Source organism: Notamacropus eugenii, chromosome 1 (genome assembly GCF_028372415.1).
Source record: "Notamacropus eugenii isolate mMacEug1 chromosome 1, mMacEug1.pri_v2, whole genome shotgun sequence".
Taxonomy (NCBI): domain Eukaryota; kingdom Metazoa; phylum Chordata; class Mammalia; order Diprotodontia; family Macropodidae; genus Notamacropus; species Notamacropus eugenii.
The window spans coordinates 441183146-441447163 of NC_092872.1; the positions used below are offsets into that span (position 1 = coordinate 441183146).

Sequence of the window (264018 nt, forward strand, 5' to 3'; positions counted from 1 at the left end):
ATCCAGGAGACTACTAGTAAAATGAAATTTATGTATCAACTACCATTTTACATTCATCTACATGATGTAAAGTTAGATGCTTACAAAGAAAGATAGTGTCTCATTAAGTAAGAAGTGACAAGATTTTGCAATCCAAGGTGGCCCTTGACTTCAAAATCTACTGAACCTTATTTCTTGACTATATTTAACTATTCACATCCTTTTAAAGTCAAAAGGTGGGTAATTCTAAGGCTGAATTGCAGGAAGGAGGGACTGAAGAGTGAGAAGATAATAGAAAAGAAATACTCAACCTCATAAAAATTGCCCATGACGTCCATAGAGGAACTTAAAATGATTGATATTCACCAGAGTCCCAGCTCCAGCAATATTGCCATCTATTTTACAGTATTTTAACCAATTCTTGTATTTTCTTTTTTACAATGCCACTAACTTCTGCTGTACAAATAAATTCTAGATGATAAAATATGACATGATTTTTTTTTTTTACAAATAGTTACAAATGCAATGTTGATAAGATATGCTACATTATCTATATACACATTGTTTCTAGGAAGGCTGGGGCGTTGATAACAAACTGAGACCCTGAGGGGGACCATCAGCTTCCTCATGGATACTGCTTCATTCTCTCTTCCAGCCCAAGAGTCTCATCCTGCACCTTATTATATCACTAGGTGATAATCAATAAGGAGAAACTTTCCAAGAACCTCTTTAGGATTCATTTGTCCCCGATTCCAGAAACAATAGAGAACTGCTTATTGCAATGCTTGTGGCTCATCAGTTTTTTCTCATTGAAATCTCTCAGAAAAGTAAAATGGAGATCCATCCCTGCCCCACCTTGAAAAGAAATGTGTATTAGGAATGTATTTGAAGACTTCCAACAGTCCTTTTCCTCCCAAACAAGCATCAATCATCCTGTGGCAGACTGCTTGGTGGACAATGGCTTCCCCAGGAGCTTCTCAGGAAGTTGGATACGAGATTCACTATAGAGTTTGGTCTTGCTACACACTCCTGCATGGCTGGGTACAAAAATATATTTTGCTTCAAGTCCTTAACAATGAATTCTATGGATCTTCTTGGGGAAATGAAGGATGACAGGCTGAAGGCATTACAAATTTTTACCTGAAATTTTGGGATGCATTACACACCATTGCTTTTTCAGCAAGCAAGGCCAAGCTCTGCCCCTGGGCACTGCTGCTGCTGCGGCTGCTGCTCCCTTCAATAAGCACTGTAACCTTAGCAACACTAGAGAAGTTTGGTTTACTCTGTTCAGATCTTAAGCTTTGTAGTTATGCATGGGAGTTGTGAGTGTTAGCTGTCCATTGGGAGCCACCTCATTGCCATCATCTTCCAATAAACCAGACACGTCAGCATTGGGGATGCTGTCATGGTAACTGCTGAAGCTGATGTTGTCTTCTTTCAGTTCAATGGTCCAAAAGGGGGCGTTGAGTTTTCGGTTTTGATACTCCCTGTATGTGTACACAGCCCCCACAAATCCCATAAGCAGGACCACCACAATGATGATGACTGTCAAAATGATGATGTTGAACTGAGTCCATGATACATCAGCTAATGCTGAGGTGCTATTTTCAGAAGATCCTATTGAAAAGATAGGCTGCAGAGTGGTGGGGGTAAATGTACTATTTGCAACCGTAGTGGGTGGTGATGTAGACAAAGTAGCATTAGAAATCAAAGTGGTAGACCCTTCAGTTGTAGTAACAACAATTTCTGAAAATAAAGACAGAAAATGAGTAATAAAACAGAATTATCCAGCTTTGGAGAAGACTATAAAAGATCTCCACAAGAGATCTTTGAACAAAGAATGTCAAGGTATAGGTTAGCAGATGTGGAAGAGACCTTGGAGGGCATCTAGTTCAACTTTTTTGTTTAGTAAATGAGGAAAGTGAGAGTCAGAGAGGTTAAATAACTTGACCAATATTACACTGCTAGAATTTCAACCCAGGTATTATGACTCCCAGTCTACTGCTCTTTCACAACACTGTACAAAAGTGTTCTTATCAATGCACTAACAATAAAAAAGGAAAGAATTATTTTAAAAAATAAGTGTATCATGATAAGGAAGAACTAGGGCCTCAAAACCTAGGATGATGAGTGTTATATGCATGGCTGGCATCTATTTTAAGGTAGATATATCTACCTTGAAATCTTCAGGAGAATTCCAGAGTAAGTATCTTTCAAGATTCCCTTTGGTAGATTAGTATAAATTCTTCTAAGTCAGTGAATATGTCATTACTGAGACCTAAAGTCTATGTTAAGGTGGGTAATAAGGATGTTTCTATAGAGAATTCCATGGCAAGTATTTGAACTCAGGTAATGCTAACATACCTTGAGGCTTTTCACAAAGGCAGCACAGCATAGCAGAATTGGATTTAAGTCTCAGATCTGCCACTTATTAAGTATATAACCTAGTAATGAATGTCATCTCAGTTCTCTGGGCCTCAATATCCTCCTCTATAAAATGGAGACAATAATATTTGTACTACTTACCTCATACTTGTTATAAAAATCAAATGAGATATTAGAAGTGACAGTATTTTATAATCAAATTATATATAAGTGTGGGCTATTCATCTAATAATATCTTGAGCATCCTGACTTTCTTAAGACATTATTTGCCATCCATCATTTTATCTAAATCAGTTGGGACTGTTTTTATTTTATACGTGCAAAAAAGCTTTTGTTACATGATGATTTATTTTGAATAGGAGAATGTATCATGTTCTCCCATCTCTACAGCTAGAAAAATAGTCTGGCTTAGTTGAGAGAAAACTGGACTTGAAGCAATGAAAATCAGGGTCTGGGTTACGGTGATCCCACTTACATGTTGCCTAGGACAAGTCACCCAAATTGACTTAAAATCTTTTCCATAAAGTGGGGATAACAATTACTTGCACTAGATAACTTTCATTCTTTGATTCTCCATTTCATCATCTGCATATGGCTGTCATGAGCAAGTATTTGCTAAATTGTTATATAAACACAGAAAGCCATTATTTTAATTACTATAATAAACACTAATGGTGATAATGACAACAAGAAGACCTCAAAGACAGGTACTAGAAAGAACTCTAGGCTATCAGTGAAGTGTTCTAACTATCAAACTCTAGTCCTACTGGGAATAAACTTAGATGACTGCTAGATGCACTGTGAAACTACAGAGAATAAAAGATAAGAAGGAGAGGATATCTTAATTATTAATATGGAAATAATACAGGCCAAATGAAAGTGTGAAAACTACACAATGACAGCCTGGGTCCCAAAGCAGGACTCAAATTTCCTGAGTTTACAGTGGAAGTTGAGGAGGGGTACAAGCAAATAGAAGGGAAATTTCCCTGAGCAATTATCTGACAAAATCCACTTTTGGAATCCATGAACATAGAAATATAAACAGTTCACTCTGCTGCTGCCAGTGCTCAGATAGGCATTTAGTAAATGGAAATAAAATTTTCCCAATTTGGAAACAGCAGTCAAAGATGCACTCATTTTAGGGAAGCATAGCAGCTGAATTTGCCAGAGACGCTACTCTCCAAATGATGGCCATATGTATATAGGATATTCAAACGTCAAATCTATAGATATAAAACTTGCATAAGCATTCCTTGAATTGAGGAGAGGAAGTGGGAAGGGACAGTGGTGGAAGAGTGCTGTTGGGAATAGAGAGGAACTATGGTTGATTTTGCAGTGAACAAGGCTTCCTGAAGGTGTTGCTAGGAGGTTTAGAATTTATGCTCTTAGCTGAGGGTTTACCTTTCTTGACGCAGTTTCCTTTGAGGTGTCTGACATAGCCTTCCAAGCAGTTCTCACAGTGAAAGCCAGTAGTATTGTGGAGACAATCAATGCATTCACCACTCTCTGGCTTGCAGATCTTCGGAGTTTTAATAGAGTCCACATGACCACCGCACTCACATTTCAAACAGATACTGTCAGAGTTGTAATAGCCATTTTCACAGACATTGCAGTTTGGACCTGTGTAACCCTCTCTGCACTGATCACATTCAGGTACCAACTCCCCGGAACCTAAAAGAGACACAATATCAACATGTTTTAAAATGTAGGCCTAAAAAATAATAAAAATATTGCTAATCCTGAAAAACGTTTTGTTTTGTTTTTTACCAACTTTACCTACTTCCTACAGCCCAATACCAAGAGATATACAGTACAAAATAATGAGATCAGTATTAATTAGAATACACCTGAATTCTAGAACAATTCTTCCAATAATTAGTTATGTGACCACAAGCAATTCAGCCCCCTTTTTTGGTCCAATTTCACAGAATCACAGAATTTGGAGGATGAAAGGGACCTCAGCAGCTTAGCTATCCATCTCATACCCCAAAGGAGGTCCCACTATCATATATCTGACAAGTAGTCATCAAGTCTCTGTGAGGTGCTAAGGAGGGTAACAGATTCCCTTCCAAAGGGCAACTCACTCCACTTATGGAATTCTCTAATTGTTAGGAAGTTCTTGATATTGACCTAAATTTTACCTCTTTGCAACTTCTACCTATTGTTTTTGGTTCTTCCCTCTGGGATCAAATGAAATAAATCTAATCTCTCTTCCTCATGATTCTCTCACATTTTTGAAGATAACTTTAATCCTGCCCCTATCCACCCCCTTACACTTTTTTTTTTTAGGGCAAATGTATCCAGTTCCTTCAACTGATCTTATGACACAGACTCAAGGCCCTTCACTATTTGGGATGGACAACTCTGCTCACTTTCCAGCATATCAATATTCTTCTTAAACTATGGTACCCAGTATTGAACAAAATACTTCAAGTGTGATATGACCAGGAGTAAAGCGGGATTGTCATCTCCTTATTCATGGAAGCCATGCCTCTATTACTATTGTCTAAGACTGCATTAGCTTTTTTCAGCTGCCACATAATATTGTTGACAAATGAGGGAACTGGACTAGGTGCTTTCTATAGGATCTATCCATTAGGCAAAAACATTTATTAAGCACTTACTACGTGCCATACAATAACACAAAGACTCACACTTTACTACCTTCTAGGTTCTGAAGCCCCTTCTATTTCAAACTTTCCATGCTTCAAGGTTCCTTCCAACTCAAACATTTTAGGTTTAATTATTCTACTAGCTGTTTGGCTTTCAGGGAGTACTGAGGGAGAAATCTGAGTTATCTATTTCAGTGGGAAAGGAATGAAATATACTCAGAAAAGAAAGTCTGAATAATAGCAACATATCAGAGGTACCTAATTAATTTTCAGTTCTCATGGATGTGATGAAGTAGGTTTTAACAACAGTTAACAGAGCAGTGATTGGCTCCACAAACCATCTGCAGAGACAGCTTATATTGAATAATATTTGGCAAACTGCCTCTTCCTACTAGGTAATATAATAAAGACATCAAAACTTCAAAGTAACTGTCAATGTGTATGTGGATTCGTGTTAAATAACTGGGATAGACTTCCACAGTTTACTTTGGCATAATAAAGAAATTAGAAAGGATATAGCAAGTTATCAGACTAAAATTTCATTCAGGCTAGAGAAATGTTTCCAAGGCAGAGCTCTGACACAGGAACCATTAGCCATTTTGTAGGATTAATGATATCACCCATAGCAGTGTGAGAATATCACCTAAATAAATACCTGTCTGGATAAAATCATCCTGTTATGGCAAGCCGATGATTACATGAAATTGTGCTTTTCTATTCTGTATCTGTATTAATTCCAATTTCTGAATGTGTTCACAGTATTTTAGAGTTAGAAACAGAACACTATACCTTAGGGGCTATCTATTCTACTCTCCTTATTTGGCAGTTGAAGAAATTATAATGGTAAAGCAATTGGTTATACAGGCAGAAGAGGAAGAGTCAGACACAATACAAAAGCTCTGGGTCCAAACTCGGCAGTCTTTCCCCTGTACTAGGTCAGTTTTCATCTGGACCAATAAAGGAGTTTAATTCACCATCTAATAGTCAAACTAGTTTTGTAAGCTGGATACATCACAATATCTGACCTTCAGTTTTCTTATGTGCACATTAAGAGGACTGCATTAGATGACCTCTTCTAACTCACTGTGAATCTGTGACCTTACAGAACAGAAGGCTGGAGCTGGAAGGTGCTTCCTAGGTTAACCAGTTCATCCTCCTTACTCCCGGTGTGATGTGACCAGGAGTGCAATGGTATTACCATCTCCTTATTCCTGGAGACCATGCCTCTATCAGTGTTGCTGCAAAAGTAGAAGGCAGCAGAACCATGGAGGCTATTTACTTTCTTATGAGACCACCTTACACTGTTCAGAACTTTGAAAATACTACATATACACTATCTCACTCGATATTCACAATGACCTTGTAAATTATTGTGGGGGCAAATTCCTTAAGATCAAGGACTCTGTCTAATTAAACTAATTTATCTTTTCTCCAAGCAGTACCAGTATAGTATAGTACTTCAGCAAATGGTTTCTACTATAAATGCTAGCTGACTCCTACAAATGTTAAACCTGTCTAGGATGTAGGTTTATGGGAAAGCCTTACGTATGAAACAGCTGCCAGTAGATGTCACTGCTGAGCAAGGGCACCGAAGACATTTATGGGAGGCAGTGGGACTCTTGTAGAAACCATCTTTGCATTCTTCACAGTGGTTTCCTTTGCTGTATCCTTGGCAGTTCAAACAGATACCTGAAAGAAATTATTTTAAAATGTTTAGAGGTATAGGGACCTCTTGTTTGTTTTACTCAAGGTAAAACTTAGTAATTCAATTTGATAAGCATTTGTTAAGTGCCTACTACATGCCAGTGCTATTCTAGGTCATGTGGATGGGAAGAGAATAAGTACTTTTATATAGCACTTGGGTTATGTAATTAGTGTCTAAGGCCAGATTTGAATTCAGGTCTTGATTCTAGACCAGGATTCTATCCACTGTGACAAAGCTAAACAATCCCTGTCCTTAAATACCTTACCTTCTACTATGGCAGAGATAAGATGAGAGAGCCTGTACACAGATGACAATGATCATGGGATAACTGATGATAAATAAATACAAAGTAATTCCAGGCATGGGAAAACACTGACAAAACAGAAGGGACCAGGAAAGGGCTTTAGGAGGATTCAGGCAGTGAGAAGGAAGAACATATAGGCATGCTTGCCAGCCAGGGCAGTAGTGCAGAGGCAAGAGATAGAAATGTGAAATTTTTCTGGTACCTATTTTAAAGAATTTATACTTACATACTAATAAAGATTAATTGAACTTGACTGAGTTCCAGTGCTAGCCTTAACAATCTGATTCTCCCTAAATGCTGTAGTTTACGGGTATCAATATACCAGTATAATGAAATCTTTTTAAAAGGAAAGCCATATATAGAAATACACTGAAAAATAACATCAATTATAAATCACTCTTAGGTTGTATTTGAGCTGGATTAGGGGTAGAAGTACAGATTACATTCAGTCCAATGGGAGTTTGCTTCTAGGGATCTATTTAGATGTAGAGGGATCCAGACCTCAGATATCCCTGATGCAGGTTCAACTTCTGATGTGGAAACTCTCCCCACAAATGCAGCCTGGCAGCTCATCTGAAATTTAGAGTTGTAGTTGGCATAGGGTACTTAGAGGTTAAATTACTTATGTAGGATACAAAGTCAATATGTGTCAGGGGCAGAACTTGAATCTAGGATTTCCTAACTGTAAGAAGGATGTCTACTTATTTTGCTGTACAGCCTCTAAACAACAGTTAGAAAATGTCTGCTGATTGGCTTTAGATTTTTGTTCTAAATAGCACTTAATCCTACTTTTCAGTTTTTTCTGTTCTCTGAATAAGCAGGGTATATTACACTGAACAGGTTATTTATTTTCATGATGGTCGGGTATATGGAGAATGAGTAAGGGGATGGGGAGTGGAGCAGAATGAGTCAGGTGAGAGAAGTGATCAGAGTCATAGGTAACAAATTCTGAGGAAGCCCTTTTTGGGGGAGGGGTTTTTCTTCTGAAGACTGATTGTACTATCCCCATCTTCGAATTCTCCTTTCCCACTAAAAAAAAATACACAGGGATATGGTTTTAAGAAAATGCATCCGTTATAATAAGCTGCTAGGCTGTAAGTCCTGATGTGGCAAAGCCCAAAGGCTAATGTTCAAATATTGGGCTATTGAGAGAGGTTTCTACAATATCCCAATCATTTTGGCATACCTTTTCCAGCCCTGTCTAGAAAAAGGCAAGTTGGCAGCCCTTAAAAGAATATTAAGCCTGAAATTGACCTTAGAAGATTATATAGTCTAATCCTATCCTCATCTTCATTTTGATGGACAGGAAATTGAGAACAGGAAGGGGATGGGATCCACTCAAATTTACACAATTAGCTAGGTGGTGCAGTGGATAGAGCACCAGTGCAGGAGTCAGGAGGACCTGAGTTCAAATCTCACCTCAGACACTTGACACTCACTAGCTGTGTGACCTTGGGAAAGTCACTTAACCCCAACTGCCTCATCCTGGGTCATTTCCAGTCATCCTGATGAATATGTGGTCACTGGATTCAGATGGCTCTGGAGGAGAAGTGAGGCTGGTGACCTGCACCTCCCTCACTCAAAACAAAGTGCAAGTCATGTCATTATTTCTCTGATGGAATGGTCTTCTTTGGCAATGAAGGACGAACACACATACAATTAGCTAGTGATAAAGTTAAAATCCAGGTCTCCTAATTCCTAATCCAACGCAGTATCTTCTATATCAGGACTCACAATCATGGAAGGCCTTAAGGAAATAATTCTTCTCATTTCTACAGTTCTTTAAGATTTAGAAAACTACTTTTGTAATATTCACAATAATTCTAGTACTGCCATATGTATTTTCTTTATTTTATAGATAAGAAAAGAGATAATGAGTCACCCAGATAAGAAATCTCAGAGCTTGAACTTGAACCTTCTGATTCCAAGTCTAGAGCTTTTTCTATCTATACTAGATTGTGCTGGTAGTAAAATTTCCTTGGTGGGAAGGGGAGAAGTATTTAAACAACTCAAGTATTCATTAATGATCTAGTCCTTTAGGAGTCAATTGGCAGGAGACCATATTTGATTTTAAAATATATATTGTGCCATAATGTTTGGCCTGAATGGCATATGGAATTCAATCAAGCTTAAAGTTATGAAAGTTGCCTTGTTTAAGTGCTGACTTGCTAATAATTTGCATGAGGGCCCCAGAGTCTTTGAAAATGTCACAATACATTTTATTCAATAAAATCATTTACTTCAAAATATTATGAAGAGTTTCCAGAACAAACAGCATCATACTGTTATTCTGTTTGCATTATCTCTAATACCTTGCAATCAGAACTTCATTAAAAATATATATCATGGACACATATATGAAACACAGTGAAGTGAGAATGTCAAGTCTTGATATCTATTAAAGATTCTGTAAGTCTGTAGTGGTTTTGAGTTTTCTATTTGCTCTTTGGCCCAGGCCTACAGTTTTATGGGTGTGGGAAACTCCTTCCATCAGTACATAATGGCAACTGTTTTGCAGCTTATACTCTTACAGAGTTGCCAGAGGCACTGAGAGGTTCAGTGATTTGCTCAGGGGTTGGTGGGTTGGTTGTTGTCTTTCATCTTCAGAGGACCAAAAATGACATCACCATAATAAATGGGTGATGTCTTTTGATTTGTGTGTAAATTAGATTTAAGTGAGGCAGAGTTGCACGAAGTCATCAACCTCACTCTCTCCTCCAGAATCATCATAGTCCAGTGGCAGGACACAGTCAAGACAGTTGGTGATGGCTCACGATGCAGTGGATGATCTTGGCATCTAACCAAGCTCTAAGAGCTCCATACTGCCTGCTTCATCTGCCTTCATGGCCATTGGAACAAATTGTTCTCATCCGCCCATTCCACCAGAGGAAGTCTTCACATATTTGGGGTAGACACCCCCTCTAACTCACCAATGGGTTTGAGAATTACTCTCAACCTAGTTTGGCCCATCTGCTGAAACAGTTTACCGGGGTGTGGCTGCTGCACATGCTGCAGCTTCTTGGAGCCACAGGTGAGAGTGAGGTGGAACAGGTGGACACCAAAGGTAGAAAGAGCCCAGAAAAGGGCTTGGCAGGCATCACACCAAAGGTACTTGTCCTACCTGAACACACCCTACATAGCCAGTATATACCAGAGGCAGAACTTCTATCTACTTTACCAAGCTGCTTCTCTTTGTGGTAGTATTCTTTTTTAAACTGCACACTATGAATAAGTCTCATATTCTATCTGCAAAAAAAAAATGAACAGATACTATTCTTTAGCATACCAAATTAGAGGCTATTAAAGTTAGAATAGTTAGTAATAATAATGCTTTACAATAGAAAAAATTTATTTACAAAAACAGATTATACTCTTTAAATATTTGAACCATACTATAAGTCATTCATGTCAGTTCTACATCTGTACCACAATGTGAAACACAAAAAGAAAAAATTACAACTGCTTTAACACCCAAACCCATGAGGATCATTCGGTTCCCCGTTCCGCAACCTTCTGCTGGAAAACTACAGTGCACACACAGCCCTTCCCTTCCTCCTCCCAACCTTTAAAACTCTTCTTCGGTTCTGCTCATCTTTGCGCTGTGATCTTCTACAAATGCTATCAAGTGCTCCAAATCTCTCTTCTCGTTTTTCAAATTTAATAGGATTATTTCTGCCCATGTGAGGAGCAAAATAGAAGGTAGGAAAAGCTTCTACCTTGTAGTGGTTATTGGTCCCCTCACTGGTGCTGACATCTACCTTCACTATAACCAGGGTTTTCTGAGACTTGTATTTCTTCCCTGCTTCAGTATATACAGGCTCTAACTGAAAACAAAGGCTCTGGCTGCTTACAGTATTCACATCATGGAGCATAGAACTCAATGAGAATGTGTGACTTGGGGGTCTATCACTAAGGAGTCAAAAGTTTTACTTCCCACAATCATTTCAGGCCTTTATTGTTTGGAGACACAGGCTGAGATCTTATGGGTGCCTTTAGTTTTTCCCTTTTTGAATGCCAACACCAAGTCTGAGAGTATATCAGAATCAAATTTCTCTGGTTCTAAGGCATACTCTTTGCTACCCCTGAGGCCACAGGTTCCTCACCCCTGATTCTTTACAGATGAGGAAACAACTCAAAGAGGTAAAGTCATTTATTCTAAAACACACAAGTCATTAGCAGAACTGCTGACACCACTCATCTAAGTACCATTTCATCCACAGTTTGTCTTTTTTTTTCATTTGCAATAGCTTATTATCTCTGAGGGGAAATGGCACAGCAAGGCTAATCTGATTCAATTTCTTTTCCCTGAAACAATGTGAATATCACAATTTTAGGAACCACCTAATATGGCAACAGATCACGTTTAATAACAAACCAGAGGAAACTTCCATTAGTTCCGTTCTCCCCACTAACCCAGCGCTCCTTACTCATAAGTCTGGGTGTTTAGTGAGGTCATAAATGAGCCAATGGATATAGATTCCAAAACTGTCCACTTGTGATATGAAAGAATTAATGTGCTTCCTGGAAACTGAATCTACTATCATGGAATGATACAAGTCTGGAGAGAATCTGGTTCCTTGAAGAAAGGTATTGTTGCTTTTAGGAAGCCCAAACAGAATAATTAATCCTCAGTAGTAAGATCAGTAATCTTACGCATTGAATGGAAGGTTGGTATGAACTATTGACAAATTTAATTTATAGAGAAATGTTGTCTTCACAATTTTAAGTAAGCTTCTGACATCTTCTGGAATACTGTGTCCAATACAGCTGTCTTAGGAAGCAGATCAGCAAATCAGAATGCATGCCCTAAAAATGGTGACCAGGATAGTGAGGGGTCTATAAGCTGCAACAAATAAGACTCAATTAAGGGAGAATCAAAACTGAAGACTTATACATAGGCATGTTTTCTTTTCTTTTTTAAAATATACAAAGGATTACAGGCAAAAGGAATGATCTGTTTTGCTTGATCCACAGGGTAAAACAAAAGACCAATTGCTGGAATTGCAAGGAGGTAAATTTTGCCAGTGTCCAAAAATTTGAAAAATGTCTTGAGAGACAGTCTACTTCTACTGGATATGTTCAAGAGAAAATGACTTGCTGTACATGCTACTAAGATTCATGCTCCAAGCAGGAGAGGAGCAGCATGGGGTTGTGGAAAGTACAATGGATTCAAAGACAACTCTTTTGATCTCAATTTACTACTCTGAAATATGAAGGGGACAGACTGGATGATTTATAATGTCCATTTAAAACAAATCTATGATTCTAATTATTAGGTGTAACTCAAATTGCTAACAAAGTATTGCCAAGCAGAAGTTCCTGGAAAACACCTACTTTATTTCTATGTGAGTCATATATTATTATTTAGTAATTATTGTGTGAATTCTTTTATATGCAAATAGACAATCATTTGCATATAAAAACTTGATAAGTTTATCTTAAGTATGTGAACATTCCTTTAGAAGAATGTTGGTGTTGTTAATGTCATAGTAGGCTATATTTCCTATTAAATAACAAATAGAAGTTTCAAAATATCCAGTTCATGGTAACCTCATGACCAGTTCACTCAAGAATTTGTGATAGAGAAACAAGGGAAAGCTGGGCATAGTGTAACAACTTGTCCTAGATTTTGAGGGTCTATTTCAAAAAATTTAGTAATAGCATCCTATGCCTAAAATTTGATAGGGGAAGTTGATCCAAGAGATATGGGAAGTTTTCATACGAAATAAATACAAATGAATCTGATGAGGATTAAAGGAGGAACTCTCTAAAAAGACTCAAGTCTTAGTCTTTTAGTCAGGGAACTAATAAATTAACTTTGATGTTAAAGACGTATAAAAGATGGAAGCAAGGCCAAGTTAAAACAAAAGTATGACATGTTCCTCTAAGAAGCTTTAGGGCAAAAGCACTATAGTTCAGAATGAGTTGAAGTCAGTGTTGAATTGTTGCAAATCACTAAGAAGACTTTTTACATTATACCAAAAACAGCTAGTGGTTAAAAAAATTTTTTGAAGCTCTTGATTTTTTACAGCACATTTAATTTCTGGAAATGAATACCTCTTCTTTTCTCCTCCAGATTGAACACTTAACTTGTAACAAAGAAAAACCAATTAAGCCAAGATGAACCAGTTTCAAACCCTTTGAATCCACTGAAAAAAGGCTACTGGCTCCTCTGAGTGGATAGGATAATGATAACTAAAGCCAAAGCCAGAACTACTCAACTCTTAGTTTGCTTTTTTCTTTGTTTGTTTGTTTGTTTTTTACCAAAAAGAATTATCTTCAGACTAGGGATAGAACAAAAGTTATTATTAAGAAGTTGAAACTCAAAATAAGGTGGGAGTGGGATAGGGAGGAGAGGAGACAATTGTGCTTAAAAAGAAAAAAAAGGCTCCTAGGTGTCTCAATGAGTTTAAGTCATCAGGCCCAGACAATTTAGATCCTATGATTATAAAACAGTCATGAAATTACTTCCAAGCTAATACCAGTTATCTCTAAAGAATTATGCAAAATGACAAGATTGAAGATAGACAAGTAACCTGATTTTCAAAAAAGGAAAAAGGGAATTTTTCAAATTAAAAATCTTTTTGCTGTATTTTGATATAGCAGATGTATCTCAACAAACACATTATATACATCTCCTCCCCACCCCTGTACTATTCATACATATAGTATAATCCCCCAAATATGAGCCAAACAAGCAAAACCATTTAAACTAAAATGGGTTTCATATCACATCTGCCAGTTATTTCTCTACCCTGGGATTAGTTTGTCTGGCTCTAGAGATCTGAATTTATTAAGGTAGCGAGATACCCTGTTACCAGTTCCTCATTCATATGGAGTTTAAACTTCTGATTTTTCACTTTTGAACTTTATTGTTTGCTAACGAAAAGGAAGCTTGTGTACCTTTACTTTAATAATTTGGTGCCAATGTTGCCCAATATACTTATTTTTAGTTTGGGGCTTTTAATGTCTTTATTTATACTACTGTAATCATTGTATAATATATACATTCATCTGAGACAATGAATTCCCTAACATAAACCAACGTCCTTAACAGTCCTTGCAAAATTCTACAATGTACAATTAAAAAAAAAGATTTGATTGATATTTTAATTTTTACATCTCCTTCATTTCCCAATACATCCTTCTGGATTCCCCACTCAGATAGCCAGACCTTATAACAAAGAATAAAAAAGAGAGAAAAAGAGCACTTCAGCAAAGGTAAACTAAACATATAAAGTGTTCCATACTCATAATTCTTATCTCCCAACTTTGCAAAGAAGAAAAGGAGATGCCTTCTCATTTCTCTTATTAGGGTCAAACCTGGTGTAAAACAAATTCTTAATGGGATTGATTTACAAGCATTTAGAAAGGAAGGTGTGATCTTTAAGAGCCTGTATAGGTTTAAGGACAATCTTGATAGCCTGACCTCATTTCTTTTTGACAGGATTACTAGAATGGTTAAATAAGGGAAATCCCATAGATAAATTATACCAGGATTTCAGTCCCTCCCCTCCTCCCCCAAAATATAAGAAATCCCATACTGTTTTCAAAGTAAAGATGCAGAAATATGGGGATGTTAATAGTTTTATTCAAAAGATTCAGAAGTGGTTAAATAATTAGTGGTGAAAGAGGGGTGCTCGCTTACAATCTCTTGAGGGTGGGGAGAAGATAAATATAAAATCTTGCATTTGGGTTTGAATCAACTATACAATTTCAAGATGAGAAATGCATAACTAGACAAGATTTTGGAACAGACCTGGAGGTTTTAATAGCTAGAAATCTCAGTGACTCAACAGGATAACAACATGGCACCCAAACAACTTAACCATCACTAGAAAAGAATTTCCAACATGAAAGAAGTGGTAGTCCTATTTATTCTGGCCTGGTCAGATCAGACCTACAATATTGCATTTGATTTTGGGCACCATATTTTATGAAGAACTGTGGCAAACTGGAGCATGCCCAGAGGAAGCCAACTAGGATAGAACAAGATGAGGACTAGAGAGTATATCATACATGAACAGATGAAGGAACTAAAAATATTTGGCCTCGAAAAGAACAAACTTAGGGAGCATATGTTGATTGTCTTTAGGAATCTGAAGGGCTTTCTTATGGAAAAAGAAATGATTAGTTTTTCCTGGTCCTAGGGGCAAAATTTAGGACAATTAGGAAAAATTGGACAGAGGAAGATTTTAGCTTGACACAAAGAGAAGCACCTTAATAATTAAAGTGGTTCATAAGTAGAACATATGGCCTCCAGTGAAAGTGGTTCTCCATGGCTTGACAGCAGACACTGGATGACTTCTTGTCTTGGATGTTATAAAAAAGTATTCCATTTCAAATTTAAGATCATAAATTTGGGACTACAAGGGACCTCAGAGGCTATCCATGATTTATAGATTCCTTATCTGTAAAATGGGAATAATACTTTAAATTCCCTCAGAGGATACTCTTAAGGACAGACTTTAAATAATTCTACAAGCAGAAGTAATTATTATTACTATAAACAATAGCAACAATGCTTTTTGGATGTTAGCATACTATTAGATACAATCTTCAACAACATATGCTGTATTTAAAAGTCTTTGTCCACTTCATATCTCGATTTACAGGAGATGTTGCCCTTGTTAAGAACAGTATTATTATTATCATTGAATATATTGAGTATTAGAATTCTTTCTGAGTACCAATGTTCAGTATGATGGGGCTATTCCAGGTAGGTAGAGATAAAATGGGAATTGTGATTTGGGCAGTTTATAAAATTATTTATGGTGTTTCATATCTAACTAAAATTCCCCATCTCAGTTTTTTCGAAGTAGAATTTTAAAAATTTATTCTTTACTGGATTTGGCCCAACATTCTAGCCTTTCAAGATCTATTCAGTCTGTCATTCACATGTGTTATCTCTCCCTCTTAGCTTTTTGTCATATACAAATTTGATAAGTATGAATATATTCAAGTTGCTAATAAAACTTGTTTTTTCTAGAAGTTCACTAATCCTTCCTCTAATAATATATCCCAGGACTTCTGCCAGGAATCAAAGTCAAACTCATTGACCTCTAGGTAAAGATTCCATTTTCCTCCCTTTTAAAAAAAATGGGACAGTATTTGCCCATTAAAGATCTCTCACATGCTTCAAAGATCATTCACAATAATTCTGCAATTACATCTGCTATGTTTTTTTCAGTTCTGGGGGAGCCTCATAATTCCTTTTCCTCTTCTTTTGGATGTGACATTAAGTTTTTAAATGGATTTTTATCTATAATCTATAATCATGCCTCTAATTTAACAAGTGGATATTGTTAAGATAAATAAGATAAAATGGGATATATGAAAGTGCTGTGAGTTCTTAGGGGGAAGGCACTAGCTCAAGGTTGCAAATTTCTTTCCCGTCTGCTTTTTAGCCTAAAATTGAAGGTATATTCCAGGCAAAGCCTGAAGTAAACAATGTTTGTTAGTATGGCTATTGGCCACCAGGGGGCAGCCACAGCACATCAGTAATGGGAAAACTCCATTGAAAGACAAATTTTAAGTAAAGCTGGCAGTGTTGGAGAAAGTGGTAGTATTCCTTCATCTTTGCCTCTCAGAAATTCTCTTTCTGGCTCAAAATGTACAAGTTTCACCTGATATTTGTAGGAAAAACAAATTCCTGTTTCTGTAGGTGTGGCACCTGATGGCACAAAGCAAGGGAATTTTGCAAGTATTTTCACTTTGGAGGAATCTGCCATTTTGCTTGTGATCTCTACAGTATTAAGTCAGTACATAACCTTCAGGAAGCTGCAAAAGTTATTAAAAGGAAAAAAATTTCAGCCTGTAATCTAGTCCCTAAAAATTTCCCCAAATTAATTTAGAAGGTTCCCTAAATGGTTCCCCAAATTAATTCAAATTAACTCAGTGATGCACCCATTCCTTGCTTTACTCCTAGTTACAAAACCATAGGATGTAGAGCTAGAAGAGATATAGAACATAGAGCAAGAATAAACTTTGAAGCAGGAAATGTTAGAATTAGCCTGTAAAATGTGCATATGCATATATACATGATATACATATATAACGTATACATATATAACCAACTACAATCTAGTTGAGAAGTATTGTAAATTAATTCAATGATCCAGATAGTTGCTTTAAAAGATACTTCCTAAAAAACATATCCTCAGCATAAGAAATAAATTGTAAGTGCATTTTCAGTTGTCTTAAGAACCATGCACTATTTTAATCAGTCTTAAAAAGATAATGAGGCTAAGAAATAAAAGGAAAGGATCACGTAGATTTACTTATATTTGTGAATTGCTTCCAAAGTAAAAACTGCATTTTTCCTCCATAATAATTTTATGTATATTCACTAACTTGTTCCCCCAACTGGATTTTACAGTAATGAGATACAGGGCAATAAGGAGAGGAATTGAGCTAAGAGATAGGGATTCTCAGATATAATGCTTTAACCTAAAAGACACAAACACAGCCCTGCAACAAGGTAAGTATATACTGTGTTTACTACCCAGAAGACACTAGATAAGTACAAGGTTTTAATCATATTGTTGGTAACACTTTTTATTTTTGACAGGTCTTTTTAATGAAAAAGATTGCCAATGATTTTAGATATACTACTATTCATCATCATAATATTCCTGTGGTAGTTATACGTATTATTAAAAAAAATTAACAAAGAGAAAAGAATCTGACTCTTAGTCCTTGTTAACATATTCATCCACAAATCTTTATTGAACACTTACAGAGTACAGGAGAGGCAATGTGGTGCCGTGGATAGAGAGCTAGCCATGGAGTCAGGAAGCTTTGGGGTCAAGTCCTACCTCTGACACACACTGGCTGTGTAATCCTGGGCAAGTCCCTCTCAGTGTGACCCTGAGCAAGTCCCTCAGTCCCTCAGTGCTCCTAGACAACTCTCTCAAATTATAAATTGTAGAAGAGTTGTAGATTTGCATTGATAGTTACCCAACAATGAAATTCGATCTGTATCCTATCCTCTTCCAACATTTAGATGAGTAGACAGTAACTTGAAGATCATAACAATGAAATAAGAGTAGGTCAAATAATCTCGTCTACCCTTAGGGGAAAGTTAGCCCAGAAATCATACAGATCAAAGCTAGTAACAGCCAATACTATTTAAGTGTTTCCCATGCTAAGTACTGAAGAGGGAAAGAGATGAAGTATAAGACAAGAGTCCTTTCTCACTCCCCACCCTGCCTCCCCACTATAATCTAGTTGAGAAGAAATATTATGAATTGATTCAGTTATTAAGTACTGATTAGGTGCAAAGGCCTCTGATAGGTACTCTGAATACAAATATGAAAAAAATGCTAGAGTTCTTGCCCTCAAGGAGATAATAATCTAGTTGCACAGAGAGCACAGAAGAAAAGGCTAAACACTAAGCTCACACCTTGGAGTGAAGATATGCTTTACCTGAGAAGGGATCACAAGTGACAGACTGATTATTGCATTGGCAGAGCAAACAGCCATTCTCACTGAAGCCATAATACCCATCTTGGCAGTGGTCACATTTGGAACCTCCAACACCCACTTTACACTGGCATTTCCCAGAGCTGCAAAGAAAAACAGGGAAATTAAACAAAAGCTAAATCATCTCAATTTTTTTTTTTATTGCTAAACAGACCATACCAGACAATCCCACTATTGGAAACAAATTTAACTAGGAGCATTAGGAATGATTTTCATGAACCGAGAGTAGAGAAGCCTTGTGACTAAACACATTCAGCTCTTCTGGTGTGCAGATCCCAATCACTTCTGACACCTTCATCCTCTGCATTCCAGGGCAGCTTAAAATGAATGTTCATGGAACACAAGGTCTCTACTTTCCACAAAGATCCTTGTTTACCAAGCTCTGTGTTCTTAATAAGTAACCATCTATTTCCTGGATCATCCTGTATTTCATTAGAATTTGTTCTTTATGACAAGGAGAAATTAAAGATACAACACTTGTTTTTTATTCTATTTCACATCTGACAAGACAGAATGAAGACAAACATATGTAAGTATGAGTTTAGAGCAAAAGCACACTATAAATACGAATGTTATTACTGTCACATATGAGACTTAATAATCACTCACATCTACAGAGGGTTTCACAGTATGCAAGATTTTTTCCACAAAACACACAGGTTATCATTGCTGCACATGGAGAAGAGGGACATATGCCACAAAAGAGTTTCACTCCCTCCCTGCAGTGGTCTTCCATGATCTTCCCCTTTGATTGAGGCTGATTACAGGCTCCTGGACCTTTTGGGAGATTCCCCCACTAAAGAGTCCATATAGATAAGGCAATACAACTATTCTCAAGTGGCTGCACTACGTTTTAACTCATTTTATTTGTAGAGCATTCAAATTGCCTTCATTCATTCAACAAATATTAATTAAGAACCTACTGTGTACAAAGTCCTATGCTAGACTTTGTGGGAGATATAAAAGTTACATAAAATATAGGTCCTCCCCTCATGGAATTGTACAATATAGTTGGGGGACAAGACTTAAGCATAATTGTAATGTATAATGCAACATGATAAGTATATTAGAGACACAATAAAGCACTTTGTGAGGTCTGAGGGGAAAGGTCATTACCAAGGTGGCAGGAGACAGAGAGACTAGGGAAGGCTTCTTAAAGGAGGCAGCATTTGAAATGAGGATATAGGGAGTAACCCAACTTTTCTAGTTCAAAAATCCCTGACAGCTTTAGCCAAATAGCATTCTGCAAAACTACCAACATAACAGTTATATAGGCACATCAATCTGCTTTGTGGAGTAGATATTTAGACCCTTACAGGAGGCATTTTGGAATAGGACAACATGCAATTAGTGCCAGAAACAGCTAGCAACCTCTGGCTCTCAAGTATAGAAAAAATCATCTCTTCATGCACATCAGAAAAATTGCTGAAGGCACATCTCTTTTGTTACAAACATCAAGAACATTTTATCAAAGGAGCCTTCAAGATGATTAAAAGACTATGGGAGAAAGGTTTTTTGACTGATAAAAATCTGACGGAAGACAAATACAAAAAATTACTTTCTGGGACTGTGTCATATCTATTAAAAAGAAGTAAATGGGCTGTCATGTGTATAGTCCTTTGAGTGCAATGAAACTGTTCATTCATGTTGGCTTCCTAACAACAGGTGCAGTCTCTCCCTGACCAAAAATCCATATATATAAATGGCCCCTGCTACCTGCGTCCGCACCCACTACCCCTCCTTAACTGCTACTGAAAAATGGGCTAGGCCCCTGACCAGTCTCTATTCCCATCATCAGAATTTCAGGTATCACAGCCCCCCCCCACCTCAACACAAATACTGGTGGAATTAATCTGCTATGCTGTCATGAGATTTGCCTAGTCATCAGTCCTTAAACCTTTTTTGCTTCCCTTGGGATGTAGTGAAGTTAAATATTTGGGCTTTGGGCTCAAAGGGTTCAGGACTTATAAGGACTTTAATAGGATTCTAGCATATGAGAAGTTCAGGGTCACACTCTGAAGAGACACAAGATTTTGACTCAGAGAGAAAAATAATAGTGCAAATGACAAAAACAATAACTGATGCTTATCTAGCAAAATGAGGTAGCATCACATAGTGGATAGAGAGCTGGCTTTTCAGCCCTCACAGGAAGGCCTGGCTGTGAGGTTCAGATCCTATGGTTTCAGCTCCTGTTTCTGACACATACTGGCAATATGAACCCAGGTAAGTTATAGAACCTCTCCATGCTCTGGGCAACTCTAAGTTTTTTAAGTTCCAAGAAGGTGCCAACATGAATTGGTAGAGGAATTCTCTCACCATAAGCTCCCTTCACTGATGAAACCACAAGTTAGCATTCTGTATCTGGATTTGTTTAGCACTTTCAAGTTTGCAAAGAGTTTTATATACTGTATGTACCATTTCAGTTGCATCATGGATTAAATGGCCCTTCTTGGACAGAGAGTTATCCAGTAACCAACTTACAATCAATATGTTGGAACAAACTGTTAAAAGTTAGAAGCAACCTGTATTGAAACTACTCTTTCCCTAAGGAAATCTTTTATATCTTACCACTGATCAACTTTGGTAGAAAAATGTGAATGTGAATGTGACAGAGTTAAGATCTATTCAAGGGGTCAGTGATTTGGGTTTGTCTTTTATCAACTCATGCCTACTCTCTCAAAATAGCTTTGGATATAATGTAGTACATTCAGTCAGAGGATAGAGTAAATGTGCAGCTTTGATATGTGTATTATGGATATCAAGAGGCAGTGTTGGAGTAGACAGAGAACTATGCCTGAAGCCAGGAAGATCTGGGTTTAAGTACCACCTCAGACACCAGCTATGTGGCTTTGAGTTCAGTGCCTTAGGCAACTCTAAGGCTAAATGCAGAGAAGGTGCCAACCTGCCCTAGTAGAGAGTGTTTTCTAACCCAGAAGATCTCAATGCCAATGATATCACAGGTTAAGTCTCCATCCTTTTGTACCATTTGTGTCATTCTCCTGAAAGTGAAAGAAATAAGACATAATTTCCTCCCTGGGTCAGCTTACTCCTCTATAAAATGAGGGTATTAAAGAATCACAGTCATCTTGGGACCTTAAGTAATTCTCTAGTCACAAGCAAAAACAGATAGAACTAACCTATACCTCTTCTTTAAAAGTGGTCATTCAGCCTTTCAAGACCTCTAATGATGGAGAGTTCACTGTCTCCCAAGGCTGCTAGTTTCACTTTCAAATAGCTCCATTAGGATGCTTTACTTACATTGAACCTAATTCTGTCTTTCCATAACTTCCACCACAGCTCTTAGTTTGGCCTCTGAGGCCAGGCGGACAAATCTAATCCCTCTGTTACAAGACAGCCTTCCAAATACTTGAAATCAGCTATCATGCCACACCTAAGTCATGTATTCTATTGCCTAGAATTTCCTATTCTGTCAACTAATCCTCATACGGTATGGTGTCTAGTACACTCAGCGTCATGTTCACCTTGTTCTGGTTGCGTTCCAATTTCCTTATTAAAATATGATACCCAAAACTATATCATGCGTGGCAGACTACAAAGGGGCCACATGCCTCTGCTGATGCAGTGCTAAATAAGTGTAAGTTGTTTCTGTTGGTCTGGGCTCTGCTAATGACTAGCACATTGGCAAGTCACTCTGTGACTCTGCTGGCCTCAGTTTCCTCCTCTAAAAAGTAAGAGAGTAAGACTAGATGACTAGTAGGGTTCCTTTCAGAAAATTCTAACATTCTATGTACTGAGGTCCTTTCCAACGTGGGCATTCTATTATACTATGGTTAAATCTTTAATATGCTATTTAATGGCTCTAGAAGTATGAGCTTAATTGATTTTTTTCTTTTGCCATTAAATGTTTTATCCAAGTTACCTTTCAGTGTACAAGTGAACATTTTAAAAATTATTTGACTATGTCAAGATAGAGAGATGTTTGAAGCCATTTTTGATATTATGGAATGTTCTTTCAGAACATGAAGAATTTCAGTCAATAGATGGATTCCCTCTAAATATGTTTTAGATTGCTCACTCTCAAAAGAGCAAAGAATGTTTAGCACAAAGGCCCAATGTTTTCAATGATAAAGCTACCCTTTTTTTGAACCAAAGAAGCTTTGCTGATTGCATAATGATTTATAAAGTATGTGTTGTGCTAGTGAAGAGGGCAATATTAAAAGCAGATCTGACATCAAAATGTCAAATCATGGAATTAAATTCCCTTTTTAGGGGAAAGCAAGGCTCTAAAGAAAAAATATTTTGTATAAAATCACAGGAGCAAGGATATGAAATTTAATATTTGTTAATAATCTTTGATTTTATGTACTTCCCTAAATACCAAAGGTGCTTAGAATTTGTGTCTCATGCATAGATATATCATATTGATTATGGTTAAAATAAGGGATAAATGTAGAGAGGATCTGTGCTTCAAAAATTATGAAATATCAGAACTTAAAGAGACCTTCCAACATAGAATTTTAGAGTATGAAAGAAACTCAGAGATTATCTACCCTAAATTCGTTACCCTTAGAAAGGAAAAAACAGAAGCCCCAAACCAAAATGGATTGCCCACATTAATAGAGCTAGGCAGTAGCAGAGCTTTACAAAGAACTTTATAATTCACAATGTACTTTCTTTGTAACTGTACAAGGTTGATAATACTACAAATATTATCTCTAATTTAGAGATGATGAAAATAAGGCTAAGTTCACTTTGATAGCCATTTTAATAATCCTATAGAAATAATTTAAATGATTGTTCTAATAAAAACACCACAAGTATTGAGATATTAAGCACATTTTCGATCTCCCTGATTATACTAAACAGGATTCCCAATTTTAGAGATTTTAGAGAATCAACACTTAGAATCAAAGCATTCTAGATTCTAGAGCTCAAAGGCTTTAGAAATCACAGAAAACAGAGTTAAAGCTTTAAAAATGCATTTTATAATTTTACAAATGAAGCAACTAAGGCCCAGAGAGAGGTTAAGTGCCTTGGATGACACATCTAGTAAGTTGTAAAGGTAGGGTTTGAATTAATGTTTTCCGACTGGGGCTCTTCCAGGATATCAAAACTGGATAATTTCTAAGACTCCTTCCAATACTAAAAATCTGTGACTACAGAAGGCCAAACAAAGGATCTGAATTGTCCTAAAACAGAATAATTCGCACCTGAATAATTGAGACTACATAAATTGAATTCATTCTGTGTTTTTTTAATGATTCAGTGATCAAAGATTTTTTTAAAAATCTATACAACACACATAATAAGTAGCCAAAGTCATATAAACTGGTCATTAAGTCACTGCCAAAGTCTTCAATGAGCAACATCCAAAGAACAGATTCTCTCTCAAACCTTTTGTTTCTCACTCTCAATTTTCTAAATTTCTGGCTCTGCATCAAGATTCAGTTCAATCCTCCCTCTCCAAGTATGAAACTGTAGGTCTTTTATTTCAAGCTTGTGGATTTTTATGAGCACAATTGGTCTGTTAACAGGACTTTTTTTGTGGCTTCATTGCATTTATATCGCTGACCTTTGCTTCGAGGAGTGTTCAACAGTCTCTAATAGAGGCAGAGCATGAAAGGGGGTGTTGTAAAGGCTTTATTCCATAAAAGAAGTGACCACAGGCAAAGCTTTCTATTTGCTGAGTGATTTAATTCTTACACATGCACAACTTGGCCCTGGGCCATGAGTAACATGTTGAGAAAGCACTACCAGTGCAGCTTTACAACGAACAGTCTTCACTCCTTCCCCCATCCCCTCTCCTGCCCAGGCTCTTTAAAAAAAGACAAGAAAAGAAAAGAATCCTTTTCCTGTTATTTTAAATCTACCCAGGAAAAAAAATGAAGGGTGGTATCCAGACTGTTCAACTAGTTTATCAGCCTCTGTGCTTTTCCCTCTCTAGGCAGCTGTTGAAAAGGGCAGGCTCTCAAAAGAGAGGGATGCCCCCTCAAATCAGTCAGTTGAGTGCCTAGGGCAGAATTACAAAGGGAATACCCTTCTGTGGGAATGGAACTCTGACTGTACTATGATTAAGAAAGTGACTGCGAACTAGGGTAGGTGGTGACTAATGTTTTTTATATCGAACATCAATACAAACGAGCTTGTTTCAGTTTACCCTCTTGGGCAGTAGGTTTGCTAAAATCTTCCTCAGAAGTGTTAAGAAAGCTTTAGGGCTATGGAAAGAATATGAGACTGTCAATCAATATATCTCATTATTAGTTCCAGTTCTGTCAATCACCCACTGTGTGACCCTGGGTCAATCTTTGAGCTACTTTCTTCAACTATGAAATGAGGAAACTGAGCTGGATGCTCTGTAAGGTTCCTTCCAGTTATAATGTTCTCTGTTCTAAGGTTTATCCCAGACCAAACATTCTGTGGTGGTAGAAGGCTATTAATCCTACTAAGCGCTCTGTCATTTTAGTAATATTAGTTTGCAAGGACTTGAGCTGGCTGATTCCTTCTTGTGCTACTGTTAAGTGAAAACAAAATTTGAAATTAAATACAATATTTTTATTTTATGTCTTCATTAAATAACAATTTATTAAATTATGAGTTTAACATGTTTAATAAGTACAATATTGTTGTTGTATGGGTCTTTAGGCAAACCTCTGATATATCTGGGAGCATCTCCTGGTAGATTTTTTTCATGTAAGTTTCTATTTTGTGACTCTGTTTTAAAATGATCTACACTTACTATAACCAGAACCAGTTTTGATGAAGTACCAACTGAACATCAGGACTTGTTTTAGTCATCTTTTCCACTCTTCTCCAAGGACTTCATTAGGCTGCTCTTTCTCTAAAGGCAGAAGTTCCAAATTTCAATTACAGAAGAAGTGACATGTCTTAGCAAGGAGCCTTGTGGCTATCCTGAGTATGTAGGGAACACCACTGTTGAAAGCCAAATTACTGAGCTTTGATTAAGCAATCTAGAAAAGGGGGGAAGGGAGAGAGACAAGCATTTATCAAACACCTTTTGCGTGCCAGATACTGTTCTAATTGCTTAACAAATATTTTATCCTCACAAGAACTCTGTGAAGTAGATGTTATTATTATACTCATTTTACAGTTGAGAAAAATGAGGCAGACAGAGCTTAAATGACTTGCCCAGGGTCACACGGTTAATACTCATCTGAAGACCTAAATTCAGGTTTTTCTGACTTGAGGCCTGGTGCTCCATTGTACTTAAAAATTCCCCAACATAATAACGTACTTACAAATCTATCCACAGCACTACCTAGTTGCCTATTCTTAATTTCCAAATGACATCTGGTAATAGAGAATAGAATTTTTGGTATAAACTGAAGGCAAGAAGTTAATACTATCTTGAAATGTTTCTTATTTAAGCTCATTAAATTAATGACGATGTTTCTCTGGGACAATCCATTTACAAATTTGGAAAACTGAAGCTCAGAGGAAAGGAAGTAAGTAGTCCAGTGTCCCACACACAGCTGGAACTAGAATAAAAATCTCAACACCTCTTCCAGTATTCTCTTTCACTATTTTTGCTTTATTAGTGAAATAACAATGAAATTGTATTTGGAGAAAAAAAAAAGCCTTGAATTATTCATATTATTCAGCACATTAGTGCCTCAGTTCAACATTTACTTTTGATGGGAGCTTATTACATAATTAAAAATAAACAGGTCACAGAATAAAATAAATATCAGGTGAACTTAGAAGTGTCAATATATAATATGTACTTTATATCAGCACTTTATTCTTCAAGTGTTGCTCACAGACTACAGTTTGCTTGTCAACACTGACCAATAAAAGATAAATCTGCCCCTAGAGAGATATCGCTGACAGTCCATTAGGTCAATCATGATGAAATACTACAAGTTTTGCTCAGCTGTTATATTATCCTTCATTATATACATCTATAGATTTTTTTCATTTAATAATTTTAGATGTCACCTTCAGGGCACTTGTAGTACATGGCAGAAGAATCTGTCAAAAACAAGTCCTCTTTCAGTATCTGAAAATAAAGTTTGTAGAATGAGCTGTGGAGCAAAAACTCAAGAAATGACCAGAGAAAAGACAAGGAGCTGACAGAAAGGGAAGTGATAGAGAGGAAAGAGAGAAGAGGGAGAGAGGTGAGGAAAGAAAGAATTGTATATAGTTCATATGAAATGTAAGATGAGGTCATTGTGGATTGCAAAAGTTAGAAGAAACATGAAAAACTCACAATAGAGATAAGCTGTCAAATGTGTCAAACAAGATAATGCATGTAAAACACTTGGAAAATTATAATATTTTATAAATGTGAACTATAACTGATCCCCAAAATATAGTCATTAATTTTTTAATCATGTCACCCTGGGTATATCATTTCCTTGAGCCACAGAATAAGGGACTAGATAATAACTAAGGTCCTTTCCAGCTTTAAATTCTGTAAGTCATCTAACCCCTATGAGCCTGCATCAACAGTCTAAGAAGCTGCTATCTCAGTAATGTGACACTTAGAATCATAGAATATCAGAGCTGCAAGGTCATCTCCATCCAGATCATTTTGCCACCTGCCCTGCCGTTGATGCCATATTTCTCTCTACATGGACTGACACCTACACTAGACCTCCAGGATCTGTGTCACCAGTTCCTGGAGAAGTTAACACACAGAGCTCTAGAACTCTTGCTCCAAATGATAAGCCATCCATTTAACCCCTTGCCCTGAATTTTCATCTCTTGCCTAGGAAAAGTAATCAAATCAATTCCTTATTGTTTTTAGAAAGGGCATGTTAACTGACTACTGGACCATGTGTCTAATTCACAATCCCTCTGATTCCCATTCCCAGAAAGGGAATTTTGATTCTCTCCTCTGGCCACTACTTCCCTATATGGAGTATCTTCTCCCTATTAGATTATAACTTCCTTGAGGGCAAGGAACTGTCTTATTTTTTGTATTTTTTTTAAGAGCTCAGTAAGTACTCAATAAATGGTTACATTTATTACTTCATCCAACAAGCATTATCAAGCACTTACTAAATCTATATGCTAGGCACTGTGTTAAGAGTTAAGGATACAAAGAAAAGGAAGAACATGATCTCTGCTTTCAAGGGGTTCACATTCTAATGGAGACAACACACATACATACACACATGTATATATGTATAATATATATGCATACATATATTCTATACATACACAAGAACAATATATATGTAGCATAAATAAAAAGCAATCTTAAAGGAATGAGGGGAGGAGGTTGGGGTGTAAGGAAAGGTCTCCTGCATGAAGCTGAGAAGCAGAGGTGAGGAGAGAGAACAGCACAGGGAACAGCCAGGGCAAAGGCACCGAGTCAGGAGATGAAGCATTGTGTGTGAAGAATAGCTGTATTACAGGGTGGGCTTGTGTGTTGGAGGGGGTAAAATGGACAAAGATCAGAAAAGTAGAAAGGGGCCAGGTTTTAAAGGGCATAGCTACACACATATTACCAACTACCTCTTGGACATCTACCTCAATCTGGATGTCCTGTAGACATCTCAAACTTAACATGTCTCAAAACAACTCATTATCTTTCCTTCTTTTTAATTTCGTTATTAGTGTCTAGGGCACTAACATTCTCCCAGTCACTCCTAGCCTTGGTGTCATCCTGGACTCCTCTCTTGCACTCACTCTACAGATCAAATATGTTGCTGAACCTTGCTCTCAGTCAGTCAATAAACACTTATTAAGTGCCTACTGTATGCCAGGCACTGTGCTAAGTGATGAAAAAATATAAAGAGACAAAAGACAGTTCCTGCCTTCCAGGAGCTTACAATCCACTAGAGAAAACAAGCAAACAAATATGTACAAATGAGCTACATACAGGATAAATATGAAATAATTGAGAGGAATGGAACTAGAATTAAGAGGATTTGAAGAAAACTTCCTGTAGAAGGTGCGATTTTACTTGAGACTTGGAGGAAGCCAGGGAAGTAAAGAGGCAGAGATGAGGAGGGCAAGTATTCCAGGGAAGGGGAATAGCCAAAGAAAATGTCCAGGGCCAGGAGGCAGAGTATCTTGTTTATGGAACAACAAGGAGACCAGTGTCACTGGATTGAAGAGTATGTTGCAGGGACTAAAGTGTGAGAAGATGGGCAGTCAATATATGAAAGACTTCAAACATCAAAAAGAGGATTTTGTATTTGATCCTAGAGATGATAGGGAGCCACTGGAGTTTACTGAGGAGAGTGGGGGACATGACCAGTTCTGTAGTTTAGGAAAATCATTTTGGCAGCTAAATGTAAGATGAACAAGAGTGGCAAGAGACTTGAGGGAGCAAGATTGAAGATAAGTTAAAAAGTGAGGATGACAGAGTGGGGGAGCTGTTGGAGGAGATATATATACATATATATGTGTAGATGTATATATGTACATACATATATATATTTATGTTGGGGGGATGTGTATATACGCACATATATATCTCTATACACACATATATACATATATTATATACATTCGTGTGTGTGTGTGTGTGTGTGTATGTGTGTGTGTGCATGTGCCCTATTTTTTTTATTCACATAGACATCAAGCTGATATAGACTTTTATCATTTCATGCCTGGACAATTGCAATAGCGATATGATTGTTCTCCCTGCTTCAAAATTCTCCCCACTGCAATCCATCTCTCACTCAGTTAGCAAAATGATCTTCTTTGAGTATAGGTTTGACTATGTCATACCTCCCTGGCCCCACCCTCACCACATACACACACTCAAAAAATTCCAGTGGCTCCCTATTACCCCTAGGATCAAATATGAAATCTTCTGACTTTTAAGGCCCTTGCAACCTTTCCAGTCTTCTTATATTTCCCCTCCACCGACTGGTGGACCTGGTGACACTGGTCTTGTTGCTCCTTGGAAACAAACCTCCATATCTTGACAGATATGTGCTTTATCGCTTGATGTCCCCCATGCCTAGAAGGCTTCCTCTCCTCAACTTTACTTCCAAGCTTCCTTCACATCTTAGTTTAAATTCAACCTTCTTTTAGAGGCCTTTCCCCTTTTCTCATCACTGCCAGTGCCTTCTCTTTGCTATGACCTCCCGATTACACTGTATTTCTCTTGTAAAATTGTTTACGTTTTTCTCTCATTAGAAGATGAGCCTAGGACTTAATAAGTACTTGTTGACTGATAAAAGTCAGAGGATTTTCTTTTCCATTTTTATTCAGCTCCTACTTGACATGTGAATCTCTTTTATAGCGTTATCAAACCATCACCCAATATCTTCATGGAATCTTCCAGTGATAGCAAACTCTCTGCTTAGTGAAACAGCCCATTCTGCTTTGAGCCAGTTCTAATCATTATAAAGTTCTTCTTCATGCTCAGAATATAGAACTGAAAATTCCTAGCCTGTTTTGGGTATCTTTTTAATCTACAGTTCTGAAGGGAGCCTCTAAAACTGATATTGGTAGGCTAAGGCTAGAACAGAAGGATCCTTGTTCTACAGAGAAAGCCCTGGCTCCCCTACTTCCATTAGAAAATCTAATCAGCACTCCTTTTTCCAACGCAGCTGTGTTTTTCAGGACATGAAATATGTTACCTAGAGGGTGAAGCAGACCAAAACACGGTTGAGCCCTTCTACCTAATTCAGTGTCTGAATTGTAACATTGAAGCATCTGGCCTTGAGTTTTCCCCTGGTTTCCCATAAAAAGGTATAACTGATTCAACCCTGTAAGCCTCAAACACGAAGCTTATAGAACTTGTTTAAAGAGCTATTCATTCCATTATGACCACCAAGTATGGAAGGAACTCATTCTCTGATATGACCATTCTATATGAACTAAAAATTTCTCTGATACAATACTGTATTTATGGGTTTCTAGGATGTTTCATGATGGCTTAATATTTGAAAAGCAAATTAGCTTCTCAAAGTATTTTGGATTTAGAGTCAGGAGACTTGAAGTTGAAGGCCCACTTTTGTTACCTAGCACCTTAAAGTTTAAAAAGACTTTTGGGATTAGCACGTGATAGCTATTTTCAAATGCCAAAAGGACTATTGTGTGGAAGATTAGACTTGTTCAGTTTAGCTTCCTAGGGCAGAATTAGGACCAAAGAACTAAAAAACTTTCAAAAAATAGCTAAAACAACAAAAAGGAGAATGATTTGGGCCCATAAAAGGAAAGTTCTCCTAATAATTAGAGCTGTCCAAAAATTAAATAAATTGCCTCAAAGTAGATACTAAACTCCCTGTCACCAAAGGATCTTTAAGACAAGGCTAGACAAGGTTGGGACATTATAGAAAAGATTCATGCTGCAGAGATACATAAGAGTGAAATTATATTTGATGTCTGAAGCAGCAAGGCACCCCAAGGGAGAGTCAAGAAGCAGCATATGCCAGGCCAGTCAAACTACCACTATCATCTTGACCAAACAGATGGAAGCAACCCAGGATATTGAACCCAAAAGCCTTGGAGCTACCATTCTGGGAAGCAAATTCTGTGGAGATGTAACCTGTCAACTTCTCCCAAAGGTGCTAAAGTCACAGCTACTAAAGATCCAGAAAAGAACATTCTTGCCACCAAAGTCTTTGGCAATGTCAAATGGTAAGACAAAAGATATGAGTATTTTACCAGTGGAAACAACATTAAAGAGGTATTACCATGTGCTTTTCCACTGCACCCTAAGGACCATGGGACCTTTCCATCATCTGATGCAGTAGAAACCTTTCATATCCGTTATCTCCATTAGAATGTGAACTCTTTGAGAGTAAGGACTGCCATGTTTTTCTATTTGTAACCTCAGTACTTAGCACAGTGCTTTGTACACAGTAAATGCTTAATAAATGCTTCATTTATTCATGTTCCTTCCAACTCAACAGTCTTTGATTAAGACTCTTAAGCTTTCTGAGACTAGTTCCTAATCAGCAAAACAGAGTTAATACCAACTTCTCTTTGTGCCTCACAGACCTATTGTGTAGCTCATGTGAGCTAGCAGACAGGATGGTGGATATGATTTATACATTATCCCGTCTTCACAAGGTTTTGATTTCTTTCACAAGGTCTCTACATTTTGAAAGTTTCATTCAACATAGCTTGAAGATATTGTAATAAGCATTTGCTTATGGTAATATCCATTCTAAAAAAGTTTTTCTTAAATTTTTATGGATTAGGACTGCAGATAACTTATGATGAAACATGTTACTCTCCTCCTGAAGGAGAGGGTGATGGACTCAAGGTACAGAATATGAGACATAAATTTTTGACATGGCAAATATGTTTGTTTTACTTGGATATGTTTTTTTTTTTTAACACGCTCACACACATATTTAAAGGGATCCATGTTATGATCAGACAATTATGAGTAACAGTTTTGTCTGGGATGATATTCCTGTTTTAATTTGTTGAATTCTCAAGTTGTATTTGTCGTGTGGGGATTTGTCACCTGTTAATTTGTGAATGATAGGAAGCTAACAGTGGCTAACATTTCTATAGCACTTTACATTTGCAAAACACTTTACATGCATTATCTCATTTGATTCCTACAATAATCCTGCTAGATTGGTGCTAATTTGATCCCCATTTTACAGATGAAGAAAATGAGGCTAACACAGTTTATTTTATTTGCCCACAATCACACAGCTAACAAGTTTTTTAGGCAGGATTTGAACCTAGGTCTTATTGACTCTGAGTTTGGTATTCTATCCACCATATGCCTACTCTTTAGGAAGATGTGAAAAAATACCCACAACAAGAGTACATGGATTTACAATATGGGGAAAAAAAAATACCCAGCAACCTTGCCCTAGAAAATGCAACTATCTTAATGGCTAATATTGTTGCAAAACCACAGCTAATTGTGCATGATTTTTTATAGAGTAAGACACTGTAAAATCAGCAATAATTAAACTGAGTACATTGGTTTTAACAAACAATATTTAAAACCCTCATACTAGGCATCTGATTTCTTTCTTTCAAAAATGTATTTTATTGATGCCTTTTGGCTAAACTGCAATTATTTTATATGCCCTTATAAGTAAATCCTCCCTTATAACAAGAAAAAATATATTTAAGCAAAAACATCTGATAACATTACATAATCTGACAATGTATATGATATTCTAAGTAAATTCTCCATTTCTCTCTGCTATAATGGAGGAAGTACATCATTCAAGATGTTCACTGCTTTTTCCCATTACTCAGGCTTCACTTCCTTTTTCAGTGGTCTTTTCATCTGCATTGTTGTAGCCATTGTGTATATTGTGTTCTTGGTTGCTGTTTATTTTTTGCTCTACTGCAGTTCAGATAAATCTTTCCACATTTTCTGAGTTTCTAATGTTTTCATTTCTTTCTACAAATTAATATTCTCTTTCATACCCATACTACATGTTTTTTAGCTACATCCTAATAAATGGGCATACTTTATTTCTACTTCTTTGCTATCAAGACGCATGCTTCTTTGAGTATTTTGGTATATATCAGATCTATTTTTGTCTTTTACTTTCTTAGGATAGATGCCCGGTTGTCGAATTGCTAGGTCAAAAGAGAGGTGCAATTTAACTATTGTCCTTTCATAACTACAAGTTGATATCTAGAATGGTTGGACTACTTCACAATCCACCAACAGTGGATGTGTGCATCTGTTTTTCCTACAGCTCTTTCAGCATTTACTGTTTCCATCTCTGACAAGTGACATGATATATGGTGAAACTTTAGAATAGATTTAGTTTGCTTTACTATTGTTGTGATTTGGAGTACATTTTCATGTTGTCATTTAGAGTCTGAAATTCTTTTTTTTTAATTGTTTCTTCACATCCTCTAACCACTTACCTAATGGAGAATGGCTCTTGGTGCTATAGTTTGTATCATTTCCCCAAGTATCTGAGAAGTCAAACTTCTATTGGTGATATTCAACATAAATATTTTCCATGCTTTGCCATTTGACTTTTAATTTAGTTTTCAATGATATTATTCAAGCAAAAGTTTTTTAAAAAAATATTTTATGTAGCAAAACATTTTATTTTATCCTTTATGATCTGATTTATCCTTTGTTTGGTTAAGAATTCTCTCCCCAGAGCACAGAATAGTTTATCTGTCAGATTTATGGAGAATAGAAGAATATGTGACCAAACAACAGATAGAGAACATTATGAAATGCAAAACAGATAATTTTGATTACATTAAATTGAAAGGTTTATTCACAAACAAAGCCCAATCAAGATTAGGAGGGAAACAGAAAACTGGGAAAGAATTTTGACAACTAGTATCTCTGATAAAGGCCTCATTTCTAAAATATACAGAGAACAGAATCAAATTTATAAGAATACAAGTCATTCCCCAATGGATAGTTGAAGGATATGAACAGGCAGTTTTCAGATGAAGAAATTAAAGCTATCTATGGTCATATGAAAAAAATACTCTAAATCTCTATTGATTAGAGAAATGCAAATCAAAACAACCTTGAGGTATCAGATTGACTAACATGACAAAACAGGAAAATGATAAATGCTAGAGAAGATGTGGGAAAATTGGAACACTAGTGAATTGTTGGTGGAGTTGTGAACTGATCTAACTACTGTGGAGAGCAATTTGGAACGATGACCAAAGGGCTATAAAAATGTGCATACCCTTTGGCCCAGAAATACCACTTCTAGGTCTGTATCCCAAGGAGATCATACAAAGGGAAAAGGACCCACATGTACAAAAATATTTATAGCTCTTTTTGTGGTGGTAAAGAACTGGAAATTGAGGGGATATTCATCAGTTGGGGGCTGGCTGAACAAATTGTGGTATATGAATATAACGGAATACTATTGTGCTATAAGAAATGATGAACAGGTGGACTTCAGAAAAATCTGGAAAGACTCATATGAACTGATATTGAGTGAAGTATGCAGAATCAGGAGAACATTGTGCACAGTAACAGCCACACTGTGTGATGACTAACTTTGATAGATTTACCTCTTCTTAGCAATACAAGCATCTAAGACAACTTCATGGAAAGTGCCGTCCACATCCAAAAAAGAACTATGGAGTCTGAATGCAAATCGAAGCATTATTTGCTCTTTTTTGTTTGTTTCTTCTTTGTCGTGGTTTCTCCCATTGGTTCTAATTCTTCTTTACGACATGACTAATGTGAAAATAGGCTTAATTTGAATATATATCAAATTACATGCCATCTTCGGGTGGGGGAGGGGGAGAAAAATTTGGAACTCAAACCTTATGGGAATTAATGTTGAAAACAAAAATAAATAAATTTAATTTAAAAAAAGAATTCTCTATATGAAAGCTATAGCTGTAAAAGATATCGGATTTTAATCAATTCTCTGCATAATTTTTTAGTTTACATATTCATTTTGAGCTTATTTTGGTATAGATAGTAACCATTCATAATGTTATGCCCCCTTTAAAATTAATACTTTTGTCCCTTTAATTCTCTTGAGATTTTAGACCTTTGGTGGTTTTTTTTTCCTTATTTTGTCCACTAAGTAATATTTTAAATCTGATGGTATAGCTCTAAATCTACAGATACATTTGAGAATGATAGGATTACAGACTTAAGAGTTGGAAGGAACCTTAAGATTAGAACATCTAATTTAAACTTCCTGATTTTACCAATAAGGAAAATGGAGGTCCAGAGAGGTTAAGCAATTTGCTGAAGGTAACAGATGAGATTTAAATCCTAGTTGTCTGAAGCCAAATTCATTAGTTTTCCTACCACACTAAGCTGCTTTTAGTTGGTATTGTTATTATTATCATATTGATGTGAACCAAAGGTAAATTGCTCTCCAAATACTTGTCTCCTTTTATTTCTGTAAAGAGTATTTTCAGTTTATTATAGTTACATATTACAGTACAGCTTATTTATATAAGTACCATACTATAAGCATGTTTTTGGTAGGTTAACTCAGAGTGTTTATGCATTTTGTAGTTACTTTTAATGGATTTTTGGGGTAATGTTTCTGGTTTTTATTGGTACTATATAGAAAGGTTAATGATTTTTGTGGATTTATTTTTGTATTCAATAATGCTAAAGCTATTAATTATCTTAATTTTATTACTTATTCTCTTGGGTTTTCCAAGTATGCCGTCATGTCATCTGTGAACAAGGTTAATTTTGTCTCATCATTGCCTGTGTTTATACCTTTAATTTGTTCTTGTTTTATTGCTGTAGTTAGCTTTCTAGAATTATGTCAAATCACAGGGGTGGGAGGGGTTACCTCTTGCTTTATCCATTTGTATATGGGTAAGTTTTAGGGTTTTTCCACCAGCAACAATGCTAGTTCTTAATTTTAAATATATGCCTTTCATTATATTAAAGAATGATCTTTTTATACGTGTACTTCAAGAAGTTTTTTTTTTTAATACAAATATATGCTGCATTTTGTCAATGTCTTCTTCAGTATTTATTGAAATAACTATTTGGTTTTGTATTCTTTGTTTATATTATTATGATGACTGTTTTTCTGATGTTAAACCATCATTTTCCAGAAGCATTTTCTGGATACATTGCCGTAGTTATGCCCATAGTATTTTATTTTAAACCTTTGTATCAATATGCAATGTAGTTATTATGTAACTCTATTTTTGCACTCTATTTTTCTAGTTTGTATATCTTGACCCTAAATGTCTCATAAAAAAAGCTTGGCAGAGTGCTTCTTGTCTCTATTATTGAGAATAATTTTGTATCATAGGTTACTCATTAATTATTCTATGTTTCACAGAATTTACCTAGAAATCCACCTGGCTGAAGCTTTTTCCTCCCTTCAACAATTCGTCTATGGCTTTCTTTTTTTCTTTCTGTCTTTCTTTCTGAAACTGAGTTAACATCTCTGTCTTTTGTTACTATGGATATTTTATATTTTTCTAGAAACTACCAGTTTCAGGTTTTATTGTATAAATTGTACATGGTAGTATTTGATAATTTTATTTCTTGTGCTGTGAATTTCCATTTTATATATATATATATATATATATATATATATATATATATATATATATATATGTATATAGGTGATTTGATTTTTCACTCTTGCTAAAAAAAATCAATGTAAAAATCAAGATTGTTAAGTTTATTTTGTTCATTTTATACTAATACTTAGTATACACTCATATAATATACTTACATATTATATAATACTTATATAATATATATTATGTAATATATATTATATATACTTACATATATAATACTTACATAACATACTTATATAATACTTAGCTCTTATCAATTTTATCAATTCTCTGGGTCTTTTTTATCCTCTGATTTTAAATTTCTTTTGTATTTGTTTAAGGCTAAGTGATTTTTTTCTAGTATAAGTCTTCTTAATTACAAGCTCAATGAATTTATCCCTTTTTTTCTATTTGGTCAATATAATTTCTCAGAGATTAACATTTCACTCAAGGATTGCTTGGATTAAGCTTTTCTGATATGTTGTTTCATTAATATTATCTTTAAGATAACTATTCTTTAATAAATAAATATTCTTTAATAAGTAATTATTCTTTAACTCATTTATTATTCTGAATATTATTAGTCAGTCTCTAGCTTAGATCTGCATCTTTTGCTCATATTTATTCTTCTTATTAATAATATCATTGTGTTATGGTCTATAAACAATGCATTTATTATATCTTCCCTTTATGTTAACACCCTTTGTGATTTTGGGGGTGGAGGCACTGGGGAAGTGCCAAAAGTTATGAGCTCATAAATTGGGTTTCAGTGACTTTTTGCAACAATTACCTTGGGGTGGATTCTTTTACTCTTCCTCTTCTTACAAATCCTCTGATTTGTATATTTTACAGCTCTTAATCTGTTAACTAATTAGTCAATTTCTTAACTAGTCTATGTGGAAGAGAGAGAGCTACCCTAGGAAATCTCCTACTCCATCTTCTCAGTATTCCCATACAGTTTTCTTACAGCGAACATTTATGTGATTTGGTAAAAATTTTTGATCAAATATCTTCCATGGCAAATTTTACAGAAAGAAACATGATATAGTGGAAAAGTCTTTCAATGAAGAGAATCAGGAAACTTGGGTGCTGTTCCTAGTTTTGTCACTAATCCACTGCATGAAAGATTAAGTTCTCTTGGCTTGAGTTTCATCATCTAAAATGAGGCAGTTACATTAAATAGCTTTTAAAGTCTCTGCCATCTCTGACACTGTGCTCCTTCCAATTCTGACATTCTAAGAGTCCATATGTTGCTAGACAGAAATACCTGGATCTAGCAACATGTCAAGGAAAACACAACCAAAGGAACTACACAAAATTTGGATGTAGGTTTCAGGCTACACAACAATAATGATCTAGATATACAGTAATAAATACTTAGATATATAGAGAACTTTATAGCTCACTGTCATTTTATATCATTTGACAACAATATCCCTTTGAAGTAGGCAAGGTGTTTGGACACAAATCTGTATTAGACAAATAAAGACAGTGAGTCACAAAGAGACTTGCCCAAGATCATAAAATTAATGGGAAGAAGGACTGAAACTCAGATTTAGGTCAACTTCTAGTCCTGTGTATTGTCTCCTATACCACACTGCCTCTCATTGGGAAAACAGAAATTACACACTTTACAGAAAATAAAATGGAAGCTCCATAGAAGCTCTTTTATATCAAGGAAAATGCACTAACTTTCTGCACGTCTACAGTCAACAGAGCTGCCATATTTACACTATGCCCCCACTGTGCCCCCTTATACTCTCAAGATTACTTGGCAGAATATGGGGTGAATGCACTTCATTCCTGGCATTTCAAATATCTCCTCTTTAGTTGTTCTAGCTAGCCTTGCCACCCTGGAGAAACTTCCATCCTGGGGCCTCACTCTGCTGAGTATTAAATGGTTCTACCCAGATCATTATTTCAGGAAAAGCCTCCACTATGCTTCACTTCACTCCGGACTCTCCAGTCATCTCCTCCATAGACACACCAACTGCCTTAGTCTCTTCTCTTACTCTGGAATTATTTATAGATGGTGTATCAATCGACTCTTCTAAGGTTCTCCTCATCATCTTTGTAATGACCAAAGAGCCCCCTGGTGACCCTTGATGTGCTATCTCACCCACTAGAACTTAAGTTCCTTGAAATTGTCTTTCTTTTCTGAACTTGTATCCCTACTGCTCAGTACAATCTTTGGCAAATAGCATTCAAATGTTTTTTCATTGATTCATTCAATGAAGCTGGATGAATCAACAGTGTGATACTGAATATTATGGTTTACTAATTTGGCTATTTAGGGAAAGGATGATAGATAAAATTACTGGTTTTAAAAAACCAATCTCTTAGAATAGGCGAGACACCTTTGCTAGAATTTTCCATTAACAAAATTTTAACTTCCAAAATTTGTCTTTAAATATTCTTTAGTATAATAGGAGTCTGCAATATAAAACAGTATAGAAAATTTATTTACAGTACTACAAAAGAGTGATGATTGCAATCACAGTGATAGCATGTCAGATCAATGTCATACCTAAAGAGTTTTCCTCTCCCTTTATTCAGATGGCTGCAACAGACATCTGGTAGACTGAATGGAAAGGTTATGCAGTATAAAGGAGAAGTCTGTGCTTTAAGACAAAATGCATTAAAAGAATATATAGGCTTTCTGGACTTTTAGGCATGTATAATTTGAGCTTAACCATGAAACCCACTGCTTTTTTCTAACAAAACTCAATCAGGTTCTTTATTTACTTTAACTGGAGTCTTAAGTTACAAGTTTAGTCAGTTTTGCCTCTAACGTATAGGATAAGCTCAAGTTGGAAAGGACCTTAGAACGCAAAATTTTTAAGGTTAGAAGGAACTTATAGGTTGCCTACTCCAAACCACTAATTTTACATAGGTAACAGAAAAGGAGAAGTGAAACAAGGGAATTTGCCTCAAGTTGCAGCTGGGACCTGAACTCCGATCCCTCATCTTCTAGTCCAATATCCCTTAAACGATGTCTGGCTTGGGATAGTGTTTGACACAATATATTGGAAATATTTCCTTTGAACCAAATGTAATAAAGGAGGAGATTATTTTTTTCTATTTTTTTTCTATTTTTTCAGTTAAACCTACATACTGAAATTTCAGTATGTTATCTAAAATGAAAACTGGGTATAATGTAGATCTGTAAGGAACTTTTTAAAAAAAGAATGATAAGATAGTAATCAGTATGCCTTTGCATTAATTTCCTAGAATAAAAACAGAGTGGAATTTGTTAGGATTGGTGAACAACATCCTATAAAAAGTTTATTCAAATGGAAATATTTGTTTTTAGTGACCAAGTAATTTTCAATGAATGTTGGAGTTGAATCAGACCTAAGATATGATCTAGTCAAAGTATTTTCCTGATTACATGAAACAATTCAATGACATTTCTGAAAGATTCATTTGGCCTCTGCTTGAATACATCAAGTAATAAGGAATTTGCTATTTCATCAAGCAAAAAGCATTTCACTTTTGGAGAGATATAATTGTTATGAAATGTATTCTTTATATTAAGCAGAAATTTGCTTGCTTTTTAACTTCCTCACATAAGACCCAGTTTTGCCTCCTGAAGGCATGAAGAACATGTCTGATGCCTCTTCTATAAAGTAGTCTTTCAGATATTTGAAGTCCCAATTTCTTCAGTCCATCCTTATTGCATTATTTCAAGTGAACCCTTCTCTCTACTTTAATAATATCTTTGAGGATTACTAAATAGGAACTTAAATAGCTGTTATTCCACAGTAGTGAGTAAAATCTGATTAAGAATCCTAGATACAAATCATTGCTGGATTTCACAGCAAGGTGCAATATAAAAGTGGTACATGGGCTTGGTAAGTATTTTATCATCCTCTCAGTCAGCATGTATTTGAGCATCAGTTTATTTAAGAGTCAAAACTACATATGCCACAGGATAAACTCACATAATTAAAAGTTTAGCATAAGATGAGTAGTGAGAACACAGAGGGGCAAGTGATGGCAAACCTTTGAGATTAATACTGGAGAAGAAGAAAAGAAGATAGTAGCCTGAAAAATTCCTGAATAGTAGTAGTAGTATTATAAGGTTTATAGGTCTCAATGACAGCAAATAATTGATTCAGTAAAAGTGAAGAATAGGGAGAAATGGCTCTGCAGAACTTCACCAACATGTATTAATGTTCTAATCTTCCCCCATGCCACATCCTTTTCCAGCTCTTTTTACAGATGAGGAAACAGACAATCAGGGTTAAGTGACTCGCCCAGGATCACACATCTAGTACTTGTCTGAGGCTGAATGCAACCTAGGAAGATGAATCTTCCTGACTCCAGCCCCAGCTCTCTATCCACTGTGCCATCTAGCTGCCCCTATTAGGAATTTAGCTTAGGATAAACTATGCTTTTAGACTTTGCAGGAAAGCCAGTTTACCATTCAAACCAGTAAAAGGCTACAAAGAACCAGTTTCCTGAAACTCCAACAGTGTGTCAGCAACATATAACAAAGGCCTTACAAACAGCTTGAGTTTTCAAGACAGCAGGTTTCTTTTCAGTGATTTCTTTCAGGGAAGTTCAGAGAAGTCATCACAAAGCCACATGCATGACAACAGAACTTTTGAAGTTAAGAATCAGTTGCTTCATTGTCTCTCCCAAAGGAGCTAGGTTTTTTTTAAACCATGATGGAGAACAGCAGCAAATAAAAGACTGAGAAAAGGAAGCAACATATAGTAGCTTGATGCTCGTTGTATTATATCCATTACATCCATTTATGTTAGTTTGTCTTGTGATTGCAAGGTGTAGTAGAAAGAGCCAAAAGACGAGACAGAAGATCTGTGCATCAGTGGCCACTTGCTGTGTGAGAGGGGACTCATTCCCTCTGAGCTTCATTTTTATGATCTAAAAAATGGGGCTAGTAATAGTTATTTCATTGTGCTATTATAAAGATAAAATGAAATTTGTACATGTAAAGTGCTTTATAAACTGCAATGTGCTATATTACATATATGTATGTAGATAGATAACTAGATAAAAATAGGTATTTAAGTTATTTTAGACAAGGACGACATTAGAATATCAGAGCTGGAACAGATCTCAGAGGCCACATCTCATCCAAACCATACCTTAGCAGGATTCCTCTCTACAACTTTCCCAACAAGGAGTCATATTTTGAAAGCTATTAGGAAGTTTTTCCTCATATTCAGCCAAAATTTGCCTTCTTAAAGCTTCCACCTTTTGCTCCTACTTCTGTTCTCCAGAGCTAAGCAGGACCAAAATTCTCTGTTTCCCATATGTCAGCCTTTCATATAGCTGAAGAAGAGATCATATCCCCATCTTGTCTCCTGCACTGTCTGTTTTCCAACACAAATAACCCAGTATTTGTTGTATGGAATGATTTCCAGATTCATTAAAATGGGCAATCTAATAGAATGTAAAGTCTTTGAAAGCAATGTCCCACATAGCACCCAGTGTGTTATATGTTAAACATTCAGAGAACCCTAGCACAGCTAGCCTAATGAAACATTTCCTTTCCTGCTCCCCTACATTTTGATTTCTTGAACCAGAGCCCATATAAAAGAAGTAGTCATTGCAATGCTGCTCCATAAAGTTTGGCTACCTTTTGAATGACAACTAGCTTCAACTCAAGCTAGTGACCTCTACATTTTAAGGCAAACAAGTTGTAAAATGATGAACAGACCCTATATTCCACATACAAAGGCTACACTATTGCCTTAATAGGAAAGTTCATTAGACAAATGGTAATGGATTTGCCTTCATTTTTCTTTCAAGTCATAGACTTATTGACCATCAGAGCTAAAAGGGAATTCTGGGATCATTTAGTCCAGCTCCTTCATTTTAACAGACAAGAAGACTGATGCTCGGAAAGATGAAATGACACTTGCCTGAGGTTACATAACCAGTTATTGGTGAAGCTGTGACTAGCAGGTCACCTGACCTCTAGGGCAACAGTTATTTTTGCTGTACCATGCATTTGGCAAGTGGCTGGCCAGGGTATAGTCTCTGGCTAGGGAATAGAGGAAATAAAGGTCAAATTTACCAATAAGTCCACACTTACATAGCATTTTAATAGTCTCTCCCTCATAACAACAATGTAGATAAACTAGTGTAAGTACTATTATTGCCGTTTTAGAGATGAGGAAATGGGCTCAGAGAGATTAAGTGACTTGCTCAGAGTAAGTTAAGTTAAAATCTGAACCCATGTCTTTTTCTGCCTTCAAGTAGAGTACTCCTTCCATCAAACCATACTGCCTTCCAAAATCTGCATCCTGAATTGATTTACACTGTACTTTAACTAAGAAGTGCACTGGAATTATTTTCTGGGTTATCTGTAAATGGAAATCAGAGGAGCCAGGTTCTTGTACCAGTTCTGCTACTTGTTCACTCTTTGTCCATGGGCAAAACACGTAACTATTCTGAACTTTAATTTCTTAATCCATAAAATGGAGATAATATTTTCATTACCTACCTCATAGGTGTGGTGTGAGGATCAAATGAAATAACAGATGCAAAAGCATTTTAGGAATGTCAGTCATCATTATACATTTTGTAGTTAACAGAAAGAAAAACATAACAACAGGGGAAACTTTGACTAAATTAAGCGGATTGTATATTAAATATTAAACCTTCACTGCTTTGTCTCATGTTAGATATAAAGCAGACTTCCTTCTCCCTGTGAACATTAAGACTCCACGTAAGAAGTTCCCATTCCATGTGATCTCACTTCTCTGGGAAGTAGTAACAGCACTTTCTTCTCCTCCTTCATCTACTTACCTGCTACAAGTTGGGCTGATGGCTCCGTTGGGGTGGCAGTCACAAGAGAGACAGCGCCCTTGGACATAGGTGCTGGTTGGATAAAAGCCCTCCTTGCAGGAGTCACAGTGAAGCCCTTTGTAGCCTGGATGACATTCACACTGCCCTGTGGTTTGGTTGCATCGATTCCCATCCAGGCTTCCAACTATACTGCAGTTACACATGTGATCTGCAATAAAAGAAGAGTTTTCATCAACCAGGCATCTAATGCTTTCCGTGTGTGTGTGTGTGTGTGTGTGTGTGTGTGTGTGTGTGTATAGCCACAATTTAAAAAAAAATATAATGCTTCATAACAAGCTTATAGGAAGAGAGAAAATTAATTTAATCTCTCTTTTCTCTTTGAGAAACAACTTCTCCACACTCACCTTTTGGTCCTCGTGTGTGTCTGTATTGTTTGCTTCTTTCAAATGGAAGTATCAAAGACAGGGCCTCCATTTCTTTCTGTTACAGCAGTTTTTGGTATGATGTGAGTGATGAACACAAGCTTATTCAATGACTCCAGTGCATAGCTGCATAAGTATTCATAGATGGATAATTACAGTAAACTTAGCAGGACACAGAAGATAACACTATGATCACATTCACATTGTGTTGTATGGTTTTCAGAGTCCTTTGCCCACAACTTCTCTCTGACATAGGTGATAAAAGTAGTCTGATCTTTATTTTATAGATGAGGAAAATGATATTTAGAGAGAAAAACTGAACTGCCTCAATGAGTTGCCACCTTGTTTGTAAATGATGTATCTGTCACTCATACTCAAGTCTTCTGATTCCCAGTCCAGTGCTGTTTCATGGTACACTACATCAACAGCCAGAGTCAGAAGATGTGGCTATTAAATTTCTAATAAACGATTTGATATGTTCTCCCCACAACAAAAACTGCAAAAGATAATTCAGTATTTAAGGATTAGTATATCACGGGCTCTTCACTAAAATCCTCTGTTGACTCATCGTAGAGTGGAAACAGCCCTAACTTTTCAAAGGCGAGGTCATTAGAATGCAGATTCCAGCAGTCCCAACCAGACTGGAAAGGCTTCATGAATGGATTCAGTAATGAACTACTATTCTGTCCCTCAAGCACCAGTTTAGCTAAGTTCAAATATGTTCATTACCAATTTGAACACAAGGTGATGAGTCTTTTTTTTTTTTTGGCTAAAGCATTTTTATAGACATCAATTAAATATCCAAACAAATAAAATAGCAGATCTTTGAAGTGTATCACAAGCAATAAATATCTACTATTTATATATCTATATGGGTTCATCTTGAATAATATTTTTAAATTATCCATACTAATCTGAGACTGTAGCATTTCCCATGTAAAACAACTGTTGGAAAGCAAACCTTTTATTTAGAAGCATCTTAACTCAAACATTTGTAGGGCTGAAAACATTTCCAATCTGAAAACACTGATTCTTTCAGTAAAACACACATGGTAGGGGGAAGGAAGGGCAAGACTGATAGCCAGGATTCTTTGGGGCTTTTTTTGGAAGTAAATCCATCCTTTGTATCAACAGCCTTCCCAAGGGTCATTAATACCATTAGGCATACATAAGTATTTTAAAAGATTTATTGCTAAAGTCAAGTGGAGACAGTATCCAGTCAAACAGATAGAAGCAGTGTGAAATGAAAAATACACAGAGGTTTAAAGTTCATCATATATTTAGGAACTGAAAAATTTGGATTTGAGACTATGCACGGAGTAGTTGTGAATGAGTCTTTTAACTTCTATGAACCTTAGTTCCCTCATCTGAAAAATAATATTTATACTACCAACAATTTTATATGTCTATATGATATAAAGTAGAGGTTATTTCAAGCTTGTGTCTAAGATAGACCACCAACTTCCTTCCACAATGAGGATTATTACATCTGTGATTACAATATCTATGTATGACATTTCTTTGACAGGGTTCCTTTTTTCACTCTTTGAATATGGATTTACTAGGCAAAACCATATTTATTGGCATGAAAATCTGCCAAAGGTAGTTCTGTGGCAAGAATGAAAACAGCTCTGAGAAGGACATTTTTATTTCTTCTGGAAATTGGCAAAAGTACATCATACATTCAAGTTGCTTTTGCTTGACCAACTTTACCACACATTTAAACTAACCCAACTGGCCTGGTTATGGGTAAGCCTATCTCAAGTGACAAAGACCAACAGACCCTATAATCAGTGTGGAGCATTTTATTCCATTTTTCCACCAATGATGCACTTCCATCCGGGAAACTGAATCATTGTCCCAAGTGGGTAAGATAAGATTAGTGACTGTTCTCCCCCACCCACCTCACCAAAAATAAAACAAGATAAAACTAAATGAGCCTAGGTGCTATGAAGGAAGGGAAAGTAACAACAGAAAACAACAAAAACCACCCAAATGCCCAACAAGAACAATAACAAAAACACCCGAACACCTAAATCTAAAGGATAAACTTACAGTGGCAACCAAACGTAGGAGCTATTTAATGATCTATCTGTACAAACAGCACAATCTCTTTATTGCCCTATAAACATGTCAACAATTTTATAGATGGGATTATTGGGAAATTGAATTAGGTGTCCTTTAAGGTCCTCTCCAAATAATATTTGATGTTTTAAAATTCTGTGCTCTGTGTTCTAATGTCTATTCCAGCTCAATCATTCTATGATGTTATATCACTTTGTTCACAGTCACAGACTCACAGTAGAAAGAGGTCATTTATTTTAAGTCATTCATAATTTATAGATGCCAAGATTTGCTTTAGCTGCTTAGGGTTTTTTTTTTCCACAGATAAGCATTTTTCTTCAACTATAATGGGCAACTGTTTTAAAGATAGTAAAGTTCAAAACTAAAACCTACTATTTTGCCTTTTAATAGTATGTAGAGGTCAGGATACGCCATCAAGCAAGACCTTTTCTTTATAACTTTGACATAGCCTGAAAAAAATGTAGGTTACATAGTGGGGAAAAGAAAACATAAAATATGAATAATTAGTCATCTAAGACTTGATAAAAAGCTTGACATATCAAATTTATCTGTGCTTCTTTCAGTACAAGAATCATCACTTAGAAGACTGTGAGGAAAAAGATGTAATGATGTCTATTGTTTTACATTCAAATGATCTTATTATTGCAATATAAGCATAACATAAATCATTTTCCTGCTTTCTACATAGGCGAACACTTGCTCAAGGCTAAGTTGCTTCTAGAAGCTTTCATCAACTTAAGCAGTCCTAATCTGATATGTGTGCAGGAGAAAAGATGTGCTGAAAAGTTACTGTTAATGAGATACAGACAAACTGCTTCAATTATGCTGGGCTGTGCCAGAAAACCCAACTACATTGTGAGCAAGAGAATGGGACTAATTCTGAAATCTAACCTATCGTGAAAAGTCAAGAACTCCAGAGTAACAAATGCAAATGCAATTTCAGTAGAGGATTCAGAAACTGCAGTAACAAACATATACTGAGTGATCCAACTCTATGGATAAATTCATTCTGTTCATTACCATGACAGTTTTGGATAAGTCCTGGGAAACAGAATTAGTTCTGTGTCCTACAGAAATTCAAAAGCAGCATCAATTTAAAGGAGAAGTAAAAGAATGTCTATCACAACAAGCTCCATATTCATACATGTGTGTGTATATGTATATAACCTATCCTAATAATGAGGAGACAGCAGATGAAAAGAGTAGAGCTTTAATAATAAGGTTCAAGTCTTGACTATGATGTTTACCAGTTGTCTGATTATGACCTGTGTGATCCTGTGCTGTTTTGAAACTGTTTTCTCATCTGTAAAACAGGCATAACTATAACTGCTCTATCTACCTCACGGTAGGGCTATGAGAAAAGTGAACTGAACATTTTTAAGCCCTGTGAAAATAGGTTAGTACAATAGGCTAGGATTTCAAAGAAGGTTTAAAAAAATAAGTCAACTGTTGGCATTTGTCTGCTTTAAGGAGAAATGAGGCCATGGACAGATACTTAAGAAGGAAAGGTAGACTAATGTGAGAGAAGGAAAAAGATGTGCACAGGTACTCAAAAGCAAAGATCCCTGCTCTCTGTTTTAAAACGCTCCAAAGCAAATATAACCACTGCTCAATTCCACTGACAATCTCAATATGGGATGTGCCTCACTAATTAGATAAGTCAAACTAGTGTTAGGTAAATTAATACAAAGCACTATGGCAGAATTGATATTTATTAGGTTCCAAATAGAGCCAGATATTGTGAGATTTTAGAAAATGATGGGACCACCTAATTTACTCTGTTTAGTTTCTTTATTATGAAACCAAGGAGAGATAAATGATTCATTAAAGAGAAGAACACAGTTCTGATTCATCTTTCTTTACTTTATAACAATGGTCTTGGTGCTCCTTAAGTACCTAATGGAATTTAATTGCTAATCTTTAAGCAGATAGCACTCATATTTTCTCTATGTGCTTTTGAACTTGGGATTCAGAAAACCTGGTGGTATAACAGAAAAAGGACTGGATTAGGAGGCTTGGATTTTAATCCCACTTCTACAGTGAGGCAACTCACTTCACATGTCTAGTCAAATTGAATCAACAAGCATTTATTAAGTGCTTACTATGTGCCAAGCATTGTACTAAGTGTTGGGGATATGATCACAAGTAAAAAGAAAGGCAATCCCTGCTCACAAGGAGTTCAAATCCTAGGAGGGAAGACAATACATAAAAGGGAGCTAAAAAGCAGGAGTGGGATTGGGGAGGGGGAAGGTACCTGTGTAGAGAGATGTTAGCAAAGACTGAAGGATGAAGGATGCCTGGTCTGTGCCCTTCCCCAAAATGGGATTACATGAAGAATTCTCCAATAGAAGAAGATGGCTGCAAGGGCAGATGCAGTAAAGTATGGAGAATGTTTAGTTATAATTTTTCTCATCTGTCACATGAAGGAGTTAGATTAGATCATCTCTGCTATCCCTCCTAGCTTTCATATTTCCCATTCTAGTCTGCCTCTGTCACTTTTATCAGATAAGGCTAGTCAGTTAACAAGCATCTATTAAGAGCTTAGTGTGTGCCACACATTATGCTAAGTGCTGGGATAAAAAGAAAAGCTGAAAGAGTCCCTGACCTCAAGAAGTTAATATTCTAAAGGCCAAAACAAACATGAAAATAACTAGATACATACAAGATACAGTCAGAATAGATGGAAGGTAATTTGAGAAGAGAAGGTACTAGTAGCTGGGGAGAACAGGAAAGGCCTCCTACAGAAGAAAAGATCTGAGCAGGGTCTTGAAGGAAGGCAGTGCAATAAAGAAGTGGAAGTGATGGGAAAGAACATTCTAGACTGGGGACAGCCAGTACAAAGGCATGAAAATGGGAGATGGAATGCCAGGTAACTTGAGTAAGTGCAAGTAGGCCAGAATAACTAGATTATAGAGTACATGGAAGAGAGGTAAAGGTAAGAGCACTGGAAAGATTTTAAAAGACCAGTTATTGAGTTATTATAGCCACAGCATTAATATTTGATCCTGGAGATAATAGGGAGCCACTGGAGGTCAGTGAAAAGGGGGGATAATATGGTCAGACTTATACTTCAGAAAAATTATTTTGTTACAGAAGGCCATTTTGTATGTTACTATGTTCTATAAGTGATAGAATTAAAGAATTTTTAAAAAACCAGTCCTCTGATTATTATTTCCATAGATGCAGAAAAAGTTTCTAGAAAGCATAAGAATAAAAGGAGCTTTCCTTAAAATGATAAATTGTATCTATCTAAAACCAACAGCAAGTATTATCTGCAATGGGCATAAGCTAGAAGCCTTCCCAATAAGATCAGGGATGCTTGATCAATTAAAAAATTATATTTGAATAAATTATAAAGGTATCAGTGATGTCCATTATCATCATTATTATTCAATACTGTACTAGAAATGTCAGCTATAGCAATAAGAAAAGAAAAAGAAATCAAAGGAATCAAAATAGGTAATGAGGAAACAAAACTATCAATCTTTGCAGATGATATGATGATATGATTAGAAAATACCAAAGAATCAACTAAAAAACTAGTTGAAATAATTAAAAACTTTAGCAAGTTGCAAGATATAAAATAAACCTATATACATCATCAGCAAAGTCTAGCAACAAGAGGTAGAAAGAGAAATTCCATTTAAAATTCCAATATAAAATAGTTGGGAATCTACCTGTCCAGACAAACCCAGGAACTATATGAACACAATTACAAAATGCTTTTGACACAAAATCAGTTCTAATAACTGGAAAAAATATTGATTTTTTGTGGATAGGCCGAGTCAATATAATAAAAATGACAATTCTATCTAAATTAATCTACTTATTCAGTGCCATACCAAATTACCAAAAGTTGTTGAATAGAGCTAGAAAAAGTAATAAAATTAATCTGGAAAAACAAAAGGTCAAGAATATCAAGGGAATTAATAAAAAAAAAAAGTGTTAAGGAAAGTGGACTTAATTGTACCAGATCTCAAACTGTATGACAAGGCAGTAATCATCAAAACAATCTGGTACTGACAAAGAAATAGAGTGTGGATCAGTGGAATAGATTAGGTACACAATACATGCAAATGACCACAGTAATCTTGTGTTTGATAGATGTAAAGATCCAGACAAGAACTTACTATTTAACAAAAACTGGAAAGCAATTTGGCAGAAACAAAATGTAGACCAGCACCTCATACCATATACCAAGATAAGGTCAAAATAAGTACATGATTTAGACATAAAGAGTGATGTCATAAGCAAATTAGGGAAGCATACAATAGTTTACCAGTTAGATCTATGGACAAGGGAAGAATTTATGACCAAATAAGAATTAGAGAGTATTACAGAATATTAAAATGGATAATTTTTATTACACTTTTTTTTGCACAAACAAACCAATGCAGCCAAGATTAGAAACAAAGTAGAAAACTGGGGGAAATATTTTACAGCATATTTCTCTGACAAAGACTTCATCTCTCAAGTACATAGAGGACTAAGTTAAATTTATAATAATATGAGTCCTTCTCCAACTGATAAATGGTCAAAAGATATAAAAAGATATAAAGTTTGCAAGTGAAAAAAATCAGTTATCTATAGTCATATAAAATTTCTCTCTATAGACAGATATAGAGAGACAAAATAAAAATCAGTTATCTATAGTCATATAAAATATATCTCAACAGATATCTATAGTCATATAAAATGCTCTAAATCACTATTTAGATTAGAGAAATGAAAATTAAAACAACTCTGAGGTATCATCTCACACCTATGAGATTGACAGTATGACAGAAAAGGAAAATGACAGATGTTGGAAGGGATATGAGAAAATGCATTGTTGGTGAAGTTGTAAACTGATCCAACCATTCTGAAGAACAATATGCCCAAAGTGCTATAAAACTGTACATACCCAACAACATTGCTTGTAGGTCTGTATTCTAAAGAGATTTTTAAAAAAGAGGAAAGGAACTATATGGACACAAATATTTAAGGCAGTTCTTTTGTGGTGGCAAAGAACTGGAAATTGACAGGATGCCCATCAATTGGGGCATGGTTGAATAAACTGTAGTATATGATTGTTATGGCATTCTATTGTGCTAAAAGAAACAATGGTCAGGATGCTTTCAGAAAAACCTGGAAAGACTTACATGAACAAAGTGAAGTGAGCAGAACCCGGAGAACATCATATACAGCAACAAAAAAATTGCACAAAGATCAACTGTGAACAATAACTATTCTCAGCAATACAAAGATCCAAGACAGTTCTGAAGGACCTATGATGAAAAATGATGTCTACCTCCAGAGAAAGAACTGGTATAATCTGAATGCTGATCAAAGCATAATGTTTTTTTAATCTTATTTTTCTTGAGACTTTTTGGTATGTATTAACAGGTTTTGCATGACTGCACATGTATAACCTTTACCAAATTGCTTTGCCTTCTCAATGAGAGCAGAAGAAAATTTTCAACTCAAAATCATAAAAAAAATATTTTTACGTGAAATTGGAAAAAAATAAAAAATTTAAGGAAAAAAATCATTCCTATGATTATAGCAGTTAGTCACTAAATAAGCATATATTAAGCACTAATTATGTGGCATGAATTAACAAGGAAGCCAAGGTCACTGGATCACAGAGTATATAGAGAAAAGTAAAGTGTAAGAAAACTGAAAGGTGGGATGGTGCCAAGTTATGAAGTGTTTTAGAAGCCAAATGGGATTTTACATTTGATCCAGGAGGTAACATAGAACCCTTGTAGTCTGTTGAATAGAGAGGTGATATGGTCAGATCTTCACTTTAGGAAGATCACTTTGACAGCAGAATGAAGAATGGATTAGAGCAGTGAGAGATTTGAGGCAAAGAGACCAAACAGAAGCCTATTGTGATTGTCCATATATGAGGGGACGAGGAGCCAGCTCTACAGTGATAACAGTGCCAGACAAGAGAAGGAGGTTCATACAAGAGACGTTACGAAGAAAGAATTGACAAGATTTGACAACTAATTGGTTACAGAAAGTGAAAAGTTGAAGATGAAACCCAGGCTGCAAGCCTGGGTGACAGAGAGGATGGTGGTGCTCTTGGAAGTAATAGGAAATTAGAAAGAAGGAAACTTTTGGAAGATGAGCTCAGTTTTGAACATATTGAGTTTAAGATGCCATCCAACGTGAGTAAATCCCTAGAAGAAAAGTCCTACTGAGACAGATAAGTAACTGCTGGTCTGCAATATACACTTAGAGATTTGTCTGGATGCACTGAGTTTTAAGTGACTAGCCCATGTTGATATATTTAATATGTGTCAGAGGCAAAACTCAAACCCAAGTCTTCCTGATACTGAGGCCAGAGTTACTACACACTCTAGACACCCTTCAGTAGAGGACTTAAACCATTCTGCTTTGGAACTCTTTCTTTGTAGTCATGCTGTCTTGACTGGTGAGGGTCTACTATATTGAGCAGGACCGATTACCATTCATGTTTGCCTACCTCCCCCTTTTATATTAGTAACAAAAATATAATCAGTAAAACTATTGCTTTCTTGAAAGGATGTGTTTAATACACCACCCTATGGCATAACCCACCATTGTGACTATCAAGAGCAAAAGATCATTTCCTGGCCAACATTCTCCATTATGTGTTGTGTTCTCCTATAAGAATTTAAGTCCCTTGAAAGAAGAAATAGTCTCACATTTGTGTATCTGTTTCCCCAACACTTAGCATAGTGCCTGGAATATATTAAATGTTTATTAAATTCTTTTAAATTCAGTTATTCACTTATATGTGATAAAGTGATCATGTAAAAGACATGAAAGTCCGTAGATGAAAAGCTAAGTCAATACATTCGCATCCCTTAGATACTGAGTAGATCCTATATGAGAAAATATGGACAAGAAATGAATAAGATGAAGGACTGAAATACATAAAAAGAGTGAGATAAATTGTGAAGGGAATGCCCATAATAATTTGTGTACACTTAAAAGTTTACGATATATCTCACATACATTATTTCATTTGATTCTCATAATCATTTTATATCATTCAGATAGTACTGGTATTTTTTGTAGATGGAGGAAACTTACGGTCAGAGAAGTATAGTCAGACTTGATGATGGTCACATAACTATTAAATAGAAGAGCAAAATTCAAACCCAGTTCTTCTGACTTCAAACTTGAATGTGCTTTGCAGTATCCCATGTGACTTCTATTTGATTTGGCAGATATGTTCAGATGACCTAGCTCAGTTTTTCCCTAATTATGTGTTAAGTATGGCAATAATTCAGTGCCCTCACTTTAGAACTTGTAGTGTGAGATAGAAGAAAGGAAACTTTGATCTGATTGAAGAGCGGAAAGGACCAATAATATTGTTTTTTAATCTGGCCAATTCTCATACTCCAGAGCAGCACAAAGATGACTGTAGCACAACTGATGGCATGTCACCAATGTGCAACTAAGGAGAGGAACAAGATAGGAAAGACAGAATGCTTGAAAGCTAATCACACTATCCAGAATGAAATACTGAAAAGCTCATTTGCTTGCCTGGAAGAAAAAGCCACATACTCCTCCATTAGTCAAGTTATACCTTTCCTTCCAAGGCCCACGAAAAATCTTGGGGAATCCTATAGAGTAATGAACAGAGTAAACACAAAGGCTAACAGAGCATCATCAGACATAGAGAAAGGAATCCTTGGCATCCTACTCATTTAGCCTATGAAAGGTAGTGCAGGATTCTGGTCTGAGTCCAGGAGATGAAGGACAATCTAAAAGCTCTTATTAAATTGTGTGAGGACTTGAACGTAGAGATATGTGCATATAAGTAAAAAAGGGGGGTGGGTGGGGAAGGAAACTCTGAAGAACAAATTCATAAGTTTTTTTCCCCCTAGGACATTTTGGTGATTTTCTTCATTGGGAAAACAATAATCTTGCATTATGACTTTCATTTGGAATGGTGGGTAAAATGTTTAAAGTACTTTTATAATGGCGATTGGCCTTAACTTTGCATTTACTTAAATATTTATTAACCACTATTACATGTAATTTGAGAAGCATCATAGCATAGAAAGCTAGTTAACCTGTGATGAAGACCTGAGTTCAAGTCCTGCCTCTGATGCATGCTGAATGCATGACTTTAGTCAACTAAATCACTTAAACTTTCTTTAAGCCACTTTCTGAGATTTTAAATTGAAGAACAGCTGCAGATCTGAATAGGTAGGAGTTAGTGCCTCAGTGGTAGCTCCCTATTTAAGTGAAATCACAGGTTGGGTTTTATATATACTGTTGATTTTACATTAGTGTGTTTAACTTTTGCAACTTCAAATATTCATGAGATTTTATCAGTAACTTCACTTTCATTTTCACATTGACAATCACACACATTCACAACTATGCACAGCAAAGAGAAAAATGAGAAGCACAATGCACACAAGTTTATGAAGTAGCTGGCATCCTAGTAAGCATTTGACTGGTCTTGTTCATCCTACTTGTAAAGAGCCCCTTGTGCATTTGTTGCATATTTTCACTGTTTGACCTTAAAACTCAAATTTTGATGCCCCCTAAATGTAGTGCAAGTTCTTTGACCTCTAGGTTTAAGCATGCAAAATCAGTCATGCAACTTAGGGAGAAAACAAAGATGTTAGATAATAAACCTCATGCCAGAATGTCTATAACTGCTGTAGACAGACTTGAGTTTGGTGTTAACGAATCATGATTTGCTAAATCCGCAAAAAAAAAGTAGTAAGTATTCACAAAAGTGTTCATGAAACTGCTCTAGAAAGTATTAAAGTAACCTTTCAAAAGCACAATGAGGGAATAATTGCCTCACATAGCTATCTGACACTTTGGAAGGTAAGATTCAGGTTAAAAAAAGTTTTAGTTTTAAGAATTTTATTGCTGTGCAGTATTGATGGTACTATAGATTTCATGCATTATGAAAAGTAAATATGGTCTGAAATCAAGATTTTTTTATATTCAGATGTTAGCATGAAAGGTCACAGAATTCTAGAAAAGTACTAGTGAGAAAAAATATTTTGTATGTTACCAATTTTATTTTGTGGACTACATTTTGTGGGTTTGTGTGTTGGAAAAGTATATATTATCAGAATTAATGTTTGTTTTAATAAAGAATTCTATGCAGAAAAGGGTATGTTCAACAATCCTTAGCAAAAGATTACAGTTTTTAGTGGTTGTGGGAACCTAACTTCCTATTTCCCATAGGTTCAATGTATCAACATATGTTTTTGCACCATTTTCTAGGAACATTACCGTCACAAAAACTGAGGATTGATTACATGTACATATGTGTATATATACACATAAATATATACATACATACAAACACACATATTGCTAGGCACTGGTAAAGTGATAAAGATGAGATAATTTCCTGCCCTGAGAAAGTTTACCATCTATCAGAGGTAAGACAAATATGTAGATAACAACCATAAAAGTTAAAATATAAGCATATAATATAGGTATAAAGAGTGATGTGAGATATTCCAGGAAGAAGATACCAATTTTTTAGCTGGAGGGAAAGGGAGTGAAGAGAACACCTAAGGCTTCATTAAGTGGCTGGCACCTTAGCTAGGCCTTGGAGGAAGAGAAAGATTACAACAGGTGGAGATGTGACAGATCATTTCAGGGATAATCAACAGCATTCAAAAAGGCATGTTGGGACAATGAGATCAGAGGAGAGAACAGTTTGGTACAGTCACTATACTATAGTAGAGATAGCACAGGATTTGGCATTACAGAGAGCTGGGTTTGAATTCTAGTTCTATTTTCTACTTTAAGAACATCACTTCCTCTTTCTGGGTGTCTCAGTTTCCTGAAAACTGATGAAAGTGGAGAGGTTGGGAGGATGCGCATAATAAGAGTTAAAATAGATGAGCTCTAAGGCCTCTTCAGACTCTAAATCTTATGACCCTATAAGTTTGTGAGCAGTTCTATTTAGCTAAATCTTGAAGGTGAATATTATAAGATTAATCTGGAAAGGCAGACTGGAACTTCCCATAAAGAGTCCCCAAATGAATCCAAGGATGCAAAGTCTTAAACCACTATACTATCATCTGTCCCACAAGAACAGTCACCATCTGACTTCAACCCTAACATTCAGAATCAATGAATCTCCCCCAAAGTTCCAACTTAGCTTTAGAAAGCTTTTAGATCCCATGCCCTACAGGCCCTAAACCAATTGGACAATGACATAATGATTACAGGGCCACAGTCATAATAGCGTCTGGACTGATGGGACAGAGGTCAAATTACTGGCCCAGATCATTCCATTTATTGTATACACAATGTAAAAATCCTGTCACTGTGCAAAAGGAAAAGAAGCAAAATTCCAAACTGTGCATTAGCTAAAGAAACTGACAGAGGTGAAGTGACTTGCCCCTGAGTCACATGATTAGTAAATGGAAGAAGAATACTCAAACCTGCATTTTCTAACTCCTTCATCCAAGTCCACTGTTCTTTCTACAGAAACACAGCTATCTTTGAATCTAGACAGCCCTGAGTCCAACAAAGCAGCCTTTCTTCACAAACCTAAAATAGGAGCTAGAAAAATAATATGCTCTCCTGATTTTAAGATGGTGTAAAAAAAGACAAACTGATTAGCAGACTGAAGCGAGGAGAACCAGGCATTACCTAACAACTAACTTCTGCCTATATGTCAAAAGATGAAAAAGCCCACATGACACTAAGCCTGGCTGCTAGCCTGACTTCCTGTGTGTATGGAACATTTATTTCCAAATATACATCTTATTAGGCCCATATTTCATCCTTGTATATTTACAATAGAGAGATCTTAGAAAAGTCCTGATTTTAAGGAAAAGGAATTATCAACGGAGAATTTTATGTTTTTATAAGGTTCTTGCTCTAGCACAAGAGTGAAGCTCAAATTACACTGCACATTTATGAAATGCCAGGGCTGCCTCACGCAAATCTTGCCATAGCTGGGAAATTTAGGAGTAAAGCTGATGAATTTCTGGAGGTAAACCAGGCTTGTCTAAGGATGTGGAAATTTACAAGCTGAAACTGTCAAAGAAAGGTTGATCTCTTAAAATAAAAATTCATCCACACAAAAAAATTCCAAATGCACATTCATGAAATGCCTTTTGTTCACTTTACAACCATGCCATGAAAACAAAGGGGTTTAGACCAAGCTTCTCTTTAAAAAATTTTGATCACACTTGAAGCAGTAGGCCATCTGCCCAAGACTTCAAATATTAGAACACAGCCCGTGGCAGCTAGAAAGGACCTTAGAATAGAGAATGGAAGATTGTAGAATGTGCCAGGATGGTGACTGTGAAGAACACTAGACTTGGAGTCAACAGAACAAAACTTGTATATCAACTTTAACACTTATGCTGTATGACCTTAAGCAAGTCATTTACTCTTTCTAAGCCTGTTTCTTCATTTATTAAATGAGAAGAAGAATACTAGGATTACCTAATTAATAAGGTTGTTGAGATGAAAGGGTTTTTTAAACCATAAAGTGCTTTAGAAATGTGAGCTACTCTTTTATTTTGGTCTGAACTGTGATTTAAGTGGTGAAGGGAATTCTCTATGAGGAAACCCCTTCCACAAGGCAGATCACCAACTATTCTGACACCCTGAAAGATGTCCAGGGCACACAGAGGCTATGTGACTTTTCCATGCTCACAAAGCCAGTAAGTATCAAAGATGGGAATTGAATCCAGATCTTCCTGATTTAAAGTCAGCTTTCCATCCACTAAACAATATTGTTTCTACTTTTTATTTGCCTCTATTACAATCATCCAATACTAACAGAATGTTAGTGTATGACCTATATTGAATTGCTTGTTTTCTCAATAAGAATGGGTGGGGAAGGAGGAAGGGAGAGAATATGGAACTCAAAGCTTTAATAATGAACGTTAAAAATTGTTTTAGCAAGAAACTGGAAAATAAGATGTACAGGCAATGGTGTACAGAAATCTATTTTGTCCTAAAGGAAAATAGAGGGGAGAGGAATGGAAGAAGGGAGTGGGGGTAATAGAAGGGAGGACAGACTGGAAGAAGGGGTGGATAGTGTACATGCTGTCCTAGGGTGGGGGGTGGGGAGAAAATTTTGAATTCAAATTCTTGTGGAAGTTAATGTTGAAAATTGAAAAATAAATTATATGTTTTTTAAAAATAACAATGTTACAAGGTTTATAAGAGTTCTTAGGATTTTGAGTTGAAATCCTCTAGTCTAAGCTATTTTAGAGAAGAGAAAACTGAGGTCTAGAAAAGAAGACTAATTTGTCAGCCAGGATTAGAACTCAGTTCTCTTTAGACTTCCAAACCAGTGCTATTTATGCTCTAACAGGTTGCCAACAGCTAGAATGGGAACTTAAAGAGCCTATAGTCAAGACAAGTCAACAAGTACTTGTTTATTAAGTGCATACTAAGTGCCAGACACTATGCTAAACACTAGACATAGTCTAGTCCCTTTATTTCACAGACAAGGAAACTGAGGCATAAGAAGCTAAGTGTAGAACACCGCTCTCCTGATTCTCCTTTCTACGCTATTCTGCTACCTTCCCTAGCTCTTCAGTCAATAAATAACACTGCCTCCAACCCTTCTCTTGCCTCCCTCTTTAAGGATGGGCTTCACTTTATTCAGAACCTTTAAACTACACATGAATAATTCAGATAAATGAATAATTCAAGCGACACTTTCTCCGCAACATTTACAGAGCACTTAACAAGGGAGGACAGAGTATGTATGTCAACAGTTACAGTGAGGAAACATCCAAAGCAACATGCTGCAGTAACCTAAAAGAGAAACAAAATCACAGAACTTTAGAGCAGTCAGGTAACTTCTAGTATCATACTAGTGATACTAGTATCACACTAATCGACTCATTTTACAGATGAAGAAACAAAAGCTCAGAAAAATGAGCTTCCCCATCCAAAATCACAAAGCTAGTCAGTGGCATAGCTTAGACATAAAAGAGCAGAGAATGTATGCCAATCCTGTTTGCTATGATAAAATAGCTTTCCTACATGCTAACTGTTCCCTGTTTCTGAGGATAGGCGTCATTGAAACAAAGATCAGAGTCACAAGGGCCAGCAGAGATCCCCCAGTCTAGGCCCTTCAATTTACAAATAAGGAAACTAAGGTCATAAAAGCAAAATTAATTGTCTAAGGTTATATTATTATTAGAGGTAATTTGTTGACTTCCATTCAGGGATATTTATTTAAAAAGAAAAATATATCTAGAGGAAATTTTGCCTAGGATACAGAAATGAGACTTATGAATGGATCACAAATTCAGTGTGGCTGTGGAAATAACTTCTGGTCTCTGGGTTGCAGTTTCACCATCTGTAAAATATAGGACTTTGAAAAGATAATTTCTAAGGGCCTTTCTGGCTCCAACACTCTGTATTTCAATGTCTTATTTAGCTCTAAACTTCTATATTCTATGTTCCTATTTTCATTTTAAGTTTTAAGACCCTCTTTCAGCTCCAATATATTTTAAGACTCCTTTTAATTCCAACATGCTAAGACTACGTGGCTGATCTCCTGAACTCTGTGTCAGACACTAACTACCATGGAAGAATTCAGTGCCCAGGTGGCCTATTCTAGAGTTGACAAGGATCAAAGGGAAGCAATCTGCAGATAGAAAATTATGTAGGCAAAGGTATTACTTTAACTGTATGTCTTCATAGCAACTCTTTCTTCGTATCCTGTTATTTACAGTGCACACTCAGATATTTTTGTTCATGTCCTAGTAGCATCTGGTAAGGAGCAATGTCCTTTTTTCCTCAAGATTTTATTAATTATAAACTTCCTCTTCTACACAACAGAACAAGGCTCTCACCTGTGCCTTCCTCAGATATAAAGATGGATGTTCTTGAATGCTGATCCTTAACAAGATAGAGTTATCGGAACCATGAAGAATGTAACAGAAACTCTTTAGCTATCCAATAAAAACGAAATAAAAATATTTTTGAGAGATTCGTATATTGGCCATGTGGCCATCTCCTAGTACATAGTTAAAGTACTTTTTAAAGAGAATAGTTGCTACCATTGCTGCAGTAACTAACTAGTTTCCTCTCCCATCTACCAAATTTGATTTTGGATTATCTTGTTTTTAAACAAATGTTAATTTATTTAATTGCATAAACCATACAAAATATAATCAATGTTTGTCCTCTATGAACCAATATTATAAATGACCAAGAGGATTCAGCTTACTTGATTATAGAAACATAGTAAATCAGAAGAAATAGAATCATAAAATATTAAAATACTAACTCTGGAGGAGGCTTCAGAACACAGGGTGTAAAAACAGAGAATCTCAGAGCTGAAAGAGACTTAGGAGAGCATCTAGATAAATTTGCTCACATTATACACAGGAAACTCAAGCCCAGAGAAGCAACATAACAAATAAGATCACATAAGTAGTAAATGATAAAGCCAGGTCTCCTGAATCCTCAGTTCAAGGCCTATCTATCAAGGACAAAATTTTTTACTACAATTTTAGGAAATCTACTTTGTGATTTTAAGAAGACCATCAGTAAGTAAATCATTATTATTCTCATATTTACCTTCTATATTTACACTTCTGTACTGTCCTAGAATAATTTCAAGAAACTGATCAGCCAAGATTTTATTCCTCACTGTGTCCTAGCAAATAATATGTCCTTTAGTTTTCAATTCCCTTTCATTTGAAAAGGGTCTGTCACATCCATTGCAATGGAAATTAATGAAATGCCTTGAAATTCTGTTTCATGGGTCTTCGTGGTGAAAAAAAATCTGATGTGCCTCCTCATATTTATCCAGGTTTCTTATACCACCATGGCTATAAGAAAATAAGTATATGTGCCTTACATGTAATTAGTAAGCATTATTTATGTTCTTAATTGGCCTTAATTGGCCTGACATATATAAAAAAAAACTTCCAAAACCATTCAAAGAATCTCAGAGTTGGAAGGGATTTACAAGTCTAAAATGAACTTGAATAAGAAGTCACCCTAAAATACCTGACATATGGTCTTCCAGCCTTCGACTGAAGACCTTTAGTGAAGAGGAACTCACTGCCTCCTGAGGCACTATATTTCACTTATGGCTAGTTCTAACTGCTAAGAGTCTTTCCTTATACTAAGCCTAAATCTGCCTCTTCACAACTTGGATCCATTACTCCTAATTTTGCCCTCCGGGACCAGGAAAAGGCATTCTAATTACTCTTCCATTTGACAGCCTTTCAAAAACTTGAAGGAACATAGGTGTCCTGCCCCTCATCCCAAAATCTTCTCTTAAGCTAATAAGCATTTTGAATCCCCTCAACCAATCCTTGTGTAGTGTTATTGTAAGACTTTTACCATCCTAGTTATCCTCTGGATGTTCTCTGGCTTACCAATATCCTTCCTAAAATGTGGTGCCTAGAATGAAACAGAAGACTCTGAAGATTTGAACCAGTCAGAATACCGTGTGGTTATCACATCTTCATGGTCTCAGATACTACCCATCTCTCTTAATGTGGTCTAAGATCACATTGCCTTTTTGGTTTACCATATAATACTATTGATTCCTATTTACCTTGCAATTCACTAAAATTCCCAGATCTTTTTCAGATGAAATTCTATACTACCACACTTCCCCATCTTGTACTTGGGAACTTGATTTTTGGAACCAATTGTAAGACTTTACACTTATCCTTATTATGTTTCACTTTGGGAGAGAAGAGAAGGGGATAAGTATTTTTATAGAGCCTACTATATACCAGGCACTATGCTGAGCTTTACAAATATTATTTCATTTGAGCTTCACAACAGTCCTGCAGGGTAGGGAGGTGCTGTTATGACCCCCATTTTGCAGTTGAGGAAAATGAGGCAAATAGAGGTTAAAATACTTGTCCAGAGTCATACAGCTAGTAAGTATCTGAAGCTAGATTTGAGCTCAGGTCTTCCTGACTCCAGACTCAACATTCTAACCACTGTGCCACTTAGCTGCAAAGTATAGGGGATAGCGAACTGGCCTTCAAGTGAAAAATATCTGGGTTCAATTCTTGCCTTTGATACATATTTGCCTTTGACCAAGGGTAATTCATGTGCTCTCAGTGCCCCCAGGAAACTCTCTATAACTTATAGAGGTGCCATTCTGCATGAGTGAAGGGAGTTTTTATACTGGGAATTTCCTATATCAATGAAATCATAGGTCTAAACCAAAAAAAAAAAAAAAAAGAACAAATTTACTCTTATTTTATATCACCCATTTGATTGATATCTAGCTAGTCAATGTCCTTTTGGATGCAGACTCAGTTATCAAGTACATTAACTATCTCCAGTTCTGTTTTATTTGCAAATTTGATAAGTATGCCAACTATGGAGAAGTTCTGAATGCTGTGGATAAGTTCACTTATACTGGTAGTGTGCTTTCCAGGGATATACACATTGATATGTGTATATGTGGTTGATGCAAGCATTGCCAGAGCTAGTTCAGTGCTTGGGAGACTCCAAAGGAAACTGTGGGAGAGAAGGGGTACTGACTACCAAACTGCAGGTCTACAGAGCCATTGTGCTGACCTCATTGTTGTATACCTGTGAAACCTGGACAGCATACTAGAGTCATGCCAGGAAATGGAACCACTTCCATTTGAATAGTCTTAAGAAGATTCTGAATATCACCTGGCAGGACAAAATACCAGACACTGAGGTCCTTACTCGAACTAAACTGCCAAGCATTCAAATTCCACTTCATAAAGCACAACTCCAGTGGGCTGGCCATGTTGTTCAAATGCTAAGAGTATGCTTGCCAAAAAGACTATTTTATGGGGAATTCACACAGGGCAAGTGCTCACATGGTGGTCAGAAGAAGTGATACAAGGACATTCTCAAGGTCTCTCTCAAGAACTCTGGAACTGATTGTGTGACATGGGAGACACTGGCACAGGACTGCTCAGCATGGCATGCCCACATCAGAGAAGGTGCTGTGCTCCATGAACAAAGCAGAATTGAAAGAGAAGCTCAAAATAAATGCAAAATACGCAGATTTAGACAACCACCTGTAACAGTAATTTAAAATGGAAAGATCTCTCTAATTAATTAATAGGCTCATATGATCTGCTTGGATCGCCTGGATGCCTGGGTCACATGTTATGGAAAGAGCTTGCTGAAGATGTAGAACAGGAAGGGTGGAGCAGTATCAGGAGGAAGTGAGTGAGTGGGGTCAGGTCAGAGGGGAAATATCACAGGCAACTGACACAGGACAACTGACATATTGTGACAGTTGATAGTGAGAAGGCCCTGGCTGAGGGAGGGGAGGTTTGAGAATGGCTTTGCCCCCTGCTGTGATCATGTTTATTAACTTCTTGGTCATCATGATGGATTTTGCTTTCTGGTTCTGGGATTTGGCTTTATAGTACTTAAGTAAATGTTTTTCTTCTGCCTTCTATATGGAGAGTCTTTCATATTCAGAGACTGAGAACTATGCTGGCATATTCAGTCACCACCGGTGCTGTGAATATTACCTTGGTGATACACCACCTCAAATATTCACACGGACTATTTGTGTCCAATCTGTGGTAGAATATTCCGAGCTCATACTGGTCTGATCAGCCACAGTTGGACACACTGTAACTTGACTTTAGCAGAGTGATGTCATTTTGGTCCTCTCTGAGAACAAAAGACAACAACCAACACATCTACCATAAAAAAAAAAACAAAGTGTCCAAGGCCAACCATAGATCTGTGGGGCACTACATTGTTGACACCAAACCATTTGTGACTAATATGTAGGTCCAGTTATTCAACTAGTTCTAAAACCACTTAACTGCTATTCTTTGGCCTCACCTCTCCAACTTGCCCACAACAATAATAGCATAAGAGACTTTGTCAGATTATTTTCCAAAATCTAAGTAAACTCTTATAAACTTATGGCATTCCTCTGATCTGCGAATCTACTAATCATGTAAAAAAAGAAAGTGGATTTAGTGTCGCATGACCCATTCTTGTTAAAGTCATGGTGGTATTGATTATGATCACACTTTGATACAGTAATTCTACTTTTGGGTAAATATCCAAAGAAAGTAACCCAAAAGAAAAAAAAAATACTTTGGAATGTAGCACCAAGCTCAAAATGAAAGCCCTGGAATGGACCTCAGGGATCTAAAGAGGTTTAAATTTACCTTCAAACTGATAACCTAGTATATAAGGGTTCTTAAACTGGAGTCTATGAATTATATTTTAATATAATTGGTTTCCTTTGGAATTCTCTTCAAATTAACTTTGTGAATATAAAAACATTCTGAGAAAAGATTCAGAGACTTCAAAAGACTGCCAAAGGGGTCCATGTGTCACACAAAAAGGTTAGGAACCCTTGATATTGAGAAAGTTAGGACTGATTATCACTAAGGTTCATTCCAACCCTAATACTCTATGATTCTAGGAAAATCTTAGTAATAATGTGGGCTGCAGTGTTCAGCGGCTTCATGGACATGGGATTCCATGGATAAGCTGAGCCTTAAATGTTAAGTAGGATTTGAAAAGGTAGAAAAATTTTCCTATGTCTTCAGGACATAAATTCATCTGAGTCTTTTATCTCTCTACAAACTATTACTTTACTGTATATTACAATCAATGCATTCACAAATTAATTGTAATAATGTAAAATTATATAGCTTTGAAAAGTATTCAGAGCAGCTTAACTTAGTATACAGAAGTCTACCTTTGTCCTTCATTGTTAAACTTTGGCAAGAAATTCAAGTGTAGCACTCAGCCACTCACATTCTCACAATAACCCCCAGAAGACAAAGTTCAAATTGTACCTAATAACATTATATATTGTCTGACATCCTTCATAAAATGTATATTTTTTTAAAGCAACAAAATTATTTTGGCTAAGTTCTAAGTAGTTTTTATACAGACAGACACATGAAATAAGTTTTCGTGTTGAAACACAGAATTGACACAGCAGTAGAGGTTTGTATTCCTTACAAAATAATTAATATTACCAGTTTCTTTTAGTCTTTATGCAATAGGAGTTATCAAAAAACTGTGTCTATTTATTTAGAAATTTATAAAAAATTGGGGCAAGATATGCATTTCATGGACTAATGACATCTTACAGCTGGAAGGAACCTTAAAATACAGAATGTTAGAATGTGAGATCATGATCAGTTCCCATTTATAAAACACTTTTCAGGTTTACAGAGCAGTTTCCCCACAACTTTGGGACATAGCTAGAACAAGTATTATTATCACCATTTTACTGATGAGAAAACTGAAACTCAAAGTGGTTAAGTGACAAACCTGTTACAGTAAATATTAGGCAGGATATTTTAAAGCCCAGGGTTGGGGAAATGACTTGTCCGAGGTAATATGGTAGGCTTATGCAATGATAAATGTTAGGCAGAGGTAGAAAAAAGCACTATGATAATAGAAGTGAAGATGTTCTTTGGTTGGTTTTTTTTTGAGAAATAATTGAAAAAAAAATTAGAGACCAGCAAAGTCAATTCCAGGACCCCACAATATAGCTTTTGCCCACATCTTTCTTTAGACAGATGGGCATTTATTCTACTATGAAAATTTTGCAAGCAAGATGCCTTTATAAAGAGAGGTTCCCAACTAAGAAGAACTGGATTTGTACTGGTTAATATCAACTCTTCCCTGTGTCTGTAGGGTCACTGTTCAAATCATATCTAAAGTATTACTTAATATTCCATACTATCAATTCAACCATGTGACAATGGGAGCTCTAATACCTGTCTGATTTTAATCTACTTGTCTGACAGTAACTGGGAGACAAAACATATGCTAAGCATGTCATGTATATACCCATTTCCAGAGGTAAGAAAAGATGCTAATTCAATTCCAATAAAAATTTAAATGACTCTATCATTTAGACCAGTGATCAAACTAAAATAGAAATGGGGGGGGGAGTGTCTCACTAAAACATTAATAAGGATCCCTGTAGGCCACAGATTGAGAAAAAGATATATTCATAATATCAATGTTTTATTCTATTTTTATTTATTTTGTTAAATATTTAATCTAGTCTGGTCCACACTCAGGAGTGTTGTGGGCAGCATGTGTCCTGAGGGCAGTCTGTCTGATGTCTCTGACTTAGATCACATTCTGTACCTATAACCTATTATTATAGGTAACTAATTCTGTATAATTAGAGAAAATCATAATCTATCACCCAAATTCCAAATCTGCATTTTCCTCAGTACTTTTCCATTTTGTATTATATTTACATGGAAGCTAGGTGATACAGTATATAGAGTACTGGGTAGGAAGCTCTGAGTTCAAATCGAATCTCAGACTAGCTGTGTGGCCTCCCTGAGCAAGTTACTTAAAACTCTATTTGTTTCAGTTTCTTCAACTGTAAAATAGGGATAATAATAATACCTACCTTGAAGAGCTGTTGTAAGGGAACAAAATAAGATACTTATAAAGTGCTCACCACAAGGCTTGGCATTTAGTAGGCACTTAATAAATTCTTACTTCCCTCCATTCTATTCAGTTATACCATAATTTGTTGTTGTTTTCTTCCATTTATATTATTGGTCATCGTATACATTGTTTTCCTGGTTCTACTTACTCTATCAATTCATATGTCTTTTCATGCTTCTTTGAACTTATCATACTCATCATTTCTTATTGGTACAATAATGTTCTACTATATAATTCATATATCACAGTTAATTTAACTGTTATCCAATCATTGGATATCGACTTTGTTTCTAGTTCTTTGCTACTATGAAAAGAGCTAATATAAAAATGGTATATACAGGACCTATCTAGCAGTGGGATCTTTGAGTCAAATGATATGGAAATTTTAGTGATCTGGAGTAATCTTTCATATGGTTGTCTAATGATGTTTAATTCTTTGGAAAAGTGTTTATTCATGTCTTTTGATCACATCATTTGGAGAATGGCTTTTGGTCTTATTTATATTAATTCATTCTATACCTTGAATAGCAAACCTTATCAGACACACATTTATGCTGATTTCCCCCAATGACTATTTCACATCTCATTCCAACTGCATTTCTTTCATTAGTAAAAAAAAAAAAAAAATCTTTTGATTTTATGCAATCTAAATAAATTTATTGCATATTTTGTGATCTCTTCCATCTTTTGTTTGGTTAAGAACTCTCTCTTAGAATAGTACTTCCAGACCTCAGATTATATTATGAAGCAATAATAATCAAAATTATTTGGCACTGATTTTTTAAAAAGATCAGTAGACCAAACAAGATAAGGAAGAATAAGAAATAATTGAACTCAATAACCCATTGGTTCAATAAACCCTATAATGTAAACTCCATAGGAAAGAACTCCCAAATGTCAAGAACTGCTAGAAAGAAGTCTGATGTAAATTAAGGCCAACATCTTAGATTATATGCCACAATAAACTCAAAATAAGAGGTGATAATAAAAGAAAATTAGACAATTTTGATTATATAGAATTGAAAAGCTTTTGCATGAACAAAATTAATGCAAATAAAATAAGTGTAAAATTTGCTGGGGAAAAAATGTGTATCAAATATCTCTGACAAAGGTCTGCTGTCCAAGAACTATAGAAAACTAACAGAAGTATAGGACTGGACCTGTGATTTCTGACTCTTTAACTAATCTGTTCTACCTTTCTTCTCTCCAGTACTAAATAGTTTCAATAATTATGGCTTTGTAGCATAATCTGAGGTCTGGACAATGTTATTCTCCTTTGTTCCTACTTCCTTGAGATTCTTGTCCTTTTGTTCCTTTCAAATGAATTTTCATTATTTTTTTCTGAAACTTCTAATATGACTTTTAATTTGATTTCTTATCTGGACAACAGAATATTATAGTAGAAAGAGAACTTTCTGGAATCAGAGGGCTTGACCTCAAATCTTTCTTCCACTTGATATCTGTGTGACCTCAGGCAAGTCATTTGACCTTTCCAGTCCTCAGTTTCCTTGCTGGTAAAATAAGGGAGTTAAACTAGATGACTCTAAGGTCCCTTTTAGCTCTAAAACCTCTAATTATATGATTTTATCAGGGCTTTTCTTAAAACAACAATAAGATGAAAAGCTTGTCCAGTCCCAAAGATCAGTTGGTATGTTCTAATGTTATATCTAACATCCTATGATTCTCTTCCTAAGAAAAAAGTCACTCTCCGTTCTGTAAAACAGAATAATCAAAACAGATATGCAAGGAATTACTTCTAGCAAAAGAACAGTTCTTGGTACCTTTCAGTAAATATATGAAGGAAAATGAAGGCCTGATTTAGTTTTCTCTTAATTTCCTTCTTGAATAAAAACTATTCCTTTGGCTTTGAAGATGTTCTTCAAATAAATAATTTTCAACTAAATCATTTCCTATTTATCTTGCATATAGCTTGCTTGAATGTTGTCTCCCTCACTGGACTGTAAGCTCCTTGAGGGCAAGGACAACCTTTTGCTTCTTTTTGTATCCCTAGTACTTAGCACTGTGTCTGGCACATAGTAGGCACTTAATAAATGTTTGCTGAATTGAATCTTATTGGTAGGAGAATAAGGCAAGTTAGATCTTCAATATTAATGTTCACCTGAATTATCAATATAGCAGTTGATATCCATATATCAAAATATTAATTCTCCTGTGAAGAAGAATTGAGAAAATACACCTCCCTTACTTCATTGTAGCGGTACAGGCTATTGGATATCACATATGCCGCCAGACATGGTTGATGGGTTGGTTGGTTTTACTGAACTGCTGAACTCTTTCTTTTCTAAACCTTTGTTACAAGCTACAGCTTTGCCTTTTGAAGATGGGAAAGATATATTCTGAAATGAATATGATGTAAAAACAAAAGGCATTAATAGAAATAAGATAAATTTTTAATAATATATTCAGTGGAGCTATTTTTCAAGGTTCCTTCTAGTTTCAATTTGTGTTCTAGGTTTCATTCTATTTCTAATACTTTATATGCCATAATTCTTTACAACTTTGATTTGTTGAGAGAGGAAGGTAAGGTATGAGGCCTCAATCTGTGCAGCTTAGTGAAGTCAGATATGGTCTGAGGTATACTAACTCCCACTCCGATAAATGTCAGGCTGGCTTTATTCCCCTCCAAGGGTTCTCAGGGTCAGGAGATTTTCTAATGCCACTGGCTGAAGTCTCTACTAATATGTTTACCCCTAAGATTATCAGTTGAAAATAATTATTTAGTCAGTCGGCCTTAAGTAGCTTTCAGAAAGGTATATTTACCAAGGTGGTACACTAAGAACAGCTGGTACAAAACATCATCCCAAAAGCTTGTGCCACACTCTCCCTCCACCAGGGAAAAGTGAGCTCAAACTAGAGCCCATGACCAAAGGATAATTCAATTTCTGATTGCTAGAATTTCATTTTCCCATCTATGGGAGGCTTAAGAAATTTCCTTTAAACATAATGTAGTGTCTTTGCCAGTCTCCTTGAAGAGGCCTGAGTCTGGTCTGTCCTTGGCTTCCAATGATACAAAAACACTGCCACCAAATGATCCAGGGATGCCATTTAAGACCCTGATGAAAAAATGGGGAAGTCCAACATCTTTGGAAACTGGCAAAGTCCAAAGAAAGGGAGGGGAGGAAGAACACCTAACTAAATCCAAAACTGAGATGTTTCCTTTTTGCCAGGTGGTTCCAGAGACTCATCTAGAGCTCCACATTCACTTCAATTTCTGGAACTCCCTCTTTTCAACTTGGTTTATTATTTATAGATGATCCCTGGGACTTCAAATTTCCTGGCCTCTCTGAATAGAACTTTTGCACAATGTCATGCTGGTTCAAATGCCTTTTTGTATTTAGTCTAAGATCTTCTGACTGAACCTTCTTCTCATCTAGTCAAGGTATGAGAGCTAAAATGGAGTGGAGAGGTTTTGCCTCCTCCCTTATACTAACATGGAGAAAACTAAAGGAGTAGCAATAAAAGCAGTTTATATTTATACAGTATTATATATTAATGCATAGATACATAAAAATATATAGCTTCAAAATGCTTTTGTACCCATTATCTCATGTGATACTAACTTTAACCTTGCGAAACAAGGTGAACAAGTATTATTAGTTCCATTTTACAAATGAATAGACCAAGGCTCAGAAAGTTTAAGGGATTTATTAATGGTCTTATAGTTACTAAGTTACAATGCTATGACTCTTACCTTTGACTCCAAGTTCAGTGCTCTTTCCACTACGCTACTGCCCCTCCCACTCCTACATCATAGTGCTGAATGGCTAAAAGACAGGGTAGGATAGAAGTAGAATCCAAAACAAAGTTTAAGTGATTTATAGATTGTAAATTGTCCTTTAAACATTATATATACATTATCTTGGAATGAAGCCTTTAGAATAATGGTAACTAATAAGTCAGCCTTTTGATATATCTTAACTAAGTGATCTACATAACAAAATAACTTTGACAAGAAGAGATGTCTCAAATGAGGGAATTTTTATTTGAAATATTCACATCTAAGATCCTAAGGAAATTACCTAAGGTAATTAAGGATTACCTAAGGTAATCCATGACCATCCAATGAAGCAAGGGATTGTTACCGGCAACCTATAGTCATCATTGCTATTCAGGACAAAGCATTAGCATGTGAGTTACTCAGATTTTACTTAATTTCCAGTGTAGAAATTTATACTATTTAATATAGAGAGGTAATTCCTTCGAAGAAACTATAATTGAGGTGATATGGTTGAATGAATTTGGACTACAGGACATGTTAAGGAAAAAGACACTAGCTTAGTTGTATTTATATCTTTCCCACTGTATAGCACATAATAGAGAGGCAATGTGGTAGAGCTGAATGAGCTCTGGACCGGAAGTTGGAGAACTTGGGTCCTAGTGCCACCTGTATCACTTTTACTTCCCCTTACTCAAAAGTTTCTTCATTTATAAAATTAGAAGTTAGGACTAAGTTATTTCTAAGGTCCCTCCCAGTTCTGATAGTCTAGGATCCTGCAGTTCTAGAATACTTAAGATACATTGGATGAATATATGCATTAATGAATCAATCTTAAAGTGATCATTAAATGAATTCCTTAAATAATTATTCCTTAAAAATTCTTTAAAAAAAATTTTAAGAAGTTATAATAATTTTGAGTTCCCTTCACCACAACAGGCTTCAAAATGATAAACTACCTAAGACATTGATTCCAGTCCCAAAGCAAGTTATTTTTTATTTTAAAAACAAATACATTTTAAAAAACAAACCTAATTCTGATTAAATGCAGTTTCTTCCTTAAAATCATTTGATTTGTAAGCAAGAATAAACTAAGTCAAATGATTACAAGACAATATAGTTGCGCTAGATGCTCAATAGGTCTCTGATTCTCTATTGGTGAGATAGAGAATTTTGAATCTGATTCTGGTAAGTGAATCCATCTAATCACAATAAAATTAAGGACACATTCACATGATTTAATATTTATCATCTGTTAATTGTTAAAATACATTCTCAGGGCCACAAGTATATTGCTAGTTGATAGTTTGGTTCCAGCTAAAAAAAAAATTATCACTTTTCTTTAGAATTGTCTTTCATTTGGAAAAAAGAATCTTAGGTGCTATTTACAAATTTGAATAATTGTGGAATTAGACACGACTTTTAGAGGTCAAGGTATATATTTCTATGTCTCTAGGCAGAAATATATGCATACCATAATCCAGACAAGATAATAGACCTGGGACACTGTGTTATCAAGCTCTAGAAAACTGCAGTTTCATGAATGAGACCCAGGCTGACTCAAAAGACTTTGGCCTAACTATCCACGTAAGAAAAATTTAGTGGATGGAGAATGTCTACTGTCTAGACTATGATATTCAGTTAGATAGATTCTCATACTCCATTAGTATATAAAACTTGATGGACACCACATGTGGGCAGTAAAATAGGCCCAGAATTGTAAAGGAGGAGACAAGTAGATAGGTTTGCCTTTAGGAAACTGCATGGTGCTTTTAATGAGCTCAAGTTTCTCCCTAAACCAACTTTTAAATATAGATATACTTCTGCCAATGACACATGGCTACAAAGTATAGAATACTTCAGTATCTGAAGAATTAGAGTATCAAGTCACCCAAGATTAATGGAGGGGGAGAAAAGAATGCAATATACTATCAAGTGAAGAAATGTGATGTCAAAGAAAGGCATGATTAGAAAAGGTGGGCCAGTCACGTAGCAAGAGAGGGATAACTGACAAACAGTCTGTGTGCTCTGCTCCAACACATGCAATATCAGAAAGTCTAGAGAAAGGCCCCTACAGTGGTAGAGGAATCAACCTATTCCACAATGACCCCCCAGAGAAGACTTCTGGGAGAACATGGGCAAGAGTTACAGAAGATCAAAAAGTAGGTAAAAATCAAGATCAGCCCAATTGGAAGGGGCACCCACTTAGATGAGATGACAGCACCCTCTAAGTAATAAAGTAGTATTCAGTACACATAAAAGCTTGCTTCTGTTTTTAACTTGGGATCTGTGAACTTGTTTTTTAAAAACTATTTTGATAACCATATTTTAATATAATTGGTTTATTTTGTAATCCTGTGTATTTTATTTTATGCATTTCAAAATATTATTCTGAGAAGAGGTCCACAGGCTTCACTAGACTGCCAAAGGCGTCTATGACACAAAAAAGGTTAAGAATCTGTGATCTAGAGGGTTTACATGCAATTACTAAGGTCTATTTATGCATTTATCTAACAATTAAGAGTGTTGGTTTTCCAGGATGAAGAGAGAGCACTAGACTGAAGACTCAGGAGAAATGCACTTAAAGCAATTAAGGGACTTTCCTATGGTTACCATGACTCCAACACTAACTAGTTTGTACCTAGGTCACTACACTTTTTTAGGCCTCAGTTTCCTGTTCTACCAATGAAAAGTTTGGATTAGATGAGCTTTTAATGTCTCTTTCTACTACACTAATGTAAAGAGCACTCATGATTTTGAAGTTGAAAAATCCAAGTTTTGGTCCCAACTTTGGTACTTACTGGCAGGGTGAAAATGTTGCTAGTCAAGTTACCTCTTAAAGTCTTAATTTTCTCATATCCAACTTCTCAGTGTTGTGGGGTGGGAAAGACTTTGTAAACATTTTTTGGGGGGTAGGGAGCATCCAGGTCTGAGAATTCATTCACATAGAAAACTCTAAATAGGAAACTCTCTCCAAAAGTGGAAATGAGGAACTGTTCTGCAACTATTTCTAGTTTTGGGGAGATGTCTGGGGGTGCTGAGAAGTTAAGTGATTTGTCCAAGGTCATACAGCCAGGTATATAGGTAGGTCTGATTGTGAAGTTCATTCTCTATCCACTACATGAGGAACTTAAGATATTACTACTATTATTCTGCATTCCAAGTTGTAACATTTTTGTGATTATATGATTCTGAATGAACTTCATTAATTAATTAATTAACTTTGATTCTACAATTGTTTGAATGCCCAGAAATGTAGCAAGTTTATACTAGTTAGGTTGTGTTATTCGCACTACTTTCATAAAGTGGGGGGGGGGGGGAGAGGGGGGGGAAATGGGGCATGACACTCGCTCCTGATAACCCTTCAAAGAACTAAGGCTGGCTTTTTTGAGAAAGGATATTTCTGCCTTATGTTCAGTATCTAACCTACTTAATATTCAAAATGTTGACAAATTTCCTGACTTCCTTGGCATTCTTTACCATTATTCAACTCTTACACAGTGTAAGCATTTCTCCCCAGGACAAATTCTAAAGCTCTTTATCACCATGACTAAGCATTTAGATAACCCTTCAACCCTTTCATATCCAAAAAAGAGCTGTATAACAGCAAAGGTCACATCATTCCATTGTTCTCATCACCTGCCCCACCCCCCTCAATAAACTGAGGCACTGAAAAGATAAATATTTCACAGAGTAATGGAGGGGAAATGAGTCTAATCCCATGCTTAGTGGATGAATCTCTTCTACAATATGCTCAACAAGGGCATAATTTGACATAATGCAAAAAAAAATAGCTCACATTTATAAAACTTTACAGTTTACAAAGTGCTTTTCTTAAACATCTTTGTGAGCTAAGTACACTATTTTACAAATGGGGAAAGTAAGGTCCAGTAAACAAATAACTGGTTAGGTACATGCTGTTGTGAAAAGGATACTGGGCTACAAATCAGAAGATCCAGGTTCCAATTCCTTCCAACCCCAATTGGTATGTTGTCAGGCAAGTCATTTAACTTTTCATTTTATTAAATGATTTCTAAAATCCTTTCAATTATAATCATTTATGGTTCTATGATGCAAATGTAGATGCTAGGTCTTGAACTCAGCTCTACTTAAAACAAAAGTGGTCTTTTAAGAGTTTCTCAAATAGTTGCTGACAACTTCCTATGTTTTTCCATTATCATAAATTGTTCCCTTGCAGCAATGTCAGAGATTGAGTGTCAGATGAAAGTAAAGGACCTAAAATGTGATTTCTTATGTGATTTAGTTCACAAGTTCATAAATTTAGAACTAAAAGGGCCTTGGCAATTATGTAGTCTGATATCCTAATTTTACAGATGAGGAAACTGAAGACTAAAAAGGTTAAATGACTTGTATGAAGTCACATAGGTAGTCAAGTGGCAGAAGTAAGATTCAAAGCTAGATCCTCTGATGTGTGAATGCTGAGTTTTCCACTAAATCTTGGTGACTTTCTCATCATAAAATAGAATATGGAGTACCTCAGATCTCAGTTTATTTACCTCCCTCTTTTATACATGAGGTACAAGAAAGATCTTGAGTAAAGAACTTGTCTGAAGTGTCACACCTACTTTGCTCCCAAACCCGGATGAAAACCTACCTCTTCTGTTACCCAATCACCAAAAAAAAAAAAATTTCATGAATTTACATGTCATTCATGTTAATGGGTCATGTCATTTCTGGATCATTCCAATTTTATTATAAGTACTGCTGGTCTACATACTTTTTGTTTTAACATTTCCCATTAATTCAATTCAATAGATATTTAAGTGCCCATCATGTAGAAGGCATTGGGAGGAACAAAGACAAAAAAGGAAACAAAGGAGGTCAGTTAAGAACTGATTTCTCTAAAAGAAAAGTATTATATCATCTAATCATAAGAAATTTTCTCTGAAAGAAAGAGATTTTGTTCTGATTACCTTCTAACAGGGTTTCTTTTTTTTTTATTAATTTATTTAACTTTTAACATTCATTTTCACAAAATTTTGGGTTCCAAATTTTCTCCCCATTTGTCCCCTACCCCCACCCCAAAACACCGAGCATTCTAATTGCCCCTATCACCAATCTGCCCTCTCTTCTGTCATCCCTCCCTTCCCTTGTCCCCATCTTCTCTTTTGTCCTGCAGGGCCAGATAACTTTCTATACCCCTTTACCTGTATTTCTTATTTCCTAGTAGCAAGAACAGTACTCGACAGTTGTTCCTAATACTTTGAGTTCCAACTTCTCTTCATCCTTCCCTCCCCACCCATTCCGTTTGGAAGGCAAGCAATTCAATATAGGCCATATCTGTGTAGTTTTGCAAATGACTTCCATAATAGTTGTGTTGTGTAAGACTAACTATATTTCCCTCCATCCTATCCTGCCTCCCATTGCTTCTATTCTCTCTTTTGATCCTGTCCCTCCCCAAGAGTGTTGGCTTCAAATTGCTCCCTCCTCCCATTGCCCCCCCTTCCATCATCCCCCCCACCCTGCTTATCCCCTTCTCCCCCACTTTCCTGTATTGTAAGATAGGTCTTCATACCAAAATGAGTGTGCATTTTATTCCTTCCTTTAGTGGAATGTGATGAGAGCAAACTTCATGTTTTTCTCTCACCTCCTAACAGGGTTTCTTTAAAGGGGCCAAAAGGTACTGAGACATGGTGACACTATTCTTCTGCATGTATAGAATACACACTCAATTTAACATTAAGATGTTAGTTATGTTCTGATGATACACACAAGTGAAGATAATTTTTTAAAAACCACCCAAACAGATAACTAATGCATATTATTTCTAGGGTTTCTTGACAGTGGAAAAAAAAAAACTGGCACAGGGAGGTAGCAGGGTAACAAAAAAAGAACCCTGAAGTAAGAAGCCCTGAGCACAAATCCTACCTCTGGAACTCACTACCTGTATGGCCTTGTGCAAATTATATAACTTTCCCAGATTTTGATTTACTCATATGAAAAATGAGGAAGTTTACACTTAGAAGGTCTCTGAGGTCATCTTCTGGCTCTAGATCTATGAAACTGCTACTTGTAATAATAATTTTAAAAACCTCTCCTATTTCTGAAGGTTACAATGATATTAGAACATGTTACTTAAAGGAGGGGTGGGATCTTATGTTGGGATTTCATACTCAAACATTTTGGAATAGGCTAAACAGTAAGCCATTTGTAACAGAATACTGTGCAAGCATTGTCCCAACCCTGGCCACAGAATCAGAAGAAAGGAATTCAAGTGGTCCCATTTACTAGCTGTGTGATTCTGGGCAAATGGCTTCATCTATTGGAGTTTCATTTTCCTCTTATATATCCTCATCTTGCTCTACATCTATTTCACAGAATTGTTGTGAGGAAAGCACTTTATAGTTTATAACAATAGATATACCACAACTCTGAATGAAGTTTAAGGGGGAAAAAGAGATGAGAGTGAGAAGAGGAGAAATACAGGAGGCCAGAATCTGCTCTCTGGAGTTGAAAGAAGAAAAATGAACAGACAGACATGTACACAGAAACATGTATGCCTATTGGATCTTGGGGAAATCTATGTTTACCTGGGCCAGACACTACTTATTGTTTGATCATTCTAGTCTTCTTTCTAATCCATCCTCCACATAGCTGCCAGAGTAATATTCCTAAAGCCCAGGTGGACCATGTCATTTTCTTGCTCAAGAAACTTCAATGGCTCTCTACTACTTCAATGATCAGATAAAAACTGCAGCGCTTGCCATTTAAAGTACTTCACAATCTGGCTCTAACACATCTTTCTAAACTCTTTCATATTGCTCCTCCTCACATACTATGCAAACTAACATCCTTCCTGCTCCCCATACCCAACATCTCATCTCCTACCTCTGTGTCTTTGTACTTCCTGTCTGAAATGTTCTCTCTCCTCATCCCCCCTTCTCGGATTCCCTGATTCCCTTCAATGCTCTCAGCTCACAGGCCCCCTCAGACAAGAAGCCTTCTCTGATCCTCCCTTCTCTCTCTCCCTCCCTACTCCCCCCTCAGAAATTATTTTGTATTTTGCATTTATGTTAAACTTATTTGTGTAATCACTTTATATTTGTTTTACACATATTTTGAACTTGCTTATTTTAATCTGAATTTGTGTATAGATTGCTGGTAACAATAGAATGTCGGCTCCTCTGGGGAAGGAGCTATTTCATTTTTATCTTTCTTTCTCCAGCACTATTACAGGGGCAGACACATGAGATACTTAGTAAATATTTGCTAAATTAAACTTTGTTACCCTTTCGTACTTCAAAGATACATAATTTAATTGTTTTGAGTACACATATCCACTCATACAGCTCTCAGTCCCTCCATGCCCTTGGTTAATTGTCTGAGTCACTATGGGTGTCATTTGAGCTAGGATTTAAAAGGCGGACAGGAATCCAATAGGAAAAGTGGGAGGGAGGATACCACAGTCATCAGGAATAGCAGGAACAGATGCACAGAGCTGGGAAAGTAGAAAACATGTTTGAAGAATAGAGGAATTCATTTAGCCATAGCTTAGGGTATACGGAAAGCCACAGTATAAAGCTGAAAAGGTTGGATGGCACCAGGTTGTGGAAGGCCATGAATGTCAAGCAAAGGAGTCTGAACTTTATTTAGTCCACAATAGGGAAGCACTGGTGTTTTTGAGCAAAGCAATGACATGCCTAGCTTTATGCATAAGAAAGATTATTCTGACAACAGGAAGAAGAAGAGATCAGAAGGGGAAAGGGTAAAAGAAGACCCATTCAAGAGGCTATTCATACAGTCTAGGCAGATGGTAACATGGTAGAAGTTTATCCAGGGCTCCTTCAGTTAGGACAATCAAAGGAAAAAATATTTCATCTATGCAAAGGGGTTCTATCAAAGGCATCCTTCATCATCAATATCATTCCTATCACTTGCTAAATGGACACTGTAAAATATAATCAGGGAATTTGTTTTGCTTGGCTACAACATGTTTGTAATGGGTTTTGCTTTTCTTGCTTCCTTGATGGGAAGAAAATGTGATATTCAGGGGAATGGAGAAGAAAGGACATATATGCGAGATACTATAGACATGAAATCATGATGGACATGATGGCTGATTAGATATGAGAGATGCGAGAGAGGGCAGTCATAGGAGGTGACTCTATGGTTTCAAACATGACAGTGTATCTGTTCCCCAGAAGACAGAAAAATTACATAACATCAAATGGACCTCCTAAAACAGTTTCCATGAAGTGTTACCCTACTTGCATTTTATGACTATATAAAGAGAAAACTAAGCTTAACTATCATCAGTCATTATGGTTTTCTTTAAGAGGATGCCTTTTCTTCTGAATATGATGCCTAAATATTTGAGAACAATATGCATCCTTTTAAGTCCCTAAACAATTTTTTCTATTCATTTTAACATCTGCTAGAGCTCTGAGACGCTTGTGTTGTATAAGAAATGAGATGTCTGAGTAAATGAGGGCAGACAATGAGGGCAGTATGGCAAAAGAGTCTGCCCACTAAGATATTTTCCAAAGTAGGAGTCTATCCAGGGCACCCTCATTTAGGGAGACTAAAGGAAAAAATGCTTCATTTTTGTAACTGCATTATCAAAGGCATCTTTTATCAACAGGACCATTCCTTTCACTTGTGGAATGGATGCTATAAGATAACACTGGAAAAGTTATGAAGGCAGGGAGGCTTTAATACTGAAGTAATAAAGGAATTAACATTCAAGGCTATCCATAAACACCCACTTTATTTTTCCAATCTTATGTTACATCAATGAATTCCCAATTAAAGGACTTAGAGAGTTGGCTGAACTGTTGAGAAGGTTGTTTATTGTTGTACTGATATATCTGACAACTCAAAGTGTCATCGCACCCTGGAGAAGAACGAGTATTCATCAATAAGTACTATCCAGTGGTATAGGTGAATGTATAAATAGCTTGGTTTGCCAGAAAGAATATTGGCCTTGGGCATCAGAAGACCTCCTGGATTATAGTCCTGGCTCTGGCACTTAATTTTTCATTGACCTTAGAAAAGCCATACAGTCTCTCTGATTTCTGTTTTCTTAATTGTAGAATGAAAGAAGAAAGGTTCCCATACTTCCTTCCAATTCTGAGATTCTATGATTCCATAACACAGAATCTATGACTCTGCAGTACATTATGTTAATAGTATAAAATAGCACCACTGAAGGTGATATTTTTATGAGGGTACTGATTGAAAGGCTAATATTGAATCTATTGAATAATTAAGACCCATTAGATAAAGAGATGAACATTTAGTTAGGTGAATCTTCCCTGATCCCTTCCTCCATTAGGATAAACATTCTTAGGTACTATGATATTTTTGACTGGCAATGCTACCTCTGCAGTCATTAATCAACCACAAAATATTTTTGGTATTGAGGCACCCTAGTATTAAGTAGACCATTTCCTTGATCAGTAATGAATGACATATTTCTCATGTTGAACTTTGCTGGAGAACAGAATTCCCCATAAAGTAAGTGAAGAATCACTTGTTTTGGCCTAGATAAGAAAGAAAAATACTGTCATGTTGCAAAAAAATTGAAGCATGATGGCTGGATGGTAAAATGGGGAAATGCCAGTATTGTAAGAAAAATAATACAACAGCAGAGATTATATACCAAATGTGTTTCTAATGGAAGTGACCTTAGAGTTCATCTAATCTAATTCCCTTATTTTATTAATATAACATTAAATATTTTAATAAATGATGCTATAAACTCAATACTAAACATCAATATAATTAAATTTGCTGTGCAACAACTTGCATTTAAATAAATGAATCTCAAGCACAAAATATCATAACTTATCAGTCACATATGCTGTCTTCATCAAGTTTCTTTCTCAAATTATTCCTATTCATTTTTCTTTATATGTCACCTTGGTTACAATGTACACATTGTTCTGGATTACTTTTACTTCCATATTCCTCTTACTTATCAATCTCAGTTGCAATTTAACTTACTGATGAACAATAAATATCTTTGGACTTATAAATATCTTTGGACTGCTGATTTTTCTTCTTAATAAATTATCAGAGTATATTCCCAACAACAGAATTATTAGGTCAAAAGACATGATTTTGTACCTTCTGCTGCATGCTGAAAAGTTGCTTTTCTAAAAGATTCCATTAATTTTCAGTTGTACCAGCAATAAAAATATGTGCCTGCTCCTCTACAATCCCACCAACAATGAGTTTTCTTTTAGATTATTTGGGTCAATTTAATGGGCATGAGGAGGTACCTCGGAACTGTTTTAATTTGCATGTTCCTGATTATGGTGAAGAAGCCTATCTTTTCAAGTGATTAACAATCTGGAGTTGTTCTTCTATAAAAATATTTGTTGTTTTACATGATTTGATATAAACAACAGTTCATAGCATTTGTCCTATCACTAATTTTAGCAATAGAAATCTGCATGTGCTACCAACAAGCCAAGCAGGTTTCATGTGTTTATTTAATAACAGAAGAGAAAAAAGTATACCTTCCTTTGTTGTATAATCATAAGTCTACAAGGCTTTTAAGTAAATCAATGCTGAGGCAGAGTTAAAGAGACAAGAAGTAGGCTCTCATTATCGTTGTTAGAAATGATCAGATTTTATGATTCTTAAAGTCCATAGAAAGTTGCACTAGATGACCTTTAAGGACTTCTTCCAGCTTCCACATCTCATGTTCTAAGATCCTTTCCAGTTCACTCATTCTGTAACATTCTACTATAATATATATAGAAGTGTGGGACACATGTATACAGTGTTATTCCTCTGTCTGCTAACTCTATTCTCAGAATCTGCTCCAGATGGTATTTTGTAAAGAATTCTAAATTTGAAAGTATTGGCTCTACTGCTTACCTGAATGACTTTGAACAAGTCAATTCACTTCTGAGCTTCATTTTCCTCTTCTATAAAATGGGGACCATAATATCTGCCCTATATACCTCATATAGTTGCTATGAGGACCAAATACATAATAAAAGTGTAATGAATATAAAATGCTTTGCAACCATATAGAATAAGCATTAGCTCCTATTATTAAACTGTTACTCCTATATATGTGTGTGTGTGCATGTGTGTGTGTGTGTTTTATTTTCAGTTCTGATTCTCTCCTTCCCACCTCCACTTCCCAGACCCATTAAGAAAGCAAGAAAAACGAAAACTATTACAAATCTATATAGTCAATCCAAGATGGCAGGGCAAATGGAGGTAATACAGCCAACTCCCCCTCACAAACTTCTCCAAACAGGTCTAGAAAATGGACCAGACTGAATCCATATGGTAAGATCCATAAAAAGTTACAAGTGGCCATCTCTAGCCCATCTCAGCCCAGATAGGGAGATGTGTGGATCCTGAGGATAAGGTCAAGCAATGAGCATGTCCCTCACTAAGCACTCTAGTTCACAGTGAGAAGCCGTGCACCAGGGTAAAAGGAACCCAGACCCAAGTCAGGGGACCCCAGACCCATAGAAGGTGCCAACTGGGAGTTTTGTCACCCACTACTCTATTCTTATCACAAATCTAGGATGGACTTAAGCACGGGAGAGGCATCTATTTGTAGGGAGGTTCTGGCTTTGTATGGAGAAAGGAAGAAGTTCAGAAGCCAGCAGCAACATGGTGTAGTTCAGATCTCAGGCACAAAGCAGGGTCTTACTTCCAGTATCTATCTCAGCGTGTATAAGAATAAGCAGGGTGGAAATCTCAGAACAAAAGAGAGCCTACAATTCTGCCATTCTTTTTTTCTTTTTTTGTAAAACAATAGTGCCTTCCAGCTGGCTGATAGAGGCTTGAGTCCAGCAGCAGTGTATTCTTACTCAGACCCAAACCCATATCAATAACCTGCAGAATTGAGACTGGGGGCAACAATCAAACTCTGCCCTGGATCTGACCACTTTAATAGCACTGAAAATTTGTAGATCCTTAGCTTGTTCCTGATATTCTGGAATAACACAACATTCAATAATATCCCAAGAAAGTAGCAACATGACCAGCCTAGACATTCCCTCCAGAAATCCTATAAGGACCTACCATAACATCAAGTCCAAAGTTAGGAAGTACACTGGAAGAATGGGTAAACAACAAGTACTCACCAAAATGAGTTATTATGATGGCTGGAACATTCAAGACATAATTGCAGAAGAGAATAACTCTAAAACATCTACAAGCAAAAGCCTTAGAAGAAAAACATAGCTTGGGGACAAACTATTATCCCTGGAATAGATGAAGCAGTAGTTTTTTTTAAGAGTTAAAAATGTTTTTAGAAATAGAATGTAAGGGACTAAGGGGAAAAATTGGAAAAGAAATGAAAGCTATGGAAGAAAGAATTGGAAAAGGAATTAACAGCTTGGCACAAAAGGTATACAACTGTGCCCAAGCAAACAAACTCCCTGAAAACCTGAATGAACAAAAATAGAAGTTAATTACCCCATGAGGCAACAACAACAACAAAAAAATTAAAACGAAGTCAAAAAGGTGAAAAAAATAGAAGAAAACCTATGTTATCTCACAGCAAATACAAATGACCTGGAAAACAGATCAAGAAGGGGGGGAAAAGGTAAGAATCGTTGGACTATATAAAACTCAGGACCAAAAAAAGATCCTAGACATCCTATTTCAAGAAATCTTAAAAGAAAACTGCCAGATCTTTCAGAACTAGAAGACAAAGTGAAAATAGAAAGAATTTGCCAGTTACCTCATGAAAGAAACCCCAAAATGAGAATTCCCAGGAACATCATAGCCAAAATCCAGAGCTTCCAGGTCAAAGAAAAAAATTCTGAAAGCAGCCAGAAAGAAAAAACTCAAGTACCAAAGAACCATAGTCAGGATCACACACAATTTAGCAGCCACCACTATAAAGGAGAGAACTTGGAATATTCTGCATATTCAAGAATATGCAGAAATGGGTATCAGAAGGCAAAGGATATAAACTTCTAGCCAATAATAACTTACTCAGCAAAACTGAGTAAATGCCTGGGGCAGAGGTGTTGAAAGGCAGGGCGGGGAGGGGGGGAGGTATTGGACCTTTAATGAAACAGTGAACTTCCAAGTATACCTGATGAAACTCTGCATTTAAACATAAGACTAAAGACACATAAAAGGTAAATATGAATAAATAACGATAAAGGACTAAACAAAGATAAACTGCTTACATTCAAATATGAGGAGATGATACATATGTCACCTCTGATCCCTATCATTATCAGAGTTTATAGAGGGAATCCAGTTAGATAAAGCCTGGAGTGGTTCTGTTAGGTCTTGATCTTAAGAAAAAAAAATCGAAAGAGTTTAGGAATTCTCTGCAGGAGTAGGGGGAGGAAGGTTAGGGAAAATTATCTCATGTAATCAGGGTACACAAGTAGATATCTATACAAGCAAAGAAAAATGGGTAGATGGGAGAAATGGTTGACTCTTGAACCTCACTGTCATCTGAACTGGTCAAAAGAAAGAAGAATATATACACAGTTGAGTACGGAAACACATTTCCCTTAAAAGGGAAGAAGGAGGGAAAGGAAAGAAGTGGGGAAGGAAGAATTAAAGGAAGGGTAGACTAAGGGAAGGATTTGTTCTAAGCAAAACAAATTCTAAGACTATACAAAAATATTCATAGATCTTTTTGAGGTGGCATAGAATCAGAATCTGAAAAAATATGAAAAGTGCTCATAAATTGAGAAATGAATAAATAAGTATGGTATATAAATGGTAATGGAATATTCTTGTGCTGATTTCAAACTACCATTCTGCTCTGCTTGTCCCCCAAATCACATACTCTAGGTTCCAGCTAAATAGAAGACCTACTTGATGGCCCCTGTAAATGACATCCATCCTCCTCTTTCCAGGATTTTGCACAAGTTATCCCTTATGTGTGGAATGCTCTCTCACACTCACCTCTGTCCAATCACATTAAAGTTGGTTTTGGTTTTAAGTAACTACTTAAAATGCCATTTCCTGATATTTATTATTCACGGGTGGGGAAAGTCAATATAATAAAAATGACAATTTTACCTAATTAATCTATTTATTCAATGACATTCCAATTAAATTACTAAAAAAAAATCTTACTGAATTAGGAAAAAATAATAACAAGTTCATTTGGAAGAACAAAAGGTCAGGAATTTCAAAGAAACCAAGGGGAAACAAGATATAAAAGAAGGAGATTCAGCAGTATCAGACCTTAAAGTATATTATAGCATTGTTGAACTGTAAAATGAATAATTTCAATTATTTTGAATTTTAAATTTCTTGTATAAATAAAACCAATGTAGCCAAGAATAGAAGGAATGCAGGAAATTGTAGGGGGGAGAAATTTTCATGGACAATCTCTCAGAAAGGATGTGATTCTACTGGAATACCGCTGTGATGTATGAAATGATGAGCTGGTTGATTTAGAAAAACATGGAAAGACTTGGACCTATGGAGGAAGATACTATCTACTTCCAGACAAAGAGATGACAAGTGGAAATATGCATAGTACAGGCTTACATATATGTATACGAGTATATATATGGATATATGTGTATTTTTACAGGGGTGTGTGCGTGTGTGTGTGTGTACACTAGTGGATTCAGGACACAATCAGTTGTTGACTTTACCATCTGTATTTCTAAATCAGTGATTTTACATGAAGTTAAGAGGCAAAGAATGATATGTTTTAAATATTGGCAAAAAACCTACTGATAACAAGAAACTGATTTAGATAATAGAATCTTAAAGCTGGAAATAATCTTAGAGATCACCTAGGTAAATTTTACAGATAAGAAAACTGATAGAAAGTAGTGATTTGTCCAGTGTCCTACAGTTAGTAATAGCAAAATGGAAACTCCAATCCAAATTTCCTCCCTTCCAGTCTAGGGTTCTTTCCACCACAACACTTCCTCTAAAATTAGTCCATCCAATCTATGACTTTATGTTTGGCCAGATTTGAACATGGACAGGCAAACCTACACTTTTTGCAAAAGGAATACACTTTACTGAAACACCAAGTTCAGGCAAAAAACAAACTTTTTTTTGGTAACAGTTACGTAAGAAGCAGTTCTTAACTTGGGGTCTAGAACTTCTTAAAAAATACTTTAATAATTGTATTTTTTTTTTTTTGATGAGGCAGCTGGGGTTAACTGACTTGCCCAGAGTCACACAGCTATTAAGTGTCAAGTGTCTGAGGCTGGATTTGAACTCAGGTGCTCTCCTGACTTCAGAGCCAAGCTCTATCCATTGCACCACCTAGCTGCCCTCTAATAAATGGTTTAATTTGTAATTCTATGCACCTTATATTATGCATTTAAACATTTTATTCCGAGAAATCATTCACAGGCTTCACCATAGTGTTAAAGGGATGGGATTTCATGACCCAAAAAAGATTAGGCACCCATGGTCTAGGTCTTTAGAACTAGATTACTACCTGCTCTCAAATAAATTGACTAAGCTGCCAAAAAATTCAAAGTAAAAATGTATGGTTAATATAAAAAATTGCTCCAAATCACTAATAACCAGAAAATTGAAAATCAAAATAACTCTTGAGGTTTTCCCTCATACTCAACAAAGTAGCAAAGATGACAAAAGATGGAAAGTTGAAATTGGAGGGATTGTGGAAAGACAGGTACATTGATATACCATTGATGGAAATTGCAGATGACAGATGACAATATGTGATCACGCTAAAAAAAATGGCTGAAATGTCCATATTCTTCTCTGCAGTGGTTTAACCATGACATCCCATATACACCACAATAATGTAACAGCACTTTTTGTATTGGGGAAAAAGCCTAGAATTTAAGTAGATACCCATTAATTAGGGAATGACCAAACAAACTGTGGCATATGAACATAATGAAATGTTAAATGTGCCATCAAAAATGATGAATATGAAAGAATTCAGAGAAGTATGAGGAGTCTTATATGGACTGATGTAAAGTTAAGCAGAAACAGACATACAATATATACAATAACTAAAACAACGCAAATGGAAAGAGCAACAAATGGAAACTGAATGTTACATAATTATAATAACCAAGTTTAACGCCAGAGAAGAGATATAACAATATATCACTTTGCATGAAATTGTGCCTTTGCTATTGACTTCTTGCATGTTAGGACTCAGGGGAATTCAAATCCCCCACAAATAATCCGGTAAAGCTGGAAAAATGAACCTTGAAGAATGAATCAATATTTACACTTAATGTATGCACCAAATAGCATAGTATATGAATACTTAAAAGAAACATTAATCCAGTTGGAGGGAGAAACAGAAATAAAACTAAAGTAATGGAACATAAGTAATATTTCACTTGACAACCATCAGATTGCAAGGTTGAAACAAAGAGAAAAAGACAATTGTTCAAGGGGTTGTGGGAAAACATGCACACTAATGCATTCTTGGAGCTACTGGTTGGTTGGGCCATTGTGAAAAATAATTTGGAACAATACTCAAAAAGTTATTAATTGTTTATGCCCCATTTGACTACTAGGGCTACTAGGCCTACCCTGACCCCAACCACCACTACCCACCAAAGAGAACAAATAAAGAGGAAAAAGACCCACATGTACAAAAATATTTATAGTACCTCTTTTTGTTGTAGCAAAGAACTATAAAGTAAGAAAGTACTCATCAGTTGGAGAAAGATTGAACATGTTTTAGTATATAAACACAATGGACTGTTATGGAGGCATTGAGAAATGACAAGGAAATGGATCCTGAGAAACCTGGGAAGACTTGAGCAGGAGAACAATTTTCCCAATAACAACAACTTTATAAAGCAAACAACTATGAAAGACTTAAGAACTCTGATCAATGCAATGACCAGTCATGATTCCAAAGATGATAGATGCTATTCACCTCCTGTTATATAAGTGATGACTTCAAGATACAGGATGACACATGGAATTTGCTTTTCTTGACTATACATAATTGTTACAAGGATTTTGTTATGTCTTTTAAAAAAATTGGGGAAGTAGTAGAAGGGAAGAAGTATTTATTAAGTTCCTAATATACTCCAGGCACTATACTAAGTGCATTTTATCCTCACAACAACTCTGGGAGGTAGGTGCTATTATTATTCCCATTTTGTACTTGAGGAAACTGAGGCAGACACAGTTGTTAAGCAAGGTTAAATTTGAATTCAACTTTTCCTGAATCCAAGCCCAGTGCTCTATCCATTATGCCTCCTAACTGCAAGGGAAGATATCCATAGGGCAGCCCAAAAAATAAAAAGAAGAGAGAATCATTGAAACCCTTTTTCATATGCACAGAGGAGCACAGAAGGCCAGAAAGAAACATATATATACACAGGCCAACTTTGAAAATTACACATTGCATTTATTATATATGTAAAGAAAAAGCAAGCTGCATATAATATAGCATTTTATAGTTTCAAGTGCAATCTTCTTTTTGTTATATTTTACACATGGAAATGTTTATTTAGTATTTGATAAGCTCAGAATAAACAAGTTACATTTTTTTTTTTAAAGAAAGAATATGCTCCTCTCCTTTATTTGCAGAAGTAAGACTATGGAACACTACATAAAGTATCAGACTTGGTTGACTTATTTATTAGTTTTGTTCAACTGCCTTTTCTCCCTTATTTTTTATTATTCATTTTGAAGAATAGCTCTCAGGAGGAGGGTGGGGAAAATACGCTGGGAAATGAGAATGGAAGGTGCTACTAAAAAGAGAAGATATAGATTAAAAATAGCTTTGTTAAAAATATGGCTTTGTATGAGTAGTCAGAGTTGACCTCTGAAGAAATGCTTCAGTCTCTAGTGTGAACAACAAAAACTTTCCACATACATTGTTTTATTCATTCTATATGTTGTTTGCCTATTTCTGCTTAAGTTTACATCAATTCATATAAGACTTCTCATATCTCTCTGAACTCTTCGTATTCATAATGCCTATGGTACATTAACATTCCATTATGTTAATATATCATAATTAGCACTGTGCTAGGAGCTGGAGGAGATACACAAACAATGCTCTTGTGCTCAAGAAGTACACACTCCAATAGCAGAATTTTTAAAAAGCTGTTACTAAGTACAATATATTATATTTAAGAAGTACATTAGAAAACCTATGTTAGATCTGACAGGGAAAGTTATCATCAACCGAGAGGATCCAGGCAAGCTAAATGGACGATGTGGACTCTGTACTGAGAGTAAAGGATGAATAAAGAATTTAACAACATGGAAGAAGAATGTTCTAGACAGCAAAAAAACCCCAAAGAAGCATAAGACACAGGGTATGTGTGGAGAACAGAGAACAGTCCAGTGTGATTGCAGTGCAGAGCTCATGGAGGGAACTGGAAAGGCAACATAATGCCAGAATGTATCAGTCTTTAAATGCCAGGGTGAGAAGTATGAACCTGGTAGGCAAAAGGGAAGCCAACGAAGATTTCTGAATAGGAGAGTGACATCTGAGATCCATATAACGATGAAGGAAACTGAGGGGGAAGAAAAACCAGAAGTAGACTGAGGCAAATTCAGGGTATCCACAGGGGAAAAGTAGACATACAATAACTGAAACCAAAAGAAAGAGGCATTAACAACAAACAGATATAATGTAATACAGGAAAATTGGTTAGCAATACTAGATCTTATGAACCGATTTAAGTAACTTAATTCTAGTTTGGGTTAAATTAACCTGACCTGAATTAACCTGACCATTAACTAGACTGATGGGCATCTGTTTCTCCAGAAAAGCTATCCATGAACACAATAAATAACACTGGACTCAAATAGGTAACTTACATACAGGGATCTACAACAATTTGATAATAAAAACAATGACCAAGTGGTGGCTTATGTAGATATAGTGCTTCAAGGTTACAAAACCCATATTTGTATAGTGCTTTTGAGTAGTTGTATGTGTGTGTATATTTCTTCCCCCCCAATCGCCAAGTCATTTCACAAATTTGGACCTCAATTTCTTCATCTGTTCAAAGGAAATAGTGCTACTGCCCTGGGCTGTGTTTTTTTCTTAAACAGGATGGACTAAAGGAGATTTGCCTGAACAGCCCCTTTGCTCCAAGCATAGATATGTCATCGTATACTTAACAAAGGCTTCAAGCATGAGAAAGTAACAATGTTAAAGCTGGAAGTAGATCTCAGAAATAATCTAGTCTACAGGCCCCCGTTTTACAGATATGTGAACTGAGGTCCAGAAAAGACTTGCCCCAAATCACCCAGCAAACCTATAGTTAGGCGGAACTGGAACCAGAGCCAGGTCTTGCGAGCCCCAGAACTGCAATATTCTTTCCAATATGCCACAATGAAAAAGAGAAAGAGCAATGGAATAGTGGCACGGGTCTGAGACAGGACTTCAAACTATTCTTCCTGATATTCTCTGTGGAGCTAACTTTGAAAAAAGAAAACCAAATACTTAAGTAAATATTTTACGAGGGGTGGGGCAGATGGTAGTTGCTGTTACAATAAAACATATTTTGCACCATTTCTCACAGCCATAAACGAGATCACTAATTTGCTATGAAAATGAAGGTGTGGAAAACAGCATGTTTCTATAAACAAATGAGTAAAAACAAGTCAACCAAGCTCAGTCTTGTCATTGTTGTTGTTTGTTTAGAGTGAGAAGAAAGACCATATTACCAGTATGACTGTTAATCATGGGCAATATTTTTAGGTGGAAAAGTTGGGCCACAAAGTCATTCTGATTGTTGCTGAACACAGGAATGGGTCTCATGGAACCAAATCAGCAATTCATAGGAAGGGAATGTCAGAGTTAGAAAGTGAAATAACATAAACTGTCAAAAATATTATGGTGGAATGTAGGGAATGTTGACCCTAAAATCAGAAAAACTGGGTTCAAGTCCCAGCACTACCACTTACTAGCTATGTGACCACAGACAATTAACTTCATCTTGCAGAGCCTTTGTTTTCTCATCCATAAAATGGGAACAATACTATTTCCACTCCTAAGGTCATGCTATAAAAATGTGCATACTACAAAAACATGAACTATTATTATTCAACTGAAGAATTTGTTTGTCCAGGAAGGGGGAAAAACAATGTCAGATTAGGAAGAGCACTTAGAATATATAATGTTGCAGCTGGTAGGGACAATAAATCACAAGGTCAGTGTTGGAAAGGACCTTAAAATGGTGGATATCAGAAGACAGAACTTACCATATTAGAATGGAAAGGGACATTAGAGAACATTTAAATCCAACCCACCCCATTTTAGAGGCACAGAAACTGAAGAAAAGTGAATTTTTCAAAGTTACACAGTACGACAGTAACAGAGGCACAGCTAGAATTTGACTCTCCAGACTTATAGATTAGTGTTCTTAACTCTATACCAATGATGTTTAAAAAATCATCATTTTCAGAGCAATCCTGTTTTTTCCTCATCCAGATGGCCCCTGGGAGGCCAAGGCAGCCCTGGAGGCAATCCAGGCATTTGCTAGCAACAATCATGTGGTGGCAGATGTCAGTGTTCCATCTGTCCATTTATTAGCACTGCCAATAGTGTCCTATATACTCTTCTACAGAATATACCAAAGTGTGGTACAATGGAAAGAACACCACACATGGATCAGAAGACCTAGGTCTCAGTAACAGCTTTATTACTAACTTGCTGTCTAATTTAGAACAACTCACTCACTTTAGGCCTCAGTTTCCCCATATGTAAAATGGATGTTGTTAGATTTGCTAAATGATCTGTAAGTCATTCTATGAGTCTATTGGGTTCTTATATAAAAGGAAAATGACCCTCTTCTTTTTGCAATAATGGTAAATAAGAGATCCAGGGATGAAGGTGTAACAGTCACCACTGAAAATCTTGCATACTGAACATGTACATACAGGCAATTTTTACTAACACAGTTTCTGTCTATATTTCTTAAGTTATATGAATCACTTGCATAGTAAGGCAACCATCTCCACTTTGTGAATTTTTCAAAGAGAAAAAACAAAAAAGGTTTTGGTTTTTTTTTTACAAATATCAACGGACTATAACATATATTTGCCACCAACTGGTTTTGAGAGTAAAACAAACAGAACTTTATCTGCCATTTCAAGGGTGGTGGAACTCACCTAGCCTTTCAGACATAATCTATAGGTAATAACTTCATAATAGTATACAGGAGGAGTTGCAGTGTTATAGATGGTGAAATACCAACACTTTCCAATAGCTGGTTTGAGTCTCTTCAGAGTGGACCCAGTGTGTTGGAAATCTTCTATCCTTTCCGAGTGACCTAAATCAAATGAGGATTATCTCAATCCAGTTGCAAAACACAACAGTAATAGTCCTGCCCTAACCAGGGCTAAAAGGAGGTTTAGTTTCAGAATGTTAAACAAAGGCTCCAGGGAATCCTCTCAAATAAGCCATTGTCCCTATCTGGCAGTCATACATTCCCCTGTGATCTTATGGGTTATCAGAACTTAGTTACAAATACGTTGTTAAAATGGTAAAAAGTGAGACTGTAGAAAGAAGCAATATAGAAGTCCATGCTTTAATAAGGTGTATGTTACTAAATTCAAAGGAAGAGAATGTCAGAGTTGGAAAGGATAAAAGAATACAAACTGTCAAACAGTATTATGGTAAAATAGAATGAATGAATATGGTAAAATAGAAGAACTGGGTTTACAACCTAGCACTAACACTTACTAGCTAGGTGACATTTAGACATTTAACTTCATCTTGCAGAGTCTTTGTTTTCCCATCTGTAAAGGGATAACATTTTAAAATTGGAATAACATAGAACCTAAAATTCAACAATTGGAAAAGTTCATGATATTATGTAGGAATGATAATAATAGTTAAGAAATGATATTATTTACCATTAATAAACTTCTTTGTTTACATATTCCAATCCTAGGACCATGCTGACCTGAGCAGTGAACACGTGGTGGGCAAACTCACATTGTCCACTATATCTAGATCTCTGACCATGCTTTACCCTAGTCATCATGCCATGACATCTAGTTATTGTCATGGATTCATTCCCCCTAATTGATTAAGTATTGTGTATATATGTTTATGTCAATGGGCAATTAATATCTACTGAATTGAATTAATCCATGCACATAAACACATACTACCCACATGTATATGTGTGTGTGTGTGTACATACAGAGGCAGCAAGGTGGCTTAGTGCATGGAGCTCTAGGTCTAGAGTCAGGAATACCCAAGTTCAAATCTGGCCTCAGACTTACTAGTGGTGTGACCCTGGGCAAGTCACTTTAATCTCTGTTTGCCTTAATCCACTAGAGAAAGAAATGGCAAACCACTCTACATCTTTGCCAAGAAAACCCCATGGATAGCACTGGTGTGCTATGAGTCATGGGGTCATGAAGACTTAGATATGATCAAATGACTGAACAACATATACATGTACATGTAAATGTTTTACATATATGAGTGCTTATGTGTGTCCACATATATATGTAACAGTACATACATGGACTGATTCAATTCAACAGATAGTAGGGGCCTATTGACCATGTTTCTCCTTTGAATTAGGCACATAGAGACCACTTAGTCATCAAAGCTCTGTACACATACAGGAAAGAGCTCACTACTTAGCATCAAAATATCTTGATCCTGACATTCAGTAGTTGTATGACAAGGCAAGTCACTTCATCTCTTAGCCCTATTTGTTTTTCACTTTTATAAATGGAATAATATTTGTTCTGCCTACCCCCACAGTTGGGAAAATTGATTGAGAGAATGAATGGCTTAATGAATGAAAGAAAAATGCATTTATTAAGTGCTCGATAGTTGACCGACACTGTACTAAGAACTCAGTACAAATACAAAAGCGAGACAGATCCTGTCCTCAAGTAGCTTACATTCTAACAGGGAGAGACAACTGAAAAACCTGGGAAAACCATTATGAGGTGGTACAGAGTAAGGTGAGAAGAATGGAGAGCAATTTATATAATAATAGCAGTATTATGAAAAAAAATTTTTTTTAACTTGAAGTTCCAACCAACAAAATGGCCAATCACAATTCTAGAGGACTTATGATAAAGCATGTAAATTATCTCCTGAAAGAGACAAGTGATGTACTCATGATACAGATTGAGACAAATTTTTTTGGCCATGATCAATGTAGGAGCTTGTTTTGCTTGATGATGCATACTTGTTTAAAACAGGGGAGGTTCTCTCTTTGTCAGTTAAGGGATGGGAGCAGAAGAGGGAGGGAAGAGGGGGAGAAGAAAAATATTTGTTCATTGAAGAAATAAAATTGTTTAAAAATGATATAAATACAAAAGTGTTCTTCCTCATTTTTAAAGGCAATTACTACAGTTTTGCTTCATTTGAAACTTTTTGGATCTGATCAAACAAATTACAGACTGATTTTGATGAATAAAAAAAATAAACCAGAATCTGGTTTAAAAAAAGATTCTTTAGGTATAGACAAAGTCTTCATAGATCACAGAATTAGAACTTTTTAAAAAATTTATTTAAGTTTTCAACATTCATTTTCATAAAATTTTGATTTCCAAATTTTCTCCCCATCTCTCCCCTCCCCCCACCCCAAGACATGGAGCATTCTGATTACTGTTTCCACCAATATGCCCTCCCTTCTAACATCCCTCCCTTCCCTTATCCCCATATTCTCTTTTGTCCTGTTGGGCAAGATAAATTTCTATACCCATTACTTGTATTTCTTATTTCTCAGTTGTATGCAGGAACAATACTCAACATTTGTTCCTAAAACTTTGAGTTCTAACTTCTCTTCCTTCCTCCCTCCCCACCCATCCCCACTGAGAAGGCAAGGAATTAAACACAGGCTATATATGTGTAGTTTTGCAAATGACTTCCATAATAGTCATGTTGTGTAAGACTAACTAAATTTCTCTCTATCCTACCCTGCCCCCCATTTCTTCTATTCTCTCTTTTGACCTTGTCCTTTCCCAAAAGTGTTCACCTCTTATTGTTCCCTCCTTCCATTTGCCCTCCCTTCCACCACCACCACCCTGCTTATCCCCTTCTCCCCTACTTTCCTGTAATGTAAGATAGGTTTTCATACCAAATTGAGGGTGCATGTTACTCCTTCTTTGAGCCAAATATGATGAGAGTAAGCTTTACTTTTTCTGTCTCACCTCCCCACTTTTTCCCTCGATTGAAAAGCTTCTTCTTGCCTCTTTTATGAAAGATAATTTGCCCCATTCCATTTTTCCCTTTCTCCTCCCAATATATTCCTCTCTCACCCCCTTAATTTTATTTTTTTAGATATGATTCTTTCTTATTCAACTCATCCTGTGCTCTGTATGTGTGTAATCCCACCAACTACCCAGAAACTGAGAAAAGTTTCAAGAGTTACAAATATTATCTTTCCATATTGGAATGTAGACAGTTCAACTTTAGTAAGCTCCTTATGATTTCTCTTTCCTGTTTACCTTTACATGCTTCTCTTGATTCTTGTGTTTGAAAGTCAAATTTTCTTTTCAGCTCTGGTCTTTTCATCAAGAATGCTTGAAAGTCCTCTATTTCACTGAATGACCATTTTTTCCCCTGAAGTTTTATACTCAGTTTTGCTGGGTAGGCGATTCTTGACAGAATATCATATTCCACACCCTTCGATCCCTTAATGTAGAAGCTACTAGATCTTGTGTTATCCTGATTGTATTTCCACAATACTCAAATTGTTTCTTTCTAGCTGCTTACAGTATTTTCTCCTTGACCTGGTAACTCTGGAATTTGGCTACAATGTTCCTAGGAGTTTCTCATTTTGGATCTCTTTCAGGAGGTGATTGGTGGATTCTTTCAATATTTATTTTGCCTTCTCCTTCTAGAATATCAGGGCAGTTTTCCTTGATAATTTCATGAAAGATGATGTCTAGGCTCTTTTTCTGATCATGGCTTTCAGGTAGTCCCGTAATTTTTAAATTGTCTCTCCTGGATCTATTTTCCAAGTCAGTTGTTTTTCCAATGACATATTTCACATTATTTTCCATTTTTTTCATTCTTTGGTTTGTGATTTCTTGGTTTCTCATAGTCATTAGCTTCCATCTGTTCCATTCTAATTTTTAAAGAACTATTTTCTTCAGTGAGCTTTTGAACTTCCTTTTCCATTTGGCTAATTCTGCTTTTTAAAGCATTCTTCTCCTCACTGGCTTTTGAACTTCTTTTGCCAATTGAGTTAGCCTATTTTTAAAGGTGTTATTTTCTTCAGAATTTTTTTGGGTCTCCTTTAGCAAGCTTGCTTTTCATGATTTTCTTGCATCTCTTTCATTTCTCTTTCCAATTTTTCCTTCACCTCTCTTACTTGATTTTCAAAATCCTTTCTGAGCTCTTCCATGGCCTGAGACCACTAAATATTTATTCTGGATGTTTGGGATACAGAAGCCTTGACTTTTATGTCTTTCCCTGGTGGTAAGCATTGTTCTTCCTTACCTAAAAGGATGGGAGAAGATACCTATTCATCAAGCAAGCAACTTTCTATAGTCTTATTTTGGGGGGGGGGCCATTTTCCAAACCAGTTACTTGACTTTTGGGTTCTTTGTCAAGAGTAGGGTTTACTCTGGGGACCTGTAAGATCTCAGTTCCTCCAAGGTGGCACAATCAAGACTGATCTGGGAGCAACAAGAAACTTTTCTGCCCAGAATCTGCAAGCAGTAGAATTTCCTGTCCACAACAGCCTCACCTCCAGTTCTACCATGCCAGCACTCAGGGCTGAGGTTCAGATCAACTGCTCAATTCCCCCAAGGGCTTTATGATGAGGCCTCCGAGTATGGATGTTGGCTGCTGCCTGCCATGGGATCCACCCACTGCCTACTGAGGCCTCTGCTGCCACAGCCTAGGACTGGGTCTGTGGGGGGGGTACCCTACTCCCTTCTCAGCCAGCTGAAAAAGCCCTCTCAGTGTCCTTTGGCGCCTGTGGGTTGAGGGATCTGAGAAATGGGCTGCTGCAGCTGGGGATTCCACCCTGAAGGCCTGCTTCAGTTCTCCTCCCTGCGCCTTGTGGTCAAGGCTGGGCTGGGCTCCACTCCGCATCCAGTGAGACAGACCTTTCCCGTCAGCCTTCCAGGTCACCCTAGGCTGGAAGTCTCCTCCATTCCATTGTTCTGTGGCTTCTACTGCTCTAGAATTTGTTGAGAGTCATTCTTTACAAGTATTTTATGGGCTGTGGCAGAACAGCTAGAGTATGCTATACATCTTTTTATTCCACCATCTTGGCTCTGCCCCCACAGAGTTAGAATCTGATAGGGCCTTAAGTGCCATCTAGTTCAATAGCTTCACTTAAACAAAGAAACTGGACTCAGAATTTACCAATGGTCACAGAGGCAGTAGTAAATGGTAGAACTGGGATTTGAACTGATGTTCCATGACTCAAAAATCAGTGTTATTTCCCTGCACCACATTGTGTCACTTCTGTGATATAAGGGTGGATTGGGCAACTTTTCATAATTTTACCAAGGTGGGACTGAAGTAGGAAGAAAACTTCCAAGGAGTCAGTCCAACAACAAAAGACATATTCAAGGTGTTTGTTATTTTGTTTGTATAAGGTCTCCTGACTCCAAGTTCTCTAACCAGCATACACACATTGAGGAGTATGGGGAAGAAAACAGAAGAGAAGGGAGTCTAAAGCAAAACCAATTGGCTGCGATGAGTTTCTCATTAAACAGAAGTTTGATGAGAACTTACTTGTCAGTAATATAATAAGGAAGATTCCTATTCAGATGCAAGTTTAGTCAGACAACTTCTGAGGTCTCTTCCAATTCTAGGATTCTATTATTTTGTACGGTTACACTAGATAATTCAGGAACCTCAGAGCATATTTCAGGGATCCATTTTTATCATAGATAGCACACACATTTGGTCCTGTTAGTGCTGACTCTGTTAGAAGTAGCACAGTATAGTTGAAAGAGGCCTAGAGTCAATCTGGAGTTGGATCCAAAATCTTCCACATACTAGCTCTTTGACCTTGGACAAATCACTTCTCTGGGCCTTAATTCCTTCCACTGAAAAATGCAGGGGACTAGGGTAGATAGTTTCTAAAAGTCTTTCCAGTTAAAGCCTCTATTTCCTCATCTGTAAAATGGGTAGACTATTACTTCAAGCTGAAAGTCATTTTAAAGACAGAAAGACAATTTACTAATGTCAAGATAGGTGTCCATTAAAATACAAAGGGCGAAAACGTTGTATATTCTGAAATGGGGAAAGATAGGATGAAAGGAATACATTTTCTTAAGAAATTAAAATTCTATGAAAAGAAGCACTACAATTTTCCACAGAGTAAACAAATATCTTAGTTACTCTACAGCATTAAAAGGATACATGTTGGGGGAGGAGCCAAGATGGCGGAGTAGAAAGATACAGGTATGCTAGCTCTGAACCCACAGCCCATAAAATACCTGTAAAGAAGAACTCCCAACAAATTCTGGAGCAGCGGAAGCCACAGAACAACGGAGTGGAGGAGATTTCTGTTCCAGAGAGACCCGAAAAACTGACCCAAAAGGTCCATCGCTCACTGGACGGGAGCAGAGCCCAGCCCTGTCTCAGCCACATGGCACCGAGAGGAGCAGATCCAAGGAGGTTTCAAGGACAGAATCTCCAGTGGCCACACAGGTCCCTCCACCCATAGGTGCTAAAGGTCAGTGAGAGAGTCTTTTTGGCTGGCCGAGAGGGGAGTAGGGTGTCCCCATAACTCAGGCCCCCTCGGGAGACAGCAGTGGAGTCAGCAGCAGACAAGGGCTCCCAAACCAGGCAGGAGCTCCGATCCATTGTTGACGATCTCTGCATAAATCCCTTGAGGGAACTGAGCCCTGTGTGGCAGCCCTGCCCTCACCTGAGCACCTGATCTTACTCTCACACTGAATAGCAGCGCTGCGCCCCCACCCCCCCGGGCTGAGAGCCCTGAGGCTGGGAATCAGCATTTGAATCTAAGACACCAAGCTCTGGCTGGGCGGATCTGGAGGCAAGGTGGGGTGGAGAGGACACTCAGAAGTCAAGTCACTGGCTGGGAAAATGCCCAGAAAAGGGGGGGAAAAAAATAAGACCACAGAAGGCTACTTTCTTGGTAAACAGATATCTCCTCCCTTCTTTTCTGATGAGGAAGAACAATGCTTACCATTAGGGAAAGACATAGAAGTCAAGGCTTCTGTATCCCAAACATCCAAAAGAAATATTCCATGGGCTCAGGCCATGGACAAGCTCAAAAAGGATTTTGAAAATCAAGTAAGAGAGGTGGAGGAAAAACTGGGAAGAGAAATGACAGAGATTCAAGAAAAGCATGAAAAGCAGGTCAACACCTTGCTAAAGGAGACCCAAAAAAATGCTGAAGAAAATAACACCTTTAAAAATAAGCTAACTCAACTGGCAAAAGAGGTTCAAAAAGCCAATGAGGAGAAGAATGCTTTCAAAAGCAGAATTAGCCAAATGGAAAAGGAAGTTCAAAAGCTCACTGAAGAAAATAGTTCTTTAAAAATTAGAATGGAACAGATGGAAGCTAATGACTTTATGAGAAACCAAGAAATCACAAACCAAAGAATGAAAAAAAATGGAAAATAATGTGAAATATCTCATTGGAAAAATAACTGACCTGGAAAATAGATCCAGGAGAGACAATTTAAAAATTACGGGACTACCTGAAAGCCATGATCAGAAAAAGAGCCCAGACATCATCTTTCATGAAATTATCAAGGAAAACTGCCCTGAGATTCTAGAGCCAGAGGGCAAAATAAGTATTCAAGGAATCCACCAATCACTGCCTGAAAGAGATCCAAAAAGAGAAACTCTTAGGAACATTATAGCCAAATTCCAGAGTTCCCTGGTCAAGGAGAAAATATTGCAAGCAGCTAGAAAGAAACAATTCAAGTATTGTGGAAATACAATCAGGATAACACAAGATCTAGCAGCTTCTACATTAAGGGATCGAAGGGCATGGAATAGCATATTCCAGAAGTCAAACGAACTAGGACTAAAACCAAGAATCACCTACCCAGCAAAACTGAGTATAATACTTCAGGGGGAATAATGGTCTTTCAATGAAATAGAGGACTTTCAAGCATTCTTGATGAAAAGACCAGAGCTGAAAAGAAAATTTGACTTTCAAACACAAGAATCAAGAGAAGCATGAAAAGGTAAACAGCAAAGAGAAGTCATAAGGGACTTACTAAAGCTGAACTGTTTACATTCCTACATGGAAAGACAATATTTGTAACTCTTGAAACTTTTCAGTATCTGGGTAGTGGGTGGGATTACACACACACACATACACACACACACACACACACACATACACAGCACAGAGTGAATTGAATAGGATGGGATCATATCTTTAAAAAATGAAATTAAGTGGTGAGAGAGAAATATATTGGGAGGAGAACGGGAGAAATGGAATGGGACAAATTATCTCATAAAAGAGGCAAGCAAAAGACTTTTTAGTGGAGGGAAAAAGAGGGGAGGTGAGAGAAAAACATGAAGTTTACTTTCATCACATTCCACTAAAGGAAGGAATAAAATGCACACTCATTTGGGTATGAAAACCTACCTTACAATACAGGAAAAGTGGGGGAGAAGGGGATAAGCAGGGTGGGGGGGGATGATGGAAGGGAGGGCAATGGGAGGAGGGAGCAATTTGAAGTCAACACTCTTGGGGAGGGATAGGATCAAAAGAGAGAATAGAAGCAATGGGGGGCAGGATAGGATGGAGGGAAATATATTAGTCTTACACAACACGACCATTATGGAAGTCATTTGCAAAACTACACAGATATGGCCTATATTGAATTGCTTGCCTTCCAAAGGGAATGGGTGTGGAGGAAGGGATGAAGAGAAATTGGAACTCAAAGTATTAGGAACAACTGTCAAGTTCTGTTCTTGCTACTAGGAAATAAGAAATACAGGTAATGGGGTATAGAAAGTTATCTGGCCCTACAGGACAAAAGAGAAGATGGGGACAAGGGAAGGGAGGGATGATAGAAGAGAGGGCAGATTGGTGATAGGGGCAATTAGAATGCTCGGTGTTTTGGGGTGAGGGTAGGGGACAAATGGGGAGAAAATTTGGAACCCAAAATTTTGTGAAAATGAATGTTAAAAGTTAAATAAATAAATTTTAAAAAAAAAAAAGGATACATGTTACATCCCATCTAGTTTAGGCAGAGGTCTGGGATGGCACTGGTCTCCCCCTTAGTCCTCATATGGATAAATTCAAGTCAGGTCAGAGCCACTCCCTATCCCTAAAAATATCCTCATGGGGATTTTCCTGGAATAGGACTCCCATAGTCACCTCCTTCCACACTGAGTTTTGAGTCGAGTTGGAAGAAGTTTGAATAGAGTAGAACAGACCCAAACCTTGCTGGAGAGGTGAAAAGGATCACCACAAAGAGGTCTGCATGTTAATTTGCCCATTATTTCCAGGCACTCTCTTTCAGAACAGAAAACTTTTGGGGCCCATGATTCAGGGAGTCATAGTTCACAATACATTGCTGTTACAGCTTTCTTTATGGTTCTTTCCAACCTGATATATGCTGTGATGGGTACAACAGTGGCATGGTAGTGAAGTGAATAGTGTTCTTAACTAGAAATCAGGAGTACATGAGTGTGAAGGTCTCTGATTCTTGCTAGCTATGTGATCTAAACCTCTCTGAGACTTGATGGCCCCATCAAGTTGTAGAAATTGTAGAATTATAGAAAATTGTAGAAAATAATGCCTGTAGTTCTTAACTCACTGAGTTGTTGAGGTAAAATTAGATCATGCATATTAAATGCTTTATAAACCTTAAAGTGTAATATTAATAATAACAAACCCAATAATTATTGTTACAAAAAAAAGAATACATGCTACATTAAGATAATTGAGGGGATAATGTGTATTCATTTGGATTTTTTTTAAAGATCAAAACTATCTGGTTACATTGTATTATTAAGCCATATAATAAGTAACAATAAAGGAAAACAACAAATTCTTAGAGCCTTTGTTGTGAAAAACTCAAGGTAACTTACAAATTTTAGTTACTTCATATTGAATAATAGAACATAAATTCACTGTGGATGGGGATTGACTCACTCTAAACCTTGTATTCACAGGCACAGTGCCTGGCACAAAGTGGGCACTCAATAAATACTTGTTGATTGATTCATGGAATCACAGTAGAAGAAATAGAATGTTGGAGATGGAAAGGGTCATAGAACATCAACTTAGAATTTAAACAAATATGTATTAAGCACCTCCTTACACACAAGTCATTGGAGATAAAAGGTGAAAAGAAGCAATACAGACTATTAGACTGAAAGGAACCTTGATGATCACCCACTTTATGGATGCAGAAATTTATCTGGGTTGATCTCTACATCAGAGGTCAAGTAAACTGGCCAACGTGAAAGCGCCAAACTTAAAATCCTGGCCTCCTAACTCCTAGTCCAGTGCTTTTTTACACTGTTCCACAGCTGCCTTTCTCATTTGTAACTAACATCCTGAGAAGCTGAGGAGCAAATAATAGTCTCTACATTTTACAAAGAGGGAAACTAGTAGTCACAAAGAGGTTATAAGACTTTGCCCCAAATCACATATAATTCAGATCTTCTGATTCCATTACACTGGTTAACTGAACCACATTGTCTTATATTTTTGGAAAACTATAAGCAACAGCCTAATTTAAAAACCAAAACCAGTTAAACAGGATAGTTTTGTAGTTAGTACATCAACAGTTCAGTATAATAACACCCAACAGTTAGTGGGCTTTGTGTTTTCAGAACATTTTATAGGTATTCATTAACCTGCCCAGCATAACAGGAAGGTGAAGTTATATGCTAAACTCTGTTTTAGACTGGAGTAAGCCAAAGCACAGAGACAAATGGTGACTTATAAAATGCTAAACAAGTCTGCAGCAGAAGTTCCAAATGTTTATCTCTATCCAAGGCTTACAAAAATGCAGAATTTTGGAGTTGAAAGGACCCTCACAGATCATCTAGTCCCTGTATGACCTCCTTTGCAACATCCCTGGCAAATAGTTCTCTAGTCTTTGCTAAAAGACCTCTAGTATTACATTTAATTTATCTAATTCCATTTATTGGTACACCTCAAATGAGCCTATATCTGTCTTCTAGTTTTAGCCTCTTTGTGTTGATACTCTTATCACTCAATAGTTATTTCTATGGGCACAGCTACCCTGGAGTAATGTGTAGGAGACTTTTAAGTCATATGCAGGAGTCACTTTGTTTGAGGTAAGTCTTAAAAACTTCATTTTATTCTGCCTAGCCAAATGCTCTTTTTTTTAAACTGCAAAAATAAAAAAGGGCAGGAAGATTTTATATTCTCTATACTTATGTAAGTTATGCAACTGTGAAGATATTGTTGGCTACAGAAATCATCTTTGAGAGCTTAACTATTCCTTTCTCATGATGTACACGTGACATGAAAGACACAGGAATATAAAACTTAAGAGTTGGAAAGGATTTTAATGATAATCTAATTCAACTCTCTCTTCATCTCCATTTTACAGATTAGGATAATTTATGTATATAGATTAGGAAATGAAGGTGGTCAAGTTACGTAGCAAAAGCATGGCAGAAAAGGATTCCTGATGCAAAATACCATGCACAGAGAGAACTATAGAGTTGGAATGGAGAATGAAGCAGACTGTTTTCTATTTTGTTATGTTTTGGTTTGGTTTGGTTTTTCTCATGGTTTCTCCCATTCATTTTAAGTCTTCTATGCAACGTGACTAATGTAAAAATTTGTTTAATAAGAACGTATGTGTAGAACGCATATAAGGTCACATGCTATCGTGGGGAGGGAAGGGGAAGGAAGGGAGAGAAAAACTTAAAACTTATGAAAGTGATTACTGAAAATTGAAAACAAATAGATTATTTTTTTAAAAGCATGGCAAAATGTATAGTCTGGGTGCTACATTTTTAACCATAAAATATGAAAATAACAAGAATGTTTCTAGCATGTTGGGTACAAAAAGAATAAAGACACGTCATAGATAGAATGAAACAGAAAAAATAAAGACAAGTAGTATAAAGAAGGAAACATCATAGAGGGAATACCCCAGTAGAAGTATACCAATTATACCAATCATAGGTGACTAGGTGGTGTAATGGGTAGAGTGCTAGACCTCACAAAGATTTTACCTCATACCTCATACACTTAATAGCTGTGTGACTTTGGGCAATTATGTAACCTTCACTTGTCTCAATTGTAAAATGGGAATCATAATATCATCTACTTCACAGGGTTGTTGTAATGAGATAATATTTGTAAAGCTTCAGCACACTGCCTGACCTTTAATAAATACTTATTCCCTTCCCCCTCACAATGATTATATCATAGATCTATCAAAGCAAGAAGTTGTGGGGAGGCTTTAATCTATACTAGTTGAAGAGAATCTATACTAATAATTATCATAGATCTATCAAAATGTAGAAGTATCCTATCTTTAAAAAGCATCCACAGAAATTGCTGGAATTTGAAATTATTTTCTTTCCAGTTGATCATCTTATTTCCATGTGTATAGAACCCTCACCCTTGAGTGTTGGCCTTTTTCTTTTTTTTCCAAATTTTGAACTTACTCATCAACGTTGTCATTTCCACATGGAAATGACAGAAAGAGGACTAAAAAGAAGGATAGAAAAAAAATAGGCCTTCCTGTGAAACTGAATCTACCATGTATGGACTGTTTATTATCAACTTTAACATGGTAGTTCTTGTCTGTGCCCCCTTCTGAATGACCTTTGTTCTCTTCTATGTGTTTTTGTGATTCACTGATTCACTTTTCTATCTTTTTTCTTTTTCTATCACCCATCCCTCCCCTTCTTGACAAAATCTCCCCCCCCCCATAAGAAGCCCTCCCTTCTAACAAATAAGTCAAGCAAAACAATTTTGTGTCATATTGGTCATGTCTGAAAATGTATATCTCACTCTATACCTACAGTCCATGACCTCTCTACCAAAAGATAATGGCAAGTTTGTTTCATTAGTTGTTTGTCATCATGATTAGTCATTTTATTGACCAGAGTTTCCCAGGCAAAAGTTACAGAGCTCAGATTTTTAGCATGCAAACAATATAAAAAGCTTCCTAATAATTAAACTGTCAGAAAATTAAACTGTCTGACAAGTTAGTTTTCTGTTACTTGAAGGAAAACATGCAGAGGCTAGAAGATCTTCTATGACACTTCTATGTCAGAGATGCTATAAAGGATAGTTATATGCTTCAGGTAAAGACTGGGCTAGCTAATTTCTAAAAGAGTCTATATTCTAATATTATATGTTCTAAGGTCCCTTTCAGGTCTAAGATTATATGATTATTTTCCTTACACAAATCAAGAAAAAGTACCAGATATAAAAAAAATAAAGGGGAACCAGATCCAAAGAGATCCCTGGTGGCTAGCTGATTTCTAAGAAGCATGCATGACGAAAACAAAAGAAAATTCTGACATCGTCCAACTTCAGTTAGCTAAAGGTTCTAAAATGTTCCAAATGAGGTTATTTGTTAACACTCTTCAGCCAGGTTCAAAACAGCCCCACTCACATTCTTTCCCTTGTGGCTAGGCAGGGCTCACTTCATTTCCCAATTGTGTAAATTCTTTCTTCACTCATAGTTTTACTGGAACAACTGTTTTATTCTTAAACACATATATACAAACATACCTACACACACACACACACACACACACACACACACACACAGCTCTATCTGATTCAATTCAATTTAGCAAACATTTATTATATACCTACTACATGCAGAATACTATTCTAGTGCTAGTGAGAACACAAACATAATAAACAAGCTAGTCTGCTCTGGTGGATTTTATCACTAAATATGGAGAATATGACATATACGCAAACAACAATCTAAAAGTCATAGAACCTAAGAATTAGAAGGGTCCTAAGAAGGCCACCTATACTAATACATACCTGACCAAGATGTCTCCTTTACAACAAGCCCTAAAAGTGGCCAGTGAATCTTGAAGACCTCTAGCCTTCACTGGAGAAATCTACTTAAAACTTCTGGAGACAGCCCCATTTCACTTTCACATATCTCTAATTGTTAGGAAGTTATCCTTAAATCGAGCCTAAACTTGCCTCTGCAACTTCCACCCACTGTTCACATAGTTCTGCCCTCTGGGGCCAAGCAAAACAAGTCATACTTTTCCATATCACAGTGCTTTAAACACTCGAACACAACTTCACCCCACTCTTATCCCAAGTCTTCTCTTCTCCAGGATAAACAACCCCAATTCCTTCAAATGATTCTTATAGGGTATAATTTCAAGGTTTTCACAATCTTGTTCACCTTCCTCTAGACACTTTCTAATTTGCGAATATCCTGCCTGAAATATGAGTTCTAAAATTTAACATAATATATGGAAGTGGGTCTGAACTATCACTTCTTATTCTCAGGACTCTATATCTCTTTTAATGTAGCCCAAGATCACTTTAAATTTCTTGATTATGATGCACTGTTACTTTGTTCTACTAAAATTCCTAGGTCTCTGTTACTTGAACTGTTATCTAACCATGCCCCTCTCCCCCATCTCGCAACTTCAAAGATAACTTTAAAAAAAACAACAGAGTAGCACTTTACATTTTTCATTATAAATCTCACCTTACTCAAACTGGGCTACTGTTCTAGCCTAAAAAGTCAAGAAAGGACTTATGATCACAAATTTAGGTCTAAAAGGACTCTCGGAGATCATATAGTCCAATCTACATTTTACAGATGATGAAATTTAGGTCCAGGGAAGTAAAGTGACATTTGAGCTGGACCTTTTGAAAAAGATTTCAATAAAGCAGTGTTTGGGAAGGAGAGAAATTCTGGTGTAGGGAATTATATGAGCAAAGAAAGGTGTTAAAGAATGAAAACACAAGGTATCCACGAGGGTTAGCAAATAGTTCAATTTGAGTGGTGGGTAGGGTAAATGAGGCAGACCAATGTGAGATAAAGTTGGGGAGGTAAGGTAGAGGTAGAGTCAGACTACTGAGAGCTTCAAATGTCAGACTAAGGAGTTTGGACTTCATGTAGTAAGACTAATGATAAAACAAACTAGCAGAATGAAACCAAAATTGGGGGAAAAGGGGAAGGTTTCTGTATTAATTGGCAATAAATAAACGAATGGCTTCTGATGCCAAAACTTCCCATTTTCTCAACTGACTTTAAGCATAACAAGATATTTTACCAAGCTAGAAATTATATTTTATTTACCTTATTCTATTTCTGTTGCAGCACTAGCATTTTACCGGTCACCCAGGCTGGAAGTCTCAGAATCAGCTTTGATTCTTTTCTCTCCCTCAGTGTCCACAATTCTAATTAATTCTATATCCACAACATACCTTACATTCATCCCCTTATTTCCACTCCATTTCACCACCCTAATTCTGGCTCTCAATTGCCTATAACCTGGACTGTATTGTAAAAGCTTCCTAACTGGTTCTGCTGCCTCCAGTCACTCACTTCTCTTTCTAATCCATCTTTTATACAGCTGCTAAAATAATCTATGGCACAGGACTTAACCATATCACTGACCTAGTCAAAAATACAAACTTCTTAGCCTGACATTTACGGCGTACAATAATCAGGCTCCAATCTACCTTTAGAACCTTATTTCACAATTATGGTCTACAAATTGTTCCCTAAACGTGCACTCTCCTGCCTCCATACGTTCACACAAGTCATGACCCATGACAGAAAACAACTCTCACCTCATTACTCTCTTTCAGGATCCTCATCTTCTTATAAAGCTCAGAACAGGAACCTCCCAGGAGGCCTTCCTTGATCCCTGCCTACCCTAGAACTGAAAATGTTCTTCCCCATTTTTTATAGGGTATTTTATTCAAGTATTTCCTTTGCCCACCTAATATTTATACTTATCTCTATACATGCTTCATCCCCTTCCTTAGTAGAAAGTAAACTCCTTGAAGAAAATAACTAAGTCACTGCTTACCTTTGTATCCTCAGAGCCTAGCACAGTGCTTTGTACTTAATATTCACCAAATGGTAATCTAGTCATTAATTCTAAAAGATAGAAGTGGCAGTGTGATAAAGCTGAAAGAGTATTTTAATAAAGGTCTTCCAACAAGTCTATTCAACACTCAGAGTCAGGAGACTTTTATTCATGTCCACGCTCTTCTGGTGACCCACTAATGGAACCATGGGCAAGCCTCCCATTCTTAGGGCCTCAGTTTCCTTCTCTATAAAATGAAGAAGTTGGGCAAGATAATTTCAAAGGTCACTTCCAGTTAAATGTTCTAACATTCTCTGTTTAAAGATGACTTCAGGCTCTGGAATTCCATAGAATCTTTTAATTAAAATTGTGTGAAATAGAAAATTCCCCTCCTTTTCAATCACTTTCAGAAATTCATAGATAAGATTTATTGGTAGTTCAATTTTTAAAAAATAGGGGTTAATCTTGGATATGACATCTTTGGCCCAGATAAGTAAAACACAGTTTACACATTTGCCTCTCATGGAGAACAAGCAAACAACTTTGAGAATGAATTGTTGCTGAATCATTGAAAGAAATTACAGTTGGTGTTTAAGGTTAAAGAAGAAGCAAGAAGTAGCCCTCAGGAAGGTCAAGTGACTTGGATTAACCTCAGCCCAGATTTAACATCTTTATACAGAATTTTAGAACTAGAGGAGCCCTGAATAATATACTCATGGAATTACAGAATCACTATGACAGGGAAAAAGAGTGACCCCATGGAATCTCCAAAGTTGAAGAATAAATTAATGAAAAGAAAGTTTATTAAGCATTCACTACATGCCAAGCACTGGGGATATAATGAAAAAGGACAATCTCTGCTCTCAATGAGCTCACATGAAATAGGAAAAGTCAAAGGATGTAGGAAGTTTTTGCTATAAGTCAGAAGGTAATGCATCTTCTTCTGTGTCATTTTCATTAGTAAACCATATTGGTTTCCTTGCTGAACCACATGACAATGTCAAGCTGAGAACTTTCTTTTTGGATCTTCACTATCTATGGCTGCTGGTGGGGTGGGGGTTGTAGCACCCTCAGAGGCATCTGCCATGCAGTATGTTCATAAGGATTGCTCCCCTGAATAATGGCTGTGGGGCCAGGCTGACAGATGTGCCATTTTTCTAGAGGTTGAGTTTACCTGCCCTTCAATAGTAAAAGAAGACTTCAGAGGCCATTTTAGGCCAATAGCTCACCTAATTTAGTCAGCCTTTCTATAGCAGCCTGGACAAATGATCAACTAGCTCCTGCTTGAATACTCTCAGGGACAGTAAATTTACTATTTGATATGAAAACCTAAGCCATTTGAGGACAATAGGATCATAGAGAATTTAGATATCATGTCATCCTATTTTACAAACAAGGAAATTGAGGCCTGAGAGGTTGTAATTTGCCCAAGGTGACTCAGGATTTGAAATCCAGATTCTAAATCTGGTGCTCTTTCCACAGCACATAAAAAGATTGAGACCCAAGAAGTTATTTGATTTGTCCAAGGTCACCCCAAGGAATGGTAGAGCCAGAGGGAGAACTCAGGTTTCCTGACTCTTAACTCCAGGGCTTTTCTTATTAAAACTCAGATATTTTATTCTGTGAAAGGTTATAGATATAACTGCTACTTTTTTAATTTAACAGGGACAAGTTCTGTGACTTTACTGTGAGAGAAGATTATACAATAAAAAAAATGCTTTTTCATTAAAGCAGGCCACACTCTAAGGAGTTCATCCTCTCTCAAAGCCTTGTGTGCATAATCATTGCCATGAACGAAAATAAAAGAAAGTGCAGGGCTTATTCTAGATTTTACTAGGAAATTAGTGCACTGTCAGATTAAGTTCCCCAATCACCTACCCAAGGGTACTTACAAAGCTCAAATACATACAAGAGCAGCACAAGTAGTTCCTTTTTATCAATAGCAATATGTTTGATTGGATAAGGACTTATAGAAGGCTGTGAGAGAAGATAAGCAACAAATCTCAACTAGTACTTATTTGACTAATCTTCCCCAACAAGGTGGCCTGTAAATTATATTTTGAACCAGACCTATGATTTCATCGGTGTAGGGAACTTCATTTCCCACTAGGCTGTACTCTTCTGGCCTTCTCCATCATGAATTAGATTCTGAAAGATCATGTTAGTGCTGGAACTCAGCAAGTATGCTATGCTTGTGAGATCCTTCCCTCTTACTGGAATTCTCCTCCCAGAACCACCACTGAAGAGCAGTGCCTACGCCAGCCATCTCTATTTTCCATCAGGCTGCATTCCTCTGAGTTTCTCCATCATGCCTCCATGCCATGTAACTTCTCCAACCACTCCTGCTTTTTGGCTTCCTTTTCTGTGCTGTCTTCTCCACTAGAATACAAGCTCCACGAGGGCAAGAACTTTCTTTCTGTTTTTATTTGGATTTCAGTATTTAGCACGTAATAAGTGCTTAATAAATGCTTGTTTGACTGACTGACTGACTTTCAGGGAGAAAATTACATCTACCAACGTAGACCTGCAACTTCTCTACAAGTTATTCTTAGACAATTGCCTGGGACACTAAGAAGTTAAATGTCTTGATCAAGGTTACAATACCAGCATGTGTATGAGAAGCACAACTTGAACACAGTCCAAGACTAACTCTCTATTCACCATAACTCCCTGCCGTCCACCTTGTACATAGTAAGCACATAATATTTGACAAATTATTAAACATATATTTAATAATTTACATATAATAATTCATATAGACATGCTAAAACAAAGTAGGGGTTGCTGTGTCAGAACATAATAATAATAAATTATGTTAATTAAATAATGTTAATTAATAAGTAATGTTAATTAATTTCTGAAATTCTCATTTCTGTTTACTAAAGAATTCATTCAAATACCTCAGCAATCCATGGCAAAATGAAACTGATATTTCCTAAGATTTCTTTCCTTCAACAACTCATCTTAAAGTAGTTAATTATCTGTTAAAGTCGTAAGTCAGCCTGGGATGACTCGAAATATGGCACTTATATGTAGTATTTCCTTTCCATTTTGCAATTTAAACATGTGGGGGAGGGGCACCATGGGAAGGACCAGAAGACTTATGTAGCTCCAACTCACATTTCCTTATAAACACTGATAGCACTTTACTCTTAGCCCAGAGAACATAAGAAAGAAACAGATAAAGGGAGAAGAAATGATAGGCAACTGAAAAGCTATGTAGACCAGTAGTCTCCAACTTTTTTTCAATAGAAAACCTAATCTACTTTTAAGAAAGAAAAAGGTACCCAGGGAATTTAACAGCAGGGTCAGGTTTACTGGTTGAATGAGACTGACCAAAGGTGGGCAAGCAATCATGTCAGTTTCCCACCCTGGTTTATCAATCTTATCATATACTCCCAATAATCTCCAAATAAACTACACGTTAAAAGATCATATCATCTAGCATAACTAGATGACAGCATTTTTAGTTCTATGGGTTACGGTAAGAATTCATAATCACATAAGGAACAGAGATCACACATACATACATATATACATATATGACTAAGTCATTACTAGATAGATAAGTAGTCAAAATATAGAGTTTTCAAGAGAAGAAATTCAAATTATCAAGTCATATGAAAAGAGGTCCAAATCACCAATAAGAAAAATGCAATTAAAACAATTGGAAGGTTTCACCTTATATTTGTCAAATTTATAGGCATTAAAAATGGAAATAGTCAACAGTAAAGAGACTATAGGAAAGCAAGCACATTAATTCCCTTTTGGTAAAACTGTAAATTGATTCAGACATTCTGGAAAATTATTTGGAATTATGCAAGAAGAGTCATGAAATTGTTCATACTCTTTAGCCCAGTGATCCTACTACTAGGTATATACCTCAAGGAAGTCAAAGATGGATGAAGGTTTAATATATACCAAAATATCAATGGCAGAACTTTTTGTGGTATCAAAAAACTGTAAATAAAATAGGTGCCTAAAGATAAAGGAATGGCTGAATAAATTGTGGCATATGGATATAATGGAATATGATTGCTCTGTGAAAAATGACCAATATGATGAATCTAGAGAAACATTATAAGACCCACATGAATTCATGCAAAACAAATAAAGCAGAACCAGGAAACAATATCCACAACTACAATAAACTAAATAAAAACACTAAAGGAAGCTGAACTCAGATTAAATATAAATATATCTAATCTTCCTCCTAGAGAATGATGTAACACACTTCCCTCTTCTCCACAGAAAAGTGGAAGACCACAGGTTTAGAATGTCATTTATGTAATACAAATATATAAAATATATGTATATAATATTCTATATTTTATCTAGATGATAGCACATATAGTCAGATATAATGTAAAATGTTTCTCATATATATAATTAGATATAATCATGGTGCCTGTTTTCTTAGCTATTTTTCTTTTTTTCAAGGGAGAGTTGAATAGATGATTGGGACAGGGTACATCAACAAATAATTGAGGCTTTTTTAATTTTTAAAAGGATATATTTATTAAAATGTTTGTTTCTTTGGAAAGGAAGCCCATATTCTTATCAAATTATTTACTTGTTTCAGTCTGCTATGTTTTACTAAACTGGGACTGTTTCCTGATTTTTTTTTTCTTTTAAATAGTATTTTATTTTTTCTAAATACATGTAAATACAATTTTTAACATTCTTTTTTAAATAAAATTTTGAGTTGCAAATTTTCTCCCTTCTTACATTCCTCCTCTCTAAGACAGTAAGTAATTTGATATAGGTTATATGTGTGCAATTGAGTAAAACATATTTCCATATTAGTCATGTTGTGAAAGAAGAAAGAGAAGAAAGGGAGAAAAAACTACAAAAAAAGTAAAAACAGTACGCTTCAACCTGCATTCAGTTTTCGTAAGTTCTTTCTCTGGACAAGGATAGCATTTTTCAGTATGAAGCTTTTAGAATTGTCTTTTATCATTGTATTGCTGAGAAGAGCTAAGTCAATCGTAGCTGATCACAGCATAATGTTGCTGTTATTGTATAAAATGTTCTTCTGGTTCTGCTTACTTCACTAAGCATCAGTTCATTAAGTCTTTCCAAGTTTTCCTGAAGTCTTCCTACTCATAATTACTTATGGAAAAATAGTATTCCATTACATTCATATACCATAACTTGTTCAGCCGTTCTCCAGTTGATGCACATCCCCTCAATTTCTAATTCTTGGCCACCACAAAAAGAGTAGCTATAAATATTTTTGTACATGGGGGTCCTTTTCCAGTTTTTATGATCTCCTTGGGACACAGACCTAGAAGAGACATTGCTGGGTTACAGGGTATGCACAGTTTTATAGTCATTTGTGCACAGTTCCAAATTACTCTCCAGAATGGTTGGATCAGTTCTACTTACATCCGTTTCTTAGTCCTGGGGGAAAGTTCACTGCTTTTAGGGGCCAAAAAAGTTTCAAAACATAATTGGTAGGAAAAAAGGGACTTTAGGGTATGAGTATGAAAAGGACAAAAGTCTCCATAAGTCACCAAACTGAATTGAGGCACTGCAATAAAAGTAAAATAGTAAGAACAAAAAAGATTCCTGAAATAGGGAAGCAATAAAGATATTTTACCTCCAAGAAATAATAAGGCTTTGCATGAAGCCACCCACATCTAACATTAGTAGAAGGCACACAGGGGATTGAGAGTAAGAGTATCAGGATTCAGTTCCCTGCTTTCTATCTGTGTGACCTTGAGCAAGTCACTTAACTTTTTTGGGCTAATCTCTGCTTCAACATTAATAAATATAATATCAAAATATACTTTATATAATAAAATACTGGCTTTAATACCCTCTGTGAAAACTAAACCTGAAAAAGTTAAAATTTAACTTCCTATACTACTCCCAAAGCACATGATTTTAATAGGAAAATCAAATAAACATACCATAAACTGTAATGGCCCTGTCTTTAGAAAGGACACAAAGCAGGATGCCATATGGCATCCAATAAGGTAGCTCAATCAATATTATATGGGTGTCCAGGTAAGCTAATTTCCAAATTGTTTAGCTTATTTTAAACGGAAGTTTTGCAGTTTAAATGATAGTATACTTTTTTCCTCTTAAACATTTTTCTTATGTAATGTCATATCCACTTATTAATAAGAATAGCCTCTGACACACATACAAGAGAACTGCTGCTTATCTTTAGTAATCAGTCTACTTACAGTCAGATTTTTTTGTTTCTATTAGGAAAATACTTTCTTTACTCTTCCCCTGAAACACACTCAGTAGAATTTGCGAAGAATCATAGAATGTTAGCACTCTGCGGGAGATAGTGAGTTCCCAATCACTGTAGTTTTCAAGAAGAAACTAGGTGACCATTGAGGAGATTGTAGTCATATAAATATTAGACTTCTGAGGTCCCTACCAACTCTAAGATCTTATGATTCATTCTATAAATATTTAATAAGACTTAAGAACCAAGTGTGTAGAGGGAACATTGTACTAGGCACTTGGGGAGAAACAAAGTTTAGATAAACAAGGTTCTTGTTCTCATGGAGCTTACATTCCAAGAGGGAAGAAAGGCACAAATACAGATAGCCATAGTAAAATATTACCCAATAAATAAACTGCTTATTGGAGACTATGCCTCTATCTTGCCCATGCTGGAAGTTTACCAATCATTCAGTCCCTTTACAATCAGTTCACCCCTCTAATATAGTCTTGGGGACCCACTGCTTCCTGGGGGGTTGCTGTACTGATGCCAGTCTTTTCAGATACTAGATCAGCTTTATTCCTATGGCAGCTCAGAATTCCTTAATTCAATCAGTCCGCTAACTTCAGCCTCCCACAGTAGCAGGGCTTACAGGTGTGTAAGACAATGGGCATTATAAGTACATTAGAAATATGCAAAATGAAATATGTGAGGCCTGAAGGAGAAAGTCACCACTCTGAAAAATCAGGGAAGACTTCATGGAGAAAATGCTTAAGAATTCATCAAAGGAAGGAAAGAAGACATTTTAGGCATAGGAAAAACCTGAACAAAGCTCAGAGTTAGGAGTTTCAACTTCACTTAGGAAGCAATCATGAGCTATTGAAAACTTTCGAGTTGAGTGACATAACTAGATCTATGTTTAAGAAAAATTATTCTGGCAACAGTATGCATGATGGCAGAGGAAGGGAGAGAGGAAAAGTGGAGGAGAAGTTAAAGGTTTAAATTTAAAATAGAGGGTAGTCTATGTGGGTGTTAATATGAGTCTACAATAGGGTGATTAGAATAAAAACAGAGAGGAAGGAGTGAGATTCAAGAGATAACTCAAATTTGACAGGTCTTGATAACTGATTGGATATGAGAAGGAAGAGGGAAGAGACATTACCAAGATTATAAACACAGAAGACAGAGGAAATGGTGGCATTAAATAAATAATAAAGTCATAACAAGAAACAGGTTTAGGAGGGAAAGATAACATGGCATTAGAAGTGAGAATAATGGAACTAGAAGGACTCAGAAATCATCCAGTTCAACCACCAACAGATGAGGAAGCTAAAACTTAGACGTATTTAATGTGCCCAAGGTCACACAACTAGGTAGCAGCAGAGCTAGGACTAGAAGCCTGATATTCTGGATGCCTAGTCCAGTCCTCTTTCCACTACATCAAGCTGTCTCTGAAAGACATGTATGGCCTCTTATTTGTATAATATTTGTATAATAAAAATATTGATTACTCACAGACTGAATATATTCAAGACCAAATGACAACACAGTTTGAAACTGCTGAAGATATTCTTTATTAGGATATCTTCACAGACCTTTCAATTTTCTAGAAAAATCTTCTTGAAACAATGAGATACAGAAAACAGTAAATTATCAAGCAGAAAGAATAATTCACTTCCATAAAGAGGATGGGGAAAATTTAAAGAACTAGATAAAAGACAGATACCTAGAAATGAACTACAAGGGAAAAAGACAAAATACAGACAGAAGCCTAAGAAAAGGAATATGGAAAAAGATGTCATTTCTTACTTCAGTTTAGCTTGTGGCTTGGTAGCATTGAAAGGATTATGGTTATTCTTCTGAAACAAATTAATCATGTGCAGTACTGAACACCATACCACATGCACAGGGATAAGAAAAATGGTTTGTTTGGGAAACTTTTTTCATAGTGATTCTAATAGACAACTTGCATGCAGTCCTAAAGCTTATGATATTTAATCCTCTCCATTTTTAAAAACCTTTGTCTAAAATGGTCAGAGCAGTAATTAGCTAAAATAAGAAAAAGAAAAAACCAGAAGCTGTGGATGAAAAAGATCAAGTCACAGAGGAATCTACAGTAATATCTCAGGATCAACAAATGAAAGATTTTTTGTCTCATAGCTAAACAGAAAGTCAATGGCCATGAAAGAAACTCAAGGAATGCTAAAGTTGGAAAGAAACTTAGAATAGGGAATGTCAGAACACACAAAGGAGAGAGATATTAGGGGAACAGGGATTATTAACAAGACAAAAAACTCCATGATGGCAGGGACTATTTTGTCTTTTTTCTCTTCATCCTCAGCTCCCTGCATAGAATTGTGCACATCAACATGTGCTGAGTTGTTGAATTGAAGCCAGTCCAATTTTTCCCTTTGATAAAGGAGAAACTAAGGCCCAGAGGGGATGATATGTACAGGATAAAAGGCTGTAATATATATATTTTTAAATCATTTCAACTGATATTCCTGTCTTTCAGGTAAGTAAGATCTTGTGCTTTTACTTTAATTCTGTCTCTCTTAAAACTGGCCAGTACAGAATTTAGTAATAGTAAGTTCTATAACACACATCAGTAAAATAGGCAAAGTGATACTTTAGTTTCCTTTTTTTACTGGGGTACCAGGAGATGACTTAATATCTGTGACAGATTCTGAGATTAAAGTAATGAGCATTTTATTTCTATTAATCTTAAAGAAAATCAAAACTCTAAAGGCCTAGTCCTATTCTTCCTGTATATTTGTAGTAGACTGTGGGCTACCCACAAAATTTCTTGGAAACGATTCATCGAACTTAAGACTGTAGCTTCTTAAAGCTGGTTATACTACTCTGACAACTGGTCAGGAGATCGAAGTATTTCAAGAGTTGTGTGCACCTGTGTCAGTGATAGGACACAAAAAATAGCTGTGGAAGGACACTGAAACTGACCCAGAGTAAGTTGACTACAAATGATGTTTTCATTCATCACAGATCACAACAGAACCTTTTGAAAGGATAACCAAAAGCATTCAGGCACTTTTTTTTCATTATGGTTCACAAAATATCCCCAAACAGAAAAGAATTGGTAGGGGTAATTATTTTATAAGAGGTCTAAAGCTGAAAAACACTAGAAATTTCAAAGATTAAACTCTGAGTCACTATTGTTTTCAATACAAATTTTCTCCTCTTTTGCATATGACAGTTTGTTTACAGAGAGCTGGCAGGTACCTTAGAACATAGTGCTCTTTATCTCCTTGTTTCCTAGGGCCTTAACGTATTTTTCAGTTATTAAATGTTGGTCACTTCTTCTTAAGCTTAGCCAAGTGAGACTCAAAAGCCAAGATGCAAGGAATTTTAGGATAAAATTAACATTTCCAGCACAGATAAAAAGGACATGCACTTGTAGGCCTTTCCTTTCATTATCTGAGTATTTCTACCATACTACACTCATATGATGCTATTTAGGTTTCCAAACCCTGGAACTATAATCCCAGCTTAGACACTGACTTCTTTCTTGTAACTCAAGTCACAGATAAACAATTTGAATGACTCTGGCCTAAATAATGGCCTACAAATAATCTAAGAACTATAGTACTGGAAGAGACTGACAACCTACCACTTTCTAATCTTCAGTCCTATACCACCTAAATTCATATTGTTTTTATCTATGCAATTCTGCTGCCCTATAAGGGCACAATAACCTGTTCTGACTTGCCCTCAGATTTCTGTCTATAGAAAGATCTTCCAAGTTCACAGAATACAAGCATTCATAATTGCATCACTATCTTCTTGCTCTGACCTGAATGGTAACCTAGTGATTATTATTGACTTCTAGTATCAAAGCCTTCTACTTCCCCTTCTCAAATGTATGAACTAGTCTGATGTTTTGCTCTGGTAGGAAGAGAATGGTGTCTGCTGGATGAGCAATTAGTTTCAGTTTGCAGAGCAGTGTCCCAGAAAATAAAAGCAGGTTTTAACTGAGGAGCTCTTAGCTATAGGCTTAAAGGAAAGAAACTCTCATTCATTCAAAATGTAGCCTTAAGACCTAATCGAAAGACAGTTTTGTAAGAATATTACCAATGGCAGTGAGCCCTAACAGGAATTTGCATTTGCTAGCCTTAGCCATCTTCTTAGAAGACAGGGAAACAAACAATGCAAGCCAAACTAGCTTTCCTGAGTTGAATCAAGATTTCTCTTTAAGCAAGGGCAGGCAACTGTCATTCTATTAGAAACAGACCACTGGGCAATCTCTAGTACTCTCTCCTGAGGAAAAGTCACTAACTGATTACATTATTTTCCAGTTGGAACTAAGTCTGTTAACCTAACCCAAGTCTTTTCAGCATTAAGAGTTAACTACATTTTCATATTCCAACATGAATTACACAGATATGCACAGTCTCTAAAGCAGAGGAGAGCTATTAAAGATTTGTTATATGTGACTTAGGTTTTTCATGATCAGTGGTAATCATGCTATGCGTCCACCGTGTATTAATATTCTAGATAATGCTGAATCATTTTTACTTGATTCCATTTTACTTACCAAAAGAAATAAAAACACAATTCTAAATTATTTTTAATTAAACTGGATTCTTTTCTGGAATTCCCAATCTTGGGCCTTCATTTATCCAATAATAGTTTATATGTTTATACAGTGCTTTCATAAGTATTTCACAGTATTTTCACAAGAGTAATGGAAAGAGAACTATATTGAGAGGGCATGGGTTCACATACTTGCTATATAATTTCCTTTGTAAATAGTATCAACAGTTTTAGTAAAGTGAATATTATTTACCTATGTATCTTCGAAGCAAGTCACTTCATCTCTGTTGGCCTCAGATTCTGCATTTGTTAAACGGGGGTGATGGACTAAATTACTAAGGTCTACCTTAGTTTTAAATCCTATAATAATCAACTTCATAGGATCTTTATTTTAGGCTTTTAGGTATCATAGTTGATGATAAAGCACTGGACTTGGAGTCAGGATGACCAGAATTCAAATCCAGTCTCAGAATATTTGCTAGCTATGTGAACCTAGGCAAATCACTTAGCTAATCTTTTTCAGTCTCATTTTCCTTTAAATGTGATTGCATATATAAAGTGTTTTGCAAACCTTAAGGCCCTAAGATGGGTATCCCCTTTTATCACAGAGGAAAAAGAAGTCTGGAGAGGGCAAATTGATTTGTCCAATGTTAGAGAGTAAGTGGCAGAGCCCAGAGATGGAACCAGTTCTTCTGACACTCTAATGTTTAAATTTGGCTGCTGATAATAGTTAATACCTTTTATTTATGTAATACTTTGCAGTTAATTGCAAGGTGTTTTCCAAACACAGAGATCAAGAGAACGTGAAATCTATCAGGTTTTATACCCAGGATCAAGGATGGTCCATTTATACAAACATGTCATCCATCTCTAAGCATACTGGAAAAACAAAAAAACTACATAAATAAACCTAAGCTAGTCTATCATTCTCCCTCTTTGAATACAACAAATCGAAAGAGAGAAATCATTCTCAGGGGTGAATAAAAATTTATAATCCCATTTAGATTAATGTCCAAAAAATATAAGCCAAGACCCTTGATCTGCCATATGCTTATAAGCACTGGTAAAAACTCAAATAGGGCAAAAGTATGAAAAAAAAATAATTCTACAGCTGCACTAGCAGTTAAGGGATTCAGAAAAGTCTTCTTTAAAGTAGTCTTAGACAATAACTTTAAAGTTATACCTCACTTGTTCAATTTTAGTCCCCCCTCAGGACCAAGACACCAGAGAACTTAAGATCAGTTCTTGGATCCAGACTGAATGAAGTTCATTATTTTCAGAATCTCTGGCAAGTCATTTCTGGACGGGAGCAGCCTCAGTTTCCTGTCTGTAACAGGAGAGGGCTAGATTAAATGATCTCTGATGTCCCTCCCAGATCTAAATCTATGCTCCTATGATCTTAAAATGTTTTAAATAATAGGTTTCTAGAATATATTCTTTGACTATCATAGGAAAATTTCTTTTACAAGATGGATTGAGAAAATGTCATTTATGATATATGTAAATGCAGAACTAAAAGATATAAGCTACTATTACCAACAGTAAAATATAAACAACCAGGTTTTTAGGAAAATGTGGATTCCTGCTTAGACTTCTAATCATTCAAACAACAAATTTAGATAAACTTGTGGTTGGAGAGGCAAGCAGAAAGAGAAAGAAAGAACATAAAAGATTTTTAATCTATTTTTTTAATCAGCACACCTAACCCACAAGATCTTCCTGTGTCATTGAACAACTGGGATCCTTATGGTTTTATTCTGTGAGCAGTCTTTCCCACTGTTTGTAAACAAGATTCTCTCAGTGTTTTCTCCACCTGTCACATGCAGATCCAAAGTTCAGATAAACAACAACAAAAAAAGAATAAGAAAGTTGAGGGTTTTGGAGGTCCTGGATACACAACTTTTCACCAATGGAGCAAGGAGGTCTTTTATAATCTTTTCCCTTTATGGAAAAGAGCGCTAACTCAGCCAAAATTCATGAACCAAAAGTTTGCCCCCATTCAGTGTCCGAGACAAAAGCGTCTGAACTACGGATGGGAATACATGTCCTGCATCTTTCACATCCTCACCAAGGAGTAAATGGCTCAGAAAGGATGAAACTATTCGCTGGCCCGGGAACACCAAAGTTCGCTTGTGTTTCCAAATCATTACTACCTGAAAAGCTTAATAAATGACCCTTAAGGAAAAAATATCAAGACGTTTTACTAAGGCCAAAAGAGAGACAAGAAAGGTCGGGAAGACGTTACTTCGTACGGTCCTTCCACACGACCTCTTTCTTTTTGGGATGGGAGAAACATGGGGAAGCTTGGGGTACCTCCTCTTCTCCTTGCTTTCCCTTTAGGAGGTTGAAGACAGCACCCAGATAATCTTGGGGTGGAAGAACAGCGGCCGCTCGGAGGCTGCTTTAGGGAGGCTAGAAGCACCAAGTGCAAAAATGTGGGGTGACACCTGGCTGAGCTGGGGCGGGGATGGAGACCAGAAGCTTCCTCCCCAGAGGGGGAGGGGAGGGGGAAGGGTGGGGGACAGGGTGGGGCGGGGCGGCTACTCACCTCTGGGCGTGGGGCTGGCGGGCTGGCCAGGCTGGTCCGCAGGTGGGGTAGGCGAGGGGCTGCTCCAGAGCACAGACGGGGTCAAGGTCAGGGTCGCGGTCTGAGTCGCAGACACGGTCGGGGTCGCTGTAGTCCGAATCAAAGTTGGGGTCGGGATCAGGACCGGGGGTGCTGTGGTCAGGGCGCTGCTGGGGCCCGTGGGGGAGGCCTCGGTCCTGCGGGGCGCGGGCGCCGGCTCGAGCTCGGGGGACCCCTCCGCCGCGGGGCTGGCGGCCGCGCTCACCGTGATGGGGGCGTGACTGGCCGGCTCCTCCACCTGCTTCGCGGCACCCCGGTCCAGTTCCCCGTCACCGCCAGCGGCGGCGGCGGCGGCTCGGGAGGGGGCAGGCGAGGGGGCGCGGTCCCGTCCGCCCGCGGGGGTTGGGACCGTCCCGGCGGCAGAGGCGGCGGGGGAGGCGGAGGCTGAGGCGGGGACCGAGGTGGCGGCGGCGGCCACGCAGCAGCAGAGCAGGGCGATGCCCCCCAGGCTGGGCAGGCTCCTCATGGCGCGCGCGGCAGCGGCGGCCCCGGCCGGTCATTCATTCAGTCCGGCGGTCACTCGCGCGCTGGCGCTGGAGGTAAGCGCGGCGTCCAGCCCCAAGCCCAGCCGAGACGAGTCAAGCCGAAAGACCGGAACGGAGAAGCAGACGGAGACGCCGCCGCCCGCAGCCGCACCATCCCTGCCTCCCGCCCTCCGCCTCCCTCTGACAGGCGGCCGGCCGGGCCGGCGGGCGGGCGGGCCCAGGAGGAGAGCTACGTCACGGGCGGCTCCTCCTCCTCTCCGGAATCGACGAGCCCTCTCCGCCAATCCTGGGTCACTCCAGCCCACGTGACGACGCCGCTTCCCGACCTCTTTGTGCCCCTTCGACCAATCAAAGGAGGCCGGCAGCGAGGAGAGGCGGGGGAGAGCGTCGGGAGGGGGGAGGGAGGCGCGAGCTCGAGCTCCAGCATCCCCGGCCAGCGGTGGTTGCCGCTGCATTGTTCACGAAGAGAGCGAACGAGCTAACGGGGCGCGAGCTGTCTCCCTTCCTGCGGGGCTTACGGGCTGCAAACAAAGGATGTACCCCCGGGTCCGCTGTTTTCTCAGCCCGGGTGCGGGCCGTGTGTTGTGATGCTCGTTGTTCGTTGAAACTAGCCAGCCCGGCCTAGGGTAGGGACTGTCAAGTGCTTTTCTTTTCCCACACACACACACCCCCTTTCGTTCTTCCATGCCGAACAATGGGGTGGGGGGCGGGGAGCGCTGGGTCAGCAGCCCCAGCTGCTGTTTACCTCCCAAAGCGGTATTCCCGAACACTCACACCGTTCCGGGATGCAGAGAATGTACCAAAGACACGAGATGGAGATGCACCCGCCGCTGGGGAGGCGAAGGATGTCCCAGTTCTGCAAGCACAGGAGCTCAAAGCCCTGGTTAATTTCATTAAATAGAATGCGGTTGTTACATGATCCCAGGGAATTAGCACCTCACAACAATAACACAATTCGCTTTTCAAGCTGTTTATACCTTGTTTTTCACAACAATCTTAGGAGATAGTACAAGTATGATTATCGTCCATATCTAGCAGATAAGGAAACTGAGGTTCAAAGAGGTGTAGTGGCTTGTCTAAAGTCACATAGCTAGAATCGGAGCTGGTTTTGTACCCAGGTGTGCTAACTGCAAGACCAGGGCTCCTTCGTGTATTCTACTGCGCCTTGCAAAATTACCGGGTTTTGTAGGAAGGGTGAAGTACCAAGAACTCAAAATAGAAAAAAACACTGTATTTGGAGTCAGAGAACTTGGATTCCAGGCTCTGCTGCTTAGTATCTGTGAGATCTTGCCAAAGATTTCTGTGGACAGTTTTCTCATCTGTAAAATAAGAAAGTTGACCTAGATGATTTCTAATATTCCTATCAAATCTAAATCCTATTATCCTATGAAGTGCATGTAGGCTGCTCTTCAGGCTGGAAGAGGCTTTCAGACTATGAGGCCTATTCTCTACCCAGGGTGGGGGGCTAAATTTCCACCCCCGAGCTTATTCCTAATCATACTGTTGATAGGAGCTGGTGATTTACTTGCACCTAATGCTCTGAAGCCCCTGCTCCCCAGTCTCAATGCACACAAAAGGAATAAAGGAAGAAAAGGGTTATCATGCCCTTTCCCCTTAAAACCTGATTCCACGTTCCAGTAAGAAATTTCTGTATTTCAAGAAAGAACCTTCAAAAAAGAAGAATACTTTGAGGGTATAAGGTATGTATCCAGGACAGATCTCATGCCTATTTTGCTTCATATAAGTAACAAAGTATAGTGGAAAATAGGAATGATAGATGTACTAGAAATTGGGAGACTCAGTTTCTAATCTTGATTCTGTCAGGAAGTGTGTGGCAGAAGTCACTCCCCTGCTCTGATCTTCAGTTCCCTCCCCCATAAACTGAGAGGGTTGGATGAAATGGTCTCTAAGAGCCCTTAAAACTCTTAACTATCTAAAAACCACTCAATTATACTGCCTCAATTAGTAGCATTGAATGCGTATAATACATAAAGGTGAAAAAAGGTTCGTTCTATTTGAAAAATCTCATCATGACATCTGGGTTCTGAGACCAACTCAGTTCTGTGACGTTGGTCACATCAATCCATCTTTTTGTGAAATTATTCCCAGTTGGTTAAATGGAACCAATATTTCCCTTATCTTCTTTACAGAGTTATTGCATGGATGAATTAGATTGTATCTGTGGCAGGTGCTGAGCTTCTGCAAGAAGGGCAGAATAGCATTTCTGTATGTTTCCATTCAAAACCAAACCCTGTCTTCAGAAGAAGAAAAAAATCAAAATTGTATAATGGGTTACTTCTATTCATTCACTTGACGTTTATTGGGTACCTACCATGCAGTACATCATTGGTCAAACTAGGTATTATGGAATCTACAGACCTGAATAAGATATGGCTTCTGCCTTCATGGATCTTTCAGATCAGTAAGAGGGATGAATAATATTCAAGTATCAATAAAAAGTAAGGTGTTATATGCAAAAGAAGGGAGTCAAGCAGTGTTTACTTACCATATATCAGGCATTGTTCTATGTGCCAGTGATGCAAATACAAGCAAAAAAACCCCCAACAGATTGTACCCTATGCTCAAGGAGTTTACGTTCTAATGGGGAAAACAACATGTAAAGAAGGAGGTGAGGCACAGTGCTGAAGTGTGGAGAATCAGAAGTAGAGCTAGAGAGAAATGAAACCTAACTAACCTGAGTCCTTTCTCAAAATGCAGTTTCTGGGAGGAACTCATGAATGGGTTATTGGAGAGTAGGGATATTCCAATGAGAAGACCACAGGGGAGAAGGGAACTTCCAGAGTAAAAAGGCAGCTGAGGTATGGGGTAGACTATAAAGTTCTGGGAGAGTTTAGAGGAGGAAGGTACCTCTTCTGTTTGGTGGGATCAATGAAAGTAGCTTGGAACACAATATATTTGAACTGGTTCTCAAAGAGGACCAAAATGACATCACCATGATAAAGTGAAGTTTCATTATGTATGACTGTGGCTGATCAGACCAATATGAACTTGGAATGCTGTACCACAGATTGGGCACACATAGTTTGTGTGAACATTTGAGAAGGTTACTCCAAATTTGTGCATCCTATCTTTCCTTTGTGCTGCTTCAACTCTGCTTTGCTCATAGAGCACAACACCCTTTCTGATGTGCGCACACCATGCTGAGCAGTCCTATGCCAGTGTCTGCCATGTCCCACAATCAAATCTGAAGTTCTTGAGAGTGTCCTTGTATTGCTTCTTCTGACCTCCATGTGACCACCATGCAAGTTCTCCACAAAATAGTCTTTTTGGCAAGCTTATATTTTGCATTCGAGCAATATGGCCAGCCCATTGGAGTTGCACTCTCTGAATCATAGTGTTAATGCTTGGCAGTTTAGTTTGAGCAAGGACCTCAGTGTCTGGTACCTTATCCCTCCAGGTGATCTTGAGAATCTTTCCAAGACAGTTCAAATGGAAGTGATTCAGTTTCCTGGCATGGCACTGGTAGACTGTCCATGTTTCTCAGGCATACAACAATGAAGTCAGCACAACGGCTCTGTAGACCTTCAGTTTGGTAGTAAGTCTAATACCGTTTCTCTCCCAAACTTTTCTTCTGAGTCTCTCAAACACTGAGCTAGCTCTGGCAATGTGTGTGTCAATCTCATTATCAATGTGTACATCCCTGGAAAGCACACTACCAAGGTAAGTGAACTTATCCACAGCATTCAAAACTTCTCCATTTGTTGTAACCAATGGTTCCACGTATGGATGGTGTGGTGGTGGCTGATGGAGCACCTGTATTTTCTCGGTGTTGATTATTAGGTCAAAATTAGCACAGGAAGCAGAGAATTGATCCTTACTTTGTTGCATCTCAACTTCAGAGGTTGCACTGAGTGCACAATCATCTGTAAGCAGAAAATCATACACCAACACTCCCTCCACTTTGGTCTTGGCTTGTAGCCTTTTCAAATTGAAGAACTTATCATCATTATGGTAGTTGACCTTGATGCCTTGTTCATCCTCATTGAAAGCATTTGACAACATGACTGAAAACATCATGCTAAAAAAGCATGGGAGCAAGGACACAGCCCTGTTCCACTCCATTGATGACTGGGAAGGCACAAGAACATTGTCCACTATCCAGAACCTGGGCAAATATGCCATTATGAAATTGATGTACAATGCTGATGAACTTCTCTGGGCAACCAAATTTTGACATAATTTTCTATAAGCTCTCATGACCAACAGCGTCAAGGGCCTTGGTCAGATCTACAAATGTTGTGTATAGACCTCTGCTCTGCTCCTGGCATTTCTTCTGGAGTTGTCGGACAGCAAACACCATGTCGACTATTCCTCGACCCTTTCTGAAGTCACACTGGCTCTCAGGTATAAGACCATCTTCCAGGTAAAGGATCTACCTAGGAGGACTCTAGCAAGAATCTTGCCAACAATGACTAAGAGAGAACCCCCTATGATTGTCAGAGATGGATAATGGAGGCATCCTTGAACTCCTGGGGGATAACCTCCTCTTGCCATACAACCTGGAATTATTTGAACTAGAGTTTAAAGGAAGAGATAGAATTTCAATCCACAGAGATTAAGGGAGCCTTTGTTTAGTCATGTCCCAACTCTTTGTGACTTGACGGACCATAGCATGCCAGGCCCTTCTATCTTCTACTATCTCTCAAAGTCTGTCCAAGCTCATGTTGATTGCCTAGGGAAAGATAGTGTCTTCTCATTATGTGGCCATAATGTATAAGCTTCATCTTCAGTATTTGTCCTTCCAAAGAATAGTCTGAGTCAATTTTACATATTGTTTGATTTGATCTTCTTGGATCTAAGGTACTCTCAGCACCACAATTCAAAAGCTTTGAATCTGTGGTGCTCACCTTTCCTTACAATCCAACTCTCACAACCATATATTACTCCTGGAAAAAATATATAACTTTATCTTTATGGACCTTTGTTGGCAAAAATGATGTATCTGGTTTTTAGTATGCTGTCCAGATTTGCCATAGCTTTCCTTCCAGGAAACAAGCATCTTTTAATTTCATGACTGCAGTTACCACATGCAGTGATCTTTGAGCCTAAAAATATCAGTTCTGACACTGCTTCTATTACTTCTTCTACTATGTTCCAGGAAGTGACAGAACCACTTGCTATGATCTTAGTTATTGTTGTTTTTAATGTTGTTTCAAGCCAACCTTTTCACTTTCCTCTTTTACCCTCATCACTTTCTTCTTCATTTTCTCCCATCAGAATGGTGTTACTTGCATACCTGAGACTGTCAATATTTCTCCTGGTAACTTTAATCTGGCTTTTAATTCATCCAGCCTGGCATTTCAGATGACATATATTCTGCATGCAAATTAAATAAATAAGTTGACAATATATAGCCTTGTCACACTCCTTTCTCAATCTTAAATCGGTTGTTACATGTTTGGTTCTACTTGTTCTTTCTTGATCCGCACACAGGTTCTTCATGAAACAAGTAAAATGATCTAGTACTTTCATCTCTTTGAGGACTTGCCACATGGTCAAAGGCTTTAGTGTAGTCAGTGAAGCAGAAGTAATTTTTTTTTTCTGTACCTACCTTGCTTTCTCCATAATACATCAAGTGTTGGCAGTTTGGTCTCTAGTTCCTCTGCCTCTTTGAAAACCAGTCTAACTTCTGGTAATTCTCGGTTCACTTACTACTGAAACCTAGCTTGTGGAATCTTAAGCATAGCCTTGCTGGCATATGAGATGCTGGGGGAGGACATTCCAAAGGCAAAGCACAGCAAGAGCATAAAAAGATGCAGAATAAAAATGGGAGAGGGTGAGTAGCAATGAAGTATAATGGAAAGAGCACTGGATTTTAAGTAAAAAGACCTCAGTTCCATTCCTGGTTCTGTCATTTATTTATTACCTGTGTGACTTTGGGCTAGTCACTTCAGGAGGGATGGAGAGGCTTAGTTTTCTCATTTGTAAATTGAGCAGTTAGGGAAAAAAATAATCTCTAAAGTCCTATCTAGTTCTAAATCCTCTATGACCTCTGACCCCATTTATGTTCCAGAAACAGGAAATAGCCTAGTTGCCTAGAGCATAAAGTACAAACATAGAGGAATAATGATGTTGGCCTGAACACCTGCCTTGTTTCCAGCCTGGTCCCAAAAGCCATTATTCAATCAAATAATCCTTATGGAAAAGGAGTTCACCACCACCACACACACACACACACACACACACACACACACACACACACACACAAACACACACACACACACACACACACACACACCCTCCAACAACCACTGACTGCCTCCCAGATGTACAGTCAAAGAAAAGTAATAGCAGCGCCTCAGTTCCCCAGCCTTCTCACTCTGCTTTTAGGCTGCTCTTAGCATCCATTATCCAGGGGAGCAACCCTAATGGAGATTCAGCCTAGCCACTGCCTCAGTAGATGCTGCAGTTCCTGCCTCCTCAGCAGCCAAAGATACTAAGTTCTTACCACCAAAGACCTTGGCACTATCAGATGAGTCAACATCAGAAACAGATATGATTTTTATCAATGGAAATACCATTAAGAAGGTGCTAAATTACCATTTGTTTTGCTGTCCTACCTTAAAGGCCACAATGCCTTTCCAACTACTTGCAAATGGAAACCTCCTCCATATGTCTTCTCCCTTAATTAGACGGCAAACTTCTTCCTTTTTCCATTTTCATCCCCAGCACTTAGCACAGTGTTTTACATATAACTCCTTAATTATACTTTTTCATTGATTCATTCATTGGGTAGGTAATGGAGTATCATTAAAGGATTTTCAGCAAAAAAGCATTACAGGAATGGTTGTATATTAGAACTATTAATCTGGTAGTGGTATAGAGGATGCATTGAAGTAAGAAGAGACCACTTTATTGGTCAAGGTAAGAGGTAATGAGAAACCAGCCTGGGGTAGTGGCTGTAGGAATGGAAAGAAGCTAATTATTTGTTCATATAAAACAGACCATGAGCCCTGGAAGTACATGTCAGTACAGGAAAGTTTCTGCTGAATCTGTGTTCCCTACTGAAATATAAGCCATGTTAAATTCAATAATAGTTATGAAGTCAAATATATCCTGCGACCAAGTAATAACCTAATTCTATATTCCATGGATTTGTTTATTATGATACTAGCTCAAATTTATAGAGTGCTTCATGGTTTACAAAGTGCTTTCCTTGTAACAGCCCTATGAAGTAGATTGCACAAGTATTATTGTTCCCAAGTTACAGATGAGTAAACTAAGGTTCAGAGAAGTAAAGTGTCCCTCAAAATGTAATGACTACCTATGGTAAAAGTCTGATGTAACAGTCAGCAAGGTGGACATTAATTATGTCACATAGCACCAGAATATAGCACAAAGGGGTCTTGCTATACTTATGAAGTTCAAAATAAATTTGGGATACTAAAGAGTACTAAGGACTTTAATGAAGAGTGGCACATAGAGGTCTACATGTAAATTATTTAATTCAATAAAATTAAGTGTACAAAGTCACAATTCATTAATTTGAGACTTATTCTTTACCTCTGTAGTTTTAAGTAGAGTCAGTGGTTGTCATCATCATCATCCTTATCCTGGAAATAAAAAAAAAAGTTCACATATATGTCCACATCACTTTTTTTTTCAAAAAGTGTGCCCTAGTGTAGTGGTAGGTGCTTCTGGGAAGACATATAAGTATGACACATACTTCCTGCCCTCAAGGGAAGGGAAAGAGAACAAGTATTTATTGTGTATGTTCATCCTTTGTTGCCGAAGAAGACCACGCCATCAGAGAAATGATGACATGACTTGCACTTGACTTTGTTTTGAGTGAGGGAGGGCTGTGCAGGTCGCCAGCCTCACTTCTCCTCCAGAGCACTATATATATGCTAAGTGTTTTACAAATATCTTTCATGACAGCTCTGGGAGGTAGATGCTATTACTATCCCCATTTTACAGTTGAGGAAAGTGAGGCAGGCGGAAGTTAAAAGCCTTTCCCTGGGTCAGTCAGCTAGTACTTGTCTGAGGTTATATTTGAACTCAGGTTTTCCTGGCTCTGGGTCTAGTGCTCAATCCACTGCACCACCGGGCAATGCAAAGAGCTTAAAGCTGAGGAAACCAAATTAGAGAATAAATGGGTGCTTTTGACTTTAAGTACAATGTATGTCAATCCAATTCAATTCAGTAAATGTTTTGTAAGCATCTACTGTGTGCCTCAGAGAATAATGCTGGAAGAATTTAGGAGAAACAGTCCCAGACTTTGAAAGCAGGAAGGGAAGCTGTGAGATACCCAACATTTGTTTTCAAGTGTAAAGTGAAAGACCACAGAAGGGATTCATATTTAGGCATGGATTGTACTAAATGACTTCTGAGATTTTATTCCAATTCTAAGATCTTTTGATTTCTACATTGGGCATGTAGTAAGATACTGATATGAACAAAACATTGGGGTAGGTGTTGAGGAGATACAAAGTTTGGTAAGACATGGCCCCTGCCCTCATAGAGCTCACCTTCCAGGAGGGGGATAAGACACATAGATGGCCGTAATACAGAATGCTCTATGTTAAGGGCACCAGAGAGTAGGGAAGAAAAGTGCTATGTGTAATTGAGGGGGGAAATCATGGAAGATTTCCAATATGATTTTATAGCTAAGATTCCTGGTTTTTACCTAGGTACTTCAGGTTCATCTCCCACTGAGGGAAGTACTTTAGGATACAGCTAAGTGGCACAATGGATGCAATGCTAGACTGGAAGGAAGAAGACAAAGTCAAATCCTACTTCAGAGACTCAATAGTTGTGTGGCCCTGGGTAAGTCATCTAACCTAGGTAGCTAAGTGTTGCAGTAAATGGGCCTGGAATCAGGAAGACTTGAGTTCAAATTTGGCCTCAGACACTTACCAGCTGTGTGACCCTGGGGAAAGTCATTTAATCTCTGTCTGCCTCAGTTTCCTCAACCATAAAATTGAGAAAATAAAGCACCTACCTCCCAGGTGAGTGATCAAATGAGATTACATTTATAAGGCATTTAACACAATGCCAGACACATAGCAGGTACATAATAAATGCATATTCACTTCTACTTCTCTTAGCCTCAGTTTCTTCATCTGTGAAACAATGGGTTTGGATTAGAGGCTTCCAAGGTAGCTTTCAACTCTGATTCTATCTATGACTTTTTGACTTCCTTCAGACACAATTTGAATTGGATTTTAATAGCTGAGTTGAAAATTAGCCAGCAAAGTACATACCCTTTGACCCAGCAATACCACTTCTAGGATTGTATCCCCAAGAGATCATAAAAATGGGAAAGGGTCCTACATGTATAAAAATATTTATAGCAGCTCTCTTTGTGGTGGCAAAGAACTAGAAATCAAGGGGATACCCATCAACTGGGGAGTGGCTGAATAAATTGTGGTATATGAATGTAATGGATTACTATTGCACTATAAGAAATGATGAACAGGAAGACTTCAGAGAGGCCTAGAAGGACTTACATGAACCGATGCTGAGTGAAGGGAACAGAACCAGGGGAACTTTGTACACAGCAACAACCACAGTGTGTGAAGAATTTTTCTGGCAGACTTAGTACTTCACTGCAATGCAAGGATTTAAAAAATTCCCAATAGTCTCTTAAGGCAAAATGCCTTCCACATCCAGAGAAAGAACTTTGGAATTTGATCACAGAATGAAGCAGACCATTTTCTTTTGTATTATGTTTTGTTTTGTTTTATGATTTCTCCCATTCATTTTAATTCTTCTATGCAACATGACTAAGGGGAAAATGTATTTAATAGGAATGTATGTGTAGAACCTATATATAACTGTATGCCATCTCAGGGAGGGAATGGGGAGGGAGGGGGAAAGAAAAGAGGGGGAAGGGGAAAATCTAAGATATATGAAAGTAATTGTAGAACACTGAAAAGTAAAATAATAAAAAAAATAAAATAAGTACATTCAAACAAACAAACAAAAAATTAGCCAGCAAAGACAGTGAAGATGTTTCTGGTTAAGGGAATGCTATAAGCAAAGTCACAGGAATTGGAGTGAGTAGGACACGTTCTAGGAGTAGACAGTAATAGTCTAGTTTGGTTGGAATGTGAAATACACTGTGGAAAATCATGAGAAACAACGTCAAAATGTTGCATGGTATTAGTTTGTCACCTACTTTTAAAGCTGGAAGGGAATTTAGAGATCATCTGGTCCAATTTTCTCATCTTATAGGTGAGGAAACTGAAGCAGAGGAAAATCGGGGAGTCAACGACCATTTATTAAGTGCCTGCTCTGTGCCAGGTATTGTGCTAAGTGCTGAGGATACAAAGAAAGACAAAAAATATAGTCCCTGCCTTCAAGGAGCTCAGTCTAATAAGGAAGACAACATGTAAACAATTATGTATAAGCAAATACTTCTGGGGGGAGAAAAAAGGAGTAATCAGCAGATGTAAGGCACTAGAATTAAGAGGGATTAAGGAAGGCTTCTTGTACAAAGGTAGTATTTTAGCTGGAACTTGAAGGAAGCCAGGGAAGCCCAATGTCATGGTGAGTGATAGAGTCCAGAGGTAGAACTAGATTTTCCTAATTTTAAGTTGTATTCTTTCCATTACATCATATTTTGGGCGTTGTTTTTTGTTTGTTTTTGAGATTGGGTCTCCCTATATCACCCAGACTGAAAGTGCAGTAGCCACTCATAGGCCCAATTCAATTGCTGATGAGCTTTGACCCACTTTATTTCCAGCCCAGGTCTCTTTGCCTCTCCTTAAGCAACCTGGTGGTTCCTCTGTTTTCTACATTTTATTACACTAGTGCCAGACTTACTATTGGCATCCGATCAGATCAGCCCAATGCAGCTTAAAACTCCAGAGCTCAAGTGATCCACAAGCTTCCCCAGGAGCAGGAATCACAGGCATCAGATACCATACCCAACACCATATTTCTTTTTTTTATGTATATGTTTATTTATGTATTTATATAAAACTGTTCAAATGAAAAGCCATCCATCTTCCAGCCAGTCCTAGCCTTAAAGCCTTCTTGATTTTGCCCTGCAAAGGACAATCCCTTTATATTATCAGTTTTCATCCAGTTAGGTAATCCTCAGCTGTTCTGCTCATCCACGTGCTTCCTGGTTAATATTTACCCCTTTATCTTCCTGATATTTGCAAAGTGCTGGATCAGCTGTGGCAATGCTTCATCAGAGGTTCTCAGCTGAAAAAGAAAAGCTGATGCAGCTCTGGTACAGGGTGTACAGTAAGTATTCCTTATGCCCAGTGATGACTGAAGATTTGGCTATAGGGAAAAATCTGGGACGGCACTTGGACCTAGATTCTGAAATCATAGAGCAGAGTAATAAAGGGACTGCTGAAAGTCATGGGTGCCGGATCCCCGCCTCCAGGCAGGTGTTACCTATTCCTATGTTCCCTGACGTAATCTCAAGTAACTAACTCATAAAGTCCATAACTCATAAAGATGTGCTTTTATATGTTGAAATACCTTTAAAAGCAGAGAAGGCTGATATTTTTCAATAGGTCATAGAACGTAGAACATGAGAGCTAGAAAAGATTTAGAAAGCATAATCACAGAATGATAGAGTTGTTTAGTTGTGTACAACTCTTACGTTCAATTGTGTTGTTCAGTTGTCTTCTTAGCAAAGATACTAGAGTGGTTTGCCATTTCCTTCTCCAGTGGATTAAGGCAAACAGAGGTTAAGTGACTTGCCCAGGGTCACACAGCTACTGAGTGGCTGAGGTCAAATTTGAACTCAGGTCTTCCTGACTCCAGGCTTAACACTCTATCCACTGAACCATCTAGCTGCCTTGAAAAGTTGTGAAGAACCTTAAAGACCATTTAGTTTGAACCCTTAGTTTTACAGATCAGGTCCAGGGAAGAGAAATGACTTAGGATCAAAGTACTCATAAGATTAAGGCCTGAAAGATATTAATGATTATCTAGTTCAGTACTTACATTTAACTGCTGAGAAGACTGGGGCCCAGAGAAGTAAATGGAGTTGGCCACAGTCACCTCAATCAATGCTGTTATACTTGAAGAGAAAAGTGGGGGCATGTACCATACCTAAGGATCCCTGTGGGCCACATATTGACTTAGAAAACCACATACTAATATTGTCTATGTTTTATTATATTTTTTAATTTTGTTAAATATTTCTCAATTACCTTTTAATCTGGTGCTGGCTGCACTTGAGAGTCATACATCTGTCATCTGTGGCCTAGATAGTAAATAGCATAGTCAGCGTCCAAACCCTCCTCCTTTGACATCATATCCACAAGGTAATGGGTAGCAAGTGGCAGAATCATGTCCAGAACCTGTGTTTTCTTATTCCTTAACAGGTACATTTTCTATTACACCATATTTCTCCTTTCATTGTTCCTACAAATAATTTCTGAATAATTAGGAATAACGCTTCTAATACCTCATCGACTTTAAAAATAGATGTGACCCATAAGAGAGATTAGAATAGAAACATTGGTTCCTGGCATATCCAAAGTTAGATAGGTATATCTGATTGGTATCCAAGATAAAGGGTTCATCCTTTACTCTCTGGGGCTGGAGATCTTGGCTCCAGCAGAACTGATCCACTGTCTATCTCCCAAACACATTATGCCCATATTTGTTCCCATAGTTTCTCCTGCCTGGAAGGTCCATATTCATCCTCTCTCTTCTCTTCAAAATCCTCCCTTCCCCTAAAGGTCAGTTCAAATCCTACTTCCTCCAATAACCCTCGATACTCTCTCTTCTGAGCTTTTATAGCATTTATTGTCTTTATGACTCCTGTATCACTAATTTTTTTACTAGTTGTGTTTAAATGTATGATCTATTTCCCCCAACTGGACTGAATTTTGCTTGAGGGCAAGAACAGTGTCTTGTGCTTCTTTGTTCTGATGTCCCTTTAGGTGCCTATCTTTTTTCTAAGCCCTGACCCCACCCCAATCTAGGTTCTAGGGTTCTTTCTAGTTCTAATTCTCTATGAGTCATATTCAAACCTTCTATTATAAAGGCTATGGCTACCTTTCCATGTACTAATATTCTAAGTATTTCCTTTTCTTGTTTCACGGAAACAACCAGAGTGAGCAGTTTCTAGACCTGTCCCAAACCTTGCTCCATCTGTGCACCAGCAGCCACAGTAAATGCTGGGAGAGATGTATTTTGCAATTGACTTCAGTGATCTATTGAGCTGCTATTAAAATGTCTGTCCAATTTGTTTGGTACTGTGGGTGTGTTTACAGGCAACACACCTGCTCTGTGGCATCTTTATATGATGACAGGAAGTAAGATACAATGTGGGAATCTAAGCTCCTGCAAAGTGATGTTTAAAAATAACAATGTCAAATGTTAAAGAGATACTTCTAAATATTTTGCTATTAAAAGAAACATAATAAATTGTGGTATTTGTATTTCTAGTGCCTAGAGCTGTGCCTGTTACATGGTAGGTGCTTAATGAATACCTACTGATTGAATTGTTTCTTTAAGTGTTCCTGGGGATCTTCTCAGAGGAATATTGCCAGTAGTGGGAATAGTATCTAACATTTCTAGGTCAGCAAAATTGTATTGTGCTATGTAGAGAGCAAAGTGTTAGATGAGGGCAAAGAATAATTAGATAGTGCCTACTATATGTACCAAACACTATGCTAAGGACTTTTCACAAATATCTCATTTGATCCTCATAACAATTCTGCCAGATGGGTGCTATTATAATCCCCATTTTGCATTTGAAGAAACTGAGGCAATCTGAGGTTCAATAATTTCTCCAAGGTCACATAGTTAGTAAATGTCTGAGGCCAGATTTCACTTCAGATCATCCCAGTTTCAGGCCCAGCATTCAACCCATTGTGTCATTAGATGCCTCCACAGGCAGATACAATGTGTGTGTGTGTGTGTGTGTGTGTGTGTGTGTGTGTGTGTGTGTGTGTGTGTTTTCTTGTGGGGGAAAGGAGAAGAAGCAGTTTAGTATACAGAAAAAGCACTGGTTCTGAAATCCAAAGGTTCTTTCATTTATTTGGTGTATGTCTTGGGCAAATGACTTCACTGTGTCTCAGTTTCCTCATCTGAAAAATGGAGATGCTAATGACGTTTATTCTATATATTTTACTGGATGGTCGTGAGTGACAAGTGAGATTGTGACTATAAAGTGCTTTGTAAACCCTAAAGTACTAGAGGATAGTATTATGTCAGAGTCTCACAGTGCACTTTTTTGTTTTTCTTTTATTGTTATTGTTATCTGACATACAATTTACTAGCATAAACATTGTCTTCCCACATGCTGAGTAATGGCAGGCATAATCTATTCTGAGCTCAAAGACAGTGAAATCCTAGCTTCCCCAAGGGAGTCTTGCTTGTATAATGTTCACAGGATTGGTCTCTGTGACCTCAGCTCTCATAAAGAACCTCCTTCATTGGTGGGCCTGCACCTGTCAATGTCCACTGTCCAATATTCTGCATAAACCAGTCCCCTGGAGAGGCGGGAATGGAGTAGATCAGTATGGAGAGTACAGAGGGAATAAACAAGCCTCCTTAACTTCATTTTTTTTTTTAACCTCAGGTGCCCTTGAGAAGCTCCAGGCTTTGGTGACGTTGGTGCCTTTTGTTGGATGAACTTGTGGCTGAAGCATCGATTTCATAGGAACCTGAAGCCGCAGTGATGAAGACAGCCAGCCCCCAGGTGTGTTTCCTTGATAATGTCAAGGGACTACAGGCACTTTTTTCTTCCCAAAACACAAAGGAACAGAGGAATCATGTTGCAAATAGCACCATCCCCAATTCCCTTTAGTGTATAATTCAGAATTTAAAAATAGCAATAATGAGAGTCTACACTGGACACCCAGAACACTAGGATCATTAATAGGTTATATATAATATACATTATAATATGTAATAATAATAGATAATATAACAATTGTTGTTCAGTCACTTCATTTCTATCCAACTCTTTGTGACCCTCTTTGGGGTTTTCTTGTCAGAGATACTGGAGTAGTTTGCCTTTCTTTCTCCAGCTTATTTTACAGATGAGGAAACTAAAGCAAACAGGGGTTAAGTGACTTGTCCAGGGTCACATAGTTAGTAAATGTCTGAGACCAGATTTGAACTCAGGAAGAAGAGTCTTCCTGACTCCAGGCCCAGCACTCTATCTACTGCATCACTGCCCCTCAAACAATAATAATAATAAAATCTGAAAGTGCTATAAAAATGTTAACAATTTAATAGAATGATAAGAAAATGCTAATATTTTTGAAGTGCTTTCAGGTTTCAGAAAGGTTTTAGAGGTATTATCCCATTCGAACCTCAAAACAACCTTGTGAGGGTAGATACTATTAGTATTCCCATTTTACAGATAAGGAAACAGAGACTGAGAAAGATTAAGTTACTTGCCCAGGGTTACCTGGCAAATTATTAGAACCAGAAGGGACACTGAATATTAGAACATTCAATGTGAGAGCTGGAAGAGACCTTAGAGATCATTCAATCTAATCCCATCATTTTAGAAGAGACAATCAGGTCCACAGAAGTGAAATGACTTGTCATCCATACAATAAATTCGTAAATTTCTGACTTCAGTCTCTGGCTCTTCTTTTGTAACACCGTGATTCTCATAAAGAGAATATAGACAACAGCTTTGAGGGTCTTTCTATTTGCAGTTTGTCCTCAATTAGACTAAAAATCCAGGGACAGAAAAACAGTAGTGTGTCCTGTCTCATCAAAGCCAATAGAAAAAAAAACTTTGATCAGATCATATCACCCTCTCTTTTCCTCTTGCTACAAAATATTTGAATATGTATGTAGGTATGGATACACATATATGCATATGTGTGTATGTATGTGTGTCTATGTACTTCTTAATATCATTTAGTATATCCTGAAGGCCCACAACATTGTAGGTACACCCTGGAACAGGACTATATGGCCTTTAAATTCCTAACTTGCAGAATGGTTGCTTTAAAAAAAAAATCAGGGGCCTAAAGAAATCCCCTTAAAACAACCTCAAATCTTGACTACTAAGTGTAGATTCTCTGATCAGGGAAAGTTGATCTAAGAATTCATTCCAAGAAACACTTTGGAACCTTTCTCTCTCTTTAACAAACATAATGCCTTCCTAGCAACCCCCAGAGGATTCTTGGCTTCTAAGGACAGATTCTGAATTGGGAACAAGGATGAAGTCAGAGGTAGTCATAAGAACATTAACTACCTCTATTTCTAAAATTCTTTACTGTTTACAATGCACTTTTACAACAACCCTATGAGGAAGGCAGTGCAGCTGGTTGTGGTGGTGGGTTTGATTTTTTAAAATCTTTATTGGACTTATGATTTTGTCAGTATAGGGTTCTACAGGTGAGGTCATTCTTCAATCAAAGCAGCTCAGCATCTTTGCTGTGATTTGAATTCTTGAAGGGTTGCCTGGCCTGAAATGACTTGCCTAGGGCCACACAGCTAGTCCTAGTCAGAAGCTGAGCTTTCACTCAAGGCTTCCTAACTCAGAGAACAATTCTCTATCCATTACACCACTCTTCCTTATGAAAATATTATTCCTGTATTTATTTTACAGATGAGGACATGGAGGCTCCAACAGATGAATTAACTTGTCCTGGGTCACATGACTAACAAGTGGTAAAGCCAAAACTCCAACCCAGATCTTTGAACTCCAAATCTGGTGTGATTCCTACCAAGTTACACTGTCTCTTTGCAAATTTAACTTTGATTTCAACTCTGATTCAAGAAAAGATATGGCCCTTGATGACTAGGTCAGGATCCATTTTAAATCTTTTCCCTCCCAAACCCCTAACATAGGGTTATGCTCATACTAGGCATTTAATGAATAATTGTTAAATGAATGAATGATTCATATACAACTTCCAGGCATTTGCATAATAAATTTCCTCCCTCTGTAGGAGAAGAGAAAATACAGATCTGACTCACAGTGATGCAATCCCTTTTAGTAGAGGTAGTCAAGATTAGGTATAGGTCCAAAGAAAAGATCACCAAGTTATCAGTATCAGACCTGCACTTTCTACCACCAAAGCCTGTAGTTGAGTAAAAGTCTACCAGTCTCTTCTAGCAGAACAAGGAGTCTAATTCAGCAAATTCCCATCTCCCCCTCACAGTTAGCAGGAGGACCACCTCCGCCTGCCAGCTAGCCAGAGCTAAAAATAGCAGAGCACACAGTAGCTCCATCCAGACTTTAGGGATAAACAAAAAACTGAAGCAAAGCCAGAGGCGGGGAAGGGAGCTTGTCATTTCTAAATAAACACCATTACCCTTCTTGTTTCACCATCTGATCTCTGGAGTGCTTTTCTGCCATTTTCCTCCTCTTAGTTCTTTTGCTTATGATCAGATCAAACTAACTGCATCTTAAACATAGAGCATTCAGAAACATGGAAGCTTCTTTTATACCAGGCAGGAGTTTGAGAAAAAAACCAAAAACATTTATTTTTAAAAATTGCTGATCGTTCTCCCTACTGCCAGGGACTGGGGTTTAAATTTAAAATTCTCTCAACTCAATTCAATAGACAAACATTTGTTAGGCCCCTAATTTTTGCAAGCCCTTAATCTAAGTGATGGATGTAAGATGGTAGGGGGGAAGCAGGGAGAATCAGAAATACTCAATTCAATTTCACATTTGCTGAACTTTTTGCTGAATGTAAAGCCCTTCTGTGAGGGCTATTCAGCAGTTCACTTCCATCCAACAAACTTCTATTCAGTGGCTACTATGTGCAAGGTCTTGAGCCAGGTCTGCTAAGTGATCTAGATAAAAAAATGTCCCTGCTTGCAGTCAAAGAAGGGAGATAATGATCAATTAGCCAGTATGATCAATCAGTTGGTATTTATTAAGTGTGTACAATATGCCAGGCACTGTGCTAAGTGCTGGGGATACAAAAGAGGCAAAACAGAGTACCTACCCTCAAGGAGCTTAGAATCTAGTAGGGGAGACAAGAGAAAACAAGTAAACAAATACACAAAACAAGCTATATACCGGGTAAACAGGAAATAATTAAGAGGGGTTGGAAAAACCTTCCTGTAGAAGGTAGGATTTTAGTTGGGACTTAAAGGAAGCCAGAGAAAGTTAAATGTGATAAATTCATAAGAGTCACAAACAAAGTACTTTATGTGCAGATGAGGGAGAAACATTTGCTAACTTACAATGTGCAAATGTCAATAAGTAGAGTATACTTCCCAAGCCAGAAAGAGGGATTGTTGGGTATGTGTCACAGGAAAAGGACGGATGCCTTTGGTATAGTGGAAAGACACTGGTTTTGGAGCCAGACAACTTGGGTTTAAATCCTACTCACATCACTAACTATTTCTATGAGTGGAACAAGTGACTTAACTCTTGGAGCCTGGGTTCTTCTAGGTGTAAAATGAGGGGCTTGGACTCTATGGTCTCTCAGGTGTGACTTCATTTCTAGATTTATGATCCTCTGATCATCAAAGAGCTCATCAAAGCAGCTTATCTTGCCATCTACAAGCATCCACCCCACTATCTTGGCTCAGGGAACCTGAGGCTCAATGTAGGATTTTCAATGTAAGTTCTTCATATATACTATTTCATTAGTTTATCACAGCTTTGACTGGTATTTTGTACCAACCAAGAATTTGCTCCAGGAGAAATCTCTAAATATAGATTAGTTTTAGCTTATGATTCCTTTCCCATTAAAATTCCTGTCCTCCATTTCTAGTGACCCACAAGGAAATGCATTCACATTATACATTCAGTCCATTATTACTATATGAAATTGAAAAATAATAAAATAAAATATTGGCACTCCCTAAATCTACTGCTAGATGCTCAGGTAAAAGCTTCAGACATCTTCCATGTCCAGCAAAAGCTACCACCTTGTTAATGGCTGAGTTCATGTGTTTATCCTTCCCAAAAGAATTACTAATGTGGCATTGACTCCCCACCCAACCAACCAAGTTACCAATCCTTGTAATTAGGCCAGCCTAGATGTTTTTATAGGTTTTAGGGAATTTATCTCTGTATCCTAAGTCAAAATCTCAGGAAGAATGGGATGGAATCTTTTAATCAATAACCATTCTGGCTCCTGTACTCCTAAGTCCCCAGAACTCCATTTGGGGTTAATATTACTCACTTCTGGGCAGTCTACTCTTTAGATATATTAGATAGCTTCTCTCTAGTTCCCCCACATACACCCCTACTCCACCCTCCCTCCCCAAAGATTCATTGCCCTTGCCTGGATCCGTGCCTTTGCTCTTGATTTTTCCAGTGCCTAGAATGCCTTCTTCTCTATCCTTTTCCTATTGAAGTCATTCCCATTCTTAAAAGGCCAACTCAAATGCTACTATCTCTTCCTTGAAGCATTCCTTGATGTTCCCCCAATCAAAAAACCCTCCTTCTCAGAGCTCATATAGCTCTTTGTTTTGTACATCTCTAATTCACCTCCATTTTATTGCATATTATTACTTTCTAAGTTTGCATCTTATCCCTAATTTGAGGGCAGGAACTTGTTTTCCCAGCACCAACATCTCTCTTACGCATACTCCACAAAGATCTAAAAAAGGGTACCCAGAATTTTGCAGCACCTGAATTGGAATGCTCCAGGGAGGACTGAAGCCTGTCAGTGCACTGTATTCAGACATGCCATGAGAAGTAGAAACCAACCATAGGAACACTGAAAATTAAGGACAGGACCAAACAGGGCCTAAAATCCCAATCCAAGAGTGTGGGAAGAGGTGGAGCCTGGCCCTGTAACAAAGTTCTAAAATAAAAACCAAGGCTGAAGATATGACTAAACAGAAGAAAACACCCAGCATAATAAAGAAGTGTCTTAGAGACATCAAACGTTAAGAGACACCCAAGAGGCAAATCCAGAAGAAAAGATCAGCTCCATAACAAGTACAAGCGGACCTTCTGAGGAAAAGGAAAAAAAGAAAGAAAAATGGCTTTGCCACAAGGACTAAAAGAGTGACTAGAAGAAATGAAGCCAGAAATTAAAAGTAAACAAGTGCACTGGAGGAAAATTTGAAGGAGAAGAAATAGCTTAGAATGGAAGGTGGAAAACTTACCCAAGTAGGAGACACTTGGACAAACAGAATGGAGTAAGCAGAACTCAATGACTTTGAGAGAAGACAAGAAATACCAGAACAAAGTCAAAGATTGAAAAAATAGATTATGTAAGATATCTGTTGTTATCAAAAACAACTGACCTGGAAAACAAGTTGAGGGAAGATAATTTAATAATCTTTGAACTTCCTGAAAACCATAAGCAAGCCAAAAAAAAAAAAAGCCTGCATATCTGTTCAAAGAAATCATAAAAGAAAACTGTTCTGTTCTATTAGAACAAGAGGACAAAGTAATAATAGAATTCACCAATAAGCTCCTTGCCAAAAGACAAAACACAAAGACTTGAGTATGGTATTGTTGCTGAGTGTAGCCTTACAAAGAAAAGAAATATCTTTTTTTAAAAAAAGATTTCCAAGGATTCCTGATTTAAAAAAAAAAAAAAAAAGCTGACCTGAGTAGAAATTTTGAAATTCAGACACAGGAGCCAAGAGAAATCTACAAAGGTAAATACATTTGAGCAACTGGAAGGCTGTAAGTTGATGATCTTACATTTTAATAGGTAGAGAGGAAACAATTATCCTTTTTAAAGCCCCCTCTGTCTTCAAGAACCAGAGAGAGTTAGGAAAAATACATGTGGAAACTAACAGTAATTTGGTTGAGTTTTGACGCTTTTAAGACAGGAAAGAAAAGGGAAGTAAAAAGAATACACATGGGAAGAAATGGAAAAGAAGGAGGAAGAATTTACTATTTCTCATAATTTGAGGTGCTTGAGAAGAAGAATATACAAACTGCATGGAAGGAACAGCTATCTCCCAGTCAAAGAAAGATGGGGCACATGCATATTCTCTGTCTCTGTCTCTCTCTATCTCTGTCTCCCCCCACATACACACACACATGAGTGTGCAATCATACACACACTACACACAAACACAAAGTTTGGTGTAGAAACATATTTGACTCATCTAGGAAACAAGCAAATATGGGAGGAAGAAGGGAATTTAAGAGGAAGAATGGAGTGGGGAGGGTGAAAAATAGACATAAGTAAGTCAAACCTCAACTTTGGAGGATGGATAGTTAAAGGGATATTAAAAGGAAAGAAAGATAATGCAATAACCAATAACAATGATCTTGGTGAGGTGAAGAGAGAAGGGGCACTGGAGCTGGAGCAGACCACTTAAATTACAGATTACTTGTGATAATCACACTCTCTCTTTTACCACTTTCTTTTGTTACAAAAAAGCTGGGAAGAAAAATATAAGAAGATATGATGGAAGGAAATCACAACCAATAATCATAATTGTGAACATGAAGGAAATGAAATCACTCATAAAACAGGACAGGAGTGGAATGGAATAGAAAACAGAATCTAGCAATATGCTTTTTAGAAAAAAACACACTTAAATCAGCATTTCTCACATAGTTAAAGTGAGTGGATGGAGCAGAACTTATTATGTCCCAGATAAATTCAAAAAGGCAAGAGTAGTAATCAAGATCTCAGACAAGAGAATGGTAAAAATAGGCATGATTAAAAGAAATAAGCAGCAAAACCACATTATGCTTAAAGTCACAATGGATAATGAACTATTAATGCCCAATATATATGTTCTGCCTGGCATAACATCTAAATAATTAAAGGAAAAGGTAAGTGAAATATAGAGAGAAATAGCAAGTTTATAATAGGGACCTCAACATACCTAGTTTGGACCCAAAAAACCCCAAACAAACAAGAAATTAAGGATCTAAATAGAATTTTAGAGTAGTTAGATATTAAAGATCTGTGGAAATTACTGAACGAGAAGAGAAAGGAACAGACATTTTGCTCAGCTCTGCTTAGTACTTTTAGAAAAACTGGCCATGTGTTAGGGTATAAACACCTCATAAACAAATGAAGAAAAGAAGACAATCTTCCTTTTCTTTTTTTAACATTCTTTTTTTATTTAGAGTTCCAGATTCTTTGCCTTCTTCCTACCCCTCCTCCACCCACTGAAAAGGTAAGCAATGTGGCACCCATTATATATATGAAGTTATGCAAAATATATTTTCATTTTAGCCATGTTGCAAAAAAAAAAGGTGAGGAAAAAATAAAGTAGAAAAAATACTTCAGTCTCTACTCAAAATTCATCACTTCTCTCACTGGAGATAGATAACATTTTTCATCATTAGTCCTTTCGAATTATCTTACTTCATTGTATTTCTCACAGTCTTATAGCGAAAACTTTACAGTTCATCGTTGTTATAACATTGCTGTATACGATGTTCTCCTGGTTCTGTTCACTTTACTTTCTATCAGTTCATGTAAGTCTTCTCAGATTTTTCTCAATCTATGCTCCTTGTCATTTCTTATGACACAATAGTATCGCATCACAATCATATATCACTTGTTCAGCCATTCCCCAACTGATGGGCATCCCCTTGGTTTCCAGTACTTTGCCCCCATGAAAAGAGTCATGTTAAATATTTTTGTACATATAAATCCTTTCCCTTTTTCTTTACTCCCTTTGAGATACAAACCAAGTAGTGGTATTGCTGGGCCAAAGAGTATGCACAGTTTGAAAGTCCTTTGGGTATAGTTCCTAATTATTCTCCAGAATCATTGGACCAGTTCATAGTTCTATGAACAGTGTACCAGTGTAGCTATTTTTCTCCACTCCCTCCAGAATTTCTCATTTTCCTTTTATGTCATGTTAGCCAATCTGATAGGTGTGAAGTGATACCGCAGAGTTGTTTTAATTTGCATTTCTCTAAATATTAGTGATTTTGAGCATTTTTCATGTAACTATCGATAGCTTTGATTTCTAAAAAGAAATATTAAAAATAATATTTTCCCATCACCCTGCACAAAATCAGCACTTAATAGTTTTATAAGTGTTTTATAGGCTTTAGAGCCAGAAGACACCAAAAGGATCATCTAATTCAACCCTCTCATTTTATAATTTAGGAAAATCCCTGCTGAGAGAGTTTCTAATATGTTAGAAAAATGTTACATATTACAGATAACTAAAATGCATAACTTCAGTTGATGAATGCAATGGAATCATAAGACAAAGTGTTATGTGAGAGAATGTTATGTTAGGAGAAAGGATTTCACTGATTAAGGGGATCAGGGAAGACTTCATGGAGGTGGTGTAATTTGAACTGAGTTTGAAAGAATGAGTTGAAATTCAATAGTTAAATCAACCACAGTTCTATAATGATACATGCTACCCATCTCCAGATAGAAAAGTGATAGACTCAGAGTGCAGATTGCAGCATTAAAAAAAAAAAAACATGGTCAATGCAGAAATTTGTTTTGATTGATTGTATATATTTGTAATGAGTTTTCTTTTTCTTGCTTTCTCTATGGGGGAAGGGGAAGGTGAAATGAAGAGAATGCTGACCTGAAAATAAAGTAAAATTGAATATAAAACTTTTTTTTTAAACTTGAAAAGAGAAGCTCAATAGTTAAAGACGAAAGAGGGATTTATAATAAGCATAAGGTATAGCTTGATCCAAGGCATAGAGGTGAAAGGGTAAATGGCTTATTTGGGTGTCAGAGTATAGACCACTTTGTCTGGAACATAAGATGCATTGAGGGTAGTAATATAAGCTTAACCACCAAGTAGTTCCACAGGAAGAAAGAGGAACTGAGATTCTCATGTTCACCCAGACATTAAGTACTCCTTCCCTCTGAATAGTTCTGAGAAAAGGTCAATTTCTTCTCTAGTTCTCCTAGTCGGGTAACCTTGGCATAATACAGTCTGCTTCTCACAGGAACTCATAGAACATGCCTAACTGTACATAGTGCTTTAATCTTTGTATAGAAACACTAAAACAATGCATAATAGAGTACCTACCACATGGCTATATGCCTGCATATTCTAAAGCTGGCTAGGCCTCCCTGTTGGTATATAGGCTGCTCCAAATCCAGAGTTCTAGAAAACATAAAGTTTGGTTTGTTTAATCCTCTCTGAAACTCTCCAGAAACCTCTTCATACTACAAGATCCCTTGAGCCTTGGACCTGGCACCTACTTCCGCACCTTCTGCACTGGGGCTCCTCCCTCCTTTCCTCTGAGGAATTCCAGACATCTCTTCATTTCCCACCCAGATGCACTCCCTGGACTTCTCCATCACATAACCTTCCCTTTGCTGATTTTCAGCTCCCTTTTATGTGTCATCTTCCTCCATGAGATTGTGAGCTCCTTGAGGGCAGGGGCTATATTTTGCCTTTCTTGTTATGCCTAAAGCTTAGAACAGGGCCTGGTACATGGTAGGTAGCTAATAAATGTTTATCGACTGACTGACTGTGGGAAGGAAATGTTTGACTCACAGCATTCCATGAAGTCAGTCTTTAGGTGAAGATTCAGAAATTCTGGACCTGGGTCTAGCTATCTCCTTGAGTCATGGAGAATGAACTCAGAACCCAAGACAGATTGAAAATGCTGCAGTTTGGATTTTTCTGTTCAGTGTTCTGTCATCGGCAGGGATCTCTGGCTGCTTCTTGCTGTAGCTAACTCTCCATTCTGGGAGCAAGGATGTGGGCAAGGGTGGACCAGACTTGGAGAGAAATGATTCCTTCTGCATTTACCATGTTGGCCTCTTCTGTATCCCTTAGTCATTGACCTTATTCGTGGCACTTCTCTTTCGGCTTTCAAGCTCTTCTCTTACTCCCTTCCAAGCAGCCAAAGCTCTGCTATTTACCACAAAAGAGGAAAGCCTAAAGAGCGAGTGTTATATAAGATAAGCCTGGAAAGGTAGGGTGGTGCTATATTGGGCAATACCTTAAATGCCAGAAAAACGTAAACATCAATAATGCCACAGCACCAACAATAAGTAGTACTGAGAGCGCTCTAAGGTTTGCAAAGCACTTTGCAAATATCATTTCATTTTATCTTCTGTAAAGTAGGTATTATCCTTCGCATTTTACAGACAAGGAACTGAGTCAAACAGTGGTTAAGTGACTTGTTTGTGGCTACACAGATAGCAAGTGATTGAGGCAGAATTTGAATTCAGGTTTTCTTATTCTTTGCCTATCCCCTGCACCACCTAGAATGGGGTCCTTGAAGATCTTTGAGCAGAAACAACGTGACCAAATGTTTCCATAAGAAAGTTTGTTCTGAAACTTGGAAAGCCTTCCATGAATGGATGCTAAGCGAAGTGAGCAGAATGAGGAGAACACTGTACACAGTAACAGCAACATGTGTGATGACCAGCTTTGACAGCTCTTCTCAGCAATGCAATGTTCAAGACAATTCCAAAAAACTCATGATGGAACATGCTATCCACATCCAGAGAAAGAACTATGGAGTCTGAATCCAGAATGAAGCAGACTATTTTCTCTCTTATTTTTTTTTGTGGTTTTTTTCCCTTTTTGTTCTAATTCTTTTTTCACAACCATGACTAAAGTAGAAATATGTTTAATATGATTATACACGTATAGCTTGTTTTAGGTGGCATGTCATCTTGGGGAGGGAAGAGAAGGGGAAAAATTTGGAACTCAAAATCTTAGAAAAGTGAATTTTGAAAACTAAACATACATAGATAGACAGACAGACACAGATAGATAGATAGATAGATAGATAGATAGATAGATAGATAGATAGATAGATAGACAGACAGACAGATAGATAAGTAAATAGCTTATTCTGCTAGCTATATTGAGACAGATTGGAAAAGAGAGAGCATGCCAGCAGGAGACCCTACAGGAGGCTATTTCAATCTCTGGGTTATAATGAGAGCCTATGGCAGTAGGAATGGAGAAGAATTGAGAGATTTGAGAGATGTCATAGTGGTAGACATGCCAGGACTTGGTAACTGATTGGATATTTAGAGAGGAGGGAGAGAGAACAGTTAAAGGTAGTCTCACTATTGTAAGCATGGAAGATTAGATGAATCAGGATACCATGGACAGAAATAGGTTAAACAAAGTAAGGTAAAATACAAAGCTCATCTTTGGACATGTTGTGATTAAGGTGCCTGTGGTATAGTTACACAAAGATACCCTAATGGTAGAAAAATGGGTCTGGAGCTCAGAAAAGAGTTAAGGGCTGGACTTAAAGATACAGTATGACGTAACGAAAAGAACAATGGATCTGATGATAGAGAATCTGGGCTCCAATCCTGAGTCTACTGCATGCTATCTTGTGTGATTCTATTTTTATACAAGAGAGATCATAGCCTCTCTGCGCCTCAGTCATTCCATCTGTAAAAATGAGAGTTGGAGTAAGTGATCCTGCACATTTCCTCCCAGCTCTAAATCCTATGGCCTTATTTAAATAATTGGTCAATACACATTTATCAAACACCCACAATGTACAAGAAGACACTATGGTAGGCATTCAAAATACAAAAACAAAAATTAAATCTTTTCTGCTTTCAAGGAGCTTCCATTCTGTAGAGGGAGTCGACATGTACAATACAAATGCATATAATATAAAGACAAGATCATTTAAGAGAGGCTGTAGGCATTTGAGGAGACAGGAAAGAATCATAAAGAAGATGGTATTTAAGCTGATCATTCAAAGAAAACAGAGATTCTAAGAGGCAGAGGTAATGATGGAAGCATTCCAAGCATGGGGAATAACCTGTGTGGAGGCAAACAGATGGGAGATGGGACAACACATGTGAGGAACATCAAAGCTAAATTTGATGGAGCAAAGATTGCATAAAAGAGAGGTAAAACTGGAAAGGTAGAATGGAGCCAGGTTATGAAGGACTTTATATGCCAAAAAGAAGAATTTATATTTGAGTCTAGAGGTCATGGGGAGCCACTAGAGGTTATTGAGCAAGAGAGTGACATGATCAGAACTGTATTTTAGAAATTTGGCAAATGAGTAGAGGATATATTGGAGAAAAGAGATATTTGAGGCAGGAAGACCATATAGAAGGCTGTTACAATAGTCCAGGCAAGTGGTGATGAGAGACTAAAGGATGACGGTGGCTGTGTGAGTGAAGAAAAGTGGACAACATGAGAGATGTTTTGGAGATAGAAATGGCAACTGATTTGCTTTGTAGGGTAGGAGAGAATGAAGAGGGAAGGTAATTCCTGTGCTGCGAATGTGGATGACTAGAAGAGTGAACAATCAGGAAAACTTGTAAGAAGGATAATTTTGAAAAGAGGTAGTATTTGGAAGTCTGAGCGTGAATGAAAATACCAAGAAAGAGAACAGAAGGGTAAAAGAAAAGTGAGGTGAAGGACAGACCCTAAAGAACACCTCTACATATCCTAAAGCCAGAAAGGATATTAGGAGCCAACGAAGAAAATAGAGAAGCAAATTATGAAAGTAGGAGAAAAACAGTGGAAATGGGATGTTGCTAAAGCCAAGGGAGGAGGGGAAACCTAGTAAGAAGGAGACAAGATGATCGAGTAAATTCTCTTCTACAGCATGGGAGAATCTGGGAGCAAACAATTTGATTTGTCCTTAGACCCGTGTGCCTGCTGATTCCACCACGGATGGCCCTTCTCAGCAAGCTACTTTCAAAAAGGCAGCATTTGGCCTTTGTTAAATGCCCCAAATTGATGTTTCTTTGAAGCAGCTGCTGTTTCTGGCAAGTCTGAAAAGAACTAAGTCAGGAAAGTAACAGTATTAGGAGCAGAAAATCCTCATTGTGACAGGGGAAACCATGGACAGCAGAGAACTAAATACTCTTTGAATTGTGGACTCTTTCACCTTGCCTCACTCTCTTCTCTCTCCTCTACTTGCCATCTCTTAGTCAATCAATCAATTTTTATTAATCACATATTATGTGCCAGGCACTGTGCTAAGCTCTGGAGATATGAAGAAAGGCAAAAGTCAGTCTTTGTCCTTGACAAGCTCACAATCTAATTGGGAAGAAAACATGTAAACCACTGTATACAGGACAACAAACTGTACAAGATAACCTGGCCTCCTGCTGCATACCAAGGACCAGCTGAAAAATGCAATATACAGTAATAAGGCTTCAAAGCTTAGAAAGTATTTTACCCTCCTAGCAACTAAGTAAAGAAAGAAGTACAAATATTTTTACTCCCATTTTACAGATAAAAAAACAATTATTCATAGAGGTAAAAAGAAATATACTATCATGCAACTAGTTGGAGCCCCAAATCATGTTTCTTGACTCCAAATCTGTCTCTCTTCTATAATACCTTGTATTATAAAACTCACTTTAAAAATGATCATTTTATTGTTACCCTTTGCTTTTGTATCACTTATATTTTCCAATGTAATGACACTTTCCCTGAGAACCACCCTTTATAGTAAATAATAAGAAAAGGGGGAGGAAATTCAGCAAATCTAACCAACACATCAAAAGAGACTAACATTATATGCAGTGTTGCATACTCATAGTCCTCCACTTCTGCAAAGAATTGGAGTAGGTGCCTTCTCATGTCTTCTTGAGGGCCAATCTTAGTCATTATAATTTCTCAATATTCAATTTGTATTAAGTTGTTTTTCTTTCTATTTACCTTGTACTAATTTTTTCCTAATTCTGCTTACTTCATATAGCATCAGTGTATCTAAGTCTTCCCATGCTTCTCGATATTCACTATATTCATAATTATTTACAGCACAATAACATTCCATTCCATTTGTGTATCACAATTTGTTAATGTGCAAACACTTGGTTTCTAATTCTCTGCTTTTAAAATTGGTGCTGCTAGACACATTTTAGTGCACATGAGACCTTTCTTTTTGTCACTGATTTGCTTAGCAGTGGAATTTCTTGTCTAAAGGGCATTTCATTTTAGTCCCTCTTCTCACATAATTCCAGATTTCTTTTCAGAATGGTTGAGTCAATTCAAAATTTTGCCAATAATGCATTAGTGCTCATCTTTTCATAAGTCCTACAACATTAGTTATTTCCATCTTTTGTCAAATCTGTCAATTTGCTAGATTAGAGGTGAAATATAGAATCTACATAATCCAAGCTCCCAGACTCATTGGTATGGGACTCTCTTCTCATTGGTGGAGATCAACAACAGCAGCTATGTGAAGGGCAGGATAGGGTTATTGAGAAGAGAGAGAAGAGAGATCTAGTTCCTTCCATGTCTTTGGTTTTTCTTGTTTCCAACTTTGAGAGGAAAGATGAACAATGCCAACTCTACTTTGAGTTGCTGAAGGGATTAAAGGACTCTGGGAAGTGGCTGACATGAAAGAAGCTGGCAGTCTCCATTACGTCCTTATCCACAGCTTGCTGCTCTAAAAATTTTAGGGAATTTATTTTCCTTGGATAAGATCTGGGTCTCTCCCTTTTGATTGAGCAATTTTAATCCCAATGGTCTACTGCATATTCTCATATATACTTTTCTAACTTCTGTTTTGCTATATATTTGGGTAAATAGGTTTCTTTGTTCTTTGCCTCTGTGTGTGTGTCCATTGTGGATCTGATATTTGGTGGGAAGGAAGACCAGCCTTGGATATAGAGCTGAGGGGGGGTTCTTGTCCCCTTTAGCAAATAGCTTTCAGGAGTTTAGTCTGAACCTGAAAACCATATTCCCTTTGTTATTTTTCATGCATGTTTGACTCTTCCTGACCCCATTTGGTGTTTTCTTGACAGAGATACTGGAGTGGTTTGCTATTTCCTTCTCCAACTCATTTCACAATAGAGAAAACTGAGGCAAACAAGGTTAAGTGATTTGCCCAGGGTCACACAGCTAGTGGTCTCCAAGGTCAGATTTAAACTCATGAGGATAAGTCTTCCTGACTCCAAGCCTGGCACTTTATCTGCTGTGTCACCTAGCTACCCAAATTCCTTCTAAACCTTCTTATACCCTTAACCGCTAGTCTGAATTCCTTCAAATCATCCCAGTTGTTTAATCATTTTTCAGTCATGTCTGATTCTTAATGACCCTTTTTGGGGATTTCTTGGCAGAGATACTGGAGTGGTTTGGCATTTCCTTCTCCAGCTCATTTTACAGATGAGGAAACTGAGGTAAATAGGGTTAAGTGACTTGCCCAGGGTCACACAGCTAGTAAGTATCTGAGGCCAGATTTGAACTCATGAAGATGAGTCTCCCTGACTCCAGGTCCAGAACTCTATCCACTATGCCACCTAGTTGCCCCACAGTATCCCTTACACTAACTATATCTAAAGGAACAGATAGATATAATTCTAGTCTAACATACCCTATGTCCAAGAAGAGCAGAGGGGTCACCTCTGGCCCCCATCCTCCTACTTTCCCTTCTGGCAGAAATTAAAATCTCTCTTGGAGAAGGGGGTGGACGGTGCTGTGGAAGAGACTCTAGGGATATATCTATTCTGGCCTCCCTGTGAGCCTGTAAGGTGTTATCTAACTGGTCTGACTGATATCTCTGTGATGCTCAGAGTAGGAGAGAATCTAACTTCTATACCTCTACCTTTTTCCCTTATGTAATAACCTGTGACTACCAATGTCCACCAACACTAATCAGTCCCTTATATGACACTGAGGTTTGGAAGCTGAAAAGAGGGAAGTGATTCATCCAAGATCACAGAGGAAGTTAATAGTTGTACTAGCTATCTAGCCTAGGCCTCCCGTCTCTGAGCTTTGCTTTTTGTACTACATCACAATCAGCCCTCCAAGTCAGGGCACAGTTCCTCACCCTTCCTCTGTGCATTTCCTGGGGAAAGGGGTGGGGAAAGACATTTCTATTTGAGCAATTAGGTGGTTTTAAAATTTTTTTCTAATTTTGAAACACCAAAAAAGCATTTCCCATATACATAGTAGAAGAGAAAAAAAAAGAATGGAATTTGAAATTGCAAATCTCTACTACACACAGCTTGCTTTTCTTTTAAAGTATATTTTTAAAATCAAAATGTGACTCGTCTGTAATTCCTTCTGATCTTTCTCTGTTTTCTTATTTGCATTTTTAAAAAATACTTCAATGACATTCTTTTCTTTCCTTTTTTTTTCAACTCTAACTCTTGCCCTGCCCTCCAAGTTGGGAATGGGAGGTGGAACAAAAATTTTAAAGCATTTGTAAAAAAATGTGAATGAAACAAAACCAATCTCCATATTGACTGCTTCTTAAAATGTATGTGTCACTCTGAATCTTGGCTCCATCACCACTCTGTCAGGAAGTGGTTAGCATGCTTCATTATCAGTGCTCTGAAATCATGAGGTGGCTAGATAGCACAGTGGGTACAGCACTGGGCCTGGAGTCAGGAATATTTTGTTCAAATCAGCCTCAAATACTTACTAGTTAGTTGTATGATCTTGGGCAAGTCACTCTATTACGTCCATTTCCTCTTCTGTAAAATGGTGATAATAACAGTACCTACCTCCCAGGGTTGTTGTGAGGATCAAATAAGATAACATTTATAATTAACTTAGCGCAGTGCCCTGCACATAGTAAAAGCGATATCAATTCTAGCTATTATTATTATTATCATGGTTACGACTGAATAATGTGAGCAAGAACATGCCAAACAAATCAGACAATGTAAGAAGCACGATGTGGTGGAAAGGACCTGGTCTTGAACTTCAACTTCCTCATCTGTAAAATGAAGGGGTTGGACAACATGGATCTCAAGTTCTAGCCCTAAATCCTGTGATCCAGAGTTGAATTTCCAAGTCTCTTAATCCTTCACTCTTCCTATCCTGTGTTAAGAGAAGCATCCTCCTTCTCCCGCTTGCTCCTCCCTATGGCATTACTGTGGGCCCATTAATTTTCTCCTCCTTTTCCTCTTCCTCCTCCTCCCCCCCCCATAGCAGGATAAAAGCAAACATGAGATAAGCCTTGATGGTCCAGGTGTTTTCAGGTCAGTGCTTCCTCCTGGAAAGCCAAATTCTAGAACGCTGCCAGCAAAGGAAAAATGACCATTCCCCCACAGTGTTTCTCCCAAGAGTTCCCCCTAGGTGAAGACTTTCCTAATCACCTTGCTAATTGCTTTCATCTGTTCTCAGGGCCATGACAGAGCAGATATTTCAGATTCCGAAGGACTCCACACTAGCAAGATTCTTACCACCAAGTGGATCAGCTTAAAATGCAGAGAGGCATGCATTCAGTATGATCACTTTTTCTGAATAAGCCATGTACTAGAAAGGGTTCTGGACTTGGGGTAAGACCTGTGTTTGAGGCCTCCCTCTGCCACTAACCATATAAATGAACTTAGACCAGTCTCCTCAGTCTCTTCTGTAAAAATAAGCGTAATAATCTCTGCCCTCACTAGGCTGTTGTGATGATCAAATGAGATAATGTAGGTGAAAATGCTCTACAAAGTATGTGTGGTTGTTAAGTCATTTTTCAGTCATGTCCAACTCTCCATAACCCCTTTTGGGGTTTGGGGGTTTGGAAGAGAAAGTGGAGTGGTTTGCTATTTCCTTCTCCAGCTCATTTTACAGATGAGGAAAGTGAAGCAAACAGGGTTAAGTGACTTGCCAAGGGTCATACAACTAGTAAATGTCTGAGGCCAGATTTGAACTTAGGAAGATGAGTCTTCTTGACTCTAGACCCAGCACTCTATTCATTGTGCCAGTCTAGCTGCCCCTGCAAACTCAAGAGCTAGGCAAATGTTAAGTTATTATTAGAGATATTGAGGTGGTACAATGGATAGAGTGGCCTGGAATCAGGATGACCTGAGCTCAAACCCCATCTCAAATATTTGCTAGCTGTGTAGCCCTGGGCAAGCCATTTAAACTCTTTTTTTGCCTCAGTCTCCTTAACTATAAAATGAGGATAATAACAGCTAACCTACCTTAGCGGGTTATTGTAAGGATCAAATGAGATAATGTTGGTGAAGTATTTAGCTCAGGGTCTGACACATAGTATGTGCTCTAGAAATGCTCATTCTTTTCCCCTCCCCCTTATTATCACAATTCAAATTGGTCTTTTAGGGGCCTAGAAAAGTTACCATCAGGCATATTGGTTTTTATACTTACTCCTGGATCAGCCATAGATGTTAATAGGATTTGGAGTTAGCAACTGATGCCTTGATGGGTGAAGAGACTAGTCTAAGGTCACATGAGGTAGTAAATAATAAAATGAAGGCTTTGGAGTGGTTGATCTCCATGGTTCTTTCCAACTTTGAATGCTAAGTCCTTTCTTACTTTAATTATCAATCAACAAACCTTTCTTAAGCACTTACTATGTGCCGAGTACTGTGCTAGGCTCCAAGGATACAAAGACAAGTGATAGAACATGCTTTGCCCTTAAGGGGTTTCCATTCCATAGGGAGAGACCATGTATACTATATTCACCTACATAAAGCATATACAAAGTTCTCTGAAACTCAACTCAGGGTTCTTTCTAGCTCTACCCTGCTGCTTCCCCCGTCTTGAAAGCAAGCCACCTCCCCACAGTTCCCCCCTTAACCTGCACCCAAACCCACTCTTCACAGCAGACCAGTCCTCTTTCTTGCTGTTAGCAGAAAGCCCAGGATCAGACCTCAGTATCCCTATTTGTAAAATGAGGGAGTTCCTAACCTTTTGTGCATGTGTCATGGACCTCTTTGATAATGTGATGAAATCTTTTCAGAATAATGCTTTTTTTAAATAATTGAAGGAAATGTTAAATTTTAGTTAGAAGTTAATAAAAATAAAGATGTAATTTTTATAAACCCATCCAAATTCTCATACTCTCTGAAAGTTATGGTCAATGGATATCGCATTAAGAACCTCTGACCTAATTAATCTCTAAGTTCATTTCCAGCCTAACATTCTATGAATCGAAATATTTGTCTTATTAGAGCAACAGCCTGGGGGAGGCTCTAGCTCATTTTGCAGACATTTGCCTACCCAGCAAGAGAAAATGAGCTGCTGTGAAGGGGAGGGAAGGAGGACTCAGGTAAATGCACATTGCATTAGGGATCTGTGGCAGGTTGGAGAGCGATCTCCCTTGGCATCCTCTCCAGACTCCTCTCCTCAAGGGAGTCACACAAAGAAAAACAGCTTCCAGAGGCAGAGGCAACTGAGAGGGCAACCTTCAGCTCCTGAATGTCAATTTAGTGCCCCTTGGAAAAGGCCAGGCCCTGGAGGACAGGTTTAGTACTGACGGAAACCAAACCTGACTCCTGAAAGGCTGCTGCAGTCTCTTCCTCATCTCCCCACTCCCTCCAGATCCTGATCTGATTCTGAACACCTGGCATAGTGCTTGGCACATAGTTTGAGTTGACTGAGTTGAGTTGTTGATGTATTGAGTAGGTGGTGGGGAAATGGACAACTCTTTCTAGAAGCTTGACAATAAAAGAGGAAAGAAGGAGAGGTACAGGATGATCCCTTAAAAGTATGCCAGGGTCATTCAAATTTTTAGATACAGAAGTCTAAGCATGACAATACGCTGGACTGACAACTTCCAAACTCTAAGGGAGCAGAAAGTGTTATTATTTTTTGACTAATGATTTATCACACTCCTTAAAGTCACTCTTCCAAACCTCCTTTTGTTTCCAGGCTGCAATGCCTTTACCCATTCTCTCAGCTGAAGACTCACCCATTTCTTTACTGCGTAAATTGAGACCATCTATTATGAGCTACCTCATCTCCCCTACACCATACCTCTAAACCCCTGTTCCTCTCTACCTGTCCTCTTGAGAGAATGGTCATTCTCTCAAGGTCTTTATTTGTGCCCTTGATCCCATTCCCTTCTTGTCCCTTCTGGGAGCTTGCCACAGGAATTATTCCCTCCTTTTCTCTCTAATTTGCAATTTTTCTTCAGGCTCCTTCCCCACTGCCTATGAACATACCCAGATTTTCCCAATGTGTAAAAAGCCTTTGTCATCAACCCTGGCATACTTTCAAGGAATCATCTGCTATCTTTCCCCACCTTCTCCCATCCGCTCCTTTTCTTATGTGACCTTTTTAGACCTCTTAGGTTCAATTATCATCTCTATGCAGATAACTCCCAAATTTATGTATACAGCACAGAATCTCTCCCCTGAAGTCTAGTTTTGCATTGCCAACCGCCTGATCTCCATCTCCACTTGGATGTCCCATCAGCATCTCAATCTCAAAATGTCCAAAATGCAATTCACCACCTTTCTTCCTAAGCCTGGCCTTTCTACAAACTTTCCTATTTCTGCCTAGGGCACTAATATCCCCCAGTCACCCAAGATAGTAACTTCAGAGTGATCTTTGATGCTTCCCTCTTCCTCACTCCCCACATATTCAGTCAGTAGTCAAATCTTGTCATGTCTGTCTTCATAATATCTTTCCTATTTATTTCCTTCCTCTCCATTTACATTCCCAAGTCCCCATCTCCTCTCAAGATGATTATAAAAACCTCCTCACTGGTTCCCCTGCCTTCTTCTCCAGTCCATCTCCACCCAGCTGCCAAAATAACGTTCCTAAGGCATAGGTCTGACCATACCACCCCTTGTTCAAAAACCTTCTGGGTTTCCTTATTGCACACAAGATAAAATCTAAACATTTCCACCTGACATTTTAGGTCCTCAGTAGTCTGGATCCAACCTACTTTTACAGCCTTCTTTCACACTGTTGCCTTGCACACATTCGATGTTCCTGCCAAATTGGATTACAAGTTGTTCCCTATATTCAACATGCTCCTTCCTGCCTCTGTGCATTCCCTGAAGACATTAATAATGTCTAAAGTGTCTTCCGTCCTCCATGTTTTCCCTTTCAGAATCTCTCTCTTCCCTTTAGGCTCAGCTCAGGTGTTGTCTCTTAGGACACCTGCTCTGATTCGCCCTTCCCACCCCCACAGGGATGAATGTTGTCCTCCCCTCCCCTCCCAATAATTGTGTATTTACTGTGCAGCATGTGAGCTCATTGAAGGCAAGGAGCACTTCATTTTTTTGTCTTTTTAGCTTCAGTCGCTAGCACAATGTCTGGAATGTCATCATCACACAAATGCTTGCTTGGTTAAATGAGATGGAGTCAAACTCAAATAGAAGCAAGGGCCACCAAATCATGCATAAGGATCCCTGTGGGCCACATATTGACTTAGAAAACCACAAGTTAATAGTATCCATGCTTTATTATGTCTTTATTTTGTTAAATATTTCCCAATAACATTTTAATCTAGTTCAGGTCACACTCCAGACTGTTGTGGGTCATGTGTCTGACACATCTGATACGTATTCTCATCACAGAAGAAAATACTGAACCAGGCAGGGTTCTGATCTAAGTTTTAATCTTGGTTCTGCCACTAACTCACCTAGTGAGCTTGGGCAAGTCACTTTCTTCTCCTGGGACTTCCTAAAATGGAGGAAAGGAAGGGCTTAGGGTAGAAATTCCTCAATGTCTCCGTTAGCACCAACATTTTTAGATTCCGTGATCCAGAGTCTTGTCTATCCTTAAATCTTGGCTCTGTCACTTATTAGTTTCATGGCTTTGTAAGGAGATTAGATGAGATGTTCACTAAGGTCCATCCCAGCTCTAAATCCATGATCCCCTGAGCCTGTGATTCTGTACTTTCTTTGAACCTGTTTCCTCATCTGCAAACAAGAAGAGTTGAAATAACTATTCCTAGCACGCAGTAAGTGTTTAATAAATATTTCATCTGTCTCTCTATGTTACCAGGATGCTATGACAAAAACACATTGTAAACTATTAAATGCTATAGAAATAGATTATTGTTGCTGCGGCTGTGTAGCAGAGTATTTTCTGGGGGTGGGGGCGGGGAAACTCAGAGAGCTCTTTTCTGAAGAGGAAGAGCTGCTACTCAAGTGGATGATCCAAAAATAATAAGAAAATAGGGTCACAGGCTACTTTACATCTATTACTCTATCCACTAAATGATAGGATGTAAACTCTTTGAGGTCAAGGAGTGTTTCGTTTTTGTTTTTGCATCCCTAGCATCTAGCGCAATGCCTGATCAAGTGGCCCTTAATAAATGTTTGCTGATTGATTGGCTGATGAATCTCACATGATCCTCACTGTGAAGTATTTAGTGCAATATTATTATTCCCATTTTACAGATTAGGAAACCAAGATGGAGAGAGGATAGCAGATTTTGCCAAGGGTTCCATAGCTAGTAAGAGGCAGAGTTTGGACTAGAACCTAACTGTCTGACACTAATGGGGCAGGAGCAGGTGTGGGGGGAAGAAGTGAAGGGAATAAGCATTTATATAGCATCTACTAGGGAGACTAGGTGGTACAGGGGATAGAGTACCTGTACTTAGAAAGACTCCTCTTCCTGAGTTCAAATCTGGCCTCAGATACTTACTAGCTATGTGACCCTGGGCAAGTCACTTAATCCTGTTTGCATCATTTTCCTCATCTGTAAAATGAGCTGGAGAAGGAAATAGCAAACTATTCCAAAATCTTTGCCAAGAAAACCCTCAGTGAAGTCATGAAGAGTCAATCACAACTAAAGAACAACAACATAGCACCTACTATGTGCCAGGTAATGTACTAAGTACTTTTACAAATATTATTTCATCCTCATGGCAGCCTTGCAAGGTAAGTACTATTATTATCTCCATTTTACAACTGAGGAAACTGAGGGAAATGATGGTTAAGTGACTTGTCCAGGATCACATGGCTAGTAGGAGTTCGAGGCTGGATTTGAACTTGGAGCATCTTGACTCCAGGCTTAGAACTTCATCCATTTCACCATCTAGCTACCCTAGACCTGTTTGTTCCAGAATATTATTATACTAGCTCAAGCGTATTTTGTATATGGAATTCCAGCCATCATTAATATTTGGGGGCTCTAAATTTGATATCTCTTTAAGGGGTTATAATCAAGAGGTTGATTCTTTAATGGATATTATGGTGTCCTTATGCTGGTAAATCATGTACTGATGTAATCTGCCCAGCTAGTGTCGTTAATAAACAAAAATGTAAAAGTTGCCTGACAATGTAACTGAGGGTCTGTCTTTGTTTTTCATTCTGCCACTTAATGAAAACAATAGATCCAATCTGTTGCTGGTTTAATTTTGCACATGAATCTTTTCAAGTGTGTATTATACATATTATTTGAAGTTCATGTGTTGTAACAGAACAAACACTGAACTTAGAATCAGAAGGTCTGGTTTTGAGTCTTGGTTTTTACATTACACCGGATTTTACACATGAGGAAACTGATGACCAGGAGGATTAAGGGATGTTCTCAAATTCACACAGTTAATAAGCGATAGAGCCAGAATAGTAAAGTCCTTTTATAGTCTGAGTTTCAATTTCAAATGGGGTTTCACAGAAATTTACAAGGAAATGGCAAACCACTCCTACTATGTGGTCACCATGGTGGCCATCCAGCCCAACCCACAGACAGCAGGAAACACCACTATAATATACCTTACAGGTGTTTGTTCATCCTCTGCTTGAAGTCCTCCAAAGAGGGGGAAATCCACCAAATTCCAAGGGATCCCATCCCACTTTGGACAGTTCTCATAGTGTAGTTTTTCCAAACATTGAGCCTCAATCTGCTTCTTGGAAACTCCTATCTTTTGCTCCTGATTCTGGCTTTTGGGACCAAAAAGAACAAGCCTGATCCCTCCTCCATATGAGATTCCTTAAAATACTTGGACATGATGCTCACATCCCTAACACTCTTCTTTTCCAGGATACCCATGCCCACCTCCTTCAACAGAACTTCTAGACACACTCCAGCCTATCAGTAATCTTTTTAAACTGTGGTGCCCAGAACTGAACACAATACTCCAGATGAAGTCTGATTAGGGCTGAGTACAGTGGGACAATCACCTCCTTATTCCAGAAAGCTGTGCTTCTTTTAATGCAGTCCAAGAATGCATTAGCTGTTTTGGCAGCCACACCACACTGCTGACTCATGTTGAGCTTGCAGCCCATTAAAACCCCAGGTCTTTTTCAGAACAAGTACTGTCTAATACCTCCTCCATTTTACTCTGGTAAAATTGATTTTTTTGTTCCTAAGCATATTTATTCCAATTGAATTTCATTTTATTAGATGTACTATCTTGTCAAGATCCTTTTGGACCCTGACTATTTATTGTCCAGTGTGTTAGCTGTCTCTCTCAAATTTGTATCATCAATAAATTTGGGGACCATGTTATCTATGCTTTTATCCAAGTCATTCATAAAAATCTTATACAATCCAGGGTCCAGTCCAGATCCCTGGGCACTCCAGTGGAGACGTCTTGTCATGTTGACACTGACCCATTTACAACCACTCTTTGTGTCCAGTCATCAAACCAGCTCTGAATCCAACAAATTGTGTTGCCATCTAACCCACATCATTCCATCTTCTCTGCAAAAATAAGAGATAGTGTCAAAAAACCTTCTCCAAGGTCTATGTAAATTATATGCAATGCATTTACTTCATCTACTGGTTTAGTAAACCGGTCAAAAAAGGAAATGAGGTTAATCTGGTATGAGTTCTTCCTGAGGAAGCTACTTCCCTTTCTTGATATTCATCAACCATCTCTTTAAAGATTTATTCTAGAAATTTCCCAGGAATGCAAGTCAATTTTACTGGCTATATAGTTGATTGTTTTTGTTTTCTTCCCTCTTTGCTAACTAGAGAGTATTTGCCTTTCTCTAATCTTATTATATTTCTCCATTTCCTTTCAATTTTCTTTTTAAATATTTCTTAGCTTAAAACCAAAAAAAAAATCATTTCCAGGCACACAGCAGAACACAAAAAAGGGGACTCTACATGAAATCATTACTCCTCTTTTTATACCACTTCCTTTTTTAAAAATGTATGTAAAAACCCTACAAGATACTTTCAAAACCATCCTGCTTATTCCTACTGCATTCTCTTATAATAACCCTTTTTTTTGCCATCACTATTATTAACCTGCTCTTTCTCAAAAACCCTCTTTCCCATTTACCTACAGAAAGAAATGAAAAAGGAATATTGTAATGAATATGCTTTAGTTAAGGAAAACAAATCCACATATTGACTAAGTCCAAAAATATATGCACCTTGTGTCCATCACTTCTCTGTTAGGAGATGACTACCATTTCATTTCAGGTCCTCTTATAATGATTCATCATTGCTTTGATTAGAATTCTTAAGTCCTTCAAAGTCACTTTTTCTTGATGATGTCTGCACACCTCATTCTGTCCATTCATACTGCCCAGGATCCTCTGAAATTCTCTTTCATCATTTTCTGCTGCATAACTCCATTACACTCATACAACACAGCTTGTTTAGTCTCCAATTGCCCAAGACAGTCTAATTTCATCTTTCTTCAAGAGCTTTTATCTGATATTTTATCCTCTGCTTGCTTTCTTCTAGGTATTCATGTAGTCTAGCAGCTAGATGGTATAGCGGACAGAGCAGTAGGCATGGAGTCAGGACTACCTGAGCTCAAATTCAGCCTCAGCCACTTACTAGCTATATGACCCTGAGCAAATCACTTAACTTTTGTTTACTTCAGTTTCCTCAGTTATAAAATGAGGATAATAATAGTCCCTACTTCCCAGATTTGTGAGGATACAAAGAGATAATGTTTGTAAAGCTGTTAGCCTATAGTAGGCACTATATATACATACATATGTATATATTATTGTTATTATTCCTTGGGCAAAGCCCATTTTTTTCTTTGAGTCTCTGCTTGCTGTTGTTATGAAATTGGATTTGTAATAATTCTTAATATTGCGTTTTCTTTGGATTTACATTTTCTTTGATTTACTTATTCCTCCTTCTGAATTTCTCCTGAATTACAGTTTTGTCACAAAAGCCAATAAAAGGTGCTCTACTTTTGGGTGGCATTGCTGGCCTTGCCTGATCTTGCCCTGGGTCCACTGGGTTCTTGTGCTGACTTTCATCTCCCCTCAATTTTTGAGATTCAGAACACTAGATCTTCAGGGCTGCCTCTCACATTTCAGGACAGAGTGTTAGAGACCTCAGAGCCCTTTCACCTGTCTGACCTGGTCTAAGCACCATGGCCCCTTGATGCTTGTCACTGAGCTAGTTGGCACCTGCTGCTGAGAGTTTCCAAGGTCCCCATCCTGAGACTTTCTAACCCTCTGGTGCTTTCTCAGGTGAGCCCACCACCCTTAAAAATTCTCTCTCCCATTTTTTTTTTCCCATTCTCATCTCCCCAAACTGGAGCAATTTTTTTCACAAAAAGCCTCACAGCAAATGAGCATAATCCAGCAAAACAAATCCCCACATTGGTCATGTCCAAAAATGCATGTCTCTGGATTCTGGTTTTTAAGTCTATCTCCTCTGTGCCAGGAGGTGGGTGGCATGATTCATCTTCAATCTTCTGCACATATAATTTATAACTGGAGTCCTCCATTCTTGCTTCCTCCAGACATAGAACCTTGAAGAATGTCACGTTTCCAGTCCCACTAGTATGCATTTTGCTGAAAGGGCTCTTTTTCCTATGGCCTGTGAGCTTCTGGCTGACTTTTTGTGCAGTTCTCAGATAGAAGAGGTCATTATAGTTTCTCATTGGATTCTTGATCATTATTTGATCTGGTCCAAACGTTAGGGTTTTGCTGGAGTAGGTATGTGAGAGCTGGGAGATCTCCCATTCCAGCATCCATCTTGTCAGGGACACCTCTCCTATTTTCCATGATCTTTTATATGTCACTCATAGTGGTTTATTAATCACACAAACCAGTTTTTTCAGTATTTGGGCATGTAGCTGATGAGCCAGATGACATGCATTCTTTGAGGGCAACTATTTACTTTCTTATTATCCCTTTGCTTATCTTGGGCATTAATTCCTTTGAGTGTGTGTTCATCCTTCATTGCTGAAGACCATGTCATCAGAGAAGTGATGACATGACTTGTACTTGACTTTGTTTTGAATGAGGGAGGGCTGTGTAGGTCACCAGCCTCACTTCTCCTCCAGAGCCATCTGAATCCAGTGACCAGATATTCATCAGGATGACTGGAGATGACCCAGGATGAGGCAGTTGGGATTAAGTGACTTGTCCAAGGTCACACAACTAGCGAGTGTCAAGTGTCTGAGGTGAGATTTGAACTCAGGTCCTCCTGACTCCTGTACTGGTGCTCCATCCACTGCACCACATAGCTGCCCCAAATGGGACAATGATAACTGTGAGAAAGCAGAGCAGCTCAATTCTTATTTTACTTTTGTTTTCTCTGCTAAGGGGACTGGTCTTTATATTGGAAATGACTACAAAGGAGTAGGGGCAGCAAGGTGGTGCAGTGGATGGAGCACCAGTACAGGAGTCAGGAGGACCTGAGTTCAAATCTCACCTCAATCACTTGACACTAGCTAGCTGTATGACTTTGGGCAAGTCACCTAACCCCAGCTGCCTCATCCTGGGTCATCTCCAGTCATCCTGATGAATATCTGGTCACTGGATTCAGATGGCTCTGGAGGAGAAGTGAAGCTGGTGACCTACACAGCCCTCCCTCACTCAAAACAAAGTCAAGTGCAAATCATGTCATCATTTCTCTGATGGCATGGTCTTCTTCAGCAATGAAGGATGAGCACACATTGTCCCATCTAATAATCTATCGGGTTGTTTTTTTTTTTTTTTGATCCTCTTATTTTTCTCCTAATACAGCTTCTTTAAAAACCCACTCTTTTTGTTGTCCTTAGCATCCATCACCAGTGTCAGTTTTTCTGAGTTTTATCACTTCTGACACTATTTTATCAGCACCATACTAAACTTATATTCAGCATCTCTTACCTACATCCTTGCCTCAATTTTTTATACTTTTTTTAAAAAAATCTAAATTGTTCAGTGAGTTCCCCAAGTATTCATATAAGACCCTCCAGACAAATCCCCTTTTTCTTCCTCATTAGAACTGTTTCCCTTTGTGACTTTAGAATGTTATTCTTTTCAATATTCCATCCTTCCAGGACTGACTTCCCCTGAGGTATTTTAGCCGACGACATCCTATCTATCTTTTCCCCGAGTCCTTGGACATCTGGCTTCCCAAAGTCTTGGGTGCTTGTAAATGACCTGAATTTTCTCTCCTCCATCACAGATTCTTCCTCTGAGGCTTTCCACCATTTCCATCCTAGCAACCAATTGCTCTCTGTTACTGAGAATCAGATCTAATATTAAATTCCCCTCATTTTGGTTTCTCCACTTTTTTAAAAATGGAATTATCAGTAAGGGAAATCTGGGAGTTTTTAGTAGTGAAGAGAGAGAGACACAGAGAGACAGAGAGATGGAGACATAGAGAGAGAGAGAGAGAGAGAGAGAGAGAGAGAGAGAGAGAGAGAGAGAGAGAGAGAGAGAGAGAGAGAGAGAGAGAAACACATGGTAGTGTAAGGCACAAGCCTTACATCTCCCACTTAGAACTTCTAGCTCTTCTCATTTGTTGTCTATACTTCTGGAATCTGTGTATAGATTTCTGATGTCATGGATTTTATTACTTATTCCTTTTGGATTTTGTTTCCTATGAACTTTTTGTCCCTAAACTGATATTCTTTCTTCTTTATAGACACTCTATGGTATCTAATCTGAGGGACACACATAGGTAGGCTTCTCCCACCTCTATCCTTTTTTGGTTTAAAGATCACTTGATTACATTTGTAAGATACCCAGCAAATAAATTCATAGGTATTTGTTGGGTGTGCTCCATCTCTGACCAGGAATCTGTCATTCCCAAATTTTAAGCCATAGTCTGGAATCCTAATGGTCCTAATCCCATTCTTAGACACCATCTTCTTAGTCAAATGCTCACTTCCCAATTAATTTTCCTCTTTGGCGTGCCTTTCCTTCTGTGGGGACCAGTGAGGAAAAAACAGGCTGTGCCTCCTATCTCTTCAGTTTCTCATCCAAGACTTTGTAAAGTGGCAACACTTTTTAGGCTCCTTCTGGCAGTGTCATCTACACTAACTTGAATCATCAGAATGAAAAAATGAATGAATAAGCATTTATTAAACACTTACTGTGTACAAAGCGCTATGCTAAGCACTAAGGATGGAAGTGGAAAACCAAAACAGTCCCTACTTTCAAGGACCTTAAACCCTTAAATGGGGAGACAATGTATAGAGAAAATTTCTGCAGCAAGACAAATTGAAAGGTCCAGTGGATCTTAGGGTTCATTGGCAAAACAGATATCGATGAATATTCTGTTATATCATTTCCATTGATGAAAACAGTTTTTTTATATTCAACTGGTTAACAAAGCCAAGAACTTTGGTAGCAAGAACTTTCTTTTCTGGATCTTCAGTAGCTGAGGTTGCTGAGGTGAGGTAGTAGGAGCTGAAGCACCTGTGAGGCAATTGCCAGGCTGCAACTCCACAAAAGTTGTTCTATTCTCAAATGGCTATTGGGGCCATGTTAGAAGCAAGACTAGTGGTCTAAGGGACACTGCTATTCCCAAAGCTCTTGGATTCTGGGTCCTGGGTTTTTCTCCATGGTAATCTAAAGGAAGGTGATGGTCAAGGTGTCAGTAGTGGTTTGACCCACCTGTTACATACTGTCAAAATCACAACGCTTTGCCTTGCTGTTTCAACTAGGATGATTTGCCTACCCCATTGACAGTTGTTAACGATGGAAGGGGTGGGGATCCCCTTTCCCCAGGGTTTGCCTTTCTGGATCATGGCTGTAGAAAGTAAGCTAGAGGCAGGGCCAGTGATCTGGAGCTGAGATGTCAGATGCATAGAATATAGGTGACATGTGGCCCCACAGCATTTCTCAGTGAGGGCCAAACCAGATTAAAATGTAGTTCCTATCTGATTTTAATGAGTTTACATATACATTTTTTTAAGAATTTGTGGTTTTTATGCATTCTGCAGGGTTATAATAAAGGTTATAAGCTGCTGCTTATTATGGTTTATTGGCTCCTCTCCTCTATTTGAGTTTGACACCATTGATCTGGAGGATAGCTGTCATCCATTTTGATTAATTTTTAAGAGCAGGACTGATTCAGGTCCATATTCTATTAGTTCAAGTTTGACATTGGGATGAAATGAGTTTGGTCTCTTACCTCACTGAATGGTTAAGAAAAGGAAGTTTACTTAGCCCTGACAAAGAAAGGATGTTCAACAGGTTTAAAGTAGCACTTAGCTTAGCCAGACATGTACCTCCCTGCATTGCTACCAACCTCCATATAGAAATATGTCTACTCAGCAAGATGAAAGTGAGGCAATTCAAGTGGTCTTGGGGTATCCACCAAGTCTGAAGGACCCCAACCTCACATGGGTGAGCCTTTTTAATGCCCTTAATTCACCAGGAAATCATGTCAATAAGGCCAGGGGTAACCAGGAAGTTGTATCCAGCATCTTGATAGAATTTAATAAAGGTAAACCATGGTGCAGATTTCTGAGCTTGTCTAGTTTATTATCAGGGCATGAACCTGTTAATAAAGTGGGTAAAATCTCTGTTAGATCAGTGATCCAGAGGAGGAGGTGCAGCTCCTTTTTATAAGCACAGATCAAAGAACAGAATGGGGTAGGTGAGGAAAATAATACAATTGGTTACAGGGCTGGCAGCATCATGGGTTTGAGGATGACATGAAAGGTCAGAAATTTGGAATAAGAGGCTAGCAACAACCCCTTCCCTCTCTCCTGTGACTAAGAAATGTTTATTATTTAAATCCATTTGAAATGTTAGAGGGAGAGGACCAGACTTCTTTGAATAACAAACAAGTCATCCTTGAAGGGTAGCTTGATGCTATTAAGATACTAGATCAGACTGGTGTCCATCTGCATCCCTTAAGGATAACAAATTTCCTTGAGGCAGAATAGGATAGTGATTAGCAGAACTGAACTTTTAAACAGCTCTTAGTCAAAGAGACAAAAAATATGGATTGAGAAATCACACAAAATGGGGCAATAATACAGAATAGGATAGATTATAAAATGATATAGAATCAATTTAACTTCTTCACCATAGAGAGGAAGCTTGAGCTTTGCCCTACTCCAAGCCAATCAAGTCCTTGGGTTGTTTTTTTTTTCATCTTTTAGGGGAAAACTAGCCTATTATATGGGGGAAGGAGAACCTTGTTGGTTATATTACATAAGTCTTGGAAGGTTCTCTTGTATGATTTGGATTCATGCTTCAACAAGACAGCAAACCATTATTGTTGTCAGTTTGAGAAATAGCTGTTTCCCCATTTTGATTGATATTTTCAGCCTTGTTTTTTATACTTCATATCTAAACATGTCTTAATCACTTGACAGCCTCGTTCAGCTAAGTCTCAACAACAATTCCACAGCTCCACCCACTCGTCTTCAGCCTCACATCAATCTCCTTTCTCTTTCATCATTTCGCCCCACCCACCAATCTCACTCTCCCAAGTTGCCTTACGTACCTGCACAGGGCAGTGTGCCCACATCAGAGAAGGTGCTGTGCTCTATGAACAAAGCAGAAATGAAACAGGTCAAAGGAAACACAAGATACGTAAATTTAGAGAATCCACCCCAAATGTTTATGGACTATTTGTGCCCGATTGGGGTAGAGCATTCCAAGTGTCTATTGTTCTGATTAGCCATAGCTGGACACGCTGAAACTTGACTCTAGCATAGAGACATCATTTTAGTCTTCTCTGAGAACCAAGGACAACCACCAAAACCTGCTAATTGTTCCATTTATCTTTTATTCTTTATTGTGCCTTGACCTATCAGCCACCTTCCCCTTTTCCTTCTTGATGTTCTACTTTCCTCTTCAAAATCCTTTCATTAATCTTCCTCAATCCTTTTAAACTCTCTTTAATTGTCTTTGATTATGGTCTTCTTTTCCCTCAAGATTGAACTTAAATTTGGAAATTATTCTCCTTTAAATTTTCCTCAGTTTTTACTAATTTTATTCTCTCCAAATTCAGCCTCTACCATCTGGTGAGGAGAGACAACATATACTTAGATAGACATATGTAATGTTTCCATGAAATGGATACAAGATTATTGGGGAGGGAAAGTTGAAGAAGGCAAACAACTCTGGGGGAAGGATGCAGAGATCAATAAAGGTTTCATATAGAAGGTGGTATTTGAGTTGAGCCTAGAAGGGTATTAGAGATTCTAAGAGGTAAAGGTGAGGAGGAAGTGCATTCTAGACATGGAGGACAGCCCCACATAAGCTAGGATAAGGACATAGAGATTGTAAATAAAGTTCCCAGGGTGAGGTATTATAAGAAGGCCAATGTGGCTACAGGATAAAAGTAATAGCTCACATATGGAGAATTCTTTTCAAAAATGCACTTTCCTTCCATAATACTAGGAAGAAGGCAGGACAAATATTATTTCTCCTATTTTATAGATGAGGAAACTGAGGCCTAGACAGACTAAGTGATTAACTCAAGGTCACATGGTTAGTCAGTGAGAGAGCTGGACCTTAGCCTTAAGTATCCTGAGCCTCAGTTTAACATATTTTCTTCTATATTACCCTGCCTTTCTCACTCCTTGTATTATCTGCCTCACTAAAGATCTGAAAGGACAAAATGAGAAATCAGAAGTATGCTAGAGGCCCCAGGAGTTGGTTATTACATTTTCAATGTGACCCTTCATATCTTGGAAATCAGCAAATGCTACAAATCAGGGCCTGATTTATCAATTTATTGATTGTCTAGATTTAAGAAAGTGATGGAGAAAATGTTAATAATGAAGATTAAACTTAAAAGGGTTTTTTTTTTTTTGGAGAGTTGGTTGTTAAACATTTACCAACATACCCCTGAATGTAATTCTGTATTTAAAGAGTTTTTTTAGGTGAATAAACATGCTGTGAATATAGAGTTCATAATTCTCAGCAAATATTAGGCAATTGAGATATGGTGAGTAATAGCCTATTTACAATATAAAGGGAATGGAGAAAGTCAGGGAGCTTTAACCCTGACAGGCTATTAACATTTTAAGAGGATTTGTCAGATACTTGTCCCAGGAGAATCTAGGAGCTGACAAAATGTAGACTATTAACAACATGGTCCCAGCAGGGGCACTGCGTTTGCATTTTATACTGCATTCCAGCCCTTAAATTGCCCCATGACCACAACCTGACAAGCAGTTCTCATGAGAATCTTAACAATTGTAAGACTTACCATGTCTTCTACACTATCCAGATCAAGTGGCTGGTACTTCTCTATGTGTGTTGGCTCCTCCCTATTAGAATATAAAATCCTTGAGGGAAGGAATTGTCTTTGCTTTTGCCTTTTTATCTGTGGTGAGTAAATAAATTCATTCAACAAATGGTTCATGACCATCAATTCCATACTCTCATTTCTATCTGTGTACAAGCAAGGAGAAAGGGATTCTAGACCCAGCTCTGCTTACCTTTGGCTGTCTGACCTTGGACAGTTCCCCTCAGGGTCTTCATTCTCTGTAAAATGAAAAGGCTAAAATAGATTAACTTTAAGGTCTCTTCTACAGCAACTAGGAGGCTCTGGAATCAGGAGAACCTGAGTTCAAATCCAGCCTCAGACACTTACTTAGCAGTATGGCAAATCACTTAACCCTGTTTGCCTCAGTTCCTCCTCTATAAAACAAACTGGAGAAGAAAATGGCAAACCACTCTAGTATCTTTGCCAAGAAAACTCCAAATGGGGCCACGAAGAGTTGGACTTCACTGAAATAACACAACAAATAAGGTCTAGGCAGTAGTGCTACCCCAGGTAGTATGCTGGTAAATGTTTAAACAATCTTTTTTTCTGAAAAACTCACAACAGATTTTATAATTTAATCTGCATTATTAACATTTTATCCATCACTTCCTTAAGACTAGACAATAAATAAAATAATAAACCAAACCCCATTTTGTAGCATATACTAATTTCTGAGGAATTTCTGAGGTATAAGTGCTCCCACTAAAGTTTTAACCATCATCTTTCAGGAGAAGGTTCAAGCTGGCATCAGAACACCTCTGCTTCTAGGTCTAACTTTTTGTATTCTGAATTCCCTTCCAGATTTAATCTAACAGCCTCTCAGAGTTGCAAGGGACTTCAGAAGCCATCTAGTTGAAACTGAACCTAATTTTAAGGCCCCCTCTACAATATCCAATCTTGGTTCTCTAATGAGGGAAAAACATCATCTCCCAAGACAGCTGACTGAACTTGTGTATAGATTTAAATGTTAGGAAATTTTCCCTTCACACAGACAAAATCTACCCCTCTGTAACTTCTACAGATTCCTCCTAATCTTTCAAGTGGACAAATCTAATCTCCCTTACACTTTCAAATCCCCTTATATGCCTTCAAATCCTTGGAGGCAGATATCATGTCCTCCTAAGTCATCTTTTTTCCAGGCTAATCATTCCCATTTCCAGAAATCAATCCTCCCATGACATGATCTCAACATCTGGGCAGTGGTGGTGAAAGGAGAAAGAGAGAGATAGTGGACCAGAAGCTCAGTTGATATAATTCAGCACTATGGTATGGCAGCCAAAATGATAATGCAATTATGAGCTGCATAGAAGAAAGGTGATGGTCCCACTGTGCTCTGGTCAGTGCACATGTGGAAGTACTGTGTTCACCTGTAGATTTCACATCTTTGGAAGGTCATTGATAAGCTGAGAAACCTCCAGTGAACACTCAGATTCAAAGCCATGACCCAAATCCACAAGAGGTCACCAGGATAGTGAAGGGTCCTGAATTAGGTAACAAACACCTGGCTTCTTCCCCATCACTACGTGGCACATTCATGTCTAGACAGTTGAGGTCATGGATCACATTTCTGGTTCTTTTTTACACTTTTTTCTCCCAGTGTCTCTTTTCCTAGTATTCTTATGCTATACCTACTCTGTGGTATCTAGCTTGATAAATATATGTAGTTTATTTTCTTCCCTTCTCTTTTTTTAATGCTCTTTTGATTAGATGTATATACATATTTTACCAATCATCCTAGGATTTAAAAACTCTATCATTCATATATATGTGTGTAAATACACACGTGTATTGCACATGTGTACATGCATGTTTACATGTGTGGCCCATACGTATATGTAGAGACCTATATAAATATGTGCGTGTTTATATATACATCTGTGTCTATCTCTCTATCTATCTTCTTCTCATTATTCTTCACCCCAACATCCAAGGACTCTTGATTTCACCTTTGTGACATCTCTTGAATGTGACCCCTTTTCTCCTCTGTCACTGCCACAACACTTGTGCAGGCCCTTATCACTTCATTCTTGGACTGTTGCAATAGCCTGCTAGTGGGTCTGCCTGCCTCAAGTATCTCCCCACTCATTCTTATGTATGGATTAGTGACCACCATTTCTGTTTCAGTTTGAAACCACTGGCAAAGAGGATTGAGAAGGTAAGTGACTTCCCAGGATCCAATAGCCAGTGTGTGTTAAAGATGTTACAGTTTGAAAATTAAGGTAAACTGAGAAACCAGATTTTGACCATGATCAATTTATTAGTTAGGTTAGCAGTAACCAATAAATTGGCTCAATGGCCTCTCTCAATGACCACTGACCCTGAGTGAGGACTGATAAATCCTAAACCTAGGTGTGTCTTCCTTCTGATTTGCCTGACCATACATCATTTGGATCTTCCCCAGGAAAAGGTGAGACAATCCCAAATGGTTGATATTTTAATCAGGAGGTGGATTAACAGTTACTTCAGCTGTTTCCCATTACTTCCTCTTTGAGAGATAGGAGTAATTATTAGGTGGTAGGATTAGTTGGCAGAAGTTGTCATAGTCTGCAGCTTTAATTAAATCAATTTGAATTTTTATTTAGATGGGTAGAAGATGAGGTTACAAAAGTACTTTCATTTGAGTTAAATGGGTGGTGGGTGAGTTTACTTACAAAAGGTGGACAATACCAGGGTGGAGATACAACTTAAAATAATAGAATTAATATTCAAACCACTTCAGGCTATCTGAGTAATTTGTTGTTCAGTCATGTCTGACTCTTCATGATCCAATTTGGAGTTTTCTTGGCAAAGATACTGTAGTGGTTTGCGTTTTCTTCTCCGGCTCATTTTACAGATGAGGAACTGAGGCAAATAGGGTTAAGCAACTTGCCCAGAGTCACATAGCTACTAAGTGTCTGAAGCCAAAGTTGAACACAGCAAGATGAGTCTTTCTGACTGCAAGCCTGGCACTCTGTCCTCCACACCACCGAGCTGCACTACTTTTAGGCAATTTCCTCCAAAATATAGGTGAAAGGTGAAGTTACAAAGGTAAGGAGTTTGGACTGACAAGGTGTGGGGACAGTATTAAACCTATGCCAGCTTAAGTCTCAAAAATAGAATTAAAATCAATTTTCAATTTTACAGAAGTAATACTTGCACTCAAGCCATTCCAGTTTCAAGACCAGCCCTCTGTTGGGAAGAGGGTAATGGAATTGGGGAACTCTAACACAGAAACAAGTAAATAAATACAAGGTAATCTGAGGATAGATACAGCATTTACAAGTGGGTAGGGAAGATTAGGTAAGGCTTTAGGGAAATGGCATTTAACCTTGGAGAAAGATATGGTTTCTGAAAGGAAGAAACAGGATGAAGTATATTCTGGGAATAGGGGACAGCTTGTATAAGTGGAAAGAGATGGAATGTTGACCTTGGGAAACAACTAGTAAGTCCAGTTTGACTACAGTGTAAAACATGAAGGAGTCATATGAAATAAGACTAGAAAAGTAGGTTGAAACTTGATTACACAGTTTCTTAAATGCCATTCTGAGGGGTCTGGATTTTATTCAAGGCCCAATAGTGATCCACTGAAAATTTTTCAGCAGGAGAATCACATAGACCTAAATAAATTATTTTGGCAGCTGTGGAGAAGCTGAATTAGAGAAGAGGTAGACCAATTTGGAAGCTAATATAATATGTGAGCAGTTATGGGAGCTTGAACTAGTGTGGTGCTTAAATGACTGAAAGAGACAGATGTGAAAGCTATTATGGAAGCAGAATCTACACATTAGCAACTAAATGGATATATAGCATAAGGGAGAAGGGAGAGTCAAAGAGGATGTTTAGGTTCCAAACCAAAGTGACTAAAAGATTGATGGAACACAGGGAAATTTAGGGAAGGGAATAAGTTTGGAGTGAGCATGAGGAAGAAGAGAGCTCCATTTTGAACATGTTGAATTTGAGGTGCTTATGGGACATACAGATGGAAATGTCCATTAAGCAGCTGGTGACAGAAGAACTAGAGCTCAGGAAAGAGATTAGGAATAGGTAGGTAGATAGCTGGATAGATAGATAGATAGATAGATAGATAGATAGATAGATAGATAGATAGATAGATAGATAGATAGATAGATGGATGGATGGATGGATAGATGGATGGATGGATGGATGGATGGATGGATGGATGGATGGATGGATGGATGGATGGACAGATGGATGGATGGATGGATGGATAGGTAGGTAGGTAGGTAGGTAGATAGGGGGAGAGAGAGAGAGAGAGAGAGAGAGAGAGAGAGAGAGAGAGAGAGAGAGAGAGAGAGAGATTGGAATCATCTCTGTAGCAATAACAACCCATTCAAAATTATCACCCACAGTAATAAAGTCATCAGGTTCTTGTCCAGAACTTTTCGTATCTCTTGCTTCATTTCTTCCAGTCATTATTGCATTCCTTGTGGAAAAATCCATTGTTTTCCCTCTGAGGTTCTGTCTGTTCTTGTAAAATTCCTTTATGCTTACCACTTGGGTTTCTCTTAACCCAAAGTATTTCTTTATTGTGTTTGTTGTTTTCTTCTGCTTACTCATATTTCCCTTGGTGTTTTCTCTCTCTCCCTCCCTCATTCTCTCTCTCTCTCTCTCTCTCTCTCTCTCTCTCTCTCTCTCTCTCTCAATTGTACTCAGTAACCACCAGCTGCCTCACCTTGGGGCAGCTAGATGGTGCAGTGGATAGAGCACCAGTGCAGGAGTCAGGAGGATCTGAGTTCAAATCTCCCCTCAGATACTTGATGCTCACTAGCTGTGTGACCTTGGGCAAGTCACTTAACCCCAATTGCCTCATCCTGAGTCATCTCCAGTCATCCTGATGAATATCTGGTCACTGGATTCAGATGGCTCTGGAGGAGAAGTGAGGCTGGTGACCTACACAGCCCTTCCTCACTCAAAACAAAGTCAAATGCAAGTCATGTCATCATTTCTCTGATGGCATGGTCTTCTTCAGCAATGAAGGATGAACACACTCAATTAACCATAACAGTGATAATAGCTAGCATTTATATAGTATTTTAAGGTTTGGAAAGCCCTTCATATATGCTGTCTCATTTACTTCGGTTTGTTCTATCTTCTTCTTCCAGTCTCTGCTGTATTTTGTCCATCTTCTTGTGCAGTTCTGGACTGGATAGAGGACTTCTGTTTCTCATTCATTCTTTGTAACATTACTCTTTGTAGGGTCTTTTTCAGACATCTTGGATCTTCTACAACTTTTTGAATTTGAAGTGTGCCCCGTCTTAAGATGAACTGCATTGCCCTTAGTCCATGCAAGGGGATACAGCACAAGAAAGGTCATAGTTTGCTGGATACTGATTACTCAACTACTCCTTTAGATTGGGGAGGGCAAGGGGAAGATCTAGCTTCCAGCTTCTCTAGGCTGAGTGGGTCTACTTTATTTATAACTTAGCTCCAAATACTCAAGAAGCCTTGTTCTTACCTTCCTCCTCTGTGTTATAGTCTCCCGTCCTCCAGTCTTCTGATACAAATCAGGATTCTTTTTTACTTCTTTCCTCTTTGGAAAACCATCAGGTGGGGCTGGCTTAGTCACCAAGCATTTACTTGGTTGTGCTTATTATATACCAGGCAGGCACTGTGCAGGTGCTAGGGAAACAAAGGAAAAAGCACATTCTAGGAACCCACATTCTAGGGGGAACAACATGTGAAGGAAAATACCTACAAGAAATATACATTGTAAATGGAAGGTAATCTTATGGGAGAGGCACTGGCAGTAGGGAGAGCGGGGAATCCAAAAGGCCCCCTGTGGAAGATGGGATATAAACTGAATCTGAAGGAAGCCAGGAGGCAGAGAGGAGGAGGAAGAGCATTCCAGGTGGAAGGGATAGCTAATAGAAAGGCATGGAGTTGAGAGAGAACCTGTCTGAGGAAGAACAAATAGGCTACTGTATTATAGAATATATTGAGCAGCTTAAAATATAAAATACAAAAAGTCTGAAAATACAAGCAGGGACCAGGTTGTGAAGGGCTTTGAAAGCCAAACAGAAGATTTCATATTTGACCCTAGAGGGAGCAACGGGAGTTAATTGAATGTGGGTGGAGGGGTAATGTGGTCAAACCTGTGCTTTAGGAAGATTACTTTGGCGGATGAGTGAAGGATGAATGGGAATAAGGAGAAACTTGAGGCACGGAGACCAATCAAAAGGCTGCAAAAAAATTAGGCAGAGTTGTTAATCGCTTTCTTCTTCTGAGGGGCCCATCTGCACATGTGTTGAAGAGAACACTCCTAAATGCCAAATTGATTTCATCTTTTTGTACAAGCTGTCTGTAGTATATTCCCATGGCAATATTGCCATGAACACCCTACATGACTTTCTATTCCAGTAACTCACTCTTCCTCCCTTGTGATGGGCATGACTTTATTTTCAAACCCAGAATCAAAAAATAACTACTACCTCACCTACTTAGCCCACCACTGTGGCTACCAGCTCTATTTACCAGGAATATTTTCCCTGAGAATTGTTCTCTCTTACCTCTCTTAATGCATTGCTCCTAAACTCCTATCAACTTTCATTGGAAAAAGATCAAAAGGGATCTATAAAAACTCATACTCTCCCCCTTTAGGTTATGTTAGGGAGGATACAGTTTCTTTACAGGCATCTCCTGCTGCCACTCTCAACTCTGAATTCAGGAACTATGACCTCAGAATGCTAGGGTTAATTCTTCTTAAGGGGACAAAATTACTGCCCACCACCACCACCAAAGAGTCAAGATAAAAAGGAAGTAGTTCAACAGAGAGGTAGATAGGGTGGGGTTTCTCTGTTGTGGGTATAGACACCCATTGCTCTGCCCAATTGGATCTAGCCATCTAGCAACCTGCTTCATACAGCCTCATTCCTATGTCATTTAAATGCCTAACCTTGGTACACAGTCTCTCTCCAAAGTCCAAAGTCACTTGCCCCAGGGGATGGGGAGGGGAGATTTCATCAAGCTCTTTATAACCAGTATGAACCTGTATGCCAAACCACCTATGTTCTATCTAGCACTAAGACTTAGTTCTCTATGATCTTAGGAAGATGGGCTATGTTTGCTTATAGCTTGAGTTCTACTTCCTTTTTCTTCAAGGCATATTTTATTCTCCCCAATAAGCTGGTTAAAGAAATATTCCTTCTCATAGGTCACTATCGCACTTTGAGCATAGATGGCATTTGTTCAGCCATGGCAGAAACACAAACATTGCCCATTCTATTTGGTTATTGCAAAATGTTCTTGATTTACATACTTGCTGGAAAGATTCTCAGAGCTCTTTGTTATTTGCAGCTTCCATTCTTGACTCACTGTGATTGACACCTATCTATTTACATGGATGGGAACTCCTGATCAAACTTTTACTCATTTATAGCATTTTTCTCCTCCCAGAGGAGGTGAGTTGCCCAACTGACTTCCATTGGCAATCAGTAGTTTCCTGTCAGAGGTCTAATGCAAACAGCAACTAACCATATGTTATAACCTTCTCTTTCAAAATCAACTTTTTACGTTCTAAGTTCCTTTCTACTCTAGCACTGTGTGATTCTAGGACTGTATAAACTCACTGCAGTCTGGCCATCTTTAGGTCATGATGTTGTTTTTTCTTCCTCAACTTCTGACCCAATCCTCCAGCAGTCACCCTATGGTCATTTTCTTCTGACATTCAGCTGCTCCCATTCCAAGAAATATGTAATCAATTGTCCTATGTTGTCATTCACCACCCCTATGACTTCCAAGATCACCCCTCATGGGGCAACACTGCTCTTTATGTGTTGTCTTCACCTATTATAATATGAATTATTTGAGGATAGGGATTGTCTTGCTTTTTGTCCAGTGTTTAGTTCAGTGCCTGGCACATAGGAAGTGCTTAATAAATGCTTTTTATATTTTTTCATTTATCCTTTGACTGTTTTCATAAATGGCTTCACAGAAGAGGTGAGGCAAGTTGGGCTTAGATACATGAGAAAGAAGTTGAGTGTTTTAGGGGGAGGAAATGAGATATGCAAGTTCATTGTAGGGGAGGTGGTTTGGGGGGAGGTACAATAATAAGCAGACTAATCTGGGTGGAGCAAAAGGTGAGTACTGGAGAATAATTAAAGTTAAGTTTGGACATTTTGACTAAAACCAAATTGTGAAGGGACTCGAATGTTTGGTTAGGTTGTACAGGTTGTTGGTTGTCCTTTGTTTTTGAAGAAGGACAATGACATCATCGGGTGTGAATTGGATTTAAGTGAGGCAGAGTTGTGCAGTCATCAGCCTCACTTTCTCTTGAAGACCTATTAAAGTCCAATGATGTTAGAAGTGAGCCCCTCTAACAAGCCTCCAACAGTGAGAAACATGCTCACCTTAAACAAAGAAGAACACCTGTTGTGAAATCAGGAAAGCCTTTACTACTCTTTACATCCATTCCCCCTGAATGAACAGGTAGCCTCCCGTAAGGTTACAGGATGACTACATGTTCAGGAAGATGGGGTTTCTTGTACTGTTTTCTGAACTTTGGATCTCCCATGATACCATCCCCTGGCCATGTGACTCCTTGTTCTTCTCTCTGATAGACCCTTTCTCACACAGCTTCTTGGGCGTGCGCATTAATTTCTGACCTCTAACCTGTCCATGCTAGGTCACATCCTTTATCATCTAGGAATGTAGAAAACGGAACTTTCTTGCCTCCCACAAATGTCCAGATTTAAATCAAGATGACTGGTGATGGCCTGGGATGCAGTAGATGACCTTGGCTTCTTCAATGCCTGACCATGCTCTAAGTACTTCCCAGCACCTGCTTCAACCCTCTTCATGGCTCTTGGAACAAATTATTCTCATCTGCCCATTCCACGAAGGGAAGACTGCACATGCTTGGGATACACACCCCTGTAACTCACCCATGGGTATGAGGCCTGTTGGTTACCCTCAACTTGGTCTAACCTTACCTGCTGAGATGGCTTATTGGGGTGTAGGCACTGCACAAGCAACAGTTTATTGGAGTCACAGGTGAGATTTGGGTGACGGATACCAAAGGTGGATGAGCAGCCCTGAAAAGGGCTCAGCAAACCCTCACACCAGAGGTGCTAGTCTTTCTTAAACACCCCATCTACCCAACAAGGACAGGTCTTAGCAACTGGATGACAGAATTGTTCTAGTTCTGCCTCCATCAGACCCTGGTCTTATATCCCAAGGAGGGGAGAAGAAAGCTGAATCAATTCACATACATTCATTAACTAACTACTATGGGGCAATTACTGTGCTAGATGCTAGGGATACAAAGACAAAAACTGAAGCTGTCTCTGCCCTGGAGGAGCTTACATTTTATGGAGACACATGTATAGGTGGTATATTAACACCTTACAACAGTAACATCTTAGTTACCTGTGATTATATCCACTGGCCTGGGGAGGGGGGAGCCATCTTTACACAAGTATTTACATAATTATATATAACAACGTAAAGGGGAGGAGCACTTAAGGTTAAGAGAATTGGGAAGGAAATGGAAACTGATGCTTGACCTGATTCTTGAAGGAAAATAATGATTCTAAGAGGTAGAGATAAGGAGGGAGCACTTTCCAGGAATGGGGAACAGCCAGTGCAAAGGCATAGAGAGTGAAAATGAAGTTCCTTTGTATGGAGTTTGTGTGATAGAAGATGCACACATTTTAGATAGTTTTACTTCCAATTTATCTGTAAAATTAGATAAATTTCTCACAGCTATCTGTGTTATAATCTTTGTAATCTATGATCAGAAGCTTCAGGTAGGAGATGACATGATGGATAAGATATCCTTCAAAGTATCTTCCATTACTAAGATTCTGCTATTATCTTTCCTATCTTTGGTTTGAAACTGACCCGTGTGCCTATATCAAAGAGAACAGCAATTAAGGGGTCTAATACCTTCCCTTGATGGGTCTCCAGATTATTGATGTGGAAGTAAGGTAGAAGGTTGCTGCATCAATTTATACCTTTAAAAATGTTTTTAAATATTTCATTTCTCCCAATTACATATAACAATAATTTTAACATTCACTTTTTTTTAGTTTTGAGTTTTAGATTCTCTCCTGCCCTCCCTCCTCTTGCCTCTCATTGAAAAGGCAAACAATTTGGTAAAGGTTACACATGTGTCATTATGTAAAACATATTTTCATATTAGCCATGTTGTGAAAGAAAATACCAACAAAATACCCCAGAAAAATAAAGTTTAAAAAAAGTATGCTTCAATCTGCATTCAGATTCCATCAGTTCTTTCTCTGGAAATGGATAGCATTTTTCATGATAGGTCCTTCAGAACTGTCTTGGATCTTTGTATCGCTGAGAATGGTTGTTATTCCCAGTTAATCATTATACAAAATTATTGTTATTGTGTACAATGTTCTCCTGGTTCTGCTTAACTTCACTTTACACAGTTTGTGTAAGTCTTTCCAGGTTTTTCTGAAAGCATTTTGTTCATCATTTCTTATGGCAGGATAGTATCTCATCACAATCATATGCCACAATGTGTTCAGTCTTTCCCAATTGAGGGGCATCCCCTCAGTTTCTAATTCTTTGCCACCTCAAAAAAGCTCGCATAAATATCTGCGTATGTATAGGTCTGTTTCTCTTTTTTTTCACTTTGGAATGCAGACCTAATAGTGGTATTGCTGGGTATGAACAGTTTTGTAGCCCTTTAGGTATCATTCCAAATTGCTCTCCAGAATGGTTGGATCAATTTACAATTCCACCGAAAGTACATTAATGTCTCAATTTTCCCACATCCCTTCCAATATTTGTCATTTTCCTTTTCTGTAATATCAGCCAGTCTGATATGCATGGGGTAGTGCCTCAGAGTTGTTTTAATTTGCATTTCTCTCATCAATAGTGATTTAGAGCATTTTTCCCTATGGCTACAGATAACTTTGACTTCATCTGAAAATTATCTGTTCATATCTTTGACCTTTTATCAACTGGAAAATGATTCATATTATTATAAATTTGACTCAGTTCTCTATATATTTGAGAGATGAAGTCTTTATCAGGGTAGTTTGCTGTGAAAATTTTTTTTTCAGTTTTCTGCTTTTTTTTCTAATCTTGGTTGTATTGGTTTTGTTTGTATAAAAACTTATTAATTTAATATAATCAAAATTATGCATTTTACTTTCCATGATCATCTTAATCTTTTGTTTAGTAATAAATTTTTTCCTTACCCATATATCTGACAGGTAAAATAGTCCATACTCCCCTAATTTATTTATGATATGACCCGTTATTTCTAAATTGTGTATCCATTTTGACCAGATTTTGGTATGTGGGAGATATTGATCTATATCTGGTTTCTGCCAAACTTCTTTCCAGTTTTCCCAGTAATTTTTGTCAAATAGTGGATTCCTTTCCCAAAAGCTTGAATCTTTGGATTTATCAAACACCAGGTTATTATGGTCATTTACTATTGTGTATATAACCTATTCCACCGAACCACCACTATTTCTTGGGTAGTACCAGATTATTTTGATAATTACCACTTTGTAAAACAGTTTGAGATCATATATGGCTAGGCCACCTTCCTTCATATTAGCAAAGGTAGGGACTATGGGTATGGAATGCTATGCATGATATTAAATTTAGTTGATATTTTGTTTAATTTTGCTAAACTGAATTTCCCCCTATTTGTTTTTGGTTAATCTTTGTTGTAAGGGGTGGATCCCTGGCTGAAGAAAGGAAAGATATAATGGGAAATTATGTTGAGGAAAAAATAGATAACAAAATTTTCAAAATAAATGAGGAATCAATAGCATAAGAAATGCTAGAGGTTCCAAAGTTGAACTTTCCCCTACTTCACAATTTGGCCTGGGCCTGGCCCTGGCACGTGGACATTCTGCCCAGTGTCCTGGCATTAAGAGGATGTGTCCAGCCAACTCAGGGGTGGTCTTTCCACCCTACTTAAAGTCTTAGTTCCACATTGGTTATTCCCCTTTGGAGATGCCTATTCAAATCACAGAAGAGCAACTTTGACCCAAATAGAAAAAACAACCCAGCCTCATCTTTGTGAGGAGCAAAAATTTAAGAAATGGAAAACATTAAAGAAACTAGCAAGCTCACCTATGTATCAAGGGTCAATTTCTCAAGTCATTCACAGTATTTAATGGACAAAGAGGGGTACTATGATTGACAATGTGGCCTTTTCCTATCAATTTCTCATTCCAAAAAGAGGAGAAAGAGGTACTAAAAAATACTACTCCTCTAAACCCAACCAAGTAGTCATCCAATCTTAGGAGACAATGTGATACAGCAGAAAGCACAAAGAAACTGGATTCAAATTCTTCTATGTACTACCTGTATGACTTTTCCTCCATTTACCCCTTGGTAAGATGAGTGAGTTGAACTAGATGGTTTCTGTGATCTATTCTCATTCCAGGATTATGATTCTAAATTATTGTTGGCAGATGATTCTTAGGTAGCTCTTCCTTATATTGAGTTAAAATCTTCCTCCCTGGACCTTATACCCATTAATCCTTGTGTTGCCCTTTGCTATTCAGCAGAATAAATTGAATCCCTCTTTCACATGGCAATCAATCTAATATTTAAAGACAATTATCAAGACTTACCAAGATCCTCCAGACTAAACATTCCCAATTACTTCACCTGATTATCTCATAGCAGCATCCTGAATCCTTATCACCATCCTGGTCACCCTCCTCTACTTATGCTCCCCCTTAGATTCCTCTTAAAACAAACCGCTAAGAACTGGAGATAATGTTCTAGATATGCTTTGACAAAGGCAGAACACAGTAGAATCATTCTCTCTTTCATTCTGGGCACAACAAGTCCTAGAAGATTGCACTAATACAGCTGAAGATATTGCATTATCTCAAAAATAAATGTCATTATTGCCTCATATTGAGTTGCAAAAAATTTGAAACATACTCAGGGATTTCTTTACCAAGATCTGTTATTTCTTCAACATAGGGAGTAATCAGTGAGGAAACTTCTACAAATGCAGATCTGCAGCTGTTCTTCAACTTGTAGTCTTAGAGAGTTGTTGAGGATGCTGAAAAGTTGAGTGATTTGTCCAAAACCACACAGTCAATGTATAACTGAAGGTGGTATTTGTATCTAGGTCTTTCTGATTCTCTCTTTGCCTCTCCTATGGGTTGCTCTTGACCATAATACTAATAGAAAAATGCAGTAACAAGTAGAAAGGTTTGGAGAGCTTTAGGTGGAAAACAGGGACCAGAAAGGGCTTGATTTCTGCCTCTGTAAAGAAAATGGAAAAAGTTCTGTTTTGTTTGGGTTTTTTAGGGGGGAAAAGTGACAGAAGCTAATTCTTCCTCCTTGTGGTGCTTTAGCCCTACTGCAGCCCTATTTTTACCAGGAAATACCTGAACTTGGCTTCATAGTGTCCCTATTCTTTCTGAATACTAACTCCTCTCTGTGCTAGACTCTTGCTGCTTCGCTTGGTTTGCTAGGGAGGCATACAGTCTTAATCGTAATACTGCAGTAATCTGTGATTCTGATGTTGTATGTATTTTCTTCTCCCGGGTAATTTATAAGCTTCTCACCTCCCTTAAAGATGATCTTTATGACCCGTTGAAACTGGGGGAAAAATTGTCACCTGGTATTCAACCTAATAATAGGAATATAACCTGAAGAATATGCCCTCAAAGATCATTGGTATAGCGCATTCTCTTCTCTTTGGTGGAGATCAGTGGTCTATGCCTACTTGAGGGGCAGGTTGGAGCTAGTGAGAGCAGGACAGAGGAGAGCTCTACAATTTTCTTTTAGCCCCTACATTTCTTTGAACTTCAGATGCTTTGGGGCTTTCAGGTTTGAGAAGGAAGATGGAAAATCCCAACACCACTTCAATAACTTCTATTAATGAAGCATTTCAATATTTCCAAAGCATTTTCACCAGGAGAACACTGGGAGCTCAGTAACAAGTGACATTATACCTATTTTTACAGATGAGGAAACTGAGGCACAAGGAAATTAAGTTACACCTAGTAACTGTCAGATGCAAGTTCATTTTCCAAACTCAGTTCTTCTGGCTCTAAAATTGATTACCCCGACTCAAACAACAGTGACTGCCGACTAATTATGGAATCAAATATAAATTATTTTCTCTGACATTTAAAACTTTGATCAAGGGAAATAATATGTTCAAAGAATTTTACAAACCTTAAATCACTATATAAGTTCTAGTTATTATTGTGTTCATTATTATTTACAACCTAGCCCCTTCCTCAGTTTCCAGTGTTCTTCCACGTTCCTTCTGTCCACACAATTCATAGTGATATACTGGCTTATTTTCAGTTTCCCTTTTTCTTTCCTACCTCCTAGTCTTTCCACTAACTTTTTCCCCATAATGGAATACTCTCATTTCTGCCTCTTGGAATCTGATTTGCTTCAAAAATCTGTTCAAGTGACATCTTCGGTATGAAGCTTTTCCTCATCCCTCACACTGAAATCCGCCCCCCCATCCCAGTGTTCTCCCTTCCCAAACTACCTTTCATTCATTTTGTGTCTATTCTGTACATACATATCAGCTCCTTGAGGAAAAGGATTATTTCATTTTCCTATCTATAACCCCACTGTGTAGCAAAGTGCCTGGATGCATGAGAGTTCTTAGCTTGTTGATGGATTGATCAGGTCTTAGACTGTGCCATATTATACTATGGACCTTTTAGTCCAAATCTATTCTTTTAGAAGTAAGGAAACAGAGGTTCAGGGAGGGCGAATGAGTTGCCCACCATCACACAATGAGTTATCAGCATAGGCAGTTCTAGAAACCAGGCTTCCTGCCTTCTTACTCTTTCCATTCAGGGCTTTTTCTTTTCTTCCTATTAACAGAACACACTTTTCTTTAATTTTTTTTTAAAAGAGTTTTACTACTAAGCCACACAAGAGAAACATACAGCAGTTAAAATAACAACCAAAGGGAAACTTTATGGGTTTACAGAGACCTAATACAGTGCTGGTCCTGTGTGCAAATAGAATGAGAACTATTCTTAGTTCCTTCCTCCCCACTTTTTTTTTTTTAAGGTATTGTATTTCATAAGGTTTTAGACCTAGAAGGGACCAGCTAATCCAACCATTTCATTTTCTACAGGAGGAAATAGACCAAGATCAGGGACTTACCCAAATTAATACAGCTAGTTAATTAAGGAGGAGCTGAACTGGGATTCAATTCTTTAATTTTTTTTTATCTCTATAGTGATTCCCCCATTATACCACCACACTGACTAAGAAACATACGATATAGGGAAGTGCTTCTTAAACTTTTTGGTCTCAGGACCCCTTCGTGCTAGTTTTTTGTTTTTTGGTTTTTTTTATCAAATGCTTTATTTCTGCAGATACTTTTAAAAAATCTTATTTAATATCTTATTTTTCCCTAATTCCATGTAAAAACAATTTTAACATTCTTTTTTTCCCCAAATTTAGAGTTCAACTTCTCTCCCTCTTTCCATATCCTCCTCCCCCCACTATGAGAAAGAAAGCAATTTGATATAGGTTATACATGTATAGTCATACAAAACACATATCTACATAAGTCATTCTGTGAAAGAAAACACAGACACACAAAAAAAAAACAAGAAAAATAAAAAAAGTTAAAAAAAAGTATCTTTGATTTGCATTCAGACTCTACCAGTTCTTTCTCTGGAGAGGGTCAGTACCTTTCATCATAAGTCCTATGGAAGTGTCTTAGATCATTGTATTGCCAAGAATAGCTAAGTTATTCATGGTAGGTCATCATACAATATTGCTGTTATTGTTCATGTTCTGGTTCTGCTCATTTCACTTTGCATCAGTTCATGTACATCTTTCCATTTCTGAGAGCATCCTGCCCATCATTTCTTAAAGCACTATAGTATCCCATCACACTCAAAAACAACAACTTCTTCAGCCACTCTCCTATTGGTGGAGAATCCTCTAATTCCCAATTCTTTGCCGCTACTAAAAGAATTGTTATAAATAATTTTGTATAAGTAGGTCCTTTTCCTTTTTATTTTTATCTCTTTGAAATACAGACCTAATAGAGGTATTGCTTGGCCAAAGGGTATGCATAGTTTTATAGCCCTTTGGATATAGTTCCAAATTGCCCTCCAGAATGGTTGAATCAGTATACAACTTAACCCATAGCACATTAGTATTTTAATTGTCCCACATCCCCTCCAACATTTGTCATTTTCCTTTTCTGTCATATTAGCCAACCTGACAGGTGTGAGGTAGTAGCTCAGAGTTGTTTTAGTTTGCATTTCTCTCATCAATAGTGATTTAGAACATTTTTATATGACTATAGATAGCTTTGATAATTGTATGAAAACTGTTTGTTATATCCTTTGACCATTTATCAGTTGAGGAAAGGCTCTTATTTCTATAAATTTGACTCAGTTTTCCATATATTTGAGAAATGACATCCTAGTCAGAGAAACTTGGGAAAAAAATCTTCACAGTAATGATTACCAGCTATATATTTCCCTCCATCCTATTTCTCCCTGTTTAATCCTACTCATTCTCTCTCCTTTTACCCTGTCCCTTCTCAAAAGTGTTTTGTTTGTGAATTTTACCTCCCCCAAACTGCCCTCCCTTCTATCAGTCCCATCCTACACCCTTCTCTTATATCTTCCCCTTCCTACTTTCCAGTATGATAAGATAGATCTCTACACCCAGCTGAGTGTGTATATTATTCTCTCTTTGAGTCAATTCTGATGAGAGTAAGGTTCATGTACTCCCCTCCCCACTCCCCCTATTTTTTCCTTCATTGTAAAATTTCTTTCAGGCCTCTTTTATGTCAGACAATTTATCCCATTCTACTTCTCCCTTTCTCCTTCTCCCAGTGCATTCTTCTTTTTCATCCCTTAATTTTTTTTACATAATCATATCATCATTTTCAATTCATGCCTCTGTCTATGTATATTCCTTTTGTCTATGTATATTCCTTCTGTCTATGTATATTCCTTCTAACTATCCTAATAATGAGAACATTTTAGGAATTATAAATATTATTTTCCCATGTAGGAATATAAACAGCTTAACCTTATCGAATTCCTTATGATTTCTCTTTCCTGTTTACCTTTATATGCTTCTTTTGCATCTTGTCCTTGAAAAATCAAATTTTCTATTCAGCACTGGTCTTTTCATCAAGAATGCTTGAAAGTCCTCTATTTCATGGCATGTCCAGTTTGATGGGTAGGTGACTATTGGTTGTAATCCTAGCCCTTTTGTTCTCTGAAATATCATATACCAAGCCCTCTGATCCTTTAATGTAGAAGTGGCTAAATCTTGTGTTATACTGATGGTGACTCCACAATATTTGAGTTGTTTCTTTTTGGCTGCTTGCAGTATTTTTTTCTTGATCTGAGAGGTCTGGAATTTGACTATACTATTCCTGGGAATGTTTATTTTGGTATCTTTTTCAGGAGGTGATTGGTAGATTCTTCCAATTTCTATTTTGATCTCTGATTCTGGAACATCAGGGAAGTTTTCTTTGACAATTTTTTTGAAAGAGGATATCTAGGCTCTTTTTTTGATCATGACTTTCAGGTAGTCCAATATTCTTAAATTATCTCTCCTGGATCTATTTTCTGGGCCAGTTATTTTTCCAATGAGATATTTCACATTTTCTTCTGTTTTCTTTCTTTTGATTTTGTTTGTTTGTTTCTTGATGTCTCATAAAGTCATTAGTTTCCACTTGCCTAATTCTAACTTTTAAGGAATTGTTTTCTTCATTGAGCTTTTGTACCTCCTTTCCTACTTAGTCAATTCTACTTTTTAAGGAAGTCTTTCCTTTAGTGAATTTTTGTATATCTTTTTCATTTGGTCAATTCTGCTTTTCAAGACATTCTTCTCTTCATTAGATTTTTGTACCTCTTTTATCATTTGGCCTATTCTGTTTTTGAAGTTGTCATTTTCTTCAGTAATTTTTGTGCCTCTTTTACTAAGCTGTTGACTCTTTTTTCATGATGTTCTTGCATATTTTCGTTTCTCTTCCCAATTTTTCCTCTACCTCTCTTACTTGATTTTTAAAAACCTTTTTGAGCTCCTCCATGGACTGAGACCAGTTCATAGTTTTCTTTGAGGCTTTGGGTGCAGGAATTTTGACTTTGTGATCTTCTTCTGAGTGTATTTTGGTCTTCCTTGTCACGATAGTAATTTTCAATGGTCATAATTTTTTTCTGTTGTTTGCTCATTTTCCAGTCTATTTCTTGACTTTTAACTCTAATCTAAAGTGGGACTCTGTTTCCCAAGTGGAAGGGGCACTGTGGCAAGCTTCAGGTTTTTTGTGCAGCTATTTTCAGAAGTAGTTCTGGGCATATGCAAATTTCTGTCTTTTCCAAGGTGATATGATCTAAGAAGAGGTGTATTTACTAATCTCTTGTACTGTGTACTGGTTTGTGAGTGACCACAAGCACCCTTTTCAACACTGGAACTACAACAAAGGTCCCTCCTCCCCTGTGGCCACAAGTTCTGCTATGCTAGTATACTTCCTAGTATTGGGACTAAGACACAGGACTGTGACCTAGACTCAAGTATAGGCAATACAACAAAGTCCTGTGCCTGGTGCCAGGAAGGAGACCCCTGTAAATCTCCTTCTGACCTGTTGTCCAATCCCTTTACCATCTGTGGGCAGAGAGGTCTGATAACTGCCAGACCATTGATTCAGTGACCCCCAAGTCCTGCTCCTAGTTTGCTGGGGCCTGGTCTATGGTGGCTCAGTCTGCACTAGACTGTACTCCTCTCTCACCCTGGTTCAACAGACCTGTCCTGCTGATTTTCTAAGTGGACTTGGGCTAGAATATTGTTTCACTCTGTCTTTTTGTGGGTTCTACTGTTCTAGATAGTCATTATTTAATGGTATTTGGAAGAGTTTGAGGGAGAGCTCACGATCCTTGATCCCTTTATATTCTTAAAAATTATTGAGGACCCTTTGACTCAGCAATATTGCTTCTAGGACTGTATCCCAAAGAAATCATAAAAATGGTAAAGGGCCCCATGTGTACAAAAATATTTATAGCAGTTCTCTGTGTGGTGGCCAAGAACTGGAAATCGAGGGGATGCCCATCAATTGGGGAATGGCTGAACAAGTTGTGGTACATGAATGTAACGGAATACTATTGTGCTATAAGAAATGATGAACAGGAAGACTTCAGAGAGGCCTGGAAGGACCTGTATGAAATGATGCTGAGTAAAAGGAGCTGAAGCAGGAGATCATTGTACATAGTAACAACCACAGTGTGTACGGGGAATTTTCCTGGCAGACTTAGCCCTTCACAGCAATGCAAGGACCTAAAACATACCCAAAGGACTCTTGAGGCAAAATGCCTTCCACATCCAGAGAAAGGAATTGGAACACAGAATGAAGCAGAATTTTTCTCTTGTGTTTTGTTTTGTTTGGGTTTTTCTCATGGTTTCTCTCATTCCTTTTAATTCTTATATGCAACATGACTAATATGAAAATGTGATTAATAAGAATGTATGTGTAGAACCCATATAAGATCGTATGTCATCTCTGGGAAAGAGCGAGAAGGAGAAAATCTAAGACTTTTGGAAGTGATTATAGAAAACTAAAAACAAATAAATTAATTTTAAAAAATTAATGAGGACTCCCCCACCAAAGGTCTTTGTTTATAAGGGTTATATCTATTGACATTTACCATATTGGAAATTAAAACCAATACATTAAAAAATATTTATTAATTCATTTGAAATGAATAACCATTACATGTTAACATTCCAATGAATATTAAATTGTTAAAATTAATCAAAGCTAAAATAAGCAAAATTAAAATGTAAAATATTAAATTATTAAAATAACATTTTCATAAAAAAACTGTTTTCCAAAACAAAAAAAAAATTAGTGAGAAAAGTGTCATTGTTTTTCATATTTTTTGAAAATTGCTTTAATATTTAATAGAAGACAGCTAGATTCTCATATCCACTTTTGCATTCAATCTGTTGTAATATGTTGTTTTGATTGAGGTATAAGAAGAAAATCTGACCTCACACAGATATATTGTTGGAATAAGGAAAAGTATTTGGATAATCAAAAAACATCTTAGTATTATTGTGAGAATAGTTTTGCCATCATGGTTCCCCCAATATAGTCTCAGGGATCCCCAGGAGTCCACAGACCATACTTTAAGAAGTGCTGCTGAAGAGGATGGTGAATAGTCAGGAGGACTGCTGTTTAAATCTCAGTTCTGATATTTACTAGCTGTGTGACTCTGAGCAAGTCCCTTCACCACTCTGAGATTTAGTTTCCTTATCTATAAAATGGGAAATATAATACTTGTACAGCCGAAATCACAGGATCATAGATCTAGAAATGAAAGGGACCTCAGAAGTCATCTGGCTCACCCCTACTTCATTTTACATATGAGAAAACTGAGACTCAAAGAGGTTATGCATTTTTCCCAAGGTTACCCAACTAATAAGGAGCAGAGCCTGGTACTGTTGTGAGAAAACACCACAGTGTAACCTTAAAACGCTATAGAAATAGGAGCTGTCATTATTGCCCTTGGAGTCAGTCCAAGCTGGCTGCTCTTGTAAATCCCCCACTTTACTTTAGGGAACAGAGTCCCCAAATCCTTTCCTTGTTTTTCTCTGCCTCTACCTTCTCAAAGAGAGGGACGAAGGTATAAATGGACCCCTGATAGATTCAATTTACATCTCAGAGAGTCTTTCAGATTGGCAGCCTCCCTATTAAGCATCTGCATGCCACAGGCAAGGGGGTCATCTAGGGTCATTTCTTGACACCCAGACTCAAGATTGTAAATGCTGCAGCTGCTTAGACTGATTCAAAGCAGGGCCTCTTTCTTCCTCCCTCCTTTGGGATCTCAGCCAGCTAGCTGTCAGTTGAGACTAGGGAGTGGTCTATTCACTGCCTTTAGCCTCCTTTTCTCTGATATTACCTTTCAGGGCCTCTCTACCTGCTCTCAAATTTAAATCCCTGCAGCTGGTGAATAATGTTGTTTGGTGCCTGTGTGGAGAAGCTTCATTTGTGAAAACTCCCAACTTTTTAAAGTTCCCCCAGTGTCTCTGATGATAAAACAAAGACTGTTAGAGCTAGATGGAGAATGTCAGAGCTAAAGGGACCCTAGAAAATTGAATAGTAGATGCTGGAATTAGAAGGGACTTTAGAACATAGAATGTCAGTGCTGGGAGGAATCTTGGGGCACCTAACATCAGACTATAGAACTCAGAATTATACACATGGGTTTTAAGGTTTACAAATTATTTTACATACATTATCTCAGTTTACTACTGTATTATGGAATGAGCACAAACTAAGTCAGAGGTCCTGGGTTCATATCTCTCTTCTGATGCTTCCTCATTACTTTTGTCATGTTGGACAACTCACTTAATGTTCCCAGCCCCAAATTTCTTCATCTGTAAAATAAAGGAGTTGGATTAGATGGTCCCTTTCAGCCCTAAATCTATGATCATCATAGTTCCTTGTGAGGCAGGTGGTATAAATATTATTAATTCATTTTACAGATGCAGAATCTTTAACTGAGAATGGTGAAGTGATTTTCTTGAGTCACACAGCTAGTGAGTAGCAGGAGAGCCAGAATCTAAAAATAGCTCTTACTCCAGATTCAGTCTTTTCCCCACTGACTCATCCATCCAGTCCCAAACTCTCATGCTGGGATATTGAGCCCCAGCAAGGTGGTATGTACTCAAGGTTACACAGGTAGTTATTAACTTTTCCCACTATACTGCTACAGCTGACTGGAACTTCAATCTGTCAGGTCTTCCAAATCAATTTAAATCATTTCAGCAAGTTTTAAGTGTCTAACATCTGCAAAGTGCTAGGCACTGGGGATATAAGAACAAAAATAAAATCTTTTACCCTTAAGGACTATGGAGACTTTTGGCTTTATATGGAGTGCCCTATCCTTTCATTATCAGGACTACCTGTCATTGTTCAGTCATATCTGACTCCAACTCTTCATGATCCCCTAAATCATACTGTCCATGGGGTTTTCTTGGCAAGATACTGGAGTAGTTTGCCATTTCCTTCTCCAGTAGATTAAGGCAAACAGAGGTTAAGTGAGTTGCCCAGGATCACATAGCTAGTAAATATCTGAAGTTGAACTCATGTTTTCCTGACCCCAGGCCCAGTGCTATATCCACTGAGCCATCTAGCTCCCTCCTACCCATACTACCTTAGAGCTTCCTAACTAGCATACCCTTGTCATCAACCAATAGTTGCCTTAATGGTGCTGATTTGGTCTCAGGTTCTGGCCAAGCCTGGCTCTCTGACTAAGGGTTGGGCAAAGTGGAGATCCCTCAGATCTCATTTTACTCCCTAAGTAAGTATTCCTGTATGCCCAAATCCCTGACAACAGCCTCTACCAGTTAACTTCTAGCTCCAGGCGCCTGGTGGCATTCCTTCCCTTGCCTGGACTGTTTCTGGTCACAAGTACGAGTTAAATAAAGCTGCTTGCTTTTCCCACTTCCTGCCTCCAGCTTCCCTCACCTGACTACTTCTCAAGCGTCTCAAGGGATTTCCCCTGACTTAGTCATCCTCTAGCAATCGTTAAACAAAAATCTTGGCCAAACGATCATTAACCAATAACTGTATCTACTTCTGCCATGTTGGTCTCTTTTTCCTACTGGAGAGTTTCTTCCATGGCTTGCACTTTGGGGACAAGGCCTGGCTGGCCTTCCCCACTAGCTATGCTTCTATCTCTCTAGACTTTACCACCAGGCCACTCTCTTCTTCCTTGTTTCTCCTTCCCCAGCCACCCCCCAACTCCCGATTTTTCAGTTCTTTTCATGTCTTGTCTTTACCCAATTGAATGGAAACTCCTTGAGGCAAGGGACTATCTTTTTATTTTTACTTGTCTCCACATCCTCAGGCTACAGTGTCCAGTACATAGTAAACACATAATACATGCTCACTCCCTACCCATCTGCCAAGACTCTTCTTAGGCTAAGTAGAAAGCAAGAGCTGAGAGTGTGAACCCTATGTCCAAAGGGGTGGGACTTCCTGTTTGCCTAATCAATAACAAGACTAGAACTAAAGACTTTGCCCTGAACCTTGTACCTTTTGGCTCTCCTCCTGAAATGACCTCATAAGCAGGAGCCAATAGATACCAGACAAAGAGTATCCTGTTGATAGATTAAATAAAACTAACTTTTCCTTCTTGGTGACTTCCAAAAGCATTAAACATATTAATGGAAAGAAGGCAAATTTCATCATTTGCACCCCATCTGGAATTTAAGACTCATAGAGTTTATAGGACTGGATCATACATTGGTTTAGAGTTGAAAGGGGAATGGATAGAGGGGAAGGAGGAAGGAAATAAGCATTTCTATAGCAATGACTATGCGCTAAGTACTTTAAAACTATTATCTCATTTAATCCTCACAACAATCCTGTGAGGTAGGTACTATTATCATCATTTTAAACTGAGGAAATGGAGGCAGACAGAGGCTGTGACTTGCCCAGGGTCATACACCTAGTAGGCCAGGTTGGAACTCAGGTCTTCCTGACTCCAGGTTCAGTGCTCAATCCGTTGCCCCCACTCAGCTACCTACATTAGAGATTATTTAGACAAGCCTCTGCATTTTACAGGTGACACAACTGAGGCCCAAAGAGGAAAAGTGACCAGTTCAATGTCAGAGAAAGGATTTAAATCCAGGTCCTCTAACACCAAACCCTTAACTGTTTCTACAGGATAAAAACAAAATATGTGAATGATATGGATCAGCATTAGGAAGCTTTGAAGGATAGTTTTCTGAGAATGCATTTAGTTCCAAATAGAGAAAAGATTATTTTGTTACTATTTGTCCTGGTCAGACAACATCTAGAGTAATGGGTTCATGTGAATACTGTATTTTTGGAAGAACACTGACAAACGAGAAAAATTCAGAGGAGGATGACAAGGGTTAGGGACAGAGGCCTAGAGGAGTTAGTTAAAAGAACTGGGAACATTTAGCTTGAAGAAAGATCTCATAGCTACCAGAAGGGGACTGTAGCTGAATCCTCTGGCATGATGAATAGTCATTGTGTTGGTAAGAGCTCTTACAGATTTCAAAGTTGTTTTTATAGTCATTGCTCTTCTGATTCTACTTAATTAACTTTTCATTAGTTTATATGAGTCCTCAAAATTGTTCATTTTTGTAGCATTGATGTCATAGTACAAATTGTTCTTCTGGTTCTGTTCGCTTTATTCTGGGTCACTTCGTATAAGCCTTTCTCTGCCTTTTAAAAAATATACATATATAATTTATTTTCAGTTCTTAGCATTGACTTCCACAAGAATTTGAAATCAAAATTTTCTCCCCATCTCTCCCCATCCCTACCCCAGGACAGCATGCACTCCATCTACCCCTTCCTCCAGTCTGTCCTCCCCTCTATTACCCACCCCTCTTCCATCCCCCTTCCCCTCTATTTTCCTGTTGGGCAAAATAGATTTCTGTACTCCATTGCCTTTATAGTTTAATTTCCAGTTGCATGCTAAAACAATTTTTAACATTCATTCTTAAAGCTTTGAGTTCCATATTCTCTCCCTCCCACCATCATTGAGAAAACAAGCAATTCAATATAGGTCATACATGTGTAACAATGCAAAACACCTCCATAATAGTCATGTTGTAAAAGACTAACCACATTTCCCTCTGTCCTATCCTGCTCTGCATTTATTCCATTCTCTCCCTTGACCTGTCCTCCCACAATAGAGATTGCTTCTGATTATCCCTTTCTCCAATTTGCTGTTCCTTCTATTATCTTACCTCTCCTATCCCCTTCCCCCTTGCCTTCCTGCAGGGTAAAATAGATTTTCATATCCAATTAAGCGTGTTATTCCCTCTTTAAGCCAAATCCCATGAAAGTAAGGTTCAATTATTTCCTTTCATCTCCCCCCTCTTCCCCTCCATTGTAAAAGCTCTTTCTTCCCTCTTTTATGTGGGATTATTTCCGACATTCTACCTCTCCCTTTCTCTTACTCCTAGTATAGTCCATTCAACAGTACATTTTATTTTTCTTAGGTATTCTCTCTTCACATTCAGCTCACCCTGTGCCCTCTGTCTGTGTATATCTATCTATCTATATATATATATATATCTATACACACATACATATACATATATACACATACACATACATATATACACATGCATATATACACATACATACATATATTTTTACACACATACATACTCCTATGTACATATAAATACCTATACATATATAATATACACATACATACATACCCATACACAGCTACATATATATATTCCTTCTAACTACCCTAATACTGAAAAAGGTCTCATGAGTTACAAATAACATCTTTCCATGTAGGAATGTAAACAGTTCAACTTTAATGAGTTCCTTAAGACTTCTCTTTCCTGTTTACCTTTTCATGTTTCTCTTGATTCTTATATTTGAAAGTCAAATTTTCTATTCAGCTCTGGTCTTTTCAATACGAATGCACATAAGTCCTCTATTTCATGAAAATTCTATTTTTTCCCCTAAAGTATTATACTCAATTTTGCTGGGTAGGTGATTCTTTGTTTTAATCCTATCTGTTTTGACCTCTGGAATATCATATTCCAAACCCTTCAATCCCTCAGTATAGAAGCTGCTAAATCCTGTGTTATCCTGATTATATTTCCTCCATACCTGAATTGTTTCTTTCTGGCTGCTTGTAATATTTTCTCCTTGACTTGGGAACTTTGGAATTTGGCTACAATATTTCTAAGAGTTTTCCTTTTGGGATCTCTTTCAGGAGGTGATTGGTAAATTCTTTCAATTTCTGTTTCATCCTCTGGTTCTAGAATATCAGGGCAGCTTTCCTTGATAATTTCTTGAAAGATTATGTCTAGGTTCTTCTTTTGATCATGGTTTTCAGGTAGACCAATCTAGATCTATTTTCCAGGTCATTTGTTTTTCCAATGAGATATTTCACATTGTCTTCTATTTTTTTCATTCTTTTGGTTTTTGTTTTGTAATTTCTTGGTTTCTTATAAAGTCATTACCTTCCATCTGCTCCATTCTAATTTTTAAAGAACTATTTTCTTCAGTGAGCTTTGGAACCTCCTTTCCCATTTGGCTAATTCTGTTTTCTAAAACATTCTTCTCCTCATTGGCTTTTTGGACATCTTTTGCCATTTGAGTTATTCTATTTTTAAAGCTGTTTATTTTCTTCAGCATTTTTTTTGAGTCTTCTTTAGCAAGCTGTTGACTTGCTTTTCTTGATTTTCTTGCATTGCTCTCATTTCTCTTCCCAATTTTTCCTCCACCTCTCTTACTTGATTTGAAAAATCCTTCCTGAGCTCTTGCATGGCCTGAGACTATTGCATATTTTTTTTGGAGGTTTTGGATGGTATGCTTTGTTCTTCCTCATCTGAAAGGAGAGAAGAAAATACCTGTTCACCAAGAAAGTGACCTTCTATAGTCTTGTTTTTTTCCCCATTTTTGGTCATTTCCCAAGCCAGTTACTTGACTTTTGAGTCCCTTGTCAAGTGGAGGGTGTACTCTAGGTCTCAGTTCCTCCAAGGTGGCACAATCAAGGGAGAGGAGTTTCCTCCTCTCCTGGCCTGTGCTCTGGTCTATGAGTAACCACTAGTACTCCTTTCTGTCTAGCATCTGTGGGTAGGATTCCCCCTCCAGAGCCTCCACCAGCTCCACCACATCAGTGCTCTTCCTCATTCCAGGAACACCACTCAGAAACGAGACCCAGACCAGCTGTTCAATTCCCCCAGGGTCTTTGGGCCAAGGGCTCCAAAAGTGGAAGCTGCTACCACAGTGGCTGCCGCTGCCCTGGGGCCAGGACTGGGGCCCAGTGACCAGAAGTCACTCCCCTCTCACCCAGGTAAAAGAGCTTTCTTACTGACTTTTGAATCTGTCTTTGGCATTTGTGGGGTGAAAAATCTGGGAATCACAGTTGCTACCTGTGATTCCACACCCTGAAGCCTGCTCCAGTCCTGTCCATGCCATGGCTGCAGCCAAGCCTGGGCTGTGCTCTGCTCTAAGCCCTATGTGATATACCTTTCCTGTCTGCCTTCCAGGCTGTCTTGGGCTGGAAATCTCCTTCACTCTGTCGTTTTGTGGCTTCTGCTGCTCTAGAATTTATTTAGAGTCATTTTTTACAGGTATTTTATGAGCTATGGGGGTAGAACTAGACTACTCAGCCATCTTGGCTCCACCCCTGCTTTCTCTGCCTTTTCAAAATAATCTATTGCCTCATTCCTTGCAATACAATTCATATACCACATTGTTCAGTCATTTCTCAATTGTTGGACATCCTCTTCATTTCTGGGTATTTTTTTTTTGGCCATTACAAACCCCCCCCCACTATCATCAGTCTTTCTGTACATAAAAGACCTCTTCCTTTTTCATTGACCTCTTTTGGGCATAGACTTAGAGGTGGCATAACTGGTCAAAAGGCCTTCATTGTTCAGCAACTTTTTGTGTATCATTACAAGCTGTTTTCCCAAATATTTATACCCATTTCCAACAAAGCATCAATGTGCCTGTTTTCCCATAGCCCTTCCAACATTTATCATTTTTCTTTTTTGTTGTTGTTCTTTTTGACTCTCTGAGGGATATGAGGTAGAATCTCAGAATTGTTTGGATTTGCAACAATATTGTTAATAAACTTATATTTTCTAAGGTTAAGTGATTTGCCCATGGTTACACAGTCATCTTGTTCCAGAAGGACTTGAATCTAGGTCTTCTTGACTCCAAGGCAAGTTCTCTATCTACTATACCATAATATCTCTCATATATAGGAATAGAAACTGAACCTGTGATTTCATTGTTATAGGAGCTCCTGGATAAGGAAATTCTCTCTATATATGCATATTATCACCTCTTTGAAACTTAGAGATTTAGATAGTTGCCTGGAGCAACTTGGCCAGGATCACACTGCAATAAGTCAGAGGTAGAACTTTTAATTCAAGGATTTCTGGTTTCAAAACTGATTCTTGGAGCAGCTAGGTGGTACAATGGATAGAGCACCAGCCCTGAAGTCAGGAGAACCTGCATTCAAATCTGGCTTCAGATGTTTACTAGCTGTGTGATACTGGGCAAGTCACTTCACCTTGTTTGTCTCAACACCCTTCCTCACCCCCTCCCCCTGAAAAAACCTGGCTCTTTATCTACTAGACCACACTGCCTCTCTTCCTTGTATATAAACCCTAGGAAATGCATTCTTCTCACCTGGATGCTGTAGAGACAAGGGAGAGAAAGGAAAGAAAGAAGTAAGTACTAAAGTTGGAGTATGTTAAGATGATAGTAGGAGATAGGCGATTCAGATACAGGTGTGCTACTCTGATGAATCCAAGGGACCTGGAAATGTCTAAAAGCCTTGGAGCCTCTAACTGAAGTTCAGAGATGAAGGCAATTTACTGAGGAATATGAAAGCATGTGTGGAAAGCTCTGGATTTGGAGTCAGAGGACCTGGGTTCAAGTCCTCACACCACTAATTACTGTCTATGTAACCTTGGACAAATCAGTCTCTCTGGGCTTCAGTTTTATGATCCTGCAAAATGAATGAGTCTGAGAAGGTGAGCTCTGAGGTCCTTTCATGCTCCAAATCCTTTGAGTTACTGCAGAGCCAGACTTCTTTCCACTATACCAGGGGTGAGGAACCTGCAGCCTTGAGGCCACATGTGGCCCTCTAGGTCCTCAGGTGTGACCCTTTGACTGAGTCCAAACTTCACAGAACAAATCCCCTTGCCACATATGACCTCAAGGCTGGAGGTTCCTCACCCCTGCTCTATACCATCCTACCTCCTGTCCCACTTCCATCTTTGCATTGGGTAGTGGGTAAGAGCTGAACTTCGACCCAGAACACTTGTAGTTAAATTCTACTTCTTACATTTTGGTGTGACCACATAAATGTCAATTAACTTCTTAGAAACTTGGTTTCCTCATTTATAAAATGATAATAATAATTCTAGTTACTATCGAAAAGTGGATAACCCTTTATTAAATTATGTTATGATATTATACAAGCTACCTTCCCAGTTTCCTCACTTGTAAAATGAAAGGATAACCTCCAAGTTGCCTATAAGTTCTAGGATGCTGCATCAGTTTCCTAAACTTCTACAGTCCCAGGGATGGGATGGGTTCTAAAGACACCTTGCCAAGGACTCCCCAAAAGATTTCCTAATTTGAAAGCTTCAACTCTAGCCAAAGCAGCTCTGCATCAACTTGTTTTCAGAGAAGTATTTTCATTGGCTACTAACTAGGCAAAAGAATCACCAGGTGGAAAAATGAATACACCCCTGTTGTCACTGATTATGCAGTTAGAGAACTCTGTCACAACCCATGGCTTGCTCCCTAGTTTCTTAAGAGAATTAGAAGTGGGTGGCAGTGTCTGTAAAATGTTGTCTTGTCTGGCCTTCCTCAGCAACCTGAAACTCATGTACACACCCTTTGTCCCAGGGCTTAATTTGCTGAGCTTTGCTTATGAAAACAGAAAGTTCTCTCAGGTTCTATGGCTCCTTAGACCCTTAGTAGCTAGGCTACGCTAGAGAAAATAGAAAAGCATTGGACCAGCTTGCTGATCACAAAATCACAAGGTTGGAAGGGACCTAAGATGTCCTCTAGTCCAAATACCATCTAGAATAAGAATCCTCTCCCCAGTATCTCTGACAAATAGTCACCTAGCCTCTTGTAGTAAATGGGAAGTTTCCTAGTTCAGAAAGTATGTGCTCCATTGTTGGACAGCTCTAATTGTTAGGAAATTCTTCTTAATATTAAACCAAAATCTTCATCCCTGTATATTCTCCATTGTTCTTTTTATTACACCATGCTGTTTTCTTCTTTCTGTGCTGAAATTATGCTCCTGATGTCAAGCTTTCTGTGAATAGAACTGCTATTCCCTCTATTATCCTGTTTGGGAAACTCAGAATTATCTCAATTTATCCTCCATCCTCATTACTTTCACATCAGAAACTAAGTGCCATTCATGCTACCATAGCCACATCTCAGATAAGTGCCCCTCTTCAATATTCCCACTGCAACTGCCCTAATTCATGGCCGCATCAGCTCCCCAATCAGCTCATACAATAGCTTCCTAACCAGTCTTTTCAAAGCTAGATGGTGTGATGGATAGAGTGCCAAGCCTGGAGTTAGGAACATCCACTTTCATGAATTGAGATCTGTCCTCAGATACTTAACCTTCTTTGCCTCAGTTTCCTCATCTATAAAATGAGCTGGAGAAGGAAATGGCAAACCATTCCAGTATCTTTGCCAAGGAAACCTCAAATGGGGTCACAAAATGTCAGAAAAATTGCTGACCAACAACAAAAAAAGGCACCAATAATTTTAATGATTGTGCCAGAGTTGGGGTTTGGGGTAAGGTATGACTACAAAGGTGAAAGATAGGAGAAGAGATGATCTAAAAGTGGTGCTGACATCTGCAAATACTAAAAGAGCTATTGGAAGGTCTTTAGTGAGAACTGAAATAGAAACAGGGGCCACTAGATACATATAAATACTTACCCATAATAAGTATCACTAGACAGCATATTGATTCAGAGAACCACATAGGAACATTACCTATGTTTTACTGTATGGTTATTTATTTTGTTAAATATCTCCTAATTACATTATAATCCTTGGGCACAGCTGGTGGGCTGTGAGTTGGATACCTCTGCTCTGCCTCAGGCAGGTGCATGGTGAAGTATTTATGGAAGGACATGGAAAAGAAGGGCACAGGGACAGATAGTCCTTCACAGACCCTGAAAATTCATCCAGGTTCAGCTTGGGAGGCCTGCTACTTGATAGCTAAAGCAGGGTCCTCATTCTCATATGCATTGGCTCACGCCCTTATCCCAATCACTTCAGGGAAAATTCTATTTTTTGTGTCTTGTCTAAGGGTTCTCCCCAGAAGACACAGGGGGTGGCTATTGAAGAGGAGGTCCACCCTGATAAAATCATGGTCTGTGAAAATATTGGGGATCACAGGGTGGCATTGCTTTGGCCCCCTATTTCTTCCTCATGGGCCAAGCTGCTCCTTCCAAAGCTCTCACATCCCAAACTCCACCAGGTGGCAGCAGAGGCCAGGCCTAGCCCTCCTGTAACCATGCAGTCAGGCCCCAATAGCTGGGATTGATAGGATCATAGGTTGAGATAAAAGAGGACCACAGAAGTGATGGAGTCCAAAACTCTCCTTCGCCCAAGTGGACAAACTGAGGCCCTGGGATAGTAAATGACTTGTAAAAGAAGAAAGAGGTAGCAAGTAGCAGAGCCAGGACCAGGACAAGGGGCCAGCCTCAGGAGAGACATTAATTATGTGAACTGTTTCCATATTCAGCAACAAATATTTTTAAGTGGCTACTACGTGCAAAAGCATTTGTTAAATGTATAAATTGAAAAAGAAACAGGATACATTCTTTGCCTCTTAGTAGCCAGACTATGTGATAGGGGGCAAACAGCTGTGGCACAGGGCTGGGCTGGCGATCTGTGCCATTGGGCCTTTACCTCACACGAAGTTAGCCACGTTCACCTTAGGGAGCCTGATCTCTTGATGGTGACACGCGGGCCTCATTCTCACGAGGCTTTATTGGCTCCAGTCCCTGTCCCAACTACCGCAGGGACAATTCTATCTTTTGGCTCTTGTCTACGGGTTCTACCCAGCAAAGGCGGGGAGAGACAGATGTGAATCAGGCGTGGAACAGGTTATTTCATTCCCACAGAGAAAGGAAATGCCAAGCAATGACGAATCATGGAATGGTGAGAACAGAACCCAGTAACTTGTCACTGCTAGTACAAGCGAAGGAGGAATAGCGTTTTACTCTCTTTGAGACATTTGCAAACAATTTCTTTGTGAAGGCTAATTATCCATTGGTATTTTTAACTCTGCTGCTACCCAGTCTGATCAACACCAGGTGAGCTCTTTCTTCCCAGTGGGTTTTTTGTCTACAAGCTAGTCTTTCTCTTTAGTCTGCCAGCTTCTGTGCCATTGCTGCAACAACTGTACTGATGCCTGGGAAGATGCCAACTGCCTTTCTGAGATCTCTCAGGGTCTGTACCAAAGGAAAGAAGATACAAACTTGAGGTAGTCCCTCCCAGGCATAGGCTGCCTAGGACGCTATGAGCTCGTGGCTTGTGACTGGGTCAACAATTCCACAAATAGGTATTTATTTAGCACCAATTATGTGCTGAGCAGTGTGCTAAATTCCAGACATACTAAAAACAGGGAGGAAAAATTCTTGCTTTCAAAGAGTTCACAGTCTAATAGAGAAGATAATTTGCAAACAGTTATGCACAATAAGATATATACGTGTGAAGGCATTTAGATTTTAGGAATGACAGGCCAACTGGGTGACACAGTGTTTACAGCACCTATTCTGGAGTCAGGAGGACCTGAATTCAAACCCAGCCTTAGATACTTACTAGCTATGTGACCCTGGGCAAGTCACGCCCAATTGCCTTAAAAGGGAGGGGGGGCGGGATGAGAAAGACTTCTTACAGAAAGTGAGACTTCAGCTGAAACTTGAAGGAAACCAAGAAAGACAGAAGATGAAGAGAGGAAAAATTCTAGGCATGGGGGAAGTCAATTAAAAGGTACAGATTGAGGAGATGGAGAGTCATGTGGGAGGAAGCCAGTGTCACTGAATCATAGAATATGTAGAGGGGAATCAAGTGTAAGCAGACTGGAACAGTAGGAAGGGGTCAGATTACAAAAGACTTTAAAATCCTAATAGGAATTTCATAGTTGATTAATAAGGAGCTAATGAAGTTTATAGAATGGGGTGGAACAGGAGGGGTGATAGAATCTGACCTGTACTTTGTGCAGAGTGGAGAACAGACTGGAGTGGGGAAGAGTTGCTCAAAGCAGGGAAACCTACCAGAAGGTATCCCCATAGTTCAGATTTGAGGTGACAAGGGCCTGCACCAGGTTGGTGGCAGGATCAGTGGAGAGAAAGGAGCATATGTGAGAGATATTAAGAAAAGAAAATCAACACAACTTGGCAATAGATTGGATACAGGAATGGGCAAAAGAGATTGAGGGGTTGTGTACAACACCTGGGTTGTGAGCCTGAGTGACTGGGAGTCAAAGGGAAATTAGGAAATAGGAAGGATTTTGGGAGAAAGATAATTAGTTCAGTTCTGAAAATATACCCCATCTTCCACATCTGATGTTCCAAACAGCTCAGGGAGTCATCCTTGCACTTCAAAACCAGCAGGAAAGGGAGCCCTGCAGAGCAGAGACCACCTTTATAGTATATGCATAGTCTCAGCTCAGTAGTCTAAAGTTAAAAGAATATTCATCATCATGTAATACATATGAACTCCTGAGTCATAATGGCTGGCAGGAAGCAGTTAAGAGTACACCTGCTTATGCTCTGAAGTCTATTCGGTGGGGTGGGAGGTGCAGGAGTTGATCAGGGAAGGAGAGAACCTTCCACCAGGAAGCCGAACCATCAAAAGCTTCCATGTGCTTTCTTAGAATGCCAAGGGAGTATGCTTTAAGGGGACACTGCACAAATAGCTATGATACGTATTAGAATGTACTAAGTGTCTAAGTTAGACAGAAAGACTGGAAGCAGTTGAGGAGAGAGTGATCTGCTGTATCTGGGGGCAGGTTGTGGATCAGGGAAGGCTTGAGGGAGGAGGAGGCATTTGAACAAAGTCTTTGAGAATTCAATGAACAGATCATAGAAACCTCACTGATTACCTAGCCCAACCCCATGAAATTTTTTACAGTGAAGAGACTGGGACCCAAAGAGGTTAAATGATTTGTCAAAGGCCACTCAGGTAGGAAATGATGAAAGTCAGGAGGTCAGAATGGATCAGAGGTCCTATGAATTCAGGTTTCTTGAGGTAGTCTACCTTAGACAAGAATTGTAGCCTGCTGTGCAAATTCATAAGATATTGCAATGAGTCTTGGAACACTGGAGAAAACAGAAGGCAGAGTGACCCAGAGAAACTAGGGACAGTTCAATCTGATTGTCACCCAGAACACTTTTAGGAGAGAAATGTGAAATATGACTGGAAAAATAGATGAGAGCTGAAGCATGGATGTCCTGTGAAGGAGTTTGTGGTTTATTTCCTAGGCAGCAGAGAGTCATTGTAAGTTTCTGAGCTGGGGAGAAATATGACCAGCCCTGGGCATTGGGAAGATTACTTGGTCAGTGATGTGAAGAATGGATTTGAGAGGAGAGACAGGCTAACATTGCATTTGAATATCAAAGCTCTTACGAAGAAAATAAAGGCAGATTGTCCGCCATTAAGAGAGAACCTAATAAAAGAAAATTCATATTTCTTACAGAGGTGTTTCTCAAGTTAGAAAATAATTCTTTTTCTCTATAGGAGGCCTGCTTCACCCCTGAGTTCCTTTAATAATCACTAACCCTTATTTAGTCCTTTCCTTTTGAAGGGCAGAGGAAGTACTATTATCCTCATTTCACAAACAGGTAAACTGAGGTCAGTGAAATAAAGTGTTTTGTTGAAGGGTATATACTTAATGAAGTGGGAGAATAGGTGTAATACTCAGGCCTCTTCACTTCTACACACACACACACACACATCCTCCAAAGTGATGACCTTAGTCTCTAGAAGTCACATAGGCCTTCATTTTGTACCTCTGTGGAGCTCTTGTGTATTATTGCATAATATAATTATAACCACATTATAACCACATAACTGCATGAGCCTATGTTCATGTTTTACCTCCTTATCAGACTATAAGCTCCATGGGGGCAGCTGTGGCCTCATGGAATGAAATACAGTCTTTGGCAGCAGGAAACTTGACTCTGAATCCTGATTCAGTCACTTCCCAGTCAGGTGTCCTTAAAAAGTCACTTTACCAATTTTTGCCTCAGTTCCTTGGTCTGAGGAAAGGGAATAATATCTGCATTGTTTATCTTTCAGGGTTGTGATAGGGACTACATGAAGTAAAGCAGCTGTCATGATGGAAGTCCAGAGTTCCTCTCTTCTAATTAATGAGGAAAGAGTGAGTTCAAAGTCAAATGACAGACTTTTCTCTAGTAAAAAGAGACAGTTGTATTTTTTAAAATTAAATGTATAATAAAGTATCTGTATATATATTGAGAACTCTAGTCTCCTCAGGTGAGGGATCGTCCCATGAAGTTCTGAGGTTTCACCCTGGCTACTTGGAGGCATACATGTGCTCAGTTTTCCATTGGGTTCCAGTGGAGTGCTGGTAAATGTTTAACAAATGACTCCCAGAAAAATACAAGTCACAATTTTAAGTTTAATTTGCATTAATAATATTTTCTCTAATACTTTCTTAAGTCTAGACAATCAACAAAACAATAAATCAAGCACTAATTTGTGGCATTTTCTGATTTCTACATGTGACTACCACACTGAATTTTTTTTTATTTTTTGGCAAGACAATCAGGGTGAAATGACTTGCCCAGGGTCTGTGTGAGTGTCAAGTGGATTTGAAATCAGTCCTCCTGACTCCAGGGCTGGTGCTCTATCTACTGTACCACCTAGCTGCTCCCACTGACAATTTAACAACTGGCTCTTGGGAATGAGCTGACTCTATCCCTCCTGTGTGCTAGGTTGAAGAGGAAGGAGGAAGGATGGGGGATGAGACAATGTGGTTCTCTTTACTCCCATTAAAAATATATTATTAGAAGATTAACAATAAACATCAACACAAACAACAATAATTGCTAGGTAATTTTTAAAAATTCAAATAAATTATTCTCAATCTATAAAAAATTAACACATTTTCAGTTCATGCCCCCATCAGGATTACTTGTTTATTTTTTCTCATTCATTTTCAAGTGACAATAGTTTGAACTCCATTCTTCTGTCTGCCTTTTAAAAATTTATTTTGCACAATTTCATAAAGATATTTCTAGATTTCATTGTATTCTTCATAATATAAAATTCTATTGCATTAATGATGTGCACTTTGAGAAATCATTTTCTTATCATTGGATGCCAACTGTTGCATCTATACCATGACTACATTCATTTTTCCTAAAACAGGAAGTAGGAAATTAATTATTTTAGAAAGAAAGAAAAAGAAAAGAAAAATGTGTTTTCAACAAGATTTTTTAAAATTTAAATGGACTCTGAATTTGTGGGTCAATTAGTCCAGGTGGGAGGGAATGAAGGTCTTCAACAGAATAGTTGCTGTTTGAGTATGTCAAGTATGCTCGATTCTATTTATCCAGCCCTAATCTCTCTACTGACCTTTAGTTTTGCTTCTCCAACTGCATTTCAGGCATCTTGACCTGGATGTCCTATAGATATCTTAAATCCAACATGTCCAGAACTGAATTCATTATCTTTCTCACCAAATCCTCCCCACTTCCAAATTTCCCCATTACTGTCAAGGGTGCTACCATTCTCCTAGTCCCCTAAGCTTACTACCTAAGTGTCATTCTTAACTTCTCACTCTGTCATCCCTTATATCCAATCTGTTGCCAAAGCCCATGGGTTTTACATTTGTAACTTCTCTTGTGTATGTCCCCTTCTCTTCTCTAATACTGCCATCGCCCAATACCCACTCTCATCCCTTCATGCCTAGAATATTGCAATAGGTTGCTGGTTGGTCTGCCTGCCACATGTCTCTCCCCACTCTAGTCTATCCTTTACTCAGCCACCAAAGTGGTTTTCTTAAAGTGCAGTTTCAACCATGTCACCACACTTCCCTATTCAATGAACTCCAGGGACTCCCCTATCATCTCCAGGATCAAATATAAAGTCCTGTTTAGCATTCAAAGACCTTCATAACACCTCCAATCTCATCAGTCTTCTTTCAATTTATGTCCCCCAAGGTACTCTTCAATTCAGTGCCAATGGCCTTTTTATTGTTGCTTGAACATGGGTCTCCATCTCCTAACTCCAGGCATTTTCACTAGCTCTTCCTCATGCATGGAATGCTCTCCACCCTTATCTTCATTTCCTGGCTTCTTCAAGTCCCAGCTAGAATCCTATCTTCTACTAGAAGTCTTAACTTAGCCCTCTTAATTCTAGTGCCTTCCCTCCATTTTAAATAGCAAGCTGGAGCCCCTGGAGCTATGAGCATGTGTGGGAGTTGGCTCCATTATGTTTCTTGACCTCTAAGACTCTTAATTCTAAAGACTTCCCATGAGTGAGATTGTTCTGCTTCTGGTTTGATCTGATTTCTTACCTTGTTTCTAGCCAAAAATGCGATTTTCTCTTGTGTATTCTTTGGTATATTCCACACTAGGATTCTGATTTCTGTTGGCTATTTTGTTTGCATGTTAGTCAGTAAACACTTATTAAGCAACTGCCATGTACCAGACACTGAACTAATTGCTGGGGATACAAAGAAACGTAAAAGACAGTCCCTGCTCTCAAGAGGCTCAGTCTAATGGGAGAGACAACATGCAAGCAACTGTACACAAACAAGCTAAATACAAAATAAATTGGAAAAAATCAACAGAGGGAAGACACTAGTATTAATGGGGATTGGAAAAGACTTTCTATAAATGATAGAATTTTAGCTGGAACTTGAAGTCAAGAGGGAGAGATCAGAAGGATGAGTATTCCAGGCAGTAAAGCCAGGAAAATGGCCAGTCAGGAGATTTATAGGTTTTATTCACTATTCATCATTTATGATGGTCACTTAAATGGGTGTGGACTGACTAGAAGTTAAGAGATTCCCTTCCACTTAAGAGTGATTTTTTCTTTTGAATCCCTAGAAATCACATCACTAGCACTATTTTATGGATGGTAGACAGATACAAAACTACAATATACCTCTAGAGTTTGGAAAAGCCTGGACCCCCCAGTTATGCTGGTGGTGGTGTAGGCACAGCTCTCCTCCAACTCTATGACAGGTGGTTCAAACCTCAGATCATATCTATCCATGCCACCCACAAACTGTACCTATATATTTGTTCAGTCATTTTATTTGTATCTGACTCTTCATGATCTCACTTGGGGTTTTCTTGGCAAAGATATTGGAATGATTTGCCATTTACTATTCTAGCTCATTTTACAGATGAGGAAACTGAGACAAACAGTGTTAAGTGACTGACTTGCCTTGGTCCACACAGCTACTAAGTGTCTAAGGCTGGGTTGGAATTCAGGTATTCCTGACTCTAGGCACTCTATCCACTGCACTACCTGACTATCTGTCTGTGTATTTAGAAAAATCCTTATGATATTATGGTGATATTACACTGGATTTTGCAAAATCTTCCTATAATTCAGATTTTTGTAGGTACCCTTCTCTAGCTCTCTTTCAGAAAAGATCCCACCAATCTAACCTTCACTTGTTAAAGTGAAACTTAATGGTGGAGCCAAGATGGTGGAGTAAAAGGACAGACCTGTAGAAGCTCTCCCCTCACAGCCTATAAAATACCTGTAAAAAAATGACTCTAAACAAATTCTAGAGCAGCAGAAGCCACAAAACGACACAGTGAAAGAGATTTCCAGCCCAAGACAGCCTGGAAGGCCAATAGGAAAGGTCTAACACACCAGACTTGGAGCAGAGTGCAACCTAGCCTTAGCCACACTGCACAGCATGGATAGGACTGGGACAGGCTTCAGGGTGTGGACCCAGGTAGCAGCTGCAGTTCCCAGATCTTTCACCCCACAAATGCCAAAGACAGCTTCAAAGGTCAGCGAGAAAGCTCTTCCACCTAGGTGAGAAGTGAGCAGGATCCACTCTAACCCCAGCCCCAGGCAGCAACAGCAGCAGTGTCCATTTTTGGAGCTCTGGCCTAAAGATCCTGGGGAAATTGAGTGGCTAATCTGGATCTCAGTCTTGAGTGTAGGTCCTGGGGTGAGGAGGAGTGCTGGCTGGCATGATGGAGCTGGTGGAGGCTCAGGAGAGGGAATTCTACCCACAAATCCTGGGCACAAAAGCTTGTTCTTGCTCCCAGACCAGAGCGCAGGCCAAGAAAGGAGTAAGAGAGGAGTAAACTCCTCTCCCTTGATTGTACTACTTTGGAGGAACTGAGAACTTACAGGTATACCCTCCACTTGACAAAGAACTCAAAAGTCAAGTAATTGGCTTGGAAAATGCCAAAAAAAAAAAAATGGAAAAAATAAGACTATAGAAGGTTACTTTCTTGGTGAACAGGTATTTTCTTCCATCCTTTCAGTGAGGAAGAACAAAGTTATACCATCAGAGGAAGACATCAAAGTCAAGGCTTCTGCATCCAAAACCTCCAAAATAAATATGCAATGATCTTAGGCCATAGAAGAACTCAAAAAGGATTTCTAAAATCAAGTAACAGAGGTGGAGGAAAAATTGGGAAGAGAAATGGGAGCAATGCAAAAAAACCATGAAAAGCAAGTCAACAGCTTGCTAAAGAAGACTCAAAAAAAAATCTGAAGAAAATAGCAGCTTTAAAAATAGACTAACTCAAATGGCAAAAGACATCCAAAAAGTCAATGAGGGAAAGAATGCTTTACAAAGCAGAATTAGCCAAATGGAAAAGGAGGTTCCAAAAGCTCACTGAAGAAAATAGTTCTTTAAAAATTAGGATGGAGCAGATGGAAGCTAATGACTTTATGAGAAGCCAAGAAATTACAAAACAAAACCAAAAGAAGGAAAATATAGAAGACAATGTGAAATATCTCATTGGAAAAACAACTGACCTGGAAAATAGATCCAAAAGAGACAATTTAAAAATTATAGGACTGCTTGAAATCTATAATCAAAAAAAGAGCCTAGATATTATCTTTCATGAAATTATCAAGTAAAACTGCCCTGATATTCTAGAACCAGAGGATAAAATAAATATTGAAAGAATTCACCAACCACCTCCTGAAAGAGATCCCAAAAGAAAAACTCCTAGGAATATTGTAGCCAAATTCGAGAGTTCTCAGATCAAGGAGAATATATTGCAAGCAGCCAGAAAGAAACAATAGAGTATTGTGGAAATACAATCAGGATAACACAAGATCTAGCATCTTCTACATTAAGGGATCAAAGGGCTTGGAATATGATATTCCAGAAGTCAAAGGAACTGGGATTAAAACCAAGAATCAGCTACTCAGCAAAACAGCAAAACTGCATATAATACTTCAGGGAAAAAAATGGTCATTGAATGAAACAGAGGACTTTCAAGCATTTTTGATGAAAAGACCAGAGCTAAATGAAAAATCTGACTTTCAAACACAAGAATCAAGAGAATCATGAAAAGGTAAACAGGAAAGAGAAATCATAAGGGATTTACTAAAGTTGAACTGTTTGTATTCCTAAATGGAAAGATAATATTTGTAACTCTTGAAACTTTTCTCAGTATTTGAGTAGCTGGAGGGATTATACACATATATATAGACAGAGGGCACAGGGTGAGTTGAATAGGAAGGGATGATATCTAAAAAATATAAATATTTAAAATTAAGGGGTGAGAGAGGAATATATTGGGAGGGGAAAGGGAGAAATGGAATGGGGCACATTATCTCTCATAAAAGAGTCAAAAAAAAGAGGCAATGGAGGGGAAAATGGGGGAGGTGAGAGTGAAAAAGTCAAGCTTACTCTCATGACATTTGGCTTAAGGAGGGAATAACATGCACTCTCAATTTGGTATGAAAACCTATCTTACATTACAGGAAAGTGGGGGAGAAGGGGAGAAGTTGGGTGGGGGGGATGATAGAAGGGAGGGCAAATGGGAGGAAAGAGCAATTAGAGTAAACACTTTAGGGAGGGATAAGGTCAAAAAAGAGAATAGAACAAACAGGGGGGCAGGATAGGATGGAGAGAAATATAGTTAGTCTTTCACAACATGACTATTATGGAAGTCTTTTGCATAACTACACATATATAGCCTATATTGAATTTCTTGCCTTCTCAGTGGGATGAGTGGGGGGGAGGAAGGGAGAGAAGTTGAAACTCAAAGTTTTAGGAATGAATGTTGAGAATTGTTTTTGCATGTAACTGGGAAATAAGAAATACAGGTAATGGGGTATAGAAATCTATCTTGCCCTACAAGAAAAGAGAGAAGATGGGGATAAGGGAAGGGAGGGGTGTGATAAAAGGGAGGGCAGATTGGGGCAAGGGGTAATCAGAATGCACAGTGTTTTGGGATGGGGAGAGGGGAGAGATGGGGAGAAAATTTGGAACTCGAAATAATGTGGAAATAAAGGTTGAAAACTAAAAATGAATAAATTGATTAAAAGAAAAAAACAAACAAAAAAAATTAAGTGAAACTCAATCCATCCTGGAAGTTGGTTCTCCAATCCCTAATTATTAAATTCACCTCTAAATTCCAGATTAAAGACATTATTTTCAGTCCTGGAGCCCTGAATCTCAGTCCCAGAACAAAGTAGTCATTTCCTTTTGACCTAGAATGAGGCCTTTATGCAGAGGGTACTGAGAGCAGCTGGGTCCTAGAGAGAACCTTCTTGAAGGGCATTGAGAGAAGCTTGATCCTAGAGGGCCCATTTCCCCATAGTTGCCTGGCAACAGTCAACATTGGATCCAGAGAGAGGCCTGGAGAAGTTCTGATCTCAGCGATGGAGAGGTGAGGGGCATTCCATCTCAGGTGCTTGGGCAGCTAGGTCCCAGAGCAGAACAGAGAGGACATTGAACAATTAAATTATCAGCAGGGCTTGGCCCAAGGAAGTCAGTGGCCAGAGAGGGAGGGGTTGATGGGAGATGTAAGAAAGTCAGAGAGATATGAACACAATCAGAGGTTCTTTTCATACGCAGAGACACAGAGCACAGGCAGAAACATAGGACAGTGGCAGGTTTTTGGAGCAGAGGAATAGACACAGAACAGATGCAGATACACAGAAGACAAGTTAAGAGGGGAAGGGGAATACAAGAAGAGATACAGAAAACAGGTAGAGACATTGGGCATAGGCAACGACACAGTTCTAATCCTAAACTCCAGGTTAAGGACCCAAACCTATCCTCAGTCCTGGAGCCCAAAAACACAAGTCATTTTCTTTTTAGGATAGTCAAGGACACAGGATACAGGTGGAGACAAAGAATACAAGCAATGATGTGGGATTAAGTAGGAACATGAGTCACAGGCCATAAATTTAGACATGAGTTTTAGGGAGGAACATAGAATACAGGGAGTGACCTGGGTTGCTACTAGACATGTAATATGTAAAGAAATACAGGAGGAAAGCAGAGACAAGGATTATGGGCCATGAGACTGTGGGATCCAAGGCAGAAAGAAGCAGCACCAGCAGATACGCAGGGATGCTATATGATACAAGATGAAGAATGGGACACAGGTATAGAGAAAGGATGATGTCAAGGATGTAATAGGTGGGATTTCTGCTTCATGTGGATTAAATTAGATTGGATTAGATGATCTTTGTGATCTCTTCCAGTTCCAGGATTCTACAATTCTGTGATTAACTCCCAGAAATGTATTATATGGGAGTCCTAGGGACAGAAACAATAGGCACATGAGCAACAACAGCAGCCACCTGGGGGGTGATCTGGATAACTCTGGTAGATTCCTATCTAGCAAACTTGAAGACTGCTTTTTTTTTTAAAGAGGAGGGTTATAATTTGTTGCTTCCATTAGTGATGATTAGTGATGTAAACAAAGAGCTCAGCTACTCTTATATTTCCATGTAGTTTCAGGAATATTATCAGTGGGGAGGAAAGGTATGATAAAGGCAGGAGTGGGGAAGAGAGATGAAGGGAATGGCATCTAAATCAAAGATTCATACCATTCAGCAAAAATATACTTCCATCTATATTTTGTTACCTTCAGGCACCAAATGCAGTGAAATATACCAATCTTTGAAGGCAAAATGCCAAACATTTATTTTCTAAGGACTTTTTTTGTGGTTACAGTTTTCACTTTGATCTTGTGGTTGGTATCACTGTATTGGTTGAAGACAATGGAGAATGAATTAAGAAGAATAAAGTTATCTTTGGCTATGTGCAGAGGGCAGATTGCCAGAGGAACAATTACCCCATTAGAAAATACCAAAACTCTTATTATTGCACCTTATTTTGATCGAAGGTTTATAAACCTCACCCGAGTGATCAGCATCATTCATCACAAAGATGTAAAAGAGCTTTACTGCTGGTTCTGCTGCCAATCCTCTGGAAATATTTCTATTATCAGAGCAGGGATAGATGTTCTCAAGGATAGGTTTGGGTACCCTTATGGTGCTGCTAATCTGCTTTGTGAACTTCCTCAGAACTGTAATGCCCAGTATGTGTCAATTCACTGGGCCAAGCAAGGAAACATCAACCAGATGCCATGGTTTGAAATAAGAAACCGAGAAACTTGGAACCCATCTTCTGAATTCACTGTGTGCATCTCCCCTCTGTTTGGAAATTATAATAATGTTTTACAGTTTATACAAAGCATTGAGATGTATAAAATTCTTGGGGTTCAGACAGTCATGATCTATAAAACCAACTGTAGCCAACTGATGGAAAAAGTCCTGGCATATTACATTGATGAAGGAACAGTACAAACAATTCCCTGGCCTATAACGTCCTACCTCAATGTTTCACCTGCCTCGCATTTTTCTAAAGGGAAAGGAGACATTGGTTATCATGGACAGCTGACTGCCCTCAATGACTGCCTCTACCGAAACATGCCAAGGAGTAAGTTTGTGTTGCTGAATGACATTGATGAAATCTTGCTGCCTGTTGGCTTTTCCAACTGGACCACCATGATGAGAACAGTAAAAGCAAGAGGTCAACATAATGGGACCTTCCTGTTTGAAAATTTTGTCTTTCCAACTTCCATTTTTACTTCCAATTCCAAATATAACATTTCATCATGGAGAGTTCACCCTGGAGTGGACATCTTGCAGCATGTGTACAGAGAAGCCTACCAACCTTGGAAGCATAAGCCAAAGAAAATGATGGTCTCTCCCTTCAATGTTATTCAAATTTCTGTCCACAGGGTACTTAGAAGCTTTGGTCCTCAATTTCATGTTTCCCCAGACATAGCTTTCTTTTACCACTGTAGATATATTAACCCTAGGGACATTCCTCAAAAACTTCTTGTTAGGGATCACACAATCTGGCATTTTGGTCCATCTTTAGTAAAAAAGGTTAACCAAGTTATACAAAAGTTATTCCCACAGAATGGGATATAGGTATTACCCTTATCATTCCAAGTTAAATGAAGCCCAAGCTTTGGAATAAGGCCTCAGCAAAGCCAAAGGAAGTGACCCACAATAATAACCAGACAAAGGCAATAGTGAAAGCTACCTGGACTATACGGTCAATTTTTGAGGAACTTCAGAAAAAAGTATCCTGAGAAACTCATTCAGGGAAAGAAGGTTCTCCTTGGGCTTAGAGTGGCAGTACTGAGGAATAAAGCCTTATCCACATACATTTTGATGGAAGAACTTTCCTAAATTTTCACTAATTGGTAAAAATGTAACCATTGAGGGGAATAAGTCCTGGGAATCAATATTTCTTTTTTAATTAGTTCTTCTTTCAGTTTGTCTTTATTATAAAAGAGAGGAGTTGAGCTACCCAGTTAGCTGGGTCCCCATTTTTTTGGATGGTCAAAAGATACCCAGTTGACTTGGGTTTTACTGGCTCCTTTCCTCTCCCCTCTCCTCCCTTCCTTTCCCCTCCCCTCTCCTCTCCTCTCTCCTCTGTCCTGTCCTGTCCTCTCCTCTTCTCTCCCGAAACCTTAAACCTACTGCACTCTGAAGCTGGGACACCAGTGAGCCCCTGCCTAAGAGCTCCTCTAGACCCTTCTAAACTTTAGAGTGATTATCAACAGTAACTGTTGCTTTTTCCCTCCCAGCCTGATCTCTTTCTTTTTCTTGGCCTCATTAAAGGGGCTATGCCCTGGCTACTTCTTAAACAGGCCTATTCAATGAATGGGTGTTGCCTCACCCTAAGTGAGTACCTGCAAAGACCTTGGCCTAAAGGACCCAAGGTCTCCCAGTGCATCCTAGTCATCTCCAGTCATCCTGATGAATATCTGGTCACTGGATTCAGATGGCTGTGGAGGAAAAGTGAGGCTGGTGACCTGCACAGCCCTCCCTCACTCAAAACAAAGTCGAGTGCAAGTCATGTCATCATTTCTCTGATGGCATGGTCTTCTTCGGCAATGAAGGACAAACACAATTATAAAAGAGAGTTTACAAAGAATCTTTTGAGCCATTGTTCCAGATTTTCTTTTCCACTACTAAACAGTTTTAAAGTCTTTCAATTAAACACCTACATATACACATAACTCAATAATTGGGAGTGATTTGAGGTTAGGCTGGATAAACCATGATAAATAAATGGATTGTTCTTACTTTTAAATATAGGCAGTAGCTGTAAAGGAAAAATCTTCCTATGGCTTTATCAGATTTACACTAATGAAGAGATGAAGGGCTTTTGTAATTAACTATTAAAACTTTTGAGCAAAGAGGTAGCAAATCCTTAAAAGAAGCATATTTTCCTAAATTGATTAGATATCCACTAGTAGAAATAGGTGAATGGTATTAATTTGCTTGCCAAAATTTTTTCTCCAAATGAATACTTCAAACAGTCCTAATTTTCACAAATTAGAGTGGTGATAATCTGTTTTAGACAAAGATAAGTGTGTGTGATTGCAAACAGATTCACCTAACTTAATTTTTCTCCATTTCAAGTTGTATTTAACATTCAAATACTTTAAAAATATTTAATTATCCCACATAATTAGGAAAGCCCAACAGGCCATACTAAGTGGCCCCTTTGAGTCTAATCTGATAAAGGAGATATTATCAAACTTTAACCAGTAAGTCTGTATAGAGTCCTTCCTACTGATAAATCTTGAAAATAGATCATCTTTTTTGGGAGTATGGAATAGATGACTCCAAATGAAAGGCTTGTATTTATTATTTCACTCCAAAATGCTAGCTTAAATGCAGGCTGAATTCTTCCTCCCAGCTCCCAAGCAATTTCCATATGTTAGACTAACTGTTCAATCTTGTCACTCTGCTGAGAGCAGGTGAAGACTTGATAAGGGTTCTTTGGCCATGAGTACTGAGCAATATTTTTAAGAGTTTACGGTGTTTTTCAGGTCCTCTTACCGTTTTAAAAATTCTGCTGAGAAAGGGAAATATATAATGCATGGCATTCAATCAAAAAGTCCAGTGGGAGAGGCAGAGCAAGGAGGGATGGTTTCAAAGCAGGTTTTAACATGTGTGACAATATGCTTACTGAAGAATAAAGTAATGACTCAAAGTCCTCATTTAATTTTAAAGTTGTTTGTCAAAATTCCAGCCCCAATAATTAAAGTCAATGAATAAGATTTATGTGTTATTATATGCTAAAGCAAGAATGAACCCCAGAGATGACTGTCACTAAAAATGTCTCATCCTTTCCCCTCTTGCCCTTTTATTTTAAAATCAGAATCTCTCCCCCCAACCCACTCTGCAGTCAGAAATTCCACTAATCCTGAAGATTTAAAACCCAGAGAATACACAGATTTCTTGGGGTAGGTTTCTTTTTTAAAAAACAATAAAAAGAATATACTTCATCTCATAATATGTCTTTCTGCTTCCAAGATGTGGGTGTATTCTGAGAGTTACCTACAAGTCCCTTACTTTTCTGGGGCTACTCAAACTAACAATAATCATCCAATAAGCAGAGACAAACAGAGAAAAATCCCTCTGTTAATTTTTACAAATCCATCTCATATATTTTCAAAAGAGAGAGAGAGGGAAAGAAAGAGACTTAAGAATTTGGAAGAATATACCTCATATAAAAGGTAAAGAAAAATTAAATTGAAATTATGATTTCCAGGAAGTGAATTTAAACAATACTAGGTAGGGAGCCAGCCTTTGGGCTCAAGTTCCATTTCCTGCTGGCTGTTTGTCTTTTAACACATCAGTCTTCTAGGCAAATCTCTAAGGAAAAAAATTTCAGAGAAAATGCTGACCTGAATTGGTAAAGGGAGTTTCCTCTCTGAGTTCTCTGTATTAGTGAAATCATAGGTCTAATTCATTAACTCCCTTAATTTAAGTGATTATACATCCTAGTCAATGCTTTTTATCTGAAATGTTCAAAAACCATTGGCACAAGATGATAAACAATGATATAGACCAACCACCAGTGAAATATGAAAGTCATACAACAAAGCTCTTCAACAGACCAATAGAATTTAAAGGTCTAATAACAGTCTAGGGATAATATTACTCTTATTACCAGAGCTACAATCTGAAGAATAAATTCCCTTCTGATAGACTGCTGTAGTAATCCCATTCAAAGTAGATCTTTTGAAGGTTCCAGGATGAAGAGGAATGTAAAAACGGTGTGAACAGAATGTGAATGGTGGTTAAACTCACTGATTAGCAATCACTAATAAGAAACGTGCAGCTTACCATGTTCCTGCCTTTGCTAGCTGTGGGGATTGACTCCAACTCATGGTTTGATGTCTCAGCAGACTGGCCTCAAGGAAAATGACACAGTCATTTTCTTTGCATCTCTTCTCAATGTGAAGCAGATGTAACAATGGAAGAGATGGAAAGTGAGCTAAACATTATGTCTTTTAATGGCTTTCTGGAGTACACACAATCTCTAACAACTGCCTTCTCTACAGCAAGAACTCCCTGTCAGTTTTTCAGCTCAAGAGTTCCATCTTTCTTTGGTGTCCAAAGATCTGGAAAATGAGAGAGACAATTTCAGAGAATTATAGGTGCTAGGGACTGATACAGAGTGAGTTGAGGAAAACCAGAATAGTTTATATAAGTGCAACAACTTTGTAAAGAAAAACAATTTTGAAAGACTTAAGAATTGATCGTTTCAATGAACAACCATGTCAACAGAGGACTTATGGTAAAGCTTGTTACTTGCCTCCTGACAGAGAGATGATCAATACAAGGTGCAGATATGCATTTCTGGATGTGGTTACTGTGTGGATTCATTTATTAGACTACACTTATTTGTTACCAGAGACTTTCCTCCTCTCTTTCAGTTAATGGAGGGGGGAGGAGTATGGATCAAAGGAGGAGAGAGGTGTGCAATAACAATGGCAAAATAAAGAGGGTTATAGAAACGTTTTTAAAATGCACAGAAGAAAACACAAGGAAAGCACAGACAAGCAGGACAGTTTAGAAAGTAACATGTAGAATATATTACATAGATGTGCATTGTAAAAGCAAACATTGTGAAATGGAGATTTATGATTTCATGAAGAACCTTTTTTGAGTGTGTTCTCTGTGTCTCAAAACACTTCTCGTGGTGTTTTAGTTGAAAATCAAAAAGAAAGTGTAAAAAGAAAAAGATAGGCAGTAGGAAGTCATGGAAGGTTTTTTATTAGAAGAGTCATGACCAGGTGTATGCAAATGAAAGATTAGTCTGGCAGTGGCAGAAGAGACAACTTGGAAAGGGGAGAGAGTGAAGGCAGAGACAGACATAAGGAAACTATTCCCACAACCCAGTTGTATTCATGAGGACCTCTAACATGTTGAGAGAACATGAGACTTTGGAGAAAGGTATGGATGGGAATGATAATACAGAAGCTGACTCATAAGGACTTGGGAACAGATTGGATAAGAAGGGTGATGGATAGGGAACAAATACTGTGTTCTGAAATGGGTTTTTCTGCTGCTTACTCCTGCCATCAGTAATTCTATGGCTTTAGTGCTGAGGACAATAAAAAGAGCTTTTTTTTTTTTTCTTAACCTCACTATATTCAAGACAAGAAGAAGAACAAGAAACCCAGGCTGCCTGCTTAGGGTGGATGAGTTGATGAAAATAGCCCCAACTCAACAACTTTGCTTTTGTTTTCCCTGCCAAGGAGAACGCTCTTCAGACTGCAAACGATAGAGAGCAAAAATAGTTAGCAGGAAATAGAAATTAAAATGAAATAGGGATAATTAATGTTCTCAATACATTTGAGCCACTTGATCCAGATGGATTATGTCCTAAATTCCAGAAAGAATTTGTGGACATGATTGCTGTTGTTTAGTCATTCAGTCATGCCCAACTCTCCATGACCCCATTTGGAGTTTTCTTGGCTGATACTGGAGTAGTTTGCCATTTCCTTCTCCAGCTCACTTTACAGTTGAAGAAACTCAGATAAAAAGGGTTAAATGACTTGCCTGGGGTAACCTAGCGAGTAAGTGTCTGAGGCCAGATTTGAACTCAAGAAGAAGAGTCTTCCTGACTCCAGGTCCAGCATTGTATCTGATGAACCACCTAGGGGACATGATTACTGAGTTTTGTGTTTGTGACATTTGAAAAAGTGCGGGAAATGAAGAGGCACAACATCATCAGAGGCACACAAATATTCCAGTTTTTATAAAGGAGGAAGGGAGGAAGGTAAAGTTGATTCTTTAAACTACAGTTTGGTGAGCTTGATTTCAACTGCTGGCAAAATTCAGTAATGAATTACAGTTTGTAAGCACTTAGGAGAGCTATCATCATTCACTCACTCTAGATTCCTAAAAGACAGATCATACCCAAATAGCTTCATTTTCTTTTTCCTTTCTCTTTTGTTTTATTTCTTTCTTTTTTTTTTTTTTGACAGAGCTGCCAGGACTGGTAGACCAGAGACATCACAAGTCTAGATTTCAGAAATGTTATTTGAAAACGTTTCTCATGATTTCCTCTTAGGCAACATAGAGAAGTGTGACCTGGAAGATAGTACAGTTAATCAGATTCAGATGAATGACTACACCCATATGGCACTGATTAACGAATTCATGTTAATCTGGGTGGGGTGGGGAAGGCTTCTTAGTGGTTGTCTGTGGATTCAGCCTTTGGTCATGCTCTGTTCCATATTTTTGCCAGTGATTTGGATGTGTAACAATTAAAATAAGATAAACCAAGGCACAAAAATTCTAAGCACAGTCAATTTATTGGTAAAGTGTTGATCTACCAATACATAGGATCCCAGCTTTCTCAGTAAACTGAGACCCCAAATGAGAAGAACAATTTTCTTTTATAAGGTTTTGGGGAGTATAGAATAGAATGGGGTAGGTGATGTGATGGCATAACTGAGGTCCAGGGAACAATATGACTGGTTACAGATCTGAAGCAATATGATTGGTTGGAAGTTTGGAAATGAGGGCTAGCTATGACCCCCTCTTTCCTTCCTTATAATTAAGAAATGCTCATTGTTTGAGTCCATCTGCAAGATAACAAACCAGACATCCTTGAAGGACAGCTTGGAAGGAGACATTGGCCACTATGGACACCTGATTGCCCTCAGTGACTGCATCTACTGCAACATACATGGAAGCAAATTTGTACTGCTGCTTGACATTAATGAAATTGTGCTATCTGTGGATTACTCCTACTGGAAAGCAATAGTGGGTAAAGTCATGGTGGTCCAACCAGATAGTGGAATTCTCGAATTTGAAAACTGTTTGTTTCCTGCTTTTGCTTTTAATCCACAACATAACATTTTATCATAGTTGCTGGGGTTGACATCCTACAACATGCGTACAGAGATCCATGAGATCTCAAAATATATATATGTAAGAAAACGATAATCTGTCCATGAAATATTGTTCAAGTGGCTGTCCATCAGCTCATAAAGGATTATGGCACCATCCAAGAGGTGCCACCAAAACATTGGTTGCATTTATCACTGCCAAGACTCAAGTATTGTGAATGTTCCTCAAAAATTTCTCATTAGAGATCATACACTCTGGAATCATGATACTTCATTAATTAGATATTTTAACCCAGTTTTAAGAAAGCTACTAACAAAAGCCATGACAACACCTATATTAGATTATGTGGAAAACCTCTCTATTCAGGCTGGTTGGTGAAGAACTTTCTTTAAGATTTCTGATTTATTTATTGGATTTATTTATTTATTATTTATTTTTCATGTCTCTTTTTGAGAAAGGGGAATTTATTGTTCACACCACCAAATGGAGAATTCTTGTGACAAAGGCAGGACAGGAAAGAGAGCTTCCTCAGAGGTTTTCAACACATGTTTCAAAGTGCTATTTAAAAAAACTATAAAGACTTGAAGTTCACAGGTAGACTTGAACATTTTTTTTATTCTTTATCTAACATCCTTAGAGTTAGTGGTATTGACCCACTTGTGCCAAATGAAGAATGAGTCTTGCATCCAATAAGAATATGAGCCAGTATCAGAAACAAGAGGATGCAGGGGAAGGCTGAGGATGGTCTAGTGTTATAGCAAATTACTCACTCATCTGTAAATTGTCCCAAAAGTTTTGGTGCAGCTTTAATCTATTAAAACTTAAAACTATATTATATCCTGCATAGTATTTGCTTTTTGAGGTATTATTTCATTTAACCGTTCCCCAAACCCTGTGAAGTAAGTACTGTAGGTAATATCTCCATTTTACAGATGAGGAAACTGAGGCTGAGAGAAATTTAAGTGACTCAGTAAAAGTCTGAGTCAGATTTTTATAACTCCAAATCCAGTCCTTCATTCATCACACCTAAAAATACATTGTCTCCTGTTTGAAAATCTCTCAAATAGAAGGAACCCAGGTACATATCTGTATTAATGAAAGAAATGTGAGCATGGTTTTTTCTAGGAGACAGAGACCAGGAGATCACATTTTTCATTGATCCAGTCTTTTCCCCAGACACAGTGTGCCAACATAGGCAACAGAGGAAGGAATAAATACAATTACTGTGATTCAGAAGGTATGGAAACAATTTCACAGAACCTTTGCAGGTGGGGTGAATAGCAACAACTCCTGTGGATAGAATAAAACGCTCTGCTTAAGTAGATTTAATTCAGTCCTAACTATGGGGGAAGAGCACTGACTCTGGAGTCATAGGATCCAGGTTCAAATCCTGCCCCAGCTCCCTCACTTGTAAAATGAGTGGATTCAACTCAATGGCTTTTTCAAATATAGAAATGTAGAAATAGTGGTTTCTATCCAGTCCGAGGGGCAGCAAGGTGGCACAGTGGAGAGGGCCAGCTCTGGAGTCAGGAAGACTCCTCTTCCTGAATTCAAATCTGGCCTCAGACACTTCCTAGTTGTGTGACCCTGGGCAAATCACTTAACCCTGCATGTCTCAGTTTCCTTATCTGTAAAATGAGATGGAGAAGGAAATGACAAACCACTCTAGTATCTTTGCCAAGAAAATGTCAAATGGGGTCACAAAGAGTCAGACACAACTGGAAAATGACTGAATAACAACAGGTCTACGATCTTATGATCCTAATTTGAGCTCAGTAAGTTTCCTACCCTCCATAATCTTTAGCATTTCCCATGAATCAGAATCACACATATATATTCTATGCCTTGAGGTTCCCTAAGCTCCCACTTCATCCCCTGGCACTCTCTTCACTAAAGGACCTAGGTTAAGAACAGAACTGCCTTCCTCAAACAATTGGGAGGACATTAAACTTGGTCAACAGTCTTTTATCACTGCCCTCCTCCTCATGGAATCACTGCATGGAGGAATGGGACACTAATACCTAGCTCACCAAATTACTTCCTCACACAGAGCAGATTTCAAAGCACCACTGAGATGGCACCACTAACTCAGCATTTGTCCTAGTGTATCCTATGGTCCAGCACTATTTGGGATAGGCACAGTCTTGGAGTAGTTCCTCAAATCATTTCTCTTTGATCCATTGTGCTTCCACCTGGAGTTCCCACTGGGAGCTATCAGAATATAACACATAATTCACATACAAGTGTCCACAAATATGGGGAGAAAGGTCCCAGCTCCCATGTAGCATTCAAAATGAATCATAGCAGTCAATGAATGTTGGATACATGATAGACTGCATAAAATGCTTTGAAGACTGTAGCCCCTAAACAATATAATTCTTCTTCCTCTCCAAGAAGTCTTATCTTCATTCCAGGGCCCTATTCAGTCCCCCAGACTCATAGCACCACTCTGTGATTGGACTTCCCTTAGAAAAGAAGCTTGAAGTTGTTAAAGAGGTACTCCTCCCCTGCCCTGCCCCTCACACACATACAGACTCTAGTCAGTCCCACTTTTATCTGAGGGTTGCACATAGGTCTCTGAAGAACTTTGGAATTGATTGTGAGACATGGGAGACACTGGCACAGGATTGTCCAGCATGATGTGCCCCCATCAAAGAAGGTACTGTGCTCTATAAGCAAAGCAGAACTGAAGAAACTCAAAAGAAATACAAGATGCACAAATTTAGCGGATCCACCCCAAATGTTCACACAGACTATTTGTGCCTGAACTGTGGTAGAGCATTCCAAACTCATATTGGTCTGATCAGCCATAGTCAGACACTGTAACTTGACTCTAACATAGTGATGCCATTTTGGTCCTCTTCGAGAACCAGGTCTCTGGTCTTATAGAACTACCCTAACGGCCTGGATTCCCCAGAAAGGGAAAGGATATAAAGATGTAAGAAAAGTAGTCACCCTTGTCTTCATTCCCAGAGTAACAGGTAATAGGGGAGGGAAAATTTCAGTTTTTGCTTCTTTGTGTTATGGCTTTAGTAGTCTGGTACTGTCCTGTCCTTAACCAAGAAGCTGGCACTGCCCAGGAACTCTTCATAAGAATGACTTGAGGCCATAGAAGGCATGCTTGTCAAATCTGATAATTAAGTGAAGTTGGGAGAGGCAGTTAATAATACTTACTTGAACCTTAGAGCCGGAATCCAAAAAGAAAGCAAACCTTACTAGGCTAGGACAATGGGTAGGACTGAAGATGGTGAGATAAGATTAGTAAGAGCTAATAATGGCTAGCATTTCTATAATGTTTACTATATGCCAAGCACTGTGCTAAGTGCTTTATCTCAAATGAGATAATAATTGTAATTTATCTCAAATGAGATAATAACCTCAAAAGGTTTGGGGTTAACATTCTGGAACAATAATTAATTTACTAAAATGACTGGAACTACAGAATTCCTTCCTTAATCATTCCCCTCAGGGAATGAAATTCTTCAATCCTTGAATGAAAAATGGAACTCTACCTTTAAGTGTGTGTTGCTGCTGATGACTCCAGTGGGGTAGAGGGGCAGCAATCTTACCTAGATGGGAGTTAAGTTTGCTTAGTGCCCTCCATCCGTTTTAGCCTTTGCTCTGTACCTTTTACATATTTGCCTACAAAGAGGGAAAAGTCCAGAAGGGTTTTTAGGCCAGAGAAATTTTTTAACCAGTATTTTCAGTTGAACTAAGAAGAAAGCTCTTTAAATACTTCTAACAGTGAGCATCAGTATTGAAGCCAAAAGACTTGAGTTCCCTCTGACACATCATGACCCAAGGCATGACTTCTCCTCTCAGTGCTCTAGGCAGCTCCCCCAAGACTATCAATTTCAGAGAAGGTGCTCAACCTGCAGTGGTAGAGGGCGTTTCCTCCCCCAGAGCTTTCATTACCAATGAAATCCAGTTTGTTATCCCTATCCTACAAGTATAACACGAATGAGATTTGATTTAGACAATGCATCCCAAGTTTAAAAAGGGGGAAAGATCTGAGGATTTCACTGTATTAGAAGGGACAGGGAATAAGCACTTACTGAGTGCCTACTAAGTGCCAGGCACATTAAGCACTTTTCAAATGTTATCTCATCTGATCCTCACAACCCTGGGAATTAATAAGTGCTATTATTATTTTCATTTTACAGTGGAGGAAACCAAGGCAGACAGAGGTTAAATGACTTGCCCAGGGTCATGCTACCAGTGTCCAAAGCTGGATTTAAACTGAAGTCTTTTCTGATTCAAACCCAACACTCTATCCTCTGCACCACTTTGGTTCACTATGGCTATCCACATCCAGAGAAAGACTTAGTCTGAATGGAGATCAAAACATACTATTTGCTCTCTCTTTTCTGTTTTGTTTTGTTTTCTTCTTTCTCATGGTTCATTTCATTGGTTATAATTCTTCTTTACAATAAGACTAATGTGAAAATATGTTTAATGTGAATGTATATGTAGAGCCTACGTCAGACTACATGCTGTCTTAGGGAGGGGGAAAAAGAGGGAGGGGGAGAAAATTTAAAACTCAAAAGCTTGTGGAACTGAAGGTTGTAAACTAAAAATAAATATATAAATGAAAGTTCACTATGAATCAATAGCATGACATGAAAGCCCCTAAAGCTAATTCTATCCTAGGTTCCACTGAGAGAGGTTCTCATATACCTTCTTAATATTTTTATTGTGATCAAACTCACATCTGAAGGATCAGATCCATTTTCCAGGAGCCCTTTTTCTGTGTAGAAACTACTGAGGGTTAAAAACTGCACCATTCAATCACTAGGGCTCTTTATCACTGCCCCCAAGTAAAAAAACAAAAACGAACAAACAAAAAAAACTCTGTGGGTAGGCACTAGGGAGAAAGCTGTCTCAGTAATACTGCTTGGGGGCACCTTTCTCATCACAGCATCTTAATCCTCTCTCCCCTTATACCTACAAATTAAGGCTTATACTAGAAACCCTTGGGCATTAGCACCAGACAAATCACACATAAACTTCCAGGGATACACATCTGATACTTCTTAATCCCTAACAACATACTCACACTGACTCACTCCCCTTCGCTTGCTATGCCTGCTCTCTCTCTCCAGCTAAGGCAATCTCTCCAGCTCTGTACTGACTCTCCAGCTTTATTCCAACTTCTGTACGGTGTGTGTAGCATGTGAAGATTTCACACACACACACACACACACACACACACCATTCCTGGCATCAAGAGGTTTCTTGTGGCTCCTTTATAGTTGGGGGAGGGAAGGGGATGGAGAGAAGAGTGAGCCACCATAGGCAAGCCCTCTTCAGTTTAAGGGCTCAGCTGCTGCCTCTGAGAGTCTGACACTGTACTTGCCCTTGGTTCACCTCTCGGTTTGTCTCCCCTGGGTGAGTCAGGGGTGAATGTATCACAGGAAGCCCAGGGGGAGCTGTTAAGACCCTCTCCTGCACACCCACCACACTCCAGTGACTTCTGCAATGTTCTGGGTGTAATTCCCTGGTTCCTATTCATCTTCTTGTGCCAAGGTTTCCTGTACTGCCTATTTTTCTTCACCAGGTGTTGTGGCTCCTCCCTATACACTTCCTTCTGTAACTGCCCTTCCTCAGCCTGGACCTGCTCTTTCTCCATATTTTGTTGATTATTCTTCAATCTATTGCCTGTTGATTCTCTAAGGTGTGGGGCATTGTCAACAAGCAGCACAGCCTTTGCCTTAGTAATACCTCAGCCCCAGTCTAAATGATGTCACCTCATGTTCAGAGGTGCAGCCTCCCCCAGTAGCTCCCTTGGGGCTGAAAACTTGTTGCACAGCTTCCTCCCACTCTCAGACTTTATATGGGATTCTCTCCTCCAATGATCCTGAACTCAGGCTACTGTTGTTACAAGAAGACGCCTTGGTCCCACCCTCACTGGTTCCTATCCATGGTACAAATATTGCCTGTATTCCAGTTTGGGGATGTGTGTGTGTGTGTGTGTGTGTGTGTGTGTGTGTGTGTGTGTGTGTGTGTGTGTGTGTGTGTGTGTGTGGTGGGGGAGGGGGTTGAGCTGCATACACTTATATTGTAAATGCCCCAACATTCCACATCAAAAACGGAAGCCCAGGCCAGAACATAACTTGACTCTACAGATAAGAGGCCTTGGCTCATCTCCTAGTCACCTCCCTCCATGCTATCCCCCATCTAAAGCCTGACCCCCAAAGCATTCAGAGTCTAGATGATTTGACTCTATACCAGTGACTTTGGCTATGCATGTTCAATTGTCCCACCAGTAGGGTGCCTTCCTGTAGCACGTAAATATCAGCCTCGTGGTTCTAGATAGGTTAAAAGTCACAGATTTAAAGCTGAGAAATAACCATAGAGTTTATCTAGACCTACTTTTTTTACTTCCTTGAGGTATATGCCAAGTAGTACGATGGTTGGGTCCAAGAGTATGAACAGTGACGTTTCTCCCAAAATTTCAAATCATTTTACAGTGTGGTTTACAGAGTGGTTAGACCAATTCACAACTTCATCAATAGTGTGTTAATATGCTTGTCTTCCCATAAGCCCTCCAACATTGGCTATATGTGTCTTTTCTTTCCTTTTTCCAATTTTATGGATTTGAGTTTTCTAAAACTTTGAAGTTGTTTAAACGAGCATTTCTCTTGTCAATGATTTAGAGAATTGTTTCAATATAGTTGTTGGTAGTTTGTTATTTTGTTTTGAAAACTTGTATCTATTGACCATTGATCTTCTGGGGAATGATTCTTGTTTTATATATTAATCAGTTTCCTGTGCATATTGGATATTAAACTCTTTGTTTTCCCACATTAACAGTTTTTCTCCTTACTCTAGTTACATTGCTTGTATTCATGCAAGACCTTAAAAAATATGTAGATAAAAATAGCTATTTTAGCCTTCTCTATACCTTATTTGATCAAAAGTACTCCTCTAGCTACGAAGCAATACGTTGCTTTTTATAGTAACAAATAATGGGAAATAAAGTGAATATCTATTAATTTGGTAATAGCTAACAAATTGTGGTGCATAAATTAAGGGAATATCACTATGTCATAAGGAACAATGGATATGAGAAATACAGAGAGGCATGGGAAAACTTATATGAATTATACAAAAAGATATAAGCAGAGCCCAGAAAAGCAGTATGCACAATTTCTGCAATGGGGAGTGTGCATTCTTGTATGACATCTGTTGAGACTAACAATTTATACTATATATCACAATAAAATATTAAACACTAGGGGGAAAAAATAGAGGAGGAGAACCAGAAAAAAAGCCTTTCATGTTTATGACTAGGGATAGAGTTCTTAACCAAACAACAGAGTGAAATGATCACAAAAAATAAAATATACAATTTCAATTTAAGACAGTGAAGAGCATTTTCAGTAACAAATCAATCTTGCTAGTATAAGCATAGAAGGATGTCTATTAACACAAAATCTTTGAATCACATATCTTTAAATGTCTGATAGCTAAGTAATATGAATAACTAACAAAAATATACCACAAGCCATTCCCTAATGGATAAATGGTCAAAAGATAGAGCTAAATAACCTATCAACAATTATGTGAAAGGTTGCTCCAAATCCCTATTAATAAGATAAATGCAAAACAAAATAACTCCAAAGGTTTGCCTGACACCTAGTAAATTGGCAAGGATGATAGAAGATGGGAATAATCAATGTTAGAAGGATTGAGGAAAGAAAAGCAGTTACACTGATATACTGTTGCTGCAGCTGTACATTGGTTCAATCATTCTGGAAAGCAATTTGGACTTTTTTTCTAAGAAAGTGACTAAAATATCCCTAAACTTGAATCCAAAGATCTCATTGTAGGCACAAGCTGCAAGGAAATCAGAGATAGAAAGACAAGCCCAATACACTCTGAAATATTTCTTGCAGTATTTATAAATACTGCCAAGTACTGGAGACAGTGAATATCCACCAACTGGGGAATGGTTAAAGTGGTACATTAATGTAATGTAATATTGCTATGCCATGAGAAGGAATGAATGTGGGGAATACAAAGAGGCATGGGAAGACATCTGAACCAATGCAAAGGGAAAGAAGTAGAATCAGGAAAATATGCACAATGTCTACAATAGGAAGGAAGGAAGGAGAGAGACAGAGACAAAGAAAGACACACACAGACAGAGGTAGAGACAGAGAGACAAAGAAAGGGAGACAGAGAAAGAAAAAGAAAGAGGAAGGAAGGAAGGAGACAGAGACAAAGAAAGAGAGACACATACAGACAGAGATAGAGACAGAGAGATCAAGACAAGGAGACAGAGAGGGGAAGGAAGGAAGGAAGGAAGGAAGGAAGGAAGGAAGGAAGGAAGGAAGGAAGGAAGGAAGGAAGGAAGGAAGGAAGGAAGGAAGGAAGGGAGGGAGGGAGGGAGGGAGGGAGGGAGGAAAGAAGGGAGAGGGAGGGAGGAAAAAAGAAAAGAGGGAGGGAGGGAGAAAAAGAAGAGCATGTCAATGAAATATTTTAAAATGCATAGAAGAGAGTAGAAGGAAGTTCAAAAGAGGCAGAACAATGTTTTTAGTGCTACATTAAATTGAATAGATACTTTTTAAAACAATGTAATAGAATTATGGTTTTCTTATAAGATCTTTCTGGATTTCACTGTTATTTGGAAAGGTTCGTGTTTGTTGATTTCCTCATTATAATACATTTTTTAAAAGAAAAATTATGAAAAAAATAAAAATGGAGGTTAGGAGTGGATGATCTCTAAAGTCCCTATCTACTTCCAGTCCTAAAATTATTATTGTATTTTTCCCATGATGTGGTGAGGGAGATGAGCTAATTTTACAGGTTATTTTGAAGGTCATGGAGGAAAAGACAGAATTAAGCATATCTGCTTCACAGCTCAGGCTAGATATAATTCCACTAGATACAATCCTCAGTACTTTAGACTGTAATGGTGCACCTACTTGGAAGTGGTCTTGCCCTCCTTAAATCTCTCCTATCACTCTGGACCTTTTATTGACCTTTATTATAATCTAATTTTCATTATAGTTATTTGCATATGTTCTTTATCTTCTCTATTATATTATAAAATTCTGTAGTTCAAAAACCAGTCTCATTTCATCCTTGTATCCCCAAAACCAGGACAAGTAGTTGGTGCATCAATAAAGCGGCAGGTATGGAATCAGGAAGACTCATCTTCCTCAGTTTAAACCCAGCCTCAGACCCTTACATGCTGTGTGACCTGGGCAAATTACTTAACCCTGTTCGCCTCAGTTTCCTCATCTGTAAAATGAGCTAGAGAAGGAAATGGCTAACCACTCCAATATCTTTGCTAGAAAATCCCTTATGGGATCACAAAAAGTCAGATATGACTAAAAAAGAAATTAATCCCCAGAGCAGAGAAGAAAGTCACGTCCTTAATGACTGTTTGTTGAATTGAAATTTGTTATATACAGAGCTTGCATTCCTAAATATTCTAGCTGAAGTCCTGGAATTATTTTGTTATGGGAGAAGTTTGCCAAGACCTCTGATTTTTATCTATTCGAGTGAATTTGTTGCAGACCCATAGAAATAATAAATTCCTGATGGTAGAGGCTATATTTCCACAGGGATATTGAGAGCAATTGTTGTTGTATGTTCTTTATTTTCAAAGAGGACAAATGATATCATGTTATAATTAGTGATATCTTAACTTGCATGTGAATTAGATTTAAGTGAGACATAGGTGTGCAATGTCATCAGCCTCACTCTCTCTTCCAGAGTCATCAAAGTCCAGTGGCAAGACAAAAGTCAAGAGGGCTGGTGATGGCCTGGGATGCAGGGATGACCTTGGTGTCTTTGTTGTCTGACCAAGCTCTACATGCTCCACAATGCCTGGTTTAGCCACCTTCATGGCTATTGGAACAAATTGTTCTCACCCACCCATTCTGCAAGTGGGAAGTCTTCACATGCCTGGGATAGACATCTCCCCAAAGTCACCAGTGGAGTTTGAGGCCTGTTGGTTACCCTTAACCTGGTTTAGTCCACCTGATGAGATGGTTTTACTGGGGTGTGGCCACTGGACATGCTACAGAGCATTGGAGTGTAATGAAAATCCCACTGGATTTAGGGTAGAAGATCTAAATAATAAATCCCCAGCTTGTCCACGAGTCATGCAATGGCCTTGGACAATATCCTGAACTTCAATGAGCTTCAGTTTTCTCATCTTTTATTGGCATCAATAATACATACCTCACAGGGAAATAAAGAACTACTTTCAGAGACGTAAAACCCTATAAGAATGGGCCATTATTTTCTCTCTAGGTTATCAAATTTTAAATATTCCACAGATTACCTCAGTGTCTATTTAAGGATTCCAGTCACTCTGTCATATAAAAGGATCTCAGGACCTTGCAGTTTCTTCTGGTCTTAACCTTCTAACATTTTTACCTTTTAGAATTTAAATGGATCATTAAAGGAGAGGGTGTGTGTGTGTGGAAGGACCAGGAGGGGGTGAAGGATTCAGCTACAGTTATCTCTTCCACATCTCGGCTTTCTCCATAGCAGTTTTGCTATACTGCAGGCTGGCATAAGAAATTAAATGGGATTTTTTTAGGACTTTTGTGGAAGCTACAGATAACACACAAAGGCCAGCAGACAACACAGAAAAAGTGTAGAAGCTCAGAAATGCATAAAACATAAGTATATATATGTAGTATTGTATAACATGATATATTTTATTGTTTAATATTTAATATATTTAATAAATATGTTTAATAAATTTAATAATTCATTTTAAATAATAATTATAATAAAATTGTTGTTCGAAATTAATAATTTTATATTTAAGAAATAATAATTTAATGATTCAGACTTCTTCTCTGGTACAAAGGAAGGACCAAAAAATTTTATGCAGATTTTCCAAATGGCAGGGGCACCATGCCCCCTATGATAACTGTTCTGCATTAGATCCAGATACTGAATTTGAAGTTTTGTAGTGCTATAAGAAGGGAAAAAACCCTACTATATTTCAGGGTGTAAAATTCTACTTTCCTCTTTGTGCTAGATATGTATTACCTTGAGTGAGTTACTTCTCTCCGGGATTCAGTTTTTTCCTCTTGAAAATGAGGGGTTTAGAGGAGATGCTCTCTGAGGTCTCTCACAGCTCTAAAAGCTGCGATTCTAGGACTAGTTGGGACTGTCCTATTGGTTCACCCTGCCATTCCTTATTTACACTTATCTACTGCCCAAACACAAATGTTGGGGATTTAAGCCTCGTTTTAAGGGTTTGTTTTAGTTGTAAGATTTATATCCTTTTTTAAAAAAATGCTATGCTTTTTTATGCTTGAAAATAGTTCAGACTGTCTTCTTACCAGATATTTTATTAACTTGTGCTGGTTTTGAATTTCTCCTTTATCACAAGAAAGATGACTCTTGTATTGATCTCTTGTTTAAACTCTGGCAAAGTAAAGTGATAGACTGAATTCTTTTTAAGGAAAGGAAGACAACAAGCATTTGTTAATGGACTACTATGTGGCAGGTGCTATGCCAGGGTTGGGGAACCTGTGGCCTCAAGGCCACATGTAGCCTTCTAGGTCCTTGGGTATGGCCTTTTGAACGAGTCCAAGTTTTACAGAACAAATCCTTTTATTAAAGGGATTTGTTCTGTAAAGCTTGGATTCAGCCAAAGGGACACACTTGAGGACCTAGAGGGCCACATGTGGCCTTGAGGCCCTAGGTTCCCCACTCCTGCTAAGCTCTTTACAAATATCATCTCATTCGAGCCTCACAACAACTTTGGGAGGTAAGAGCTATTATCACCATTTTATAGTTAAGGAAACTGAAATAACCAGCAGTTAAATGACTTGCCTAGGATCACAGGACTAGTATCTGAGGTCAGATTTTAATTCAGTTCTTCCAGATTCCAGGCTCAGTGCTCTACCCACTGAGCCATCTAGCTTACAATGATAAAGCATTGGATTGGTATCCAAAAAGATGCCAAAATTATACCATAGAACAGCTCCTTTAAAAAAAAAAAAAGCAACTTATCTTTTGCTACCTCAGCTGCTTTGAACCTGGCAAACATTGTACTTTGTACAGATTAGAGCCTTGTTCCTGCCCCATAATCAATTATGTAAACAAATTATAAAAGTCCCCAGAGGTTCATCAATCAAGCTTGGGTTATGTCCAGCCACAGAACTGCATAGCTATTGCCAAATGCTTTAATTCAAGTCCATCCTTGAAAGCTTGCAGGAGTTTCATGGGCAGGCACTGATCCCCATGAATAGATCTTTGATTAGAATGCCCTGATCAACAGAGTGGATATTTTGGACAAAATATTTGGCAGGTAGAATAACAATTTAATAATTAATATTTTTATATGATATATAATAATTAATAATAATACAATTAAATATGTTCATAGATGATCATGATGTCCCATGAGTATCCATTCAGGAAGGGCTTATTTTTTCCTCACCTCCAGCTTGCTTGTCCAATTTTTACCCATTTTTCAAAGTGCAGTTCATACCCTATCCCTTCCATGAGTTCTTTCCTGATACAGTAATTAGCCCATGATTACATAGCTGGGTATTCCCTTTCCACTCGTATAGATAAAAATTCATTTCTACCTTCTAATTTTGCGGGTTTCTTGTTAATTCTTCAGTCAATCAACAAGTATAAATCAAGTTCTCAGTATGTACTGGCATTATGCTAAGTCCTTGGGATAAGAAGGGAAAAGCAAGTCAATCTTTGCCCTCAAGTTTATATATCCATATCTTCCTATAATTACTCCATAAAAGATGTATCCAATGAGCTAGGAGCCTTGCTCTAAGTCTTTTGATGTTTTGCAGGTGCCATTATGGCACTTACTCTTGTCCTGTGTAACTCTCCCCACCTCCCACCCACCCACCCACACACCCCCATTTCCATTAAGCCATCTATGCAAGATAAGCTAATGTGGGAAAGTTAAGGCCAGGAAAAACTGTCAGGGCCTGAGAATATCCTATAGACAGTGACTGGGGTCCTTTAGTAGACAAGAAATGATGCATATTTTATGTCCTTGAGGTACCCTGGGGGATTGTAAAAGTTTGGCATCCAAAGAGAGCAATGTTATCCTTTGCTTTTGCTTTATGGCTAGACCAACTATTTTTCTGATCACACATTGCCTGAGTGATATATTTTTATGCTATTTCTTGTATGTAAGTGTAACACCTCCTCTGGGGTCACTCTCCCAGCCCACACCTACCCTTGCAGGTCATTTTCCTGGAGGAGACTACTATGCAGTCTGAGAGTTCTAGGGATAAACTGAGGTGTGCAGCACTTTAGTTCCTAAGATTCCATTGGAATGCTCCCAACAGTCAGTCAGGGTCCATTAGCATTTAGAAAAGGGACTTAACGAAATGACATAGTAAGGATAATAGTTGAGTTTCTCTCCTAATATGGCAATGGACTCTCCTACAATTACATACAACATATGTGGCAACTCCTCCCCCCATGCAAATTAGGCTAATTTTTCCTCAAAAGATATTGAGACCATCCTGAAGTTTCCATTGACTCAGGGAATTAAAAGCTCAGGCTATAGTTATCATTTCCTGGTCTTTTGAATACAAAGTAGCCTCGAAGAGCTCCAATAACTCTCCAAAGCTGGGTCAGGATTCAGCCAAGGAGGTTTTGCTCAGAGGAATCAATTTGTAGTCTTATCAATGCCTATCTTGTTCTTACTACGGCCAAGTAAATATTGTTTTATTAGCTGATCTCCAAATGTCTCATTTTGTTAAAATATTGGATCTAAGCTACCACAGGACTGGTCTACATCAGCTAAGTACAGAACAACATCATGGGGAAAGTAGGAGAGTAAAGTACAGTAGTAATGAGGCATATGTAGACAACAAATAAGCCAACTCCTAGCTGTGGAAATCCTTTTCCTTCCTTCATACAGTCCTCATTAAATTCCAGTAATGTTAATGGGATTTAAGATCCCACCCATTTAATAGGTCTCACATGGAGCCCATTAAGGGAAGTTTGCTTAGGAGAGGCTTGCTTACTTTGAAGGTTTTCACACCTTTTGGTAATCAGGCACTGAAGCACGTGGATTGTGATACCTTCCAGCTCTATACATACTGTGAGGTGAGGTTTTGCTTTGGGGCTCAGTCATTGGAAGAGTGTTCCTGTGATCTGGCCAGATGAGTCTCCAGGTAGACATTAAGGAGCCCCAGGGCTTTGAAAACCCAAAGGCTGGTGTTTCTCTCTTTGGTAACTATATATGTATGTAATGGTCAGACAGTTGGATCTGTCTGTTGATCTGTGATGTATGTATGTATTGCTTATGGTCAGACAGAAGCCCTGTCTGTTGGTCTTTATGCTATTTTCTCTGTAATTTCTGTTTGTATTTTTTCTGAAGTACATATATATATATATACATATATATGTATATTTATATATGTTTAATTAAAGTGATTGCTAACCCTTTAAAAGTTGCTTTCCTTTAAGAAAAGATCCAAGAATCTGTACTGGTAAGTCATGGGTATGCTAAGGTGCTGGCTGTTAGTTTCCTCTTAGGCTTAATTCTGCTGGAGGTACTACTCATCCTAGATCCCAGGATCAATGCCTTTCCTGAGTCTGTTTTAGGCACCTCTCCGGAAGGGTCGCACTCCCTAAAGTCATTACCATCCTTGGGTGTCTGTCTTTCCACATCCATCTCCACCTATTTCCTTTGGCATTGGCCACTAAAAGCTCTGGTGGCTGCTTCTTTGGTCTGTGATCACCAGTGGAACTTCCAATGGGACTTTTAGGATATTTTGAATTCATAGGACACAATGTGTACCTACCTACCTTCAAATATTCTTTCACCTAAGATCAGGAAAGAGCAAACTTCAGAGACAGAGTTAACCATGTGCTTACAGCCACTATAACTAGGTGAAAGGCAAGGCAAGCACCCTTCCCCCACCTGGCTCTTTAGAACTTAGCTCAAAGTAATCATGCCTCCTCACAGCTGCAAAGAAAGGAGAAAGTGATGTAGGGCAGGCTGCCCCTTTATGTACCTGCTCAGTACCAGCTCAGCAAATCCTGAGTCATCAGTTCTTCTGGTTCTGTGACCATTTTAGGAGACTTTTCATCATCACACAGTAAAAACTGTTGAGTCATCTACTTTTCTACTGGACCAAAACCAGGGAGGGAGTATCAGCATATGCTTAAAGGACTGACCCACATAGGCCAATACACCTATGCTATGTCAGTGGATACACCTCAGTTGTTTTACTACTACCAAACATCTCTCCATTGCCTTTTGGGCCAACCACAATTTTTATTTTTTATAAGTAAGGTTGTTCAATAAGTCACAACTATATAACACCACTGAGTGAATTTGATTCACTCAGTGAACTGGGGGTTTGTGTCAGGAAAAAACTTACGATCATTGAAAATACTGCACAAAGTCATAACTGTAAGGCAGATTCTACCATTCCTCATATTTAATTCTGAAGTCAGCTCATTGTCCATGTATAACATATATTGACAGATTAAATGAATTGCCCCATCCATTAAATTGCATGCTAGACTCTGAGAAATTTGAATTCTTTATTCACTGGGATTTCCCTAGGTGGATTTCTAGGTCCATCTTTTTTAAGCATTCAAGCATCTCACTGAGGGAATCCTTTATTATTATGGGGTTTGCTTTAGTAAATATGACATTATCCACAAACAGAAATATCTAGAGTACCTCACCATCTACAGGGAAATCATCCTCTAGTTCCACACAGGACAGTCTTAATAACAATGTCAAATACACTATGCAAATACATTTTTCTTTATTTATACCTTGCTATATATTGATGATCAGAAGTTTAAAGATACCTTTGCAATTACATTTATAAAAAAAATTTTGAATGGTCTTAGAATCAAATATAAACTGTCTGGCTTTTAAAATTTTTCATAATCTGGCCCCATCCTGACTTTCCAGACTTATCACATATTATTCAACTCCGTATACCCTACAATCCCACCACATTTGTGTCCTTGTCCCTCACCATGCCTTTCCACTGGTTGTCCCCCATTCCTAGAATGCACCCTCTCCTCACTTTGCCTCTTGGAATCAAGACTTTAAACATGCTCTTCCATGCAAGGTCTTTTCTGGTCTCCCCAGCTGCTATTACCTACCTACCTCCTCCACAAAGTAATTTTATATACCTACTTTTATGTATATCAATATTTATATACCTCCTTTATATCCATGTCATACATCAGTTATGTATATCAATATGCATGTTAGCTTCCACATGAGAATGTAAGTTCTTTGATGGTAAGAATCACTTTGCTTTTGTGTTTCTATTCCCTGCACCTAGCACAGTATTTGCACCTAGTAGGTATTTAATAAATATTGGTTAATCAACTGATCTTGGCATATGCATGGAAGGCATCTAGATGAAGCTGGACTTTTAAAGTGGCAGTAGCCTTAAGGACAAATGGGCACAGACAGGAAATGAAGATGCAACACTTGGGAGGTGGCTATTTCTGTGTTCCAGATGGACGATAATGACAGCTTCTGTTGGAAAGGGATGGTTGCAGGGGAAACAGAGAAGAGAGAACACATGTAAGAATTGTTGTGGAGATAAAACAGCCAGGACTTATTAACTGATTATACATAAGAGATGAGGAAGAGGGAGAAATCAAAGAATACCTCATGGGAGTATTTAACATGGGAGACAGGATAAATGTTGAAGTCACTGAAAAGTTGGGGGGACAGCTGAGTAAATCAATCAAATCATTCCCATACACACACATTTAAAGTAACTGACAAGATGCTATAACCTAATACCTTCATCAAGTGAGAACACATCTCTATCAAATCACTTAATCTTAGGCTTGAGACTAGTGAAAATAAATTCTTTGCTCAATGTAGATAGCCATGAAAAGTGCTACATGAAATGGAGTGGATGTTGCACAGAAAGTGTATTCAGATTGGATGAAGTAACTTGATCACATATCATGGGGTAATCTATAAAGAAGAAAACCAGTTTGGAGTTCAGATATTTGAATGTGTCATGGCAGAGAGGAGAGAGAGCCACCATGGAGAAGGAATTGCTTGAGGGGGGTGGAAGGAAAACAGCACCTTGGTCATCTGCCTTCCCCTCTTCACTGGAGGAGGACCCATTGAACTTTAGTGGACTGGAAGATTTGGGCTTTTTCATCAGCATCCTAGCAATGTCCCCAAAATAGTAACAACTGACAACTGCAGCATCTACATCAGACCTGAGGATCATCTGGATGAAATGAAGAAAAGCAGGAACCCAGCAGAGAAGTCACACCATGTCTACAGGGAACATCTTAAGAACTCCAGCAAAAAGACTTCCAGTAGCTACCATTTAGCCCTTTGCCACATGAAGTCATTAAACCTGAGCCGAATTTCTCTTGAACTCTCTATTTATTGAAAGGATAGTATATCACAAACTTTTGGAGGAATATTTTATACCAATTGTTTTTACTATACAATCTCATTAAATTTTTTTTCTAAAAACTAATTATTGACTGACTAACTGATTTCACGGATAATAGTCTGGGCTTGGAAGCTATAGAATTAGAAAAACACCTACAAACTCTGAGGGTTTGCCTTTAGAACACTGAAGGTAGTTGTAGTAGCTAAATTGTGGCATCCAACTTGCCAGTGTAAGTGGGGTTTGAGAAAGTGACCCCTAGACTGGAGATAGTGAAGAGGCATAAAAGATCATCCAAGAACTACAGAAGTCTGAAAGAAAAACAAGTTTAGGAGGAAAACAATATAATTAGTTTGGGATATATGGAATTTGAGGTTCTAGGTGGTTTATTCAAATAGAAATGTCCTGAAGGCAGTTTAGAAGAGAGGTCAAAAATAAGAGAATTGGATTTTGTAGTTACCTGCATAAAGGTAAGAACTGAGGCTGGGAACCTAATATTTACATTATGTGATGAGGTTTTCATCCACTAAAGTCCTTCCACGATGCCTCATGATACCTTGAAAGTGACCTTGGTTTCTAGAAGGCGATGCCAGTGCAGGACAAGCCCTGGCAGTTTTATGAAGCTAGCGTATTCAAGTATGGGACTGCCAATGGATGGCAATTCTGTCATCCAAGGACCAGACTAGTTAAACACAAAGAAGACATCAACAGGTTAGTCACAGGATGATGGATTATTGTTATTTTTTGGCCATATGAATTCTTGAAGATCATCTAATAAGGCACAAAACTGTTGCAGTCTCCATGGTTGGTGGTGACAGTATATCCACCAATAAAACTATAGATCATTAACATAGTGAAATAATGAAGTATTACTTTAGGGCTTTTTTAAGGGGGATTTTTCTGTGAAGTTTGAATTCAGTCAAAGGGCCACACTCAAGAACCTCAGAGGACCACATGTGGCCTTGAGGTTACAGGGTCCCCACCCCTGTTTTAGGCCTGTTGGATAGGAGGTTGGAGTAGATAACTTCTTAGGCCCCTACCAATTTTGAAATTCTCTAACTCAATAATGAGTCTATAAGACTGGGAAAAAAAATTGAATTTGGTAATTAGGTTGTCTGCTGGCCTTGAAAAGAACAGTTTCAGTTGAATGGTAGGAGCAAAAGTCTGATGACAAGGGATTAAGAAGGAAAAGGGTAGTGAGGAAATGAAATTTCAGAATATAGACAGTTTTTTTTTTCAAGAAATTTAGCATTTATAGGGAAGAGAACACTATAACCATATGTGGATCAACTAAACAGGTCTAAAGAGAACACTTTTTATGATTCAGAAAACAAGAAGATTTTATAGAGAGACTGGAAAAGTCAGTGGCACTGAAGAAAGTGAAGCTACATGATGGAGACTAGAGGACCATAAGAGCAAGGTCTTGGAAGAAGGGGCAGGCAATGGGAGTCAAGGGCTTGAAGGCCAAGGAATTAACTATCGCCAGTTGTAAAGCTAGTTCTGCATTGGGTGAAGTGATGATACCACAAAGTTTTGAGGAATGGAGGAATGGGCTTAAAGAGCCCATAATGGGGAGTCTCAATCTTCTTCATGAAACAGGAGAACTTAGGTCCTTTTTCTTTTTTTAACTATGGAAAATCAGGTGGGATTGGGGTAGAGAACTGGAGAAAAGAAATGACTCTTTACTACAGTAGAATTACTGAGAAAGGCAATATTGAGTCTCAGAAGGATTTACTAGGTTCAATAGATGTAGATCTGAGTGGCTGAACCACTGCATTCTGAGATGACCAGGCCAGCATATCACTTTTCTTTGGGAAAAGTTCATATGTGTATGTTAGGGGGATGGCATTTGTTTTATTTTCATTTTAATCATTTGTACCTGGCATGGTGGATAGAGCACTGGACTTGGAGTAAGGAAAACCTGAGTTTGAATCCCACCTCATACACTTACTAGCTTGACAACACAGGTAACCTCTCTCAGCCTCAGTTTCCTACTCTGTAAAATGGAAATAAAAATAATAGCACCTACTTCACAGGGTTGTTGTGAGAATCAAATAACAATATATGTGAAACACTCTGTAAACCTTTAAGTGCTTTATATAATAAATATTAGCTATCATTATTATTATTATTATCATTATTATCAGTAGAGAGACCACATGACTATTACATTTTAAGGAAGTTTCTAGAGGATTTGGGAGAAAATTGGTGCCAAATCCAAGCATCCTAATAGTTCATCAGACATCTATCTTTGTCTTTGTTTTTCTCCTCCTCTCAGGCATGGTATATGTGCAACAAGAGGGGGAGGAGGAAGGGTACCGTCCAAGGAGCCAGAATGACTAAAATGTATTTCCAGTGTACAGTTGTTTGTGTGTGTGTGTGTGTGTGTGTGTGAGAGAGAGAGAGAGACAGACAGACAGACAGACAGACAGAGAGATGGAGAGAGAGGAGAGAGAGAGAAAGTGAGAAAATTTTGTTCTGATCTTATACTTGTCATTCTACTGCTTGAAAACAATCAAGAATGCACCCAGAGGTTAAAAATCCAATAGACATCTGCTGAGGAGAGATGGACAGAGGCACAATTACCTCACTGCAAATAGGTTCCTTATTTTGATAAGAGATTCTTGAACATCACCAGCAGAATTAGAATTATTTACCATAAAGATGTAGAAGACTTTTATCTCCATTTTGCTGTAAGCCCTCTGGCAACATTTCCCTAATCAATTTAGGAATAGGTTCTCTTTCAGGTAGCTCTGGATTCTCTTGCGCCACAGCCAATCTGTTTAGGACTGTAATCTTAAATATATACCCATTTGTCAGGTCCAGACATCCATCAGATGCTAAGGTTTGTAATCAGAAACCAAGAAAGGCCCCCAGGTCCTTTCATAAGAAAACTCACTGTGAATCTCGGCACTGTTTAGAAATTACAATGATATCTTGCAATTTATTCAAAGCACTTAGATACATGAAACTCTTGATGTTCAGACTGTCATGATCTGCAAAACTAACTATAGTCAAGGTTTGGAAAAAGTCCGAGAGTATGACCTTGATGAGGGGACAATATAAGTCATGTCTTGGTCCATCACATCCTACTTTATCATGTCTCATCCCTGGCTTTCTTCCAAGGAGGTGGAAGAGATCAGCTGTTATGGACAAGTGAAATCCCTCAGTGATGCCCTCTACCACAACATGCACGGAAGCAAAATTGTCCTGCTGATTGATGTTAATGAAATTATGCTGCCTGTGCAGTCCCCCAACAAGAAATCAATGACACAGCAAGTGATGACAATTCAACCAGGCTGTGGGATTTTTGCTTTTGAAAGTCTTGACTTTCCAGTTCTTTCTTAGCTTCTTGTATAACACTTCATCATGGAAGATAGCTTTTGGAGTGAATATCATACAGCATATTTACAAAAATACCTTTAAAGCAGAGATACCCATAAGCAGAAAACTAATGATCAATATACTGTTTAAATTGAAGTCCTCAGGAGCCATTAAGGTCATTGGGCCTTTGATTGGTTTTCATTCACCACAGCCTATATTCGAGTGTTGAAAATGTTCTGGTGAAAGATCATGCCCTCTGAAACTATGACATATCTTTAATTATAATCTATCTAGTCTTCAAAATGCTATTAGTGAGCCTCATAGGAACAATGCTACTCTTTTGATTATTTTCTCACTCAAAGTCAAACCTTATTGATTTTTGCTGCAGTCATGAGAAACACGATCTTAGAGTGAAATATGTCCTTGGAACGCACACTGACTTGCTTTCTTTCTTGATTTGTTTCTCATATTGTTGATCTGTAAAAGTTCTAAAATGAAGTTTAAAAGGAGTCTTTATTTATAGCATATAAGGTTTTCTCTCTGTTCTTTAAACTAGAAATATTTCACTTAAAAACAAACCACTAAGTCACTGATTAGTTCTAATTGGAGGTTAGGTAAGACAAGCTTTGCTGGAGAAGCAGCTTAGAAAGAGTATTGGACTCAGTGTCCAAAGACCTAAATTCAAATCCCAGTTCTTGTACTTCTTGCCAGATACTGCAGAAAGAACACAGGACCTCAAGTAAGGAAGCTTATGCTCCACCCTGGCTCTGACACTCATTTGCTCTGGGATCCTGACCTTTCTGAGTTTCAGTTTTCTTATCTAAAAAATGACAATAGTAATCCCTTAACTCCCCTCCTCAAAGAATTATTGTGGGAAAAGCACTTTAGGATTGTGAGCTAGCCAAAGAAATTGATTTTTTTCTTACTTTCAAATATAGATTGTAACATAAAGAGAAAATATGGCCACATAAAGACTTTAATGACTACAAAAGAGTCTTTTGCAATTAGTTTGTGTGGTGCCCCAAGTCTCATTTTGCAAGTTAGCTCCCAGTGGGGGCTCTCTAGGTTCAAGGCATTGTAAAGGAAGCACAGTCCAAAAGCTATGAGTCACGAGCCTCCATCAATTGATCTAACTTCTGTAGTCAGCCAGTTTACATAAAGAACACAAAGAAAAGGAATTTGCTGAAATGGTCTGTTTTTATGAACAATAGTAACAAAATATTTCTCTCCATAAGTCGGGTGCTCTCTCCTCAACAAAAATACCCAGTATCAGTGAGAAAAAGGGGACTTTATATAGGATACACTAGTAAAGAGATGCACACTTAGGGAACACAATGCTAGGCAAGAGACACCGCTGATGCTTCAGTGTGCTAATGCCCTTTCTCCTCCATGTTGTCCTCATACTGCTCTCCCTAGGCCAAGTTCCTCAGCTGGGCTCCCTGGGCCTGCTCCTCTCCACTGTCAGTGCAGAGTCTTTGTCACTCTATTTGGGATTTTCTTTGCAAAGATAATAGAGTCGTTTCCCATTTCCTTTTCCAGCTCATTTACAGATAAGGAAACTGAGGCAAACAGGGTTAAATGATTTGCCCAGGGTGCCACAGCTAGTAAATATGTGGGACCAGATTTGAAGATGAGTCTTCCTGACTCCGGAGCCTGTCCCAGGCAGATAGGAATGTATTATTTCCCATTCTCTTTCTCTACCTTTATACCTTGTGATGAACACCCAAACAGATAGACAGATAGACAGATAGGCAGACAGACAAACATAGATATACTTCCCCTCCCTTTCCTGTGACAGCTAGGTGGTATAATGGAGCACTGGACCTAGATTCAGAAAGATCTGAGTTCAGACTCTTACTAGTTATGTAACAGGGGTGTTTGGGTGTTCAGGAAGGGCTGGCACCTCTGGTGTGAGGGTTTGTTGAGCCTTCTCAGGGCTGCTCATTTAGTGTGCACCTGGCACTCAACTCTGACTTGTGGTTCCAGGAAGCTGTAGCATGGGCAGCCCCCACATCCTTGTAAGCAGTATCTGCAAATAGGCTCAAAACCAGGTTGTGTCACAAATCTGACAGTGAGATAGTGAGGAGTACCCAGGATGAGTGCATGATAACAATTTGTTCCAATGGCCATGGAGGCAGCTGTGGAGCATTTAGAGCCTGGTCAGACATAGAAAACACAAAGGTCATCTACTACATCCAAAGCCTTTGAAGGTTGTCCTAAATTTTGTCTTACCACTGGACTTTGACTCTGGAAGAGAAAATGAGGCTGATAACTTTATGCATCTCTGTCTCATTTAAGTCCAATTCATGCACAAGTCAAAATATCATCCTGTGATGTCATTGATCCTCTTCAAGAATGAAGGCCAAACAACAAGTTATGCGACCCTGAACAAGTGACTTAACCTCTGTCTACCTCAGTTTCCTCATCTGTAAAAAGAGGATAGCCATGGGTCCTACCTCCCAGAATTGTTGTGAGGCTCAAACGAGATAATATTTGTAAATTGCTCTGCAAAGTAAATTCTTGTTCCCTTCCTTTTCCTCCATTTCAAGCCATGTTTAGTAGTTGAATGTTTGAAAAGTGTATTTCACAGAAATAAAAGAGTTTAACAGTGCTAAGGGATCACTCTTGGATTAATCCAAGTGTTAGGGAAAGAGCCTACCAAGCTTTAACCAGGTTTTTGCATGAGCAACTATTCAAAAACCATGAAAACAGGTGATGCTTTCTGGCTGGAAAAGAAAAGCAGAAAGGATCTCCAAAGGAGAGGATGTCATTTACAATTCTAATTTGCAAAGAGAGCTCAGAAAAGGTTTCTGGGACCGCCCAGTCCCCAAGCCATTTTCCTACTTAGGCTACTTACACTAACTAATCTTGTCACTCTGCCTGGGGCAAAGGAGGGCTTCCTGAGGATCACTTGGCCATGGAGTTTGAGTGTCATTTCTTTACTTTCCAGTACTGTTTACGTAGCAACTTTTCCTTGTTTCTCTTGCTGAGAAAGGAACATATAGTTCTCAGAACCAGGCAGAAAGTTCCTAAGGAGAGTGCTCCAGAGCAGACTTGCAACATATGTAGCAGAATGCTCATTACAATAGAAAATCATGACTTGAAGCTTTCATTTAATTTTTAAAACTGTCATTCATTCTCCATAACCCCAGAGTCAATCAATGGACCAGCACTAAAGCTAGAACGATCCCCACTAATAATTGTTTGTATCCCCTTTGCCCATTTATTTCAAATCATGACTTTCCCCCAGTGTCTTGATCTACTAGTCTTCAAGGTTTATAATCTAGATTCTAGGGAATACAATACTCCATAAAGTTTTCTAAAGCTTTTGAACCACAAGGCTGAGCATTCAGAGTCCTGCAAGAGCCCAAGAATATTAACGTGGACATTGCCGCTGAAATCTAGAGAATAAATTATGTGGCTGCTAGGGCAACTCCATTTGAAACCTTGACTTGTACCTATGGGGTATTATCGAGTAAGGCCTGAATTCATCGTTCTGCATCTAGAAAGGTAGATATGAAATGATTCATGACTATACCCCCAGTTAGAGAGCCAGGGGTTGGGGGAGAAACTTCCAGTCCAGTTTACCTTTCTCCTTCACGGCTCCCATTGAACCCTCATAATACAAAGAGGCACCCAGTAACATAAGGACCATAGGTATTTATGAGAAATAATATAAAATTTGGCAAATGTATTCTTTAACAAAATAAATTTAAGAAAAGCACCAATGGAAGTTAGGCTGGGGCAGGGCAGGATCCACCAGTCCCTGGAAGCTGACTTGATTCTCTCCACGCTCCTGCTATTGTGGGGAGCACCCACCTTGTAAAACGCCGTCACACACCCCCTAGCTTGTTCATTTAGAGAGAGGCAATCTCTCATGCTCTTACAAAGGAAACAGAAGATGAGGCCTGCCACAGCCTGGGGACAACAGTTGCTTTTTCCTTCCCCCCTCCAACTGCAGTCCTGTGTGGAAATCTCTGTGCTGCATCCACATTAGTCTGATCTCCCATTAGTTTTCTCTCTTCCCAACTGGGAAATTCCTGGGAGTGGGGGAAAGGTAGCAGAGTTGTGATCAATTGACCCCTTGCCAGAATTCAAGTGAAATTTCTGAAGATTTTGAAGATGCAAAGAAGGTAAAACCATGAACAATAATTGGTCCATTATTTAGCATCCCAAAGTATAATAGCCTGTGATATCATTTTGAATAATATAGCATAAGTTATTAACTGGATATGAGAATACTAGTTCCTACTATTATGAGAACTAAGCCTCCTTCAATCATTGTTCACAGTTCTGTACTTCTCTTAGTATGATTTTTCCTGTTTAGCTGTCTCTTCCTCTCTCCTTTTCCTCCCTCTTCATCCTGACCTTCTTTTTCTGTCCCCTAGTTTTTTCTGTCAAGTCTCTTATCTGACTTCTTCCTTTTGCCTTTCTATGGTAAAACACTAAAATCTAGAAGGCCAATGTGAGAAGGAAGTGCATTCCAAGCACAAAGTCATGAAGATAGGTGATAGAGTGCCATGAATGGGACCAGTCGGAAGGTCAGTTTGACTGGATCCTGGAGGGCAGGCAAGTGAGTATTACATAATAAAATTGGAAAAGTAAGTTAGAGACAGGTTTTGATGATCTTTAAATGACAGAGGAATTTGTATTTTATCTTAGTTGAATCGTCAAGAAGCACTTATTAAATGTGTACTATGTACAAGTCACAGTGGTAAGCAACATGGATACAAAGAAAGCCCCCCCCCCAAATGATCCTTACCCTCCAAGCGTTCACAGTCAAATGGAGGAGGCAATGGACAAAGAACTATGTACAAATTATATACAAAATAAATTGGAGATCATCCTAGAGGGATGATATTCCCCTACAGGGAATCACTGGAGTTCATTAAGCAGGGGAGAGACAGCATCAAAGATTTAGTAAAAATCGCTTTGGCAACTGAGTGAATAATGTATGGGAGAAGGAAGAGACTTGAATCTGGGAAAGTCTGCAAACCTGGGACACTGGTGCTTAGCACAGTGTTGGCATGTAATTGGTACTTAATTAATGGTGGTCATTGTCATTGATCCTTCATTTCAAAGAGGTCATGATGTGACTGGTGATGTCTTGACTTGTTAATAAATTGGATTTAAGTGAGGCAGCATTACTCAAAGAGATATTTAATAAATGCTTTATTTACTGACTCTCACTAAGAGAAGGTGGTACCCTCATTAGAAACAGTGAAGTTTTGAAGAGAGATAGGTTTTGAGAAAAGTTCACTTTCAGATATGTTGAGTTTGAAATGTCTATGAGACCTCCAGTTTGAAGTGCCCCAAAAAACAATTAGTCATGTGGAGAAAAAGCTCAAGAGAGAGCCTGGACCTATGGAGATATGTGAGTCTTCTATCTAGAAATGGTAATTAAATCAATGGGGGCTGATGAGGGCACCAAGAATGAAGGGGAGAGAGAAGAGGACCCAGGATGATCTAGTAAAGAAGACCAAGAGGGTGTAGTCAAATATGCAGGAGGAGAACAGGGTGCGGGGTGGCAGAGAGGGAGGGAAGGAGAGAGAGAGCCCTTTTCAATGTTGCAAAAAGGTCAAGAAGAAGAGGAATGAGGGGAAAAAAGTGACAGATTTGGCAATGAGGTTAGCAGTCACTTTGGAGAAAGCTGTTTTAGCTTAGTGATAAAGTTTTAGAAGCCAGATTGCAAAAGGTTAAGAAATTAATGGAAAAAGAAGTTGAAGCAATGAATTTAGAAACAGTAGTTTCTAGAAATTCGACTATTGGATAATCAGCAAACACTTATTAAATGCTTAGCTCCAAAGGAGAAAGTGAGGCTGGTGATTTTGCATAGTCCTCCCTCCCTTAAGTCCAATTTACTTGCAAATCATGGTATCACCTTCCTGACACATTACAATCCTCTTCAAGAAGGAAGGACAGACAACAAGAAATATTTATTAAATGCTTACTATGTACCAAGCCTCTGTACTAAGCTTGGGATTATAAAGAAAGACAAAAAAAAATTATACTTGTTCATGAGGAGCTCAGGGACTTACGTGATACACAACTTATGCTACACACAAACAAGTTAGAGCATATATAGCTATAGTAATGTATAATTATATACATATACATATGTATATATAAGTATATTCAAACAAGATATATAGACTGAATGACTGAACAAAACAAAATGTCTCCCCCACTAGACTGTAAACTCCTTGAGGGCAGGGACTCTCTTTTGTTCTTTTTATATTCCCCAGTCTTAGCACAGTGCCTGTTGTTGACCTGAAAACTTGGTTAAAGAAAAGGCAACAGGCTAAATGCATACATTTTATGATTTAATTAATTAATCAATTCCCCATAAAGAAAACAGTTACATAGCGCTATGGAGTCAGAGGTGACTCTGACTACCTAGTACAGAAATCATCTGTCTTAAGTACATTTTGCCGTGAGAAAGAAACTCTCCTAATTAAGCAAATCATAAATTCAGTAAGACAGGACAATTAACAAAGCAATGTCAGTCAGGCCTTGGGATTCCAGGCTGGGTAAACATATGTCTCGGGGATAAGGAAAGAAATCCCACCACTAGTAAGTGGCAGGCTTCCTGCCCTAAACAGATAACTGACATAGGAAAGGGTAAACAATGTTCAATAGAAATTATGACCTAAGATGTCTATATTTTCTTTACCATTAATATGCCATAACATAGTATGTGTCTATAGATAATAAGATACAAAGGAAAGTCCCATTATTCAAGATAGTGTCCCAAGTTAAAGGTCTCCTAAGGAATGTAGAGTCAGCCTTGGCTGGCTTTTGCTGACATAGGAAGAGGCATTCTCTGAGTTGGCTTCAGAGAGAACAAAGAGATTATTCCAAAATTTTATATTAAACATTATCACTGTGTAATGCCAATGTAAGGTTAATGGTGGGTGGAGGGAAGAGTTAAAGATCTTCCCTGCCCATTAATAGTCCTCAATACTTTTTGTTTATTTCTATTGAGGCACTGAGTCAGAGGCTCTGAAAAGTGTATAAATACTCTGAGGTGAGGTTTTAGTTTGGAGCTTATTCATGGGAAGTGTTCGTTTGGCAGATGAGACTCTGGGCAGCCATTAAGGAGCCCCATGGCTTTGAAAACCCAGATGTTGGTGCTTCTGTCTCTGGTAACTACGTATGTATGTAATGATCAGACAGTTGGAAGCCCTGTCTTTTGGTCTTTATTTCTCTGCTTCTATTTTCTCTGTTGGTGTATGTAATTAAAGAAGATTGTTGACCCCTCAAAAGTTGCTTTCCTTTTAGAAAAGCAGATCTAAGAGCCTGTATAGCATGCCCTCCTGCATGTGCCAGGGTGCTTGCTTTTATAGCCTATCACACATAATAGGTACTTAACCAATTGATTAAAGTAGGAGAGAAAAGGGGATGATGTCTAAGTGTTTTGAGACATAGAATGGGATAGAAGATGAAGTTCAGAGAGAATAGCTGCTATTTCCTCAATAAAGTAGGAGGTGAAGTTCTCTACAGAAAATACAGTATAGGAGTGGCGTAGCCAACTTGAGGAGAAAAGGTTTTGAACAGCTGCTCTGGTTGGAGTGGAATTAGGGCCTACCCTCTGCTTTGATACATCCCAGATGCTAAGAATAGTTTTAACATTTTAAAATAAAATTTTATTGCATTTAAAAATATAAAAACCATTTTTAGCACTCATACCACACAAATGCAAGAGGTGAGTCCAGATTTGGCCCACGGATCATAGGTTGTTGACCCCTGGAATAGACACTCAATTAGCAAGGTGCTATAAAAAGATTGCCTTGAGAAGTCAGTTTTTAATTGTCGTCATTACTGTGTTTTATATCCATTTTCTTATGCTGCCTCAGACATTTTCAGTGGTGAGAAGAGTAATAAATTCAGTTGGGATCATGTAACATAAATTTGTTATTCTTCCAGTCAAGGTTTCATGACAATCTCCAGTTCTGTTCAGCAATACATGAGTAGGTGCATAGGGGAGGCTTGATGGTGGGGTAGTAAGGCTAAATCTGGCAAGATTTCCATGGAACAAGACTTAAGAGCTGAGGGCAGTGTATTGCTATACTGGCTAACTATAGAACAGAGACAGGTATAGAAGCCAAGAAATTAAGGCTACCAACTGTAGTTGGGTTCCACTGGCAAAGAGGTGGAGAAAGCAACAATAATCAAAAGTTATTTATTCTGAGAATGCAACAACATACTGAAGCATTTTGTTTGAAAAATTGCAACTATTAAGGTCTTACATTCAAGGGTCCTTGAGATTAAATACGATGTTCTGTTTTATTGATACAGCAAAAGGTTCCTTGAGTTTATTTCCTTGAGATAAACAATTATTCCAATCCATATCATTATACATGTATTATCCTCAACTAAAAAGATCTAGATTACTGTTAAGAATATAAAAAAGCTACCAGGTCATCTCTATTACCTAGAAATAGCTCAGATTCTCTCTCTCTCTCTCTCTCTCTCTCTCTCTCTCTCTCTCTCTCTCTCTCTCCTCCTCCTCCTCCTCCTCCTCTCCATCAATTCAGGAGCAGTACAGCTACCTATTATGACCTATGTAACCCTCCTAAGAACAACATGGAGGCGTTCTTATTTTTCTTTGACAATGGGAAAGGAGGAAAATAAAGTAAGATCTGGGGTGATGAAAAGAAATGGAGGGATGAGGAGTCACATGAGGACATAGAATAGGTTTAAGGAAAGTAAGTCATGGGGAGAAATGAAATGATAAGGAGTTATGGAGATACAAAGGAATTTTTAAAATCTTATTCATGGAACTTTATGAGTGACGGCAAGATGAAAGTTGTGACCATTCCCATGTGTGGCTGAGGTGTAGGAGGGAAGCAGGTTATGGAAGTTGAAGAAATTGAAGAATTAAGAGGGTAGATGTTTGAATAGTTGAGTATCCATATGCATGTTGAAATCCTTTGGTTAAGGATTTTTTGCAGGCATTTGTGTTCTTTCTGAAAATCAAGCTTTTTCCTCACATCCTGCCTTTTTCCAGACACTAAGCCCAGTCTCTAACATTGCTGTGCAATTGGTTTATTGTTGTTAACCTTTGTTTTCGAGGAGGACCAATAACATCGTGGGCATGTTGAGATATCACCTGTTGCTGGGGATGGAAGCTCAATTCCAGGTGGACAGTCTCGGGCGGGTAAAGGTGGGAACTTCTAAATCTTAGAGTTCTCACGAGGCCCCCCAGGAAACGACTGGGAATCGAGGTGAACCGAGCTATCTCGTGTATTTCCGCCTCTTCCCCTGAGAAACGTGATGGGAGAGAGCTCTCCCCGCCCTCGAGATTGTCCCAGATTGGAGCACACCCATTGTTACCTAACAGGCTCGGTATTGACGTGCAAACTACTCGACGGGAGAGCTTAAGTAGGGTCAGGAAAGCCTGAAAGTTCTCTTGGGCGGAGGGGCCACGTGTGTGGACAGAAGGCTCCGCATTTCCTCTTTCTTCTCTCCCCTCCCCCTCTCTCCCCACTTACACTTCTACTTCCAATCTCTTATTGTAAGGTCTTTGCCTCCTTGGGAGATCTTTCTCTTTCCCTCCTAAGGAAGAATTCCTCTGCACTTGTAACTAGACCCTGAAATAAAGCTCAACCCTTGTTCGACTCTGGAACGTCCTTTCTCTCATACGAGCATCCGGTTTGGCCAGCCGAAGACCTCTGATAGAGGTAAGGGAAGACTTGGGTAGCCCACAGGCCTCTAGGCCTGGCAACCTGTGGCATGCACTTGGTAGCTTTGGGAGTTTGTCTAAGAACCAGCCTCCTCCCCCTGAAGGTATTCTTTCTAGGGAGGTCACCAATAAAGGAGGAACTGAAACTTTAGTCTCTGGGTTTGAGGACATGTGTGTGTAGAGGTTAGCTGGATTTAGGGGTTAGTGCTCAAGGGTCAGAATAGGGTTTGGACAATTTTGTTCTCAAAAGAAGAGATTGTACGGGGGACTTCTTTCCATGGTAAATTGATAAAGGGAAGCAGGAAATATATGGGATACTGAAGATTTTAAATGAAATTTTATAGTAGGCTCTTTAAAATGCTTGTTAAGTTGCTTAAGCTGTTAACAAAAGTTTTTCCTAGTTGTTGGGCCCTGCAGACAATGAGGTGGATAGGGGTGGGAAGTGGAGACTGTTATATCCTTCCTGTTTACCCAGTCTATTTCAGGGGCCTTTGGGAGACGTCTAGATAGCCACAGAAGAGAAAAAAAACAGCTACTAATGCTAAAACAGAAGGTTTTTTCATTAGGGATTCATTTCACTCCCACAATTGAGGAGAAGAGGGAGACAAGGGAAGAGAGACCAAATGGTAGACAGTATCACAGTCACCCAGAGGATGCAGTCAGAACTCCAGAAGGGTTCAGGATATACAAGGATCCTGCTTCTTACTACAATGATCTTCAGAAGCTCTGACAGGAAGAAAGGGAATTAGGATCCCAGAGAGAGGCATCCTCCTTGCCCAGTCGGTAGTGATAATTTCTCCAGGTTTACCCAATGCACCCTAGATACTTCAGGGAACCAGCTATTTTGTAGGAAAGGGTGTGGCCTCACTTGGAATCTGATTGGTTTCCCACCCCTGATGTCACAGGCGGGAAAATGCCAGTTGGTGATGTTGTAGAGGAAGAATCAGGGAAAGTTCACAGTAAATTTCAAAAGAAAGCAGGTGCCAGGCAGAGGAAAGGGTTGTAGCCTATCTGTAAAACAAAACAAAACAAAACAAAAACATTGATCTCACTATATTTTCTCTCTCTCAGGCATCATATATCTGCAGCTTGAAATATAGAGACCTTTAACACCAGAATGCCAAATATATATTTTCTAAGGATTTTTTTCATGATAATTTTTATTGTTGTGATCCTGAACTCACTGTTATTCTACTGGATGAAATCAATGGAGGACACATCCCAGCATCAAAAACCAACAGATGTGTGCAGAGGGGAGATTGCTAGAGGTACAATCACCCCATTAGAAAATTCCAAAACTTTTATCATAGCTCCTTATTTTGATAAGAGGTACCTGAATCTCACCCGCATCATTGGTATCATTCACCAAGAGGAAGTGAAAGAGCTTTATTGTTGGTTCTGCTGCCAGCCCTTTGGTAACATTTCTATAATCAGAGCAGGGATAGATATTCTTGAAGATAATTTTGGGTTTCCTTATGGTGCTGTTAATCTGCTCTGCTCTCTGCCTCAGAACTGTAATGCCCAGTATGTGTCAATTCACTGGTCCCCAAATGGTGACATCAACCAGATGCCAAGGTTTACAATCAGAAATCAAGAGGCCCATGTTCCTTCTTCAGACTTCACAGTATGTATCTCCCCCATGTTCGCAAATTACAAAAATGTTTTACAATTCATACAAAGTATGGAGATGTATAAAATTCTTGGGGCTCAGACAGTCATGATCTATAAAACTAACTGCAGTCAGCTTCTAGAAAAAGTCCTGGAATATTATGTTGATGAAGGTACAGCTGAAGTCATCTCTTGGCCCATCACATCCTACCTCATAGCATCTTCTACCTGGCTCTTTGATATAGCGGGAGGAGACATTGGCTATTATGGACAAGTGACAGCCCTCAATGACTGCATCTATCGCAATATGTATAGAAGTCACTTTGTGGTGCTGAATGACATTGATGAAATTCTGCTGCCCATTGGTTCCCCTGACTGGAAAACAATGATGAGAAGAATTGATGAAGATCAGGGAAAATTTGGAGTTTTCATGTTTATGAGCTTTCTCTTCCCTAATACTCTCTATGGATCTCACCTCAAATATAACATTTCATCATGGACAATTATCCCTGGAGTTGATATCCTGAAGCATATTTACAGGGAGACTTACCAACAGAGACATGACAAACCAAAGAAATTGATAGTCAAACCCCAGAGTGTGATTCAAATTTCTGTCCACAGGGTTCCAAAGAGCTTCAATGAGACCCTTCAAGTTAGCCCACAGGTGGGCTTTATATACCACTGCAGATATGCCAGTCCTGAATATATGGCTCAAAAACTTTTCATTAGGGATGACCGAATATGGAATTATGGTGAATCCTTAATTCAAAATGTTAATGTAGTTTTGAAAAAGGTGCTTTCCCCAGATATGGAAAAGACACTGTTTTTTTGATTATTCTGTGAGTCCAACTGCAGGGGACCAATACCAAAATAAATCATATTTGCTTAAATCAGTGGTCTTCAAACTTTTTTGACAGTCAGTACACTGCTATTATTAAAAAAAAAAATTGAGTTCACACTTCTAACACATATATATTTATTTATAAGTTATATACATGGTTCTACATTTAGTTACTATGAGACTTAGTTTTTATTGCTGTCAGAGCTTTTAAGAAGGCCTCCAAAAGATCTATAGCTTCAAAGAGAAATGCAAAATTACTGTTATAATACTCATTTTTCAAAACCATCCACCAATTCTTCAAGGTTTTTGCTGAAATTTAGCTAGTAAATTTCTGTCTTCTCTGATGTGGATAAGCTACTTTTGTAAACTAGTCCAAAGGTAATGCATTTTTTTACATTTTTATTTTTTTAATTCACTTTAAATTTTATTGTTTATTTTGAACTTGCCCAACTTGCAATTGCCCAAAATAAGAACATTTCCATATACATAGCAGAGCACTAAGAGGACTGTATATGAAACTGTGAATCTCTATTTCATGCCATTTATCATATATATATATATATAATAATAATTTCCACAGATACATTAGCTTATTTGCGCTTCCTTTTTTTTGTTTCAATGATCTTTTTTTCTGTCATCACTGTTTCTAGTCACCCAATTCTCTCCCCCCACAAAAAAGGTTAGAGAAAAAAAAAAACTCTTGTAACAAATAAGCATAGTCAAACAAAATAAATCCATACAGTGGCAATGTCCAAAACATGTCTCTTTCAGCATCTTGAGTCCATTGCCACTCTTTCTCTGCAACGTACTTCCTCAAAAGACATAGTTAGTCATTGCATTGATCAGCGTTCTTAAGTGTTTCCGAATTATTTTGCTTGACAATGTTGTTGTCTCTGTATAAACTGTTCCTGCTTCTGCTCATTTCACTCTGCTTTAGCTCACACTACCCAGGATTCTCTGCAATTGTCTTTCATCATTGCTTATGGTGCAATAATATTCAACTGCATTCTCATACCACAATCTGATCAGCCATTCCCAAATCAATGAGCACTGCATTTAGATTTCAGCTCTCTTCTTTCTGCTTCCCCCTTTTAATGTCTTCTTCAAGATCACAAAGTTTGTTTTGCTTGGAACTCTTCCTTTTCCTGTGTTAACTTGTCCCTATTTCCCTCCATACTTGCTTGTTTTCTTGTTGGGCTTGATGCATTTCTCCACCAAACTCCATGCATGTGTTCAACCCGCCTTTGTTCATTTCAGACAACCTTCCTCCATGTTTGTATACTCTTCCTTTCACACATCATAGTTATGAGAAATAGCAAGTCCCATCACCTCTCTACCATAGTATATTTAGTCTTTTTACTCTTTTTCTCCTTCTCCTCTTCAAACCCTTTGAATAGTACTACTACACCCCCTGCATCCCCTTTTTTATTTAAGTCCCTAACTTACATTTGAAGATATCATGATTCTGTAAGGATGCTTTTTTTCTCCTTATAACTACAATAATCATACAGCCCCTTCCAATTACTCAAATTAATTTTTCTAGCTTTTTTTTTTATGGGAGTGGGCAGAGGGAATGGGACTCATCTTTGTTTTTCAAATTTCTAACTATTACTCAGTTCTAGTCTTTTAGTTAGAAATAAAGGCCCACTTCCTCCTTCTACCCCTCCCCAGGGGTTATAGGTTACCTGGAATGAGAAGACTTGAGTTCAGCCTCAGACACTTACTACCTGTGTGATCCTGGGAAAGTCACTCAACCTCAGTTTCCCCATCTGTAAAATGGGAATAACAATAGTATCTACCTCCAAGGGTGGTATGGGCAGCAAAGTGGCACAGTGAATAGTATGTGGGTCCTGGAATCAGGAAGACCTGAATTCAAATCCAGCCTCACACACTTGCTAGCTATACAGCCCTGGAAAGTCACTTAACCTTGTTTGCCTCAGTTTCCTCACCTGTAAAATGAACTGGAGAAAGAAATAGCAAACCACTCTGGTATCTTTGCCAAGAAAACTAATGGGAGCCCACATAAATCATCTGCATTTCTATATATTACTAACAAAGCCCAATAGCAAGAAACAGAAAGAGAAATCCCACTGTAAACACTATGAAATATTTGAGAGTCTACCTTCCAAAACAAACCCAGGGACTATATGAATACAATTACAAAACATTTTTCGCACAAATAAAGTCAAATCTAAATCATTGGAAAAACATCAGTTACTCATGGGTAGGCTGAGCTAATATAATAAAAATGACAATTCTACCTAAATTAATTTACTTATTCAGTGCCATACCAAACTACCAAAAATTATTTTATACAGCTAGGAAAAAATATCAAAATTCATCTGGCAGAACAAAAGGTTCAGAATATCAAGGGAATTAATGAAAAGAAATGCTAGGGAAGGTGGCCTAGCCATACCAGATCTTAAATTGTGTTATAAAGCAGCAATCACAAAACCACTTTGTACTGACTAAGAAATAGAAGAGCAGACCAGTGGAAGAGGTTAAGTACACAAGACACAGCAGTCAATGATTATAGCAGTCTACTTACTGTTTGATAAACCCAAGGACCCCAGCTTCTGGGATAAGAACTCACTGTTTGATAAAAAACTGCTGGGAAAACTGGAAAGTAGTGTGGCAGAAACTGGACAGAGACCAATGCCTGACACTGTACACCAGAATAAAGTCCAAATGAGCACATGATATAGGTATAAAAGCTGATAACTATAAACCAACTAGGGGAGTAAGCAAGTCTATTCGTCAGATTTATGAAAGGAATTTATGACCAAACAAGAGATAGAGAACATTATGAAGTGCAAAATGGATAACTTTGATTATATCAAATGAAAAGTTTTTGCACAAACAAGGCCAATGCAACCAAGATTAAGAGGGAAGTAGAAAACTAGGAAAGAATTTTTATAACTAGTGTCTATGTTAAGGTCTCATTTCTAAAATATAGACAGAACTGAGTCAAATTTATAAGAATACAAGCCAACGCCCAATTGATAAATGGTCAAAGGATATTGTATCAGTAAGCACCCCAACATACACAGAGGGGCCTGTTATCACAGGTTCTTAGATCTGCATTCATAAAAGGAAAGACAACTTTTCAGGGGTTAACAGTCACTTTAATCAAGCACATGTATCATTCGCTTAATTCAGGGGAGTCAGCACCCTGAATTTCAAAGAAAATACAAAGAAATTAAAGATCAACAGATATGGCTTCCTCTGCCTGAATTCAACAGACAGTTGGACCCCAACTATCTGACCATAATTACCAGAGAGGGATGCATGACATCTGCATTCTCAAGGGGTGGGGGAGACTCCTTAGTGGCTTCCCAGAGTCTTATCTGGCACTCAAACCTTATTACAAAAACAAAGCCCCAAAGTAAAATCTCACCCTCGGAGTCTTTATACACTTTTTAGAGCCAGAGGGCATCACATCCCTGTGCCTCATTAACAAAAGGCAAAGACTTTCTTACAAACCTTCCCAGGTTTGACAAAGAGTGGGAAAGATCCTCCTCAGTCATATTCAAAAAGAGGCATTATACTTCTTGAATATACTAAAACAAAAACAGGAAAAGATCCTATTTTACTTGCCATTACAGATATGAACAGGCAGTTTTCAGAAGAAGAAATTAATTGTCATAAGAAAAAATGCTCTAAATCACTCTTGATTAGAGAGATGCAAATCAAAACAACTCTGAGATACCACATCACACCTATCAGATTGGCTACCATGACAAAACAGGAAAATGATAAATGTTGGAGATGTGGAGAGTTGGAATACTAATTCACTGTTGGTGGAGCTGTGAGCTGATCCAGTCATTCTGGAGAGCAATTTGGAACTATGCTCAAAGGGCTACAAAAATGTGCATATCCCTGGACCCAGCAATATCGCTTCTAGGGCTGTGTCCCAAAAAGATCGTAAAAATGGGAAAAGGACCCACATGTACAAAAATATTTTTATTAATTTTAAAAATCATTTAGAGAAAGGCCAAATAAATTATGGTATGAAAATGGATTGCCTAACTTTCTCATAAAGATAGTAACAATAAGGGAAACTATTGATTGCTATGTTTTACCAGACAAGGTAATGAATAAAACAGGGTCTTTTACAACTAACTTCTGTAAATTTCTCATCTGTTAAAAAAACTCAGTCGCCAATTTGGTCTCTTCCAGCTTTGATTCCTATACCTATGATTCCTACATACTTCATGTTTGTAACCTAAAAAATGCTGGCTGCTTGAAAAGTTTACTCTCCTAAGAAGGTTAGACAGTTTCTGGTTGAAATGAATTTATAATAGTTCATTTCTTGAAAAATGATTTTTTTTCAAACTAAAACCCTTATCTAGTTTAGCTTCTGTCCTGACTTTGATAACTTTTAGATTGGTAGAATCAAAATTAATGAGTTTTTACCTATATGGTATATGTATGTATGTATGTATGTATGTACGTATGTTGTGGTGAATGTACGTATGCATGGTATGATGCACTGGAACTGCAGGAAAAGCATGAGATCTTGAGTTGGAGATCTTGAACTCAAATTTCCAGCTCATTTAACCTCTATGAACTTGTTTCCACATCTGTAAACTAAGATTGAACTAGATAACTTCTAATGTCTCTTCAAGATTTAAGTCTATGGTCCATACATGACCTGTTTATTATGCATGTTCATACATAATACACATGTACCTTACCTCTCCTGCATGTCATACAACAGTTAACATTTAATATTTGCCAAGTATTCAAGTATTCCAAACAAGTGAAAGAGACCATCTCTCCTATAAAAGGTTCCCCAGACTTTAACCAGAAGTTCTATAGGAAACAATATTCATAAGATATGAAAGCAGACCCCTATATTTTGGTTGACTGGTTGTTGTCCTTCCTCTTCGAAGAGGACCAAAATGACATCACCATGATAAAGTGAAATTACAGTGTGTCCGACTGTGGCTGATCAGACCAATATGAGCTTGGAGTGCTCTACTACAGGTTGGGCACAGATGATCCGTGTGAATATTTGGGGTGGATATCCCAAATTTGCGCATCCTGTGTTTACTTTGTGCTATCTCAATTCTGCTTTGCTCAGAGAGTACAGCATCCTTTCTGATGTGGGCATGCCATGCTGAGCTGTCCTGTGCCAGTGTCTCCCATATTGCATAGTCAAATCCAAAGTTCTTGAGAGAGACCTTGAGAGTGTCCTTGTATTGCTTCTTCTGGCCACCATGTGATTGCCTGATCCATGTGAGTTCTCCATAAAAGTCTTTTTGGCAAGCATACATTTTGCATTTGAACAATGTGGTCAACCCATCGAAGTTGTGCTCTCTGAAGCATAGTTGGAACGCTTGGCAGTTCAGCTCAAGCAAGGACTTCAGTGTCTGGTACCTTACCATACCAGGTGATTCTCAGAATCTTCCTGAGTCAGTTCAAATGGAAGCGATTCAGTTTCCTGGCATGGCGCTGGTAGACTGTCCATGTTTCATAAGCACAATGAGGTCAACACAACAGCTCCATAGACCTTCAGTTTGGTAGTCAGTCTAATACCTCTTCTCTTCCAAACTTTTCTTCAGAGCCTCATAAACACTGTGCTTGCTCTGGCAATGCGTGCATCATCCTCATTGTCAATGTGTATTTTACATGAGGCTAAAGCAGAAGAGAATGCTCCAGGCAAGAAAATGTCTATAATTCAAGAGTTTAAGGCTTTTTATCTGTTTTAGACTAAGTGTTCCACCTTGTTGCTTTCTGGTGATTTTGTTGTTATTTTTCAGTTGTGGCCAAATCTTCATGACCCCATTTGGGATTTTCTTGGCAGAGATACTGGAACGTGGTTTGCCATTTCCTTCTCCTGCTCATTTTACAGGTAAGGAAACTGAGGCAAATAGGGTGAAGTGACTTGCCCAGGATCACACAGCTAATAAGTGACTAAGGTCAGATTTGAACTCAGAAAGATGAGTCTTCTTGACTCCAGGTCCAGCAATCTATCTACTGCAACACCTACTAGCACCACTTTCTCCAGTGGACTCTGTGATCTAATGCTTTGAGTGCTACTGCTTCATATTTTCAGTGTTGTAGGAAGCACTTTCATTTTTGTTGTTATTCTAAGAAAGGGGAAGGGACTGATCATGCTACTAGACAGAAAATTTCTGTGGGAGAGGCTGGACAGAATTGATGGTTTCATAACAGGTTTTCAAGATACATGATGAAATACTACAAAATAAAGTCAGAAAGTCATCATTTCATTTTGGAAGTCATTTGACTTCTCTTATACCCCACTCAATAGAATCTGACAGCCTGTACTAGTGCAAGAATTATCCCCACATTTGACCATCACCACAACATGTCTCATCTTCTTTCCTTATGCCTTTTTTATTCACAGAACAAAGGAAGTCAGAGTTGGAAGGGACTCCAGGGGCCAGCTAGTCCAAACAAAACTTTGCCAGATATCACTTTATTAGTTTAAGAGAACCCACTACCTCCCATGGCAACTCACTCTACTTTGGGATAGCTCCAATTGCTATAAAAACTTTGTTCACATCAAGGTTTAAACATAAGCAACTTCCACCCACAGGTCCTTGATTTGTCCTCTGGAACCAATAGGGAAGGAAATGAGCATTTATTAAGCATTTACAATGTGCCAGGTATTTAATTTAATTTCATTTGATCCTACAAGGGAGGTGCTATTATTATCACCTCCATTTTACAGTTGAGGAAACTAAGTCAAACAGAGGCTAAGTGACTTGCCCAGGGTCACAGCTAGTGTCTGTAGCTGAATTCAAACTCAAGTCTTCCTTATTCCAGGCCTGGCACTCTATCACTGTGCCACTGAACTGCCTCAGATAAAGTAAGCAGAATCCTTCTTCCACATTGCAGTTCTTTTAATATGGGAAGACAGCTTTTGTGTCTCTAAGTCTTCTTCAGACAAATCATTGACAGGAATATAGATAGATCTCAAAGTGGAAAGAATCCCAGGAATAATCCAATTTAGCTCCCTGGTTTAATAAAAATAATTGATAAGGCAAGGGGAGGAGGGCTTGAGAGAAAAGAACTTGCCAAAATCATTCTGATAATGGCAGAGGCAGGGTTGGAGATCCTGTCTTCTGATTCTAATGTCATGACTACTTTTTCCCTGCCATGCCTCACTTCCTTCAACCAGTCCTCAAGTAGCATGGTCTCCAGTCCTGTCATCAACCTGGTCTCCTTCCTTTGGTCCAGCTTGTTGTACCTGTCCTTACTCATGTTTAACACACAGGACTGAATACAATAAACCAGTTAGGTTCTGACCAGGGTAGAGTTCTCTGGAAGGGTCTATCACTATCCTCACGGTAGACCCTATGCCTTTCTTCATATAGTCTAAAATTACATTAGGCTTTGGGTTGTGACTTTGGGGGGATGGGGGGGTTTGCCACACTGTTGATTCTTATTGCTCTTGCAGTTAGGTGGCTCATCTAAGAGCTGAAGTGAACAGATCACTAAATCAGGAAGACCTGGGTTCAGATTTAACCTCAGACACTTTTTTTAGTAAGTCATTTAACCTCTTTCTGCCTCGGTTTCCTTATCTGTGAAATGAGGAGGATGATAATTGCACCTACCTTTCAGAGCTGTGGTGAGACTAAAATGAGGTATTATTTATAAAGTTATCTGTATAATTTAAAGCACTATGAAAGTGCTAGCTAATAATAACCATTCAGAAGAAGTACTGGCCACTAAAACCTTTCAATATAAATGATTACGTAACCATGCCTCCACATCTTTTGTTTGTGAAGGTGATTTTTTTTAAACCTAGGTGTGGGACTTAATCTTATCCTTATTAAATTTCATCTTGGACTCACAGGATTAAGGACTGGAGGGGAACTTTGAGATCACCTAGCCCAGGGATTCTTAACTTTTTGTGTCCTAACTCTCCTCTGGAAGTTTTGGTCAAACCTCTAGTTCCCTTCTCTGAATAATGGTTTTAAATACGTAGACTAAAATACATAAGATTATAGAAGAGACTAACTATATTTAAATGCAATTACAAAAAATATTTTTAAAAACAAGTTATCAGATCCCAGGTTAAGAACCCTAATCTAGTCTAACCCCCTCATTTTACAGAGGAGAAAACAGGCTCAGAGAGGTGCCTAAGGTACATAGGTTTTAAAGTAGCAATGCTAGGATCTGAACCTAGATTGTCTTATTTCCAAATCCACAGTGCAGAGCCATCCCATTACCCTATGGTATGTAAAGATCTTGGAATCTCATTCTGGTATCCAATGTGTTAAGTTATACAGAAAGCTTACTTCGTGTCATGTGAAAACTTAATAAGCACGTTATCCTTGTTTTCTTCAAGTCATTCATGAAGATATTAAACAGGATCAGACCAAGATAGGTCATCCCATTAGACTTCTTCAGATCTTGCTCCATTTAATAATTATTCTTTCCATCTGGTCATTCAACCAGTTCTGAATTAGTCTAATAGTTCTACAAGCTATCCTAGATTTCCCCAACTTGTTCACAAGGAAAACAGAACGATGCTGTCAAAAAGCTAGTAGGCTCTACATCTGTAATATATTTTGTAGAGTTACAAGTCTAGCAACTTGTCAGAAAAGGAAATGACCTTAGTCTCACATAACCAATGACTGATGGAGCCATGCTGACAATCAAAGAAGACAGTCACTCTTTCTAAATTCTTGCACTCTTCTAGAATTCTGCCAGGAATAGAACTCAGGTTGATTGGCTAGTTAGAATCTACATTTTTCCCTTTTTTAAGGACCTGGTGTCAAGGAAGATTGAGTTTAAATTTTGCCTCAGACACCTATTAACTGGTTTTTTCATCTGTAAAATGAGGGGGTTGGACTCCATCACCAATAAGGTCCACTCTAGCTCCACATCTATGGTCCTATAAAATCTCTTTCTCCAGTCCTACCATACCTTTGTAGATTCTCCATGATTCTTGAGAGATCACTGTTCAGTTCAGTAGTCATGCCTGCCAATTCTATCAGTGCCCTGGGATGTAGTTCTTCTAGACCTTTGAGACTAGTATTCACCATCAAGAATTCATTTATCTTAGGTTTTAATCAATGGTATGCTAGTAAGTTGGCTCAGCAGATAGAGCACTGGGTCTGGGGTCAGGAAGAATTGTGTTTAAATCTAGCCTCAGACACTTAGTAGCTCTGTGACCCTGGGCAATCCCTTATCCCCTATTTGCCTCATCTGTAAATGGGAACAGATTGGAGAAGGAAATGGCATACCACTCTGGTATCTTTACCAAGAAAACTCCATGGACAAAAAAATGTAAAGGATCATGCAGAGTTGGACACAACTGAACAAACACATTTTTAACAACTGGCTCTCCAAAAAGTGTACCCACAACACACTTTTATGTTTAATTTGCATAAGCAACATTTTTCCATCACTTCCTTAAGTCAACAACCAACAAAACAATGAATTAAGCCCTGATTAGTATCTGTTGATGTATTACCAGCAAGTAAATGACGACACTGAAAAATTTAACAACCAGTTCCTGGGAACCTATATAAGCTGCTACAGCCCTGACTCCCATTAATCATTTTATTCTCTCCTTCAGGGTCCAAAGATAATTCTCCTCAAATAGGAAAGAGAAGTAAAAAGACAGCAGTGCTCCCTTGTCTCTAAAATTCATTATTATTATCCCTTCCTCCTTAACCAGCAATGTTCTCCCTTTTACATAGCTTTTACAAGCCCTTTCTGTTGTTCTTAGCATTCACTACAAGCCTTTGTTCATTCTGTGCTTTAGTGCTGCTCCTGACACTTTTAAGAGGTCCATCTCACCCTTTTGCTGCATTCATCCCCCATTATCTACCCTTGCTTCCATAGTCCTGATATACCTTCTTGAAAAATACACTCACTTACCAAGTCCCTATGCATCCATATTGGTTGATTCTCTACTGAAGAGAATGATAGGGGAAGAAGAGGCTAGTAGGAGTTGATACCCAACATAAATTATAAGTTTGGAGAAAGTAAAGAGACCACCTAATTGCCCTGGATAAATCCCAGTCAACTGGACCAGATGAACTACATCTCTGGGTACTGAAAGAACTGGCAGATGGAATTGCTGGGCTGCTGTCAGTTATATTTGAAACCTTGTGGAAAAAGTATCCCAAGACAGGAAAAGGGCAAACACTATACTGACTTTTTAATCATCATGCATCTATTATTGTTATCTTTTACAGAAAATCTCAGATACTTTTCATATAACCCTGTCAGAGAAAAAAATATTATTCATTATTTGTTATTACGATCACTCCTTATTATTTGACTTAGACAGCAAATAGACGATTTACTTGCCAAACTGAAAATGGTTACTAAAGGCAACATTGGGCTAAAATATAAACTCATTTATAAAAATCTTGCAAAGAAGGACGATAAATGGTTATGAGCAGAATCATCTTGTTTTTAGTGAGAAAACATTTATTGAAGCAAACAAATAAAACAATAATCAAGGAAACCATACACTCGAGTTTATGTGATGGAATATACAAGTATCATGGGCCCTTCAACCCAAGAGAGAAATAAAATATCAGGTCAACTTAAAAGTTCCTCCAATGGCCTAGGAATCAAATTTATATTATATATACATACACATATTGTATATGCACACATATATGCAAACATAGTATATTATACACATGCAAACATACACACATGTATGTGTAGGCATATATAAATATACACATATATGCAAACTATACACACACACACGAAGAGGAAGACACACATACTTTGAATAATTGAGATCTTCGTCTTCTCCTTCACCTGAGGTGTTTTTCAGCCACTTAAGAGTCATGTCTCCCTACATGTATGCAGTATCTCAAGACTGTTTTTCAAAGGACCTCTAAAGATCATCTGGTGGCAGGATTCCCTTGAAACAAATGGTCAACTGCAAATCATATCTCTCTCTCTCTCTCTCTCTCTGTCTCTCTCCTGAGATGGTAGTTTTAATGATACTTTTTTATCTATAAAAATTTGACATGTAAGTAATCTCAACTTCTTTCTTATTACAAAAGATACCTCATTTCATCATCATGAACAATGTCTCCCCAAGACTCAGTAGATGTTTAATGAGTTCCTGCAGTCCTAGCTACTTCATTCTTTTTTAAAACTCATTTATTCTGAACTTTTTCTTCTTAAATTTTGAGTTCTAGATTCTCTCCTCTCCCACCCCTCCCCCACACAATGAGAAGGCAAACAATGATATCAGTTATACATGTTAAATCATGCACATCACCAGAAAAAGCAAAAAAACAAAAAACAAACTCCATACTTCAATTTAATCTGAGTTCATCGATTCTGTCTCTGGAAATAGGTAGCATTTTTTCATTATAAATCCTTTGGAACTGTCTTGGATCATTGTAGAGTAGCCAGGTCTTTCACAGTTGATCATCATTACAGCACTGCAGTTACTGTGCACAATGATCTCCTGGTTCTTCTCACTTCACTTTACGTCAGTTCATATAGATCTTGCGATGTTTTTATTTTTTCTGAAACCATTCCCCTCGTCATCATTTCTTACAGCACAATAGTATCACATATTTATCACAATCACATGCCACAACTTGTTCAGATATTTCCCAATTGATAAGCATCCCCTCTATTTCCAATTCTTTGCCACCACAAAAGAGCTGGTATGTTTTTGTACATACAGCTATTTTTCCTTTGATGTCTTTGGGGTACAGATTCTTTGAGGTGGTTTTATAGCCCCTTGGGGATAGTTTCAAATTGTTTTCCAGAATGATTGGGCAAATGAGTCATGATGAAAAATGATGAAAAAAACACCTTCAGAGAAAGAACTGCTAGTCTGAATGTAGACTGGAGTATATTATTTTTCATTTTATTTTTTATTTTTTGGTCTCTTTCACAATATGACTAATGGAAATGTTTTGCATGATCGTACATATATAACCTATGTCAAATTGCTTGCCTTCTCAGGGAGGGGAAGGCAGACGGAGGAAAAGAGGGTGAATTTGGAACTCAAAATTATAAAAAAAGTTAAAAATTATTTTTACATGTAATTGGGGGAAAAAATATTTCGGAATGATTAAACATAGCTCCAAATTATTCTCCAGAATGGTTCACTATGCTACTCATTATGTACCATTTCCCCACATCCCCTACAGTATGTCATTTTTGAGAGATGAGGTAATACTTCAGTTGTTTTATTGAACAATTGTGATTTAGAGCAATTTTTCTTGTGACTATAAATACCTTTCATTTCTTCTTCTGAAAACTGCCTGCTCATAACCTTTGACCATTTATCAATTAGGGAATAGCTCCTATTTTACAAATTTGATTCAGTTCCCTATATATTTGAGTAATGAGGCCTTTATCAGAGAAACTTTTTATAAATTTTTTTATATTACTTCACTGTCTATGGCACCATATAGCAAAATACAATCTCCCTGATTATCCCTTTTTTTATTTTTGCTTTTGCTTGAGATCATGAATGCTACCCCTGCCTTTCTGACTCCAGCTGAAGCGTAACAGATTCTGCTCTAGCTCTTTATTTTTAACTCTGTGTGTCTTTCTGTTTCAAGTTTGTCTTTTGTACACAACAGATTGTTGGATTCTGGGGTTTTTTTATTCCTTATTTTAGACACATTATAAGCTCAAATATTCCAACTTAAATACAAATTAAGAAAAGAAAAAAAGCGTATCATGTGCACAGCAGAACATGAGAGGATTCAAAATACACAGCAATGTTTCCATTTCAAGAAAGCCTATTTAATTAATACTATTGCTGTGTTGAAAACCGTCCATCTTTTCTTTGCTTCCTTG

At 38.1% G+C, this 264018-nt stretch overlaps 3 protein-coding genes and 2 long non-coding RNA genes across 5 annotated transcripts; 3 read left to right on the plus strand and 2 right to left on the minus strand.

Moving 5' to 3' along the window:
* Positions 1-473: 473 nt before the first annotated feature.
* Positions 474-120550, minus strand: MEGF9 (multiple EGF like domains 9). Its single transcript, XM_072631765.1, has 6 exons — positions 119870-120550; positions 43127-43334; positions 18413-18552; positions 6522-6665; positions 3766-4035; positions 474-1725 (listed from the first exon to the last, which is right to left on the minus strand). The coding sequence occupies exons 1-6, from the start codon at positions 120411-120413 to the stop codon at positions 1274-1276; spliced, it is 1758 nt and encodes a 585-aa protein (XP_072487866.1). The 5' UTR covers positions 120414-120550; the 3' UTR covers positions 474-1273.
* Positions 120551-131565: 11015 nt separating this feature from the next.
* Positions 131566-137652, plus strand: LOC140519076 (uncharacterized). Its single transcript, XR_011972091.1, has 3 exons — positions 131566-131649; positions 134957-135076; positions 136955-137652. It is a non-coding gene; the product is annotated as an uncharacterized lncRNA (long non-coding RNA).
* A 30517-nt stretch (positions 137653-168169) lies between these two features.
* LOC140526575 (uncharacterized) lies at positions 168170-173838 on the minus strand. Its single transcript, XR_011974437.1, has 3 exons — positions 173685-173838; positions 168402-168447; positions 168170-168230 (listed from the first exon to the last, which is right to left on the minus strand). It is a non-coding gene; the product is annotated as an uncharacterized lncRNA (long non-coding RNA).
* Positions 173839-209534: 35696 nt separating this feature from the next.
* On the plus strand, positions 209535-212397 carry LOC140519073 (uncharacterized). Its single transcript, XM_072631766.1, has 2 exons — positions 209535-209590; positions 210889-212397. Exon 2 carries the CDS (start codon positions 210936-210938, stop codon positions 212154-212156), a length of 1221 nt encoding a protein of 406 aa, XP_072487867.1. The 5' UTR covers positions 209535-209590; positions 210889-210935; the 3' UTR covers positions 212157-212397.
* Positions 212398-248507: 36110 nt separating this feature from the next.
* LOC140519074 (uncharacterized) lies at positions 248508-251281 on the plus strand. The gene is made up of 2 exons (XM_072631767.1): positions 248508-248781; positions 249855-251281. The coding sequence occupies exon 2, from the start codon at positions 249901-249903 to the stop codon at positions 251221-251223; it is 1323 nt and encodes a 440-aa protein (XP_072487868.1). The 5' UTR covers positions 248508-248781; positions 249855-249900; the 3' UTR covers positions 251224-251281.
* Positions 251282-264018: the final 12737 nt, after the last annotated feature.

What these genes read in the sequence shown, in the direction of transcription:
- LOC140519073 (XM_072631766.1), top strand. Translation starts at nt 210,936, where the DNA reads ATGGAGAATGAATTAAGAAGAATAAAGTTATCTTTGGCTATGTGCAGA.
- MEGF9 (XM_072631765.1), bottom strand. Translation starts at nt 120,413, where the DNA reads ATGAGGAGCCTGCCCAGCCTGGGGGGCATCGCCCTGCTCTGCTGCTGC. An exon ending in CGCCAGCCCCACGCCCAGAG is followed by an intron (nt 43,335 to 119,869) that starts GTGAGTAGCCGC and finishes CTTTTATTGCAG; the next exon opens with ATCACATGTGTAACTGCAGT. An exon ending in CACTTGTGATCCCTTCTCAG is followed by an intron (nt 6,666 to 18,412) that starts GTAAAGCATATC and finishes AATTTCTTTCAG; the next exon opens with GTATCTGTTTGAACTGCCAA.
- LOC140519074 (XM_072631767.1), top strand. Translation starts at nt 249,901, where the DNA reads ATGCCAAATATATATTTTCTAAGGATTTTTTTCATGATAATTTTTATT.